General features: G+C 42.6%; 10 protein-coding genes across 20 annotated transcripts in view; 1 reads left to right on the plus strand and 9 right to left on the minus strand.

The window, feature by feature from the left end:
• arhgap23a (Rho GTPase activating protein 23a) overlaps positions 1–918 on the minus strand; it is a 69433-nt gene extending 68515 nt beyond the window's left edge. Inside the window, exon 1 of the mRNA XM_084070902.1 lies at positions 676–918. Coding sequence (XP_083927028.1) covers positions 676–684 — 9 coding nt within the window. The 5' untranslated portion in view covers positions 685–918. The remainder of the gene's footprint in view (positions 1–675) is intronic.
• Positions 919–8213: 7295 nt separating this feature from the next.
• Positions 8214–43561, minus strand: lasp1 (LIM and SH3 protein 1). Of its 2 annotated transcripts, none has more exons than XM_084072801.1 (7): positions 43074–43561; positions 32539–32633; positions 24824–24908; positions 18649–18756; positions 15487–15568; positions 13408–13511; positions 8214–11968 (listed from the first exon to the last, which is right to left on the minus strand). In XM_084072801.1, exons 1-7 carry the CDS (start codon positions 43140–43142, stop codon positions 11795–11797), a joined length of 717 nt encoding a protein of 238 aa, XP_083928927.1. In that variant the 5' UTR covers positions 43143–43561; the 3' UTR covers positions 8214–11794. The 2 variants fall into 2 exon arrangements, with proteins under 2 accessions (XP_083928927.1, XP_083928928.1); XM_084072802.1 differs by having other exon boundaries at positions 13408–13508; positions 43074–43559.
• A 3143-nt stretch (positions 43562–46704) lies between these two features.
• On the minus strand, positions 46705–60246 carry LOC311055868 (plexin domain-containing protein 1-like). 2 transcript variants are annotated; one of them, XM_084072138.1, is made up of 14 exons: positions 60035–60246; positions 50884–51047; positions 50468–50611; positions 49264–49333; positions 49037–49159; positions 48825–48943; positions 48599–48698; positions 48407–48502; positions 48186–48261; positions 47938–47998; positions 47688–47814; positions 47356–47385; positions 47093–47250; positions 46705–46985 (listed from the first exon to the last, which is right to left on the minus strand). In XM_084072138.1, the coding sequence occupies exons 1-14, from the start codon at positions 60111–60113 to the stop codon at positions 46866–46868; spliced, it is 1467 nt and encodes a 488-aa protein (XP_083928264.1). In that variant the 5' UTR covers positions 60114–60246; the 3' UTR covers positions 46705–46865. The 2 variants fall into 2 exon arrangements, with proteins under 2 accessions (XP_083928264.1, XP_083928263.1); XM_084072137.1 differs by having other exon boundaries at positions 47350–47385.
• Positions 60247–66716: 6470 nt separating this feature from the next.
• On the minus strand, positions 66717–72151 carry arl5c (ADP-ribosylation factor-like 5C). The gene is made up of 6 exons (XM_084071387.1): positions 71935–72151; positions 70524–70584; positions 70180–70327; positions 69511–69594; positions 68261–68412; positions 66717–68095 (listed from the first exon to the last, which is right to left on the minus strand). The coding sequence occupies exons 1-6, from the start codon at positions 71978–71980 to the stop codon at positions 68047–68049; spliced, it is 540 nt and encodes a 179-aa protein (XP_083927513.1). The 5' UTR covers positions 71981–72151; the 3' UTR covers positions 66717–68046.
• Positions 72152–74620: 2469 nt separating this feature from the next.
• cacnb1 (calcium channel, voltage-dependent, beta 1 subunit) lies at positions 74621–113117 on the minus strand. Of its 6 annotated transcripts, none has more exons than XM_084072778.1 (14): positions 112854–113117; positions 105331–105417; positions 91548–91667; positions 90765–90887; positions 89172–89308; positions 88671–88738; positions 86414–86442; positions 84351–84431; positions 83923–83981; positions 83702–83811; positions 81311–81462; positions 81066–81161; positions 79624–79809; positions 74621–77757 (listed from the first exon to the last, which is right to left on the minus strand). In XM_084072778.1, the coding sequence occupies exons 1-14, from the start codon at positions 112941–112943 to the stop codon at positions 77221–77223; spliced, it is 1875 nt and encodes a 624-aa protein (XP_083928904.1). In that variant the 5' UTR covers positions 112944–113117; the 3' UTR covers positions 74621–77220. The 6 variants fall into 6 exon arrangements, with proteins under 6 accessions (XP_083928904.1, XP_083928903.1, XP_083928902.1 ...); XM_084072777.1 differs by lacking the exon at positions 86414–86442 and adding an exon at positions 86949–87088; XM_084072776.1 differs by lacking the exon at positions 86414–86442 and adding an exon at positions 86949–87109.
• Positions 113118–115772: 2655 nt separating this feature from the next.
• rpl19 (ribosomal protein L19) lies at positions 115773–119252 on the minus strand. Of its 2 annotated transcripts, none has more exons than XM_084071577.1 (6): positions 119210–119252; positions 118678–118784; positions 116728–116850; positions 116420–116540; positions 116183–116293; positions 115773–115983 (listed from the first exon to the last, which is right to left on the minus strand). In XM_084071577.1, exons 1-6 carry the CDS (start codon positions 119212–119214, stop codon positions 115860–115862), a joined length of 591 nt encoding a protein of 196 aa, XP_083927703.1. In that variant the 5' UTR covers positions 119215–119252; the 3' UTR covers positions 115773–115859. The 2 variants fall into 2 exon arrangements, with proteins under 2 accessions (XP_083927703.1, XP_083927704.1); XM_084071578.1 differs by having other exon boundaries at positions 118678–118775; positions 119210–119251.
• A 7285-nt stretch (positions 119253–126537) lies between these two features.
• Positions 126538–149783, plus strand: st8sia6 (ST8 alpha-N-acetyl-neuraminide alpha-2,8-sialyltransferase 6). Of its 2 annotated transcripts, XR_014601836.1 has the most exons (8): positions 126538–127259; positions 129732–129812; positions 129993–130070; positions 131587–131731; positions 147118–147230; positions 147377–147469; positions 147555–149366; positions 149447–149783. XR_014601836.1 is itself a non-coding variant. In XM_084072282.1 (7 exons), the coding sequence occupies exons 1-7, from the start codon at positions 127159–127161 to the stop codon at positions 148030–148032; spliced, it is 1089 nt and encodes a 362-aa protein (XP_083928408.1). In that variant the 5' UTR covers positions 126538–127158; the 3' UTR covers positions 148033–149783. The 2 variants fall into 2 exon arrangements, 1 of the variants encoding a protein (XP_083928408.1); XM_084072282.1 differs by having other exon boundaries at positions 147555–149783.
• Positions 149784–156089: 6306 nt separating this feature from the next.
• Positions 156090–168581, minus strand: gjc1 (gap junction protein gamma 1). Its single transcript, XM_084071899.1, has 2 exons — positions 168484–168581; positions 156090–157689 (listed from the first exon to the last, which is right to left on the minus strand). The coding sequence occupies exon 2, from the start codon at positions 157633–157635 to the stop codon at positions 156154–156156; it is 1482 nt and encodes a 493-aa protein (XP_083928025.1). The 5' UTR covers positions 157636–157689; positions 168484–168581; the 3' UTR covers positions 156090–156153.
• Positions 168582–200774: 32193 nt separating this feature from the next.
• On the minus strand, positions 200775–220576 carry eftud2 (elongation factor Tu GTP binding domain containing 2). Its single transcript, XM_084071036.1, has 28 exons — positions 220449–220576; positions 219733–219845; positions 219064–219226; positions 218471–218549; positions 218252–218327; positions 217531–217596; positions 217347–217382; positions 216905–216995; positions 216521–216603; positions 216233–216399; positions 215589–215713; positions 215374–215437; positions 215162–215252; positions 214912–215047; positions 214576–214703; positions 214017–214210; positions 213741–213852; positions 213516–213656; positions 212849–212950; positions 211518–211600; positions 211240–211326; positions 209859–209985; positions 207109–207196; positions 204874–204992; positions 204445–204539; positions 203983–204136; positions 201632–201739; positions 200775–201515 (listed from the first exon to the last, which is right to left on the minus strand). Exons 2-28 carry the CDS (start codon positions 219832–219834, stop codon positions 201420–201422), a joined length of 2913 nt encoding a protein of 970 aa, XP_083927162.1. The 5' UTR covers positions 219835–219845; positions 220449–220576; the 3' UTR covers positions 200775–201419.
• A 2421-nt stretch (positions 220577–222997) lies between these two features.
• phospho1 (phosphoethanolamine/phosphocholine phosphatase 1) lies at positions 222998–227105 on the minus strand. Of its 2 annotated transcripts, XR_014601856.1 has the most exons (4): positions 226917–227104; positions 226291–226393; positions 223723–225012; positions 222998–223485 (listed from the first exon to the last, which is right to left on the minus strand). XR_014601856.1 is itself a non-coding variant. In XM_084072602.1 (3 exons), exon 3 carries the CDS (start codon positions 225050–225052, stop codon positions 224204–224206), a length of 849 nt encoding a protein of 282 aa, XP_083928728.1. In that variant the 5' UTR covers positions 225053–225162; positions 226291–226393; positions 226917–227105; the 3' UTR covers positions 222998–224203. The 2 variants fall into 2 exon arrangements, 1 of the variants encoding a protein (XP_083928728.1); XM_084072602.1 differs by having other exon boundaries at positions 222998–225162; positions 226917–227105.
• Between the last annotated feature and the right edge of the window lie 3416 nt (positions 227106–230521).

Below are 230521 nucleotides of genomic sequence, written 5' to 3' on the forward strand. Positions count from 1 at the left end.
CAGAGACAGGCCACTAATTGCGAATTAGACAGGGCACCCAAGGTTTAAAAATGGATCATTATCCATCAATGCATGCAATTGCTAATCCACTGGACTTAACCACACCCCTCTTCCCATATCCATCGCTGATCCTATCTCCCTCCATCCCTCTCCCCGTTAACTGTTGTCCTCAGCTTTGTTATTGTCACACGGAAAGCCGGCAACGTTCAGCTGTGTCATCTCTCCAGGGACTTGATGCGTGCCGGTGGCTATTCCATGATGGAGGCACCTCCGCCGGTCTTCTCCCCCCAGCCCCATGCAGTCCCAACCCAGCCCCCTGCCTGCTTGCCTGAACACACAGGACAAGTAGCATGCTGTGCTGTTTGTTTCTGCCTAGGGCTGGTGGCGGCAGGGTAACCAGGGATAGGCATAGGGCCATAGGCGGTATAAAGGTGGTATAGGTGGTATAAAGGGTGTATAGGCTCTGTATGTTGTGTCCATAAGGGGTGTATGTATGTGTGTATGCACAATTCATACGGCATGCACAGTCAAATCTCTGGAGTGTTGTTTAACTCTGAAAGTTCCCAAGTTTAACGTAGACTATACTCCAGATTTGACTTGTGTCTGTGGTCCGGCTCACATCCCTCCAGATTCCCCCCCCCCCTCTCTCTCTCTCCTCCTCTCCATCCTCCTCACCTGGTCCATGTTCTTCAGCGTGCCTCCTCCCTCCTCCGATTCCCAGTCATGGCACAATATCACCGGCGTCCCCTCGCTTTCCTTTTCAGCGTTCCTGTCTCCCCCCACCCCACCCCGGGTGACAGCAGTCCTTGTCCTCTCCTCACATAGGCGAGGCAGCCTGTCAGCCGACTGTGCCTCTCTGGAGAGGCATGCTTCTCTCCTTCTCTCTGCCGTTGCACCTCTCCTTCTGTCTCTTTGATGGTGACAGTTACATCCAGTCAATGCTAATCTTTTGTCCTTTTTTTGGCTTCTGTCCCCTTATTCCTGGCTGTTTTGCGTGAGTCCAGAGGGCAACCCGGGCGTGTGCATGGAACCTCGTTGCACTGATACGGCAGTCACATAGAGGGAGACTCCCGCGCGCTCTCTCTCTGTCTCTCGATCTCTCGCTTGTTCGCTGTGCAAGCTGGCCCCTTGCCTCCCTTCTCCCCCTGCTGCCCCCTCCCTTCTCTTCTCTTCAATCCCCTCCCTCTCCCTCTCTCTCTCTCTCTCCTTCCCTCCTCCTTCCCATCTCCCCTCCCCCTCTTAACAGAGCCACAATAAGGACAAATGAGGGAAAAGGAGGGAGGAGGGTGAAGGATTGGGGTTGGTGGGACTGGACCATGTGACTCAGAGAGGTCTGAGGGACCCTCTACCAGCTGTCCAGCTCTCATGCTTCCCTCAAAAACTCTGTTGCCATTGACAACAGCTGCTGTGGAGAACACCAGCCATAGGTCCCCTGACACAAAGCTATTGGCTGACAGGATTTATGGCCCCCGCCCCTATTTCGGGGGAGCACATTGGGACATGTAGTCCTGGCACTCTGAATAAGGCGGGTGGGTGGGGGGACTATAGGGCAGGGTAAGCACCCCTGTGCCCGTGTAAGGAATGCTTTTCACAGCACTCTCAAGAAGCGTTCTGTTGTTATACTGGTGAAGTGCCAGCCGCAGAGAGAGGCACAACAGTCAGTATTGAACAACAAACATAGATGCACATCACGCAAAAAATGTGCATGTATGGACATGCATGCATGTGCAAAGAGGAAAGAGATCCAGAGGCCTAGGCATTCAGGAAAAAGACATCCTCTGTCATTTCCCTCAGCCAGCATGGAGGGAAACTCCCTCCCCGCAACAACAGGAACTCCAAATACTGAAGGCCATGGTTAATCCACCCCCCCCCAACTCTCTCTCTCCCTCTTTCATTGCCTCCTTTTTCTTCATTTGCTCTGCCTTTATCCTCTCTCCCCCACCTCGCCCCACCTATTGTATTATTACCCCCCCCACACACACACACACACACACACACACACAGACACACACACTCCGTCTCCACCCCCACCTCTGTCTCATTGGAATTCCACAAAAGGTTGCCAGAGGTTACAGGTGCTGTGTGGAGATGCTATTAGAAAGGAAAAAACGTGGAGAGGAGTGTTTGTAGAAGGTGAATGTGTTGTTAAATAAAAAAGCTTGAAATTAAATACAATAACATTTCCTGCGAACAATGCTTTAAAAAAGGTCCCATGCTCGAGTGACTACCCAAAATACAGCACAGTCCAGCCCAAGGTCTCCGCAATTGAAAAACAAAAGAGCACCTGTTCTGGCTTATTTTGATTCGACAGACACATAACATAGCTGTGACGTGGTTGGGTGGTATATGATATGTTAGCTAGGAAGACTGTGACAAGGGGGTGAGTGAAGGCAGGCAAGAATGCAGCTCTAAGTTACAGGGACAGTACAACAGTCTAGATAGGGCTCTTCAACGTTTTTCAGGCCAAGGACCCTTAGCTGACACATGAAGCAGGGACCCCCACTACATATATATATAAAAATGTGCTGCATATCAAACTTTTTAAACAATTTTTAAAAAGCCTTCCATCCACACAACTTGATGATATGCTGTCAAAGCTAGCTCACCATATTTATCTGATTGTCTCATCAATGTCTGTTGACCGTTGGGAGATTTGAGACTATAGCTTGGAAGTATTCCACAGGTTTGTGCCAATGGGCTGCCAACTTGCCTCCAAGTAATGCTGCAGCTTTGATGGTTTCATAGTTTCGTTTAATTGACAGTACTAAAATCAGTGACAGTGTTGTGTAAATTAAATATTTGTTTGTTTGTTTACACATATTTGCTAATAACATAGCAACATATTATATTAATTTGTATATATTGCTTGGGCGTGGGGTGTATACCATCACACAAAGATTTGGCAGTCCACTGTAGTAACTCTGAGGACCCAGACCCCCCTTTGAAGACCACCTCTAGATGGAAAGAAAATTAGGTCCAAAGCACACTTGAACAAGTTTGATGAAAGTGTGTTTTTATATAGTCCCAATTTACAGTATATGAGACTGTTTGTATCACTTTGCGCTTGATGTTAATTGGAAAACGGAGTTTTCTATTGAACATCACTTTCTGTATATTCCAAGTGCAGCAATGTCATTTGACGCTAGACTATGCAATAGTACGCATACGTGTGCACATGCCATGTGTGTCTTTCTAAGAAGAGAGCAACGGGTGTATTGGTGTGGTGAGAGTGGTAGATTATACTATCAGTTGTGGAATTCTGATTATTTCCCAGTGTGGGTCTGCCTGGACACATGTGGGAGAAACCTTTGCCTTGTAGTTGGTGAGTGGGGGGCTCGGGCTGGAGAGGAGCCACTGTGGTGAGAACCACCTATTGGTTCTCTCTCTCTAGCCTATTTGTAGGTCTACTGTGTCTCTGGAGGAATTTGATGAGACATTTAAGTAAGGGACCCTCAAGCCCTTATGGAACGATTTCAACGAACAAACACAAATAATAATTGTGTTATTATTATTACCAAATTTAGGATAGACGTACTCATGGAAAGAGAGCTTGTGTTGGGTCAGACGCTGTTATTTAGATGTATTTTATTGACTTGTTCTTTAATATTGTCTATCTGCTATCCTAGTTAGTTTGTAGCACATATCCTAGCAGGCTACTTGTTTCATGAACACCCTGCTTGACCACTTATCCTGTTGTTGTTGAACAAGTGGTCAAGGCACATCCTTGTACTTTGTAAGTCGCTCTGAATAAAAGCGTTTCTTAAAACCCTAAATGGAAAGTCATCTCATTTGGTGAATTCTGCTACTAGATGTTGTGATTGGACACAGATGGGGACTCACATTCAGGAACCATCAGAATGGGATCAGAGAGAGTAGAATACACCCTCTGCTGAAAACAAAATAGAAATGTCCAGTTGAACTACCATATCAACTATTATTTCAGAAAGGAAGCTTTTGCTTACCTATAGGCTATAGATAGGCCTAACTGTAGGCCTAAATACAGCAAGGTTTATTTACAGGTCTGTCTCAACTGTCTTACTGGCCATTATTTAAGTAAACAGCGCCATCTATAGGACTATATGACGCATGTATTGCCTACAGATGATTACTACTCTGTGCTGACAAGCAACCGTCAAAGCACGTTGAGTGGTGGACGAGCTACAGACAGAAAGATCAAGAAATGTGCGCATCTATAATCAAGAAAAACTCTTACACATTCAGAACTCACGATCAATGGAGCATCTCGTTTAAAAAGCATATTTATTTCTAACTCACCAGGTGGTGTCGCCAGAAAATATTATAGTCTTGTCTACGTGGCAAGGCTTTTCTGGGGCTGTATCCTACAATAAACCAGCAGGTGCACATCCATCCTAATCAAGGATATGGCTCTAATCAAGCTTTGGCTTTAAATGAAGAAATACTTGAGTGGCTACATGGGAACAGCTACTTATTGTCATGTATCCTTTTATGAAGAAATTAAACGGGATGTAGCCTATAATCTCAGTGTGTTTAACTCATGTCATGTCACAAAATTTCAGTGGAGCCTATACTGTAGCTATCATTTCAAGGTCATCGAACACAGCTTGACAACATGCGATAAAACCCAGCCGTTTATGACACCCGTTTACTCATAAAAACGTGTCCTTTAACACAGACTGTCAACAGTTAAGATGAGCAATTTATTTTCAGGGGAAAAATATCTCGATTGACAAATGTAACCTTGGAGGTATTGTAAATTATGTTTGTGGTAAAATTACAAGGAAGAAACAATTGTTTGTTGAGGAAGAGGAAGCAGTGGTAGGTTATAGTGAAATCATTATTTATTGAGCATGAAAACTGTGCTGTCAATTACCTTGTCAATAGGAAATGAAACAGTTGTTTGCATGTTACAAAAAGGTTCAGTGGTGTAAGAAAGAAGCATAGCCTATACATGCATTTAAAATCACTGCACTGCTCATAAAGCGTAAAACAATACATATGAAAGAGTGAATCACATTTTCACAATTTTAACATTATTCAAAAATAATAATTACCTTTCTTTCACTTCCATCATGATTGCAGATTATTATTGCACCCACTTGTCTCACTCCCATTGACCTGGGTGACGTTATTTGATTGTAAAGGCTAGGCAGCAACAGTAAACACTGAGGTCTCTACCAAGGCATCTCTTATGGCAAATATGAGAAATGCAGGTTAAGTGAAATTACTTAATCCTACTTGAACAGTTATTTCAACAAGTATTTAACCACCATGTCTTTTTCAGCATTTAGTCAAGATGTAGCCTGAATTAGAAAAGGAATATAGTCCCCCCCCCCCAGAAATCTATAAATTCTACACAAAATATCCCATAATGACCAAGTGATAGGTCTACATGTTTGTCTTTACATTTATTGTAAATGGAATACAGAAATATAAATAACCATTCAACCTCTTGAATGAATATTCATCAATTCAATATACTTCTATATTCTTGATATGTTCAGTCATGTTAAATAGAGAACCTCTGAACAGCTATCTTCAGGTTCAGATTTTCAATGAGATTTAAGTCTGGAGTTTGACTGGACCACACAAAGGTCTTTCACATTTTTGTTTTGAAGCCATTCCTGTGTTGATTTGACTTTATGCTTAGGGTAACTGTCCTGTTGCTACATAAATCATAGCTCCAGAGTGAGATGTAGATCTACTATTTTCACAATATTTATCTGTGGAACTGAGTCAAACTAAATTGAATGCCTCGACTCCGATTCCAAGCCCATGTCAGGGAGGGGGGTCCCCAGTTCAAATATGATTATTTTGGGGGTCGTGGCCTGAAAAGGTTGAGAACCACTGTCCTACAGCAGGTCTCTCAGCCCTGTGTTGAGCTGCAGCACCAAGGCTGAGATGATACATTACAGCTGAGATTGTTCCAGCATGCCACAGAATATTTTGTCTTGTAGGCCTACTACTCATGCTGTAAAAATGTGAAACTATAAATACAAAATAAATAACATTATTATATTTATATTGAGCAGTGACAAATGAATCCTAATCAATTTTGAATTCAGGCTGCAATGAGTGGGTGGGTTTGAATACTCTCAAAAGATGCTGTAGGCCTATATTTTCTTGAAAAAGGAAAACATGAATACAAAGGGCTTGGTCACATAGTCATATGATAGCATCAAACTTCTCTCCGCTTCGGCTAACAGTTAATTGTTTCAGTGCATTCAAATGGAAAGTATGCAAAAGTGGTTGCATCCATCTCTTCAGTTATTTGCATATGGATAGATGTTTCCACCTCTTCAAAGAAAGACAGTTAAGACAGTGTGTGTGTGTGTGTGTGTGTGTGTGTGTGTGTGTGTGTGTGTGTGTGTGTGTGTGTGTGTGTGTGTGTGTGTGTGTGTGTGTGTGTGTGTGTGTGTGTGTGTACTGGATGGGTGGAGAATGGATCTAGGAATAGACTAGTAGTGTAGGCCTACAGGGAACCCTGATAAGAGGGCGACCATGGTAGGTAAACCACCAAGACTCAAGCAAGGAGGGGTTGGGGGACAGCGGTGATGTAAAGGGGGGAAAAAAGCCATATTCCACTTCTTCTTTCAGTTGTCTTCCCTCTGTGCTGGTCAGATTGTCACGTTCCCCTGGATATCTCCAACGGGAAACCATTATGGTCCAGCAGCTCCAGCTCTCCTCCCTGAAACAGATGGTTGGCCACACAAATGTCACAGTTGTCCCAAATTCTCATAGCAGACACAGCCTTTGCTTTTAGTCTTGCTTGTTGCCTCTGCTCTGTGTAGTCCAAGAGCTAAAATAGGCTATACCAGGGGTTTTCAACCAGTGGTCCGGGGACCACGACCACCTGTGGCTGTGGTCCTTGAGGGAGTACCAGGGGGTCCCCAGCGAAATTAGTAAATAGCGTCACAATCATTTTTAACCACTTAGCTTTGGCTATTCAAAAATAGCAGATATACAAGCTCATAGAGTGCCGTGCTATGAGCTTGTAGATCTGCTATTTTTGAAAAACCTTGAAAATGTGTGCATATCTTTCAATATTTATATTTTTTAAAGCGAAAATGAACCGATATCTTTGCTTCTGGGGGTCCCTGGCACAACATATTTTCAGATGGGGGTCCGCGGCCAAACGTATATCAATTTAGGGGTCCATGGCATGAAAAAGGTTGAAAACCACTGGGCTATACGAAACAACGACCTAAGAAATGCCCACATTGTCCCAGCAGCTGTGATTGCGTGAAGCAGGCCTCTTGCAACAACGCGGTTTTATTTGTGTTCTCAGAATCCCCCAATAACATCTCAACAACAACGACCGTTTATTAGCAGAATTGTTTTGTGTGTAAATGTGTCGTTTAATTTTGTACGCGATGAAGCGTTTCCTTACCATGTTCCGCGATGGTAACCTGGGATGCGGGAGAGATGGAGCACGCATTCTTCTCTCGACCCCCAACGGCGCGTCCCTGATCAACAGCAGCCCGCAGTTCTACAACATGTAGATGATGTACGAAAGGAAGACGAGTCCCATGATGGCGAAAAACATCAACATCAATATGTCCAACATGATGTCAAGAGATGGATGATGTAAATGGCAGCATACGCTACGCAGAAGAAACCACAGCCGAAGCAGATCGGAAAAGATCGGATATCATCGGAACGAAGACTATCCTTGCGCTGTGTGTGTGTGGGGGGAAGAGGAAAACACATCCCCCTCCCTCGCCCCTTGCCTTGCACAGTCACACCCAGTGGTGGAAAAAAGTACTCACATCTTTTACTTAAGTAAAAAAAGTATCAATACTGCAGAAATACTCTGTTACAAGTAAAGTCCTGAATGCAAAATTTACTTAGACTAGACTAGAGTTCATATGATTACGCTGCTTTTCGCTCTGCATAAGTGCGTCTGCTAGATGCCTAAATTGTAAATGTAAATTACAATTTCTTAATGTGTAGGCTACTGTAGCTAATATGAGACATGTAACCAGTCTAGATTTAGTGAACTGGACCCGAGTTGGTTCTGTACGTTTTCTGTCTACACAGTAGGTAGCTACAAACCAGATGTATTTGCCAAAAATAGTGAACTTGTAGATTATTTTTGGCAAATGCGTCCCCCACAATATGGATGCTGGGGTTCAAGTGGTTAAATTAACGGGAGGATATCATTATTCAATTCTACCTCAGTTCTTTTACAGGGTGCAGCCACAATGTTGCATGTTGAAGTGAAAACAACAGTCTTGAGTAAAAATGACATTTTATTGAATCTGCAGAATCATAAGTACAATTCGAAGTGCTGTAACAGGGCAACAAGAGATGATATCAGGTCCTTGAATTCAACTGTATTCCGATTTGTGAATACATGAACATGTCAATATGCATATGGTATCTTTATTTTGTTTAAAAAAAATAACAGAAATTATTAAACAAAAACCACTGAAGATGAAATGCACAAAATTGATCTCAATGCTAGGTCAGTGTGAATTACATGATTTCAATCGGCACAGTCTATATAACCAGTATCATTGAAGCGGGGAATGATTCATCAGAAGCGTAGGAGGCTATGATGAAGGCTGAAGGTAATGCCTAATTTATGCTCCATCTTAAGACAGTGTATGAATCAGGCTTAAGAAAGGGATGGGCAGGGTACTAGGATAAACACCGACTAGAAACAGGGTTATGATTATGGTACAGTAGATGTAGGCTGAGTGATTCCGTTGCGGAAGAGCGTATTTGGCGCATAGAGGTTAGCTCCTAATATCCAGGTCAGTCACAACTTGCCATCTCTCAGGGGCCGAGAGATTGTTTGAGTACATCTCCTCATTGTCATCCTCTAACCCCCCAGCCCCATTCATTTACATCATCACATGCACGTTTCTGACTATGCCTTGCCACAGTGGTCTACATATCTCTTCTTGAGTCACACTTACACAATACTGGCTTTCTTTGGCCACTTTTTTTTATTCCAAAAGAACACCACCAACAAACAACCCCCGAAGACTTTCCCAAAACTGGCTTGTTTTGCTCATCTTGGAAAAGAAAGACGGTGTAATCCACAGAGCAGCAACGTCTACTGGATTAAGAAGCATTGTTAGAGGAAAGTTTTAGGAAGCAACAACATGAAGCCTAATTTAGGCTTAACCCTGTAACAGCCAATTCACTTTAAGCCAAATCACCGACTCCCTTCTTAAATTCCCTCAAGTGAAACACAAAACTGTAATCTGCTTTTCAAACTAGCAGCTGCTTTGCTAATAAAGAATTCCCACTGTCAAATAGACGTTAATGTAAAATGCAGGCATATGTTAAATATTTTAATATGGCAACCTGATTGCTTAGACAGCTTGAAGAATGTTGCGGTCACTTCCGATTCAGTGATCACCATCAGTACATCAGTCACATTTCCTCACATGTTGCAAAAGTTATACTTATTGTTTGACACATTGCACCACACTGTTTTTTCCATGAGTATTTTGCTTTCTTTTCTTTAAACGTAATTCCCCCTCAACACAAAAATATGAACCATAACAGCTTTTATCTGCAGTGCAAGCCACTTCCCAAAGCACCATGCCCAGTAAAAACCTCTTCCCTAACTTCTCTTTATGATACATATACAATTGTACAATGTCACCTAGCTATATAGTGAGAGCCTTTTCTTTTTTATAAAGCTGAATATTTTGATTCCTCTCCAACCTCACCCCTCATGTCTTCGACAGTCACAGTGCATCACAAGGAAAGAATGAAACGTCAAACAAATAGGAATTAAATGGGAGTATGAGTAGGGTCCATTGTAGAATTTATTACAGCACTGAGAATTGGCCAAATATTGTTTTCCAAGCCTGTTCCCATGAAGCTGTAAAGTGATCCGAGGTTACAGTGTTGCATACCATTATAGTTATAGTTGCAACTTTCTGCTAGTTAGTTTAAGAACCATCATGCTTTTTTTGTGATCTTTGAAGGTTTGGGAAAAACAAGACCAGCCAAATGCACTTAAAATTTGCCTGAGGCTGGTTACATTTTCCACCTTACATGGAGGATCTCCAGAGTGCCTGAAGACCCTGTATTTGTCACTGACATAGCATGTTTATGATGCAGGAGATAAGAGCTGGACGAATGATTACTTCTAGTCAATAACTACATCACATACTCAAAATTGCATGACTATTAAGTGCCATTCCACCACTGCTCACTTTTAGAGCCTCAAAGACAAGAGGTACTCTAGAAATGACCTGGCACAACTGAGCAGGAATTGCTCATCATTCAGATGACCAAGCAGCTTTCGGCCCTGAAACATGTTTGATTCTTGGTCTACTTCTCTGATTGCACATTTTTAGATAAAATAGTTTGCCCTGGTTAATAAATCAAACTTGCTGGTTTATTGATTTGATACATTTGTTGTTTGAAAATAAGCTTTCTATAATAATAAGAAAAAGCAAAAAAGGAGAAGACAGGATAACAATAAGACCATTAACCACAACCACAGGTGTTTTACCTGTGCAGGGTTTAACAATACACAAACAAGATTGGAATGTCAACTTACAAAAACAATGGAATGACTTAAGGAAGAAAAGAAAAAGAAAAAAAGGATTCACAAGAAACAGAATTGTGCTTGGCCTTCTCTATTACAATTGGTCTAAGTGTAATATTCACTCTCTAGCCATGTGGAGGGATTTGGCCTGTTCCCATCACCCTTCTTTTCATGTTCATACATTATCAACCAAAACCTGGCAATCTCCTTGAGAATGAAGGCATTCAGGAATGAGGATATACAGTTTACATGTTCACACCAACAGAGGCGATGTAGTGAGTGTGATCATAAGAATTTAGTTACTGGGCCACCTGATAATCATGTCCCCTAACTTGTCCCTGATCCCTCCAGTAATTGATATAACTATGAGGTCAGGAGGTGAACTTCCAGTTTCATACAACACCCACAATGCAGTGCAGGACACATGTGAGGGGGCACCATCGAGAGCACGATACCGAGAATCGTGTGCGCCGATATATAAATATATAAAATCCTCTGTTAAGACTCATATCTTGCCAACTTTTGCAACAGCAATGGTGTATAGAAGCCAATGGAATGTACACAAGTCAAATATTCAAGCTTAGATCGGACTGCGCTAAAGCAGTGAAATTCTACACTGCGCTTCCAGTCGGGCCAAGATTGCAATGCAAAATTAAAAACAAAATCAAAAGAAAAGGAAAACAAAAACTACATAAATAGGTTTATGATGATGCCACACCTATATTCCAAACTTATATTTTCTGCAGCTCAATGGCTGCAGGTGTCTATTGTCCAGAATGAAGTTGGTGAAGACCCTCAACATTTCTTTCTTTGTTTTTTATGAGGTTGAGCTAGGATTTTTTAAGAGTGGCATTTAGGGATGAAGCTGTGTGACACGATGTGACCCCTGACATACAGCGATGCTGTGAGAATGTGTGTCATCTATTAAGACATTTGATTCCACCACTGACGGCACAAGAGTGGACCCAGGATTGGAAACAAGAGCAACAGCCAGAGGACAACGGACATCCAAACAGAGAGACAAGACGTCAGCACATACAGACAGAGAGACAGGCAGGCAGACAGATGGACAGATGGCGGGGGGTGTCCTGTGGTTGGAGAGCTGGACAGTGAGAGCAGAGCAGGGATGCAAGGGGGTGGCAGGGGGCAGGGCACGGGCGGGGTTGAACAGGACAGATCAGAGAGCAAGAGTAAAATCAAGAGAAAGCGGCAATAAGATGAGATGGCACTGGGCTTTTCATTTCCTTCTTTCCCTCCCTTTCACTACCTCCTCCTCCTCCTTTCTCTTCCTCTCTCTCAGACGGCCTCTACATAGTTGGCAGGCAGCATGCCTTGCTGGCCGGTGCGCTCCACGCGGCCATACATCCAGCCCTCGTCGATCTGCTGCACGTCTACGATCACGTCGCCGTCCACAAAGGAGACCTCATCCTCGTCAGCGGCGGTATAGTCGTACACAGCCCTGTACCGCTTCTGTAAGGAACACAGAAACAAGAGGAGCAAGAAGAAGCGCTCAGTTACTTCCTGATGCTGCATCAGCCAGAAAATCCGCTAGCTGACAGAAACAAAATGAATGAATTAATAAATGAAAGATAAGTCTGGGTGGTTGCTGCCTCCACACAGTAAAATCCTCAGTGCTTAATTTAACTCTTGCGGGTCCATTTAGTTCGGCGGCCATAGCTGAATGGGTAGAGCCCGCCTGGGAAGCAGAAGGTCCCAGGTTCGATTCCCGACCCGGGCTATGTGTCCAGGTGTCTCTGAGCAAGACACTTAACCACTAACTGCCCCGGAGCACTCAGCTGGGTGTAGCTAAAAACTGAATTTCCCCCGGGGATGAAAGAGGTCTAATTATTATCATCATTACTAGACCGATGCCCATTGAGCACCGAACTATATGGAACGATGCAAATCGGGAATTCAATAGAACCCGTTGTACCCAGATCACAGATTGAGGCTTTAACCTTGCTTTTATATGAAATATCCGAGACCAAGATTTTATGGAAGATGCTTCTGAACATAGTGCTAGTTTGGTGCCGTTCACGGTCTGGACCGTGATTTCAGTCTTTTTTTTTTCTTTTTCTTTTTTCTCCGCACGGGCGGGGCTAGAGTAGCTCTGGGAGTACCCATTGTGATCTCGAGAAGGAAGGGCCAGATAGATCACCGGAAACAAAAACATGGCTTCCATCCACTTCCTGTTTATTTCCTTCTTTAAAACGCCTATATCTCCGAATCCGTTTCCTGTGGTGAAAACCGGTCAAGCGCGATGCGCGACCGCCCCCCCCCCCCCCCCCCGTTGTAACTCGCGAGGGAAATGTTATGGTTCCAGGCTGTAGCCAGGGTCCTCGCTCAACATGAATGGATTCTTTTTTTTACGTGGATTTGCTTGTCGTGGAGTCTAGAGCTTTAAACAGCAAAGCGCAGTCAATGGGGAGAATGCTGGCACCCAACGTAAGTTGTTATGAAAAAATGCTGGCACCCGATGTGTTAAAATAATAACCGAAAATAGCCCATCTACAAGCTCGTATTGAGCTTGTAGATGGGCTATTTTCACTGCGTGACATGCTTTCATAGAAGACATGCTGGCTTGTCTATGGAATCCAAATGACTGAAATCAGTCGTGGCATCTGAGAACTTTCATCCATGTGGGTGTATTGGTCAGATCGGCAGTTCTTCACATCGTCTATCCGACCGACTCGACTCCGGGCATGACACTTCCTTGGGTCGTCGCGAGTGAAGTGAAAAGGACGGCTGTACGTATGTGCGTATGTATCTATATACGGCGTACAGAGATTTTGTGCATTTATTTTGAGAGTATGTTGTACACTCTCAGAGTTAAACGAACACTGAGGATTTTCCAGTGCATTGATGAAACCAAGGGAACCTGGAGGGAGAACAGAGAACAGTGGACGCACCCCTCCACTGCTTGCAGGAGGCGGGGCGGCCGCCGCCTGGCGCACTGGTTCAGGAGCAGGTTCATAGTGGTAGTTCTGAGGGGCTGCAGCGGGCTGGTATGCTGCTGACAGAACAACACAAACAACATAGCAGGTTAGAACAAACACGAGGGATTGAAGGAGGGTATAATCTGGGGTATTCTATGGGGGCAGCAGCATCAAAACCACAATATCCCTTCTGCTTGTCCTCCTTCAGCCCCCCCCACCACCTTCAATACCTCCATGGCTATCTGGGTGTCATCAAATTAGGCAACACTGTGAATCTGGGATAGGATGAATTCCAAAGCTTTGCAAGCCAAGACGTGCAACTAATGCCTTTAAGCCGCCGTCTTATGCAATCCTCAACCCTCCCTACAATGCCTCTCTGTGTATAGGTGTTAACGCATAACAGAAATAGCCAGTTCACAGATCAACCCTTATCAGGGGAAACAGCTAGATCATTTTAAAACATGATTTTAACCAATCGTTATGGTAGAGTTAATGTCATGTCTATCTACGACATAAACACAGTCCAGTCCTGTTCTTAAATCTATAAATGCATGTACCTTTCAAATATGCTTCCTACATCTTTCAAAGAATATTTTATGACTTAACTCGCAAGTTCATGATAATAATACTAGACAATCCGACGATCTCCATCCTCCCTTCAGCCGCACCACTCATAGCCAGTTCTCCATTTAAGACAGAGGTTCTTTACTCTGGAATACACACATACTTATTGCCAACTCATCATCTTCACTCAGTAACTTTAAACATAGATTGAGGGCCATTAAACCTCTCCACTTGCTTCTACCATATAATGTAGCCCTACTTCTGCGCGCGCGCACACACACACACACACACACACACACACACACACACACACACACACACACACACACACACACACACACACACACACACACACACACACACACACACACACACACACACACACACACACACACACACACACACACACACACACAGACAGTACTTGTTGTTTGTTTGTCATTGATTACTGTTTAACTTACTACTTGTTTATTATTTTAGGTGAGAACCTTGTATAAGCTCTATATGGGTTTCCTTTCTCAGCTGCACTTATTTCTGTGTCTTTTAATAATGAGACCTTTGTACTGTTTGTACCTTTGTAATAAAAAAGTAGTATATTAATACAATATAACTAGTATATCTACAGTGTTTGGAGGTGGTCTCCTACTCTTGGTTGAGAAATTAAGACCCTGGGGATCGGATACACACTGGTTGACAAGTAGTGCTGCCTGAAAAACAACATCTCCTCAAGCTGGGATTGCCTCTTGACTGAGCGGTAGAAATTTCGATATTTTTCAAAAAACTGTTAGGATTTTGAAAACATTTTTAAGAATCGCCTCAGATCTTAATGGGTTAAACCATATCCTAAAATTATCATCAACTTGAAATACAAACGTTAAAATGTATTCACAACTTTTTTAGGCCTGAGTTTTGTCTTCATTCATTCTCTTTGGAGAAATTAGAACAAGTATGAAGAGTCTACATACTAATTCCTTCTTCAGAAAACACTGACAGTGTAAACTGAGCAGTCAGATACAATCAGTGCATAACTTCAACTAACAAATCTGTTTCTTGGCTTTCAGAATGGCAGTGCCTGAAAGTTTGAAGTCCCTTACATTTCCAGTTAGTTAAATTGACACTGATGATTTGACTGTGTATCATAAATATGAGTGTACAACTGTAGCCAAATGGACCCGTTAAGGGTCCATTGTACACTCTTAGAGTTACAAATGGAAAATTAACATTCAGTATTTCATTGCGTACTTTTCCAGAACAGATTAGACAACATAGATACGACCTTTATTGACCCCGCGAGGGAGATTCAGTCGCCAAAGGCAGCACAGCCGTTACGATACAGTTACAGGGTATGAAAAGTAATGTGTTCCTTCCCCTGTCTATTGTTTATAAGTCCAGAAGTAGCCATGCTGACTAGTTTATGACCGTGTTCAATACTAACAGCACCTCTGCAGCTGTACATCGAATGCTGGCCACAGTCAAGAGGGTCAATACCTGACGGGGTGTTGACAGGCTGCTGTTGAGGTGGGGCCTCTCCTCCCATCCTGCTCTTCTCAAACTCCTCATGGTACTTAATCTGCAAAGAAACACACACAAAAAAAACATTCATGTCTTGTTACCTCGCAGCAATAAACCTTCAACGGTAAAGGTAACTAGGCCACAAGGCAAGGCCTAGCTTAAGGGCTGATCACACCAAGCACTATAACTGTAAAGATATAGTTTTAAAAAGAATTCTAACTCAAGTGAATGTGGATGGCAGAGTTCACACCACTACTAAAACAAAGACAATGGTGAACAATATAGTTATCATTATAGTGCTTGGTATGAACAGCTCTAAAAGTAAACTAGCAAAAATGCAGTTCATCTCATATCCACCAGGTGTCTCCAAGTTTGCACTTGCACCTCCCCTCTCATCTTTGTGGGATAGGTGGGGCATGCTATGTGCAGTGGGCCGCTTCTGGAAGCAGCTTGGCGCTCACAGGAAATGACATCACGGCAGGAAGCAGTGTGAGCTCAGAGTTGCCTAGCAACCCTCGCCTGACACATCAGGAGGAACAGGTGAAAAGAGAAAAAGGAAATAAGAGGGAGAGAGCGACAGATCTACGCTTGGGGTGAGAAAACAAAACTTATGCCTAAACATGCAGACAACTTCTGTTTTTTGGTTTCTTTGGGAAATAAACAAATAAAAACAACCAGCCCAGAACTGCAGGTTTCAGATGAACAGAAGTTGTGATCTACAAGCCCCCCAATACAATTTAGCCAGCAAAACAAAGGCACCATTCACCAAAAGACACATAAAAAGGACCACACAGATGACCCTGAAAGTAAGAGGCTGCTCTTTGACTGCACTAACAACTCCTGCCCTTATTTCCAGGCTTGATAACAGACTGACTCACGCCTCCCCGGTCAGATTTACAGCCCCGATTCTGTGCTCGCTCACACCCTTGCTGTGAAAGAGGCCAGTGTGCCAGCGGCATGAGAGAGAGAGAAAGAGAAAGAGAGGGGTGTGTTCACACACTGCATGGGATGACAGGGTGTCGAGTGCTTGTGTTAAGAACAGTGAGCTCAGTGGGAGACAGACAGAGTGTTCTCAAGTGCAATATCTCAAGTCAGATTGCAAAAGAGCGATTGTTTGTTTCAAGGGGCAGGTTGAACAGAACAGTGCATGTGTGTCTTTTTTCTGTTTACAAGAGCCCATCCTGCTGCAGGACACAATCTACAACCCCCAACCATACACCCCCCCCCCCCCAAATATGAAAGCCAGGGACAGAGATGGAGAGAGACAGAGAGTGATGGGGAGAATGACAACTGAGGACAGGCATCAGTCTACACAGAAAGAATTAATGCGAGAGGACTTTGCTGACATTCTGGGCGGAGTGCTGAGTAAACAGGCTTGTTTCTCTGTCTGAGGGTCCAGCTGGGGATTTGTGAAGAAGAGAAAAACAAGGGTGGGAGAAGTGGATAGAAGGGAAAGATAGAGGGATCATTGGAGCAGTGCCTCTTGCCAGCCACACACACACACACACACACACACACACACACACACACACACACACACACACACACACACACACACACACACACACACACACACACACACACACACACACACACACACACACACACACACACACAGCTGTGACGTTTATCAGTGCTGGCTGTCAGAATACTTCAGGATGAACTCCAGTCCATTTCACCACTCTGCCTCGTTGGTTATTTTGATGTGGCGTGTGTGCATGAGCACACAGTGTGTAAAAATACTGTAGTTCAGCGTCTTGCGTTTTTCTGTCTTAGATATGCAGGATCTTTCATCACATGAAAGCAGTATTTAACCATCACCCTCCATAGCAATTATGTCATTAGTGAAACCAGTGCAGAGTGTATGGACGAATGTTTAATGACTGTGTGTGAGTGTGTTTTTCAGGGAGGAGGAAAGACCATTATGACCAATTCTAGAGATCTGAGGAAAGGTTAAGGTAAACATCATCTCTCACACACACACACACACACACACACACACACACACACACACACACACACACACACACACACACACACACACACACACACACACACACACACACACACACACACACACACACACACACACACTTCGACATCACTATTCTGCATTCATAGAGAAAAGGCAAATCAGTAAGTTGAGCTGAGGGAGAAAGACAAGTGTCTGTGCGCACAATAACCTCACATGTGTACGTTTGGAAAAAAAGTGATGTGAGATTAATTCCATCCATTGATGAAGAAAGAACAACCGTATCAGGACTAAAAGAGGCTCTGATGAAACCTGGTAGTATACTTCAAAATAAGTTAATTTGTGTTCCGACATGCCGAAACTGAACATGTTCTGTGGATTAAATTGCCTTATACTCAATGTGGCCCGGCTTTGAGTGCTGAATGTTAGACCCCGGCCACTGTATACAGTGCACTTTGACATACAGTAGGTGTCTGGTGACAGGCACTCAGTGAACAAACTGTGTGCTACCTACTTAACTCATTGAGTGCCAGGATTGCCAGAATTATTTCAGATTTGATTCTGAAAAGTGCCAGAGTTTTTTTCACAGAAAACAAAAAGTGCTTAGGAAGCGAGATACAGGCTTTTTCAGTTTTAAGTTAAACAAGGAGTGGATGGAGCTGCACATCTTCAGATGATGATATCTTGGGTTCTGAACATGTTTTTCAAAAAATGCTAATTTTTCAAAAACACGTGAAACACGTTAAGCATTGTTGTTGTTGGCATTTACTGTATGTTTTTTGCTGCTGGATCACGTAACATCATTCTCAACTACCTGCTATGGAATGCTGCTTATGCGTCTCTAATGTAATGGACAAATGCACAAAGTCAGTGCATGTCAGTAAGAGATTAAATTAATTTGGTGTCAGGCTTTGGCTCGGGCCAATAAATTGTAGACCCAATTTGTCTGGATGGGCTCGAACACCACGGGCTAGGGCCGAGCTCGGGCTGGAGTTTTGGGCCTGTGCAAGGCTTTACTTACAACCTCTCCAAACTTTGTTTCCATACAAAGTATGCTGCAGCCTTAAGTCTGGCACTACCACTCGGTCACTGGCACACATTCATGTCAGTGACTGAGTGGGAGGATCAAAAAAACATGTTTGATGACTCTGGAGGTAAATCCTTACGTTGCTGATGTGGTCCTGTGTTTTCTTGATTCTCTGCATCTCTGGTGTGTCTGCAACTGCGCTGAATCCTTTCCCTTTGTTCTTCTCAAACTCCTCTTTATACAGAACCTGGAGAGGAAGCACAAACACACAAACAAGACTGATAAGGGGAGGAAATCAATTCCTTTATTCTATGCTTATGAAGGAATAATGTTTAAACCATGTAATGGGATTAAGAAATAATAAGAATATAATAGGATGGAATGGAATGGAATTGCAATAATACATGGATGGATTGAGAAACAGGAACAGACAACCAAAGGCATAGAACATGCCCCCCCCCCAATTCACAATCATCTTCATAATCAAGGGAAGGCTATATTACATATAGGCCAAAACACAGAGTGGAAAAGGACAAAAAAAAGCACTGTGACGCTATGTGTACCAGGTAAGCTAAGCCTTGCCCTCTGCATAGCCTCGCTCATTTGTTACAGTGATAACACTTCCTGTTCGCTGGGGACTTAAGGCCTTGCATACAGGATTTGCTGACAGCCTTATAAGGTCAGAATGGGAGAAAATACACAACAGTCTGTGTGTGTGTGCGTGTGTGCATGCATTCGCGCCTGTGGTAGCTAACATGACCCTCAGAGCAGGGCAGGAAGTGGCCAGCCCAAACAGCGTCAGATGAATATCTGAAAATACAATGAAAGGAGTTTCCCTCCTCACAACTGGCTTGATAGCACGACCGTGCCCCCTCATACCCACTACAATCAACAACACTGTACAAATAGTAACAATGGACACACACACACACACACACACACACACACACACACACACACACACACACACACACAGAAACTGTAACAGAAATAGCCTATACAGTGCACAAGTAGTCTCTTGAGATACCCTCTCCAACATGTAAGACATGCCCACTTGTGACACAACCAACAATGACAAATCACTTAATTCCGCCAACCCACACCAAAGCCCTTATTCAAGCCTCCATGGTGACTGCACCAATTTCCTGCCTTCCTCTACGGAAGCCTGCTTGCACAATCCATTACCAAGCTTCCCCCCCCCACACACACACAGCACAGCCACACAATGTCTGATGCTGCTGAACAAGACTGCTGACCAGTCTGACTCCTATCTGCTGAGCACCTTGTTGCAGCATCACTTCCTTATTGCTCATACCGTAGCAAGTATAATAGCCACTTGCCACATGAGAGGCGTTTGTCCATGCTATGATGATGGTACTAGACGTCAAGTCAACAGAGATGTTATTTTAAGCAGAAATAAAGCTTGATCTCCATGTGATTACATTTATCTACAGCTTTCCAGCCTGCTAATGGAGTTTGTCATGAGGAAGACTAACGCAGCTTTGTCCTTCATTCTTTGCCCTGCGTCCATTTGTCAACACATGCTCCCACCCCACCCTGCTTTCTCGTTCTCAGTCCATCTCCTTTGTTTGTCTGGCTCTCTAATGCAATAGACCCTTTTCCTCCCCTCCAATCATGTCTCTTTGTGGCATCCCCGCCCACACTTCCCCCAATCCCATTTCTCCCGTTTCATTCATTCATATTTTACTGGCTCAACAGCATCCCACAGAAAATCCATCCATAGAAATCTCATTAGAATCTCTCAGCGATCTTTCTCGCTCTCTGTGTCTCTGCCTATTTGCATTCCTCTAGCTTTCCTTCCTCTGGGGGGGGGGTTGTACTTTTATCTCTTCCCTTCCTCACCCACACTCCTCCCCCTTGTGTCTCTCTCTGTATCAGTGCCTTCCTGTCTCCTCCTTGCTTTCCTCCTCTCATACATGCCCCATTGGTCTCCTTTTCCACCTCCCCAATACATGCTCTTCGTTTCTTTTTCATCTCTCCCTCTTTCACTCCCGTAAAGTCTTGTAATGAGGTGTGACAAACCTTCTCTACCCTGCTACCATAGCAATAGGGTTCCCGTGGCAACGCAGCAGTGGCGAGGACGGGTGAGATAAATTGCCCCAGTTCAGCACACACACACACACACACACACACACACACACACACAGTCCACTTCCTTACACTGGCACGTGCACAGACAAGCATGCACACACACACACACCCCCACCCAGACACACGCCCTACTACATTAAGTGTCAAAAGGTTTACTTCCCATATTTGAATATGGGTATGTGGGCTAATGTGTGAGCAAAACAATGTGCATGTACAGTACATGCTCACACTGTTTTAGTAATCAATCCCAGTTTGTCACAGTATCCACTGACAGGACCACTGTAACACAAGGCCTAAGTAAGGACTAAGTACATGCCACCGGATCACTAGTCATTCATGATTACACAACATGATTACCTTATTAACACATTCACTGCCAGGGGTTTTCTAAAACACGCTGCAGCCTCTGCCATCATTTTTAACGATCTTCTTACCTTTTCAAGTATTCACAGAATATTTATCTCCAGTATGATCGATCCTCTGATGGTTGCTAATCACGGCGGGTTTCACTGTGCTTCCGCGAAAGAAAGACAAAAAACGTGACCTTACGCTTGTTATACGCCGTTGAAAATAGCATGTCTTGCCAAAAATACATCACAGCAACACAGTGTGTAGTTGCTTACAGTCAATAGAACATGCCACCCAAAAAATACATATATTTGAAAAAAAACGTTTTTTAAAGGTTTTTGGCAGACAATGTGTTAATGCAAGGTGTAAATACTGCACACATTGCAATCAGAATGTGATCAAATCTGCCAGACCACGTTTGGAGATGGTCTGGTCCGATCATTCATTATACAAACAAGAGTGGCTTGTTCCATTAACCCTTTAAGACCGGGAACGCACGCACGCATCCGTCATGTCATTTTTAGATTTACATCTACAAGCTCATAGCACGGCACCGAGTGCCGCGCTATGAGCTTGTAGATCTGCTATTTATTTGTTTTAAATCGTGAAGATTTGTGCAAATCTTTGAATATATATATATATATATATATATATATCAAATCTTTGCTTCTGGGGGTCCCTGGAACGACATATTTTGAGATGGGGGTCCGTGGCCAAATAAATATAATTCTGGGGGTCCTTCACATGAAAAAGTTTGAGAACCACTGATATAGAAACAGCTGTTAGGATTTAGAAGACATTTTATCACGACTTAAAAAAATAATAATTGCAGATCTACAAGCTCATAGCGCGGCATGAGCTTGTAGATCTGCTATTTTTGAATATCCCAAAGAAATATTAAAATTACACAAATGATGCTTTCCCGGTCTTAAAGGGTTAATTGGTGCAAACAAAAGCTATTCATCAAGGTTTTTTTATGAATCTATGAGGTGAGGCACCAGATGGGAAATTAGAAACAGTGAACACAATAAGGTGAGATAACAATGTATTCTTGACAGGTCTGTTATCAATGTAATGTCATAATGCAATACTGTAACGAGATGCAGACAGACAACCATTCACTTCAGGTCACGAGCAGCACACCAAAGAATCAGTAAAGAATACGTCTCCTTGTAGAGTACTTCAATACATTGACATTTACTGCACTTTAAAGGATCTACACCATGAATTTAAAAAAATATATTTAATATTTAATATCATATTGTTTATGTCCCTCAAACGTTTTTCAAAAGGTTTGAGCCTAAATCAAGCCTCAGATATACTCATTCCAAATAACTTCTCTCTGGCTTATAAAGCACTTTCACCTGCAATACCACATTGTCCTGTTTGGCACGGGGCGCTATTGAGCCAGTTTGTATGCATGTTACCTCCTGGTTCTGTGTGGAAAAAGGGGTAGGGAATAGGCATCATAAGTCAATCAACAAAACCTTTCTTTAGGTATACATGGTGTTGAGGTGGAGAGGTAGCCTGGTAAACCCTCCCTCCACAAATCAAATTTGTAATTTATTTCAGGAGTGAGTCTGGCATGATCGCGCATTCGCCAATTTGGCTGTGGGCTGGAGTTGGGCGGGAGTAATACCGTTGACTGACAACCCCTTCAGCCAATCAGCAGTGTTCCCCTTCAGCCAGTGCATGTTTACCACCTCCAGACAAATGTGACGCAACAGGACTTTTGAGACGGCCATGCCCAAAATAGGTTGCCTTATTCGGATACATGCGTGTATAGAGCGGATCCTGCTCTATACCTGACTTTGTCCGTGTTCACCATCAACGTTCTGATTGGTCAGACATGTCAACGTTCTGATTGGTCAGACCCGTCAACGTTCTGATTGGTCAGACCCGTCAACAAAGTGATTGGTCAAGCTTCACGTGACACATGGCTATAAACACATTATAAACACATATCGATGACATAATGTATCAAAGGCGCCGCTACCTTCACACAGGGTGTGATTTTTATTTTTAAACACATATATGAAGTTAAACAACTAAATTCTATCCAAACGATATCTTAAAAGTAAATTCTGTGCCTCAAAATAGAAGTTTGAGAGCGTTTTGAAGTTTAAAAGAGAGTAGAAAACACTGCGGTCAAAAAAGATGGCTGCCGTTCGTTTTTGGTCGGCTGCACTCAGGCTGCACTCGGTTCCATTCGGGCTCACTCGAACTCGCCACCTGATTGGCCAACTTTCGCAGTCAATCACAGAACGATGAGCGACGTCGCTGATAGGCTCGTCCATTTGGTGAACGGGCTAGAAACGCCCAGACAAGCCTTCAGGCCAGACTCCTTCCTGAAATCAAATGGAAATGAGATTTTCCGGAGGGAGGGGCTTTACCAGGCTAGTGGAGAGGGCCTGTCAACATCATATTTGGCATGGCCGGCATGCCACCTGGGGGGAATAATTATTCCAAATGTACAATGAAATAGATATCTTCATAATTAACAATGATGACAGGTATGACACCCTTGAATAAAAAAATCACACCCTGTGTGAAGGAAGCAGTGCCTTTGATGAGCCCCGTATTGATGTTGTCATCAATATTTGTTTATGGGACAGACATACACCCGGACAGACACACGGACACCCGGACACACAGACAAAGTCCGATATAGAGCGGTTGGCACCGCTAATAAGGTATTCAGATGCAGATGGGGTCTTAAACATTGCATTTTAGACATTTAGCTGATTCAAAATGTCATTGAGTAGTGTACTCTAATTACTAATTAAGAGTACTAATAACATACTTTGTCATGCTTCTGGTTTTTCAGTTGAGCGCCACAGTCAGCCAGTCTATAGTACTCAAAAATGTTCCTGTGATAAAAGAATCATATGGATTAAATATTAATAGAAGGCACACCTTGAGAGAAGTAGATGTGTCTTTAGATCCACATTATTTACCACCTTCTGAGGAGTAAGTGAGAGTAATAAAAGAGAGAAACCCACTACTGTCCACTCCAGATGAATAAGTCAGGATTAGATGTAGAGAGGGGGGGGGGGGGGTCCGAGAGGGAGGCACTAGCAATTTAGCCTCGAGCCAGGCTTAACATTGGATTAACGTCTGTGTTTATTTTATGGAGGCTGTCTGTGATATCTTTAGCAGTCTAAAGATGGGGGGGGTACAGAATGTTGGCCAGTGTTGTTGCTAAACCTAAGGTGGTTAACTTCCATACACATGCATAGTTAAGTCTGACATACTGTAGGTAGGCCATCGTGAAAGCTCAGGCTATTGTAAGACTCTTGCTGAGGTGGAGGGCAAGTCTCTCCCCATCAGCATCGTCGTCTTTAATACAGGCAATAACACATGACCTAGTTCAAATGGGTATTTTGGTCTGATGAGACTTTTTTCCCTTCTACCAGGAATATATTTGGATCTTTGTTATTTTAGTTTATACAGGAACAGCCACACTGGTGTTTTCTGTGGTTAAGAAATAGCCCGAGGACAGTGAGATCTAGATTGGGTAGGAAATGATTTAGCGGATCTATTGCAAATATATAGACACAAAAATGCTGTTTAACAGGCCTCTGGAAATCTTTGTCTCAAAGAAAAAACTGCTGACATGCAATTACAGTATTCACTTGAATACTGTGATGGAATAGTTCCATCATGTTGCATTTGATATATCTATCAGATTGTCTGTCTACTTGAAACTTTCACTTGTGATAGTAAAAGAACTCCCAAAAGAAAGTTGTGACAAGGTGTGAATACAATATATGTGTGTGTGTGTGTGTGTGTGTGTGTGTGTGAACTACATTTTACAGTTAAGTCAGTCACTAGCTGCAAGTAGGAGGACTTACATGGCTTTGCATCTTGCTCTGCTGTTTGAGGCGAAGGTTCTCTGGAGTGTCAGCGACGCAGGTGAAGTTTGTCTTGGGGTAGTGTCTGTAAAATAAACACACGAGAATGCATAAAACATCATTACAACAAAAGGACATACACAGTCTTCTATAGAGGCACCCAGTGTGGAAAACAAGCTTAGTTTGTGAATGGAAAACAGCAGTGTGCAGTCCTCGGGTCCACAGAGTGCATTTATGCACTCAAGGTGGTCCTCGGGTTGAGTTAGGAGCCCCTGTAGACAAAAGGCGTGTCAGTAGAACACATAATGCTGTAAAAAAAAGGTATTTTCAAAATGAAGTGCAGACAGAGACTTATTTGTGTGGATGAGAGCTTCAAGACTGTCATTTTGGAGGCAAGCCATAGCAGGTGTGGAAAACACGCTACGAGGCTTATTGAACATAGACAGCTCTATAGGGAACAACATGAAGAACAGCGTGCATCAGACAGAGAAAAGCAGAGGTTTGGAGAGAAACGATATGTGAGAGTGAATGATGTCATGGGCTGCTCCTTCAGCAGAGCGTGAACACAAGGCTCTTTCTCAATGGATTCGGGGAATTTTCTGGACAGCCACACATCCATAACCAACCTACCTCCTGCTGCCCTTGATAAAATGCACTACCAGAAACAAATTCACACACAAACACAAACAAACAAAGTCACAGACATGCAGCATCCACATGGATACACCACACAAAGAGGACAGAGCCAGACATTCCAATGGCTTTCACTGCAAGATGGCTATTGTTGATTTCTTAAAACTGCTGTTCATGATTCGTGTGTGAACACTATTTTTCATACACAAGACGGCATCTCTATTCTATAGGATCTGTTCAATCCAAAAATAATGGTGCCTGCCAGTTGAGTCTTGTCCCATAGCAGCGAATACACAAAGATCGAGTCCAGGAGCAGGGGATGTTTTATGTAAAATCTCATATGGACTACAGTATACAGCCTGCCTCGGGGTGTGGGGCGACCTCAAAATCTCAACCCCACCCCCCCTAGCCTTCAGCCAAGCCATATTTAGGCAACATGTTTATCGTATCCTTGACAACATGGTAAACACTTACATAAAGTTAGTATATTCTGATGTAAACTGTGAGACAATAAAAAGTAATTTTCAAAGGAATGTGGTTGAATTATCTTACGTTGAATATTGCACAAACAAGCAAATCAACAGCCACTTACTGTGGAGAGAGGACCATGTAATTGGATATAAAATTAGACTGAAGGCGAACATTTGGGGTTTTCAACCAGTCATATAGAACCCAGGCATTCGATCCCATACCCCTGCACAGGTCTGTGCATGTTTCCTCTCTTACTAGCCACACTACTAGAGCTCATTTTCCTGAAAGGCTTCTATCAGATCCATCCAAATGTAGCCATGCCATGCCATGTTTGCCATGTTGCCAATTCTCCAGCAGGCAGAGAACTATTTTGTAAGACAGAAAAATAACTTTCTCCAACGTTCTTATACTCTTGTATCATTTATAATATACTATTAATATATCTATTAATAAAAAAAGTCATGAAAATAACATTTACAAATTTTATTTCTGGAGTTGGGTGTGCCCGGCTTGTGGTGTGGTTACAAACGGTTGGATTTACAAACGCATCGTAGTGCCTGAAAACGACTGCTAGTCTTGGGGCAGAGACAGGGTGTGTATTTAAGCCACACAGATACCCCATAGTTCCAACATCCTTATCATGGTAAATGTAGCATTTGAGCTTGTGCTTTACATTTAATTTGAGACAATTTGAATATAGATTACACACAACTGTGCTGCACAAGCAAGCATAGTTGCTGAAGAGGGAGTTGTAGGTGATGCGTTGGTGTGTGTGTAATCATGCATGTGTCTAAGGCAAAGTGCAGGCACTAGCCCAACCAAGGGCATGAGTCAGACATTAGAATGATCACCTATCTATCTGGCTGTGTAACAAGTTAATAGGTCCCACACAGAGGTGAAGGTAATACACACACAGCCCTGTGAGCAATGTAGGGACGGAGCAGTCAACATGGTGGTTGTGGTGACTGCAGGAGGCGAACAGGTATTAGGTAATAACACACACACACACACACACACACACACAAGTTCTGTCTGTATAATTCAGATTATAATTCACATTTCTTACCAGCTCCACCCTCTCAAACCTGGAGAGGTTTTTAATGGATCGTTCAGCAGACATATACAGTATGTCAGACTTACTATGGATTTCTGGTCAAATCAACAGTTAACAGTAAAAATGTTGACAAGAGTCTCGATTTCAGTCACACTTAATATTTCATAGGAGGATGTAGTAGAGATGCCAGTAGAGATGGTGGTGGTAAGCAGAGATGCAAGCATACGGCGAGAGACAGAGGCAAGACCTAGTGGCGATTAATTATAGTCAGACTGACACATCTTGCCAAGTAAAGTCTGGCATAATTTACTACACACTGAAACTAATGTTTTAAACCATGTCTTGAGATATTTCGCTGATTGGGCATCCTCCCAAATCAGCTTCCTGTAACAACACAAGCTTGCCTGCTGGGACAAACGCAGAAAGCATCAAAGGCAGGAAGCAGCCTGTGATGTCATTTTACCCTTGTGAAAAGTGCTTTTCTAATCAGTGTGGTTATTCATTAACACCATCACACCAAAAGTCCCCTAACCATTACTCAATATGGTGGTAAATGGGAATCTGGAATGTAACGTTAAATCAAATAACTACTGATGAAGTCTAAACAATACCAGGCTTATATGCGATTTGTCAATCTTAAATTAATATTGTCCCTCTATCAGTCACTGAGACTACATCCCACCACTGGCTCCCACGGTCTCCGGGGGACCTAAAGAATTTTCCAATCTATTTATCTGCCTTTCTAAATCTCCCATAGTTCCCATGTGAGCTACTGCTGTCCAATCTGAGAGCAACGATTCCCAGCTCATGAGTTGTTGAGCATTTAGTGGAAACAAACAAAGCCTATATCATTTACTGAAGAAAGATATAAGGGTAACTGTAAATGCAGAAGACTACCACATATGAATTACAGGGAGCGGGGTCGACATTCTTTCCCCTGGAGCGGGAGACTGTTCCACTGATGATGTTTACTCTAACGAGGATGGCTTTAAACAAACAGAAAGTGATATAATAAACGGGGTCTGACACGCCCTCATCCTGCTGTACTCAAACACATGGGATGCAGGAAAAAAAGGAGGACTGGTGGTCAAGGATAAAGATGTTAAGGCCCATTTATACTCAACATTAAGTACATTTTGATTTGTCGCCTGCGCGAAGCCATGAAGCTTACGGACGTGTATATATGGAGCAATACTGGACAAAACTGCAGGGGGAAGTAGTGATTCCCTGCAAGATGGACACATCAAACGACAGTGTTGTGCCTGAACGCGTTCAATGAACGATCGTTCATGAACTCGTTCATATTTTGGGCGAACGTGAACTGAACGTACTGTATATCCGATAGATGAATGTTATCGTGAACGCGTTCATTCTGGCGTTTGTGAACGGCGTTCTCTCACAGTTTAACTTCGTTCAAGAGTGTCCCAAATTCCCATGGTTACATCGGTTTGTCATGTTGTATTTCATCCTATTCTGTGTTTCCGAGGCGTCTTGAACGCACCATCAGCCCAAAAAAAGAAAAGCAAGGCGGCGTCTCACATTCATGTGCGCATCGCGGAGTCCGAGTGAACAGCCTCATTGCAGCGACAGCTAGTGAGCAGCACAGACAGTTACGGCCACTCGGCCAGGGCGAAGAGCTGACACTTTATCCGCTCTGCGAAACTCATTTCCCGGCCACAAGCATTTGGAAGTTGACTTGTGTCTCTTCCAAAGTATCGGTGTTGTTTTCTTGGCTTCACTGCCGACAAAATTAACTTGAAGCTGGGCTGAATTAATAAGTAAACACCGCGGAACGGCGAAATGAGTTTGGGATGTCACAACAACATGTCCGTGGCTGATGCGTCGTAGCACCGTAGGCTACAGCCGACTTTAGGACCTGGCTTTTGATGTTAACAGTGTCATACACTCACTTTGACAAGCCCCCAGCCCCCCCCAAGATGAATGAAAATCTTTAGAAAATAGCAGATCTACAAGCTCACTGTGTCGCACCGTGACCTGTTGTGAGCTTGTAGATCGGCTATTTTCCAATAGCCAAAACTTAAATAGGGCTGAAGTGATTCATGTATTTGTAAAATCTACAAAGTAACTAGTAACTCAAGCTTTCAAATAATTAAAAATAAGTACAATATTTGCCTCTGAGATGTAGAGTAGAAGTAAGTAAGTACTGAAAACTGCTAATACTCTAGTAAAGTAAAAGTACCTCAAAATTGTACTTAAGTACAGTACTTGAATAAATGTGCTTAGTTACTTTACACCACTGGAAATAATAAATATAGGGTGCTTTGTGTATGTACACCAGAGAGGATATAAAATTAAATCAATAACATTGGTTTTATAATGTATTGGATAAATAATAAAAGTATAGTAATAATAATAAATAATATATTGGATGCATCCTGCTCCATATACAATACAATGCACTGCTTTTCAGTTCATCATTCAAGTTTGAGCCAATAAAAAATATGTGATTAATATGCGATTAATCGCGCGATTAACTACACAAATCATGCGATTAATCGCGATTAAAAATCCCTGACAGCACTAATATATATTGAAAAAAAAGAACGAAAAAGAACTGAACTAGTTCATTTTTTGAACCATGAACTTTAGTTCAAAATTTTGAATTATGAACTGAACTTTGAACTAGTTCATTTTAAAAGTTGTGAACTGAACTTTGAACTAGTTCATATTTTAAGTGAACTTTCCCAACACTGTCAAACGATACACAGGGAAGAAGAAAGAAGGTAGCAGGGAGATTAACACAGAGCTAGGCTAGCGCTACTAGTTTAAAAATGCATGTGAAGTTTGTAGACGTAGTAGCGCATCAAATCGGGACAATGTAGGACAAGTAGTCCGAATGAAGAGAACAGTAGGTGCCGGTAATGCACATTTATGTATTCCAACCGCCAACAAACCCCAATAGAACAAGTAGATGATGCAGTAGCAAAATTTGTCCATGAAAAAAAAAGAAGAAAAACAAACAGATACACTATATCTACAGATACAGTACATGTATGTAAGTTACAACAAGAACACAATCAACTTTGTTTTTCTATGTTTGGTATTTTTCTGTTTAGGGAAATCACGATCATTAGCTCAAGTTTGCAGACTGACTCATCCTGCCCTAAAATAAATGCTGAGTCAGATGACGGTTTTAAGAGCTCGTTAAAAACACATTTGTTTCGTAAGCATTTTCTCTTATGAAGTTGTTACCTCACTCACTTGTGCAGGTCAATGTTTTGCTATTTTTTTTATTTTTATTTGCTGTTATTTCTTGATGTGTTATTGCTCTTATGTGCCTTGTTTTAAATTGTTTTAATTGATTGTTTATATTGTTGTCCATTGTACAGCACCTTGTAACATTGTTTTGAAAGTGCTTTATAAATAAAATGCACTTACTTACTAAATGGTTGAACCTTAATAAAGACAAAGTACGGAGCCGAGTATGTTAACAATTCCTAACATTGTGTTGGGAATGTAGGGACACTACACAATGTATGCATCCATTCTGAAAGAGTATAAATGGGGCTTTACACACACCAGAGATGCTTGCTGGAGGACACCTGCTTAGGGGCAATAAATGACCTACATGAGAAAGGAAGACGTCTCAGGCATCTGGACAAATTAAACTACTAGTCAAGTATAAAACATGATGGAAAGCTCATTAAATCTCACCAAAAATGTGGTGCATACATAACATGCCTTTCCTTCTTGAAAATGGATGAGGGGTGGTGCAGACAGATGGAGGAGCATATTGTATACTGTAAGGGGGGTGGCTACTGTATTTCCCTAGGAAGAAAACAGCCAGTTTTCAGTCCTTTTCCATTAATTAAAGGGATTACTTTTCAAAACATTATTTTATTAATTGGGAACAAGGCAGCTAATTAGCACTGCCGTCAATCCTGACAGTTGTCAAAAAGGGTAGTAAGAAAAGTACCATGAGGAAACAATGCTAGTGGAGGCAGGCAATGTTATTGCACAGTGCACAGTCAATCCTGTGTTAATTTATAGAGGTATGAATCTTCACTGGCCTCACAAATTCATTACGATTCACCTGATTCAACAATGCATCTCAATCTTCTATATTACTGCACATGGCTACTTTTTCATCAGTTTTTCATTAAATGTGCTGTAATATAATGTGTGTATAATCACTGTCCTTAACATAAATGTCTTAAAATGTTTTTAAACATTTTTTACAGATAGAGAATACCTATTGTGAAAACGTTCAGTCCTCAATAACAAAACAAATTCTGCAGTGCATTAGATTACAACTTCACAAGTGTGCTGCTGCCATATACCCAAAAAGTTTTTTTTATAGCAACTTAAGGCAGGGGCCTTCACAAACAAACTATGACTGAAAAACATCAGTGTGAAATTAACTCGGTCTTTAAATCAATGTAACCGTGAAGCCTCGTCGTACGACAGTGTCACTCACTATACATACAGTAGCTGATCTGTTGAATGCTTGACCAACGAGCATGTTGATTGGCGTTGTACATCATCGTTAAATTAACAGACTATGTAGTAAAACAGAGATGTGGCCAGACGTCGCCACAACGGCGACGCGTATCCAACGGTGCCCGGCTCGAGTCTGCCTGTTGCTCCCTGGCCGGCCTGGCACGACATTTTATGTCATATTTGTTCTCGTTACTCTACGTCACTCAGCCACGTATCTCGTTGTGTTAGCGGTTAGCCTAGCAGCCTATAGTGTTTGCGCACAGTTCAATGCGCATGTCAATGCCGCTGCTCCTGGAAGTATTTGTAACATCACAATCGTGATGCATCTTATTTTCCACACCTCTATTAATTTAGCTCTGAGATTGAGACCTTAGTGGTCCATTTCGTCATATTTGAACACTTCCGGAGTTACGAATGGATGTATTAACACTGAGGGCTTTACTGTGCATTGCAAATATAAATGTGATGGGAATTAAAAGTTCCAACAGTATGCCCCTTAATGTGACTACAAAGTGAGCAAGCTATCTGGTGAGTCAGAGAGTTAAGTCAAAGCAGTGAAGCTTGTCAGAACATGAAGCAATGCCTTGTCTTGGCATCCCCTTACACACAAACGCACACGGCAAAAATCATTGGGAGCACCGAGGGAGGGAGATTCCATGGATTCCTCTTGCACCCTGGATGTGTGGGAGTAGCAGTGTGTGCGTGGTAGCATGAGCGGACATGTGGGTATTGGTGCGTGTGTGCATGTCACTGCAGAGGAACTTAAGGAATTTCCATTGTTGACAACACCCCCCCCCACTCTCTCCCCATGGCGATAGGTGGGGGTGAGGGGAAAAGTGGGAGTGGGGACACAGCCTTTCCCACACACTACACATATACACAGCCCCTCTCTCTGGGAGAGCTGAACAGCCAAAAAGCCACCGGACAGAGAAGGTTCATCTGGCCTGGAACAAGCATGAACTCATATCAGACACAGAGCGAGAGAATAGATAGACACACACGATAATTGGCAGTCATTCACAGATGTCTTCAGTGGAGGTAATATAGAGTGTACATGTGCACATTACATAAAAGGATGACTGAAACGACAACTTACGCATTGCAGTATGGTCTCTTTTCGAAGCCTTTGTAATTCTTCATGTTTAGAGTCATTTTGCAGGTCTCGCAGCTGAAGCATCCTTTGTGCCAGTACTAAGAGAGAGAGAAAAATTAGGAAGAGGGATTAGAGAAATGTGTTTCACAGTTGCACCGTTTGTACCCAAAAGGAGCTACACACAGACAGACACACACAGACAGACAGACACAAACACACACAACTTTGTATTCTCTTGAGGGTTCACAAACTTGGGCGCATTTCCATGACTGTTAAGAGACCAAATGAGTCCGCGCCGCACTGCTTCATTGTGGAGTGGAGTTATGTGAACGGTTATTGTTTGCCTTTCCATCAGCAGTGGACCTGGAATAACGAGTCCCTTCAAAAAACTACAGCGAGGTGCTTGTAGTTTCTAATGATTACCATAGCTATTACAGCTACATAAGCTGACAAGTGACAACAATTGTATAAAACTGCCTCCGATTAAAATACAGCCGATTGAGCAAATATGGAGATGCGAAGATCCCTGACATCGCAAAAAACTGCTGTGAAGCCGATGGGTTGGGTTGGCCAATGAGAGAAGCCGATGCCTACCACCAAATATACACAGGTTCATTGCGTCCTCCACAGACCCACGGACGGACAGACAGACAGATACAGGCATTCATGGTTTTTCAGTTCTTCACGAACGTTGGTCTGACCGAATTCCCACTCTGCACTGCACAGTGCAGACCCTGGGTCCTCGGCAACACACACGCCAAGTTCTAAGGGGGCGGCACAGCTGAATGGTGAGGGAGCCTGTCTGGGGAACTGCAGTCCCCAGTTGTCTCAGGTACGATTCCAGGCCTGGCCAACAATGTGTCGAATATGACTGGTCGAAGTGTCCTTGAGCAAGACACCTAACCCCTACTTGGTCAGCGAGCGACCCTTGTGGGCAGCGATCAGCTGGGTTAAGCTTAAACCGTTTTTCCCCCGCGGGGGCAAGTAGGTCAATATTAATATCATTAAGTTGATCAGTCGGACAGTGCCCGAGTTATGCCTGGGACGTAACACAGACACACAGGTTTTGTGAATTTATAGACGCACACAAGACACCGACAGAAGCATAAACAGCTGGAGTTTGAGGATGTAAGCGCTACTTATCCATTTAGTAAAATGCCCACCCAGTTTACTGTTTTCTAAGCCAAAAGTTGCGTCACATATTTTGGCACATTTTGGCTTTGAGCTAGGCGACATGGGGCCATCTGTCACATTTGTTGGGAAATGTCCGCTGCAGGGGCAAACGCGTCTAATCTAAGATGGAAAAGCCCTAAAACAACATTCAGACACAGATGCCTACGGTATGGGTGCTGATTTTACAGTGAGAGAGACTTGCAAAGAGACAGAGGGGAGGCTTGTTGGAGCATTAAGGGAATCCAAACTTCTTCTCTTTCTCTCAGATGTAAAGGAGTTATTTATAACCCAACTTCTCAGGAGGCTAGCAGCACCAGTGTGTCTGCAATCACGTGGTGGCAAAGCCATGCATCAACATCATCATCTGGCCATAGCATTGCTAGTTCTTAATCTTCACACCTTTTTTGAAGGTTTTCACAGAGTAATATGCACACATGCGCAAAGGAAGTACTGTTTTTTTTTTCCACATCTTGATTCCCATCTATTCAAGCTACATACAAAAAACATCAGTGTTTCTTCTGAGTGTGTGCCACTTAAAAAACTGTTCCCATGCCCAGCTTGGTCTCAGTGCCATTGTTTCTCTCTGCTCTCAATCCGTCTGTTCCTCTCTGCAGGCCTGCGTCTGTCTGTCCATCTATTCCATGTCCTCGTAAGAGCCTTGCCTCCCTCTCCGATTTGGCACAAGGCTGATCTGCAGCCTGAGGGCTCAGAAAGGGGCCTAGGATAAAGAGGAGGGGGGGGGGGGGCAAGTAGAATAGCAGAAGGGGTGACAGAACATGAAAGGAAGGAGAGAAATAGGGTGAGAGAGAGAGAGAGCGCGAGATGGTAGAAGAGAAACACCAGGGAGTGAGGCAATGATCTGGCTGCTCCTGCTATCATCTAGGGGAAGGGAGGGAGGAGTACACAAGGAGAATGAAAAGAGAGGAAAAGAGGGAGTCCTTGCCTCAGGGCGTTCTCCTAACCCTCTCATTCTTTCTCAAATTCTTGATCACTTTCTGCAGCAATTGCCCACACAAATTCTCAGTGTTCATTTAACTCAGTGTAATAAATAATTATATTAGCACTTAAGATTTTACCATGTGTGACTGTGCACACTCATTTCCAAACCAAACAGCCCTGAAGACCATGAAAACAAGAGAAATGTAAAATTACAAGAGCATGCAAAAGAATAGTGTCCCCAATTTGTGTCACACATACCACCCCACACTCATACAACGCATGTTCAATTTTATGCAATCTTACAAGGGCAAGGAATGGGGTCTGGATTATTGTCAGACGGACGTATCTATCATTCCCCTTTAGTGAAGAGATACAGGTTGATAACGCACGTGCTAAAGCACTGATATCGGGCCAACAATAAATCATCAAGATGAGGCCTGCTGAGGCAGTCGGGGCATGACAGCCACCATCATCCCACTCCTATCAATGAAAGCACTATGATAAGCATTACGATAAGCATTTAACTCGGGAATGATCCGAGAAAAGCCTATGTCCTTGTCCATGCATGTTAAACATTCAGGAATAGGACAATTGTCTGGCTAGAAGAATGGTGTACTTTGTTCTCTCTGGACGCAATAGACCACCCAGGATGGTATGTGTCAACAACGGGAAACAGTCAGGGTACAGCGTAGTGTGTGTAGCTTTAATAGCAGTAATAGTGCATTGGGCCAGACAAAAGAGGTGGCTCATACTGGACACAAGCCTTAAGTTATGGTCAGTGGAGCTCTGATCTACAGCCATCTCCGTTGGACCAAACCCTAAAATGCGAACTAATAGCTCACTACATAACAATCAAGTACTGCAGGAGTCACAGATGGACACATGATGTTGTTCTTTCCTCCTCCACTCTGTTCTTCTGGCTACAGCACTGCAACACCAAATCCTATTTCAGAACACCAACCATATGCAGGTAAGATTCAATTTTTCCTGATTAGTCAGTTGCCATCAGAAGGCAGTAAGGCACAGTAGTCAGTCCATCTACCTGTCGTACAGCAGCCCAATCTGATATTTCCCTTGATGATGGTTATCCCGTGGATGATTCCCTGCCCTGAGCACCTCCATAAATCTGTAATACTGGTAAGCCAAGCATAAACGAAACAGTGTAATGCTAATAAAGAGGCATGAATGCTAATCCTGGAGGGTGTGAAGGTGAGCTGATCAGCTGAGTGCGGACTTTGATCCTCCTGTTGGTTCCCGGTGTAAATATTGACCTTGGGTTGCTTCCAGAGTGCAGGTATGCTGAACTCCAGTATTTAGCCAACAATTCTTGAACCTACCCAACCTGCCGACCCACATTCCAACAGGACAATCCTCACTGCAGTCTACACAGATCCCATGGCCCTCTCAGGTGAATGGAGAGCTGAAGGAAGACAGATACCAAGGAAGAGGAAGGGGATTGGGCTAGGGTTGAGCTCCCAAGTAAAAGAGGAAAAAAGGCTATCAAGCTGTGGGCAAGCCAAATCCAGCAACTCCAGAAAAACCTGGCTCTTGGGTGGCAAGGCAGGATCTGGCAGTCATCTGGAAATCCAGGCCACTGCAGAGACGGAGCCCTAGAAATAATTCACCCATAATATCAGGACTGTCGTCCTGCATCAGTGCTGCTCTAGGGTGTATGTGTCTACACATGTACACTCTCTCTGTGTGTGTGTGTGTGTGTGTGTGTGTGTGTGTGTGTGTGTGTGTGTGTGTGTGTGTGTGTGTGTGTGTGTGTGTGTGTGTGTGTGTGTGTGTGTGTGTGTGTGTGTGTGTGTGTGTGTGTGTGCGTAGGGCTATGTGTTGCTGGGTATGATGCATGCATGTCAGCAGGGACTACTCCACTCGAGAGTGAACATGCTGCATGCTCAGCCCAACAACTTCCTCTCAGCAAGGATGAAGAGCAAGTTTGCCTCGGACAGAACCTGTATGCACTGTATAAGAAGAGACTATTTGCAACTTCAAGAAACCTTGCATACACACAAACTGAGCAGACAAAGACTGTTAATAAGGCCGGGACTAAGTAAGACGGTGCACTCGGCAATGCATACTACTAAAAGGAAGCGAGTGACCATTGCCCAAAGGTACTACTAAATGCTGTGTCTGTAAGACAGTCTGTATTGACAGTGGATTGAGAATGCAGCAAATGGTCCGGCCGGCCGGGAATCGAACCAGGGACTCACTGATGAGAGCATTGCCCCCATGGGGTATAACTATCGGGTAGCCCTTTATATGTCATTCTTAGTATGCATCAATTAGGGCAACCAGCCCTTTACAAATGGATGGTGTTAAATAATTTCCCCATACTGGTCGAGTAATACTTCCTGATTATACTCAAAGCATAGTATATAAAAGAGACAGTATCATCAAAGTGACATGGAAACAAAAAATCCTTGTGCAATGGATCAACTGTAAATTAATGAAATATTAATCTCATGTGTATATGAAAAGAAAAAGGTTACTATGTTTAACATCAAAGGACCAACTAATAGGCTAATAAAGCATGGCAGGATATCATATAAGCCTATTCTACTTAAGAATTGCTCACCTTTGCCGAGGTAGAGAAGAAGAAAGAATATGATGCTAGAATCCAAGATATATTGGAATGCTGCTATCACACTACCTGATTATGGATCACTTTATTGATCACTGAGGGGCATAGCATCCTACATCAGGATTGGGAATGGACACAGATTTCATCCAGACTGTCTTCATCAGATTGTAAGACTTGTAGTCTTACAAAAACACTGAGGGACATAATTATATTCAGCTCTAAATACATCACCTGAATGTTGAGCACAAACATTTTATTTGTGGTTTGAATTGTAATTGTTTTTGCATGAAGGGTAAGGCATTCTAATAACAGCTATGCATGATTTGTGGCACATACGAGTGCCCAACAGCTGATGTGAGATTAAGTGTACCCAGCGCAAAAAAAACATACAAAAACAAATGATGACTCAGACTTTGCACGTGGAAACACTCGTATTTGCACTTGCGTATAAAATCTGTTCGTACTCAAGCTTTGTGAATGAGGCCCATTGATTGCAGGCCCCTGAATTGAACCAATTTGTATGGAGGAAACATTTTATTAGTGATATAGGCAAACATATTTTAAGAACCGATGTCGCACCATATTGTGATTTACACCCCTGTCAGTTTCGTCATCTGATATTCAAAGAAACAGATTAGACATCCGTAAAATTCACAGGAAAATCCTTTAATGAGTGGACTACTGACCTTTAGACCTGAGGCAGATTCTAAAAACATTTTCTGAAAAGCTTAAAATATTTATTCCAAAATTACAAAAAAAAAATGTGTTGCCATATACTGTACAAAGCAACAATTAATCCAAAATTGTTCCCAGATTTAAAGGTACAGTTACGTATAGGAGTTCCTGGTCTAAATGGGTTAAGAGGGAGAGTGCGAATGAGATTTTAGGTGACTGCTAAATCTGACTACCAAGAGAGGAAACCCAAGCTCAGAACATGATTAGTAATATGCCTACCTGGTGCATCCCATTTTACCACAGCCAAGGGCTTTCATGTCGGCCAGCTGACAGACAATGATTTGACATTAAATACTATCTACTTCACACATAACACAAACCAGTCCTACTCAGCACTGAGTCATTGAAATATAAAATAAATAAATGCCCAATGCCCATAATTCACTTCAGCGCCAACAGGACTGCTTAGATGTCAAAATCTGGATGGACACAAACTTTTAAAATCTCCATGAAAATAAAATAGAAATAATATTCTTTGGCCATGACACTGCTCCATCCACCAATACCCAGGGTTTCCTCAGCTCAAACATCTGTTCCTACGTCAACAATATTGTTGTCACCTTTGCAGTACCTTCACCTTCAACACATAAGCTCCGTTGTTAAAAGCAGGTTTTTTCAACTACGACTGTTAGTCTAGGTTAACTCATTAACCGCCAGAGTAAAACATCGTCTATAGCCAACTCGATTTAAAAGGGGGGGGGGGGGGGCATGTCGTCGCGATAATCCGTTCCATAGTTATAGGCAGTTGAATGTAGGTTTTTGCCAAAAAGCAACAGAAAGCTGAGAAAAGGGCATTTTTCCAAATTCATTAGAATGTCAGTGAATGTGGCTATCAGAGCCTGTTTATACATTTTTTGAAACAGCTGGCCCCTTTATACTTGTCTGAACTTTTGGAGCCTAAACCCCATATGGAGCACTGAGGTCTACCAACAAGTTGCTCTTGGAGGTTCCTAAAACCAGGCTGATTAGTAGGGATGACCACGCCTTTGCTACAGCCGCTCCCAGGCTTTGGAAGAGCTTTGTACAGCACTTTGGTCAAGTGCGATTGTTGTAAATGTGCTCTATAAATAAAGTTTGATTTGATTTGATCATATCGCCTTGTATCCTCAGGGATGTGACTTTGTCTTGCATCTCAAATATTTTGAATATTTTGACTTGTGGAGGGAGACTGCTGGGAAGAGCATTCACCTGGGTACTGTATTTGTCAAAGTTCCTCTTCTGATGAAATATGCATTAGAGAACTACCTGACTTATAACTGACAACGTGGAGTCACTTCCTCAGGTGGTTGTGGTTTTGACTGTCATCAGGAGGTGACTCGTAAAGGCTGCTCTGACTCCAACCTCATATGGCATTTGGACAACATGAATCAGATCTCAGAATAATACATCTAAATTTAGGCTAGCCAATAGACATTACAAAACTGGTACCACAGGAAAAAACATCCACATGTCCGCAAGTATAAGAAACGGCGTAGAAAAGCATGGATCACTATCAAACAAAGGCCCATGAGATCACCTGAATAGATCTAGTAAAGGTTGCAAATTTGTTACCTATCTAACTAACTATCACTGAAGCACCCAGTAAGGCAAGTTTTAAGAAACTCCTTGAAAAACACATGATCAATAATAACTCTGATGTTTTTACTCTGCTTTTATCATCTTTTAGTAAGACCATTCCATGTTATAATTATATTAGTGTTAGATGTGATATGTATTGTTATGTTTGTTGTGGACCCCAGGAAGAGCAGCTGCTACTTTGGTGACAGCTGATGGGGATGCGAATAAAGAATGACATCTGATTTGTACAGAATAATGCCTCGCCCTATGGTCGTACCAATACATCAGCAACGTGGCTCACTGTTAACCACTTAAAAGCTCACGATGCGTCGCATAGCAGTCATGAGCTTGTAGATCGACTATTTGCTATTATAAAAACAAATAAATTGTGAAATTTGAAAATGTTTCGCCTATAATGACATTGCCAAATTAGGGACACCACCAGGTTTAAAGTGTTTAAGCTTTTTTTCCCCACAAATGACTTCAGTGGTTTCATGAAACTCATAGGTAGCAGTAGGAATGAGGTGCTATCCCCTGCCGCTCATACTTGCACCACAAAATGTTAATCCCCAACCAGATCAATTATAACGCTAGTCGCTAGCTGTGAAGACAAACCTTAACATAGTAGAAACCTGCGTCTGACACATCAGTGTGTGCATTACCTATATTATGATCAAACACGAAAGAGTTTTAATGTAAAGGTGAGCACGGGAGCAGCTCCTAGCTACATTCTTTCCTTCCCACCGCAGAACAGAAACCGATGCTTTTTAACTATTTAAATACCATCAGGATTCATTGAAATGTACATATAACAATTCCAAATTCCAGGAATTTCACTGAAACACGGTAGTTAGTTGCCATCCTAGAAACAGACTACACCCAACCTAGTAGGCCAGCCGCCTCCTAGGCGTGTGTGTGGCGTGCGTGCGTGCGAAGTGGTTGGAGAATATCTCCCCTGACCAAACGGGTTTGCCTTCTTGGAAAGCGGTCGAAATTTGGGCTTTCCTGTGGGAGACCAGGGTTCAAATCCCTGTTAGGACATGAATTATTATGGATTATGGTTATGGATTTCAGCTTTAATATCAACATGAATCAATCACGAGCCACTACTGCCACAACCACAAACACATCCACTCCTTCTAAAAACATGAACTTGCCTGATGGCCCATGTTGTACTAGTATGGTTCACATGTTATGCAATGCCAATAATGAATAACGCTACTGTCTCCATTCCCTCATCCTTCCAAGTTCCTTTGGCCCAACTTCAACAGCTGTCATAAAACTGAGCCTTACATTATTTATTTACAATGTGAAAAACAAACAAGCAGCTCTTTCATTCTCATAAAGCACCAAGAAACACCCAAACTACTGAAGGCAAAAGAAGCAGACATACTAATACTAACTAGTATTCTTCATCAAAAGCACCTAACAGTCACTTCCTGCCTTTCCACGTCCTCAACTGCCCCCTCCTCCTGCTGAGCCCTGCCCATGGTGGTTGACACTAAACAAGCAAGACTGTGGCATTGGCTGTCCACAGAATGCCATGACAGGAAGACATTTCCAGGTAAATGTATTCAATTTGGTGGATATGGATAACCAATGCTGCAGCAGAAGCAGTAGCAGCATTAGCAGTAACTGTCGGTTAGACTCCGCTGCCCTCACCTGAGCCAGCATCAGCATGTGCAAAAAAAAAGAAAAAGAAAATCCCCAGGCACTGTGACCTCGGCTGCTTTAAGCAAACTAAAGGGCAGCCAGTGCCAGTGCCACAGAGAGGGAAGAGGAGGGTGTTTTGTGTGTCTATGGGGTGAGCGCTGATGCGCAATGGCAGCAAAGACAGACTCCTCTAGCGCTACTCCTGTGCATGTCTCAGAGAAGAAAGGACAGCAGTGGGCCTCTGACAGAGCACGTTTTATGGGAGTGTCTGTCTGCTGGAATGCACCCTGCTCCGGGCAGATTCCACAACACATTTAAGATCCACTTGTGACAGACTGTTCATTAATGCCCTCCTGCCGAGGGACTTAAGCATGAATTGTTTGTTTTAGTTTTTTTGTTGGTTGTTTGTGTTTTGTGTGCATGCCAAGGCATGCTGAAACACATATACAATTCAATTCCATTCCACTGCACTTTGGGGGAAGCCTGAGTCATGGTGCATTCAAAACCTGATGCATGCAACCGAGCATCAAGACATCCAATCAAGTGGTAATGTTACTTTAGATAATGTGCTTTCCTCTATTCCCACCCCTCCATCTATCGACCCCAATAGATAAGGAAGGACCTCTTGACAGGGATTGATTCTGAATGGCCATTTGGATGTCCATTAGACAAATTATCTGCTTGATCCTAGCACTACGTCATATATCCAACATACATACAACAATTTCGAATCATATCCCAATAAAAAGACACCCATAGAATCTCTTAAGCATAAATCTAGTCCATAGGCTAATGCTTCACATCTTGTAACAGTTATCGAAAAGGTTATGGTGTCACTGGTTTCATTTAGCAATCAATATGCCGAATGATAAACAACCAAATCATTTCAGAACTCAAGCAGAGACACCAAATCCTTCAGAAAATGCTATATTTCTGTCAAAAAACGCACAAACGGTAGGCAGTTGCTATTTGAGTGACCTCGCTGAAGTGAATATGGATTGGGTTGATTAGATTAATACCTGGGCGCGGATTAGGCTAATGTTTAACCACTTAAACCCTCTATTCTTAGTAAAACAGACCTGACTCTCAACTGTAATAGGACCGCTTTTTTCCCTCTACACCAAAATTCTTCGTCAAAAGATCTGCTCTCTTCGGCAAATATACCCCCAGGGATGCTGGGGCTCAGCTCATGTGGTAAATGAAACAAACAAATAATACATTTCACCTTGAATTAGGCCGTTTTATTTGACACATCTCCCCCACACCAATGCATGTTGGTCCGGACAATCTATAGCATGGCAATTTGGGTCATCAAGTGCATCCAACAAGGAAGTTAACAAATTAAAATAATGTGATCATAAATGGTCTAAAAATATCACTTAACGTTATATCTGAAAGGGGTTCTTCTATAAAGATATGTCGTTAACTGTCATTTACTCATCAATATCAAGTATAGTTGTATCAGACAGTCTTTACAGGCCCAGACAGGGCAGGCAGTATTTTGTGAAGCATTTTTGGTATGTTGTTAAAGTGCTGATGTTATGGCGTGTACAGCAGCAATATATGGCCTCCTTTTGATCAAAAACACTTTCTGGTAACAAGCACATCATCAACAGCTGGGGGGGATTTTAATAGCCGGGGTCCGCCTTGATGTACACGGCTAGCGACGATGGCTAGCTGCTAGCCGTGTAACCTACGTTAGCTTGCCTAGCTAGTAGCGACATACCTGTCCTAATGGATGTTCAAGTCATTCACAAAACGGCCTAGAACCACGGAATTCCTTCGGGTATAAAAAAAACAAAAAAAAAGAAACCTCAAGTACAATTACGAATACAATTACAAACACTTTGTTTTCAAAGGCGAAAGCAAAAAAAAAAGCAACGCCTTTTCTTACCTTGTCCAGACAATTGACTTTTTCCGTGGGGTACACGACTCGATTACATCTGCCACACAACGGGTTCATGTTGGAGGAATGCTCTTCTGTTTAGCTAGCTAACGACTCAATATAACGCAGTACTGTGTAAAGAATATTCCGACTAAAATAATAATGCAGTCGAGCGGGTTTCCTCCAAACGTGAATGGTAAATGACGAACCAGTGGCAGAGTAATATCACTGTACAGTTTTGAATAATGGAATCCGCGAAGAGCTTGTTGTTGTCCGTGGTGTTGTACGTTAATCTCACAGCTGGCTGTCAGTCAGCAACCAACCAGACACGGAACGGAAAAGCGACCTCTCTCTTCCCCAACCAGTCCACCACGCGCTGACGAGACGATGAGAGAAGGAGGAGAAGGAGGCAACAGGAGGAGCAGGGTGGGAGGAGGAGGTTCACTGTTCCTAGGAGCGGGGAATGTCTTTTCTCTCTCGCTCTCTCTCAGATTTTGTGAATTGGGGGATTTTAGCGTTTGCGTTTCATGAAGGAGGCGGCGGTGCCCGTGTGTTGTTGTACACAGTGAATCATGTTAACCCCCGAGAATAGGTCCTAAATGGAACCAAATGGACCCATAGGGCCCACTTCCTTCCATATGTACACTATCCGGGGTTCCATTTGGTTCGATTTACTACACACTTTAACACACTCTGACACCTAATCATATGATCTTTATCTATTTTTCTATTTGCCACGTTCGCCCTGTGTCCTACTTGAGATCCTAGCTAGATGCATTTGGTTCGGGCGACACCTGCTGCCAGATTATGAGAACTGCACACCTGTGTGTTCCGTTTTGTTAAGGGCTCTCCTCTTTTTGTGACGTGGTTTGTCACATTTACGTTTTTACAAACCACATAATACTGGTTTGCATCATGGATAATGCCGCCCTATGAATTTACAGCACTTCCATGTGAAACTTCCTTGTTTACTCACCCATTCATTGTTGAACACAAGATCACACACTATCAAGTTGAATCATAACTGCCTGTCTGGCACGCACAACATATATCATGGCCTGGCCCCTCAATAACCTACCCCCCCTACCTCTCTGACCTCCACCACCAGTATGCCCCCTTTTCTCCCTCAGGTCTGGTGATGCCAATCTCCTGGCCAAGCACCGAACCTGAGGTGACAGGCAAGGACGGATTAACCCCCCGTGGGCCCCTTGGCAGTCAGGCCCCACCTCAGGTGGACCCAGCACACAAACTGCTCAGGTTTTAAGGCCATGTGTGGGTCAAGAAAGCACCTGTAGACATTTTATTATACAGGTCAGGATTTACAGTCTGTAACCTAAAGCCCAGTAGCCTATGTGCAATGTGCATGTATTTGCATGTAATAATAATAACCTTAACTTGTGCAGTCTTGCGGACATGCTGCACCAACATTTGGCTGCTTGTACCATATGAGTGACAAAATCCTTCTAACCACTGCTGTAAATACAGAGGGGCCCAAATATTTGATATTTGATGATTGATTTCAGTTTAGTAAAGTGTTAATGCCCTTTTTTTAAACTGCCCTCAAAACACTTTTGCTTTTATGAGCGATCCAGTTTAGAGGACCTTGTATTGTGAATTGTACTTCCATGTACTGTTTCCATGTCTTTCTAAATAAAGTATTCAATCAATCAATCAATCAATCAATCAATCACTCCCACACACACACACACACACACACACACACACCTCTTAAGACTTTCTTTACTCTAATAAAGTTATTTGTTATGTTTTGTCAGGATTCTTTGAGTAACTAGAAAAGCTCTCTATAAGTTCGATGTATTATTATTGTCTCCGCCAGGAGACTATGTTTTCGTTCTCGTCCTTCCGTGTGTCCACCAAGCTAACATTGGTCAAGCTTCACGTGACAATATGTTGAAAAGGTGTGCTTTGATTGGCTAGCGAGACGCATGATGAAATAGAGACCTATAAATAGGTATGTCACTTCAAAAGATCATTTATATCTTTTGAAGTGAGGTAAGACAGGATTCATCAGGAACAGTACTGGCGGAGACCTGTGCTCCGAGGAGCACATTTTCTAGTTATTGTCTCCGCCAGGAGACTTTGTTTTCACTTTCTAAATATGACACACCGATTGGTCAAGCCTCACGTGACACGTGACAATACGGTGAAATACTGTGATCTGATTGGTGATCTGATTGACTCACTTTGAAAGTGTCTGCGCCACTTTCAAAGTGAGGTAAGACAGGAACCATCACGAAATGGCTGAGAAATGGTGGATACTGTAACAATTAGATAGGAATACATAATTGGACAGATAGGACAGATAGGACACTTACATAGACAGGAGGGATATGACACTTACACAGACAGGACGGATAGGACACTTATACAGACAGGACGGATAGGACACTTATACAGACAGGACGGATAGGACACTTATACAGACAGGACGGATAGAACACTTACACAGACAGGACGGATAGGACACTTACATAGACAGGACGGATAGGACACTTATACAGACAGGAGGGATAGGACAGACAGGAGGGATAGGACACTTACACAGACAGGACGGATAGGACACTTACATAGACAGGACGGATAGCGGCCTATAAATACATGTGTCACTTTGAAAGAGTCATAAGCCAGATTCCAATACCGAAAATCTCGGCCACTCGCTCACTCCCATTCGGTCACTCCGACTTCGAACCGGAAGTAGTCGCGGTCCAATTGTTCATGTGCGTCTTGGAGGAGGCGAGTGGAGTCGAGTGGAGGAGGCGAGGAGGCTCTCCACTTCCGCATTTTCACTTTCTAAATATGACACACCGATTGGTCAAGCCTCACGTGACACGTGACAATACGGTGAAATACTGTGATCTGATTGGCTAGTGACGCATAGCGGCCTGTAAATACATGGCGTCACTTTGAAAGTGTCTGTGCCACTTTCAAAGTGAGGTAAGACAGGAACAATCACGAAATGGCTGAGAAATCGTGGATACTGTAACAATTAGATAGGACAGATAGGACACTTACATAGACAGAAGGGATATGACACTTACACAGACAGGACGGATAGGACACTTATACAGACAGGACGGATAGGACACTTATACAGACAGGACGGATAGGACACATATACAGACAGGACGGATAGGACAGTTATACAGACGGATAGGACACTTGTGTTCTATTTTATGTAAGAATTAGAACATAAGAATTAGAACATTCCCAACACAAGTCTGCTGGCGGAGACTTGTGCTCCGAGGAGCACTTTTTCTAGTTATTATTAAAACTGGAATGTATTTCCCTCTTAAAACAAATGGTAAATGCACTGCATTTATATAGCACCTTTCTCCAAAGCGCTTTAAATATATATTTCACATTCTAACTCCAGAGGAAGCACCAAGGCACCAACCTGCTCATTAGGAGCAGTGAGGGATTCAGAGTCTTGCTCAAGGACACTTCAACACACAAGGCAGGGGGAGTTAGGGATTGAACTGTGAACCTTCCGATTCCAAGACAGTCACTCTACCTCCTGAACCAGTGCCACCCCAAAACAACATCATGTTTAATGGAAACTCGGCAGAAATAAATGACCAAAATTAAGACAAATTTAACTTTATTTTGCAACAGACCGGTTGAGCACAGTAAAATATATCAGTCACACCAGAATGTAAAAACAGATTTGAGAATATGAATGTTTAATGGATTTGGGAAGGTCCATATTAAAGTATTCAGTTCACACATTGTTTCTTCCATATCCCAGTATTTTTCATCCCTCTGTGCAGCTCTTCAATTTATTCAGCAAGGCCCAGCATCAACAATGCTCTCCTTCTCAGTCGTCTCTCTCTCCACCTCTGTGTAACTGTTTTGGAATCCTTGCTTTCTGAACTTCAAGGATGGCCAGTAGTTCTTCCGTCGCTAAAGTAAAAAACAAAAAAGAGAGAGAGAATTGGAGGTAATGGACAGATTCAAGCAATAGCTTTGTTATTATTGACTCAGGTGGAATGAAAACATGCTGCGCTCACCTGGAGGAGGTAAAGAGGCGATGCAGCAGCAGGGTGGGAGTTAATGTAAAGAGCCAAGAGAACCAGAGCCAAGAGCAACACGAGAGCAGCCACTATACCAGCTATGACACCGGTATTAGATGAACCGTCACTCTGCTTGGGAGAATTTGTCTTCAGATCTGTGTGAGACAAAGGTACAACAGACTTCCAGAATATTACACATGACTATGAAAAATATTCATGAAATAATGTTGATATCCCTGAACACCTCAACTCACCATTACCATTCAAGAGGATGTGATGTTTGGTTTCATCTGGAGATGGACAAATAATTCAAATTAAATCATGTAAAGGAGCATACTCTGTACTGCATTTCATAACAATGTTAACAAATGTGTGCTGTAGAATCTATTCTACGTGTATGTATATCATTTGCCAATATTGAAATCTACATCTACAGTCAGTGTAGTAGATGCTTCAAATGTCATCAAATTAAAAGTCTGGATATAATAAACAAAGAAAACAATAGCTTGCAAGGACCAAATAGTTTTAAGAGTCACTATCATTTTAATATAACTGCCTGGTAACACACAACTCAGCTACGGCCTTGACTCACCATCAGTCTCACAGCCATTTTGTAGGGGACTCAAGGGGGTTGTGGCCTTAGCGTCTGGAGTCACAGAGGGACCAAAGGAACTGCCAGAACTTCCCCTGGAGTAATCTTCACATGTGATGTCTTTAATCTGTACACATATAATTATGTCAATAAACTGTCTTAACTAAATTGTGAGAAGCTTACAACAATAAATGAATCATTTCACAATTGATTCTGTTATTTCATAATAATTAAAAATTTCCAACTGTACCTCCTCTGAACAGCCATAATCCAACCATTCCTGCCTGTGCCTGTCCATGCCATCTGAGCATCTGAGCACACAATATAAACTGCATATTCAAATAAAGCTTCTCCCACATACAGTATATGTGTGAGTTGTCCAGACCAACTTGCAAAGTGTAATATACAGTATCTATCTTATACAATATGTATAAAACAGTATGTACTGTTTATGTTAGATATATGTAGATATGGATCTGCAGACTCTGCAGTACTCACCTCTGGAGTACATTACACCAGCTACAGCTGGAGGTCTGGTTCACACACAGCTCACAGGTGTCATATTGCAGACAAGCTATCCCAGGAAGCCAAGGGAACAGAATGAGAGAAACAAGAAAATATAGAGATTAGATTTTTTTTTTGAGAGGTGATTGAGGCCAATATTCATACCCCCCTTTGCTCATCCCCCTGTGGATACAATTTGGAAAGACACCACTTACTTGGCAGAGAAGAGAATTCAAAAGCAGAGTTGTTGGTAATCTTAGTAGCATCTATCTCAACCCGATGGTATTCATAAACTGTCCTTTGTTTGCCATCTATATGAGAGACATCTCATTAGACATTTTGTCAAATTGATTATTTCCTAATATAACAAAAAGAAGAGGGCATGAATTAGCACAAAGATTGCTGACCTGGTGATTCCGGTGAAGGTAAGCGTACCATGAAGGCATCAGACAAACCTGCCTTCACTGGATGCTGAGCTGAACCAATCACCTCCATTGGCAGAGGTATCTGATGATGAGAGGCACAGAAAGAAGTCAAAGAGATTAATTTTGAACGAGGCTATGAGAAAATAAACCACACATGTTTATTCTGAATGATAACAGATGTACATAGTGGAGGTGGGGTGTGACTCACATCTCGGTAGCTGAATGTGATGGTTCCTGTTCTGTGCAGAGCAGCCTGAAAGGTGAAGGCCCCTTCTGCCTCTCTCCCATGGAGTCTGACCTTCTCCCACTGTACCACAAACATATCACCTGTGGGAGGTACCGATCAAAGAAGAGTCAAACAAATAATCATGCAATCAGTGGAACAAGATGCTTTGCAGCAGTACCATGCTAACATCTTACCGTTGTCCAGGTACTGCACAGTGGATTCTTTTGAGTAGCTGGGATCAAAATTTGCCATCAGAGGGGCTATGTACTGTGTGGCTGTTAGCATACGGTGAGTAATGTCCCCCATGAAAATGAATCCTGAAAATGGGCAAATGGGAGGAATGTTTCAAAACTAGCACAAATAGCATTACTTTGATTTAAAAATATATAAATGTAATCACAAAGGAAAAGGTCAATGGTACCTCCCGTTGCTATGGTAATCTGCCTCAGGTAATGTCCATAGAATGGAAAGCCAAATGACAGGGCAACCCTCTGGAGTGGAAGAAGAAAGAGAGACAGACATGCTTTTATTTATACACCTGTCTGTTGCAATGTGCAGAATTAAAAATTCTTATTGTCAACATGTTTCGATTTGTAATGTATTACAAGAGAGAGAGATCCAGTTCATGCTCTATTTGTATTTTCAAATAGTAGTACATTTATTTACTTAACAAATGTCATGTTTTTGACATAAAAGAGGGGACACCCGGATTTGAACCAGGGACCTCTTGATCTGCAGTCAAATGCTCTACCACTGAGCTATATCCCCTACTGGAAAGACAGCCAGAGTACACATCCATGTTCCTTTGCTGAAGGCTTGGCTATGTTAACAACAGTAGCACTTTACCCCGCCTTACTCTATTTGCGTATAAGTGTGTGTGTGTGTGTGTGTGTGTGTGTGTGTGTGTGTGTGTGTGTGTGTGTGTGTGTGTGTGTGTGTGTGTGTGTGTGTGTGTGTGTGTGTGTGTGTGTGTGTGTGTGTGTGTGTGTGTGTGTGTGTGTGTGTGTGTGTGTGTGTGTGTGTGTGTGTGTGTGTGTGTGTGTGTGTCAGGGCTGCCAACACTCCTGGATCCCGCACGAGTCTCCTGGTTTTTGACCACGTCTCCTGACACTCTCCTGGATTGTCATTTCTTCTGGTTTTCTCCTGGATTTGGTATCAAACTCCCAAAATTCACCAGAACACAGGACATGACATCTACTATGTTCAAAAGTTTCGGGGGGAGGACCCCCAGACCCCCCGGTTCGGGGTGTGGTCAGTGCATGCCAGTGCATACAGAGATATTAACTTTTAAGTAATGAGTGGTTATTAAAGATGGGTCTTACATTGCTTCAGTCGTCAAATCAATTTCTGTAAGCCTACTTTTTTTATTGGATGAAATTGTACCCATTATTTATTTTCCAATGCTAAAGCAAGTCTGATAAAAGTATCAAACTCACAAAATTCACCAAAACACAGGAAATTACATCTACTCTGTTAAAACAAATCGGGGGGGAACCAATCTCCTGGATTCAGACAGTCAAATGTTGGCAGCCCTGCTTGCGTGCGTGCGTGCGTGCGTGCGTGCGTGCGTGCGTGCGTGCGTGCGTGCGTGCGTGCGTGCGTGTGTGTGTGTGAATATCACCTACCGCAGCCTGTTTGTGTGTATTGGACAGAATGCCGTGCATCCTAACTTGTCCATGCTGGAGGTCACTCATGTCTACCCAGAGTTCACGTGTGCGTCGGTCCACTGGGCCAAAACTGCGCCATGTGTAATACCTGCCAGAATCCTCCTGGCAGACATCAAATAGAGAAATAGAGAGACAAATTTTAGGCTTAAGTAAGTCTCTATATAAACTAATGTCTTTAAACAGAGTAAAATCCTCAATTAACTCAGTTAAACCAAGTTATATTGAGTACATTTCTTACTTCCAGAAGAGGGCAGTGTTTAACAAAAAAAAGCCCATCCAGTGTGTCAAGAAAAACAAAGTATTCTTATACAGTATCGTAGCACTCTGGTCTGACGGTTACAGTCTGTCTCTGACCATGCCATCACCTCCCTCACCACTGTGTGTGTCATGTTGTCTGGAAGGGTGTCGATGGTCAGTGCTCCTCCCAGGACCTCCCTGCTCATCCTAGCATGGCCTGAAGATGACCTCTGGGCTCTGTGGGCAAGAGCGTTGGCTCTAGAGCCATCCTTATGTTGTGTCCCCAAGCCTTGCCAATTATCTGGAAAATACATTAACACACATTAGGTTAGTATGTTTTGCTCAACACCTTGTGACACACACAGTGTAGTATTATGCGAGAATTATTTATGATTTCTACACTCATAATTTTGAACATAGAAACATAGAAAACAATACACACAACAGACTAATGTGGGAAAATGTAACAACTGGCAGTTTAAATTATTATTCAGTTGATATGTTTTGCCTATTGCGGCTCAGTGTTATTGTAAACAATGTGGTTTTACATTTAATTCATTTTTAAACTAATATTCACACTTTCTGTAAAACAGGCCAACCGAGAAGGAATCCAAGGGTTCAAATATTGAAATGTGAACAATTATGTAAATTTCACATTTATTTCATTCAATCAATGCTACATTTGTGAAATGTACTACTGAAATGTAGAAATTCCTTATGTTTTGGAAAGCTGGATGTGAAGAATAACGATCAACATAAGAGTTTTGTGAAAGTCACAAGTAACGTAATTGGTATTCAGCAGACTGATCTCACTGATTTGTATGTAAGATAAGTCCAATAAAAAGGTCAGAGTAAACACAGTCTGTCCGAGCCCCCACCCTCCACCCCATGGGGAAAACATGAACCACTCCCTTTATGTCTTAAGGTTCAAGTGACCACAGGATACGTCAAACTGACTAATGTTGTCTTTATCCATAAACTTGCTCAACTGTAACAGACAGCCACTCCACCCAATAGCCACACTTCCGTGGGCACTTTCTGTACTGTCCAATGCATATCCACTGTTAAAATGCCTCATACATTTCCGCATATTTCATTCTGCTTTGCTGCAAACCACATTTTCTTTTTAAGGCAATGACGTCTTGAACTTGAAATACATTTTTTGTGTTTATTTCATGACAGCCTTTCTTCGAAGCCCCATATTGATTTTTTGATTGATTGAATTTATTAGTCAGAAATTTAAACACGTAAGCATGTGATACAGTCAGACATTAAGGCTAAAAGGATAACACAACAAAAGTTCTGGGAACCCAGAACACAATAAGACATGTCTTCAACAAATACAAACACTATATGTAAACCTTGTTGTTGGATTTTTATGGTTTATTATGATAAAGTATGCCTATCTAAAGCCATATGAAAACCTTGTTGTTGGTTTGTTTATGGTTTATTATAATAAAGTAGGACTATCTAAAGTGTGTGTGTGTGTGTGTGTGTGTGTGTGTGTGTGTGTGTGTGTGTGTGTGTGTGTGTGTGTGTGTGTGTGTGTGTGTGTGTGTGTGTGTGTGTGTGTGTGCGTGCGTGCGTGGGTGCGTGCGTGCGCGCGTGTGTGTGTGTGTATTTGCCAGTGCTATTTTGTGCTATAGAAATATAAATGCATTAATGTTTTTGTGAAAAGGCATAGCCTTTTTTCATTATTGTATTGGATAATCAAAAACACACACATGCTACTATGACTTTAGGATGAAATATTAATTATTGTGTTGGATAATAAAAAACACAAACACATCCAAATTAAAGCCAGATCATGTAGCAGCACATTCTCACAAAAACTCCTTGTCATCATGTTTGCAGATTAAGTTGTGCTTGATGAATTGATTTCGCAGCCCTTTTAGAAATATTACGGGAGGAGGCGTTGACGTCAAGTCACTAGCAGCGTTGCCATGTCTGCTTATTATAAGCGACTTTGGGTTTGTTTTTTTCTGTAAAGTTGCTTGTGCTTGAGCAACGCGTCACGATGTGACGCGTTGTGAGCTTGTAGATCGGCTATTTTCAAATAGGTTCAAAGGGCTCATGTAGCATAGTCGCTTCTTTTGGGCATGTTAGCATAGACCTGGTTTCTTGTTTTTCTCTCAAAACCTGGCAACGCTGGCCACTAGCCTTTATAAACTCTGGAGCCTCGCCCACTCCCTAACCGGGGTGTTTCTACTAACCCTAAATGCGGTCTGGTTCCTGTACTATTAACGTTTACTGTTTTTGTCTCTCGCTTTTCAGTAAACTACAGGAGCTTTTCGAATGGCTACCGGGTTATTGAAAACAAAAAAGCGTAGAGAATCACTCCGGGGCGGCGGGCGCTCAGTTTTCTCGTTTAGAGACTCCATGAATCATGGCGTGGTCAGCGTGGCTGCCGCGAAGAGTCTGTCTCTGTCACTGGTGTCTTCTACGGGATTGTTGCATTGAGCAGATCAAACTGAGCAGGGTCAACTCTGACTGATCTTCTCTATGATCCAGTCAGAAAGCCCACGCTCAAACATTTCAATTACATGCTCGATTACGAGTTGTGTTAGCTGTTGTCTTGTTTGTGTGTGTTCTGCTATACTTGCCAGCCCTAGATAGTAACGTAATGTTATTCCAGGAAATACTGTAGGTATGTTTCAATGTTGCCATGTCTGCTTATTATAAGCCACTTGAGGCTTGTTTTTCTGCTTGTTTTTAAAGTGTAGTTGCTTATTTGGGCTTGTTTCACAATTTAACAATTTTAACCAGTGGTTCTCAAATATTTTCATTGACCCCTTAATTAATATGTATTTGTCCCTAAACCCCCATCTGAAAGGGACATGTGTTATTAAAAATCTTCCTAACATTCCACATTTCATTTCAAGTTTTTTTTATTTTTTATATTGCAGATATACATGCTCACGACGCGTTGTGAGCTTTTATACCTGCACGTGTGTGTGTTTGCTGCCAGGCTTTATAGTTAAAAACTTGAGGTATAATGATCCAGACTTTGCTGCCCACCTGCCACATGCATTCGTCCAACGCTGTTCAGGGCAGGCATCAAATCGAAAACATTGGTCTAGTAATTGGATGTTTTGCTGTGTCCTTAATTCTAAGGATAAAACATCTGTGTTACAAAACAGATTCCTGGGGTTTGTGAACACTGAAATAGCCTCCTTGTAGTGGTGGAGCTCACAATGGTGCAAGAATCATCATATGCCTACAAACAACGTAAATCCCCCTATACACCAAACCCATGCTGTGATTAAAGTCTTTAGTATTTGTTGGCCAAACGATAGTTGATGTAGATGAGATAAGTTAGCAACAGCAAAAGGATCTAGACTAACACTGTAGAGGTAAGAGTATAGGAGGTAGGCCTAATATACCAAAACAAGCAAATGTTTAAGGATGCAGTACAATAAAATAGAATAATGGACTTGGATGCTAGGCCTATCTGCACTGGGTCTCTGAATGAGTGATTGTTATGTACAGTTGGTGACCGGAAGAGTGGGCATCTGAACATAATGAACACCTTCAATGTTCAATAGGCAATTTTTTCCCCTAAATGTAAACGAAGAATTTGTAAAATGGTCTGAAGTAATGTTAAGTATGACATTAAGTATACATGATTTGAACATGCTTGAACATTTAAGGCCTAATATGTCTTTAATTCCAACAGAACCTGTGGCTTGTCAGTCATTATGGACATAAGCAAGGTCTTTTTTCTGATGGTCCTCTGAAAGGAATTCCTTGTATAAACATGAGTTAAACTAAATTTTTGGAATGATTGCAAGAAAATAGACAATTCTCTACTCTGCATGTTGTCAGAATGGAACTCAAAAGTACTATTTTCCCAAATTAGGACATTTCACATAAAAGCTGATCATATAAATGCTATTCAACACATTTAACTTGTATTTTTGTACTTGTGTATAATTGTTTTACTGCTGGTATACTGTTATAGGTCCACTTAAGCCAGTGGAATGTTGGGTGGTGTAGATTTGATGCCTGCATGGTCCTCCTGGGAGGGGAATGCAGGACATAGCCACATGTGTGCCAAACCCTCAGAGTACAGCCTGTGGGACATTGGGTGGTGAGGACTGTTTTAAACATTCAAGTGCTTTCAGACAATACCAAAATATATCTGCGTCTTCCACAATGATCAAAGCTGTGTACACAGAGTGTCATCAAACCAGTATGATGATCACTCACTGTACATCGTTTGATTTATTTGAACAGTGTTTCAAATCCATGTGTGTCAGTTGGAGCTTGTTAAGTTCTCTGTTATGGACGTGCAGTGGACGTAGACATGTGTTTAGAGATCTAAAAGATAATCTTAAGTGCCTTTTCTCCTGGAATACCATAAAATTCTAGATAAAAATAGACAAATGCAATCCTGAACATGTTTAAGTAGTAGTTTACCCAAAAAATGACTTATTTTCTATCAATTACACACCCCATGAAGCCTTGCATTCATGGAGATTTTTTTGTTTTTGTCGCATTCCTAAGCCTATAATTTGATGACCGGGTCATCGTCAATAGGAGACAGTGTAGGAGACTCTTTTTTGAGTACCGGAGACTCCGCCGGTCATCAAATTATTGGTTTAGGAATGCGACAAAAACAAAAAAATCTCCATGAATTCAAGGCTTCATGGGGTGTGATAGAAAATAAGTCATTTTTTGGGTGAAATACTCCTTTAAGAAAGTAGATGTGTATATGCTCCAAACCTAGTATCACAATAAGGTTTATAATAGCAGGGAGGGGTGCAGAGCGTACATTAAGTTTAACTTTATCTACTCGGGTCACATAGGCTAGTGACACTGAAAACCATGGCACATCACCAAAGAGAGTCAGATTGCCTCAGCTGTTTTGATAGAGGAATATTTAAGCAGCCATCCCCTCTCCACTAAGAGTGGGACATGCAGTGACATGTTTATTTTGAGATGTAAAATGCAGTTCATGGAAGGGATAGAGAGGCCTAACTAGTGTAAATAAAAAAACTGTCAACAATATATAAGAGTAAGACTTAAAATGAAACAGACCGGTACATGTCACAAAAACAAACAAAAAAACTTCAAACACTTGTGATGCTGATTCTGATTATTCTAATTCACCGCTGAGTAGATGGCCTCCACTGAAAATTGTGTAGGCACTGGCAGTAGAATAACAGAAATGTAATAGCTGTTCCCTTGTTGACATTTCTCATGTCATTCACAAACTGTTAAGCGCAGTTAGACACAACACTTTCACACATTCACAGATCAACAGACTGACATGGGAACATTCACACATGTTGTTTCTGTTATACAAGTATTAAGTCTCCTGTAATAAGAAATATCACAGAAAAATTGGACTATTGATATGTACATAGATGAGCCTTGCATGCCTTTGGTCACTGCTAGTTCATTGAAAATATTAGTTTAAACACATTTGTGCATCTCTGTCAAAAGCAAGCTTGTGTGCTGATATGAACCATATCTCAGGTCTCCTACTGTACTCAAATTCAAGCATCTGTTATTTTGCTGACAATCCTTGCCTCTCATATCTTCAGTGTGTATCCCCTTCAGAGCTTCATTTCTGATCATTGTGCAATATTAACATATGCCATCTGCTTTTTTAAACAGGACACAGTCAATTGACTTGCCCTGTTTGAATTGTCTTAAACAAATAAATATGGGTTTGATTTGATGCACAAGACACAAGACATTTTGAAACGTATGTGGGCAAACTGAAACAGATTCTGTTAAGATGTCAAAATATCAATGTGAAATCAACATGAGTCAATCAATTCTAACATGTTTTCCCCTGCTTGCAAACTATAAAAGAAAAACCCAAACTCCTTCAAAAGAGTGCAAAATGAGAAATGACTGAGACCGTTTGTGTTTTGAGTGGTGTACGGCAGCGAACTGGGGTCTACGCCTGGGGGTCCTTGTCTGTTTTGAGGTAATCAAAAATCAGATTTAAACCATGTTCCACTAAATCATAATAACTGATAAATATGCCTTTATTCACATCTTGTCCTCACTGAAAAATACACAATACAGCTTGTGGCTTGTGCCAGAGGTTCTGTTTTTAACCAAGATCTCAGCCTGCATGTTCTCAATGTGATATCAATCCAACACGTCATACAGTATCTGCTATCCTGAAACTGTAACCAAGCTAACTCCCCCGCAGCATCAGCATGAAGTGCAGTGATAAAGTTGATAAATTAGAAACGTGTACTGTACAGTATGTGTGTGCGGCAAAGCCATATGTTTGAATTGTAGCCAGATTTATTGTGAAATGAAGTTATAAATTCCAACACGTGAAAAGAATAACATGAGACTGGATAAGCCAGGTCAGCAATAAAGTATAGGCTACTATGACAGTTTCAGAGTATAAAAGTATAACAAAGAAAGACAACAAGAGCAATATTCATACAGCCTAAGGATGATCGGTAGTTAGAAAAGTAAATTCAATTTAGTCAGACATCTAATAAGAAAAAGATGTTCTCCTAAATATAAACAACAAAAGAGCAGGCTGGCATTGTGAAGAAAAGCTGATTTCTGACCAGTTCCTCGAGGAAGCGGTACCCAGCCATTACATGCTTTTTTCTGTGAGTGGTCAGCACAGTGCGGGGGTGAGAGGCCACACCCTTTCCTCCGGAGAGGCTGCACGACCTGGCACAGCTTCATCATGCCATGCACATTACCATTGACCTATTTAAGGGAACATGTTTACAAATAATTTAACATTGATTGTAGTAATTAAATGGAAATGCACAAAGTATCTACCTTTGTGATGGAAATTAATGGAAGGGTTTATATTTTTTATGGTAAAAATATCAAATTCAATCTACACTGCTTATTTAATATGTCCATCAGCCTTTCCATATACACTGTACTGTCTTTGCATTGTCTTCGTAAATATGAAATCATGATTAAGTGTTAACTTAAGAGATGTTATTTCCATCTTCTTTGGTAACATGTAATATATTATGACGTACGTACTTTGGCCACCAAAGACATCGCTAACATACTATAGTAGCAGTCACCCTGGGTGTATAACATTTGAAAGAAGTGTCAAAATACATAACAGATGAGAAACTTAAAACGGCAAAACATAATGGTGTCTGCCAGAGTGGCACTGCACTAGTGACTCACTAGTGCAGTGGAAATGGAAAGTGGAAATGTCACTCACTAGTAGTGAGTGACATTTCCAAAGACAACAGACAAGGTAAACGCGAGAGAGAATTTTTAAATTTAAAGTGACTGTGATTACCTCACACTTCTGTTATTGTGAAACTTAATCTGCGCAAAGGAGATTATTTCAACTTTTTCTCTGTCCGATAAGACATTTGAGTGTAAGTGCTATGGTCTAGGCCAAGACAATTCCTATAGGAGTGACATTCCTATAGGAACATTATGAAGCACCTTCCCAAAAATAAGTCACTCAGATCTTGGCAAAGGGAATTGCTAAAGTTGTGCACTTCAGTATTCTTACTTGCCACTATATTTTTCCAAAACACTTCATGAGACTGTTTAAAATCCATGAAATTGCACATGACTTTGAGTAAATAAGATCCAGTGCATAGATCGAGAGCGACTGACAAAAACAACTGATGTAAGATCTGATATTGTACAAGTGTCTCAGATTCATTTGCCCTATTCCATCCAATTCAGACTTAGCCCAAAATAATTCTGGATTACATACAAGCTATTTGTTAAGCAAACTTCTCAACAGAACTAGGAGCCAACACTGAGGTCATCAGCCAGTACACAATTCATTTCCACCACAGGTCTCTGTGTTTTTATAATATGGTTTAGATGTTGCAGATGGCTCTCCAAAGGCAGTAGTTCTTTCTTTGCTGGACAACACATAGCAGAGAGTGAGAGAGAAAGACATGCAATATACCCCAGGTCAATAGTCTTGCTTGAACCCACAATGAAACAAGCACAGGTCATGTGCCATAGCGCATAGCCTACTGAGACATGAATTCCCCCTGGCCAGTACTTTGTCATGTTTTGTTTTATGGGTTTTACACACTGCAGCACATTTCCTTCCGTAAACAAAATCCTGTATTACGATGATGAAAAACTAGTTCCTAGTTCCTTAATCATAGACAATACTTTGAGAAAGAAAAAACACTTGGGAAGAGAAGAAAACGTTGAGCAATAATGTAAAAGTGGGACTACTACAACAGGGGTGGGATTGATGGAGGGACAAGACAATGTGAGACAAGAGAGAACTACTGTACATACGCGATGAGCAATCTACTTCCTTAAACCGGGCACTATATTCAGGACACAAACGTGAATAACATTGTGTCAAATATACCTCAGTTCATACAAATGACAAACACTTCACTGCACCATTCATAAACATGCCATATGGCCTTGTTTTTTTCCAAATGACAAAATGTAATTCCATTTACAATGGAATAGAATGTAATGGAATATCAATTCTGTTTGTGTTTACAAGCTGCCTCTATAGATTGTTCTAGGCTCAAGACTAGCAGGGAGGTACGGAGAAAACTAGTTGAAATCTAATTTTAAAACTTAGACAGGCTGTTTGTGGGTTTCTTTTTAGAGTCACTTGCATGTTTGTGGAATACAGTATTTTTATAGTACACTTTATTATAAACTGGGTCACTCTTTTTTGGTGGGGAACAAAACAAAAGGGCCTGCTTACTTGCCGGTCCATAGTGATTCATGCTCATGCCCTGTGGTTTATGATAATTATAGCAGCAATAACATGCACATACAAAAGTCAATAATGTCAATAGGAATATAAATTGTTTGGTCTGTTTCAGAAACTCTTCATTCAGTTTATGTCCATGCACAATTTTTTTTTTCTCAGGGTAAAATGGAAGATGGCCCAGGAGAAAGAAAGAATTTAAAACAGTTCCTACACACGCTCAAGTGCACCGACTTTGTGATCTACTGTAAGGGGTGTAGGGAGAATGGAATGAGGAACAAGTAAAGCTTAGGTTGGGAAGATAAAAGCAATGAGGAGTGACATATTGTTTGTTGGTCCACAAATGCTAAGAATAGCATGTTGTTTAGACAGATGTTCGGTTTGATGTTTACCTGATATCCTAGATAAATTGTTTTCTTTGCACTCTATTTACTTAACTATTTACCCTGTCGTATGTTGACTAAGGTTCATGCTATTTACTTCAATCTTGCACTTTGTAAGTTGCTCTGGATAAGAGCGTCTGCGAAATGCCTAAAATGTAAATTGACATGAGATATGAGAAAGGAAATATGAACTTGATGCCAAGAGTAGGGTTGGGAGTATGAAAAGCTTACCTGTTTGCAGTCGAGCCCAAACTCTTCCCAACTCTGTTTGGGAGAGACAGAAAATCAGCATCACCAAACGGATACACATGTTCAGTTACAGTAGTAAAAAGAAAGAAAGAAAAATAGACAACAAAATAAAACAAAAAATCAAATCCTTGTCTTTTCTCTCTATTCTTTCTGCTCTATACAAAACAGTTCATGCAAGTCCCACTTTCACCCTGCTGTTCACTCCTCTCAGTCCCCAAAAAACTCTCTCCACACACCCTCTTCTCTCTCTCTCTCTCTCTCTCTCTCTCTCTCTCTCTCTCTCTCTCTCTCTCTCTCTCTCTCTCTCTCTCTCTCTCTCTCTCTCTCTCTCTCTCTCTCTCTCTCTCTCTCTCTCTCTCTCTCTCTCTCTCTCTCTCTCTCTCTCTCTCTCTCTGTCTACACCCTCTCTCTCCTCCTCAGTGCTGTTCTTCCGTTGCCATGGTGATTACAAAGGCACAGGGATCAACTGATGAGGCATTGCAGCTGAGAAGAGTGTTTCATCTTCTGACTTCAAAGCATAGTCCTGGCTATCAGAATATTCTTGTTTGTTTAGCTTAGGTAAATCTGAGTTTCTCTCTCTTCTGGATCCTGGTGAAATTCTCTGGAATCAAAATACACCTCTCTCCTCATCCTGAGAGACAGCTCTAGAAACAGAAGCCTCAATTTAGGCTACACGGTGCCTCCCCCTGGCTAGGCACAGAAATAGCCGCAAGGACAGTGAAAAATCTTGGGGCCATCTCACAAGTCACAAGTTGCTTCACTGACTGTCACAAAAACCAACACTCACACACGCGCGCGCGCACACACACACACACACACACACACACACACACACACACACACACACACACACACACACACACACACACACACACACACACACACACACACACACACACACACACACACACACACACACACACACACACACACACACACACACACACACACACGCACAAATTATTGAAGAATGCTACAGACATGTGCAACACACACTGAACATAAATCTTGCTGGCAATAGTTACAACATCTGTGGACGTGATGTTGTAGTCCATAAGTATTTCCGTCAAAACATTAGATCTATTCTAAATACAACTGCCTTTTGAGCATTACGTGAAACAAGGTAGCCTTTTTAGTACAGCTTATTTCCCCGGGCATTTAAAAAAACATGCTTTTTGGCAAATAAACCGGATAAAAAGCTTTACAAGTGTTGTGGTTTATTCCATTGCCTCTCTTAACCACTGATTTCATCTCTTCTTCCCTAATTTGACAACACACATGAGATTCTTCGTGAGAAAAAGACTTTCAAGCCTTTATTAGATGCACAGCTGTTAATCTTATCAGTACCCTATCCTATAAATATAGCTGACAATGCCCACAGTAGCAGGTAGCAATTTCCAGACATGTTAATGTTAATGCTATTTTAAAGCAAGCAATATGCTTAGACTAGGGATCTTCAACTTATTTTGCCCAATGGATCACACTTATAACTAAACCATTTACAAATAAAGTGTTGAAACAATTTCAAATGTTCTGTATTTATAAAAAATATATATATGTTTTTACGAAATCATCACGTATTTCAATCATAATATTCTGAGAATTAATTTGCCAAGACACCTTATATTTTGAGAATGTTTCTGATTCCAAACTACACAGGTTGTACTACAATTGTTGAATGCCATAATGTCATAGTTGGAACAATTAAGAACTGTAAGGAGATATTCACTCCAGTTACCTCACTATTATATTTCAGCGATGACAATGTAGACATAAATCCTACAAACTCTGGTATATCAACAGATTAAATTAAGATGCTATGGTGTATATTCAACTATGGTTGTGATCCACTCTAAAACTTAAGGTCATTTTGATTATCTCAAATGTATTTCATTCTTAACAAACTATGACAGTGTCTTGACAGACATTGATTTGATTTTGCTTCTAAAAAATTTTAGCCCGCGATTTTTGTAACCCATTTTTTTCACCCCGTGCCAATTTCCTAAGTGATCCTGGGCGCTACACCAGCCCTATACCAGCACTACACCAGTCCCCCACAGCCAGGGAGGCCAGGGCCGAGCTCATGCTTCCTTCAATGCATGAGAGCCAACTGACCTTCTTGTCACCTGACAGGGGGGAGTTTCCCCGGTAGGACGTAGCGCGTGGAAGGAACACGTTATTCCAACCAGTTCCCTTCCCCTCCATCAGGCGCCCCGGCTGTCATGGGGGAGGCGGTATAGCGACCAGGATTACTACATGTTTTTGTGAGGGTATTAACTACCCTAGGAGACACGGGGAGAACATGCAAACTCCACACAGAGTAGGCCCATTGATTTGATTTTGAAATAGAAACAATTTGGGGACCCCTTCTTTACAGAAACAGTGTCCACTGTCTATCCAACCCACCCATTAGCTCTCTCTACAGTGCATCTACCACATTATACACCCTCACAGGCAGGCTGAGGCAGCTCATACCCCGACCTGTCACCCTTCCACTGTGCTTTGCAGCCAACAAGACCAATGTCTGCTCTGTTCTCTGAAAATGGTGCATTAACTCATGGCTGTTTTCATTCAACAAAGCTTTTATTGTACCACTAGCGTGACTGTGGCAATAAACATCACACTTCAGTGTGTGTCATGTTGTGTTTATTGTAGTCCCTCGCACGTCTGCTTTCTTTTTAATCGTCTCAGTAGGATTTGCAGTCTCTACGAGGTGGCGTCAGATCATATTACATGATGTGGACAGGCAGATAGGGAACGATGGCTAATTCAACACAGACGAGTAGCAGTATTATCTATGCAGTCCTCATCTTATCTATACTTTCCTCATCTTTCTATTGTAATTGTTATTGTTTTAACTGTTATCCTCCTATAGTTTATTAAGGTTGAGATACTTAATTATGGTCATTCAGTTTAGTGGATAAAATAATGTTACTTTGTTCCTGAGGTCATTTTAAGAGGTATTTAACAAATCGTACTGAAGTACAGTAGCAAGACATCCTGCTCGTTTTCTATTTCCCGCTTTCACCCTATGCTTATGGGGGTATAGCTCAGTGGTAGAGCATTTAACTACAGATCAAGAGGTCCCTAGTTCGAGTCTGGGTGCCCCCTGCTCCTAAACTGTTTTAGTTTAAGATTGAAAGATCTAGAAAAATAATTTATTGGACTGTAACATGGACCTAGCTCAATGGGGCCTACAGTAACTGCAAATTCTGCCAATTTAGTAACCATAAGATTCCTTCATCAAAAGGTATAGCCTATAGACTCACATAGGCCAATGGTACAATGAATACAATGACACTTTTGGTAAATCATATTTCACTGTAAGCCGATTTCACGCATGATATGTACATCTTCACTTAAATTGCCCCAAACAGTTTGGGGCAATTTAAGTTAAATGAATAAAATAAACAAGTTAAATAAATAATAATATAGTTAAAACCTACCCTACCTTACATTATTAATTAATGATAACATGAAACACAGAAAAACAAATGAGAGACCCTCCCTTATTCAAGATGCTACAGTCACTGTCACTACAACACTGGGTCAGCAGAGGACTGATAGCTGGCATGTAGACAGTGCAAAAGTCTCAGCAGTGATGGAAAAAGTACTAAATTATTTTACTTAAGTAAAAGTATCAATACTCTGGAATTCTGGAATTCAGAATTTACTTGAGTAAAAGTAGGAAAAGTAACACGACAAAAAGTACGCTACAAAGTAAAGTAAAAAAGTAATGCTCACAATGTATCTGCTATTTTCAAATGATTGTATACATTTTGAACATGAAATTGAAGATTTCTGCATAATGAGTAGCCTACTTTTACTTTTGGTAATTTGAGTACCTTTTGATGCCATGTTGCTCTGGATAAGAGCGTAAGCTAAATGCCTAAAATGTAAATCGACATGAGATATGAGAAAGTAATAATGAACTTGATGCCAATTAAGAGTAGGGTTGGGAGTATTGAAAAGCTTACCTGTTTGCAGTTGAGCCCAAACTCTCCCCAACTCTGTTTACAATGTAACTAGTGACTAGAGTTGTCCAATCATTTTAATGGAGTAAAAGTACTACATTTGCCTCTGAGATGTAATGGAGTAGAAGTAAAAGTACAGAAAATTGGAAATACTTCAGTAAAGTAAAAATACCTAAACATTTTACTTATAAGTACAGTACTCGAGTAAATGTAGCGTGCTTAGTTACTAAACACCACTGAGTCTCAGTAGGATAGTTCTACAGAGTTCAGTTAAGACATAAAAGTCCACCCCTCACAACGATAATTGGGAGACGATGGTCTTAGATTTTAGGCTAAGAAAACCTAATTTTGTGCGATATTCATGTAGGATTTCTCCAGACATTATAGTGTTGCGAGTATTGTGACTACTATTTTCAAAAGATTTTTGAACTTGAACTTGTAAAATGGGACATTCTGCGCAATGAGCACTTTACTTTTGGTACTTTAAGTATATTTTGATACCTTTGTTCTTTTGCTCAAGTACATTTTGAATATTGGACTAAAGGCCTTTATACTTGTAACAGAGTATATCTACATTGCAGTAATTGATACTGCAGCATCACTGTTTATTATTATGATAACTTTAACAAATAATTTTGGCCTTAGCGAACTTCATCTGCTTCCTCTCGTTTATGGACCTCTGTCTCCCTCAAGTGGTCAAATGACGACAAGCGATGTTGTAATGTTTTCAGTATTGTGTCGTGGCGGTGGACAAAAGCTAACCACATAGCATAAAAGAAAACAAAGCGTCTGTTGGCTATTTAACTGAATGACAGAATTAAATAAGAATGTCAACATAAACAGACCGTTTGGTAATTTGTTTTATGTTGAAATACTCCAATCAACACCGCATTGCATCACGGGGGTATAGCTCAGTGGTAGAGCATTTGACTGCAGATCAAGAGGTCCCCGGTTCAAATCCGGATGCCCCCTATTTTCTTAAATGATGCTAAAAGTTTTGTACTAGTAGTGTGGTGTTACTAGTGAAGTGTATATTACTACTACCGATAATGGTAACATTAAAAACATAGTTATTTGTTCCAACGTGTTACTTACGTTACGTATCCGAGGACGGTCGGTTCCGGAACTAATCTTTGCACCTGGACCAATCAGCGCAACATTTTCTTGAGCACGCCAGTAGACCTATGACGCCACACGCACGCACGCACGCACGCACGCACGCACACACACGCATGCACGCGCACGCACGCACGCGCACACACACACACACACACACACACACACACACACACACACACACACACACACACACACACACACACACACACATAGTATATATATATATATATATATATATATATATATATATATATATATATATATATATATATATATATATATATATATATATATATATATATATATATATATATATATATATATATATATATATATATATATATACACACATACATACGTATACATACACTACATATGTGTATGTATGTATGTATGTATGTATGTATAGCCTACATACTAAGGGAACAGTGCTTAGTGTGCTGTAAAGTCAGTCTCTCTGGCCATGATTGCACTTTGAATGCACTGTTGCCTGCTGAGGCTGATTGCGGTGCTTTTCGACGTGCTCTCCTTTCTACTGCAGCTTGACTCAGCAGTTTCACTCTTTTGGGTTCCTTGCCAGACCTCCTGCCTACAGCTAGCACGATTGTTGCCACTACTAGCCAGAGTCACGCCGCTCCTCAAGAAACCAACCCTTGGCTTGACCCCCCTCAGACATCAAGAACTACAGACACTCCTTTCCTTTATTTCCAAAACTCTTGAACGTGTTGTTTCTAACCAGCTTTCGCTCCATCTCTCACAGAATAACCTGTTGGATCCCAACCAGTCACGATTCAAATCAGCCCACTCCTCTGAAACTTCAATCCTTGCAGTCACTGAAACACTTCATGCTGCCCAGGCTGCCCCCCACTCTGGAGTCTTTATTCTTTTAGACTCTAGATTCTAGAGTAAAGAAGAATCTAAGAATCAGGACCTAGAATCTAGACCTATCAGCAGGCATTTCACACATTGGAACCACAAGCTTGTCCTGGACACCCAAGCTGACTTTGGCATCACTGTCTCTAGGAGTAAAGTGGTTTTCCTACTAACGGTTTTCTTTTATTCCCCGTACTCTCCTGACCAGGGTCCACCAAGGGTTTATATTTGCCCCCTCCTTATCTTCCTCTACACCAAATTTTGGTCATCTCTGCACACAAGCTCTCCTACTCTATCACTATCACTGTTATGCTGATGTATTATAAAGTCTATACATATTCATACGAATACACATATACTTCATATACTCATATTCAGAGATCAATTGCATATAGGACTATGTGGTGTTAGTATCTTGCCTGTTGAGCTAATTAAGCGAAATAAAATGTTCTACTGGGAGTTAAGACAGTGTGCAGCCTTCCCTTCCGTCTCCAGCATTAGTATCTGATCTCTTTTATTTTACCCCATTTTGTCTAATTTTATTTATGCTGTTTAGTTTATCTTACTGTGCCTTCCTGTGTTTTTTTCCAGCCTTGCTGAATCTGGTCTTACTTACTCTTAGGAGTATTGCGTATCACTCAACCAAACTTAACTACTTTCAGGACATTACATGCAACATAGAAAACACACCCAATGTATACAGTACTTAGCCAATGATGGCATTTATTGATAAAAAAAAACAAAACAAAACTGTACATAATACAAAAACTGCTACTTTTTACATCCAGGCAATCACTTGTTTCTGTAATATAAAGACTTCAAGTAATTTGTGCAACAATTGCTTAAAATACATGACTAAGCAGTAAGCACCTTTCAGACCAACAAACATGTCCTGTGTTTCACAATACAGATACTGTATATATTATTTTTATACATCCAATGTAGCCTCCCATTCCAAAATGGCTGGATTTCTGAGGAACGGAGGTATTGCACTGGTTTGGCCAGCTATACTTGAATTTGCATCCAAGTTATGGCGTCAGTTTAGGTATCTGCTACTATGAAATAATTACTAAATGTGGTTACACCATAAGCAGTATACTGTAACTGGTTACTGGTTGGAGCAAACGGAAAGTAATGACATAGTCACAGTCAAAGTTCACTTAATGCCTTGGCTGAATGTCATTATAACTGATTAGATTACAGTTACAATTTCAGCTGTGAATAATGCTTTGTAAAAAAAAAAGTGCAATCTATGCCTCATACACCTTGCATCACTATGGTTGTTGTCATAGAAAGAAATATGGTGCAATGCCTTGAATGTCAGTAGGCTAATACTTGAAAGTGTGACATTAGAAGAGAGTTACAGGCGGTACAGAAATGTGTGCACAGCTGAAAACACCTGCTCAGGGCCTTTAGGCAGCTTAGCTTAGATAGTCGCCCTGGCAACCTGCAAGGAATCAGGTCTCAGAGGTCTGATAGGTGTCTTTTGTAAACATGGTGGAACTCCAGAAGCCTAGTTAGCACACAGGTGCCTTCACGTACACAACTGAAATCAAGGCTGGAAACTACCGTTCTTACCAAGCTGCACGTGTCTGGTGTTATAGGGTACATCCCTAAAACCTTCCAGCCACTTTCACTTTCACAGCCAAGTAAGCTGTTGAGAACAGAACAGGACTAACGAATGCTAAATTACTGGCTGCCACAATGCCTGGTAGAATAGCACATTTCACCCAGACACCTGTGCGTGTACCAGCTTCTACCTTGGCTGATGTCCAAGACCTTAACATGTTTTTCTGAAGCTTGTACATCCTGAGATAGACCCAGATCCCGAGGGGCCCCTCACAGACCTGGGGGAGGGGGGGCAAGGCAGCCTTTATAAAAGTTCTGTCACTCAAAGGCACTTGCTCAACATAATACAGTGAAGGTACTGATTATGCCCCATGCACTGTGACTTCTACATTGTCTGAGGGAGTTGGCTTAGGTTTAGGAATAGCTGGGTTCCACGTCCTGTTTCCATTTAAAGGTGTTCTAGTTTGCCACGACGTGTGACCTCATCCAGTCCAGACTGGCAGGCAGACTACAGAGTGGAAGAGAAAATTGGGGGGAAGTGAGAACATGTAGCAAAATGATAGATATATAACCTTGTCTCTCAAACATGCCAGTATATTGCAGCAAGTCTACCAAAGATGTAACAATTGATCTGCTTTATTCGACTATTTTAAAAAATGTCTGCAGTACTCACCCCTCTCCGGTTAGGGCACAGCAGGGCTGAACGTGCCAGGAGCGAGCTGTGATGGAGTTGAGAGTGAGATACTTCGAGATCTCTGCCACTGTCATGGACCCTTTCATATCCTGTTTGTTGGCCAGAACCAGAACAGCTGCATTCTGCAGGTCCTGCGCAGGTACGGGAATAAAAGGTTGGTCTACAATCTCATCTTTCAGTATAAATATGCTGACAATGACAACGGAAAAAATATGTCAACAATACTAGCACAGGCTATGTTGAAACATCCATGTCATCAGTTTCAGTGACGCACTTAATCACAGAGAGTGTGACTAACAGTTTAGAACAAAGGAAAATATATTTTTCATATGAGCACAAGAAATAAACGTTTTATTACAGAGCTTTGTTGAATGCTCGATTCTGATGAGTCAATCACAGCAATCTGCATCTGTTATTTCTTGATAGCAGACCCGTGTGCTCAGCAAAATGGTCATTATTGAGAAATATCCCTTACTCATTCACTGACTAGATACGTAGAAAGCACGGCAAAGCAGACTAGTGAAACCAGTTTGCTCCCTTTTACCAGTGTGGAATAATTTCGTCATACACTGTTCATTAAAGCCATACTGTTCTCATGTGTAGGCTGTGTATTGACCTTGCTTGTGGTAAACACTGACATGAGGATGTTCACACATGGCTTGTGTTCTAATATTGTAGCGTCGACGCCATGGCATGCAGGCCCGGTCTGATCCCTTCTTTCAAAAGTGAAAGTTGCGCATACAGTATCCAGTTGGTTGCTGGTGCTGGACACAACATTATAGCGCTTCAGACACAGTTTGGCCTTCAACTGTGGCCCGAAAAGTTGTAATATACTTTGACACTTTGTGCCAAGTAAAATATTTGTTGGGGCAAAGCTCTTGTGGGATTCTTCTCTTTTTAAACTGATCCTTGCTTTCACCACAGAACTACTTGACCACCGACCTGTGTGTTTAATGTACTTTTGAGCTAATGTAATAAACCTCAAAGCAATGGTAGGTACCTGTCAACAAGGCAGATAGGGTAGACTAACTAATACTGTCTAGTCATCGTCAAATGAGTTGGTGTTTAGTCCATTTTCCACTGTGTTTAACCCAGTTCTCTGTTATTATTTTGTTGTACAAAAAAAGAAAAAGAAATGATATACCATAATGACTAAACATTTAACATCTATTATTCACATGACAAAAAAACAGTACTCTTCACTTTGATACTGAACAGTTGATTCCTACCTCGTGTGCCAGCATGTGGTGGAGTTCCTCCTTGGTTAAGGTGAGTCGCTCACGGTCAGTACTGTCCACAACAAGGATAACAATCTGAAGGGTACAGAAAGGAAAGAATACATCAAAATACTTTCACAATTAGCTCTTTTCAATCACTTTTGTGACCGAAAGATCATTCCGTGTTATCCAGATTCATACTGTACAAGAGCCCAGGTTATCAACCACTGTCGCAAAAATTGCTTGTTCAGGGTGGGATTGTCGGGTCTCTTCTCTACATGTAAAGTGTCTTGAGACAACTTGTTGTGATTTGACACTTTAATAAAATTGAATTGAATTGAATCAACGGATGATGCAAAGAAAGTGCAAGCACGGGTCACTTGAGAAATGCAAGATATAAGTTATATTGTAATTAAACAGAACTATTTTATATGAATAATTAAACTAAAAATAAACGTATTCAAGAGTTTTTAAGTTAGATAATTATGCTACTTGAGTCACTTGAAAGTCTTGCGTTGTGAGCTTGTAGAGCGGCTATTTTCAAATAGCCGTATATAGGGTTAGAGTGCTCATGTGGCTTCTTTTGGTCTTATTTTCATAGACCCGGTTGCGTATTTCTCTGGCAACACTGGTTGATGACCATGCACACAAGGATAGCAAGGGACAAAAGAAACTAGTTACCTCTGTGTTACAGTAGTAAGAATTCCATGTGGCCCGGAGGCTCTCCTGGCCTCCGATATCCCAGACGAGGAAGCGTGTCTTGCGAACACGGATCTCCTCAACATTGCTGCCGATTGTGGGAGAGGTTTGGACGGCCTCCTTTGTCAGGCTGGATGTGTTTGTATGTGTGGGAAAGCAAGAGAACACACGTTAGAGTCATTCGGTGACTGCAGTAAACTGCGACTGTATAATAATTTTTAACATACTATTCTTTGGTGAGTAGAGATACAAATGTGTTATCGTGTCACAGTTCATTTGGTTGACGACTTACTTATAACCAAATCAATACGATATGCATAACTTACAATTGATAGAGGATAGTAGTCTTCCCAGCATTGTCAAGACCCACAATGATGACTTTGTGCTCTGCAAGAAAATGAAACATGTTACATTCTGATCTAGAAACACCTACTATTTACAATTTAAGCATTTAGCAGATGCCCTGATCCAGAGCAACTTACAACGTGCAAGATCAACAGAGTGGTCATGTAAACATTGTGCAAAGAAAACAATCTAGTGCTACAAAGTAACTAGGATCAAATCTAGCATCTGTCTAAATGTCAAAACAACTCACAGCATTGGTGGGTAGGCTACACAGACTATGCCAGTAGAGTTGTAATAACCAACATACATCTACATAGTAAACCAGAATCTACCAACAAGGAATGAGGGGTGGGGTAGAAGTGAGTTTTCAGACTGCACACAGAAATGGGGAGTCAGTCTGCACTCTGCAGTCCTGACTGGGGGAGGTCACTCCACAGTCCACACACACACACACACACACACACACACACACACACACACACACACACACACACACACACACACACACACACACACACACACACACACACACACCACCATATTTCCCTCTCATACATAGTGGTTGCTAAACTACTCAAGGCTGATCCAGGTGGGAGAAGAGACTCCTTGGAGTGTTGGAACATGTCCAACGCTGATAGTATCAGTACACATTGTACCACAGAGAGACTGATTCCACCAGTACATACTGTATGCTCTCCCTAGTGTCCAAAATGTAAACTAACTTTAGGTTACATAACTCTAATGAAAGTCCAACGTCCCCATACAAATGGACACAGATAGACACGTGTGCAGGACTCTGCTGCATAAGTAACACACTGACAACAACGCAACAATCGCTTCTCAACTACCTAACGCTTTCTTACTAAAAGCACATCTACCAGAGAAGTGAGTTCCAACTCAAGAACTTCTGAACAACATAGCAGTGGTGGAAAAAGTACTCCCATTTCTTACTTAAGTAAAGGTAGTAATACTGCATTGTAGACATACATGTATTACAAGTAAACGTTCAGAATTCAAAATGTAATTGAGTAAAAGTACAAAGGTATTGGCATCAAAAAGTACCAAAAAGTAACTAGTAACTAAGTTTTCAAATAATTGTAGTGGGGTAAGTAAAAGTATGATATTTGCCTCTAAGACATAGCAAAAGTACTGAAAATTGGAAATACTTCAGTAGAGTAAATAATACCGTAGTTACTAGTTACTTTACTGTACCCAGTTACTTTACACCACTGCAACATAGACTACCAGTACACAAATAAAAACAGTCATTATAATGTATCCATAACTATGAGAGTGTACAGATGTATTAGGTTACATTTGTAAAGTAAACTGTAAAACACTCAGGGTTGTGTAGCGCCCATGTGTGACTCACTATGAATCAAAGCTTTTTACCTTTGTCTCCGAACACAGCCATCAGCTTGGTGAAAAGTAGACCCATGTCCAACAAGTAGTGGTGGTGAGAGCTGATTATAAAAGGTTTTAAGTTAGTTCACTTAGAAGCAAAGCATAAAAGTAAACAGTGTGTGGGTGTGTGTGGTCAGTGGTCTCTGAACTGTGTGTGATCATGTAAGTTAACGCAGGTTAAAGTAGGTACAACTTCACAGGAATGTTGTCAATACAAAGGCTGCGTGCAGTGCGTGGAATGTGTGGGCGGGACGACGTCACGGATCATAGGTACTGACGCATCACACGCTCGCGCACACATACACACACCAGTGTTGCCATGGCCGCTTATTATAAGCGACTTTGGGCTTCTTTTTCTGTAAAGTTGCGTGTACAAATTGGTTAGTAGTTGCGGGTTGCGTTTTTTGGGCCTTGTTTCTTAAGTGTAGTTTCTTATTTAGGCTTGCTTCCATTTTATTATATTATCACTTCATTATTATTATTAAACCAGTGGTTCTCAAATATTTTCATGAAAACGTTTTGTGTGGAGCATGTGTGTTCATAGAATGTTTCAATAAATATTCCACATTTTATTGCAAGAGTTTTTGATAATAGAAAATAGCAGATCTACAAGCGACGCGTTGTGAGCTTGTAGATCGTCTATTTTCAAATAACTGACGCATATAGGTTTAAAGTGCTCATGATGTGGCCTGAGACAAGTTGCCTCTTTTGGGCTTGTTTTCCTAGACCGGGTTGGTTATTTCTCTCACAAAACCTGGCAACGCCGGCAACACACACTACCCATATATGGTGAATGGGAAGTTAATGTTTATTACCTCCCTTTGTTTTCCTTTCACTGTTGATAGAAAAGTGAAACGAAGATGGAATCCCCAGAAACTTCACAGGGAAATAAATCACCTCACATGAAGGGAATTGCCATTCAATAAAAGTGCGTTTCCCAGCATTTATAAACAAGATAACCCACAGTGGTGTAATAAGCTAATCATAATAATAAACAGTGATGGAAGAGGTACTCACATGTTTTACCAACACTGCAATGTAGAAATACCCTTTTACAAGTAAAAGTCCGGAATTCAATATGTACTTGAGTAAGTAGGCCTACAAAAGTATTGGTATCAAAATGTAGCCTACTTAGTACTTTTACTCAATTCCGGACTTTAACGTGTAACAGAGTATTTCTATATTGCATTATTGCTACTTTTAGTTAAGTAAAACAGTACTTTTACTCAATTCCGGACTTTAACGTGTAACAGAGTATTTCTATATTGCATTATTGCTACTTTTAGTTAAGTAAAACATTTTGAGTACTTTTTACACCACTGATAGATCCCCAGACCGGGTGGAACCTAGTACCCAGTGGCGGAAATGGGCTTCCACAATTCCATTATGCATACAGTTCTTTGTGTCCCCGGTCGTTCATTGTCATTTAACTATGGAAGAGAGCTGTCCATAGATAAGCTAATTGTCTCAAGATCATTGGAAGTAGCCTAACACTGTTTTTAGGGCCTTTTGTTTGTTAAAAATCTACACAGACTTTCAAAGCCTCGCCAGCCTGCCAGACTCATGGTTTAAACATAGACCTACAAACCACATCCTTACTTGAAGCTGTCAGGAGTTCTCTAATAATGTTTCCTCTATGACTCACGCTGCGCAGCTACATGTGATCAAACGTGACAGAATATTGGGGTAGTGAGAGACAGAACCTTTGCAAACAGCAGATACAATAACATTGATTAAATCAACATGGAGGATTTGACTGGGTAGCCTTCACTGCCCTAAAAGAGCAGGCCTACCTTCAGGTGGCTGCTTTTCCTTAAACAAAATAATATATATATATATATATATATATATATATATATATATATATATATATATATATATATATATATATATATATATATATATATATATATATATATATATATATATATATATATATATATATATATATATATATATATATAAATATATATTATATGATGTTCTGCATATTAGTAGTGTATAATCTGCCTGTCATTTAATATCACTACTCACTATGAATTGAGTACAAAGGACCCCAATTGTGGCTTTCTTTGTTTTTTTTTGGTATTCCTATTACCTGACCTTGTATTAAACTGTAGCCTACTTGCATGTGCTTTTTTCTGCAAACTTCTAATAAAGTATTAAATCAATCAATCAGCCTATAGTGAAAAGTTCAAGTCATCTGATCCTGTTTCTACCAGGCCTGGAATTTCTTCATTTTAGGGGCTGGCCACTGGCCTTTGATGTTGCACAAAGGCCAAAAGCTAGGGCAGGAAGGCCATTAAATAAAACATGATTTTATTTAAGTCAATTGAAAGAATTGATCCAATTTAAGGGTTAAGGATGATTAAATGTAATAAGTAGACTATCTGCAGTGAAATAAATCAATTATGGTATTTACATTTAGAAAGAGACAGAGGAGAAAGTGGTACAGTCAGCTGGGTCATTAAGGCCACTGTGGACTGTCGCCATTTTTCAGGGAGGCCTTCGTGGCCTACCTGAAATTACTGCCCTGGTTTCTACACATTTAAGTTAAGCTACTATTTTGATATAGGGTATAGGCATTTTTGCAAAGTATATATAAATACAAAATAAAATTATAATTGAAATGTTCTTACTAGTAGTGTGCCTTTTGAAATCATTGACACAATAATCTTCTGATTAAATTTTTAATTAAAATACGAATTTATCCACAGATTAAAAATGAAAGGCAGAAAAAGCAAAATGTAGCTACAGTCAGGCACCAATGATACATGTTCTTTCATATTTTTTAACAATTGCGATAACGCAACAATAACATTATTTACTGATCATTATTTAATATTCATGTATTCAACTGAAGACGGGTGGGCTAAGCAGCCCCCAAAAAAGACATTCATGGATTCTTCATTTAGATAACTGAGTAAGGAACAAGATTGCACCTATTCCCCCACCCCACTACCCCACACAAACTGCAGATAAAAAATAAATAAATGCAAATGTCCACAGGGAAAACAACACTAGGTCAGTAAGAAATCCAGAGAAGAGCATGGTATTCAATAGACAAGCTTGCTATTTTGGTGAACACTGGTAGTGATTTACCACACGTAATTACTCTTTATAACCATTAGCCCTGAAAAACATAGACAACATAGCAGGTGCAAAGAAAACAAGATGAACAATAAGCAACGAACAGTAAACAGTAAAGCCTGATTTATGCTTCAGCGACAGAGGTTGTTGGAGTGGCCGTAGATGAGTGAGTAGAGAGGCCATCTGGGAATTGGAAATTACTGTAGCTGGTCCGGCCCCTGGCTCGTCCAGTTAACATGTCAAAGTGTCCTTGAGCATTGAGCAAGACACTTAACCCCTAACAGCTCCCCCCTGTGCACTCATCAAAGCCATCTGAGCAGCCATCAGTTGGATGACGCCGTAGAAGCAATATCCCCTTCCCTAGGGATCAGAAAATACTTCCTTTCCGTTGCCTTATACAACACTTTGCTGCCGAAGCATAAATCAAGTTCGACATGACACAAAGACACAGATGTGGTATGAAAAGTACAGTAGGCCTATGACAAGATTTAAGACATCCCACCATGGCAGTGGTGGACATGGCTTGGTGAGACATTCGGGCACTTGTGATTGGAGTTCTCTTGAAGCAAATTTGAGGGTGTGAAGTAACTTTAGGTAGGACATTTTGTTCGCTCACACTACTTTCTTCCACTGTAGTGCTGATTTTAATCTGTGCCATCTTGGAAAACCTAGTGCACAGGTGAACACTACAGGAGGGAAGCTATCTCCCATAGCATCCTCAAACAGCCGTGGAAATTATTAGAAAACTGAACCAGACATGTATACACAAAGGTACAGTTCATAGTACATGGCTGAAGCAGGTCAGGGAAGAAGGTAGTATCTTTGGGGTGTTTTGTGTGTAACATTAGAGTGTCATGACTAAAACAATGCCTGTCAATAAATTATCTCATTCAATTATGGCAACTATTCCACCAGATAGCTTTTTAAGGTCTGGGTGATAAGAAACTGGGGTGAGAGACTCACACGCTCAGGATCCCATCCCAAAAGGGTATAAATCCTGAAATCCATAAGCATGTGCAAGAGAAAAAGAGTGTATTAGTGCAGTGGCTCTCAACCTTTTCAGGCCGCGACCCCCAAAATAATCATATTTGAACTGGGGACCCCCCACCCTGACAAGCACTTGGAATTGTAGGAGCTGAGGCTTTTAGTTTGACTCGGTTCCACAGATAAATATTGTGAATATAGCAGATCAGCTATTTTCATGTTGTTTGGCCAGTTTGTATAGTATAGTTTTTTGAGTACTTTTGATGCGTATGCAGTCTTTTTTCATTTATTTGTATGTCTTAAAAGTCCTTCAATTGTCACTTTTATGTCATCTGAGGACCCCCAAAAAATATGTGGGGGGTGGGACCTGTGGGTTTTAATCTGTGCCATTTTAGAACAGCCCCACAGGTTGACAACCACTGTATTAGTGTGTGTGTGTGTGTGTGTGTGTGTGTGTGTGTGTGTGTGTGTGTGTGTGTGTGTGTGTGTGTGTGTGTGTGTGTGTGTGTGTGTGTGTGTGTGTGTGTGTGTGTGTTTGTGTGTGTGTTAGAGAGAGAGAAAAACAGAAAGACAGATACCCTGACACTGTACATGTGGACAATGATATTAGACCCTGTTTAAGACTGCAGAGGACAGACCTACCTGCCTTCTCATTCCATACTCTGAGGAGAGACTGAGTCATACAGATCACAATCAGATTCACAATCAAAACAATTACTGTCCTCGTGCTGTCAGTAGGATTCCATGATTTTCATGCAGTATTTTAACATACGAAAAAAAAAGACCTATAATAGACCAATATTTTTTTTCTTCCCCTAAATATAAATAAATTGAATCGCTAGAATAACTTGATGAGGATGGCATCTGGCAGTTGTATAATGTATTTCTTTACATTATACTCGTGAATGAGAAAAGTATTTTGTCGATAAAGGATGTAAACACATTAATTCACAAGCCTAACGCTTAATTTATACTCTGTCGTGTTCAGTCGCGTACAGAAAATAGACGTGTTGTGAGATTGTAGAACAGCTATTTTGTGACTCCATTGTACAACGAAGTATAAACCAGGCTTAATTGGCATGGCCCCAAACTCACTCTTCAGTCCCTTTTTAACCCATGCCACAGACCTCAACCCCCTTCTTTCATCGGTCTGTCCAAGAACCTCCTTCATTGCCTCTGCCTCTATGATATGGTGAGTGTTTAACGGATGTAGACGTCCCTTCCCCAGTCTTCCTGGTTCTTGTTGCGGCCCATGTTGGCCCCTGTGTCGGCAGGGTCCTGGCAGTACCGCTCCCTCAACTTGGCACGTCCGTGCGGTTGGGCCTGGCTCGACATCGGAGGCTGGTTGAGGTTTTCCTGATCCGGCTCGGCGCCCTCATCCTCCCAGGACGCCTGTCGTCCATGATGTTGGGCCAGGTGGAGGCGACTGCCCCCGCCCCCTCGATAGGGCTCTGGCTCTTCATAGGGGTCAGTCTCAATGTCCATACAGGAGTCCCCGGCCTCTGTGTAGGCTGAGTCCCGGCTACCCTGCGTCTCAGAGTCGAAGGTGTCTTGCCGTGACAGGCCCCGCCCACTGCCGCCTCGTAGTTGCCCGCGAGATGAGCGCAGATACATCTGCTGCTGGTGATGCTGGGGCTTTCCACCCAGTTCGCCCTGGTAGTCATGGAGACTGCCACTCCCACCACACTCTGTCAGAGGCCCCTCTCGCTTCTGCTCTCCTTGCACCAAGTATGGCCCCTGCAGCAAGCCATGCCCATGGCACACGCAAAACATGCAAAGACACAAACGATACAGCAAAGCCGGCAGTGAGTAGTTAGTAGACACGGTTAGAATGGGGTTACGGCTCAGTCATACAAAAGAGGGTTCGAATTTATATCAGTTGGTGCAATATCCCCCGGGTTATCAAACAGTCACACAGGTCGATATGTTCCAGTTAAAAGACTTTGCATTGAAAGCATCAGTATTCATAAATAACATCATTGTATTTACACTATAAACACACTCAGGCGCACAAACAAAATACATACATGATGATAGTGGACACACGTTCATTCCACATAACTTTACAAACATCTGAAAAAGGACAAGACATGCTTCTAATGTACCCTTTAAAAATCATTCACAACCCTGCAAGAAACACACCAAGCAGTTATTCACCAAGCATACATCTCATTCCTACCTAGTAAAGGCCACAGTGCCATCTCCTGGCTGATTCATAGCAGACCAAATGCAGATAAATCAATACTGTTACCAAAGTTACGCTAATTCGTTGCTCACAGAACGTAACAGATTTTCAACTGAAAACCGTGTTGAAAATCAGTTGTGTTTCGTGAGCGACACGGTTATGTTATTTATTTTAGGCTTTAGTGATTAACTTGGAAGCCCTTACCAAATCCAAATTAGGTAATTTGGCTGAAGTGGTTCACAGAACTGAATGGTTAATTATTTAAATCTAAATTATAGCAAAGTATGTATTACCGTGTGTGTGTATTACTTATATTACTGTGAGTAGGTTAAAATGAACAACCTGTTAGCCACCCTCCACCAAGCTAAATCTTTCTGTATCACAAATCTGGCTGCTGAAGATGCAACCACAACAGCATGCCACACATCCAAGAAGCTGAAATGACTTGCTCCTTGCAGGGGCGGTGCCATGGCAACACAGAGGAGGACAGCGAACTGGAATCTGCTTCCCAGACGATAAGAAAGGGTCGGTGAAAAGAGGCAATGGAACACAAGGGGTGAGGGGTGGTGGGGGCATTGTGGGGGGGGGGGGCTGGCAGGGGGGGCTGGGCACTCTATTTTCATTCGTGATCACAGCAAAATGGAGGAGGCTCCACAGGGCACAGGCAGAGGTGCCTTCCTGGTTCGTTTCATGAGTCCAGTGTGATTAGAGTAAGGCTATTTGCTCTGAGCTGAACTCAGAGGAGGAAGTGCTGGTTGGTTCTATGTGGACATTGCCTATATAACCTCTGGTAGCATTTGTTGCTCTAAGGTACTTGTTATATCATTTGGCAAGGGGTTGGCGTTTCAGAGTGAGCATGCTGCCCTTGTTCAATTTATGTGTGGGCTTTACAAAACAGGCTTTTCAAATGTGGGTACTTAAGCATGTTGTGTGTGTGCGTGCATGCGTGCGTGCTTGTGTGCGTGTGTGTGTGTGTGTGTGTGTGTGTGTGTGTGTGTGTGTGTGTGTGTGTGTGTGTGTGTGTGTGTGTGTGTGTGTGTGTTGAGTGTGTGTCAGTGCCTGCATAACTTTGAATGTCTTGTGTGTATGTGCTCCTGGGACCGGTTTCAATGGGTCCAATATGAACTTTACAATACGCTCACTCCCTCTCGGTGTGTGTCTTGTGCTTCTATATACAGCATGTGGTGAATGGGGAAGAACTGGCTTAAACGTGCTTGCTTCCTTCAGGATAAGGTAAAGAGAGAGGGGGGCATATTATCTGGAGACCTGGGTTTGGACTGAGGTTTAGTGGCCAGGCCCTTCCCACCCCCAGCACGGTTTTAGAGGGCATGCTCCGCCACTTTCTCCTCATTGGCTGCAGACCCGTCCAGGCCGTGCCACGGATCCTCATTGCGGCGCAGGGAGGTGAGCACCTGTACCTGCAGGTTGGAGACAGGCTCTGGAGAGGAAGCGAGTGCGGCGGTGGCCATAGTGCGGTTGAGCAGGGGGTTGGGGGGGTTGCTGCTGGGGGGGTGCGTGGCCTTCCAGTAGGCCTCCAGGTAGTCTGCTAGGTGTTCGCACGCATCCTCTAGCTGGTTCTCATCCAGGATAATGTCAAACAGTTCCTGCACACAGACACAGGCAGAATAAATTAATATATTGATGGCTTAAGAGGCATTCTCTAAAGTTTAGAGAGTTTAGAGTAGTGGTTTTCAAACTTTTTGTGTCCAAAGCACACCAATGCTCAAGTCAAAATCTCGACTGTGAATGTAAAGATCTCCTATTTTGCTCACAAAATGCACACAAAATAGGGATAGCAGATTGAAAGTGTGTATGTATATATATATATATATATATATATATATATATATATATATATATATATATATATATATATATATATATATATATATATATATATATATATATATATATCACTGATTTAGATTCTAAAAACCAAGGCAGTTTTATTGATCAACCAGACGATCTTGATGGATATTGAGTTGATCAAAAACAACCGTTCACGCCGTCTGACAAAAGGTGCCAAGAGGCACCGCTCAAATTAACATAGGAATGGCTCTGGCTGCATATCAATGGTCCAGTGTGTAACCTGTTAAGTACTACTAGGCTACTTTTAAGCCACCACTAATGACACAAGATGAGACAACAGTATTGAGAATGAAGTGGCTGATGGATTTACGAATTAACTCTTACTGAATTTACAGCTGCAAGGTTAATTATTTTGTACTGTCATTGAATGTTTGTAAGTTACTATTTTTGTTGTACACATATGTGCTGTACACATATATAAAACTTTGTGTCTCATAATTCATCCATGACTGGTCTATCTATTATCTATCTATATTTCTAGGTAAAGACAGGTGTGTGATGGTGCAGTCAAGCTAAAGATAAATTGTTCTGCAGTGACAACTGACCACATTGTTGTTGCCTCTTTGATAATTGCAACCAGCAGACTGCAACAGTGTTCATTATGTTTTGCCACTCTTTGTAAAATGGGCCCCTCATGCAAAATTTGGAAAGCAATCATAGCCAATTGGAAAGCTAATGTGTATAATGTGTACCAGTTAATGTGAATTTTGGACAACATCTTTCTTCTTACAAATCACTGCCATGATGAACGCAACATCCAATCAACCCCAAATTGGAATCCATGTTGAGAGGCCTCTATAGAGTGCACCTCCAAAACACTTCACTTCTGTCCATATGGGCCACCACAAATGTGAAAAGTTGCCAATAAATGCTATTTCCCCACACAGCTTCTGCAACCCATGACTTACACAGCCCTGGCTAGGTAACCCAGCCTGGTGGAGATATCAGTGAAGAGCATATCACAGGCCTAAGGGTGGCAAGAGATACTCACAGGAGGGCACTGAGCCAATTTGTCTGCTGCCACCATCTGCACATTCAGGTGTTTGGCCTGGGACTTCCCTCTGGATTTGATGAGCCTCTGAAGGACCTGGAGTCAAACAACAACATGTGGATTACTTAAACTATGATTATCATTACAACTCAACCTGTGCCCATTATAAAGCAATAACTGTAGCATGGTCAGATGAGGGACTCCAGAAACACAAGACGCTTGGAGAGGTTTGGGTGATGCTTTACCTTAGGAGAGGCTATTTTGATATAGACAATGATGGGTGCCAGGGAGGTCTTAGCCAGCTGGGAGGGGTGGTTGATGGTGTCTGCGTCCAAGGCAACCAGCTGCAGGGTACGCGCCAGCTCAAAGATGCGCTCAATCTCACTTTGCACCTCCGCTGAAGACCCAGAGAAGGAGAGCGTGTCAGTCCAGAATGTCAGTGATTGAAACTGTTAATGTGGACAACTATTTCCTGGTTGAATAGAGGACATTAGTGTTGGTCAGTCAAGCTGAGGCCTTTCCACGCCCACACAATGTGCAAAACTGGAATGTTAGTATCACCCTCATGCACGCCAAATTTTGGTGAAAGGTTTCCGAGCGTATGAATTGGAACCAATCACAGTTGAAGTTCCATTTATGCATGGCAAAATGGAACACCCTGGCATTTTCATTCCACTGCCACATTCCGACAGGCAGGCTGCCCTGACATACATCTGAGGTATATGAGTCTCTTGAAGGAAAGGGGCACTTCAGAATGAGATGCCTGTGACACTTGAAGTAACTTAAGAACGCTATTTTGCACCATGTTAAAAAAAAACGACATAAAAACGCCCTTCTCAAACCGTTTTTGTTAGCACTGAAAGTCACAGGAGCAATTATTCTATTAATCAAACCACTCAAGGCTGCTTGGCCGCTTTTTGTTTTCATTGTTCCTCAGTATTAGTTTACAAGAGCCTGTTAAGGCTAATTCAGACCACTGCATTTTTTCTTCACAGCATTCTAATTTAATCAAGCTTAATATGGTTTTGTCTCATTGCGAATATTTGGTCTGAACTAGGTGCTATGAGGCATAAATAGAAAGTCAACCCCGCTTTTACCAGCCTATCAGACGTGTGGAAGGAAGGAAATTAAAGGCAACAAGAAGGTTTTCCTTGCTTCCACTGGTCAAACCACAGTGGGTCTACAACCACAAGGCCCACTGCCAAGTAGTAACAGATTACAAGGGCAAGCCAATCTGCAGAAAGAGCTGCAGTCATTCCGGCAGCCTCTAGAGGGCTGCAGGGAACAAAAGTAAACCTGGGGGCAGTTTAGTGAAACAGGGCTTCAATTAAGTGATAAGAGTAATTCACTTAACTGTAATCCAGCACAATGTCTATATACACTACATATACACAGTACACATTTCTTGCTATTAAATGTGGACTTAATTCTAATTGGGCACTCTTCCTCCTGAAAGAGGTTTATAAAAACAAAAATTCCAAAGCACAATTTATAGACCCTAACCCTTTTTTAGAGGAGCTCCTACACATACAGTACAGCAAGGGAAATTCTAGGTCACAGTGTGGGGGTCAGTACAGTGTGCTGAGTATCAGCTTCCCATGGGTGCTCATCCCTATTCACAGTTTTGCCCCCAGGGACCCTATCGCGTTTCCCCTCCACCAGAGACAGCAGGCGTAGAGCAGTTAACAGCCATCCCAGTTGCTCTCGCGCTGTTGTCTTCCTGTTCTGGTTTCCCTGTGCATTTCTGTTTGTTAAAGAATCTACAGGCTGCCATGGAAAAACTATGAGGAACAGAGAAACTGACAGGCAAGCAGACAGGCATACACACGATGTATGATGAATGCAGTGACAGAAAGGGGAGGGAAGAGAAGAAGATGCTTCAATGTGTTCCGCACGGACGGAGTGAGCATACATACCCATTACGTCTGAGGGCAGAGGAGAGGCGAGGGAGGGAGGGAGGAAGGATGGGTGGATGACGAGTAACAAAGACAGGATGAAGGGAAAGAAGAGATCAGACCCATGATAGTCAAATACAGAAGGAATATAAGGGCAGAAATTGGCCACTTTCAGTGCTGTAGCTGCCCAGCTTTATCAGGAAACCTCCTGAGTCCTGTCGTACTGTGTTGACTTGGAAATGTTGGCTTGGAAAGAATCACAGAAGTTTAAGATTTTTTTGTTGTGTCGTAGCATGGAAGTCGTATTTATATAAATATATCACAAATTCAACCTAGTCTAGAAAGAATGACAAATTGCAACCAATGTGTATTTAAAGTTATGTATGTTTCTATAATTTCCAATGGCTTTAAAACTGCACCAATATCTACTTTCAGATCCTCGCTAAGAAATAAATATCACACTGATTTGAAACACTGAGAGCGAAAGAGAACGTTTTTAACAACCACCCCAAAAAATACCCTGTACCGCTTGAAACCCACAGGACGTGCAAGTGCGTGGACAAGCCGTTCTCACTGGCAGATTCTTTTCTCGCTCCAAGTGGAAACAACAGTTTTTCCGTGTGCATTCTCATTGAACTTTGGTAGGTTGGATTGCGTTCTGTTGTGTTGTGTTCTGTTGTGTTGAGTTGTGTTGTATTGTGTTGTGTTGTTTTATTTTGACATAGCCAGGTCTTGTCTTACCCAGGCTGGACCGGGTACTGGAGCGCTCAATGATGGTGTGTTTGCTGGGGTTGTTGAGGACGGATCGTTTGGCCAGGGAGATGTCAGCAGTGACCCGTGTGATGGATATCCTGAAACAAACACAAGTAACAAGAATTGTCACGAAGCCAATCGAAGCAGATACCTGGTGATGGTATCAAAATTGCAGCCGTGTTGTGCGGTACTTTGTCTATAACACTCACCTGCCCTCAAACTTGTGTTTTAGGAAGTCAAACAGCGCCTTCTGCATCATGTCTGTCACCTTGAAGGCACAATGCACATTAGATAATCTACCATGGCCTGGACCAGGTGAAATAAGCCATCAAATAATGGCAGTGGATATTCAGCCGTCAGACAGCAATGGTAGAAGAAACACTATTAAGCTGTCGGGTACTCTGAACGTCTGACGCTCTGAACGTCCAGAACCAATTGTTTATTTGTGTTCTTACTATTTGTATTGGTTATTTGTGCCTTTGAGCTGTATGTCTATAATGACATGTCTTGACTTGACCCTGCAAGCTCCAACTGCGTGATTTCCCCTGACCAATCAAATATGGTGTAGCTCTGACAGCTGAATATCCACTACCTACAATAATTCCTTTTCTGTAGTCTGACTTGAGATTGGTTTTACCTCGTAGCCCTTGAGAGAAGGCCCTACTAGAATGATGGGTCGCATGGATGGAACCACATCGTAGGGGGGGACATGCTCCATCTGTGCCAGGGAGGACAGCACAGAGAATGGGGTGAGGCACATTGCTGTACAGTCTCTAAACATACACTCCCGCCACACAAACATGAAGCTCATGCAACCATGATATATGATATACAGTAACAGAAATACACTCAAACATACATTAACACAAGCTCAACACGAAAGCCCCTCTCTCTACACTGTAGGAGTATATCTGTTTCAGTGTTTATAACTGGTCCCAAACGCAGAAATCAATTCCTCACTGAAAGTGCTCATTTCAATTTCTTAGTCTGCAGTCCAACATAATTAAACTATCCATAATTAAATTGGATGCTGTAGCAGGAGAGTAAATGATGGCTCTTGCGGCTAAGGTTCTGGTCTAATACAAAATTTCCTTTCAAGCCTATTTCTTCCTCTTGTGTGTAAACATTTGGGGGTAATTGTGAAACATATTACTACTATACTAACACAGGAAGAAAATTGATGAAGCGCCGTAGTGTTCGCTCTCAAAACATACATATTTGTGTTTTTGCTTACAGTATTTGTCCATACCAAAATATATTTATAATAGAATTCTTGAAACAAATACAATGTCAATTCGCCACTACCGCATTACATTCACAGTGAAAACAGGAAATATCTGCAGAGCTTATGCAAAACACCCACACACAATCAATCCATACCCCAGCACATAAACTTTAGGTGTGCATGAATAGTACACGATGAATCATAAGGACATGGTTCATCTATAAGCACCCCATACACATGTCCTCATTCGGAAACAGTACACTGTAGTGATGAGAGCATGAAAATAGTCACATATGTTTTACTCTTGACAACGGGGGGAATTAACATGTTTTCTTTTTTTGCACCTCTATATTCCAAGCACGCTGCCCTCCTCTCTATTCTGTGCTGTTTTTCAATACACCGAAAGCAGCAGATAGAGCTGGAGAGCCCTGCGCCACAGTACATTTTACATTACATAAAACTGTGCAATGGGAGCTCACTTCATCCCATTTATATTCACAGAATCTAAAAATACAGGTTTTAAAAACTTTCACCATAATGACTCTTGTCTCTGAAGGGGGCAATGCTGGAGGCACCACACATTCGGAATTAGCCGGCTGCACAATTTAATATGATCAACAGGAGGCTGACGGCACACTCTAGACCTAGTACTTAGTATGTATTAGCATACATTTTTAATACATTTGAGCATTAATACATTTTGGCATTCATTTTGGCACTCTTAAATTGATACTTGGAATTCTGCAGTGTTATGTGTCTAAGTGTGATATGAATTGTGCTGAAGGGCAGAAAAATAATCGATGGTATGCCACTGTCACTAAAATCAGCCGTACAAAATGGAAATTAAATGAATGTCGGGGTGCATTAGTGTTAGGGGGATCAGCTCTGCATATCAGGGGGTGTGATTGGTCTACACCTGCATACTGATGACTGTGTCATAAGGATTTTTGGAAAACGAGAAAGTAACAGAAGCATTGCCAGTGATTATAGATTGTCCTGTTCCTATTTAAATGTCAACCAGAAAACAAATCTATCTTATAATTACTTGGAAGCAAACAAAGATATAAAGTATAGTTAACATCTTGCACAGTTGTTCAGGGTTTAAGAACGTATAAGTCCTATTTCAGATATAGCAAAAATAGCCAATCTACAAATTCATAATAAATCACGGTGCGATGCGTTGTGAGCTTATAAATCTGCTATTTTTGTTATTTTTTCATTCTTTTGAAAAACTTTGAACAACATTTAAATAACGCCCAAAAGGTTAAAGTGGTTTAGGAGAGCTGGACAATTAGGGACCACAGGGCAGTATCCTAGAGCTGAGCATTTTTTTAACGCTTGAATCCTAATCTCTATAGCACAAACATCGTTTTACACGAGCGGAGAAGTACAGACACCAAAGCAACACAAAAGAAGAGGACACAGGATGCGAAGTTGAAAGATTAGAGGTTAGTCTCGTTAGAGAGAACACTCACCGATTTCTGTTTCTGTTTAGCTGGACCACCTACATATCGTTCCACACACACAAACCCCACCAGAGAAAGAGCAAGACACATGAAAAAACACACACAAAAAAGCACAACACACACAGAGCACATGTTGTTATTTACATGCTAGTTAGATTAAGGGTGGGGTTTGGGAGAGGAGCTGTTTATTGACTAAAACAGAGATCATTATAGAGATATTGACCACATCTACTGTAGTTCCAGTGAAAGAGAAGTAAAAATGTTACGACTAAAATAGCAGAGGTTTCAAGAGCGTACACGTTAGCGCAACGCCTCTCCCAGTTGACGTGCACAGAAACAAACATCCAAACATAACTCAGCGTTACCACGGTAACCATAGCCTGAGGGTCCAATCAGTGTTAGATTCAGAAGCGGGCAGCAGCAATGGGTCAGTTGTGAGCAGTTAGTCAGAGACAAAGTGGGGGAGCAGACTGTAGAGTTCATGAGACCTGAGCACACCTGGGGGACCACTAGAGGATGGGGCAAAGGGGGGGCCTAGTGTTACCTTCTTAAGGAAAGGCAGTCGGTGGGCGTTGGCTTGTGGGGACGTTACGGTGCCCGACGTGCCCTTGTGGGAGCGAGGGTCACCCAGGGGCTCAGGGGGCTCCTCGGCATCCAGGTCGAGGGGGTCAACATCAAAGTTCACTGTGGACATGTCCACGTGAGCTGAGGGAAAGGGCAGGGTGGCACGTGGAGAGAGGAACAGCGGGGAAAATAGAGAGAGACAAGAGATAGAGAAAGAGAGAGAGAACAGGAGGAGGAAGCGGGAAAGTGAACAAGGATGACGAGTAAAACAAAACAAAAGTTGGAAAATTAAAAAACGGGAGAGAGTATAATTATGAAAAGACTGCGTGTGAGAAGCATTAAAAAGATACAAGAATGAATAGAAAAAGGTGGTATGGTATTGCATGGAGAGAAAAGGTCACAGGCTGAGGATCTAAAATGAAACAGAGCATGATTTAGACAGGAAATAACAGCGACCAAAGATTGAAGAAATGCAGTGCAGAGTGAATACACTGTCTGCAGGAACAACAGAGTGACGCACTGAATCTGAGGCACAGAAAATGTGACATAGAAAGAAGAAAAACAAGAAGGAGAAGAAGAGGTAGAAAAATAAGGAGAACATGATGATGCTCAAGTGCTGAGGAGAAGGGCTATAGCAGGGGTGGGAGTAGTATGTGGTAGTTTGCGGGGTAAAGATTGGCAAGGGGGGGTAAAGCGTGTGGACATCACTGTCCCGGGATAAGTCCCACCAGCCCCGTGTGACTTTGGTAAATTATAATGTATAGAAATGAATTCACTGAGAGGCCACTGTTATATCACTGTGTAAAAAAGAAAAAGACACAATTCCGCAGGTATCTATTCATTAAAATAGATATAATGCATCAACTGATTTGTATTCTTGTTCAGTTCAGTGCCTCCATTGTTTAACTACTTAACCACCACTTAACCACAACAATTGTCAAAATAATTTGGAAAATAGTAAATCTATATGTGCTAGCTTGTAGATGAGCTATTTTCAAAATAACAATAATAATAAGGTTTTTAGAATTTGATTTGCAAACTTTTCACAATAGTGAGGCCAGGGTTAAAGTGGTAAAGTGGTGACTTATCAACAAAATAAATTAAAACATCAATCGGGCTTGATGAATTTTGTTTGCAGTCCCCTCCATCCTATCTCTGTGTGTACATTGAGCAGCGGCGCTGTGTCTCAGTGCTGCGCACACACACAGTTGATCAGGTTTAATGATTGGAGTCCATTCCAGGCTCTATTTCAGTCTGGGCCTGTTGGGTAATGACAGACCTTAAGACCTCTCTCACTTCCACAGTGCACACCTGCAAAGACGTGCCGTGATTCATCATCATGCCTGACTAACAATCCAATTACAATCTACATATATCACAGCCATACTGGCCACGTCATCTTTCTCTGTCACACATACACAAATCCATGTATACACACAAACACACACAAACCCACGTTTGTACACACGCATGTTTGTACGCACGCACGCACGCGCGAGCACGCACGTGTCCCTCACACACACACGCACGCACGTGTCACACACACGTGTCACACACACACACACACACACACACACACACACACACACACACACACACACACACACACACACACACACACACACACACACACACACACACACACACACACACACACACACACACACACAGTACAGTGAAAAAGGGTGACCCTTAACCTCACCTGTGCCAGGTGGGGTGGGCCTGCGGGTTCCCGTGGCAACATCCAGACTGGAGCTTCCTCCAGATTTACTGACAAAAAACAGAGAAAAGGTTAGGAGACAGGGTATTATAATTAATGACACGTCTTTAATGTGTTCGTTTGCCTTCTTACGGCACATCAGTACTGCAATTGTCTCCGAACTTTTCACAAATATAATTCATGGGTTGGGGCATTAAATTTACTACCTTTCACGCTTTTAACTGTTGTACTGTTTCTTAAACTTTGATTAAAGCTGAAATTTTGACCCTGATTTTTCCCAGTCGAGGGACACCCTACCGCGCATGTGTGCACAAACAAAACCAAAGTGCTCACCAAATGTCCTTCAGGTAGGCTACAGTATCCTTAAACAGCTTTTCAATTGACTGGTAAAGTTTTATGGGACCGGCTTCATGTGTTTAGCAGTAGCACTGTGAATGGCAGACTGTGAATGGCGCTTAATACTGTAGTTTTTCATTGTATTACCTGGAGCTGAGTCGGTTCTGTCTCATCCTCTGCTCCTGCAGTAGACGGGTGTTCTCCAGTTTGACGGGGCTGGGGATAAAGCCAACCTCACACCCTTCCTTCACCAGACGTCCAATCCACCAGTCGTTATTGTATTTCTGCATACAGATGCACAGACACATACAGATAAGCATTAATAACCTATAACCACGGTCAGTACCACTGCTTTACACAGTAAAATCACCGTGGTAATGTAACAGGGTCCGCTCATAATTCTGTTTTTCTCATTATTCTGACCATTAGGTTAGTGTGAGGTTAGGGTTAGGGATAAGGTTAGTTATAATGGGGCCAGTCAGATCAACGGGATGTCGGAATAATGGGCCGTCGGCACCAATGTAACTCAGAGAGTGGACAGATGGAATCAAATTAATTTGGTTACATCTGTACACAACACTATGGATTTGTAGAAAAACACTGTAATGCAGAATCTTCATCAGAATCTGAATTATGTTGATAATCAGAATCATAAATTAGAATCACGACCAGAATATATATACATTTATATTACACAGATATACAAGCATTTTGACTGCAAGTTGCTTACTACGTTGAGACAAAGAAAGTGTCAAAGATATACAAAAATCACACCCAGTGTGAGTAAGCGGTGCCTACTCTGTTTGATGAGTGTGCTGGTATTCAGGCAGTGCTACTCTGTTTGAGTGTGAGCTGGTATTCAGACGGTACTACTCTATTTGATGTGTGGCCTCTGGTATTCAGACAGTACTACTCTATTTGATGTGTGGCCGCTGGTATTCAGATGGTACTACTATATTTGATGAGTGTGCTGACTTGTGTGCATGCATGTCTTTAAGTGGCGCATGTGTTGCACTGTGTCTCCTGTTTGTGTTCAATTAGTGTAATTTCTTGCATCTTTGTGATACAATCAGCTGCGGCTGTTTATGCCGTGCTCATACAGACGGAAAAACACACGCAGTCACTCTTAGAAGCGGCACCGCTTTAAAAAAAATATATTTAATGCAAATATCAATAAAAAGTAACACATCTACACTGATCAGAATCAGAATTAGTGACTGAGGTGGCTGGACCACCTACATATCGATATTTACCGAATAAAAAACTGTAAAGAATGTTACCATGGCTGTAGCGAATATATGAATATACCGTATATACCGTACATACCGTATATACCGTATATACCGTATATATTAATATATCTATGATGAGTCTGTACTCTGTATAGAATAAAACAAATTAAAACTGCAATTTAATTCACAAAATGAACAAGATATTGCACATGTAGCACTAGGGTCAGGGTCAAATTTACAAAAACACATCATAAACAAAACAAACATTAACCAGCTATGAGAAGTTAATTGCTGACACTATGGCATTTTATCAAAAAATGTATCCAGATGATCAAGCCGTTAATTCATGATACTATTTATATACTGTAAAATACTGAGTGTTAATTTAACTCAAGTTCGTACAAATCGAACCAAATAGACCCTTATGGGTCTCAGAGTTCAATTAACACTCAGGATTTTGCAGTGTAAGCTTTATTTATGGATCAGAACATAACGGATGGGTCCTCACCTCTTTGATGTGCAAGAAGTCTTTGGCTTCAAAGGATATGGCCATGCCCTGAACAGGTACGTCATCATTGGGACCAGAGTTGTAGCCCACATTTGTCCGTACAGCAAATGCCACAGGTTTGGTCTGGAGCGATGATGATAAAAAATACATGTTAGCATGCAGAAAGAAGCTTCCAAAAAGGTCTGATTAAAATGCAGACACAGCGCTGGACAACAGGTTGTGTTGTGAAAAGTAACCCAAGTCGTTATAATCAGGGTTCGATTTCTAATGAAACAGAGGGGGTCAATGTAGATCAGCTAGTTGAAAAATAAATAAATACATCAAAATAGTAAAGAAATGACACAAAAAGTTTAGGCATAAGGGGTAAGGCAAGATAGGGCCCTTGGGGTGCAGTCACCCCGAACTTAGATTCTTCCTATGCGGCGGATTCTGGCAATGCTTTTCAATGGGAACGGAGTGTTCTTTTTTTTTGCGGAGATCCGTGAACGGCAGAATCAAAGTTCGGTGTGACCACACCCTTAAACCATATATTCTTCTTCGTAGGAAGAAATAGCATATAGCAAAAATAGCTGATCTACCTAACTAACCTATCATGGTTTATCTGAGTAGTTTTTTTTTTTTAAGTTAAAATCTTTTAAAACGTTTATTAACGTTAATTATATTTTCTTTTTTCAAAGACCTTTAATCAAACACTTTCAGCAAATATTGAGTCTCCCCCCCTGCCCCCAATAACAGCTACCATGTGAAAATGGTCAAACATTAGTTCAACTACTGATCTCTGACCTTGGCTTTCTCGAGCGTGGCGAGGGCCTGTCTGTCGGCCTCCTTCCTCAGGGCCTCTGGGTCTTCCTCCAGGGACACATCCGAATCTGACGGCCGGCTAGTATAGGAGTCTGCAGAGCCCTGAAGAACACACACACACACACACACACACACACACACACACACACACACACACACACACACACACACACACACACACACACACACACACACACACACACACACACACACACACACACACACACACACGTATATGCAAACAGAGTAAGGCGGAGTGAAGCTCTACTGTTGTTGACATGAAAGAAGAAACATAGATTATTGTGTACTCTGCCACATTTTTCACAAGGGGGTATAGCTCAGTGGTAGAGCATTTGACTGCAGATCAAGAGGTCCCCGGTTCAAATACGAGTGCCCCCTCTATTGTGTCAAGAATCTATTTGTCAAAAAAAATGCACATACACACACAGCACACACACAGATAGGGTAGGGGAGTGGACAAATGAACATTTGGGAATAATTTGACTGGTTATGGTATGATAGCTCTTTACGCATGCATGCGTATGTGTGTGTGTGGTACGTGCGCACATTTTGTGTGTGTACATTTCCTAGTCCCAGGCCCAGAGTGACCCCTCAACCCCTTCAAAAAGTGTGAAAATACAGTTATGGAATAAGCTACATGTGCTGCGTGCTATGTAATGTGTTGGGGCGATGTAATTTATTGGACTATTTATTTTTATTTTGTGTTGCAGGACCACATTGGAAACAAGTGTTTTATTACGCTTTTATATGTATATCCTGGGTTTAACTTATATTGTGTTTACTCGTATTTCTTTTACCAAAATCTAATCAAATCAAATCAACCCCACTCCCCAACTGTGAGGGGCAGTAAAAAACAGCAAGCAGACCAACTGAAATCACATATCTCTTCTGACACACATGAAAACACATTGTGTGTGTCTGTGTGTGTGTGTGTGTGTGTGTGTGTGTGTGTGTGTGTGTGTGTGTGTGTGTGTGTGTGTGTGTGTGTGTGTGTGTGTGCGTGTGCGTGTGCGTGCGCGTGCGTGTGCGTGTGCGTGGGTGTGGGTGTGTGTGGGTGTGGGTGTTTGTGTGTGATAATCACTCAATGCTTGGAGCCTGAATTGATTATGTGTTTCTCTACTGTGTTTAGGAGAGGATTGCAACCCAGATCTAACATAATGTACAAGTCCTGTACTACTAATACTGTAATAATGTCATGAACGCCTCAAGAGAAATATGAACATTATTATGAACATAATCACATCATTGTAAACCAATATTCTTTTGTTGGACAACAAGCAACAACAACAAAATCTAATGAAAAGGGACAAAGCTGTGTGCAAGCTGGCTCACAAACAGGAAATCTCCCATTGATTACCATCGGAGTAACCCGAGTTGGATGGGGAGGGTGTGCATGTGTTCATTTAAACACTTGAACCCTATATACTTTGTTGCTCAATAAATAGCAAAAATTGCCGAACAACTATTTGTGCCAAATGTTCACCTATTTGCAGAATATTTGTCTGTTTCCGCCAAATGTTTGCCAATTTTTATTGAATGTGAGCCTATTGCTCCCAAATGTTTCTCTATTTTCGCCAAATGTTCGCCTACATGTATTTCTGCCAAATATTCACAAATTTACGCTATTTTCACCAAATGTTTGCCTATTTTCACAGACTGTTCACCTGATTCTGCCGAATATTTGCTTATTTTTGCCAAATATTCGCCTATGACATTACCAGAATAGGGATTCAAGGGTTCATGTGGTTAACAATTACAAACGGGTAAATGAACACTGAGGATTCTACTGTGTACAGCAGCAACAGCAAGGCATTTCCCCAAGTAATTCAGAAAGGCATGAGGTGCTATAGGTGTGTTTTTGTCATGTTGTGGTTACAGCTCCGTGGCATGGGCATGTCAGTGACACAGAGGGATAAAGAAAAAGAAAAATAATAAAAAACGACAGAGAGAAGCAAAGATAACGTCTGTACTCTATACTGGTTTATAATATTAGCAGAGTTATAAATTTATCATGAAGCGGTTACGGGTTTCCAAAGCTTCCGTCAGTCATGCTGCGTAACCTGATGCTCTCTCTTGGCTGACCCTAAACCGCCCATACCACACAATAAAAACTCTAGCCTCCTGAGAGCCTTAAAGTGCTTCATAGGATGGCAGAGAGCCATGAATAAAGATTGTTTTTCTCCCTAGTAAATTAATTTTAGTTAATGTTAGGCCCTATCAGTAGGGTTTCGTTTAGTTACATTTAGGCATGCATTTGGTGTGGTTTAATTAATACACTAGAGCTAAGCTGAGGTGCTAAACCATCCCTATGAATTGAGTACATAAGGACCCCATTTGAAACAAGCTTAAAAAGCTAGGCGTTCATGGGCTTTTTAATCCTATTTAGTTGAACTTGTATTAAAACTGTACTTTCATGTGCTTTTTTTTCTGCAAACTTCTAAATAAAGTATTAAATCAATCTCAATCAATCAGTCAATGATGTTAGTACCCTATGGTTCATTTTAAGCATGGGTTTGGTACAGTATGGTTTAATAAGTTCATTTTAGATAAGGTCAGATACCATAAGTATGGTTAATATTAATCATGGGTTTGGTGTGGCTTACGGTAGTTAATATATTTGAGATAAGATTGGTACTATTAGTATTTAGTTAAATTTAAGCATGTTACGGTGTGGTTAAGGTTAGGGTAAAGTAAGCATCTGAGGGGAGCAGTCAGATAAATAAGAAGAAAACAAAAAGAACAACCGCCCCTATCTTACAAAAATAAATATTGCATGATGACCTGTTGTACAGTGCAGTACTGTGAGTCAGCGTCAGCGAGGTAGTGTGAAGCGTTTGAGCTTCACTTTATATAATCCCACTTCTCTTCTTTTCTCGTCTCTTATTGCTTGCTTCTTTGAGGTGACAGACTGCCTGCCACTTGTGGGAGGTGCTGACAAGAATGTGGACAGCTGAGTGTGCCAGGAAGGAGAAATGAGTCATTAGGTGATTTTTTTTGTTGTGCTTTTTAAATAGAGGTGAGAAAGCGCAAGGATGACATGCACCATATGTAATAATGACGTTTCAAAACCTCCTGCTTGTGGGAAGCCCAGACGCGCACACTCATGCTCAATGAAATGCATAGAACATCAACGGTTCGATTTGCTGGAGAGGATGGGGGGGATCCATGCCTCTGCTTTTGATATCACCCCCTCTGGTCACGATTTTTTTATCACCGGTTAGGTTACGATATGTTTTATCCCCGTTCCTGGTCAGACTTAATTGAATACATACATTTCATTCTGGGAAATGTAGACTGATATGTCTGATATCTCTCCAGCTAACTCAATTGTTCAGCTTTTTCATTTTCTTCATAAATCAGTGCTATTGAACACTCTTTACGTCTGTGTTTTGGTTAAAAAAATATTGAACCAATGAAAAGTATTAAAAAGCGCTTCTGACAAAACTCCATTGGATCCTCAAACTTTCTGCTAAAACAGCTAACTCCACCAAAGGGGGGTGGAGTTAGCTGGTTTTGCTAACTCCAGGCTCGACACCCCTTTGACCTCCAACCTCATTGTGAGCTTGGGGGTCCATTCAGCTGTTCTTATCAATGATGAACAAAACCTCCTAACTACACTTTTTGTTTTGTTTTCTCATTTCCTGAAAAACATTTTGGAGTTAGCTGGTTTCTGCCCGACAGCAGAGATATTTTTGATATTTATGTTTGATTATACAGTATCACCCTGTCACTCGGATCCGGATAAGCGGTTGAAGATGGATGGATAATATCACAAGTTAACAATTTAATGAATATGTATCTTAATCAAATTAACCATGGTGTCCCTACTTTTTAAATTTCAAAACTAGAAAACAATTGGAATCTATACAAGCTTGTGATGCGACTAATTGTGAGCTTGTAGATCGGTCATTTTCTCGATTAAGTATATAGGAATTAAGTGGTTAACACAATGCCCCCCCATGTTTTTTTTACAAATCAAACCCTGACAACATCACACCTAAACCACACCACACCTAAACTCCAAACAAATTTGCGGAGTAACTTGAGGTAATATTGTTTACCATTGTAAATCGGTACAACAGCGAAAAGAAACACAAAGAACCTCTCTGGACTCCCTGTTCCTCAAATACAACCCCTTAAAGGATGAATGAGAGATGACAGGTTTTCTCATATCGTCACAAACATACTGAAGCCCATGAAGAACTTGAGGGGCTAAATATATACACTACAGGGAAACCTGCCGCCGACAGGCAAAAATACTGGTACGCATGTATGTATGTGTATGTAGTGAGACAGAGAGTGCATGTGTACATTAATTAATGTATTTGCCTTGTGTCTCGTCACTAAACCATGCATCTCTGTATGTCTTAGAATGAGCGAACCATAATGTTGATTCTAGCACAGCCACCTGTCCTATCAAAGCACTCCGTGGCTAGGCAACAACAGACCTAACGCAGACACTCCCTGTTGCCAAGGCAATTGTTAGACTTCGGGCATCTGCTAACAGTCCCCACTTCCTGTTTCATTTTACAACTCAAACACTCCCAGCAGTGTGCTCACATTTCCCTAGGAGAAGTAACACTGTGTGTGGCTGCGTTTAATGAAGAGAATAACATCCATCACCACACTTACCAGCTCTGAGTCATCTTCTAAACCATACAGGTGCATCCCAACATGGAGCGGCAATTAGAAAAAGGTCAATAAACCTTGAGGGGAAAGCCACAGGATTTCACGCCAAGACAAAATAAGCTTGAAACCACAAAAAGTAAAACTGACTCCCTGATGGCAACAGGTCTGTGAGTCAGCAGAGCGCAAGAGTGAGAAGGGGAGGGATGGGCGATCACTGTGTGTGTGTGTGTGTGTGTGTGTGTGTGTGTGTGTGTGTGTGTGTGTGTGTGTGTGTGTGTGTGTGTGTGTGTGTGTGTGTGCGCGTGCGTGCGCGTGCGTGTGGGTGTGTGTGTGTGTGCGTGTGTGTGTGTGTGTGTGTGTGTTTGTGGGTGTGTTTGCGGGTGTGGGTGTGTGTATGAGTGTGTTGTTTATGTGTGTGTGTGTACATAAACTGCATGCATGTCACTGACGTACATTACTGTTAAAGTCAATGATGGCATCATGCAATACAAGCACAGACAAATGAAACGGTAAATAGAGAAGGTGTATAGACAGCATGCATGCGCGCACACACACACACACACACACACACACACACACACACACACACACACACACACACACACACACACACACACACACACACACACACACACACACACACACACACACACACACACAAATACAAATACACATGCATAGCCATGCTAATTAAGTCAAAACGTAATGGGAAGTATACTACAGGTGGAGGTGAGTGTAGTGGTATGGTGCAAAGGCAGGACTGATCAACAGCTCTTTCTTTCCCTCTTCATACCCAATCAGTGTTAATGTAATTGAATTAATCATTTCTTCACCTTCCTTCCCTGAGTAGCTACATCAATCTAGTTCATTCCCTCTCTTCTGCCCTCTGTCAATAGGTTCTGTCTCTAAATTAGTTGCTTGCTTCACTTCGCATACAGCTCCTGTTCAAAATAGCTACAGGCCACCTGACCACAGAGCTGGTGTCCTATTGGTCGGACTAGAGTAGATACCCCTGTAGTGTCATAGTAACCATTACAGTGAACGAGACAGAGGAAGAACGGATTAAATAGAGCATGACTTGAACTCTAGCGCTGTCATAACAACCATCTTTGTGTCTTATTACAGTGACAGACAGACAGATAGATAGATATATAGAGATAGATAGATAGATAGATAGATAGATAGATAGATAGATAGATAGATATATAGATAGATAGATAGATAGATAGATAGATACATTAATACATATAATAGTGTATGTAATGAAGGAAAATTACTAACAATTCAACTGGCAACCATTGAATTCGTGTCACTGCTGTGAGGCCACACTTTGGCCAATTGACCAGGGTGGTTTTAATTGAAGGACATGACAAAATACTCAAACAACATACAAATCCAACATATTAATTAACTGATCATCACAAGTTAAAAAACTTAAAATCCAAACTATTCTCAGCAGTGCAACAACAAACACAAGGTCTGATGGGTGAAGATTCTGATTCACATTTATCATCCGAGACAATGACTGAGCACCAGCTTCTTCCCTCGTCTGCACAGTGACTGCTATACTGCCACAAAGTCATACATGCTTAGCTTTGAGATTGAACATGTTGCAAGATAAGTGAGAGAAGCAAGCGGAGAATGAGCGAAGAGGGTGGGACAGCAAAAGACAGTTACCCTGAATAATGAAAGCTGGAAAGAGCTACCCTCAGCAACTACTTGTGTTAACAGCATCACAACTTCTGATGTAATGACGGCCTCCACTGGGAAACTAATATTTGAAAGCATTCATTTGTAGTTTGATGAAGAAATATACGTATACACTGCTTTTAGAAAGGATAAATGTGCTATTAAAAGCTTTTACTTTGTGTGGGTGCGTGTGTCTTGTGTGTGTGCGCGTGTCTGCACATGTGTGTCTGTGTGTGTGTGTATGCAGAAGTAGGGCTACATTATATGGTAGAAGCAAGTGGAGAGGCTTGATTCATCAGGCTGGCCCTCAATCTAAATGTCTGTATGCTGTGAATATGTTTCTTCACAGTACAAAAGGGGGGGGGGGGGTAATTGAATGACTACAACTAAAATAAACATTGATAAATAAAAAGCAACCGGACCAAAATCATGGTGGCTACTGAAGAGACAATAATTTACGTACACCTTCTGTCTCGTTTAAGTTTATCATCAGTGCGTCTCCTGTGGCCCCTAGTCATTAAACATCTCACATGTATGGCACACAGACATCTCAGACAAGCTGCCAGCCAGTGAACCTGAATGCATTGTAGTCCAAAACCCAGTCTCAGTTCTGTTGTATTTTCACCATTATGTCCCCAGGGTTAGCACAGTGAATTAACAAAACACAGGTAAGTAATAAGCAAATGAGTAAAGCATAATATACTACAGTGTTTTTGTTTTGGCAAGCGACATGCCGTGCGATGAAGTATAAATTAAACTACCTGTAAACAAAGGAAGACACATTAAAACTACTAACTGGAGACAAAAAAAATATATATATATATTCAGGAGTGGTCAAGGAAGAGCTTTCACACGTGATGTTGACGGTCAGTGCCTGCTCCTCTGTGTAAATGGCCACCCTGCCATGCTCTGCCATCACATTGTCATGGCAACTAGTCGGACAGTCACAGTGTCACTGGGAAATCTAACTCAAAAGGCCCTGAAGTGCTGATAGAGAGCTAGAAAACATGAGTCATGGACAGAACTGACTAGAAATACCCAGATCCACAAGCCAGCCAAGAAAAGGATTTTTCTTCAAGGAAGTCCTTGCTGATAATTTTTTCAGAAAAAATGGCAAAAAGGCAAAAGCAAAAATACAATATAGGATTGCAAAAACAGATTTTTTTTCAATACTAAATACTACTTTGAAATAATAATTCCTTTTAAATTAATTTCAACCATTGCATTTATCGTGTTCCCTTTATTACAGACAGACTTATACGTCCTAGTTCATACTGTCCCTACTAGACTAATGAGACATGTCTAAAACAAGCCCAGGTCCTTCTGGAAGAGGGGCCTCGCAGAGAAAGAGAAGCCCTCAGAAATGGCCATGGGGCTGGGATAGCCAGGAAGGCAGCTCACATAGCAGCACAGGCTACCAGTCGGGCTGGAAGTCTAATTAAAAACACAGCGCCTCTCCAGCAGCTGTGGCCCAGCCCCAAAATGGAATCGCTCAATGCAAGCAAGAATGGAAGATCAAATGAAAGCAGTGGACAAGGAGATATCGAACTGTCACTAGAAGGACAACAAAATGACAAAAGTTACCTCTGTACCTCTGTCTGACTGCTATCTACTCAACTTTCGGTATTCCATTTCATTCATTCGCACAGTACACACGCAAGTGAGCACACAACGACTCATTCACAAGTTATTCCAGTTTAGTCCTGGAAAGACACAGTTAAAACTGTCAAGCCTGTAGGTTCAACCAGATCTTTCTTACCAACATGGGCCTGCGAATCCTCTCGGTCGTCTCCATGTCGTTGGCCACGCTCAGCGCACCACGGCAAACCAGGGGGCCACAGCCAGAGTCCACAGAGATAGAGAAATGTGTGTGTGTGTGTGTGTGTGTGTGTGTGTGTGTGTGTGTGTGTGTGTGTGTGTGTGTGTGTGTCTGTATGCGTGTGTGTGTGTGTGTGTGTGTGTGTGTGTGTGTGAGCAAGTGCGAGTATTTTGTGTGTCTCGCGAGTGTGACACAAGAATAAGTGTGCGAGTATGTGTGTGTATGTGTGTGTGTGTGTGTGTGTGTGTGTGTGTGTGTGTGTGCGTGTGTGTGCATGTATGTGTGTGTGTGTGTGTGTGTGTGTGTGTGTGTGTGTGTGTGTGTGTGTGTGTGTGTATGACAGACAGAGAGCCAGAACAGACTACTGTATGCGTGAAAATAGGAGAGCAGTCTCCTAGCCCCCGGCCCCCTTCCCACACGCCCCCCACCCCTAAAGAACCTGAACCTTGTGTAGAGGAATGGAGAGCGAGTCAGGGAGCTGGGACCGGTCGGAGGGTCAGGTTGCAGGACTGTGCTACATTTGCAAACTGGTGAAGTATATTTAGCCCTGGCAGGACAGAAACAGGGACGTGAACGCAGCGAGCCCCAGAAGTAGGCTTGGTATGCAGCCGTCAGCCATTCAATGCCCCCACTGACGTGGGAGAGCGGCTGGAGGCAGTGCCCAGGGAAACCCCCGCCCTTCTCTCTCTCTCTCTCTCTCATCTACTGGACTGTGTCTGTCTCTCTCTCGACCCCCTGGATGGTGGGGTTGGGGTGGGGGTGGGAGTGTAGTGGGTCAGTGTGACAGCAGTGACAGCAGTGACAGCAGTGACAGGGGGTCGGTGCAGTACAATGGTGTGGGCTCAAACACTTGGAGGTAATCAGCATCCACCACCTGGGGTGGGGTGGGGGTGGGTGATCTTTTGCTCTGGAAATAAAAGAAAACGTTCAACAACTTGGCTATCTGATCTGTGTCCCTGGATGAACAAATTGTTCCTGAGGTAGCTAAGCAAAAACCACCTTGTGATCTGTTATCAAAGGCAGCCAGTAATTGGCATTGAAGTAATTTTTTGAAGATGTAATTTTAAATATTTGTCCATTAGTCTCATCTACATGTTTTTCCACTTTGGCAAAACAACTCTTATCTTGTTCATAAACATAGCTGCTATAGTCATAATAAGTGCACGGCTGCCATCTTGCACATACTGAACGTCAAGCTGCCCGGCTGCCCCCCGCTACCCCCGATGATGTAAGAACAAAATGGCCACTGTGTGAATATGATCAATCATTAATGAAACCTAAACTCAACCATTGTGGTCTGCCAGGCCATATTTGGCACCAGAGAGTAAGGGAAGGGAGGGTGAGGGGATGATCTGAATTCTGAAGGGGTGGGGGCGAAGGTCAACTCTAGATTTGTCCACTAGAGGGCGACATCTAACATGATGACAGGTGTCTCTCCATGGCAATGGAGGTGACAGCTGTTGTTCTCCTGTGCTAGCTGATAGCTGATGAAAGACCTCTGAGGAGCAGATAGCTGGTGACAGGCCTACACACTAACCACAACCAGCCACACAGCCCAGTGGTCCTTTCCATGATGAGATACATCATGAGATGTCTCACATAGGACTGATTGGAAACCTATTTCAATGAAAGTGTGTGTGTGTGTGTGTGTGTGTGTGTGTGTGTGTGTGTGTGTGTGTGTGTGTGTGTGTGTGTGTGTGTGTGTGTGTGTGTGTGTGTGTGTGTGTGTGTGTGTGTGTGTGTGTGTGTGTGTGTGTGTGTGTGTGTGTGTGTGTGTGTGTGTGTGTGTGTGTGTGTGTGAGAGAGAGAGAGAGAGAGCCTTTCTAGACTACTCAAAAACGATTCCAACATTTCCATTTACCAAAGCAACAAATGACGAAGTAACAAAGAATAATGTCTCCACTCTGCACTACTGAAGAAATGTTGCCGCCTTTGCAACCTAACGCGTGACTCTGTTCGTGTTCAAGCTCTTACAAAAATGAAGATTGCACAAACGTGTAGGTTGCGTACACACAAACCCATCTAAACAAGCTCTCTTCCGTCATCCCACTGTGCCTGCACACAGAGGGAGAATCAGTGGCCCGGTTGCCATGGAAACCAGGCCCAGTGTACCTGCTACATCATTGGTTGATTGTGGCTCTTATGTATTTCTGTGTGTGAGCGTGTGCTTGCGTAGGTGTGTGAGACTAAAGCCTATACAGGGCTCTACCATGGGTTGCACAAGAGGAAGCGTATAAGCTAGGCCGATGTGTATAATCTATATACAGTACCGGTATACTCCCGCCATGCAACATAATTGCCTATGATCAAGCATGTTTAATACTCAGGCTTTTCAATCCTAATTATGGGTAGGCCTACAGAATCAGATTTTTTGTGTGTGTGTGCGTGTGTGTGTGTGTGTGTGTGTGTGTGTGTGTGTGTGTGTGTGTGTGTGTGTGTGTGTGTGTGTGTGTGTGTGTGTGTGTGTGTGTGTGTGTGTGTGTGTGTGTGTGTGTGTGTGTGTGTGTGTGTGTTTGTGTGAGTAAACAAATGCAATCAATGTGTGTAAATATGTAAAGCATATACACTGAGTAAGAACTATACTGTTTCCACTGCCAGCCTTGCTGAGTTAAATGCAGGCAAATCTGGATTCAAAATATGGCGGAGCTATGGGAGCTCAGCTCCCCTGAAAGAGACATGAGCTCCCCAGAAAGCCTCATTTGAGAAATTTAGGAGGAATATTGTCATTTTGGTGCAACCGGTTTGTTTTCTGTGTAAATGTATCTTTTCCTGTATTGAGTTTCCTGAAATAAACAATAGGCTAATAATAAAGCATTCCTCAACGCACATATTTATTAGTATATTCGTGCATAGCAATTTTTGTGTGATGAACACAATGTTGTCTATTGCTGCCCTGGCTATCCATGCATGCGCACGTTACGCAAGTTACGCGTAGTACATTGTAGAGAACGTCATCTAGTGTTTGAGGCTGTGGGCATGACATTCATAATTGCCTTGGGATGCAACCTAGGTCTGGTCTGTTTAACTAAGCAATCACAGTCAGTCCACTGTGTGTCGACATTTTAATTGTTTCTCGGTGGAGAGCGATTTAAGTAAATAAGTAAGTAAGAATATTGTTTCTTTGTTGTACAAGGCAAAATATTCTCTGTATGAATTTAACGTGCATGTACAGTACCCTCCCGCCCCAGGCCCCCACCCATGGACAATCGGGCTCTCACGAAAGCCACAGTGTAATTTGAACACTGAGGCAAATGCTAGGAGATTGTCTCATTCTGTCTCGGGAACTGTTAAATCATCATTATTACGGGTAATGAGTTACTCACAAAGTGTGAGTGCTGCTGCCTAACCTGCAAGCCCCAGTCTGCACGTGGTCCCTCAGCATGCCGAGCAGAGCAGACAAAGGGTTAATCACTTGATCCCATATACTGTACCTCGTTGACTGCGGCCCCCCAGGGCTCTATACTAGGTCCGCTCCTTTTTTCCCTCAACACCAAATGTCTCCGATGAAAATAGCCGATCTACAAGCTCACAATGCATCGTGTTGTGCATTGTGTGTATTGCTGTATTGTTTGCACCAGAATAGGGACACAAGGGTTCATGTGGTTAATGAAGAGGTGGTGGCAACAGGAGGGGCTGCGTGCAGCTGAGGATGTCGCTAACCTTTAGAATCCACAGGAGGGCTCATCTCTCTCTGTTAGCCAGCAGTGAGGGGAAGGTTGCTTTATTAATTTATTTGTTTAGAGTGAAGTATTGAACAGGAAAAATGACATTCAATGCAGGGCAAATCCTTTTTCATCTCAGAAATGAAGAGGTCAAATGTAAAAAAGTGGGATCGTTTCGGCGTGGAACATCAGCAGTGCTTTGAAAAGAAAAAGGTCGTGTCCACACGTGGATTGGTGGGCAGGTTGCAAGCGTGTGCCACGTTAACTCAGCCCTTAACCTCCATCCGCTGAGAAGGAATGTGTTCCTGCCAGATACCAAAAAGCCCATGTTGACCCACTGCATCCTGCAGCCTGACTCCGCTGTACCAGTCGGAATCAGGCTGGAATGAAGGCTTCTCTATGGACTCATCCTCACAAAGCTGATCAATACTCCACTGGTGAACTGGGGGAGTTCTGTGCCCTCTGGAGGGCTCTGAACCCGACACCGGGGGCTGTAAACCAGCGGCCCACCCGATAATTACAACCTCAACCCTAAATGAACGACTGCCGATGATTCAATGTACACTTCAGTCTCTTCCACAGCAGTGTGGAATGTATGGATTCGTCCATGCGATTAACATAAAGCCATTTATAGAGGGGTTTACTGTCATTGTCATTAGAAGTGCCTATCAAAGCCATATACAGTAAGTAAGTGGGCCGTGTGACACAGAATGAGGTAGGAAATACGTTTGGAAATAAAGAAAACAGCCTCCTTAAATAAAAAGAGATGAAGAAAACAGGTGGGTGTGTTAAGACCACTGTGAATGTTTGAATAAGTCTGTGTTCTTTACAGTCACAGAGAGAAATAGGGAAAAAACCCAGCAAGCAGTAAGATATGAAAAAATATGATATGAAGATATGAGTAACAGTAATTTCTTTGAAAATAAAACTACACAGATACATTAGGACAAACTGTTTAACTTAAAATCTGCTCTCGAATCAATGTTCATCTGACAGTCAGGCACAAGGGAATCTAATTGGGATGCAATTTCTCTTTTGGACCCATCTGTCTCCAATATCCTCATATTCAAGACATTACCAGGGTGTGATTTGCAGAGAGGTTGGTCATCTTTAATTAGGGTTTAGGGTGTTGAAATGCCATTCTAAAAACATTCACCCTTTGTTTTGTTCACAAATCACACCCTGGATATTATAGTGTCATAGTAAAATTATGATTCTATGACAATATGACATCCACGACCACGACACAAAAACCCAAATTGTGCAGGAATTCAACATTTCAGACCCAGTGTAACAGGAATATCACATGTTACAGAAATGTTTTGGTGGCTATCTAATCATATACTGTATGATTCTATGTACATGTATGAGTTGCAAAACTACATGTCTAATCTGAGAGGTTCCATTTTTATCTCCATCAGGCCAAATCATATTTGATAAAAGCTTATTTAAGTATTCTGATCCCACTGGGACAGATGAAAAGTGAGCATATTCAGCTTTTGCATGAATAGTATTGAATGTGAAAAATGTACAATACAGAATACACATTGACAATGTAAAATAATGGAATAATGGCACCATTGTCAGGATAGCCATGACTCTTACTCGTTCCTTTTTGTTGCTTGCTTGCTTTGCTAATATAGCTCATTCAATTTTTATTACAAGCAATGAAGGTACTACTCTCTGGAGATCAGATCAGTGAAATGCATATTATTTTCCATTACTTTTACTTACTCTTAAACATTTTAGTCCTTATCCTTGCCCATTTACTTAGAGAGGATATATATACACACTACGTTTGGTAGCCAGGAGAAGGAGATGAAAGGCTAACTTCACACAAAGGAGTCATTTAAAAGCCTATAAACTGCACAACCCCAGTACTTGGCATTACAAGGAATAACTTGACAAACCATGCAGTCCAAAATAAACAATATAAAAGTCTTACCTGTCGTACGAAGCTATTGGAGGTGGTGTCAGAGGAGGTGCTTCCATCAGAACGCTTGAAACGACTCTTCCTCTTGGCGTACTTTCCCTGAAAAGAGGAGAGGTGTCAAGAGGAGAGAAGCTGAACATGTGGCAACATGTGTGTGCGTGTGTGTGTGTGTGTGTGGTGTGTGTATGTGTGTGTGCGTGTGCGCGCGCGCGCGTGTGTTGCGGTGAGAACGTGAACGCTTTTAGGATTTTCAAGATTATTTACCTAGTTTATGGACTACAATTCATGCTTACTCATGCTTAACATTCGCCATGGATAAGAGCATGATCTGCTAGATACCTAAATTGTACATTGTAAATTGTAATGATGAATTATACTGATACTGCAATATCTTTATATCTATGTTAAAACATGAGTGCTTCAAGTGTCTGGGAATGAAATCATAAAAGCCCTTAGAATTTGGTATAATTAAGCAATAACTCATGACAGGCCATGATACATTGTGATTATATCACAGCTAAGGGGCGTTTTCCGTCAGGCCCCTTAGCTGTGATATAATCACAATATATCATGGCCTAGAGTGATTGATTTCCTTTATTAAACAATTACCAAATATGGCAATATAAAGATTATAGACACATCACAATTTGTTTTCATAACTATTTCATTACAATAATCAATTCTACAGGAACATGGGCCCTCCCAACTGCCTGCATAAAACAACGCAGTTGATATTCAGCATATATATAGCTCAAGTTAATAGATTAAATGTAATCTTTCCGCAGCGTTGTCTGGTATCCTTTTTAGGTAAATATTCTCTCTACTCCCTTTCGCTCTATCGACTCCTCCACAGTTAGGCCTCCACAAGGTCGTAGCCATCAGATTGCCACTGATTATGGTTCCTACTATGTGATGTTTTGTACTGTAGCCATGGAGTGGTAGCAAACTATACAAAGGCATTAGGCTTTACAGCTGTGGTATAGCATTTTAAAATATTTGTTAAAGCTTAACCCTAGAACATGATCAGAAGGATGCAGCCATGGATAACACTGGGCTCCAACCAGAGATCATGGGTCCAGGTCTTATTCTAGCAGCCTCATGCAAAGCCTTCATTACTTGTCATTATTCATGTCCTGATGTAGGTTGGGATCCTATAATCTGATTGGCAGACCCCTGGCAATTGGCCTATCCGGGTTGAGCAGGGGCCGACATTACATTATGAGCCCACCCTATCCACGTCACCATGGCTACGCAATGCAGACTAATCACATTTGTTGGCAATCAAGAGCCCCAGTAGTGGTACAGGATGACTGTGTCCCTGTAGGAAAGGGATGGCTGCTTAAGATAATGGTGCTTAAGTAAAATACACAGAAACATAGTGAAGATGTGACCACACCACACTCAAAGATCATATACACTGTACAATCCCAAGTGTCAATTTAATTCTAACTGACACTTGATATTGCAGTGTTCATAGAGAGTAGCAAAGTGTACAGTATCCCACGCGTGGGGGTGGGTGTTCTGGGTACTCAACCTTCACCACTTAAGCCCAATATACTTTGTCGAATGACAAAGACTGAAAATAGATCTGCCATTTTCTGTATTTATAACAAAAAGAAAAAAGAAAATTGGGTACCGGTAAGTTTTTGAAAATATTTACCAATAACGTTATGCCCAAAATAAGGCCGCCAGGTTGAAAGTGGTTAAGAAGATGAAAGCTTTGAATGGGCCTCAAATCCAGGGAGGATTCATGAAAAGGTGGGTTTAACCAGTACATTAAATGGGGTAAGATTTTGTTCTGCTAAGAAAGTTCGATCACTAATATTAGTTTTTATTTAATAATTATTTATATAAAATAACAATAATTCAGCCTTACTTCAGGAAACAGAGAGTAGGGGAGGAGTGAGATGCAGCAAATGGTCCGGTCGGCCGAGAATCTAACCATGGCTGTCAGGCATGTGTTCCCGGCTTTCAGGTCCCCACAAGATATTACATTTTTAACACATTTCCTTTACACCAGAACTGGAGAACTGGTGAACTGTAATAAACTCTCAGATTGGAATTGGAACCATTCCTTTTTTTGGTCAAAATTTCTGGGCATTAGAGAAAAAAAATAGTGTTTGTTCACTTACATCCCCACATCTCCAGTTCTTTAGTAAACAGAAAATCAATTTTCAGGTAGGGATATGAGAACCCCACAAAGATCATTTATCCGCTTAAACTTTAGTGTTCCAGTTGCAGTTGTGTCTGCTAATCTTTTCACTTTCACATGTTATCACGTCCAATTTCACTTATTTATTTTGTATTCTGTATTCACCTGTTTCTTCTTGGCTGTGTGTTTTCCACTTCCTGTCGGATTTCATTGGATATCATTAGTCATCTGACCGGTTTCATTGGATTTCATTGGATCAAAAGACAGGAAGTGGAACACAGTGAAAAGCCTAGGAAACAGGTGGATACCTTTTGTATTCTGTATACAGAGTCCATACCTCAGCACATGGGCTATAGATGGGGGTATAGCTCAGTGGTAGAGCATTTGACTGCAGATAAAGAGGTCTCTGGTTCAAATCCAGATGACCCCTGTTTCTCTACATGCCAAAGCTGCTATAAATAAATGTTAATGTATACTGTTCTCCCACACAACTAGCGACCTCATAATTTACCTACGCACGAGTATTCAGACATACTGTAAGTACACCTGTGTTAATAACTAATTTGATCAGTCAGCTTCATATTACTAACTCTTGAAAAACATCACACATGTGTGAACATCTATGAGTCTGTATTTAATGTTTGAGCTTTGCTCAGTGGAGGAAATCCATGGGATAACTAGACAGGAGCTCTGATTATACTCTACACAGCACAATCCTTAGTGTTGATTTAAAGCTGCATCCAGAAACTTTCATGTCCAACACAGGATTTGCATCAGGGACCCCCGCGCAAGGGCCTAAGTTTCAACCAGTGAGCTACTAGAGCATGCCTGCTTACTCATGAGAGATATTGAATTTTGAAATTCACACAGAACCACTTGTCAACCAGTAGTGGTCCTACCCGACCACAGGATCTAAATGTCTCAATAGAAGAGCAGACACAAATGCAACGATACAGATTGGTCAAAATATAGACTGCAGCCTTAACCCTGAGAGTGTGAAAATGTACCGGTAAGGGTTAACATTTAGGATTTTACAGTGTGCTCAACCTGAAGATTATCTTTTATCACAGCCATTAACATGTGACAAAGGGGGCAGAGGGCATTAGATGTATGACTCTGCGCTGCCAATTTTTTAACAAATGTGACAAATAACAGTGACAAATGGAGCAAACATGGACTCGATTCCCAAGGCTAGAATATGGCTTCGAGCGTTAACAGAAAACACACACATATATAGATCACACTTTTTTTCCTTAGTACTGTATGTTTGAATGAAATTGTCCCTCATTACCAGAAGCAATTTGACTTCAGTAAATGAATAGAGGTCTAAAAAAAAGAATGTTCTATGTAAGACCTTGTGTGGCACCCTGGATTTTAATGTTCAGAGAGCAGATTCCAAAAAAAGACAGGTCCAATCAAATCTGAGTTTTATTCAAGTATTATTACACTAGGTTGCAACCCAATGTTGATGGTAAATATTGCTTAACGGGGAAATATTGTTTTCATGATGCTGGTTTCTAGTATAAAAGATTAACACAAGGTTGTGGCAGCTGGGATAAAATAAAACCAATTCTAAAGCTCAGACGGGGAATCAACATGACCACTGACCAGACCAAACAAACAAAACAAAAAACAACAAGGACAACAACAACAAAAACTCAAGAAGAACAGTGGCCTGTTTAGCCTGGAAACCAGACAAATCTGCCAGAGCGAAATCATTGTGTTTTAGTATGGCCATGCCATGGTAGTGGCCTGTAGGGAATAAAGGTGCAATCAAAAACACTGTTGGCCAAAAGTAATGGTAGAATTCAAAAGGTCTACCATCTATAAAGGATAATTTTGTGTAATGCTACATTCTGATAAATTCCTGCCTCTGTTCTAGCAAAGAGCCAATTACACCCAGCCTCTGACTGCAAAAGTGATTCTGCAGACATGCCAGTGAAGAGGAGAGAGGAATAACAATATTGCACCAAATTTCCAAGCATTTAACTTTTACTTCTTAACCCATTAAGACCTGCAAAGCATCTGTGTCACTTTTTCATTTGAGCTAAAAAGCATTCTTTTACACTTTGGCTATTCAAAAATAGCAGATATGCAAGCTCATAGTGCGGCACCGAGTACCGCGCTATGAGCTTGTAGATCTGCTATTTTTGAAAAATCGTGAAAATGTGTGCAAATCTTTGAATGTATATTGTTTTAATGCGAACATTTTTAACTAAAATCTTTGCTTCTGGGGGTCCCTGGAACCCGATATTTTGAGATGGGGGTCCGCGGCCAAATACATATAATTTGGGGGGTCGTTGACATGAAAAGTTTGAGCACCACTGATATAGAAACGTAAGTTTTTTCAGAATACTGTTGGTATGTACTGTATGTATGTATGTATGTATGTATGTATGTATGTATGTATGTATGTATGTATGTATGTATGTATGTATGTATGTATGTATGTATGTATGCATGTATGTATGTATGTATGTGTGTTTGCTTGCACAGATAGGCTATGTGCAGGGGGGTCTCCTGAACATATCTCAGCTAAGGAGCGCTTCCCACAGCAAAGGGCAGGAAAATGCCACAGGAAGTGGGGCTGCTTGGGGCTTCCTATTGGTAAACAACCTTGTTGCCTAAGTGGATAATTAAAGGGGGGCTACGTGAGCAAGACTTTTCAACTGGAAAACAGAGGGCTGGAGGACAACACCATCACTGTAGTGAATACATCTACAGTGAGTGATACATCTACATATACTACATCCACCAAAAACCCTACATTTAAAATTCAACACTCCTCTGTCGGCAGTGAGCGAACAATCTTTAAATCTGACTTGACGGCCCGGACTGGACTGCACACGATTCTGATCAGTTAAGCATTCTGTGCACCACAATTCATTTATTATGCTCTGTGTAGCTTGGGATTGTTTGGCTGGGGGATTGAGGAACGTGGTGGGGCCTCTCGTCCAGGATATTAGAAATGCTACTTCGCAGCTTGTCTCCCCACAGCAGAGTTATAAATACATACTGTATGCCAGTGTGACCCGCTGCAGGTCTGCATGAACTTTATATCTAATTGATCAGAGCACCACACACACAAACCCAATCCCTGCTGCATAGCACACGGAGGGGGGTCCATCTGTCTCTCAACACCGAACACAAGAGGGATAAAGATCTAATCACAAAAAAAAACAGAAAAGAGATGTAAGATGCAGAGAGGATGATCAGAGGGGACATAGACAGACAGACAGACAGACAGAGAAGAGACAGATCGACAGAGAAGAGACAGACAAAGACACACAGTCAAATCTTGTGTTAATGTATAATCTGTAATTACATTTGGTTACATTTGTACACTCTCAGAGTTAAATAAACACTGAGGATTTTATAGTGTAGAAAGATTCAAAGGGAGGAAAGAAGAGCCAGATTCATAGGAATATGATGGAGTTGGCGGGGCCAAATAACTGAGAGAGAGAGGGATGAGTAGAGTGGGAGTATAAGAGCAGGATGCATACTTGGCATGGCTTTGGGCATTGGTTTTCATGTGTTGTTTTCTGCGGAGACAATGATGGTGCACCGCGTGGGTGTGTTTCTTCTGGACATTCTCTCTTATTACCCCCATTTAAATTATTATGACTAATCTTGCCCACACAACTAATGACATCATACAGCTTCCTATAGGCTATTTGTGACCATAAAAGGTTCCTGGGTCCTAAGTTTCATGACAACATTTTGAGTAAGCATCCGTCATCCATGCATTTTCAAAATCCACTTGGTCCAATTTCAGGCTTACAGTGGCTAGGGTTGCCAACCGTCCCTCGAAATACGGAATTGTCCCTTTTTTAGAAACTAAGTTGTGTCCCTTATTGAACTGATAATGGAAACACTGTGTTCCTTATTTTGGGGAATCAATCAATGACACACATATTACAAGTTCAAACAGCGCATATACAGTACATTATACTATAATACAGGTTGCTATTAAACCACTTAAACCCTCCGGACTCTCAGTTGTATCTGTACTTGGGCCGCTTTTTTTCTGTCCACACTAAATCTCTTTGCCAAAAATAGCCTATGTACAAGCTCACAACAAGTCGCAACGTGGCGTGTTGTGTGCTTGTAGATCTGCTATTTTGGGGTAATGTTCCACCGACAATATGGATGCTGGGGATCAAGTGAAATTGTATGTTTTCCTGGGCGTACCTTATAAATAAGGGAGACCCGGCCAGGTGTCCCTTATTTTCATTTCAGGTAGTTGGCAACCCTAGTGGGTTGGGTTGGGTTATACCTGAATTTTAAGCAAGCAACACCACAGTAAAATCCATATAACTGAGTGTAAAAATCCCAAATGGGTCAATTTTTACACTCTCAGACTTAAATCAACACAAAGGATTTACTGTGTAGAAAGGAATAATACAATTGAGGATGTGATGTGTAAACTAAAATGCCAATAAAACTATTGATCAAAATGAATAAAACATTTGAAAAATAGCCTATAGTCAATGAGTGAGACTGGCTGAGATGTGTCCATTTTGAAAATGTGTCAGGCAGAAAATGTATCTGTCTAAATGTCAAGAATTCTTAACTAATAGAAAGAAAAACGAATGTATATTATACTATTGAGTATTTTGTTGGCTCTATTAGACTGATAATAATCAATCAAAAGGACAAATTAATTATCATCTCTTAGCTGGTCCTCTGTTCCTAGCAGTAAACAGGCAACTATCCAAGTCAGCTGTGCAAACTTATTTGAAAAAAAAAGAAGCGTTATTTCAAGGTACGAAATGGGAATGTTAAATCCTCCAGATGGTCAACAAGACACAATTCAATAAGAACTCATCCAATTTGGTTACCTATTAGTTAGACCAAGGCGTGGTTTTTCCGTGGAAATGCAGTAGCAGTAGCCTACCATTAGTACCATAGATAGACTAGCCCTACATGATACATTCTATCTCAACGTCTATGTTGGCGCACCGTGTAAAGAAACCTCATTTTGACTTAATGCAAAGAAACCTCATTTTGCAACCCAATTAATGGAAGAAAACGCCAAAGGAGACAAACCTTCAACCCAAATCAGACTTGGAGCGCACAATTAGCCTACAAGCCCCATAGTGACCAAATTATTAAACACACGCTCATTTCCCTCTGAATTGTGATATTTAATGAAGACTTAATGTTGAAGAGAACAAACCGTCCATCGCTGCCAACTGAGGACGGCGAATCACAGTCATTGTTCAACAACCTGTTAGCTGTTAAGCTTTAGGAAGTCAACTAGCGCTGCTATAATCAAAATGAATTGACAGAATAAACAGATTTATCTAGAATAAACGGCGATTTATTTACATTCACTGTCAAGTGTTTCCCCCCATCAATTCGTCGTATTTGGTTGAGTTACCTGTGGATGTGGATGATGGTCGAACATGTCCATTTGGATATCCTGGGTTGAGGTCGAAGGCGTCCTGGACATACTACTTTTCTGTACCATTGAATTTACTTTTTAAAAACTATTTTTTAATGTCGTATATTTATGATATCAACATAGTCATTTTGAACGAAGACAAAGTGACTGTTTCCTCGATGCCCCTACGACAATAGAGCGACAGCTGCGTCCCTTCAGCGCCAGTGTCTTCCTATGGACAATACGCGCTGCTGCTGCTGCCGCTGCGCTCCACGGATTCCAGCTGCGAGTCTAGTGTCCGCCCCACTGAACAGTCACCACCTCCCTCGTTCTTCTCCTCCTCCTCCTCCTCCACCTCCTCCTCCTCCTCTTCCCTTATCGATTGATGGGAGAGGAGAGCAGGGATGGGCCTTCTGGTAGGCTACTCATGGGAGATACAGGATAGGTGGGCAATAGGGACATCTGGGCACCTCGACGTTGGCTATTTTGTCCAAAATGTAAAAATGTTTTAAATAATATTGAAAAATTGTCTAAAGTAATGTAAAGTATACGTGATGTGAACATGCATGGTACATCATTATCAGACTTATAATTTATCCTTCAACTTCTTGTTGATGCCCCACAATGACTGGATATACAGGTTTTGTCGCTATTTGTAGCAATTGTAGAAATATTAGATCTTAATTGTCGAATGTTTAAGCATGTTCTAATCATGTATACTTTACTTACTTTAAAACATTTTCCAAAAATATATATATACATATATATTTTACATTTTAGACAAAATAGCCAATTTTACATCGAGGTGCCCAGATGTCCCTGGTGGAATGCTCATCTATCCTGTTAACCTCATGGATGATACAAAGCATCTTATGATGTTTTACTATCAAAGTTAGAAACCAGATGGTCCCTAAATTTAGGAATTTATGATCTGGACTCTGGAGCCTATCTTATTGATTATTAGACTTAAAGCAAAAACAAGATTTAGCATTTAGATATCAATAAATAGCAATTGCAGTGAGTTTGATTATCTTCCTCTTTATATTCAAGTTAATTCTTCTGAATTATGATTCCACATGAATCTTATCTATATGGCATCTGGTTATCAAGCAGGGCTTTTTCTTTGGGGAGACTACAAATTACAGGAACACAGATTTACAGAAGTGATATGGGGCAATGACGAGGTAGACCTATACCCTATAGGCCTACATAGCAAATAAAATAAATTATACAGTTTGCCACTCTAAACAGCTGTACGTAAATACCCAACTTGTTGATGTAAAATAGCCTAAGTTCCCACATTCCACCCACAAATGCATTGACTGAGTTAAAATGCTCCACCTAGGTAGGCCTACAATCTGTACACAAAAAGCAGTAAAGTCCAGCTTATCAAACAAATGATGATAAGCATAGATTGATTAAATGCACCTGACATGTGAAAATGACATTTTAATCATGGAGAACTGATTAGCCCACTACTGATCAACCAATGAATAAGGTTTTTGGGCAGGATCTCCTCCCAGTAGTAATGCACTGAGGACATTAGCTGGAGCACTCATCCAATGTCATTTTGACTATGCATGTACCTCATGCTACTCTAGCATCTTAAAGGCACTAAAACAACTATAGACCTCTAAAAACCTAATCAGAATACTACTAGACCTACTAACCCATTATGCTATAGGGTGGGATGGATCAGGGCAGAGTACAACCACTTGCAATGGGCCTGGTTTTCAAGATGCTCAAGGGACTAGTGCCCATGTACCTGTCAAACTACTTCAAAAGAGTGAGAAACGTCCAGAGAGCTCCACTGATCTTATTCCCCCCAGATTCGGCACAAACATGGGGATGAATTCATTCTATTATATGCCACCAAAATGTGGAGTGCCCTACCACCAGGCACCAGCCATCAAAAAAGTGTATAAAATTATTTCAAAGTGCAATAGGTCCTATTGCACTTTGAATGCATCAGCACTTTTTTTTTTACCAATGTTGTCTGCTCTCCACTTTATATTAAATGACTTTGCCTCTTTTAAACGTGTCTTGTTTTTAAATGTGACAGGCACCATGTTGCGGAGAACGGTATTTTGCTCCCTTGTATACCTGCCGTGTATTATCCGAGTGACAATAAAACAGATTCTGAAAACAAATAGTTTTCTATGACAATATCTGCCTTCCTCTGGGAACAGAACAAAATCCTACCGTCCTATTTTTCTCCAAGTCTTATGTAAGTGGTTGTACGGTTAGTTGTGGGCCAGAGAACTGGATACATGACTGCTACAGAACAAATTTCATTCAACTGTACTCGAATGCTGTCACCATGTTACTTTCACCATTGTGCAACATGAATTTGCGTTCATTTGATGGCCTGTGGCTCCAGATCTTTCTGGAGACTAGGTGTCATTATCCTCATATTTACATTACATCTGCAAAAACATACATGGATAGACTCCAAGAATATCAAGACTTTACATCTTGTTTTTTGAGAATATTCCTCTATGGCTCACATTTTTAGTACCCCTGCAACCAATAACGCTTCCAAATTCTAAAACACCCCCTTTTTTTAATCTCTTCATAATTTACATGCTAGTGCCTTGGAAATCTAAGAAATTCTGAACACCTTCCTTAAACTTTTACATGACTGTATAAAATCCACAATTACAAACTTAAAAATGTAAACTTTAAGCTTTCAAAAAAAAAAAAAAGTAAAGTGCAAGCTGTGCACATCGTATTCATATTTCTTACACTTCAATTATACATTTCTTTCAATTACTCTTAATGGCCAATTTATACTTGTGTACGGCCATACTTTTGGCGAGTTAAACGACTGCTCAACAAATCATCAATGAAGCTTCCATCTAGACATGAGGGACGTATTATTCAGTTCAAACGAGTTAGCAGGGTGCAGGAGACAGGTCTGTGTCTTTATATACACTTTTATTGAAAGAACTTTGACAGGTGGCAGAGTCAAACAGAATAAGTGAAGCTACGAGGGGAGACTCATTACTTCTTGGTCTCCTCCTCCTTTGACAGGGTCTTGATGATCTCCTCTTTCTTGGCCTGGAGACGCTCCTCTCTGCGCTTACGGGCCTCCTTTGTCTTGGTACGGCGAGCCTCGGCCTGGTCACTATAGGAAAGGGTGAGATGTGATTGCTCAGAATCAAAATGTATGTGTATACCAGCACAGATTACACAGGTCTCATTCAGTAATTGAATCTTTACACAAATTAATCTTGACTGTCAGCTGGGGCCAAATCTAACCGAATATGGGTTGCAATTCGAATATGATGGTTCTACAAGTGGCTTTAGATATGGTTTAAACTTACGACAGGAGCTTCTTGCGAGCCTTGTCAGCCTTCAGCTTGTGAATGTGTTCCATAAGGATACGCTTGTTCTTGAACACGTTACCCTTGGCCTTAAGGTACAGGCTGTGGTACCTGTGAGAGAGCAGAGCATTATTAGCAACACCATCAAGACACACCAATACCTTCAAGAGTCTTAACAGGCAACAGTAAGAGAACATACGTGACTCTGTTAACTGAGCCAAGGTGTCATGAACTTACATGTGCCTGTCAATCTTCTTGGATTCCCTGTAACGGCGCAGAAGACGACGCAGGATCCTCATGCGGCGCATCCAGCACAATTTCTCTGGCATACGGGCATTGGCTGTACCCTTTCTCTTACCTAGGAAACAAGTATTCATTAGCCACATATTTCATACAATACCTTGATCATCATCAGTGCCACTAGTTAAGACTTCTTGTAGTGTAGCTCAGAGTCTAAATAGCCGTTTAAGTAGCCTGAATACAGGAATATCACATTAAGTTGTTGTTATGTTTAGGCCATTGAGGAGACATCAGATTTAACCTACCGACACCCATGTGCCTTCCCTTGCGACGTGCCAGTGTGTTCTTGCGGCAGCGAGCACGGGAGTGCACCGTGACAGGTTTGCGGATGATAAGGCCATCCTTCACCAGCTTGCGGATCTGCTGGCCTAAAGATCAAGAGGGATTTATTTGTCAATTACTCATACAAATAAACCTGCAAAATGTTGGTGGGACATTGTTCCCCAGAGACTGTGCTAACATGGCAAGATAATAAAATACATCTTAAGTAAATATTCAATGAATAAAGTTTAAGTACGGGTATAACAGCAGTAATGATTTAACTCTTAAAACAGGTACAATCTCTGAGCAGCGTTGTCAATGATGTGCAAGGCATATAATATCTTTAGCAGCCATGTCAGAAGGCACGTTTCACCATCAAACACACTTCCAATTATCCATGTACATGTGCAGGTAACATTTTGTATGTCCTCATTAGGGGCTCTGACAGCCGCAGGGAAGAAACTATAGATAATGTAGTGGTTAGGCTAGCCTTGGAAGACAGATCTTTTTCTTTTTAATCACTTATAACCATTGTATCTCTGTCAGTCTCCGTGCCCAATGTTAGCCAACTACTGTCATCATATTTGAAGGAGATAGGGTTGCCAACTACCTGAAATTAAAAAGGTAGTTGGCACCTGGCCAGGTCTGCCCAGCATCCATTGTGGGGGGGAACAGTACCCCAAAATAGCAGATCTACAATCACACAACACGTTGTGACTAGTTGTGAGCTTGTAGATTGATTATTTTGGGCAAGGACCACCATTTCATGATTTAAACTCCGACCCAAGACGTAGAATATTTTGTAATCGTTTTATAAGACTGTCAAATAAGATTTGAATAAGATTTAGTGGACAGAAAAAAGGGGCCCAAGTACAGATACAGCTGAGGTCCAGTTAGTGGTTAGCCACCTGTATTATAATATAATGTGCTGTTTATGAGATGTTTGAACTTGTAAGATGTGTTAGCTGTAGTTGACAACCCTCGTAGACGTATTTACGATTCTGACGTCTTCAATCTACGAGAGTTGTAGGGTGCACGTCCCATGCAGGGGAGCACTTTCTGCACTTTACCCCGCGACACTCCAAACATGTACAAATTGAAAATAAAAGGTGCTTACCGCAAAGCCCCAAATGTTAACTACCTTCGCGGGGTAGTAGTGATCCCCGTCGAGGTTTATCTTTCAATAAAGAAGTCTTTTAATCCAGCTTGTGTCGGAATCTTCGCTGTTCTTCTTTTGTTTTAAATGAGTTTGAACTGCGCATTAGCGATTTGGCGGTCGGGAGGTGTATTGCGCATTGAAAACACAATGTATCAATACACCTCCCGACCGCCAAATCGCTGTTGCGCAGTTCAAACTCATTTTAAACAAAAGAAGAAGCAGTGCGCAATACACCTCCCGACCGCCAAATCGCTAATGCACAGTTCAAACTCATTTAAAACAAAAGAAGAACAGTGAAGATTCCGACACAAGCTGGATTAAAAGACTTCTTTATTGAAAGATATACCTCGACGGGGATCACTACTACCCCGCGAAGGTAGTTAACATTTGGGGCTTTGCGGTAAGCACCTTTTATTTTCAATTTGTACATGTTTGGAGTGTCGCGGGGTAAAGTGCAGAAAGTGCTCCCCTGCATGGGACGTGCACCCTACAACTCTCGTAGATTGAAGACGTCAGAATCGTAAATACGTCTACGAGGGTTGTCAACTACAGCTAAAGATGTGTCATTGATTGATTCCCCAAAATAAGTTACAGTGTCCCTTATTAGTTCAATAGGATGACTTTGTTTCCAAATAAGGGACAATTCCGTATTTCACGGGACGGTTGGCAACACAGACAGAAGATGCTGTAAAACACTCCTATTCTTTAAAACACTATTAACGCTACTACAGGGTACCATTTTTTAAACAAACTGACTACTAGACGGTTAACTTACGGGAGTTGGCATTGGCAATTTCGTTGGTCTCGTTGGGATCCAACCAGACCTTCTTCTTACCACAGCGCAGGACGCTGGAGGCGAGCCTCTTCTGGAGCCTGAGCATGCTGAAGACAGACAGCACGGAGCGTTAGCCTGGCCTGACAGTCACTAAACGTACATTACACTCGACTTCAAATTATATCTAGCTTCAAATCGCAAATATCTGCATACATTCTGAAATGCCATGTGGTTGACTTCTACCTATCTGTTTGTCTAACATTCTAATGGCTTAACTACTGCGTTAGCATAGCAGCTAACGTGCCAACTTGCTAGTCTGTCTGACAACATGGCCGCTTGGTTTGTTACATCGTGTCGGCTGGGACCGGGTGCCTGATAAATAATATGCGTTTTTCTGATATAAAACGTAGCACAGAGCTTGGATGCGAAAACAAAACTAACCTAAAACATGGAACTAATCAATTCAAAGGGAAAACACGTTTATTTTATTCGAAATATACAACTTTGAATCTCACAACGCCAGCTCTCCTACCTCATGGCTGCTACTTCGATTGGAAAAGGAAGTCTGCGGACACAGACCGGAATCTACCATTATAAAGGAGAATCCATTTCGAATGGTGAAATGGCTCAACGTTAGCTCAATTTTGAGTTGAAAGATGACTTTTGTATTCAATTTGTATAATGGATATATATCAAAGTTAGGGGTCACAAAAAAAGTGAAATGTATTTGAAACGTCTGGATTTGAGTTTAAACGTTCGGATCAAGAATACCCCATTAGAAAGGTAATGGTACAGGCCAAATATGCAGCACTGCATTGTGGGTGGATGAGTTGAACTGCACTTTACTATTGTACCACACGAGGGTAGTATAAATCAAAATAGTAAATTATACGAAGACACACACATTGATTGATTGAATAATTTATATACAATACAATAAATCATCAACACTAGGAGCAATGCAAGTATATGTACAGAAAACATGGGGTGTGGGGTCGTTTCTGGTGTCAAACGTATAAGACTTGTCTAGGACCAGTTGCATAGTCATCAGTTCTCATATCAGTTTTGATTGATGGAATACTTTATTAACAGTTTTCAAAAAGTAAAGAGGTAGAGTTATACAATCATGCTTAAAGGGATAACACAATATGTCCATTGTGGTCCAATGCATTCAATTAATCAAGACATATAAAGACATACAATACTTTAAGAAATAATAGGAGCAATAAAAGTATATTTACAGAAAAACATTGGTGGTAATTTATTTTGACAAGCTAGAACACTTGTCTAGGTCCAATTGCAAATTGCAGAAAGGTGCTCTTTTATGGCAGTTTTGAAGGAGGGCATGGAGTCACTTTTTTGATGGCTGGTGCCTGGTGGTAGGGCACTCCACATTTTGGTGGCATATAATAGTAGAATGAATTCATCCCCATGTTTGTGCCGAATCTGGGGGGAATGAGATCAGTGGAGCTCTGTCTGGACGTGTCTCACTCTTTTTAAGTAGTTTGACAGGTACATGGGCACTGGTCCCTTGAGCATCTTGAAAACCAGGCCCATTGCAAGTTGTTGTACTCTGCCCTGAGCCATCCCACCCTATAGCATAATGGGTTAGGTGAGTCCTAGGTATGAGGTCTAGTATTAGTCTGATTAGACCAAAAAACAAGATGTAAAGTCTTGATAATATTTTTGGGAGTCCATCCATGTATGTTTTGGCAGATGTAATCTAAGTTTGAGGCTTACACCTAGAGTCTCCAGAAAGGTCTGGAGCCACAGGCCATCAAATGAACGCAAATTCATATGTTGCACAATGGTGAAAGTAACATGGTGACAGCATTCCAGTACAGTTGAATGCAATTTGATTTGTAGCAGTCATGTATCCAGTTATCTGATCCACAACTAACCGTACAACCACTTACATAAGACTTGGAAAACAAATAGGACGCTAGGGTTTGTTCTGTTCCCAGAGGAAGGCAGATATTGTCATAGAAAACTATTTGTATTCAGAATCAGTTTTATTGTCACTCGGATAATACACGGCAGGCATACAAGGGAGCAAAATACCGTTCTCCGCAACTCATGGTGCCTGTCGCATTTAAAAACGAGACATTTAAAAGAGGCAAAGACATTTAATATTAGAAAGTGGAGAGCAGACAACATTGGTAAAAAATAAAATAAAAAGTGCTGCATTCAAAGTACAATAGGTACAGTACTATTCATCTGAAGATGTTGGTTTTGGGGGCAGTATACACCTTTCATACAAAGTGCTCAATAGTTATCTATCTGTAGCTTTTTGAAAGAACCAAAAGTCTCTTGTCAGCATGTGACAGTTTCCAAGTCCTAGGTTGAAATGTCTTCAGTATGCTATAGATTGAGTTTTGCTGCCACCTAATGTTAGAATGTTTCTCTAACAGTCTACGACTGGTTACCACACCATGATGGTACTACAGGTATACTGAATCTGATAGTACTGACAATAATATCGTATGTAATATTGCAGTCCAATTCTGCATTGGGGCGCAGCCATCGATCCCATTGTCTAATGTTAAGGCCACTGACATTTTGTTTGTTTTTACAACAGTTACAACTTCTGCTCACATTCCCTGATCACTCAAGTGGTGTCTTTGCATCCCAAAATATTTAACTGTTGAATATGTAGACTGTTGGACAGTCCTTTTTGTAGACTATGCAAACAGTAGAATACTCTCTGATGTATCATACTTTGTAAAGGTTTGTGTCTAGTGTTCATTGTGGTCACAACAGGGTGCATGCATTATACATGAGTCTTAAGTGTGTCCAAGTGTGCTTGAATGTATCTACATATGTGTGCATTTATCTCTGTGTGGTCTGCCTCCCCCATTGTGTCCATGATGCGTGCACTGTCTGCTGACATCATGCATCATTGATGTTTATGTGGTTGTGTGAGTGCCTATGTGAAAGATAGAGTAGTAGTAGTTCAATTGGGCGCGCAGGCGCCAGGCCCCATGCTAAGCACCCTTGGAATGCACCAGAGGGTCAGCTGTTCAAGGGCCACGTGATGACAGTGCTGCACGCACCCCCACCAGGTTACACGTGTAGTACTGCAATACCTCTAGACCAGAGGTTTCAATCCAGTCAGTCAGTATACAGTTTATATTTCACTTCCAGCATCAGCCTGGTGTGAAAATGAGAGTCCATGTCAATATTCTGAGGAACCTTTTCACAGTGCAGCCTACTTCCAGATGCTGAACAGACTCAATCACATCTCCCGAGTCCCAACACACTTGAGTTTGTTTTAGTCTATTTACTTATTCAGGCAGTCACACAGAATCTCACGTGCTGAGAGGAGGAGAGCGTTGGAGGGGTAAATCAAACAAACAACACTGCCTCAAACAAAAAGTTGATCATGCTGACTTGGCTGACACACTGCATCTGTCAGTGGGAGAGATAAGAGGCCTGTCTCTGGTGGGTTCAACGTAGTGTGTGGATGACAGGTTGGCTTCTTACAGCTCAGCACTTGACCAGCATGGTGGATCCATCAGACTACACAACCTGCAGACAGTGCATCTTCTTATCAGGTGCCAAGCATGGGTTTCATATCAGCAAATAAGCATTATCGTTTGTTTCAACTGGCAGGAAGTGTAAGTCTACAAAACAAGACAAAAAACAATGAATTCATATATTTATTTTTTGAATCCTGAATTGTACTGAAGTGGTTCGCCACCTTAAACCGGGCCTCACTAGTTTGGCCATGTCATTATAGGAGCATATTTTCCAATATAACCAATGTAGCCAATCTACAAGCTCATAATGCATAGCGATGCGACGCGTTGTGAGTTTGTAGATGGCTTGATTGCTTGAATACTTTATTAACATGATTATTAATAGTACAGGTAGTCAAAGGTTATGCTAAAAGGATAACACAAAAAGCCCCAGGGGCTTGTTTCCATTGCGGTCCATTATACTCAAATCATCAGTAAAACATATAATACATACAATACAACTATTTTCACTATTTGTCGTATGACAAAGTACATACTGTAGGCAATGTAAACAACCCGTCACAAATACTTATAAGCCAGGTAATTGAGAGGTGATTGCAAGACTGGGTCAAATTGTACATATTGCATGATGCCCCCTAAATACCTGTTAGTCCCAGTTCATGACGAGGTCAAGCAGCAGCAGGTTGGTCAATAAAGAAGGGATGGATGAAGGGGGAAGCAGGGTTAAAACGGTTTATGGGGTGGTATTGTGGGACAATGAGTGCTTTTGTTTCCATCTATTTACCCTGTGTGTCCAGGGGCTGCCTAGCCCTGCCTTGTGATGATGTCACATGGGCTCTTTAAGGAAATGCCCCCTCCCCCTTGTCACCCCCCACTCCCCTTTCCTCCCCTAGTTTCCTCCACGAGGGTAAAAGCCCCACTGCGAGGCATATTCCGACTCCAGACTACCCGCCAAGTGCATCTGGGCTGGGTCAGCCTATTCAAACAAGTTTGGCAACACTTACTCACACCTACACAAATATGCAAATCAAAACAGTCGGACTCCTTTACACAACACTCACTAGGACCACTTTCAATGGAACACATGGGTCCTTGTTGTTCACAAAATAAACACAAGCACATGCAAGCCAAAACTCTGTGCTGATTTGTTGTTTTCTGGCAGAACACCAGATTAATTATACAATGTTTGTCTAATTAGACTAATAATTCCAATGTGTCGTGTAAGCTGAGTACAGGAGGTTGGTGGCTTGCTAGTGGCCCACAGGCTTAGTAGTGGACAATACCAGAACCCGTTTTATTTGTATATGATTGAGAATGCACTCTTGAAAAACGACTTCTTGGCTTTAACATTGTTACACAGCTTATGGGATCTTCAGAACATGCCATCTCTGTAATAAGCTAATGAGTTGTTGTTGTTGTGTGGGAGGCTGTAGAGTAGGATAATAACAAAAGGAAATTGAATGAGATGTCTCTGGATACTCCGTTTAGCAGACTGCCTCTGAGGTCTTCGTGCACTTGTGTCTCTTCACTGATACACTACTACTGTATTGTTGAGGCATGTTGATTGCCTTGCCAAAGCCACATTGATTGTTGCTGTGACTCCAAGCTGCAGTAGATTTCTTTCCACATTCCTTCTGGTATCTCATGATTCCTTGCAGGTCATGCATGAGTGTATTCCCACCCCATCCTCAGACCTAATATTCAGGGGGTGAGTTTTTCTTATGTGTCCTTTCACCAAAATTACAGTATAATACTATGCCTTCTCTACCCCCTCTCCACTCATAAAGGACTGTCCAATATCAGGGATAAAGCTTGATAAACCGTTAAATATCCTTTACTCACAGAAAACACGGGATTGACATGGGATAAGTGCAGGTAAGTACCGGTTCATCGCCACTCACACCAGTGTCCACAGGTTTACTTCCTTATAAGTCATAGCTGAATGATTCAATGTCATTTAAAGTGGATGTATCAAAGTTTGTTTACACTGCAGAATCTGAGAAGAGCTGATCTGCATCTTTGTGTGGAGTGTCTACACACCACTGATATACTGAATCATGGAAGCCAAACAGTGGCACTCCATTGTTTTGACTAGCTTTCAGCTTGAAATAAATTGAGTTGTATGTTCATAAACTTTTGTGTCTCTATCTTTTACCTACAGGTTCCTGATTTGGGGTCTTCAGCGTTCACTGAAATCCCACACACACAACCCAAGTCAAGTCCTTGGGTCCTCCCCCAGAGTCTTCATCCTAAACTCGTGCCCCTGGGGTGGCCTCACTGTCCACTCACACCTCCGCCTTCATCCCATCACCTCATCCCTTCTTCCCCTCATCCATTCTTCCCCTCATCCCTTCATCACTTCACCATCCATTCTCCTCTATCTCTTCCTCCCTCATCCACTCATACCTAATCCTTGTCTACATGAAACATGAACACACCATAATAACCTCTTACCTTTTCTGAATAGACAACATATATTTGTTTGGAGGAGTGGTCCTTACTAGTGAACAGATGGTTCTTTACCAGGTAGCCGTAGCTTTGTATGACTAGATTGTCCATCATTTGTTGATTGCATGTGAGGTTACAATATTTAAGGTTTCACTTGTGAAAGTAGGCGAAACCCCAAATGGTACAGTACCCTAGGACAGCAAAACACACATACCGCGGTAGCGTACATTCCCCATGAGAGTCCGGCTGCTCACTGCATTCGCCAGAGCCATGGGCACATCAATCAGGGAACCATTACCTAACTGGCCAATTCAACTAAATAATCTGAGGTGTCCGACTGCTTTCTCATTTCCTTAATAAGCTCTGTCTCTAGCAGCGCTATTAGCGTAATGTTATTAGGAGCATGCCCGTCATTATTTTTGGTTAAAATAGAGGGGGGGAGGAGAGATGGCCATTGGCCACAAACCTGGATGGCTTACTTCCCCAGAGAGTTAGGAACAAGTTGGTTGGTGATAGTGACTCACAAACCTTTCAGCATGCAGGACCTTCATCATATGATAATTGTTTGTTACCCAATTGTATATGGTCATAACTAAACAGCCTTATAAACTGCCAAAGGCCATGTAATGGCAAACTTTGAAACGTGTCCATTCCAATGGTTTCATTGTTTTGAGGGTAGGGTTGGGTTGGGTGTTTAACACAACACACTCAAGTGGTCAAATCATTGGTAAACAGAGCTCCAGTCAAATTAATTTGGGAGTTTCCATTCAAAACAGAACACGTCAAACCATGCTTTAAATTTGTAGTGCAGCAGAGAGAAACCAAAATGTCCACTGGAATTGGGTGTGGCATCTATTAGTGAGCATTCATCGTTTACTGTGTGTATCAGCTGAATTCCAAGGTATCTTCTCTTTTTTTTTTACATAACATTTCTGAAACATGTTTGAACGTGACCTCAAAGACATTATTACCCCTCCCATCACACAGTCAGTAGGGGGAAAGAAGCAACCAAACAAAAGCCAAGCCATAGATGACTTATGTCTCCCCTGGGTATCACTTCTCCTCTCATGTCTGACTCTGCTCTCTCTCTCTCTCTCTCTCTCTCTCTCTCTCTCTCCCTCTCTCTCTCTCGCTCTCTCTCGCTCTCTCGCTCTCTCCCTCCCTCTGTTTTGTGCTTCCTCGCATTTCCACAAAGTGTTGGGGTTGTTTCCCTGGTGATCTGGACGGCAGAGCTGCCATGTCATGAACATGTCTCTATCTCAGTGGAGCCCATACAGACTTCCCCTCCCGGGGCCCCACTTGGTCAGCTTTCAGCCTGAAAGCCCTCTCACACCTATACGGCTGAGAAACAACTCCTTTATTATTAGCACCCATGAGCTGACACTGCTGGCACAGGTTTGTTTGAAAGCCTCATTCCAAGAAACATTGTAAAACTCTGTGCACAGCGTGTGTGTGTGTGTGTGTGTGTGTGTGTGTGTGTGTGTGTGTGTGTGTGTGTGTGTGTGTGTGTGTGTGTGTGTGTGTGTGTGTGTGTTATGTGTATGTGTAGGTAGGGCAGCAGGTTGGGGAGACATAGGAAGCTGGATTGGTGGATAGTCCACGCCCCTCCTCTTCTCTCTTGCACACGCACACGCACTCACTCACACAACACACGCACACGCACACACACACACACACACACACACACACACACACACACACACACACACACACACACACACACACACACACACACACACACACACACACACACACACACACACACGAGTCAAGTCAAGAGACAGACCATGGGCTAATTTAGTACTGGGCAGCACTCATGTTACTGGCTCCTTTTTGTGTAAAGGGGAGAGGGGCTTGAGCTGTGGGCGGAGGATAGATGAAAGAGGGTGGGGTGACTGGGTAGAGGCTGAGCTAGGGGGAGGAGAATGAAGAAGGGAGCAACAGCTTTAGCTTTGGGACAACTGGGCAAAGTAGGACTGTACTTAGTCTGAATGAACAACTGAGAGAGAGAGAGCGAGAGAGAGAGAGAGAGAGAGAGAAAGGATAAAGAGAGACAGAGCAAAGAAGATGGGAGGACAGGAGACACATCGATTGGATTAAATACAGATGTAAGAGAAAGCAGGACTGACTCCAAACTCTGTTGATCGGGGCGGACAAACATACATAGGGGAGAAAAAGAAAACTAGTGGTGCACAGAAGAAAGAGGACTTGTTTGCTTGAGCAACACCAACGACATGATAGCCTGATAACAGAGAGGAGGCTGTTCTTATCTGTGCAAGAGAGATTGAGAGAGAGAGATTGAGAGAGAGAGCCAGTGAGAGGAAGAGAAAAACAAAACAAAGGGAGCGTGTTGAGGCAAAAAGATTAACTCACTGTTGAAAGAGTGAAGTCCGACCCAGGAGAAAGAGCCACGGAGGGGAGGCGGTGAAAGGTGCAAAGGAAGAAAAGAAAAGTAGGGAACAGCAGGAGAGACATAACAAACAAAGGTAAAACACCAAGTGCTGAGGAGCCTTAGGTAAAGCGCTGAAACGGCAGAGGAAGTAAACTGAGAGGTATGAGGGCACTGCTCTTGAAGCTGCTGTTCTCCTTGATGCTGACCCTCCTCATCTTGGGGACCGTGTTGACCGCTCTCGTCTGGTACGTGTTCAATGACAGGTGAGTCACAGGTGAGAATGACTCGCCACCCCCACTGCTCTCCGATTTCCATGTAACCTAGTATGGCAGGTATGGAATGGCAGGATCCATATCCCTGGGTAGTGGTGTAAAGTAACTATAAGAACATTTACTCAAGTACTGTACTGTACTGTACTCAAGTACAATTTTCAGGTATTTTTTACTTTACTGGAGTGTTTCCAATATTCAGTACTTTGACTTCTACTCCACTACATCTCAGAGACAATTGTTGTACTTTTTACTACACTACAATTATTTGAAAACTTTAGTTACTAGTTACTTTGTAGATTTTGATTATTACAAAGCATACATTATAGCCCTATATAAAATTAGTTATTTTCAAAAGATCTTTTATACATTTTATACATTTGAAAACCTGTGATATGGGACATTCATAATGAGTACTTTCTACTTTTGTATACTCAAGTACATTTTTTTTATTCCGGACTTACTTAGTATTTATACATTGCAGTATTGATACTTTTGCTTAAGTAAAAAATGTGAGTACATTTTCCACCACTGTCCCTGGGGCAACAGGGTGGGGAAACTACAATTCATGGTCCTCCTGGTAAAGGGGAAGGAACAGGCATGCAGGGACTATCTTGAACTTGTCTCAGACAACTAGAGGTTTTCTAAATGCCCCGCAAATTGACGTCAAATAAATGATGTTGATGACCTAGGTTTTTTACAGTGTGGCAATGTCTGGAGGGCCCAAGCCGTGACTGTGTGTGTGTGTGTGTGTGTGTGTGTGTGTGTGTGTGTGTGTGTGTGTGTGTGTGTGTGTGTGTGTGTGTGTGTGTGTGTGTGTGTGTGTGTGTGTGTGTGTGTGTGTGGCCTAGAAAATACAGTGTTGATGGCATCAATGTGAAATCCACATGGAAGCCATGGCTTTAATAGATCCTGTCTTGTTTTTAACTTGTGGCATGCATAGATTTTAGATTCATATCGGTGATATGATTAGTTTATCTCATGTTGGTTTAATGTTAAAAAAAAAGAAAAGGGGAGACAGAAAGAGTTCATCCAGATCATCCTCCACCTGTTAAAAGTTAATCTATTATTTACAATTATACTGGTTTGCAAAAGTGAATTTAGCTACATTATATTTGAGGCTTTAGGCCTAGTTAACAGCGAAATTCGTCTGTAGGCCTATCAGAGACATTCGGTTATAGGCTATAGGTGCCTCAAATTATTCAAAGTTGATCGGGTTAAGGCAACAACGGATAATTAGAGTTGAATTGGAATTTGAACCGTCACTTCACACTCGCGCTAACAGCCTGACACTCCACCACACACTTGATACCCGTCTGTCTTCACCTGTGTTCTTGTCAGAGTCTTCGTTTACATTTGCGTGTAGTCGTGCATAGCCATGCTATTTAGCTTGTGTGGTTCTCATTTATGTGGTTCTCATTTATCTCAGTGGTTCTCAACCTGTGGGTCGGAACCCCAGGGGGTCCCCACATGATTTTCGGGGGTCCCCAGATGACAGTAAAGTGACAATATAAGGACTTTTTGATACCAAAAAAAAAGAGGTAAGAAATTAAATGAAATGAAAAAAGGCCATTACTGCATCAATTACTGTGTGAGCTTGTAGATCGACTATTTTCACAATGTGGAACTGAGTCAAACTAAATGTAATGCCTCAACTCCTACAATTCCAAGTGCATCAGAGTGGGGGGTCCCCAGTTCAAATATGAATATTTTGGGGGGTCGCCTGAAAAGGTTGAGAACCACTGATCAATCTGACACTATCCTGTTGACAGCAACAAAACGTCATGTCAAGAGGAACAGGAACAGGATGTTTAGTTGGAAACCATGCTACTCGCTGCAACCATAATATGTATGCTGCAACTCCTCCTAACCACTGTCTGGATGTATGTGTATGAGTATGTTTCAGTATTTCCTGTCTGTCAACTAGAGCAAGCCGGTTTAAATGTCTTTGGGCAGAACTTTAGACTCTGGTTATACGTATGCTGTATCTAGTGGTACATTCACAAACTCTCTTAAACATTCACAAGCAGCCTCTAGGCTAGGCCTACATAAACCTTTATGGTTGTTCTAATGCCTTATGTTTAGGCAATAGGCTATACATGTTAATAAATCATATGCAATGGCCAATGGTTTGTCATTGGTTGGTTTTCATTAGAGTTTACAGTAGATGTAAAAATTGGCCTTGGTAGGCTATGCCTGTTGGTTTGTGGTAGGCATCCGAGGTGTTTAATTAATTATCACCCGAAAACTGTAGATTAAGGATGTGAAACTCAAAAATGGATGGGGAAACGTCACTGTCAACGTAAAAAAAACAGATGCAGCCTCAGATAACATGAGAAATGAGAACTGAGAACCTGGTCTGAGTCAGAGCCAATTAGGTTACAGCTATCCGTTTGCCTTTCCTTTCTGTTTTCCATATTTTACTCAGAGAATTGTCCCTTTCATCATTTCTGTTTCCCTTCACAGCAATGTGGGACCTCATGGCCCTTTTAATCATGCCCAGAGACACAACGGGGTCAAACCCTCTGAACCATGTAAAGACTGCAAGTGAGAGCAAACATCATCATTGAATTTTTTTAAGAAAAAAGTTATCCTTTCACTATAATTTGATGTGTTAATTCAAACCACTGACTGTGAATTTGTATGCGGTGTGTGTGTGTGTGTGTGTGTGTGTGTGTGTGTGTGTGTGTGTGTGTGTGTGTGTGTGTGTGTGTGTGTGTGTCACAGGGGAGACATCATTGAAAAAGTAGTAGAGCGTTACTCTCAGGTCTGGAGGAAGCAGGAGGACAATGTCAAAAAGTTCAGGTGACAAAAAAACAACATTTACATTTTAAAGCCTCCAAATGTTTAGCATCTTAATTAGGCTTGTAAAAAAAGAAAAGAGGAACATCTACAGACCGACATGGAAGTAAGCGTAGAACTGGAAACACCAGTTTTACGCACGCACACACATATGCATGCATTAGCTAAAAACCACCCAACCACAAATTCCATCTGGCATGTTCCGTTTTTTTCTTGACACTGTCTACACACACACACAACACGCACGCACGCACGCACGCACGCACGCACACACACACACACACACACACACACACACACACACACACACACACACACACACACACACACACACACACACACACACACACACACACACACACACACACACACACACACACACACACACACACACACCGATTCATGCATGCAAACAGTTGTTTTTGTTTGATTAAAGTAAAAACAATTTTTAATTTATTCACTTTACCCACATGAACCCTAAAGCGCCCTATTATAGGCATGTCATAATAGGTGAACATTCTGTGAAAGTAGGCAAACATTCAGCGAAAATAGCAGATAATGCGTCACGTCGCAGCAAAGCGTTGTGAACGCAGTCGAGGAGAGGGTATATGGTTCGTGGAGCTAAGGGTTGCTTCACTGCATTTTGCGGATGATGTTGTCCTGATGGCACCATCGGTCCGAGACCTTCAACTCTCACTGGATCGGTTCGCGGTCGAGTGTGCGGTGGCTGGGATGAGGATCAGCATCTCCAAAGGCCATAGTTCTCAGCAGGAAACCAATGGATTGTGCACTCCGGGTAGGGAACGAGAATTTGCCCCAGCTGAAGGAGTTAAAGGGGTCTTGTTCACGAGTGAGGGGAGGACAGAACAGGAGATCAGCCGGAGAATTGGACCAGCAGGAGTGGTATTGCAGTCACTGTAATGCACTGTTGTGACGAAAAGAGAGCTGAGCCAGAAGGCAAAGCTCTCAATATACCGAGCAATCTTCGTTCCTACTCTCACCTATGGTCATGAAGTGTGGGTCATGACCGAAAGAATAAGATCGCAGATACAAGTGGACAATTTTTTTTTCTCAGACGGGTGGCCGTCCTCTCCCTTAGAGATAGAGATAGGGTGAGAAGTTCAGTCATCCGTGAGAGACTCGGAGTAGAATTGCTGCTCCTAGACTTGGAAAGGAGCCAGCTTAGGTGGTTCGGGCAATTAGTACGGATGCCTCCCGAGCGTGTCCCAAGGGAGGTCCTTGCTGCACGTCCCATTGGGAAGAAGCCCCAGGGCAGACCAAGGACCAGACCAAGGACTCACAACGCTGAGAATCTGCTATTGTAGATCTGCTATTTTCGGTTAGCGTTCCATTTAGAATAGGGACGCTAGGGTTAAGTGGTTAATGCAACATTCCTATCACACAAAGATTTGCCAGCCCACCTGTAGTAACTCTGAGGACCCCCTAGGGGTCCCGGACCCCTGTTGAAGACCCCTGATATAGGGTTTAAGTCGTTAACCAAGGGTTTGTCACTCTCTAGATCTCTGCTAAACAGCAGGTGCCACGGACTCACCAAGGCTATCGTCACCAAGTCCAATACTCCGTTGGGAACAAAGCTTGTGTATGACGGTGAGAAAAGAAGATCCCTCCAGGTGACTCCAGAGATCTTCAACACGTTCACAAAGGTGGGTGGGTTCATTTTTCACTTTACTGCACAGCAGAAATCTGGAGGGTTCTTTCAGCTCAAAGTTTAACAAATAAATGGACCTGTAAGACCTACAATCTTACACTCTCAGAGTTAAGTTATTTGATTTGTAACATTGTTTCAAGTTTGAAACTTTTTCAGTGCAGAGAAGTAGCCCTACTGGATCAGTGTGAACAGGCCAGATAGGAACCTTTTAGGATGGAGCTGACTCTTTCTATGCATTATATCTGCCAACTGTTTTTGCCCTTGCTTCGTATAAAAGAGTAGCCACTTTAAAGTTTGACTTAAATACTCAACATGTACCATAGCTTAATTAACTACTTATACTTTGTTGACCGGAGTCCCCCATGGGGTCTATAATAAGCCCTCTCTTTTTTTCCCCTCTATACCAAATGTCTTTGAAGTTTTCTTTTTCTGAATTGAACCCTGTCCATGGTTCATGAATAGGGTTCATATATCTAAACGTTTTGAGTGTGTAATAAACCACCAATGACATGTGGGAAACAGCCCACAAATAAGCTATGCTTGATGTGGAGAACAGTGCATCCATGTTACTTGTAGTTGTTGCATGAACTACAACCATAGAGTGGAACAGGATATCTAAACCTTGATCTGCGTAAACACAGAGGTCATCCAGATTGAAAGTAGGGACTACTTCATCTGCAGTCAAAATAAATGCTCTACCACTGAGCTATTCCCCCTCTCACTGCAACACATGGCAGAGTTATTTTTGCTTTACTTTTTTCCTGAAAGGCAGCCATGGGGACCTCAGCTGTTTACCAAAGACATTATTCCCAGGGTGACGTTCTGCAACAGTCTGTGTGTGTGTGTGTGTGTGTGTGTGTGTGTGTGTGTGTGTGTGTGTGTGTGTGTGTGTGCGCGCGCGTGTGTGTATGCGTGTTTATGAACTTTAAACTCCTTGTTGAAAATGTCTCTAGTCTCTAATATCTGTGCACATTACATTTATAACAAATCTATACGTTTACAAGGATTACGTTTGCAATGAATACCAGTTTATTCTTCCCAGTATAGGCACCAGTTGCAAAGTGAAAAGGTTGAACACGGGACCCTTTGAGCTGCAGTCAGTGCTCTACCACTGAACTTCTCTTGTTTTGAGGATTTGGGACATAAGAAAGGATTGGAACAAGAGTTCATCTACCACTGCTGTTCTTACAGTATGTAAATTGAATATGGGTGTTTTACACCCATATTCATTACATTAGTTATCCGTTACCGTTAAGAATACCAAGATTTAGCAAAATAAGCTAATCTGTAGTCCTTTACAATAACAAATGATTACAATAACAATAAATACAACATAATGTCACAGTATCAGAATCACAGTGTCAAATACAGTTATGATAGTATATTGTTTACTGTGTGTTGTTGTACTGTACTGTAGCCTATACTGTATATTGTATAAGTATACGTATATTGTATACTTTATTTCAAGAGCACCTGAGAGTTATATCAGCACTGTCTCATGTAACCTGAATCCAAAAATTCCTGGCATGGAGACACAGCTGAGTCACAGATAGACGCCATTTCCAGACCAGGTTCTACACTCTGATATCACAAACACTAATGGCTCTTAACAACTTTTTCTTAGGATACACTTTACACTATACTACAATAAAGTTTGGTATCTAGTTGTAAAGTATGTATAACTACTTCCAAAGATGTGCCATCCACTTCCAGTTAGTTTCCGACTAAATAATAATAATGATAATAATTAATAGGATATACTGTAGGTCAAGGTGTTTCAACATATTGAAACATCCAATACAACAGTATTATAACAGGACCTAAGTTGCAGGAAAAACACAAATCATTATCCCTATACCAGAAGGAAAATGTTGATATGTGAGGTAGGATAAAGCTTTAGAAGTTGTATGCTCAGCCATATATTGCTCAACAATCCAAATTTAATTTGCTGTTTCTTAAGTATGTCTCTTGTCAACTTAATATTATATTATATATCATATTTTGACAGAAGACAAGAGTTATTGGGATTGCTTATTAGGTTCATGTGCAAAGCCATGAAGTTGTCAAGACGAATCACTTGTAGTAAAAAACATAAAAATAATTTGGTACACCAAGCTGAGATGGGATGGTATCACCAAGGCCAGAGTCCGGGAGTTAGTGGACACACAATCTCATTAGCTAGCCATCCTCCCAAATCCTTAGCCTAAGTTAATCATCTCTAACATCATGCCTAAACACAAACATTTTAACATTATACTTATGAATGCAGGTCTGCTCCCTTTGCCTCTGGCTGCTTGTGTGAGTATGATACTACCACTGCCACTACCATCTTATATTTCACTAGTAAGAGACCACACCTTCTGCTCAAGTTTACGGATTTTATTGAACGAAAATGGGTGGACGTGTGTGGATGTGGAACCCGGGAAGGGCGAGACTCAGGGTGGGGGGAGTATGTCTCGTGAGCGGACGGCCACCGGGGCTCGAGTCGGGTGGCGTTGCCTTCGCTCGGGATACTGCCCCCCCCGGGTTCCTGGAAGAGAAGAAGGAAACAGGGTTAGTATTGAGGCGGCGGAGGTAGTTGGGGTGGACGGGGGGAGCGTTCTTGACCACGAAGTAGTAGGAACATGGAGCAAAGGCTCGCAGCTGCTTTTAAGCTCGTCTACTGAGGTGATTGTGACGTGAGATTGGCTGGCTGATAATGGAAGGCAGGTGTAGGTGATAAGGTGATGACGAGCGGGGAGTTGCCGTGTTAAGCAGAGGGAGGTCTCCACTCCTGAACTTGCGTTGTTATATACAACTGCATTTCACTAGTAAGAGACCACACCTTCTGCTCAAGTTTACGGATTTTATTGAACGAAAATGGGTGGACGTGTGTGGATGTGGAACCCGGGAAGGGCGAGACTCAGGGTGGGGGGAGTATGTCTCGTGAGCGGACGGCCACCGGGGCTCGAGTCGGGTGGCGTTGCCTTCGCTCGGGATACTGCCCCCAAAAGAGCAAGGAGAAGAGCGTGTGGTCTAGGGACGGAGGGAAGTGAGTGTGGGGACCCCCATCGGGGGGGAAACGGAGCGACCGGTTACGTGCGGCCCAGGTGGAGATGGGCGTTACGAACATCCTGGATGTTACTCCTGATGTAGGTGTGGTAGGCCTGAGAGGACCAGCGGCCGAGGACGCGAATCAGGTGGTCCGAGAGACCCTGTCTGGAGGCGGTGGAAGCGGCACCGATGCGGAGGGAGTGGCCCGAGTAGAGCTGGGAAGGGAGGCCGGATAGGGTTAGAATTTGGCGGAAGTGGCGGTGGAACCAGAACCGGGTGGCTATGGTGCCGGTCTCGGTGGTGAACAGGGGGTCGAGTGGTGAGGCGTCGAGAGAGAGTCTCAGGGCGACGTAGCGTGAAAGGGGTTCGTAGGGACTGAGTGGAGTGCCGGTTTTGAAAATGTGGATGACGGAAGTGCGCCCTAGCTGGTCGGTCTTGCTACGCCTGAGAGTGAAGGTGAGGGAATCGGTGGAGTGGAGAGCGAGGTCGGAGAGGCTAGGGTGACGTGAGGGGTTGTAACGAGAGGAGGAGGAAGTAAATTCAGAGCAACGCAGGAACCCGAAGAATGCCAGCAGGAGCATGCACTCAAGCGTGAGGTCGACCAGGGGGGAGTGGTAACCGGAACGGAGGGTGACCAGGCAGCTGAGGAGCAGGTCAGAGGTGAGTGGGTGACGACGGGACGGAACCGGGGCCTCGTTGCGGGCGAGGCCTCGGAGCAGCATGGAGACGTGGGGGTGCGTGATGGCAGAACAGGGGGAACCGTGTATTAATTTAAGGAAGAAATTGATGCCGCTGAGGTAGACGTGCAGGGTGGAGGTGCGGAGTTGGAGACGGGAGTGAGCGTGAGTAATGAATGCGGCAATGACCGAGACGTGAGTGGAGGGGAAGGGGACGCCTGCGGAGGCGTGGAACCTTTTGAAGGCGTTCCAGGCGGTGAGGTAGCTGGTGAGGGTTCCGGGTGAATATCCGTTGAGGATGTGGTGACGGGCTTGGATGAGGAGGTGCTGGAGCTGAGGGGTCAATGGAACACAGTCTCCGAAAATGGAGGAACGGGAGTGGGGTGCAGGTCTGCCTCCGGGGCTAGCTGCCGAAATCTCTGGAAGGAGAGGCGGGAGAGAGAATCTGCTATTAGGTTGAGGTGACCGGGGATGTGTGCTGCGCGGATGAGAAACTGGTGGGTGACGGATGACCAGGTGAGACGGCGGAGTAGGGGCGAAATGTCGGGGGAGTTGGAACGGCCTCGGTTAATGATTTCGACCGTGGCGGTGTTGTCTGAGTGAATGAGGATGCTCCTCCGGGACCATTCGTGACCCCAGAGGAGCGTGGCAATGACGACCGGATATAACTCGTGGAGGGCGGAGGAAGGGTGGATGGCTGAGTGGGTAAGGGTGGCGAACTCGGGGGGCCAGGCGGAAGCAAACCAGCGGCCCTGGTGGTACCCGCCGTAGCCGATGGAGGGGGCGGCGTCTGTGAACAACTGGATGTCGTCGGGGTGGGTGAAGAGGGAGTCGTAAAATAGTGTTATGCCATTCCAGTTTGACAGCAGGTGGAGCCAGAGGCGGAGGTCGGTGCGGCACGATTCGTCGATGACGACGTGTTCGTGCAGGGAGTGGGCGGTGTGGGCGGTGGTGAGGAGGTGGGAGATGAAAGGGCGCCCCTGGGGAATGATGCGTAGTGCGAAATTAATGTGGCCGAGGAGGGCGAGGAGCTGGCGCTTGGTGCAACGGGGAGTGATGAGGTAATTCTGAATGAGGAGGGTGATCCGGTTTAGTTTGTCCAGGGGGAGGGAGGCTTGAAACGCCACGGTGTCGAGGGTGATGCCGAGGAATTCTATGGAGGTGGCGGGGCCGACGGTCTTCTCCTCGGAGAGAGGGACACCGAGTTCTGAGAAAACTGACCGGAGGATGGACAGGCCGTGTGCCGGGGGGGGAGGGGGGGGCTCGACTAGTAGGAAGTCGTCCAGGAGGTGTACTAGGTGGGGTATCGGGTGGTTATTGGAGAGTATCCAGCAAAGTGCTTCGGATAGGCTGTTAAAAATTTTGGGGCTGCTTTTACAGCCGAACGTCAGGCGGACGGCGAAGTAAAAGTACCCCTTCCACTGGACCCCGAAAAAAGGCCAGAAGTCGGGGTGGATGGGGAGGACTTTGAAGGCGTTGGTGATGTCGGCCTTGGACAGGAGTGATCCGCGGCCGGTGAGGTGGATGAGATTGATGGCGTGGGTGACGGTGGAGTAATGCATTGAAAAGTCGTGACTGGGAATGAGGCTATTGATGCTGGGGGTGGGTGTGTTGTGGGGTGAGGAGAGGTCCACGATGAGGCGCTTCTTCCCAGAGTATTTTCTGGTCGCAACGCCAATGGGGCTAATGCGAAACACCGGGAAGGGAGGTGTTTTGAAGGGCCCCATCATGAACCCCTCCTTGACCTCCTTAGCAATGAGCGTGTCAACTGCCTCGGGGTCGTGCACTGCGGAGAGGAGGTTGTGACAGGTGTGTGAAGTGGTGGGGGTGGCTAGCATGCCGGGGTGGAAGCCGTGAGTGAAGCCGTCGACTAGGAAGTCGACAAACTGGCGATCGGGGTGGTGACGGAGGGCGTGGATGAGGGCTGGGATTTTGACGGGGGTGCTGAGGTGGCGGCCTAGTCACGCGGTGGCCGTGGGGTTGTGTGGGCAGGTGGGGCGGGAGTGGGCTCCTCCACAGAAAGAACAGACGTGGAGGAACCTGCAGGAGGACAGGGGGCAGCCGTCCTGATTGAAATTGTTGCACACCTGGCGCCCAGACTGGTAAAGGACGGGCCGGCCGTGTCTGTCGGTGGCATTGGAGGAGGAGATGTTGGTGTCTGACTTGGGAATGAGGGGTGGGGGGGGAGCTGCAGAGTAAGGGCGAGGGTGTGGGGGTGTGGGGCGAGGGCGGGGGGGTGGCGGTGGTGGGCGGCCGGTGAAAGTGGCACTGGGTTTGGAACGAGGCTTTGGGGCGGCCGTGTCGACGGCCGTGGTGCAGGCAGCGGCGGGGTGGGAGGGGGCGCCGCACAGCAGGCAGGACTGGGCGGTCCGGGACGTGAAGACCCTGCAATAGATCTCCTGGTCCTGGACCCCCCAGTAGGTGCCTGACGTGGTAGGCGTAGAACCCCGTGCCGCCGAACCGAATTGCCAACTCGAGGACGAGCGTTATGTAGCTGTCCAATTCGGCCCGGCGGCGGGGGTACAACGCGCAAACCACGTCCCTATAGAGGGAGAAGGCATAAGCAAACTCGGCGGGAGTTAGGTCTCGGGAACGAGAGGGGAGGGGCTGACGGAGCTGGGCGAGGCAACCAGACGGGGTTATGATTTTCCCTGTTGCGGAGGGGGTCGGTAATGGAGGGCTGGATAAGCTCCGCCAGGTCGATATACGCACCGTTAAGGATGTGCTGGCGGAGGTTGGTTGGGACCGGGGATGGCCGGTTGACTGAAAGGACGGGTGTGTCTACCGGGGTGACGGTGGCCAAGGTGTAGGTGGGAGCCGAGTGGCCGGAGTGGGAAGGAGCTTGAGGAGCGTGGGTGAAGAGGGAAGAGAGTAGAGAGAAAACTCGGGCTGGGTCGTTGGGAGGCGTGGCCTGGGTGGCGAACGCGGGATGTGGCCGGGCGCGGCGACGTGCCGAGCGGCGAGGAGGAGAGGGGGAGTAGTAATGGAGGACCGGATCTTGGGCGGGGGGCGGGTGGCGGTGTGCCGGGCGCTGTGGAGGAGCAGCGCGAGCGGGTGGTGAGGGTGAAAGGGAGTCGGGCTGGTCGTGGCGGTCGTGGCGGTCGTGGCGGTCGCGGCGGCGAGCCGGGCGCTGTGGGGGAGCAGCGCGAGCGGGTGGTGAGGGTGAAAGGGAGTCGGGCTGGTCGGGCTGGTCGTGGTGGACGTGGCGGTCGCGGTGGCGAGCCGGGCCCTGGGGTGGAGCTGCGCGAGCAGGTGGTGAGGGGGAAGGGGAGATGGGATGGTCGTAGTGGACATGGAGGTCCGGGTGGCGTGCTCGTCGCTGATGAGGAGCCGAGCGAGCCGGTGGTGAGGGGGATGGAGAGGCGTACCGCACGGTGCGACGCCATTGGCGCTGGGGGGGGGGGGTCCGGGGGGGCGAGGCGGGTGAACGGCGAGACCGCCGAGCGGGGGGAGGGGACGAGGGGGGAGGGGGTGTGCGCTGGCGTGGCGGCCGGCGCCGGGGGCGAGCGGGGGGCGGCGCTGAGCCGGAAGCGTCGTGTGGAGCGGGGAGCTCCGCTGAGCCGGAAGCGGCGTGTGGAGCGGGGGCGCGCTGGGCCGAGGATAGCGCACGTCGGCGTGCGGTGGGGAGGGAAGAGGGCGGGGCACTAGGCACCCGCCGTGTTTGAGAGGGAGGGGGGAAGGCAGAGGGGGGGGGGACGTAGACGTTGGAGGGAGGCGAGGCGGGGGAAACCTGCCGGGGGGGGGAGGCGGGGGGGGAGGGAGACAGAAGGGGCGGGGCACTAGGCACCTGCCGTGCACGAGAGGTAGAAAGGGGAGGCGAGGCGGGGGGAGCCTGCCGGGGGGGGAGGAGGGGGGAGGGGTTGGAAGTGGTTGGGGCACTAGGCACCCGCCCACGAGGGGGGAGGAGGGGAGGAGGGGTGGGAGTGGTTGGGGCTCTAGGCACCCGCCCACGAGGGGGGAGGAGGGGGCGAGGGGAAGGAGTGGTTGGGGCACTAGGCACCCGCCCACGAGGGGGGAGGAGGGGGCGAGGGGAAGGAGTGGTTGGGGCACTAGGCACCCGCCCACGAGGGGGGAGGAGGGGGCGAGGGGAAGGAGTGGTTGGGGCACTAGGCACCCGCCCACGAGGGGGGAGGAGGGGGCGAGGGAAAGGAGTGGTTGGGGCACTAGGCACCCGCCCACGTGCTCGTGGGGGAGGAAGGGGGGCGTTGGAGGCAGGCGATGCGTGCGCCGGTCCACGTGCGAGTGGGGGGCGGGGGGGAATGGATGTGGACCGTGCACGTGTCTGCTGGGATGATGTTGTTGTTGTCGCCGAGGACGCCAGCTGGGCGGCGCCCTCTGGGCGAGCGGCCCGGGTGGGCGGGGCCGCTCGTGACGTTTCCGGACCTGCGGTGCGGCGGTGCGCCAGGTACAGGCGGAATAACGCGGCCTTGCGGTCCGTTTGCTGGAAGGGAATGCCCCCCGCCGCCAGCACCCGGTGCAAGCCGGGGACCGTGATGTCAGAATAAGCGAATTCTGGCCCGCCGGCATCGGGTGCGTGGCGGCGAGAGGCGGTGGAGCGCGACGAGCGCTCAGAGCTGCTGAAACGAGCGGGAGGAGGCGGCGGGAATCGCTCCTGCCCTGGCTGGGCTGGTGGAACTAGCCGCGAGCTACGGCGGCTCCCGGAGTCCGAGGCGGACGGGCCGGTGTCGGGGACGACGCCCTGGCTGCCCGGGGAAGAGAAGAGGTCCTCATCTGAAGCGTGGAGGAAGAGCTCCTGCTGATCCATGGCGGCTGGATAGCGCAGCGGGCAGCGAGTTGTTTTTTGTTTTGTTTTGTTTTGTTTTGTTTGTGTTTGTTCTTGATCTTACCGTCTGCTGTGAAGATGAAGGATGGTGAGTAACACTTACGGTGCGATGCAAGACGGACTGATAAGAGTACTGTAGATGAAAAGTTTCGAGAGGAGTGCAACAAGTATTAAGCAATACTTCTTTCTTTAGCAACTTAGCGCGGACGTTCTGTCGTTCTTGACCACGAAAGTAGTAGGAACATGGAGCAAAGGCTCGCAGCTGCTTTTAAGCTCGTCTACTGAGGTGATTGTGACGTGAGATTGGCTGGCTGATAATGGAAGGCAGGTGTAGGTGATAAGGTGATGACGAGCGGGGAGTTGCCGTGTTAAGCAGAGGGAGGTCTCCACTCCTGAACTTGCGTTGTTATATACAACTGCATTAAAAGTGGCTTAAGGAAGGACCGGCCATCTGCGGAGCGACTTAGGTGTGAGGGCTGCGTATCGTCCCGACCTTTAGATGTTCGGGCCTCTCGAACGTCTAGTCTTTTAAATTAAAGTGTGGACGAGGGAGTCTAATCCCAGCAAACACATGAAACCAAGGCACCCCTACTATCTGTACATGTTAAACTAACTCTTATATTTATCTAGTTATAAATCCAGAATAGTATACATATTTTATTTTAGTCACACCATTGTAACGGTCAGGGTCCAGAACTGGTACTGGACTGGTAACCAGTTGCTACAAGGCCTGAATGTGGGAGTATGTGTTTTTTTTATTGAATACTTTATTAACAGTTTGCAAAAAAAGTGGCACAGATTTATACAAAAGAATACTAAAAGGATAACCCAATAAACCCAGGGATTGTTTCCATTGAGGTCCTGTGTTTTCAATTCATCGAGACATTTAAAGACAAACAATAATATACAATAATATGCAATATGCAATATGTAGTGTTACAAAAGAACGATATGTACAATAAACAGTTGGGGGGGTTGGTGGGGGGTCATTTCCGGTGATAAGCTTAGACCTTTTACAGGGGCCAGTTACAAATTGCAGCCACCTGTAGGTGCTATTTTAGAGCGGTTTTGAAGGAGGGTAAGGAGACACACCTTTTTTATGACTGTTAGTAGGGCATTCCACATTCTGGCGGCATAGCAGCAGAACGAAGTTGACCCCTTTTTTGTGCCGAAACTGGGTTATGTGAGATCAGTGGGGCTCCTTCTAGTGTTGTGCCTGTGTGTGTCTTTCACGCTATTGAAGTACCGTAGTCTGGCTGGTACATGGGTATCCCTGTTTTCTCGCTTATCTTGAAGACCAGGCCCATTGCAAGTTGCTTTACTTTGTCCTCTACCCTGAGCCATCCCACCCTAGCGTAATGAGCAGGGGTTAGGTGAGTTCTGGGTGTAAAGCCTAGTAGTAACCTGACCAGTTTGTTTTGAGAGGTCTGCAGTTTTGTTTTTAATGCCTTTGAGGTGCTAAAGTAGCACGAGGTGCATGCATAGTTGAAATGACATTGGATGAGTGCTCCAGCTAGTGTCCTCAGTGTCACGTGATCTCATTATTTAATCACCCCTAGTTGATCGCCATCTTTAAAATAAATAGCTTTTCTAAAACACAAAACAAATTAACAATAAAACCTGGAATTTATATAGCGCTTTTCTAAGTACTCAAAGTCGCTTTACGCGCGTGCATGCGCGCGTGCGTGCGGGGGGGGGGGGGCGGGGGGATGAGAAAGCAACTTTATTAGGAAAAAACTAAAAGCAAAAGATTTAAAAGAAAAAAAACACTAAAAAACTAGAGTTATCTAAGTCAACTCGGAGAGGCAATTCTGAACATTTGGGTTTTAAGGGCGGTTTTGAAGGTAGGGAGGGAGGGGGCATCTCTGATATGTTTGGGGAGTGCATTCCAGAGGGAGGGGTAGCCACAGAGAAAGCCCTGTCGCCCCAGGTTCGGAGCCTGGTCTTGGGGACCTCCAGGAGGCCGGCATCACTAGACCTGAGGGAACGGGACGGAACATTTTGAGGAGGTCAGAGAGGTAGGGGGGAGCCAGGTTGTGGAGTGCCTTACAGGTGGTGAGCGGCATTTTAAAGTGGATTCTTTGTTTGACAGTTAGCCAGTGGAGGTCGTGGAGGACTGTTGTGATATGGTCTCTGGAGCGGGTACTGGTGAGCAGGCGAGTTTTGAACATATTGGAGTTTATTGAGGGCTTTGGAGGTGATGCCATGGAGGATGCTGTTGCAGTAGTCTAACCTGGATATAATGAAGGCGTGGATGAGTGTTTTGGCAGCAGAGGATGTCAGGGAGGGCCGGAGAAGGCGGCTGTTTTGGTGATGTGGTTCACGTGGGGGAGGAATGAAAGGGTACGGTCACAAATTACACAGAGGGGCTGATGATAATGATTTCTGATTTATTGCAGTTGAGTTTGAGAAAGTTCCGGATTGGAAGGTTTCAGGTTATTACAGTCTAGGTGGGATTTGATTTGGGAGGCAACTGCTCGTTCCAGCTCGTCCTTGGCAACAAGCTAATAATGAAGGCACCCCATTTTTATTGGTGAGGGGGCACCCAGATTTCAACTCAGGACCTCTTGATTTGCGGTCAAATGCTCTCCCACTGAGCTATATCCCCTTCCACAGGCTACTGGACACACTTCTTATGTTTTGACTGTTTTGTCCTGAAAGGCCATTGGGGTCTTAATTTTACCAGACGGTGGTGTTGACGAGGGAGTTTAATCAGAACAATTAGGAACATATGAAGCAAAAAGAAGATTGAATAAGTAAAGGGAACAGCAGGACAGAGGAGTATGTAACACACTACAATTTGGGTTGACACTATTAAGGTTTCAAAAGCAAGTCATGAAAAGGTAGTGCACGCACATCCACCGCCCAGGTGCAGGACAAGCAACAGTTCAACATAACATTTGAATTTGAAAAAAAAAAAAAAGTATAAAAAAAGTATAGAATCGTCCTCATTTTACTCATGGTTTAAAGTAGTGCAACACATGTGCTACATTTGTTATGTTTAGCAGCCTTTCCTTGTTACTTTGCCTCAAATTTGCATCTTTCCTTTTGTGGCTGTTCTGAACAAAGCTTAAGCAAAACAATGCTAGAGAGATATGGAAAGAGGAAGTACAATGATTTGACTTTTGTCCAGAGTGCCTTAAATTTGTCACTCAAAACCATTTGCAGAGGCTCTGTGCACTTGCCATCTTTAGCACACTGACATTTGCAAATGGAGAAAACAAAACTGGTCGAGTGAGGAGAGCTGAGTGCAGCACAAAATGCAGTTTGTTTTCTTGACTTTGCCACTGGAAAGATAAGATGAGTCATAGGTGAAAGCACAGTTGGTATCGATAGTTTGCAAATGAGTAAATGAAACAGTTTCAAATATTCAGAATCAAATTTGTGACAACGCTAAAACCTTTTGGTGGGAGCGTGTCTGTGTTCCCTCAGCCCTATGTTAACCCAGAACCCTAAGGTTGAGGGAACACATGGCACAGAACATACGGCTGAAGCTGAGCCCCCATTGGTTTAGATATATTTATGTTGTATGAATAGTGAACAAAAGAAGGTTACTTCCATGTAAGCACAAAAAATAAAGAGGAAAAAAAATCCTGAGAAACCCCACTTGCCTGTTTAGGCAACTTTTTCTTCTTTCTTTTTTTTTTACAATCCTGTATTATTGCATTAGTATCATTGGCTGCTGAATCTCATATTTTGTTTGGGTTGAAATGGGGACCTCTTGCAACCCTTCTGTAGGTTTGTTGAGAAAACACATTATCTTATATTATTACATGGCCTGGTTGAATGCTTGATTCTGATTGGTCAATCACTGAATTCCGCTGTGTGTTATTTCTGAATAATGAAATGAGCCATTTTCAAGTCCATACACTATTATTTAGACTACAATCCAGACTATGGCTAAATACCAATGACCCATCAAAATAGCTCAGGGGGCACCCAGATTTGAACTGAGGACTTCTTGATCTGCAGTCAAATGCTCCAACACTGAGCTACACCCCCATTGTTAACAGCTTTGGTCTTAAAGTACAATCTGTATCTTTTAATGTCATGTCTTCTGAGCTAGTACTGTGACCAGTTGCTACAAGTTCTGAATCCAGGAGTTTGTGGTCACTAAATCTCATTAATTAACCACCCTCCCAGATCCCTATCTTGAACACCACACCACACCATGCTGGTTATGATACGGCAGGTTCAGGAGCCACTAGCATCTTTAAAACACCATTTTAGATTTTATAAAAAACTCATTGCTGAATAGATATTAATATTCAAGGCATTCCCTTTTAACACATTAAAACCGGGAAAGCATCTGTGTCATTTTAGATTTTAACCACTTTAACCATTATTTTATACTTTGGCTATTCAAAAATAGCAGCGTGCTCTATGAGCTTGTAGTTCTGCTATTTTTGAAAAATTGTGAGTAAAAAAGACATTGTTTTTAAATATACTTAAGTATTCAAAAGTACATGCTTTGAAAAATACTTAAAGTACAAGTAAAATTACATTACTAAATACTTTCACTCCTATACACGATGTACTGTAACAAAGAGGCAAGCGGAGGGGGAAGCCAAAAACACGGCTAGTGTGAGAGCAGAAGTTAGGCCAATTGCATTTTAGGGAAGAAAAAGAAATTGCCAACCTAAAAGCAAAACCACACCAATGCAACTATTCGCAACTCGTTGCAACAAAACCGTTTTAAGGTCAACCGCACCAATGCAACTCCTTGCAACTGGGGATAATGGTTGCAAGTAGTTGCATGGCGAATCATTGGTGTGGATGTGGAGTGGGCTTAAAAGTACTTTGTACTTTTCAGCCTTCCTACAAATGTACTCAAGTAAAAGTTAAATATTTGTCTTGGAAATGTACTCAAGTAAGAGTACTAAGGATCAAAAAAATCTAATACTCAAGTAAAGTACAGATCTTCAGAACATGTACTCAAGTAAAGTACTCAGTACATTTACTCCGTTACTGTCCGCCACTGCCACTGAAATACAGTAACCAAGTACTTTAACTCTCTGAAACCACCTGCACTGCATGCACTGATGTGCTTGCTTGTTGAACCACTACGTTATACAAAGCCTTCAGAAACACCTATAAAAACATAGAAATGACTGAGGAACCAGAACGAAATACTTTCACTCCTATACAAGATGTACTGTAACAAAGAGGCAAGCCAGAAACACGGCTAGTGTGAGAGCAGAAGTTAGGCCAATTGCATTTTAGGGAAGAAAAAGAAATTGCCAACCTAAAGGCAAAACCACACCAATGCAACTAGTCGCAACTCCTTGCAACAAAACCGTTTTAAGGTCAACCGCACCAATGCAACTCCTTGCAACTGCAATTGGGGATAATGGTTGCAAGTAGTTGCATGGCGAATTATTGGTGTGGATGTGGAGTGGGCTTAAAAGTACTTAGTTGTAGCCAGTTGCGCAAAGATAACGACTGTTAGATAGTAGATATGGATACTAGGTTCAGTGGTGAGCTCAATGTGTGTAAAACCCAAGGAATTTAGAAACAGACACAAAGGTTCAACTTAAAGATTGTATTAGAACAAAATAATAGTTCAGAACAAACAGTTCATTTCATTTATAAAGAAAATGAAAAATGGGGGCCCTTTAAAGTTTTAAGTGTCAGTGGATCTTTCAGGGGGGAATTCAAGGGGAATGGAACCTGTCCTTTGCCCCTACCACACAGAGTGGAGGTAGGGAGTTAGGCCCCAGAGTCCGGGTCCGGTTGGGTCAGTGTGGGAGGCTCGCCATCAACATCGGATCCAGCCGAATCACAAAAACCTGACCTAAAAGGCCAGGTGAAATAAAGTAATCAGTCATCTAGTTGTACAACAATGTCAAGTTCCAACAAATTATTATTTCATGACTTTATTAAATAATAAATTAGTGTCATTATTCATGATTCATTAAATAATAAATTCTCATAGAAAATAAAACACAAAAATGATACTCAAAACATGAAGTCATAAAACACTTCATCATTAACTCAAAATAAAGTCAATTAAACTCAAAATTAATATAAATATAAGACAAGGCAAGTTCAGCCTTGTCGATCTGCCATTTTTGTAGCTGCTAGCTCACTAGCATGTTTATCATGAGAATTCCAAGGCAGATGTAGTTCAAATGGCAGACAACATTTACCACACATTGTACCATGACCAAACAACCAAACCATTGACACTGAACCAACTTTAACTCACCGTTGAGTATGAAGCATAGGAGTATAAGAGTACACAGCAGCAGCAGACACACCATGCTGCCAGCAAACACTGAGGAGGGAGTGGAGGGAGTGGCAGGAAATTACACCATGGTAGCCAGACATTTATACTTTTCCTGCTGACTGATTGAATGATTGCCTGGTTACCATGGTTACCTGTTACCTGGTCACCTTGGTTAGTTACCTGGGTTACATAGTACTTTTCAGCCTTCCTACAAATGTACTCAATTAAAAGTTAAATATATCAATATTTGACCTCTTTGACATCTGCAGTCAAATGCTATACAATTGAGCTATGCCCCCTAGGAGCTGCACCTTAGAAATTCCTATTTTCTGCGTAACTTACTCAACTATTGCTTACACTAAAACACAATAGGCCTATAACAAATTCTACACCATACTTATGCAATGACTATTGGGACTAGGACCTCTGGATGTTTAGTTAGGATATAGAGTTGTTTTCATAGACATCATTCCCAGGCCAAGGCGTGACCTTCATCCTCCATCATACATAACAGGCCATATCTGTTCATCTGTGTGTGTGTGTGTGTGTGTGTGTGTGTGTGTGTGTGTGTGTGTGTGTGTGTGTGTGTGTGTGTGTGTGTGTGTGTGCGCGCGCATGTGAGTGACATATATAACAGTGGCTGTTGGTCTTGATTTCAGGAGCAACCCTTTACAAATAAAACTTGGGACACATGCGCTGTTGTTGGGAACGGAGGAATCCTGGTCAACAGCACTTGTGGAGAGAGGATAGATTCTGCTCAGTTTGTTATCAGGTGGGGAACTCTTTCCATACATGATTTCACAGCTCACTGTCAATACAGCAAAAGAGTAGCATTAATTCAACCCCCCTCTGTCAAATGTACATATGGTGATATTACATTATGGCGATTTGACATCTTGGCTCATTTCTCTCTTTTAGATGCAACCTTCCTCCTTTGGAAAATGGCTATGAGAAACATGTGGGCAACAAGACCAACCTTGTGACGGCAAACCCAAGCATCCTTCTAGAGAAGTAAGTGTATCAATGTGTGGGACCAGATGCCAACCCAGCAGCCTTGAGTTACGTCTAACATCTCGCTTTCCTGTACATTTGTCAGGTTTGGAGGTCTGCTGGAGCGACGCCGTCCCTTTGTGGAGAGTCTGCGCAGGTACGGTGACTCGCTGATGGTCCTGCCTGCCTTCTCTTATGGTCATAATACACCCGTGTCCTTACGGGCCCTGTATACAATCCAAGACTTTGAAAGCCCCACCCGCCCAGTCTTCTTCAACCCAGAGTACCTCCAGAATCTGGCCCGCTTCTGGCGCTCCCAAGGGCTGAGGACAATACGGCTGAGCACTGGCATAATCATGGCTAGTTTGGCACTGGAGGTCTGTGCCAATGTACATTTGTATGGATTTTGGCCATTCAACCAGCACCCACATGGACACCATCCCCTCACCGAACACTACTATGATGACAGGCAGAGTAAGAAGACAATCCATGCCATGCCTGCTGAATTTGACCACTTGTTAAGGCTGCACAGTCAGGGCGTGCTCAGGATACACCTGGGAGAATGCCTGCCAGCCCCCAGGTAATCTATGTTACCCGGAGACAAGCCCGCAGCCATGGCACACGCAAATGGAGCACGCAAATGGAGCGCGCTAATGGAGCACGCAAATGGAGCACGCAAATGGTGCACGCAAATGGAGCTTTGTGCCTTCTCTCTAAACGTCACCCAGAAGTCTTAATCGGTCACTCACAACGCCTGTCACACATCCAAGTGCTAGATCTGATGCATCTGTGGCACAGATGTGGATCTCAGCAGAATGCAGTGAGAGTTCGTATTTGGGCTTATAGTCCTCAGATCATATTAATGGTTGTGGGGACCTAATGCTGAGCAGGCCTTTCAGCAGTCAACATTATTTGCACTGAGACCGAAATGCTACAATCATAAATGACAAAAACTGAACATATGACATACTATGCATAGTATCATGATTGTGTATCTGCAGTTGTATTTATTATCATGATCATTCCAGCTGGTGTCTGGGGGAAGATTTGTTTTGTTCAAACTGGAAAGCCATTTCATACATCAAAGATATTTGGTGTGGGCCTTTTTGCAGGGCTGCATTGTAGTGCCTTATGTGAATGATATTAATGACAATAATCAAATGAACTATGAAGGTGTTTAGCTCAAAATGATTGTATTTTGGGGGGAAACAAAACAAACATTTTGTTTTTGCGTGAACAATCTTAAGTGTGGGTGATACGACATTTGGCACTTCTTCTGTGAGTGCATTTCACCACAAATTCTGGTATACAGTACACTCTGACCAACGTGTACAGTAGAATGTTAAAGAGAAATGTGTTTGAATGTCACCTAGGGTAAGCTATACTGGCTAACACGGTAATGTTACGTAAGCTGGTTTTGAGAGATCATGTGTGTTCTCTCTCACCCCTTGTAATTTGCCAGTCCTGGATATAGCACAGAGATGAACCGGACCTCATCCCCTGGTCTCAGTCTCCCTCCAGGGGTTTTGTTCTCCACCCTGCACAACAGAACCTCAAAGGAGTCTCTGGCCGCACTGGGACCCAGTGTGCTCAGTCGCACTGGGCTGTGGGCTACAGAGGACCCTGAGCTCGGCTCCGAGCCCAAGTCTAAACAGAGAGGCCACAGAGAGAAACACAAGTGGTAACCATTTCCTGGAAGTCCCTCGTCGTAAATGTTGCCATGGTGAGCTGTTTACCTAGGAACATACTGTAACTGTGACGGTGCACAAATGTTAGTGCATTATGATAGATCAGCGATCCCCACCCTGTGGCCTAGGGTCCATAGGTGGGCCGTGACGATATTGCAAGTAGGCCCCCAAGTAATAGACAAAACACGAAGATTTCATTGATAATATAACATTTATATAAGTGTTTTAATGTAAAAAATTATGTCATGGCATTTTTGACTGTGATACCGATAAATAGGAACTTAAAGTTTACTAGTTCCACTGATCCAAGCCAGAACACAATCGATTGATTGATCATTAAAATAAACGTGTTCTGAAAATGCACACGGCCCACACCCATCTGACCACTTAAGTGGTGAAAGCTGCTGCTGACCGTAATGCCTTTTGAATGAGTTCCCTCTGGTAATATGGAGACGGAGAGGATCTCAAATCAATGGAACTGACAATATTGCATATATACTGTCTTTGCAAATGTTTTGCCATATTGTAATAATGTAGGTACACTACTGTAGATACACATTTTTCTTGGTCATGGATTTCCATGAAAGCTTTGTTGAGCCAACTTTGAAATCATGTGAATGTCTGTAAATCTTATCTGTGAATAAAAAGGTGCCAATAATAATGGGAATTAAGTGAATACATATTCATCATCGCTCTGATTGTCTCTTGAGACTGTTGGTCATGCGAGAATCAAAGCATCTAACTAGCCGATGGTATAAGTGTGGTATTTCTTACCAATATTTTCAGTGCCTGTTAGCCTGTTTCTGGGACTGACAGTGTTTTATCTCAATATCTTCACATAGGAGACTATGGCTTGTTTATGAGTACTATAAATCCTTTCATAGGCTGGGGTGAGCGCCATATGGTATGATGTAGTAGTTAATGTGAGACATGATGTCATTATTTGTATTCCTTTTCTCTTTCTTCTGGGTTACAAGGTAGTCTTTTTACAGCATCTGATCTACTACATTCATGCCTTGGTCTGATACTTAAAAAGAGGTCGTGCCATGGTTTTGCACTTTTTCTGTTTTTCATGTGTCTATGAGGTTGATAGAACTTCATTAAGCCCCCTGGTGGTGTTTTTATGGTGTTTTATGTCTTCTCTGACTATTTTGAGTTTCTTCCTGGAGGCTGAAACCTTGAGGGTCAAACGTGCCAATAGAAAAACAGCACTTTAATTATACAGTAAAATTATACCCTCCCCCTCATTATCATAACACAACAGGTGTGGGCATGAGGAGGAGGAGGGACTAGGACAGATGGGTGGTGCTAAGGTGGTGGAGGAGGTGCTAAGGTGAGAACCAGGTATACTTAATGAACTGGAGGCGTGTCCACATAAAAACATAATTTTAACACTTTCTGTACACTTTTTGGAAAAAAATCTTCCTCCTAGTATAACCATAATACCTGATGATTATGTTTTTGGGGGGGGGGGGGGGGGATCACTGAAAATCAAGGCACACCGTCTTTAAAGCATGGCCAGTCCCCACCTGGGTGACTTTGAGATATCTTACTGCATCTTCCATTCAAGTAAGTCTTGTTCAAATGTGTCCTACACTGTCTGGATTCTCCAGCCCAAAAAATCCCATTGTTAGTGTGTCGGCAGTCGGCACATTACGTAAATGTCACTTGTAGACGACATGCTGTTATTTAGATTATAAACCTCAAAATAGCCTCCAAAAACCCAGCCACTCAAGTTTGTCCTGCTCCCGTCCGACTCCATCTCCAATGCTGCATCTATGTATGAGTGGGTTATCTTGGCAATTAGTCCAATTGAATCCTAGCGTCCCTATTCTGGGGACTTTTAGCAGATCTACAAGCTCACAACGCATTGCAATGCAACGCATTGTGAGCATGTAGATCTGCTATTTTTGGAGAAGAGATAGAGTGTAGTAGAGGGGTAAAATTAGAGGGTCTAGTATAGACCCCTGGGGGACTCTGGTCAATTAAGTATAATAGGGTTTAAGTAGTTACAAGGATGGAATGTTTAGTTTCTTTTTTACAGAGGATCAAAGGTTGCTATTCCACAAGTACTCGAGATTCCACTTCATACATCCAGCTGCATAACCCCGCTTACTCCCACTGGACAATCTCCAGGGAGCTTTTTTTCTTCTTCTTATTATTTCAGGGAATCACAAAAGCACACTGAAATCTTTCCATTTCCATTTTTACACTCCGTCTATCTCTCTGGGCAGTAAATTTGTAAAGGAATTTAGCTTCACTAAAAGACAAGAGTCTTAAAAAGCCATGCTGCCCAAACCAGACCAAAATGGTTTCAATGAGCTGACATTCCATCCTTGGAGCCATGGGGTCACTCAAATGGTTTGGGAACATGAATGCACTCAGGAAGTGTCATGGCAATCCCCCCAATAGATTTAGAGATATATTGTGTGCAAGTGGAAACTTTGTCCAAATCGTGGCTCCATAGGGCTAACAAAAAAAGTTGGAGTCATTGTCCAGGGAGCATGAAAGTGCACAGGAAATGCTATGGCAATCCAGCCAGTAGTTTTCAAGATATGTTGTTTGGGACCAAAGTGATGGAAAGACAGATGGACCGACATTGCCGTCCTGCCACTTGCGGGGCTAAAAAGAAAAGTAATTTCTTGTCCTGGAGAGTGGATACTGTGCTCAAGCCTCAGAGGCTCACATGTTCTCTCATCACAATCTGAAGTTCAGCTGTCACCAAATGAACTGCCAAAGTGCCAAACAAGATGACATGAGCAGGAGTGACATGTCTTTCCAGTCTGCTGTATTGTTCCTGCTGGTGACACAACATCAACTTATGTGAGTCTAATTTCCCTGATAGGACTCCAAAGATTCTTGCTCTCCACAAATCAAAATCAAAGACAAGTTTCTCCCTCACATGCAAACATGCACGCTCGCACACAAACACGCCACGGCAAGACATCAATAACACCACATTTCAGGATACAGACGTTTTTGTTCCTTTTTGTATGCCATGGATGCCCATATCGAAATTACAGACACAAATAAGACTTTTATTTTGGAATATGTATTTCCAATTTATTTTCTAGGAAAATAGGTCTTTGAACATGCATCTCAAATGTATTCATCGAACTTGAAAAAAAGTAAAATGTTTCCAAAAATGGAAAAACAATTGTACATTGCTGTAGATACCAGAATGGCACTCAACACCCTTTTTTTTCTTTACAAAAGGCATAGAAAAACACAAATACATGTATGGAACAGAGTTTGTGTCAACTGTGTTCACACGGCAGCCAATTTTGCTCTGAAAAATGGCCGCTGTGTGGATATGGTCTATAGAACCATTATGTTTATTATCAAATGCCCAACTGGGCGACTTTAAGAAACATGTACAGTAGGGAAAAACAACACCCAAAGTATCTTTTTTTTTAACAATTACAGACTTTTACATATCAACAGACACATGCTGAGGGTGGACATTGTGGGATCCCTGATGAACAGACCCAGTAGACTTCATCGGATAAGTCTTAATGGAGAAATGTGTTCTTTCCTTAGTGTTACTGGTATAGTCATTCTCTGAATGCAATCTCTTTAAAGAAATGCTAACGGTCTTTTTCAAAGAATTGCTTCCACACTGAAGGTTAATAGAGCCTATGACACCATTCCGTTGCCATTAAAGCTGTAATCTGGAACTTCTTTCTTACTGAATAAAACATAATTTTGACCAAATTGTATGGTAGGTTATGTTAACCTGAATAATATCCCCAAATCCCCTTCTTCCTCCAAATCTAAACCACACCGAGTAATTGAGATGCAGAGGTAGGCTAAGGTAAGGACTATGCTGCCAGGCAGTCAGATGTTGAACAGATGGTGTTTTTGACGTCCCTAAGTTCCCTTCCTCCTCCTCTTTCTCCTCTTCCTCATCCACCAAATAACCCCTCAACTCAGAGGTCATCCCTGTGTGGTTTGGCTAGAGCCCCACAGAACCAGCTGTCCAGTCAGTGGTGGCCCTTGCTTTCTGTAGGGCTCCATCAGGGAACCCACGCGGATGTCTCGACCCCATGACAACATGACATACTGGGACCCAAGATTAGTTGAACAAAAACACCCATAAACCATGCTATTTTTGAGGAACGCTAGCTGCCCCAGAGCCCTTCAAATCGTATTCACTTTTCACCCCAATTTGGCACCAGTGGGCATTGCAGACACTTGTTCAGTACTGTCCCATACTTCATGGCTCCAAATAGTTCATCAAAAAAGATTGCCTTAGAGTGCGAGAGACTGACACTGGCAAGCTTTAAGTATAAATCACCTGTGGCATAGTGGGATCTGAGTCAATGTCGGTCATGGCTTGGGGAGAAGCTGACAGGAGTACGTCTGGTGATTTATGTCTGTCTGCTATTGACTGTCTTATCCTGCTGGCACGTGGTGCCGGGTCAGTAGATAAAACCCTGAGAAAGACTCTGTCTAATTTATACTTCATCATACTTCATACTTCAATCAGTAGATGATATTTTGTACAATTAGATCAGACAGAAAGTTCAGACATGTCTGATTCCCTTTGCCCCAATCAGTTGACTTAAAATCGATGGGTAATCAGGATTTGATTATAAAGCTCTGTTGGGTACAGCTGGGAATAGTTTGAATAATGCGCTGAAATTGTAAATCCTGAGGCTAATTTATACTTAGCTACACATCGGTGACCCACATCGAAAATAGCAGATCTACAAGCTCACAACATGTCACAATGCATTAATGCAATGAGGTGTGGGCTTGTAGATCGGCTATTTTTGGTGCATGACGATGCACAATTAAGTATAAATCAGGCATAATTAGCTAATTGCCAGTTATTCTGTCCACACAGATGTTCAGCACATCTCAGAATAATGTTGGAAATGGATTCACACAGGTTATTAGAAACTCAGGCCAGACGTATGTTACATTAAATACATTAAATACCAACATACTACATGGAGTGTCTGGCAATTATTTTCGTTCCATCATGAATTCAAAGTAGTCTCCTCTACATTTCATAAAAAAATAGACTATGTTATTTTTAGCATTTTTACAATTGGAAGGCAAATAAAAAACACAATATTTATAAATCATCATCCAACTATAGAAACAATGTTTAGTTTTTTACAAAAAACATATTAGGGAAAAAAGTTAATAAAAAATGCTTTTGGTTTAAACATAAAAATTGAACCTAATTCAAAGGCTTCACTCCCCAAAAAATCTTAACACATAATACAAAAAAACATAATCTCTCTTACAAAAAGGATTGGTCTCACTATAGGCATTTTCTTTTTTCTTTTTAACAACAGGAGTAGTATGGCCACAGTATTCCAAAGCTACAAAACACCAGGCTTCATAACGGCCTAGCAAAATATCTTGGCACTGACCCTTATATCACAACAAACAGTGTTTGGTCTCACTACACTGTAAAATCATGAGTGTTAACTCCAGTTACCAATGGACCTATATGTACACTCTCAACATTACAAATGGATAAAGTAATCCAGCATAGTAATGTTATTAGTAATGGCTTTTTAAGATGTTCCCATTACAGCATTTGACACAAGTTAGAAATGAGAGTGTGCCACTTCCATTACGGCCTTGTGCGATATTAGTTTTTGTTGGGAAGACTTAAAGACACAAGGCCTATCACTGGAAAAGAAATACTATAGCTAGGTAGGTGTTTCTGGATGCCAGTAGCATTGGCTCCTGATCACTACTCCTTGACAGAACACGCCTCATAATGAAGTTGCCACCAGGGGGCAGTCAACTACAAGGTAGATGGAACACAGTTGAATGGCGAGGAGCGTTGTATAAAAACATGAAGAGATAGAGTAAGGAGTCGGAAAAAGTTTTATAACACAACCAATGCACCCTGTTAACTTTAGAAGAGAGCGAGTGCTTCTATAAGGAAAAACTGGTTTTGATTGCCAACCGGTTCTTTGCTGCATCTGCCCTACTCATTAATTCCTGAGTAGCAGCTGATTTACATTATATTGACATAATCCACACACTATTAACAGACACAAAAAACAGCATTGACCTTGGAGAGTGAAGAGACATAGAGCAAGGGGACTTACAGGAAACAGCAGATAGGAACCTTCAGGGAAGGTAATAGAAGTTGTCATTGCATTACATAAAGTCATTGCTTTAGGAGCTATCATTGCATTATGATGTGGCAATTTTATTGCCTTTGCATGGTTATGCTGCTCCATTATGAAGTCATTGTTTTAGCCTGCCGGACAATTGTGATGTCAGCATTGCATTTTGCATGTGTATGTGTGTGTGCATGTGCGCGTGTGTGCGTATGTGTGTGTGTGTGTGTGTGTGTGTGTGTGTGTGTGTGTGTGTGTGTGTGTGTGTGTGTGTGTGTGTGTGTGTGTGTGTGTGTGTGTGTGTGTGTGTGTGCGCGCGCACACACACATTGTGACAACATACCATTGTGATTTTGTTGCATTATGATATCCTGTAACTTCCTGTAATCCTTTTTAAATCAGCATCTTTGCAGAGAGACAGGGGGGAGAATTAGCTAAGTCAAAGCTGGGAACCTTCTGCACGGAACTCATTTATCATTCTTTTATTTTTCCTCAACAAGAGCTACACACCCTAAGTGTAGATCTATGGGAAGACAACAGAGGTGAAGAGTCTATTTCTGGACTCAAGGGACACACAACATGTAAAAGACAGACTGTTGCCTAATATAGTTTGTGTTGCTGTGGTGTTTCAAGTTAGACAGTGATAGCCCAGACACAACCAATTGTCACCTGCTATATCACAAAATGTTGCTGCGTGCCAGCGACGCATTATGAGCTTGTAGAGCTGCTATTTTCAGTGTGCAATACCTGCGTGCAACTAAGTATAACTCAGGCATTACACACCGTAGTGCACAAACATCTTCTCCAGCTTGCAGGATTCTTAAGGCACTGTTGTGTTAAATAGCCACAATAGAAAAAACTGCTCTCCTGTAAATGTTCAGGGGTTTTCCAGGTATCAGTGATACAAGTTATGAAGTAGGGTTTAAATCCATACAGAGAGCTTGCCCTCGCCTGACCTGCTGCTGCTGTTGCTACTGCTGCCCCCTCCACTGCTGCCTCCTTTCCCGTGTTTGTGGCGATGCTTGCGCTCCTTGTGAGGCTGGTTTTCTGTGAGAGGCTGTTCCTCCACATGCTGCGACTCCGGTTGGGCCTGGATGATGTTGCTCTGGGGCTTGTCATCCTGATTGTCCCCTAGCTGCTCTTCCTCGCAGTGCTGTTGACTGTAGGCCTGGATGGCGGCTTCCAGTTGCTCATGAGCTTGTTGGATCAAGTCTTTGTTCAGGGCCACGCGGACCTCCCCTCCGGTGGGGAAATTATCTTCATTGCTGCCGAACTGCTGCTGCTCTTCTTGGGCAATGTTCGCTCGGTTCTGCTTGCATGCCATCTTTGCATTGCTTAGATCTGTGTAGGGTATCTGCTCCGGCTTCACTACGATGTTGTAGCCGGGCGGGGCAGTCGGGGTGTTCCAGAACGGGTAGCCAACATAATCAGCACCCCCATCTCCTACCACCCCTCCTCCTGGACTCACCTCGGTGCCCGGTACCCCCACAGACCCCTCTACACCACCGTTGGTGCCCAGCAAGCCTAACTGGTACTCGTCCTCCTGAGGTGGACATCGGCGGCGACGCAGTATGTCGCAGATGGAGCCGATACCCAGGTGGAGCATCTCCCACACGTTGAGGGTGAGGCAGAGGACAGTGACACCATACATGATGCGCAGGAAGATGGTCTTCTCGGTGGGGCGTGAAACGAAGCAGTCCACGCTATGTGGGCAGGGATTCCGCGAGCATACGAATATGGGTGCGACGCTGAACCCGTAAAGCAAGTATTGGCCTGCCAGGAACCCGGCCTCCAGCAACGTACGCGTCACTAGCTGCAGAACATAGATGCGCATCAGTCCCTCGTCTCGAATACGTTTGCGCCCATCATGGCGGATTCTGGGCCTGGGTGCGGGTTGCAGTGGATCTCGTGGCCTTCGCGGAGGTTCTATCTCAGGCACCTCATAGATCATGGGGTCGTCCTCCTGGTCGTCCTCCGTTTCCTCGATGCCCCTGTGCTGCCGTCCTCCGAAGCACATCTTCCTCGGTTTCCTGTGTGTGTAGCCCCCTCCTCCTGTTCGGACCGGAGCAGCGTTGCCTCCCCCTCCTTTGGCTTCCTCCAGCCGAGCGATCTTGTTGATAGCGTACCCCATGTACATGAGAGAAGGCATGGCCACCAAGATGATCTGGAAGACCCAGAAGCGGACATGGGAGAGAGGGGCGAAGGCGTCATAGCAGACATTCTCGCAGCCCGGCTGGCCCGAGTTGCAGACGAACTTGCTCTGCTCGTCGTAGTAGATGGACTCCCCCCCAACGGCAGTGAGGACGATACGGAAGACGATGAGCACAGTGAGCCACAGCTTCCCCACGAAGGTGGAGTGGTTGTGGATCTCCTCCAGCAGCCGCGTGAGGAAGCTCCAGCTCATGGTGTCGCTGGACAGTGGGGCAGACAGGGTCCCTCTCTCGCCTGTTCACAGACTCTACACACACACACACACACACACACACACACACACACAGAGAGAGAGGGACAGAGAGAGAGATTAGGAAAGAGAGAGTTGAGAGGAGAAAAGAGAGAGAAATGGGATGAGTACACAATAATAAAGATAATAATAATATTAACACTTTTTTATCTGTATCACTTTGCAAACAAAGTTGCAAAGTGAAAATGTTTAATTCAATAAACATGATGAAAAAATCATGATGAAAAAATCATCAGGTCTAGCAGCAGCGTTCTTGTTTGGCTGAAGACATAAAGAAGACCTAAAACTAAAACTGGAAAGAGGAGGTTGGTATCTTTAAACAATGAATGTTTTTCTTCCTGTAAAAATCTCTTTGGGTTTTCAAAGAGATCAAAGCAAACTGGCATGAACTCCCAACTCTTCTTATCAGAAACTTGATGAGCAAGGGACTCTTACCCCCCGAAGTTGGAAACATTAGATAAGAGTGTTAACTTCTTAAACTGCAGTCACAAATTAATTTAAGTGGAATATGTATTCACTCTGAATATTTTGGAATATATTTGCTTGAAATGTTTATTTGCTTGAAATGTTTATTTCAGTCTATCAGAAAGGTTGTGGTAAATCCATTTTTATATGTTCATGGTTAAATGAATTAACTCCCAACTCCAACTATATATGTATATATATATATAGTATACACACACACACACACACACACACACACACACACACACACGCGAACAGCCTTATTCCATGCAGTTGAAGCACAAGGGGGCGAGCCTGAGGCGGCGGGGCTGGCGGGCTATGTTAGTGCAGTGAGTGGCAGTTGGGGCAAACCATATAGGGGCAAACGCAGTCCCCACAACATAATTTACGAGTCTGTGCCTATCGGTACATAACTCGGACGACGCTTAGTCGACTAGCAGACCATCGGCCGGTCGTTGCGGGCACTCGCGCCTGGAGGCGCTCGGGCACGACTCCTCGGCCTCAAGGTCTGCTGAGTTGGCGCGCCTCCGTCATGGTCCAAAACGATGCTATATCGTCGAAAAAAGTAGTCCGCGGTTGTATGAAAAAGTAATGTCACAAGCGGGAGTCAAACCCTTCCAATTTCACTGGAATGCCAATTCACCTGTGACATATATACCATGAGGCAGCATTGAAGATGAATTGATCCCAATAGAGCACCGAAGTCTGACGTAATTTACACATCCTAGGTTTGTCTACCTGGTTCGCGGTTTTCCACCCCCATTGTGAATCCCCATAGACGTATTTAATATCGCGTCAAATAAGAACTGTGTTCCAAAAATAAACAAATGACCCTGGCGGTTTTAGTCTTATGGATATGAAGCATTAACTGACGGTGAGAAAGCCATAATGTTACTTCCGCCGAATTAGTTACATTTTCGCCAGAAACAGACTGTATCAAATATAAGTGACTGACTATCATAAACGATACAGAGCGTCCTCCCTGACAATATCGCCGAGACAGTTTGTTTATTTTTGGACCACAGTTCTTATATGAGACGATTCCAAGATGACCCAATGTTATTCTCCATAGCGAAATTACTTTACGAACCTGGGGATGAACAACTGACGTCAGGACTTCTGTACTCTATAGGGACAACGCTATCACCAAAAACACATTTACATTTAACCAGTTAAACCCTCTATACTCAGTAAACCTCACCAGGGATGACTCTGTACTTGGACTACTCTTTTATCCCTCTACACCAAATCACTTTGCCGAAAATAGCTGATCCACAAGCGTTTTGAGCTTGTTCATCTACTATTTTCCCCCAGAATAGGGATGGTAGGGTTCAAGTGGTTAACACCCTCTCTCACTTTGAGGAAATAAATCCTCTTAGTGAGCCTTCCTCTGTGTGAGGTGCAGTTCTGCACTATTGTATTAACGTGGCTTGGTTTGTTCTGAGGGAGAATTGTTTGTTTATCTTGTATATGTGTGCATATAAGGACACTTTAGGAGAGGGACATGTTGCCTAATTATGTAGGTTATCTCTAGGCTCCAGGCGGTCCAAGCTCAACCAGAAAAACCAGCAGGTGGCCTGGCACAAACCAATGGACCAGGGACTCAGACGTGAGACCCAAATTAGCCCGGGCAGTGTAGCAGAACCCAAGCAATGTAGACCCTCGGGGAGGCTTTTGGGGGTATGAACCTGACACCTCCACAGGAACATTCTCCTGGCAGAAAGGGTGCATGGCTTATTGTAAACTGAAAAGAGAGGAAAATCCAGTCATGAACGCAAGCTTAGGATTTGAGATTTATAGGAACCCAAGGCACTGTACCCTTAGCAAGCAGGTTGAGAGCTTATTCTCGAGCGAGTTGGAACTTCTAGGGGCGGAGGGGGAGTGAGAGACTGCCGCTGAAGTTGGGGTGGGGGGGGGGGGGGGGGGTTGGACTGGAGAGGAGCAGGAACAGTCAGAGACCCTCAGCCCCCTGGTTTGTGTCTCCAGCAGGACGAGAGCAGGAAGAAAGGGCTGGGAATGTTTGGAACTGGGTTTGCTATAAAACATGTGTAGTATTGATCACTCTGACCATATAAGGACATGCCTGGGGCAGAGGAGGTATATGTCAGGAGTCCCGCGTGCGTGCGTGCACGTGTGTGTGCGTGTGTGTGCGCATGTGTGCGAATGCGTGTGTGTGTGTGTGTGTGTGTGTGTGTGTGTGTGTGTGTGTGTGTGTGTGTGTGTGTGTGTGTGTGTGTGTGTGTGTGTGTGTGTGTGCGTGCGCGTGCGTGTGTGTGTGTGTGTGTGTGTGTGTGAGTGTGTGCGTGTACACTTGTGTATACAACTGTATGTTTCTCACAGACAAATGAGAGCACGAATACCTAAACTGTGTGTACAGAACTGAAGTCTCACTAAACAGTGTCGGGTCTTCGTGAGCTCTCTCTCTCTCTCTCTCTCTCTCTCTCTCTCTCTCTCTCTCTCTCTGTCTCTCTCTCTGTCTGTGTCCGACATGTATGAGTAAGCACTAGCAGCAACCACATGGCCAAAGCGAATCGAGTCGCCGCCACAAGCGCATGAAGTCATACCACAGTGTCCTTCAGTTGCTTGAGTTCCATCCGACTGACTTCTCCTGCATTACATCATTACATAACACTCACTGCTTGCACTCCACTGTTGTGCTTCATCTACAGTATGTGACTCAAATTGATGTGCCTTTATCAGCAGACAATGTTAAAACAATCAACAACTGCATAGATTTAATATTACAACCATAGAGCATAAATAGTAAAAACAAATTGAAGGCACATTTATTCTTTCTTCCAAGGTAACAGAGTGTTGAGTGTCAGGGCTTGATGTGATACAGAGACCCTGAGTGAGTCCTCTGGGTACTCACTTGCTCACTCAATCGCTCGCTTGCGCTTGCTCACTCACTCACACTGAATCCCAGCCTAAATGCTCCCCAGACACTGTTCAATAGCTGCCCACTGCGCCTAATAGTCCAAAAAGTCCCAAAATAGTTTAAGTGGTTATGGTTTAAATCCTTGAAAATTCATCTCTGTCCAATAAATGTACAAGTATTATTCACTCCCCAAAACACCTTTATCTTTGCCCTCATTTAGTATGTCAGGATTGATATGGTAATGTAGCACACCTCCATGATTCCATTCAATGAATAATAATAATAATCCCTACATATTTGATCGGCCATAATTTGAGAAAATGGTTTGGTGGGGGAGCAGGTCTTTAAGATGGGTATGCAGTGGGCAAATACCAGGTATGTGCAGATGTACTTGGTGAATGAAACTTTCCCCAAGAGAGAAGATGACTTGGCCAAAAGATTGCTAGCACACTAGCATGCTGTCACACCACAACTTCAAGTGCACCTGAATGGGTGTGTGACTTTGAGAGAGTGTTGTTTTTTGTTAGTGTTGACAGTGCTATGAAAATAGAGTAGATATGAAAGAAAATGGATCAAAGCTAGAGAGGTGAAGGGATTTTTCCATCCTGTATTCCAGTGTCTCGTTATATCTACAGTTCTTCTACTCCTTTATCTAATCCCACTTGTGGAGCTCCAAAGTAGATTCCATGTCAGGCTGGGACAGAAGGCCTGTTCTGGGCACACGTGTATCCATCCTGCTATCTCACCAAAAATATAACCAGGCTTTTTTGTCATTGTATTTGTTGCTGAGGGAGCTGGGTTATCATGTTGATGATACAAAGCTGTTATTTGGCTGAGTCAGCCTCCCCAAAAAACACCACACAGCAGATGTCAAATCAGTGGAAATCAAAACAAGACATTTGCACCCAAAGTCTGGCCCAGGGGTGCTTGTATTGTCTGTCTGTCTGTTTGTTGTTTGCTGGCCTGTATTGTTATATGGTTGTTGGCCTCATGATGTTTGCAATATCAGACAGCAGCCTCCACAGAGCTTTGAACTGGGGTCACTTTCAGCATCGATGGTTCCATAGCTATGAGCCTTGGAGGTCACGCCTGGGTAATAACCCCATCACACCATCTGATACATGTGTCCCATAATGCAGCTTACAGTCCAACCAGAGAGGAAGGCCCAGGGACAAAGGTTAAAGATCACTAGAACCAAGTCCCAAGGGGCAGAATCTCCACATCACTATCGTACACGATGACGTAAACCGACCCTTCCAATAACATTCATCTGCATCACCGGAGGAATCACCTTAGTCACTGGCATTCATCCTTCTGGACATGGCATGCACGCTCACACATAAACATAGATGTGTTGTGCGTGCACAAACACACAAGATAGCCACACACACAATGCATTCTCCAGAAACATGCCTTGCAACCCTACAAAAATCCATGCACAAGAAGAGCGGATTATGACAGTAAGGAACGGTCATTGCATTAGGGTTAACTGGTTATTCGTTGTGAGGACTCACAGCACCATTAAGCCTGATTAATGCTTAGTCGTACGGCGGTGTGCAGCCGCCGTACAGCGCCAAAAATAGCCAATCTACAGGCTAACAACGCATCACATTGCGATGTGTTGGGATCTGCTATTTCCGTTGTGGGACACTGCTGTACAACAGAGAAAAATGTGACATTGTTTGGGGACACAGCTGGAGGCCCAAAGCTCGGAAGGGACGCCAGGGGAAGCAGTCTTTCAAGGAAAACCTGTAGTCAAGAGGTGTTCTGTCTTCTGTGGAACAGCAGCAGACATACGTCATTAGGTTGTTATGATGAAGTGATTTTGACATCAGCCCCTGGTCTGCAACTGTCCTCTCCTTTGTCTTTGAGCACACAGAGTAAAATCCTGTTAATAGAACTCTTGAGAGTGTACAAATGTAACCATAATGGTTACATTTTACAGTGCACTTTCCCCTGTGTAAGCAGCAAGACGGTAGAGGTGATGTTAAACAATATCTCCACTCTTTCCCTCTTTCCAGTGTCCTGTTTTCGATGATAGCTGGTTCTTTCTCTTTTATCTGTCCCAAAGTCTCTGTCTGTCCGTCTCTCTCTCCACCCCCGCCCCCCCCCATTTGCCTTGTTAAAGCCAGAAGGGCTGAAACCCAATTGGTTTTGTGCAGAGCTTCTGCTGCGTTTTTTTTAGATGGTAAATGGTATGACATGACATTTTCTCCAGTGATTGGAAGTTGTGTGCAGTACTTGCACAACAAATATGACCCCAATCGTCCTGATGGGGCGCAACTTGGAAAAAGTCATAGAATAGATTTGCAATAAATGGGCGTGGCATAACACAAGCCAGAAATAAAAATGACATTGTTGTGTGTAAAATCATTTTGAAATTGCCCATGGGGGCACCATCAGTTAGAAACATGTGCATGGCCTGATGCAAATTTGGCCATAAATCAATTACTATCTAACTATATAAATGGCGAGCAACTTCCGTGCCCTCGGTGTCCACACCCCACAGCTCTGTTATCGACTAAACACAACACCGTCACACCACATGTCGCCAACACTGTCGCCACGGCGGGCGGCCTGAATTCACGTTTCGCGTAGGGCACCTGCCATGCCTCACTACACCGTTCCCACCTCGCAACATAATTAATTCTACTCACCAAATGTCGGACACAACGGAAGTGGAAGCAGCTTCCTACCGCTTACCGTGCGTACCACCGAGGCCAACACAACACGACGGCCCGCCATTGAAAATCCCCAAAACAACAAGAGCACGTTGCTCTGCTCTGCTCCACACACCAGGCTAGGTTCATGACACCAAAGGATTAGCCAGTGATGTCATCATTACTGGTCAACACACCAGGCTAGGTTCATGACAGCAAAGGATTCGACAGTGATGTCATCATTATGCAACCCGGAAGTACACATCGCCGGCATTGGGATGCCAGGTTGGGATGCCACGCCAGAAACAAGCAAGAACCTGCATGATTTTTTTTGATGATTTTTTTTTTTTTTTTTTTTTTTTACCGTTTGGAGATTTTCATCCGACGACTTTGGCGCGGACCACCAGGGGGTCCGCGGACCCCCTGAAACATAAAAAATATTATTTCTTCCCAATTTTTTTCTAATTTTTTTTACTTTTACATTACAACTTTTTTTTTTTTTTTTTTTTTTTCCCAAATGTTCATCCCATATATACACGCGCCCACGCTGGGCCCCGTGCGCGGCTGGGGGTTTCGGGCGGCCGTAGGCCGCCCGGACCTCTAGTTTTAGATAAATATGTTTAATCAAGGTGATGTCCCAAATATTTTTTAATTGAACAGTAGGGCATGACGGCGTTGACGAAAAAGGCCATGGCCCAGCTAATCTGGTGTGGCTGTACGATCCTAATAAAACCTTAGGATATTTCAGGTGTCGGAAACTGGCAAAGGTCTACTCTAGACCGCGAAGCTTGCAGCTTTAATCTGCTAACAGTCTGTACTCTGTATTGGCTCAAACCCCTGAATCGCCACTTTACAGTTATATTTTTATTTGTTTCTCTCTCAAGGTTGAAATGACACAAACCCCCAAAGGGAACAAGAGACTTCAAAACCATTTGTCTACATTTCCCTGCTGGGTCAGAACACATCCATCAATGCATAAACATGCACTTTCATCAGCACACACATGCAGCCTATCACACCGTGCGCAAATACTGTACGTACACACACACACACACACACACACACACACACACACACACACACACACACACACACACACACACACACACACACACACACACGTGCATGCATATACACGGTCTCTCACACACATCCACACAGGCCAAGGGCTGTTTGGATAATGAACATACTGTAAATGGAAGGGGAAATGCTCTACTGAGTGTGTATAACGGTAACCGCCCGCACCTCAACATTAACCAAATGAAATGAACATGCACAGCAAGGAACAATAAAACCTTCTCTTTCGCTTTAGTGTGTATACGGTTTTAGCAATGTTCACTATTTACATAAATACTGTGCATTAAGCTGCTACATTACTGTAGTGTATATATAAGTCTGTATGTAAAAATAGAATAGGTGGGGCGCCCGCTGGCCTAGCGGTCCAGGCGCATATCACTATAGGCTCTGATGCAGCCTGACAGCATGCCGCAGGTTCGGATCCCAATCCCGACGACCTTTGCTGCGTGTCACTCCCCGTCTCTCTCTCCCTGTTTCCTGTCAATCTCCACTGTGTACTATAAATAAAGGCAGAAAAGCCCCCCCAAAAAATCTAATAGAATAGGTCACACAGTATCAACAGGAGCCAGGCATGTCGGATTGGACCACAAAGTGGGTGGACACGAAGGGGAACACAAGAGAAATGAGCCCTTTTGCAAAGTGGAACTGCAGCACAAAGGATTAGTGTTTTGACATATACCGGGTCTTCCTCAGAGTTAAAGGAAGACCATGAAGAAGATGCGGTGCATCAAAGCATTATGCTTAATTTATGCTTGGTACACAAAATAGTAGATATACAAGCTCACAACGTGTCATGCTGCGACGCTTTGTGAGCTTATCAGCTATTTTTGGTGCGAGACACTGGCGCTTAACTAATTATAAATAAACCATTAGTTTTTTTTTTTTTGCACTTTCTTGAAGCATTAAAGTGAATCGCGTGCTCCAGTATTGGTCTGCATTCTGCATTTTGAGTGCTAATATACTGTATAGATTTTCCATTTATCTTTTATGTGATTGCCACTATGTTTCTGTGATCACATACTATGGTACTACTGCGATGATTCTAGATTCTTGACCTTTCAATTATGAAGAAGTTTTTATTTGTGTCTGTTTAGACAGGGTAAATAAGAACTCCTAGCCCTCCTTCTCCTCCTCATCATCAACCTTTTCATTCTCTCATTTTGTCTTCCCACTCTAATTAATTAAAGCCAAAGTGCAACCACCCACAAGGACAGCCTTCCTCTCCAAGGCATACAGCTGTAAACATGTATACAATGGTGGGAATTCAAATCACATTTCCTTTACCCTTCATTCGTCCTCATCACTGGCTCGGCACATGATCTCATTCCCCAAATTCTGCTGAGGGCCCATGCCATATCTGATCGTATAGGCCCAACCTTTCCTGGTAAATATTAAATAAGGTCTTTCAGGGAAGCAGCAAACGCTTATCTCGATTATACATAGCTAACATTTTGTTAGCATACCCAAAAACCTTTGCTAACATAACAAAGCTTTTCAGTTATTCATGATGTCTGTGATGTGTTGATTCCGACTTTACTTTTAATCTCCCTGTTATTACTAGAGCAAGTCAAGCCAAGTGAGTCACCTATTTATATAACACATTTAAAAACAACAGAAGTTGACCCAAAGTGCCTTCCAATCAACACAGAAAGAAAACCATCACGTAGACCACAATTCCAGTCCACAAAAGCCAAATATAAAATAAAAGCATAAATAGCAATAAAGTTGTACTATCAGAGAACACAGTAGCAGAGCAAACAATTGATATGGTAAAGAACAAGTTCTGCCGGAGGTTTTGCTCAGAGCATGGTGGTCCCTGTGTAGGGTCAGTGTTAACCTGTTCTATCCCTCACGTGCCAGTGGCCCCAGGAGGGTTTATTGATGCCCAACACAGTTAAGCCACTACAATCTCCTCAGTACACAGCCATACCACAGAGATCGTACTAATCGGCTTGATTTACAGACAGCCAAACATCTGTCAATGATAGCCCCCCAAACAGCCGTATCTGGGTTAAATCGTGGGACTGTGTTATATTTCAAGACCAACACACACCCTGATGGGTCCATTTTTATATTTTCATAGTTAAATTGACACTCCAGATTTGACTGTGTATGGATTCCCATTGTAAGAGCATTGTGGCGCGTCAAACATAGAGCCTGGCATGATCGCCTGATGAGCATGTCCACTACAATGTGGTTGGGGATGGAAAGAAGGATTGCTGAAATCATATGGGGGTTCCCATAATGTTGTTCCTCATCCGTGCTCTGACGGGACGGGATAAGCTCCATTGTGAAGCACTGGCAGTCAGATATTCAAACCAGCCAAATCCGACCATAGCTAAAAATGGAAGTCTAATCAACTCTCTTTCATTGCCCGTTATTTTGTCTGAGTAACAAAAGTGATCCCCGGAGTGATTAAGAACAATCTGTAAGTTCTCGTGCCAAAAGTGACTTTGTGCTAAGCTGAGTTCAACTGTTGTAGGTTATCACTGTTTTTGATCACGTTCCTCACAATAACTGCCGGACTGGAAAATTAAGGATTTTCTTTGCAAAAATGCACACAAATGTGCACGCACCCGCACGCGCACGCACACGCACACGCACACGCACACGCACACGCACACGCACACGCACACGCACACACACACACACACACACACACACACACACACACACAGGTGCATACACAGATGTGCATACACAGAGGCACATACAAACACAAGAGAGACTTGCTTCGAACACATGCAGCCTCAAACACAAATAAACTGTAAATTCCACAGTGTTGAGGAGACAGTAGACCCTGATTTGGGCCTCAACTTCATAAAACCTCTAGTCTAGCGGAAGACATAAAGGAATTAAAGACACCAGACAATCTTAGAGACGACTCAGAGAATCGTCTTCATCAAGAAGAGGAAGTGAAGGAATGCCTGGTACCTCAAACAGTTAGCGCACTAACCACATGTTCCTTGTGACCTATGAGACCTGAGTTTGTCATTTCTTGTGTCTCCCCTCTCTTTCTCTGCTCTCAAGCTTCCTGTCTCTCTACACTCACAACAAATAAAGCAGGAACTGCCAAAATATAGTAATAATAACATTTTAAAAAGAAGTAGAGGAGAGTCACCACTGGGGTCCTTTCTACCGACGTTCGTGGGAATCTGAAAATCCACTCATTACGGTGTCCGAGAGGAAGAAAAGCAACCGTAGAGCAGTTCCATATGTTACAAGGAGAACCACTGAGGCAGCACGCTCTCCCTGAAGACATCTGGGGCTCTTTCTTCAACAACACACAGGGTAAAAAAAAGAAAGGCATACACGTAAACAAACTTTCTAGCTTTACCTTTTGAAAGAGCACAATGGAAGAGGAATCATGCTGTAAGTCAAAATATATGAGAAATCCTATTGTGATCACGCTGGCTCCTCCTGATGTTGTAAGATTAAATATTTGGTGATGGAGATTTTCAGCTTCCCATGATCTTTATGTTTGCGTAAACTGATTTGCTACAAATAATTACACACACAATGTTACAAAACAATGATACACAGACACACACGCGTGCACGCACACACGCACCCACACACACCCACACACACACACACACACACACACACACACACACACACACACACACACACACACACACACACACACACACACACACACACACACACGCACACACACAGGGCAGCAAGGTGTCAGAGCAGCATACTCACACATCTCCTCTCCCAGACATCCTTTGTCTTATGAGGCTGAGTCAGTCAGTCGTGCTCATCGCCCTGTCTTTGATGCCACTGAGCCTCCGTCACATGCTACCTAACCTCGTCTGACATCACAAAAGACATGGCCTCAAACAAACTAACAGCAACATCCAAGCAAACACCAAAAACACTTGGCCGTGCACAGATGGTCTCTGGTCCAAAGCTTCAGTGTGCATGCTTCACCAAGTGTGAGCTTGTCCTGACAGGGAGAAGAGTGAGGGAGTGAACAAGGGAGGGAGGGAGGGAGGGATGGAGAGAGCATCCTGCCTCTGCCTGGTGCTCATAATGGTCCCATTTTACCCCTCACCCCCCAAACTGGGTCAGGGCTGGGGGTGGGGGTGTGTGTGTGTATGTATAATAATAAGGAAAGGAGGGGTTAATACTCCCTGAAGAGACAAGGTTGTTTGGGGGAGGGCAGACAGACAGTGATAGATAGATAGATAGTGTGTGTGTGTGTGTGTGTGTGTGTGTGTGTGTGTGTGTGTGTGTGTGTGTGTGTGTGTGTGTGTGTGTGTGTGTGTGTGTGTGCGTTGATTTAACTATTGAAAGTGTAAAAAAATAAGAATAAATTGATTTAGCATTGTAGTGAGACATAACCGCATATTGAACTAGAAAAATTCGGCAGGTAGCTTATTGTGGGCCAGCAATGTTTCACGGCAATTGGAGGCTGCATTCATGATTTGATGAAAATGTGATGTGTAACGATCTGCGTGATGTTTGGACAAAATCAGTAGGAATCATATAAAAATGTGTTTTAGCAAATATCTATTATATAGATATTACTTGGCTTCCAAGGAGTATGTGTGCACAGTTTCATGGCGATCTGTCCAACGGTGCCGGAGATTCGCTGCTCACAGACACACACTGACACACTGACACACGGGAGGGCAGGGGCGAAAACACACCTTCGGCCTGGCGGAGACAATAAGCTGATACCGGGGGTTGCGGGCTGCAAGAGCCATAGACCTAATTAGGGAACATTTATATGCATTTATCTGTCTCATTTCCACTGTAAGAGTGAATGTTAAATGTTCATGGCCCCTATATGTAATATCAATGTACTGAATAGTGTATGTTGCTACTGATTGATTCATTGTTTATTTAAGACATTTAAAAACATTTAAACACAGAAAACATTTAAAAACATTTAAACACAGAAAACACAGAAAGGCAAATGGCTAAACTGCAATGGCTATATTGCAACGGTAGAATACACCTCCTCAAAATATGACAGGAACGGTTGCCAGACTCTAGTATGCTTCTGAGTGGAGCCTCTGATCGTATATTTAAGCTTTTCCAAGTTTTAGATGTGACATAACATCCGCCACCCAGTGTTTGTGGGATGGCGGAGCCGCTTTTTTCCAACTGAACGATATCAGTCGTCTAGCAAGTAAAGAGGAGAAGGCTATAGCTTCAGCTTGGTGAGTCGCTATTGGTGTTCCCTGTGGGAAAACACCAAACAATGCAGTCACTGGATTGGGGTCTATAGTTACCCTACAAATGAAAAGGCACTAAATACCTCCGTCCAGAATGTAGTCAGTCTAGGGCACGACCAGATTACACCTAACACAAGCTGGATCTAAATTGGGATAGAAAGTAGCTAGTCTACTTGGAGATAGATGCAACCTGTGTAAAACCTTGAATTGTATCAACCCATGTCTTATGCAAATTGAAGATGAATGTACCAGTGAAACTGCCGACTGCCAAATTGAGACAGGCAGGTCAATCCCTAGATCTTCCTCCCAAGCCCTAGCTACATGATTAAGTGACGGGGAAGCTACCCTCTGGATGCTGTCATATACCCTAGAAACTATGCCCCTGCCTCCCGGGTCCCGCTCAAGCACTCGTCCACCCAGGTACCTTGTGGAGTTGCCAGGGAAATATTTAAAGAAGCTCGATTGTGGAATATCAAAATCCTTCTTCAACTGCTCAAAAGAAATGAAGTGTCCCTCTTTAAAGAGGTAAAACATTTAATACAGATGACAGAAGTGCAATACAGTGCATTATTTCTGTCATATGTAATAAATGGTTGCTAACTTGCTATGGACTGACAGGGCCAGGATGTGGGTATCTCCTAATCATCTGTATGACTTTCATCTTCTGCCCACTGCTTTATTCTCTCCCTTTCCTCATGCCCTATCATGGACATTATTATTATCATGCAAAGCTAAGAAGAATTCAAGATATTGCAGTCGTTTGATATTGTGCAAATCCACTCACCAGTGGTTATGGTTGAAATTAGGGCTAAGCGCCTATCTCCGCCTCATTTCTTATCTCTATTGAGCGGACAGATTGCTATCGCCACAGGATCCTACACTGGGAAGTCAGCGGATATAAATCCCATTTAAATTAAAACCATATCATGCAAAGTCCACAACCCCCGTCAACATCTTAAAGGAGGATCTGGGCTCTGCATCATATGATTTGAATGTCAAAAGTATTTTGATGTCCCAATGTGCCACAAACAATATTTAGATGGCCATTTGAATATTTCGACTGACGGTGGTATTGATTTATTGACTATTGACAGTACGGAGGGACAGTTGTATTTATAAAGTGAAAACTCTAAGGATTCCTGCATGATAATGGTTGAAGTCTTTAGCCACACATCATTGCTTGGCTGGTTGTGAAAAGCTTAAGGCCAATATTCCGGCTTTTTAGATCCTTGTCTGTAATTAGCATGGAGGCAATTAGTGAACTGAAAGTGAAACTGTGCAAGTGTCCATACTGTGCGCGTGTGTGTGTGTGTGTGTGTGTGTGTGTGTGTGTGTGTGTGTGCGTGTGTGTGCGCGTGCGCGTGTGCGTGAGCGCGTGTGCGTGTGTGTGTACGTATGTACAGTCAAACATAGGCCATGTCCTTGGAATGATTATATAGCACCCTGATGTTCCCTTTGCTTGTTAAATATCCTGTCTGTTTCAGAAGTGCTCCTAATTGCTGGGATTAGACTCCCTCATCAACACCTCTGTCTGCCAAATACAAACTAAGACCACAACAGCAACAATCCAGGACAAGAGAGAACAAATAACAACTGATATGAAGAGTGGCTGACCTTAAAATACAATTGGGATTAGTCTAACACCTTTGAACACTTTGGTAATAGCATTCTCTACCCAATCTCCCCAGTGGTATAATCAGTTACATTTGTGTAGATTTGTTTGTGTACCGTCATGTTTCTTGTGGGGGAGGAGGTCCAGTAGTTTTGCGATTTTGTGGTTTTATTTGCAAGTTTATTTTGTGTTCTGAGTAGCTGGACTTCTGGCTGTGCACCTTAGAAAGGAGAGAACTCACCTCAACTCTCTTTATTTGTATAGCACATTTACAACAACCAAGGTCGAACTAAGTGCTGTACACGATCAAAAAAGGTCTGTCTGTCTGTCTGTCAGTCTGTCTATCTATACATCTATCTATATCTACTCACACACACACACACACACACACACACACACACACACACGCACACGCACACGCACACACACACACACACACACACACACACACACACACACACACACACACACACGCGCGCACACACACGCGCACACACACGCACACACACACACACACACACACACACACACACACACACACACACACACACACACACACACACACACGTATATACTGTATATACTGTACACAGGCTGTGAAATATTTCTCTGATAAAGCATGAGGCTGGAGCCTTCGCTGGATAAAGAAGAGTACATAATGCTGAACTGAGGCCCCAATGGCAATTCATCACACAATAGGAAAAAGATAAAAACTCTATTGTTGTAGGAGGAGGTACAGCTCTCTGATAGATTATTTGACTGCAGATCAAGAGGTTCCCAGTTTAAATCGGGATGCCCCGTAACATTTACAACATAACATTTATCTTGTGGCACTGATCTGAGTCAAAATTGCCTTTACTTGCCATAGATTAGTGTTTCTTAACAGGGGTGGTACAGCCCCCCAGGGGGTTTACAGAGAAGTTTGGGGGCGCTGGTGGGGGGTGATATGATACTGACATGATACTAACCATGGTACTGAGATGATACTGAGACGATACTGACCATGATACTGACCCCTCTCACAGCACTGTGTGACAGGGATGTGAAGCCCTGTCACAGGGCTTAGGGTTGGTAAAATGGATGATCAGGTTTTTTTTCCCTCTTCCTGCGAAGTAAGCTAATAATTGAATAATAATCACATACTAACAGTCCAGTTTAATGTAAATCTGATGTTTTCTAAATTATAAGCAACACAATACACAATAAAACAAGGCTTACAGAAACACTGCTCTAGATGATATATTTTAGTTCAATAGTTGCAAGGCCAGTCTCCATACAGAGAAGCAGTCTTTCTGGCTATGCAGTGCAGCAGTGACATGCAGCACACGGTTGCCATGCAGAACCAAACCAACCAACCAACCATAAATACCTGGACAATTGCTTAGAGGGGATATAACCAATTACATACAGGGGGAATAGCTCAATGGTAGATCAAGACCTGTGTGCCCCCTGTATATAGTATGTGAGGTTTCTATGCATAAACAAATTAATATATGCCTAGAAAAAAAGTGGAACTAGAAAAAGTGCTCCTCGGAGCACAGGTCTACGCCAGGTCAGGTACGTTATTGTGGCCTCCTGATGGCGCTATAATAGGCCAATGTGAAAAGGGTGCCATTTATTCTTAGGTCGTTCACGGCAATCGGACACTGCATTCATGATTTGAGGCATTTTGTTAAATTAAATTAAATGTGTTTTGCTAAATTAGACCTGCTGGTGGCGCTATAACAGGCCAATGTGAAAAAGGGTGGCATTTCTTTCTTGGCCTAGTGGGAACGTGTTTGTGAAATTTCACGGAAATCGCAAGCTGCGTTCATGATTTGAGGCATTTTGTTCAAAACGGACCAATCCTGCCAATTGTGGAAGCAAACAGTATATTTATAGAGATACTGTGTACCGATTCGCATGACGTTTGGATAAAATCTGTAGGAGTAATGTAAAAAAATGGGTTTTGCACAAATCGTCCTCCAGGTGGCGCTATAACAGGCCCATGTGAAAAATTTGGTAGCACTTGCTATGCATCCTATGTGTATAACGCATCATGAACATACTTATAAGGCATTATAGTCTGCTCATAACCCTGTATAATCAGATTTATAAGAGCTTATAAATATTCATAATTATTTCTGAATTGGCATCCAGGGAGTGTGTGTGCACAGTTTCGCAGCGACCGGGCCAACGGTGCCAGAGATTAGCTGTTCACAGACGGACACACACACGGACACACACACACACACGGACGGACGGAGGGTAAAACATACTCTCTCGCCATGCCTTTCGGCCTGGCGGAGACAATTACGTGTGCGTAAATATTAAGAGCTATTAAAAACATTTACATATCAGCCTTTGCTCTACATTAAATATTTAAACAAGCAGCAGCACATTTGTCATGCAGAGCCAAACCGCTAACAAATGATATGAATACCTGGCCAACTGCTAACTGTCATGGGGGTATACCTCAGTGGTAAAGCCTTTGACTGCAGATCAGGAGGTCCCCAGTTCAGATTTGGGTGCTCGCTTTTGACTCATGGTCTATTATATATCTATAGTGTGTACCCTATAGCCCGCCAGTATCAAAGGATGTTGGATCCTCTGCTAGGGTGTGGGGTTAGCTCAATGGCAGAGCATTTGGCTGCAGATGAAGAAAGGCCCTCCTCATGTGTATAATAATGAAAAACACAATGGTAGCATCATTCTGCAATAAGGTGTCGATAAGGCTGTGATGTTCCTGTGAATGTTGAGCAGTCTTTCACCACACCTCATTTCATGGTTGAACAACGCAGAACCTTTTTTTGATTCTGGTCCGTAATTAGCATAGGAAACAACTTAACCTGAGGTGAAAGGATGTTACGCCAGCTCTGTCAGCACGTGAGTATTATGTATAACACTTAAGCATACATACAAGCAAAGACACATGTGTACACTACACACACACACACACACACACACACACACACACACACACACACACACACACACACACACACACACACACACACACACACAAACACAAACATACGCATGCACACATATGCAATACCTACACACAGTCAGGCATGCACATGCAAACACCTCCCTCTCCTTGGGGCACCTGCTCACCTCCATGCATCAGTAGAAGAACACGGGAGCAGGAGGAGGTTGAGGATCGGCTATTTTGGGCTAACGTTCCCCCCAGAATATGGATGCTAGGTTCAAGTGGTTAACGTCAACACTTCAGAAAGTCATAAGAGTTCATTTCATGCATGTCTTCCTCCTTTCCTTTTCCCATTAGTTACGTATATCATGTAGAACAAATTGGCTCAATGGCGCAGTACCTCAACTGCTATGGATACTCATATAAGACAATATATGTATATGGGCTACAATTGGGCTATATTCAATTCCATAATTTATTTATGAGCATTAAAAAAAACTCTTATATTATTGCAACAGGATTACATCATGATGTACTATTTTTGATACCAGCCAAACCTGTGTGCATGTGTGCGTGTGCCTGTACGTTCGCGCGTGCGTGCGTGCGTGCGTGTGTGTGTGTGTGTGTGTGTGTGTATTGGTATGTATTGGTTTAGCCATTTTCAATTTACAATTTAGCCATTAGCAGACTCTCTTAATCCAGAGCGATGTACAGTAAGCAAGGTAAACACAAGGTAATACATCAAATGCATAGAAATAGTAATCTAGGATCATAGGTAAACCAAGAACCTATCATCAGTCTAAACAGTATAATATCATGTATGTATGTTGGTGACTGATTATAGGCAGATACAATCCACATGTATTTTGGTCTGGCTCTCTCCTTTAAAACTATACAAACTATATGGGATGCCAGGTCAACAATAAACCTGGCATCTGTCTACACAACGTGCTATCTAAATTACACTTGAACCTTTGCATAAGCCTGCTGCAAGGTCGTCAAAGCTAGGGCAAGTGCAATGGGCTAAGGTGGAGTCTGAAGTCTTAAGATTACGGCGGAAGATTGGGAGTGAGTCTGCAGTTCTAAGTGCAATAGCACAGTCTAGCATATGATGGCGTAAAGATGAAGAGGCCTTTAGTCCCAGTAACAATAGGCGGGGGGCCATGGGTAAACCATGCTTCTGGCATGGAAAGACACTCTGTGTGTGTGTGTGTGTGTGTGTGTGTGTGTGTGTGTGTGTGTGTGTGTGTGTGTGTGTGTGTGTGTGTGTGTGTGTGTGTGTGTGTGCGCGCGCGCGCGCACGAATGTGCGTACGAGACAGGCTGGTGATGACTCAGGAATAGATGTTTCTCGTTGTGTACTGAGGCGTGAAGAGACCGTTTTTGACATGTGCACGTGTACAACAGTATGTGTTCCTGTGCATCTTTGTCTGTGCATCCCTATGTACATTTGCATAGTTTAACTCAGTGTGCATATGTGTGTGATTATGTGAGTGTCTGCTTGGGTATGCATGTGAGTGTTTAACGTGTGTGTGTGTGTGTGTGTGTGTGTGTGTGTGTGTGTGTGTGTGTGTGCTTGTGAGGCTGTGTTTGTGCATCCACATGCACTTTGCACATTTGCCTTTGGTGACAGGTTTGGGGCGGCAGAAAGAAAATGTGTACGGTGTGTGTGTGTGTGTGTGTGTGTGTGTATGTGTGTGTGTGCGTGTGCATGTGCGTGTGCGTGTGTGTGTGTGTGTGTGTGTTGTGTTATTCATATTCATGTTATTCATATTCTCCAGGGTAGCAGCCAGTGTTTCAATGAGTGTGCAGTTCTCTGACAGATTTCCGCCGAGGGGTTGTTTGCAGCGCACACCTGGATGCACAGGGAGCATCAATTTCCCTGTTTACATATCTTCTAAAACACTATTACCATACTAATAATATCTAACAAATCACAAAGGGCTTTCATCTCATGGAGTCTACATATGAGGGTCCTGGTATGTAGGGCTGGTGTCATTGTCTCCACCAGGTCGAAGGCCGTGGCAGGAGACTATTGCTGTCTGTCCCTCCTTGTGTGTGTGTGTGTGTGTGTGTGTGTGTGTGTGTCCGTCTGTCTGTGAGCAGCTAATCTCTGGCACTGTTGGACAGATCGGTGTGAAACTGTGCACACACACTCCCTGAAGACCAGAATAGAACCTGTGCCCCAAATTCTTCCCATCCACCTGTTATAGCTATAGCTTTGATATTACTATATATTTGTCTAAACATTACGCAAATAATTGGAGTACACATCATCTCTATAGTCATGTGATCAAGACGGATCTGTCCAATCTTTCATATCCTGATTGGCTAAGATTGTCTTCCAAAGTTTGCAGGAGTGGCCCGTTTTTTAACAAAAGGCCTAAAATCATGAACGCAGCGTCTGATTGCAGTGAAACTTTGCATGCACATTCCCACTAGGCCAAGGAAGAAACATTTTTTAAATCTACCTCATGGCGCTATAACAGGCAGATTCATGTTTTGGCCTATACAGTAGAGTACCGAAGTCCTGACATCACTCGTTCGTCCCCTGGGTCACGGAAGTGATTTCTCGATGGAGAATAACATTGGGTCATCTTAGAATCGTCTCATATAAGAATTGTGGTCCAAAAATAAACAAACTGTCCCGGCGATATTGTCAGGGAGGTGGCTCTGTATTGTTTCCGATCGTCAGACACTTTCTGGCTTTCCTCTCTCTCTCTGTTTATTCCTCTCAGTTTTCCTTGTACTTTAAGTGTTAATATAGCTGCAAGCAGCGATAATATGGGGCCAGGGATTGCAGAGAGAAGAAAGAAAGAAGCAATGATAAGTAATATGCACAATAAGCCATAGAAACATAGAAGACTGAACTTGAGAAAAAGAAAACCATGCAATTAACATGATCATTTTAAACCCTCACTGAAAAAAAGTTTCAAAGAAATGTGAGTCTGCATGCATGTGTTAGGGGCAGATGAATAATTTTCATAAAACTGCAATAGTAAATATCTATCTCCTCCTGGGATTTTTGAGTAATCTGCACGAAACTCTTACACGTGAACTTTGGACTTCTGCCGACAAAACGTTAGTAGCGGATTTTCCATAAGTGAAAAAATGCAGAAGTTATGAGCCAATGACTGTTTTTCATATCATTCAAAATGGTGGGAGATCTAAAGGTCAGAGGTCAAAAGTCAGAGGGTGAAAGTTGTTCAGCAAGAGGAGACGCATATGTTTATCCAAGTTTCATGGCTCTAGGTCAAACAGGGCATGAGTTGTACCTGTTCAAAGTTGGCATTTTCAATTGAGTGCTATAGCGCCACCTTTTGACGAACGATTGTGAGAATTATTTCTTGTTAGTTTTTCATGACCATCTACCATATGGCCGAGTTTCGTAAAAAGGGACAGCACGGTTCAGCCAGAACTGCGAAAAGTGGCAGAAGCGGCAGCCTGGCCACGTAATTATGGATGTTAGTCTTCATGTTTGAAGTGGAACGCATTTGAGAAATCATTGGTTAATGAAAACATGCAACTCCACCATAATTCAAACAGAATTACCCTATCCTGTTATTTCAACATCAGACATCAAATAATGTATGTATGTATGTATGTATGTATGTATGTATGTATGTATGTATGTATGTATGTATGTATGTATGTATGTATGTATGTATGTATGTATGTATGTATGTATGTATGTATGTATGTATGTATGTATGTATGTATGTATGTATATTAGTAGTTTGCATTGTTGTAATAAAAGGTTACATCTGTGACAAGAGCGTGCCTGACTGAACTAGTGTGAAGTTACACAAATCACCAGAAATTCATACACAATTGATTAAGTTCCACATTACTATTTGGCAGACGAGTCTGTTGGACATCTGAGATTCCGTGAAATTAGGTTCTACTGCATTGGCCGTTGTGTTCTGCGGCCTTTCCTATGCTGTCTCAGTGCATGACTTGTTAACCTACTTATGCAGCTGTATATTCACTGAGTGAACTCAAGCGAGAGATTTAAATGGATCAGACTTGCTATTAAAGCAAAGCAAAACATCAGAAAAATATAGGGAGGAGCACTGTGTGTTTATGTGTGTGTCTGTGTTAATGTATGTGTGTGCGTGCGTGCGTGCATACATTTATGTGTGTTTGTAGAGAGGAGTTGGGCGGTTGATGACCCTTGTCTCTGCTTGGTCTGTAGCAGCTGCAGCTTTCAGCCTCAGTCTGTACTGTGTGGGCCATTCTGTTCTCTGAGTGGCATACAAAAAGTATCAGTGAAAAAATGCCTCAGTGGCCAGAACTGAATGGTGCATTTGAAACATGCAGTATTAAGGACAAGTCAGATAACTCCCGAGTAGATTGAAAACATTTATTTATAAAATATATAAGTGTGAACATTATTTGATATTAGCGTTCAGGCTCAGCTAGATATTACTAGGACAGCCATTTAATATATATATATATAAATAACAACCCCCGCCCCCCCCAGGGGAAAACAGAACTCGGCAGATTCTACTGGTGGTGTTGGGAGCAAATTAGTGCATACAACCTTCCGTGATGCTGACAGCAAGAGGAAGAACAATGAATGAGGTGAGCTTAAATAGGCCGACCAATTTTGTCAGCTGCTTGACACGTCACATCACCCACATGTGCATGCGTGTAAACCTCTCAAGTGTACACTATTTGCCTGAACTAGCTTGCAGGTTAGGAATCATCTGTAAGATAATGCATGGTACAACTGAGACATTTGTCAGGAGGATTGAAAATGCAAAATGTGGGTGTGAATTGTGCAATGGTCACAAACCACAGAAGCTGCCGGGAAAGTCGTTTTGGGGGCCAGGTGCCGGGGAAGCTGTTACTGGAGCGTTTATCGATTTCACAAAGGCCTGGAGGTTAAAAGGCTTCAATCTTGGCTTTTTCAATTCACGGAGAGCAATTCCCAATGCATGGTCCAATCCCCTACCCATCGTCTTGCATCGCCTCTTGTCAGCTCACACAAAGGAAACGGCACAGATACGGTTTCTGCCCAGCGCACACAGACGTTAACAGAGAAAGCCCTGCTAACGAGCTGAGAAATCAATTCTTGCACATAGCAACTGTACAGAGAAAGAGATGAAGTGACATGTCTGCATGCATGCACACACACACCCACACACACACCCACACACACACACCCGCACACACACGCACACGCACACGCACACACACACACACACACACACACACACACACACACACACACACACACACACACACACACACACACACACACAAAGGCAGCCCAGCACGCTTTGCGCCCACACAGTCTAATCACAGAAAATTAGATAGGGTACATGAATGAAGTGCCTTGTTTTAGCCCATGACACCATGGTCTCAGCAAAGACAACTGCTTCATGCACCACCATGTTTATACTATGGCACTATGGCACTGAGGGGGAGAAAAAAATCGGAGCACAGGGGGGGCTTCCTCTCAATCTGGCTCAGAACACAGAGCCACATTATAATATCTGTAATGGTAAATCGGCGGGTATGCATCTGTCTTCCATACCATCCCCCCAGCCTCATCCCTAGGTCCCCAGTAACCACCTCCACAAATCCCACTCATCCTTCCTCTAAAGAGTCCTTCCTCCTTTCCTTTCCTTCTTTTTTTCTTCCTTTAATTTCCATTCTTGCCTTTCCACACCCAATCCCATCCCCCTCTCCAAAACCTCATACAGCACAGACCCTGAGGACACAGACACAGTCCTTACACATCCCATGCACAGTAGCACACTGGATGTGAATGCAGTGTTGATCCATGTGTGTCAATACTCCACGACTGTCTTTGTGAGGAAGAGGCAGAAGAAAATTCATCACTATCAGTCTCAGTGATGAGAAACCGACACATTTATTGTAGGTCTCTAAATCAAATCAATCAATCTATCTATCAGTCTATAAACCTATCTATCTACCTACTGTATCCTGTCCGTCCGTCTGTCTGTCTGTCTGTCTGTCTGTCTGTCTGTCCGTCTGTCTGTCTGTCTGTCTGTCTGTCTGTCTGTCTGTCTGTCTGTCTGTCTGTCTGTCTGTCTGTCCGTCCATCCATCTATCCATCCATCCATGTAGTTATCATTAAAGCCAAAGTCGAAGTAGTTGCTGTTTTCAAATGGATATACATTAGTTCAGGTAAAAGGAAGCTTCATAATCAAAGATTCTGGTTATTAACACAATGCTGGTTAATCGTACATGCGTGTGCGATGAAAAGGCCTTGCTAGATTGACATTCCCATGGGGCATAGCTCAGTGGTAGAGCATTTGACTGCAGATCAAGAGGTCCCCATTTGGACTGTGTAGAATTGCTTTATGTAACATACAATTTGTATTGTAATTCTAATTAGTGGTTCCCATGATGTCAGTAGGGGTATAACTCAGTGGTAAGGCAGATCAAGAAGTTCCCAGTTCAATTCAGCTGACTACATTACAAATACACTCGTCTTTATTAATGTCCAAAAACATATACATACTTCTGATGTGAGCTGCAGTTCTAGCTAGCAGTGCATGGAGGAAAAAATACAATATTTTTTCACTTTTGATTGACCAGGTTTGATTTAAGAGAGTTGGAAAAGGAGACTTAGTCCAGGGATGGACATAATACAGTAAATGGAGAGAGAGAGAGAGAGAGAGAGAGAGAGAGAGAGAGAGAGAGAGAGAGAGAGAGAGAGAGAGAAGGGGGTGAAGGCAACATTAGAGCATTAGGATGCTAGCCTTGGGCAAAAACAGACCTGAGATCTGCCAAATGGGCTCAACCCCCACTGCGTTAACTGTCATAGAGATGTTTTCAGAGACCTGACCATGTGAGCTGACACTGTGTCTGCTTGAGATATGACATCTAGTTGAGAGACAGATTGACAGAGAATGTTAAATTAAATATTCCATGGATAAAACACTCCACGAATGAGGTGATCATCAGGAGTCCCATTAGGGCCTGGGCCGTAGCGTGACGGTCCAGGCACCCTAGGCTGCAATGCCAGCCTGACAGTGTGTTGTGGGTTCGACTCCTGCTCCCGACGACCTTAGCTGCGTGTCACCCCCCCATCTCTCTCCCCATTTCTTTTCAGCCTACTTTCCCTATCCCTCTCTAAAATAAAAGCATAAAAGCCCCCCCCCCCCCCAAAAAAAGGAGTCCCATTAGGACCAAGCCTTTCTTAACCCATTCAATCCAAGAATACATCTACAAATGTCTTCTAAATCCTAACAGTTTTCTGAAAACCATATGTTGCTATAATCAGTGGTTCTCAAACGTTTTCATGTCAAGGACCCCCAAAATGATATGTATTTGGCCGCGGACCCCCATCTCAAAATATTTAGTTCCAGGGACCCCACCACAATCAAAGATTTGAGTTACAAATGTTCGCTTAAAAATATATATATTCAAAGATTTGCAAAAATGTTCATGACTTTTTTTAAATAGCAGATCTAAAAGCTCATAGCGGCATCCTGTGCTTCGCTATGAGCTTGCATATCTGCTATTTTTGAATAGCCAAAGTATAAAATAATGGTTAAAGTGGTTAAAATCTGAAATTATGTTTTCCCGGTCTTAATGGGTTAACACCTGACATTTTACTTCAAACAGGCCATCATCTTCTAACCACTTTGGCTAGCGTGAAATTGGCACTTAAATGATTATGAGTCATGGCCGTCTACTTAGTCCGTTAGAAAAACACGCACGAGTTCCTGCTAAAATTCATTAGCATTGTATAATGAATTACGGCTTTCCCTTTGGCAACACACTGCAAAGCCAGACATGAGACATGAATGGAGAGTTGACTTCGGGATCCTAGGCTCTGCTGCTGTTTACAAAGAGCATCAAAGTGCACGCACATGCACTATAACGCACGCACGCACGCACGCACGCACACACGCCATTATTAAACCTAACCCTAAAGACTAGAATAGTAGATCTAAGTTCACAACGCGCTGTGCTGCGACGACATTATTTTTGGTGCATCATGACACCGGCACAACTAGGCATAACTCCTACCCTAACTCCTAAACCTAACCTCTAAATATCTAATCCTAACCTTAATCCCAACGTGAATCTTTTCCTATCTTATTATTGGTCTTTGTGCTTTTTCTTTTCCCTTTTCATCAGTTTTTCCCTTTGTTTTTAATCCATTGTGTCTTTTGAAAAATTCATAACAATATTATAACACATTTTCGTAAAACAATTTTTTAACCATAAAACCACCACTTCACTTGCGTGGACCACGAAAATTGTCCTCATTATATCTACTTCTCAAATTCTGCTATACTTGTGGGGACATTTGGCCCTCACAAGAAGTGTATAGTAACACACACACACACACACACACACACACACACACACACACACACACACACCCACACACACACACACACACACACACACACACACACACACACACACACACACTACATGCGCTGCCAGAAGGCGAGCATGCACACTGCACAGGCCAAATGCCACTGCCAGCCACGGTTGAGTTTGAATTCTCAAGATGAGTAGAGACATCCTTGCCATCACAGTGACTGCATGCTGATAAGATGGTTTTGGCTGCGCTTGTGTCAGACAGGGAGAAGGGGTTCGCTCTGGATACCTGCGGGTGCACTGACATACCCAGGGCTCGGTTTGCCTTACATGTGCCATGTGCTCATGAATATGCAAATGCATATGTCGTGTGGTTGTTAGTGTTACAGCACATTGTATAGGCGCTTGGCGTAATCTCACTCCGCTTAAACTTTTCAAGTTGCTGGAATGGATAGATGGTGCAAATCCCTTTTTGTTGCAGTTGTGTACTGCCTTCTGAATTTGCAGGTCTTCAGTGGAAGTCATGACTCATGCCATGGGCAAAGTGTAGAATATGAAATGCCTGCCAATAGCAAAGTGACTGTATATATACACACATACTGCACAGTGTGTAGACATATCCATAGCATACTGTATATGGGAGAGCTTTGTGAACTGGTTATAACCGGTGGTGTACCTTTAATTTTCATTTCATATCTACATAATATACCCTAAATGTATCCATTCCTTCCATATGCAAGTTCTACATTTTCCATCAAAGCATGTATAAGTCTCCTATACAATAAATAAAATAATCATGGCAAAATGGTTCAAGATATTATGCCTTTGGCTTAGAGAGCTCCCACATATGCCCTGGTGATTTGACAAGGACTTGACCTTGAGCCTGTTTATATCATCAGATATATGAATCATACTATATATCTGGCTATGACTGGTCCATAAGTGCCAGAAGGACATGGATCTATCAAACCATTCTATTCTAATAGAACCCATCTCAATGGCTATCATTCATCACCCATCAGACTGCCATGCACACTATCACTAGTCATTACTAAGCTTTAAGGCACAAGAGAGGCGGATCTAGGGTCCTTGACGAGGGAAGGGCCAAGGCTTCTAAAAAACATAGAACCCAGAGCCACAGAGTTGAGCTAGAGTTCAGGCAGAATCCATTACAGTGACAGTGAAAAACGGCAACATATAGTGACAGTTAGGTCAAAATAACAGATAGGTAGTTGGGAATGACGAGATACCGTACATGGTTTATTTATGTCTACAGTGTATCATTTCAATAGTGATAGCGAGAGAGAGAGAGAGAGAGAGGGAGGGAGAGGAAAGGCAGACAGAGAGCAGGGGAATGACACACAACTAACAGTCTAGCCAGCCGGGAGTCGAACTGGGGCCCGGCCTATACCATTCAGCTATTGGGTCACCACGCACAGCCCTCTTTAATCATGAATTGGTCAAATATGTTCATGTGTAAGGAAGTTCGCTATCACTACTCTCAGACACAGAAGAATTAAATACAGCCAGAATTAGAGAAAAAATCGCACCCTGTGTGAAGGAAGCGGTGCCTTTGGTGAGTGGCCTCCTGGTGGCGCTATAATAGGGCGGGGCGGGGCTTCAGCAATTAATGCTCGTCCCTATTGGTGGTCTAAGTCCACATACCAAATTTGGACTTGGTGGCATGCTGCAAACTGGAGTTATAGCTGTTTAAAGCCAGTGGCCTCCTGGTGGCGCTATAATAGGGCGGGGCGGTGCTTCAGCAGTCAATGCTCGTCCCTATTGGTGGTCTAAGTCCACATACCAAATTTGGACTTGCTGGCATGCTGCGAACTGGAGTTATAGCTGTTTAAAGCCCGTGCTCAAACGGACATCCGGGCTCAAACGGACAAACGGACATACGGACGGACATAGTCAAGTGTAGAGCGGCTGGCACCGCTAAAAACATGTACAATACATGACAAAATAGGTAAACATCAGTATAAAAGTAAAAATAGGAATTTAATGAGTGTAGGGTCAGACCAAATGTGAGCAGTAATGAGCACAGACCAGTTAGAAATACACTGCAGCAGTAACATTACACAGGTTACCGCAAGGACTTCTTTTGACGGACCTTTTAGACAAAGTATAATAAATGTAATTGTGCTGTTTACATTTTTTGCCTAATAAAATATTCAATCAATCAATCAATTACTGCTGGTTTTGTAGTTATTTCCATGGCTCTATCTGAGGTGCATGACAATTCCTGTAGATACCATGGAAACGGAATGTCTTCCCCTTTGAATCCATTCCAGTGTTCAGTGAACTTGCCATGGGGAAGATGATTACACCTATTGTATGAGTTTCTCATTATGTATGCCACAATTCTTTGTGTGTCAGTGAATAGCGTCATTTGTATTCTCCATGTTGTTGTTGTTTTCGTGTGTGCGTGTGTGTGTGTGTGTGTGTGTGTGTGTGTGTGTGTGTGTGTGTGTGTGTGTGCGTGCGTGCGTGCGTGCGTGCGTGCGTGCGTGCGTGCGTGCGTGCGTGTGTGCGTGTGTGTGTGTGTGCGCGTGTGTATGTAAGTGAAGGTAGAGGATGACAAGCAACCCAAACTGCAGATCGCGTATTTACATGTCTGACAGTGTTATTAGCTGAGGCACCCCAGTTCCATAGATAATCTGACATAAAAAATAATGAAACATGTAGGCTAAGATGATCAAGTTGACAGAAAACTAATTTGCTTGCTATTCAATATGTCACTGATTCTAATTTGATATTTTCAACACTGTCAATCCCCGTTTCTTCTGTTGGTTGATTAAATGTCTCTTCTGTCAGTTCTCTGGTGCTTGGTTTGTTGTTCAGAGGATTATAACATGTTAGTGAAAGGGAAATAAACATAAGATGGACCTATATCATATAATGGCGAGGCAAGATAATTCATATCTACCAAAATCTAAATTGTATCCACATTGGTTGAAGACTATTTCAGCAGATGGTGAGTGGTACGGTGAGTAGCACAGAGCAATCATATTACCTAGAAAATACTGCAAGCATACTGTACATGAAGGAAGGGGGGAGGGTTCATAAGAGAAGAGAGGGAACGCAAGAGCGACAGAGTGAATGAATGTGGAATAAAAAGGGCCCTTATGGATTTAACCCAATTGTTATTTTCCAGTGCCCTCGTCCCACGTTACAAGAAAAATTGTCTATTTAGTTTTCACCTTGAGTCATAAATCACAGATTGTCTAAGCTGTGACTATGGAATCAAGAAATGTGTTGCTGCCTGGCTGAAGAAAAGCCCTCAGGCCACCTCACAGCCAAGATGTCTCATACATATAGCGCCTGACGATCCTCACATCCAAGACACGGCAAAATCCTGAGTGCTATTTTTACACTCAATTATGTCTCGCATGTCTCTACTGTAATTTATACTCAGGATTTGATTTTAATATACTCAGGATTTTACAGTTCACGTTTGCCTACCATGAGAGACATGGCTATGTGAAACGTATGTCTCAAAGAGAACTGTAGAGGATTAAATGCGTTCAGGATGAATGACACAGTACATTGAATGTGTATCATCTATTTGCTTGGATTCACCTTGCGTCCCTGTCCCCTTTGTTTTCCCCTAATGGCAAAGTATGTAAAACTAAAACTGTGCAAACAAACAAATGTTAATTATCCACACACAGCACATGTTGGCTGACCTGCAGTGTTTCTGTGCCTTGAGAGACAAAAGTACACAGAGGCAGCTGATGAAGCTGAGGGCCTCTGACGGTTCCTGAACCACCAAGCCAAGCTTGAGATGTGAGCGGCGACAAGGGTCAGACACAATCACATTGCCTTGTACTGCCTACAGCCTTCACGTGCACACACAGAATCATTATCATCCCCAGAAGAAACGTTTTAATGCAAACAAGCCGTCTTTAAGATGTTTTGGTTTTCTCTCTCTCTCTCTCTCTCTCTCTCTCTCTCTCTCTCTCTCTCTCTCTCTCTCTCTCTCTCTCTCTCTCTCTCTCTCTCTCTCTCTCTCTCTCTCTCTCTCTCTCTCTCTCACACACACACACACACACACACACACACACACACACACACACACACACACACACACACACACACACACACACACACACACACACACACACACACACACACACAAATGCACTGTGCTACGGCCACAACCACAGCCGCAGATGATGCCATACAGAAGGAGCCCAGGCCAGACCATTAACAAACATTGAGAAACACGAAACAAAATAAAGCAAAACAAAACAAAACAAATCAAAGAGCTATTTAAAGATGCAGGCCATAAGGACATCTGCCAAGTGAATCTATTTTGGCTTTTCCTTTTTGTTCACAGAGTCTGAAAGTGTTAGCCGATGAGGCTATCATCGGAGCTACACTAGCAGCAGAGGAGCATCTGTGCACGCTTTGGGCTCTTTCCTACCCATCACACCATGGCGAGCCATGGCTCCATTAATGCTGAGGCCTTATGGCCATGGAAACTCACTCATGTATGAATGTTACTTTGCTTAAACATGACTCCGGGAGTGAGAGCCTGAGAGGAAAGGAAAGGATGGGACAAGACAGGACAGGACAGGACAGGACAGGACAGGGCAGGACAGTACAGGACAGGACAGGACAAGACAAGACAAGACAGGACAGGACAGGACAAGACAAGACAAGACAGGACAGGACAGGACAGGACAGGACAGGACAGGACAGGACAGGACAGGACAGGACAGGACAGGACAGGACAGGACAGGACAGGACAGGACAGGACAGGACAGGACAGCTTAACCATGTCGTCGTGTCTGTCAGGAGTGACTGAGGTGCCAACTTATTAAATGTCTTACCCCTACTTCTGAAACTTCTCATGTTAGTGCTATAGGAGCAGTACAATTAAGACAAATTGATGAGGGCGACCACAGGAGAATGTATTAACGATGAAGATGATTGAACTTTGTTTGCTGTTGAACATAGTTGTTTGAACATCTACAGCTACTAGTTTAAAAACTTTTTTTTATATATTTGGTACATTCCAGAGTTAAACTGAAGTCTGTTTCAGTCGACAGTATATGTTCATATTTTAAGTGCTTTTAATATAGCTGTGTATGATGAAAGCCACATTTCAGCATATTATGCTGAAATGCGTTGTTTTTAAATGCATTTTAAAACTCTTTTTAAGTCTTCCTGATTATTCCATGCACCTTGTTAGTAGATGATGTTGTGCTGGATCGTCAGTTGCAAATGACATCCTGCAAATTAACCATATAAACCTTGTATAGTTATAGTGTGTACTGTAATTCATTTGACTGCAGCACCCCGATACACCCCCCCCCCCCCCCCCCCCCCCACCCCCGCGACAAAACAAAATAGCCTACAAGCTCACATGTCGCAATCATTGTGAGCTTGTAGGTCTGCAAATTTCATTGATTTTTTTCAGCATGTTCACCTATTATGACATGCCCAGAATAGAGACACAGGAGTCATGTGGTTAACAATAAATCAACACCCTACTTTATTCACAGGGCTGCTGCTCTGTTCACTCTCACCAAGTCCACCCCTCGGCTCCTGTCTCCATCATGGTCCATCTTTCCTCACGTTGGTGCCTGTGGTTGTGCGTGGTGGTTGTGTGTATGCATGTGTATCTTGCCTCAGTGTGGTGGAGTGTGGCTGCAAGGCAGTGACAGGGAGTCGTGTTGTCGACGCTAAACCTGGCTATTCCGTTCAGCTTCCCAAGTGAGATAGAATGAGTGGGACGTAGCACGGCCGCCCTTTTACTCAACTTGACCAGTGAGGCGTGAGTGCACATCAGCGCATGCCTTCTGCCACGTTGAGAGCCTTGGCACAGGTCCCCTTATGGATTTTATTACATTAACTAGTGTTATCAGCTCCCTTGAGATCACTTGTGAGTGAGACTGTGTGTGTGTGTGTGTGTGTGTGAGTCTGTGTGAGTCTGTGTGTGTCCTCATAATAAGTGTCAAACTAACTACATGTGTTTAAGGAACGCTCTGTGTCTTTTCGCGATGCTGACAACATTGTGATGCTTGCTTGCCTTGCTTACAGTCACGAACAATGCTGGTAGCAACTTATTATCATTTGTGTTGTTGGAATGTGACTTAGCAATGCATGTGCAATGCATAGTTTTTGAGGACATAGTGTAGTATGAGTCAAATACAGTTAGCCTATTGCAGTGGTTCTCAACCTGTGGGTCGGGACCCCCAGGGGGATCCCCACATGATTTTGGGGGGGGGGGAGTCCCCAGATGACAGTGACTTTTAAAACTGAAAAAAAAGAAAGAAAGAAAAAAAAGACTATTACTGCATCAAAATGAATCATCAAACTATACTATAAAACCTTGTCAAACATTGGCCAAATTGTCAAATAATATAAGAAAGAAGAATTGTGAAAATAGCAGCCTTGCATTGTATTGACATAGTATTCGATTTTTTGGGGGTATGGAGCATTTTAGGCAACAATTGGTGACATAGTATAAAACGCTATAATTAGGAAAGACAACATCAGAATCTGATTTATTTTCTCTGAAAAAATAAAGGGCCAATATGCAGGGGACACCAGCTCAGTGGCCTTGTGGTTAGAGTGTCTGCCCTGAGGTAGGGAGGTCAGGGTTCAATCCCCAGCCGATACATACCAGAAGACTATAAAAATGGTACCCAATGCCTCCCTGCTTGGCACTCAGCATCAAGGGTTGGATTGGGAGGAAGTCCCTGAGACATACTGTCCAGGGGATGTACTTGTACATTATGGCTGGGGGATGTACTTATACAACATGCCGCCAACAAGGAGATAGGCTTCTGACCTATGGGCCACATGGCTCCCAAAGGCTACTAACTAATATGCAGAGGACAGAGTGAAATGCTATCCGTGGCTCAGTGTGTAAGCACCTAGATGGAGATGCGTAGCTTGTGGTCAACAACTTCAATGTGAGTTTGGGGGTAAATCATTGCAGGAAAGTTTAAAGCTCTTGGAGAAAACTTGTATGGTGTCTTGCACTATCTAAGTTGCTCAGTATGATCTTGTCTGATGATGACACTGAGTTCAAGCTCTGTGACTTAAATGTGACCTTTCACACAGGACCAATTTCTCTAGGAAGATTTTGAAAATATCTTGAAGGGCAAGTAAAAGTGGCCTTCTATTTTCAAATGAATGTTTAATTTGAAAAAAAAAGAACATTGCAAAAAACAAACAAACAAACAAATAAATAAAAGCCCTCGAAGCATACCCCACTTTATCATAAATGTCTTAATTATTGGGACTATAATTTACAAAAACACATATACATGAAAGAAGACTTTACACTAGCGACTGAAAGCATATAATATTTATGACAATGATTACTAAGGTAATAAAAGTGTAAAGTCTGGTCAAATCCCCATTGTAATCAATCATTACATTGTCATTGTTCTGCAGCCAGCAGGGAGGGTGGGGGGAGGGGAATAGTGACACCTGCTTGGCCATTAATGAGAACTGCAGGGAATCTGGCACATCCTTAATTGGCTTAATTTTTTTTAGTTGGTAGGTGAAACATTTTAACACTGCCTGTTATTTCATGGCTCCACCCAACCAGTGACCTGCAGGAAGTGACCCAAGCCTTGCCAGCCTGAATTACAGCCTGCGTCAGAGCATCCATATTATGTCAACATATACTAATACAGAGAGATCAGTTTGGATGTAGATGTTAGAAGGGAATGGAACATGAGCATCTCTGCATATGGGTTCAGTATATGTGCGTGCTTGTGTGTGTGTTATCAGGCACATGTGTCTGAGCTGATCCCGGTATTCGACAGTGACATTCCCTGTGGGAAGGAGCCTCATGACTGTTTGCATTTGCCACAATGCCCTCATGTCTTCATGAGCACAGACAAGGTGAAACTGACATCTGATTTCATACACATTTACAAGTAATCTGTATGTCTGTCTGTCTGTCTGTCTTACTCGAGCTCTCTCTAGTGTATAGCCTATGTACAGTATACCGTACAGTATGTTTGTGCCACATATATACACACGTGCACATACACACATATTAAACAACACATTTACAGATGAACATCTGAATTGGGCTGGAATGTCACAGCTGAATCCAGGGGGACCCATTTATAGTTTGTCATAAGACCACTTTGCTCGCCAAAAACAACAGTTATTTTCAGTGAGCGACACAGTGACATACAAAGTATAAATTTGCCTTAATTCTATTTAGACCTATGTAGTATGCACTATTCCAGAAATGAAGGCATTTAGAAATAATGTTCAACTAATACTGACACACACACACACACACACACACACACACACACACACACACACACACACACACACACACACACACACACACACACACACACACACACACACACACACACACACACACACACACACACACATTTCTACAGTTACATGCTGCATATATACAGTATATTACTAATACATCATTTTACATGACTGTATATTATACAGTCATGTAAAATATAGTATGTTGTAACTGGGGATTAGAGTTACCCTGGTAGCCTGCACTATATGCTGTGCCACTGTTTGCTTGCTGCTCCGGCACCTTTGGGTGACATGAATCATGGTTGCAAGGATTCCCTTTGTTTATGTACATTTTCTCTGTTTTTGGAGAAAAATAAATAAAAACTCATCTATGATATCGTCAGTGCTGCACGTGGCTGGCCAATGGGGGACATCCCTGTTGTAAAAAGGGGTCAGGGGCAACTGCAGGGCTACATTTCATTAGACTGACATTGTAGTCATCCTGAGTCAGAGTCAAGAACACAATCCTCTGCTCCTCATCGGCTCCTCTTTCCAGCCCATATCAGTCATCAGTACATTTTGGTGACTTAAAGCATCCATAACCACTTAAGCCTGAATTATACTCTGTCGGATGACGGTGTAACGCAGGGAAAATAGCCGATCAGGATTTATTTTCACAGATTTTTCACTTATTTGAGCTTATAATGACATGCCCAAGGCAATAATTATATAATAATTATTACTGTATTATATTCATCCTAAGACATCAATTACATAATAGTATAATACAATTTTAGAGGGTGATGTGAAGGTTGAGGTACATGAATAGCATAATTTTTAGCTGAGACCAAGCAGGGGTCTGTCATTCGGTCTGCCGTTCAAAAACTTGCCACAAAACAATACCGCTGATGGAAATTCCTGTGTCCTGATTGGCTGTATGTCCATCCTAACTCAAACATGCAACCTCTAAGAAAACCTAATAGCTGGTAGGAGCCTGCCTATCACAATCACAAATGATGTGCTTGTTCTCATTATAAGACCCATGCTAAATAAATGCAATAAACAAGGATATTAGTCCAAAACACAACCTCACCACCACATTATTTTTACATTATATTTATATCACTTTAGGAGATATTTGCCATAATAACTCATGTTTACTAAGAAAACTGCCATTTCCTCAATTCAGTAGCTGGGCAGCTAAATCTGTAGCCAAATGTACTGCATATTGGCCATATCAGCATCTTTTCATTTATATGTTTATATAACACGGACAATACCAAAAACAGTGTATCAGGTTATAAAACACAAGACTGTTGCATTTCATTTAGGATTTCTAGCCGAGGCTAATTTGCGACCCCTGTCCCTGTTTAGGTCTTACATCAAATGCTTTCATACTAAAAATAAACACATGAGTGAAGTATTTGTCTGATAAAGACAAATACAAAAAGCAATAAATTCCAAAAGGTATCACAAAAAAATCACTAACAGTATAAAATAATTAAATCACATTTGCACACACATGCACGCAGGGCAGGCATATGGCCGAGCATGCGCGCAAAGTGCACAATAAATCAGTGTTGGCAGCTTTGGTTTAGTTTCAGCCTGTATTTTACCTTTGCATTGAATGTTATGCATGTTTTATTTCAGTTGGTGGGGCATTCCACAAGTGTATCCCTTTCACTGAAAAAGATGACTGATGAGGGTCCCTGAAGGTCCCGAGCCCCCGTTTGGGAACCACTGCTCTAAAGAACCACTTACATACATAGAACAAGCTATACAATTACAGCCACCCTGTAATTATTAGCAACAGGAAATGTCCAGCTCATAGTACAGTCAGGATGAGATAATCCAAGGTATTTTGGCAGTTTTCCCTTTCTGTACTGTGCCCTAAGGATTAAGGTTTATGTATGCTTGTGTTGATGAATACAAAATAGCCATAATGTCCCATAAAAACAACTACGATGAAGTAGGGATGGGACAGAATAACAGAATAATCGATTATATGTTCCTGGGGATAAATCCCTATTATGAACATATATATATTATATATGTAATATATTTGTACTTCTTATATTATATATATCTCTTTTTGACCGGCTACACTACCAGCTAAAGGTAATTACATTTTAAGTTATGCTCGTATAGGTGTAAATATTTTTTCTGTTCTGCAATAGTATTGTACAAAATGACATTCTTCACTGATAAGCTTTCTTAATGGTTTAGTTACAATAATCTAAAAGATGCTTATGCTACTGTTTTTGTTTATTTATGAAAACCCATTGAAAAGCCATGCCTATCATATCATTTTCCAAAAGATCATTCCACACAGATTAGTCATTAGTATGGTTTGAGATCCAGTCGGCTACAACCATATTATATGTTGAAGATTATGGCACAAAATACCTAGCCTTCAGATATTAATATTGTTGTGCTATTGTTGGACTTAACAACAGACCTTTTGAATGACAAATACAAAAATAGAAAAGAATGATTGGAATTGGTTAAATAAAATAAATGTGTTTATTATCTAGAATGATACTGTAGCTGGTAAGCCTGGGAATACAAACCACACAGCATAATATTCTGATGTGTTGACAGACACAAGTACTTTCAGTTCACACTTTAGGATTGGTAGAAATGTGCACGACAATGGAAAAAGTCCATAGAATATAATGTATAATGCACCTTTAATTTCAAGGGTAATCTTAACATGTCATAAATATTTTTAAATTAGTGACCTGTTAAATGAAACACTCTTTTGAGTTTGTGTAACAATCATTAATGGATTTTTGGACAACTATCTTATGGACATGACATGTAATACTGTATGCATGCATTTACATAAAAGTAAAACATCCTCAGTGTTAATTTAACTCTGAGGATTTTATGTGTTATACTTCTATGACACTTGTTGACACATGTTGACACATGGTGGATAAAGTTGCCGTTGGATGTAAACCTGAAACGTCACATCACACTACAACGACTTTTGAGCTTGTAGATCTGCTAGTATGATCAGGTAGGCAGGGCAGGTATTAATTTATAAAAAAAACATAAAAAGTCAAAATATGGAGAGAAGAGGTTTCAGCCCAGCAGGCAGCGACGATATATCAGTGGGCTGAACGGAGATTATGTGGCAGATGTGAACGTGATGGTGCATGGCGGCAGACTGGCAGCATCATCATGTGTAATAAACTACTTCTGCAGTTGGAAGAAGTCATCTCTAGATAAAGTTATATGCAATATTTTGTATTGAAAATCATATACCTTCAGGATTTCTAAATACCCTGGTATACCCTAATACCTTGATACTGCCCAAGCCTGTGAGCACAGTCAGCATGTCCTTTAAATAAGTACAGGATAGCAGCACATTGGTCATGACCATTACTGAAGTGAAAGGACATTTCCATGCTGCCACACAGAATCTGCTCCTCATCTCTCTCTCTAAGCCCTGGGAGGCACAGGGGTTGACTGACTCCCCCGCCTCCGCTGTAGATGTGCAGATAGTGCCATGATAGTCCAGGAGGGAATGTAGAGACAGCGGGGTAATTCGATGGGAGGTGTGCTGGGTGACAAAGATTAACTGCCAAGCAGAGATATAATTAATATTTAACCACTTAAACCCTCTATTCTCAGTAAAGATGGACCTGAGTTACAACTGTACTTAGACCGCTTTGTACCATCTACACCAAATCTCTTCACCAAAAATAGCCGATCTACAAGCTCACAACGTCTAAATATGTTTGGCTAATGTTCCCCCCAGAATATGGATGCTGGGGTTCAAGTGGTTAAAAAAAATGGAATTATCTGTGTAGGGCTGAGAAACACCCCGAATCCTATCTGTGGAGGGCTGAGAAATCAGAAATGCCCCAAATCCTATCTGTGGAAGGCTGAGAAATGCCCCAAATCCTATCTGTGGAAGGCTGAGAAAAGCCCCAAATCCTATCTGTGGAGGGCTGAGAAACGGCCCAAATCCGGAAATGATGATGAGCATAAGGAGGTGGATGTGGTTCCACTATACCACACGTACCAATTCATTACAGAAACTCAATTCACAGCGCCAGCTTGTGAAGCGTGGCATGAAGCCCATCACTGAAGCACATGTTTGACTCAAACCTACTGTGACATTGCCAAATGTTCAACACAGAGAGAGAGAGAGAGAGAGAGAGAGAGAGAGAGAGAGAGAGAGAGAGAGAGAGAGAGAGAGAGAGAGAGAGAAACTATGGATAGTTTAAACACAGAGGTTTTTCCAATATTGTAGAAAATCTAAGTCTAAATCCACAGGTAACTCATTCATTGCTCATTTCAGCTCTAATGTTCAGCTGTCAGACAACAACCACCAATAAAGGCTAAGGAATCGTGATGACTGACCAGAGAAAGAAGATGTTGTATATATATATATATATATATATATATATATATATATATATATATATATATATATATATATATATATATATATATATATATATACATACTGTAATATACTGTATACACACACACACACACACACACACACACACACACACACACACACACACACACACACACACACTACTGTTGTTATTCTTAACAAGTGATTTTTGTCTACTTACAGTCTAAAAATATGCTGATGCTGATGTAAAATACTGTACACACACGCACGCGCAGGCACGCACACACACACACACACACACACACACACACACACACACACACACACACACACACACACACACACACACACACACACACACACACACTACTGTTATTGTTAACATGTGATTTGTCTATTTACACATTTGTCTAAAAAAAAAAAAAAAAAAATATATATATATATATATATATATATATATATATATATATATATATATATATATATATATATATATATATATATATATATATGGATGGGGGGATATATATATATATATATATACCCCCATCCAGAACAAAGGATCATGCTATAGTATACTATAGCTGTGATTTATAGTGGAAATATGCGTCGCGTAGACTTTCGGTCAGTGTAGCCTAAAATATTTACACTGACGTTCAAGCGAATACATTCAATGCACTGAGTCCTACAAATTGATCATGATGCCAATTAGGCGCGCCGGTCGGCGTGCTTCACATTCAATTCATCTCATGTTCATCTCTTGACATACAGCAGCATGCTTTGGAAGTTACTTTGATACGACCTGGATTCAGCCAACGTATAAAGATGGGAAAGCAAAGACGATTTCAAATTTCACAAAGGAGAATTGAACACGAGGAGGATGCAACCTTCATTTGTGCGTTATTGTACCAATAACCGATCACCACGAGGGCGTTCACTGTCTGCTTATAAATCAGCCACACAAAGAGATAAAAAACAAACAAACAGACATTATATTGTTTTGAATTAGAAAACTAATCCTTACCGCTATATGCGAGTCTGTGAAGATACTTCAATACACAAGATGATCCTGTTGAAACGGTTCCTTATCTGGACTTACTGATGTCCAAACTTGAATTGCGCCGTTGAATCCGCTCAAATTCCCGCAGGAATCGGTAATGCACGTTTTGCTTTTTGTTTTTTTTATCTCATAGCATCACAAGTGCTACGCATTATTCGTCCACATCAGCCACGCTGATCTTTAATTAAACGAAGACGTCAATTAAACTATGTTGTCTGCTGCGTAAAACCAGTGCCAACATTCCTATGGGCCCGTTCCGTACAAACCGCGATGCTAGACAAAGGTCTGGTCATGTTGGCATCTGTTAAGCCTTTTCACATCAGCAACAGCAGCAACAGTGGCGTCGGCTTAAACCCAATCATCAAAGCTAAATCACATCTCTCATTGACAGTATTAGTCGATCACAAATGGCAATTATCTTCTGTGCTGCCTCTTGGATCCCTCATCCTCTGACGAGTTGAGTGTCTGCTATAATCTGTTGATTACATCACTTATTCTAACTAAATCCAGCGGCGTCCTCCACTTGTATTTATTATCGCGATCATTTCGCCATGTGATGTGACATTGTTGTCACCAGGTAGACTGGAAGGTATCTGTGGACCCCGGTGAGTGACAGCAGGATTGTCTGACTGTACGCCTGGCGGCGGCGTAAACTAGAACAGCGGGTACGATGCTGTGCGTAAGCGTAAGCGTGTTGGACAGTGCGCGTGTGCGACAGGCAATACACAGCTTGAATTCTCCTAACCAATGGTGTAAAGTAACTAAGTACATTTACTCAAGTACTGTACTTTAAGTACAATGTTGAGGTATATTTTTGTACTGAAAATAGCTGATCAAGCTCACAATGCGTTGCCATGCCACACATTGTGAGCTTGTAGATCGGCTATTTTCAAAATATTTTAATACATTTTATACATTTGAAAACTTGTGAAATGGGACATTCTGCATAATGAGTAGGCTACTTTTACCTTTGTTCTTTAAGTATATTTTGATACCAATACTTTTGTAATTTTACTCAAGTCAATTTTGAATTCTGGACTTTACCTTGTAACAGAGTATTTCTACATTGCAGTATTGATACTTTTACTTAAGTAAACAATTTGAGTACTTTTTCCACCGCTGCTCCAAAACGGGAAACATGCTTTTTCCCCTCAGAAGTAAACCCACTTAAAGCATATCAAACAGTGTAGAGGGTGGAGAAATTATAAAATGTTACTGTATAGGCGTTAACACTTTGAGGAGGAATATGATCCCCATTCCCCACCCCAAGCATCATCACTGACTTAATTGCTTCTAATGGCTTACCCTTAGTTGTTGTGTTCTTAGTGGGAGCAGAGTGGATTTGTGGCATCTATGCTCCTTCTTTCCCTGAGCCTTACAAAAGCTGTTCCACCTGAAAACATCCTGATAATAAGCCTAGGTGGTTGAAATCAGAACTGGGTCCCATATAGGCATTCAGTAGTCACAATCTATGATCACAGCGGCTTTCAAATCAAGACACTACTTGACAGCATTCGTCGGACTAGGGTCTCTCTCTTGTCTGGTTTGTGAGGATGCCCAAAGAAGAGGCGAGCCAGATTGTTTTTCATTGATCGCCCAGGGAAAGATTGGATAGGGCTATGCAACTTTGATGAGCTCAATCTGCTAGATGGAAAGTGAAGTGACACAATATGATGACCCATAACACAGGATGACAGATTTCACCAGGCCGCAAACTATATTCCAGGGAAAGGATTAGGTCGGTTCCACATTGTCCTTTCAATAGTGCTGTCTACCAACACATAATTGAGCCTTCTATCCGCAACATACTGGAAAGATGCTATCCACTTCCCAGGTGCTTAGCATTTGCAACCCAGCTCAGTCAGACCACTGTGTGGAAGGGCCTGCGTCTGTTCTCAATCTGCTTTTGTATAAAGCCTGGAGGAGCGAGGGAAGTCAGGGAACACATGGATCATTTGGCAAATTGAAGAAGCTGGTGTTCTCAGTTTGAAGGTTGATTGTTCTAAAAGGATTGCTCACAAATTCCTCTACCCTTCCCTCCAACATATTCTGCAAGCGCCCGTGCCAAACTACCTCAGACGATGAACCTGCAGGTCATTCTCTGGAATGGATTGACCTCTGAAACCTCTGATCTCTGATTAGTGTCTCTCAGGTGCCCTAAGGGTAGTCACCCAGTCATTTATTGGCATGGTGTTTTGCTCACTGCACTGACCTTGTTAGAGGCTAGACCCAAACGTGTCGCTGACCTGGCAGACAGTGGTGGCGCCCTCCTCTGTCTGAAGGACAGGCAACATCTCACTGTTAAAAGTGGGGTGGATGGATGCAAGAGATGTCACACTGCAAGATTCCCAGTGTCGACTTAACACTTAAACCCTAAGTTGAATGGAGTCCCCCAGGGCTCTATACTAGGCCCCCTACTCTTTTCACTCTACACAATATATATCCTTGCTGAAAATAGCTGATCTACAAGCCCATAACACGCCACATTGCCCCAGAATAGGGACACTAGGGTTCAAGTTGTTAAATCAGAGACTGTACAAATAATTCATACACTACCAAAATTCAATTGGGATTTTGCTGTACCAGTTGGTATGCATCAGTACTCATAGAAGAACAAGGAGGACTCTGATTCATCATTCAACCTCAAGTTATGTACAACGGTACAAACATTGCCTGTTTCATTTCCTTCATTGTTCCTAAAGATGGTTTCATGGCCACTGCTGAACTATGACTACCATATGCATCATCAACACAATGGGGACGTCTCTCCAGGATGAGCACGTACCCCTTTTTGGGTGCTCAAGAGGAAGACTGTCTACCTGATGCTCATCTGAAAGCATGTGAGCGAGTCACAGATCCAGAGAGGCCTGTGGGTACACATTGATAGGCTGATATAAAAGAGGGAAGGAGGGACCATTTTAAGATGAAAAGGCAGCAAGATGAGGGGAACCAACCAAGGTGGTAGAGGCCAGCGGAGTTGATGAAGGACAAAACCTGGCTTGCAGGAGGGTGGTCCTAACATGCCATAACCAAGGCAGAGTGGCATCCTTCTCTATATTTAGCACAGGCTCCACAGATTGCCACGACCGCTCTGGGGGACTTGTGTTCAGACTGGCGAGAACCGCTGCCAACCGCCTTGCAGCCACGCATGATCACAGCTCACCTCGCAGTGGAGGAGGGGTGAACGGGGGACCATGCTGTCTGATATATTACTCAATACGCAGGCGAGAATTAATTGCAATAGGTCAGGACAGAAGAGAAGGTACACATGGGAGACCTGAAAACAATCTCCTCGCTTCACCGTTGTGATTAAGAAGTGTTTCATTCAGTGTTGTAAAGCTGAATGTATCCATCATCATACAATGTGTTGCTTGCCTGAAATAACTGATTTCCAGGGGGGGAAAAGACAAAAACGATGGACTGTTATAGGATAGAGAATAATTTAGGCTTAAATTGCACAATCCAGCTCCCCAATTCTGAACTTTATTTTATTTATCTATTTACAGGTACTTCTTAAATCTCTCTTCCTCATGTTCTCTTGGAAAGAGCACAGCTTCCAGGGTGAAATAATTCACCTATCTTACAGGACAGGATCGACTTTGTCCAAATGTCAAAGGAGAGAAATCCCCTCCTGTCCCCTTCATAACTCTATCCTCACCACCACCACCTTTCCCCCACCTACACCCTCCAGGACTGGCAGTGTCATTGTCTGTGCCGAGTGACAGGGGACTGAGCTTTTCATTTTCAGATGTGAAAGCCCTCTCTATGTGTGACATGACTCTGTTAGTCACACGTTATGTCATCATAAAAATAAAAAATAAACCTTGCTTCCTAAAACAAATTATATGATCTAATATGATCTCTGTTCATATACAGTATAGGGGTTTCCTTAAATGTAGAGTAAATTGTTTCTCATTTATGAAAGACACTTGTAGCCATGTCTGGGCAAAACAGTCACACCTCCTTTCTCTTTTTAAGTGGGCTATTGTGAGTGTGACCCCAGACTTGGCTTCCTCTGTTTGCCTCTATCCATGTCAAAGGATGTCCATCAGTCACAACCCACACAGTGTACCAAGCAGACATGCCAATCACTCACACTGACAACCAAAGCTCCAATATGGCAGAATGCCCCACCCATGTAAATAGAATTACCTTCCAGACAGTGAATGCCGTACCCACCACTCTCTGCTGTCCATCTCCACAAGCACTGTAACATCCATCACTCAACTGCATAAGGCTTCCAATGTCATTGTCCTCATAAAAAGGACTAAAACAACTTCACAGAGATTACTTTTTTTATTCTGACACCAGATGAGTGACATGTTTTGTTTAAAAAAAACAGCATTTCACATTATCATTCTACAAAAACATTGTTTATCCATTTATACATTAAAAAGATGAGACGCAACCAATGATGGGACATAGTAGGACAAAGATGAGACGCTATGTACTTCTTCAATCAAAGCTGGCAATTTTGAAAGTGTGCATTCATTCTTGGCCATTAAAGTAGACAGTTCTCAATAACGGGACTCAAGGACAGGTCAAAAACAAATTGTACTTAAACAAAGGGGGATGTATATTTGAATAAAGAATAAGTCTTCTTTTTTTTGCCACTGGTAAAGTTTTGTAATTATCATACAAAGAGGCAGAAGAGATAACAGAATATTAATTAAGTCCAAATCTGGTTCAGAATGAGGACTGTTGCAAGTACGAAACCCCGAGGGAGGAAGACCTTCCACAGCTTCTATGCTATTCTGATTCTGCCAACTCTCCACAAAATAAAAGGGATAAAATAACAGCTAAGTAAGTAATTGGGGAGACATTGCTGCTCTGGGACCAGGGGGACACTGAGACTTTTTCATTGTGGTATTAATGGGGTGTGATGAAATCTGCACCAGCGGGCGTCAAATTCAGTCCCAAGGTGTCTTACATGGGGTAGTTGAGCACCACGTCTTGTTTGGCCAGCTCCAACAACATAGGATCATCGAAGAACTTGCTGATACTCACATCTTCGCTCAGACCCTGTGGGGTGGCAAAAAAAGAGGTAGTCAGCTATGTACAAATCATCACTTTACAAACACGCAACTCAAAAAAAGTATAGCCTGGTGGCTGATGCACAGATAAGACATGAGTATCACCTTGCGCCTTCGGGTTTTGATCATGAACTCTCTAGCCAGATGGGGGGCAGGCTGTGGCTCCAGAGGCCTGATCACAATGCTCTTATCCAGGGGGTCACCGGGGACAATCTACAAGGAAAGAGGAGTCAGTTCAATGAGGAAAAAGGGGTAGACATATTTAGAAATGATCCTACTAGGGGCACGGTGGCACAGTCGGTAGCGCTGTCGCCTCACAGCTAGAAGGTCCTGGGTTCGATTTCCGCAGGGGACGCTGTGGGCGCTGGGGGCGTGTTCTCTCCTCCGCATCATCAGTGCCCATACCCTAGGTGGGGTTGGCGAAAGGGCCTCTCTGTGTGGAGTTTGCATGTTCTCCCCGTGTTCCCTAAGGTAGATACCCTCACAAAAACATGCAGTAATCCTGGTCACTATACTGCCTCCCCCTGGCCAGCCAGGGCGCCTGATGGAGGGGAACGGAACTGGTTGGAATAACGTGTTCCTTCCACGCGCTACGTCCAACAAGGGAAACTCTCCCCTGTCAGGTGACAAGAAGGTAGGCTCTCATGCATTGAAGGAGGCATGAGCTCGGCCCTGGCCTCCCTAGGTTGGCAGAGGGAAGGTAGTGCACAGGATTACATAGACAATTGGCACTGGGTGTAAAAAATAGGGTTACAAAATCGTGGGATAAAAAATTAAGAAATGATCCTACTGGCCACCAGCAATCACTTAACCAAAATAAGTCTAAATTATAAAAAAAAATTAGCAGAACAAGCTCACGTGTCGCGCTGCGATGCGTCAAGAGCATATAGTTGAGCCTTTTCTGATAATTGGATTGACGTTTTAATTTATTATTTTCGCCTAAATTGGGATGCCAGGGCTAAAGTGGTTAAGGACAGATGCTGACAATACAATATCAAATCTGATTCTCAAAATGGCCATGAGGACACTTCCCGGACTGGTTTCAATGCTTCAAATGTGTGATTCATTCGCAAGTCTGTAAGTGTTGTTACCGAACCAGGAGCATGGCCATCATCATGATGGGAAAGCAATGTAAGAAAGTACCCACACCCCTTCAGCTTGTGACTAACAATATTTATTAATACGTCACCATATGGAGATTTAACAACAACGGGCTTTTAAAATGATTACTTAAATCCATCATCTTTATGACTAGTTCACACCCTGGCCTGTCATCCCTCATTTGTCACAGATCCAGGAAGGGAGGATTGGTTAAAATGTTGGATCTCTAGCAGTGTCCCCTGAAATGCGCATAGGGTATCAGTCTGACTTCATAACCTTACAAAGGGCGAACCTCTGAGTGGCACTGGAGAACCTCAGGGAAAAATTAAATGGAGAAAAGTAAATAAATAAATGAAGTGGCTGAACTCCAACCAACAGATGGACCAGGGCTACGAAACACTTAGACAAAAACAGCAGTTTTAGGCCCGGACTGCAGGCCTAGCTGTACGGGCACTTAGGCTCTAATGTAGCCTAACAACGCATCATGGGTTCGAGTCCTGTTCCTGACGATCTTTGCTGCATATCTCTCCCCATCTCTCTCTCCCCCCGTTTCCTGTCCATCTTCACTTAGACTATCAATAAAGGCAGAAAAAGCCCCCCAAAATATCGGGGGAAAAACAGCAGTTTTTAACTTTACAGCTTGACAATGCAGTATGAAAAATGAAAAAAGAACCTCTCCTAAAGGTAGTAACAAGAGGTCTAAGATGCAGAGTTGTGGCATCATTCTACCTGAATAAAATACTCCTCAATGTCACTTTATGTACTGGCCAACTATAGTAGATGAGGTGGGGGTTTTAGGCTGGCTGACATCATATTGCTTACAACAGCAAAAATGGAGGCAAAACTCATACTGCCACAAACTCGTTTTATCCAGTGTCTGATTGCATTCTTGTCCAGTGCTTTTTTGCTCAAGAAAGACATCTAGTGGTCACAACACAATACTCTGTGCCCTGTTGCTTATCTGTAGAGTGGTTCCTCTGAGCACAACTAATTAATTTCCACATACACATAAAGAGCAGACCTGCTGAAACCTGCTGAGTTAACACACTCCTATTCAGAATCTAATGGAATTAAGCCTGAGTGGCAGGCATGAGCACTTGGTAGGTCACTCTGCTGCCGCCACCATTTTCTGCAAATGAGACAACAATAGGAGTATGATCGACACAAAGAGGACACACAGGGTGTGTGTGCGTGCATATCATTGCCGTCGGGTGGAAACCTTACATGTCCAAAACCGTTCATGTATTATTTAAAAAACATTTTAAAATAGTGAAAATAACCGATCTACAAGCTTGCAAAGCGTTGTGAGCTTGTCGTCGAGTAAAATGTCATGATCGCGACAGCCTTAATCTTACCTGCCAGTGGTGGAAGACTGACAGGGCAAAGGCCTGTCCCTGTGTGTGTGTGCGGAGGTCGGTCTCGAAGCCGAAGGAGTCGATAGCTGGGATGAAGGCCTTGATGGTGTACAGAGGAGAACCTGGGATGGGCGCATCCTGGGTCACATGACCTCTGTTACACAACAGAGAAATACATATCCAAGTCAGGACTATAAAGACATCAGGTTTAACTTGAACATTAAGCCCGAGTTGTACTTAAGCCTTAGCTATTCTTGCCTTAGTTATAACTTAGCCGATCTACAAGCTCAACATGTTGGGAGCTTGTCTGCTATTGTCAGTGTGTGACAGTGGCACGCAACCAAGTATAAATCAGGCTTTACATTGTGTTGAGTGAAGCAAAGAGGCAGGTAATCTCAGTTCATAAAGAGGTTTGTTTGAGGTGGCACGTCAAATTAAGAAAATAAAGGACCCTGGGCAAACCTTCTTCGGGCCAGCACTGTGTAGACAGCTGACACACAATCAGCGGGAGCCTGCACCTCCACAAAGTAATAAGGCTCCATTAGTCTCGGAGTCGCCTGAAACACAAAAGGGGCACACATTAGCGAGAGTGGACCGAACCTAGCGCAACGGCGTAGATACACCACATCAACTTAAAGCAAAGATTTTATACAGCGGCAGGTGTGGATTGTGCAAAGTGAGAGAAGGAAAGGAGCCAAAAATCACTGCAATTTATATAAAGGCACGTCTCTGCTGCCAGTATCCAGTACTGTAATCAAGGTAATGGGACATTAGAGAAAGTAGTGATGAAAGGGGGAGTCAGAGAACGGGGGAGAGAGAGAGAGAGAGAGAGAGAGAGAGGCAAGATGAGGAGAGATGGAGAAGAATTAGAGCTATGGGGAATGACCTCACCATGAGGAAAGCAGAGTACACCACTCTCCTGGCTGTAGGGATGACTTGACCTCCCCCTCGGTGGAGGGGCTCCTGAGCAATGACAGCATCCAGGATCTTAAACTTGACATTCCTGATGGCTAAGGACAGCATGAAGGGTTAGAGCTGTGTGGTATTGAAAGGAAACCCTCCCAACACACAAAATAACCTTGTATTCTTATACCACACAATCATGCACACACCTCGGGCTGTCACGATTACAAATTGATTTCTGCTTTTTTTCATATTTGAAAACGTGTGAACATTTTTCAACATGGAAACCATTATGACAATTATGCAAAGATAATTGCGATCATCTCAAATAATTGCGCTTAGACGATTCTGTAATCATTGTGACAGGCCTACACACACCACTACTCAGGGGTTAAAGCAAAAAAGAATCCCAAGACTGAAAATTATTTTCAGACCATGTCCCAATATGTGATTTTTGATTTTTAAACATGGCACATGGAATCCTCAAGACTGAAATCAGTCCCCAGGACTGAGAACTTTAATCCCTGCCACTACTAGTTTTTATTATTTTCAAATATCGATGGAACTATCCGTTATATTGTATTGTCCCTGTTATTGTATTGTATTTTGTTATGCGTTTATAAAGCCCTGCCCAGGGACTACAGATGCTTTTAGATAACTCTGATGCGATTTTTCTTATTTGTGCATGGTTTCCAGCTAAACAAACAGTGAAACAAAAATGAAATATTGTCACTGTGATATAAAATGGCATAAGGAACTTTCTTTCCACCAGCAGAACAGATTTGACAGGCTCCCCACTCTTTTAAATGAATAAAAATAAAATGTCCTGGAAGTTTAATTTCCACTCCATTTCCGGGACATTTTATACAGTTTACAGTTAAGGCATTTAGCAGACGCTCTTAATCCAGAGCGACTTACAAGGACATAAGATAATACATCATAATACATCAAATGCATAGAAATAGTGATTTAATAATAAAGTGAATGTATGTGATTATAGTGGATTTAATGCTAATATCATACCAAATTGGAAATTGGGGTAGAAGCAGCATCCAATACACAATAATAGTTGGCCTCTAGATTGAGGGCAGTAAAATGTTGCACTTGGCTAATAACTACACCCAATGGAAATGGTCTCATATTTCTCTCTCACAGCCCATGCCACAGTTGGCTCTATCTCTCAAACACTGTCCAACAGGTACATGTCATTCTGTTAGTTAAGGAGTAGTTAACCCAAACAATTACCTATTTTCAGTCAATTACTCAATTGAATTCAAGGAGTTTTTTTTTTTTTATCGCATTCCTGAGGCAATAATTCGATGACCAGGTCATCGGTCAGTAGGAGTCTCCGCCGGTCATCAAATTATTGGCTTAGGAATGAGACAAAAACAAAAAAAATCTCCATGAATTCAAGGCTTCATGGGGTGTGTAATTGGTAGAAAATAAGTCATCATGGGGTAAACTATTCATTTAATTACAATTATACACTGTCCGCAACTCAAATTCACTTTGAGCTAATTGTGTAAAACCATAACTGACCAGCTTGTAAATCTGACAAGTTGAAGACTTGACGAGGAAAAATGTTACAGAAGATACAGAAAAGTATGTCAATAGCGAAAAAATCAGACTGTGTACACAGTCATTATAATCAGGTATTACAGGTACGAAATGGTGGCTGTGTTCAACACAGCAAACGATTTGTGTCATTTAAATACATACATGCAGCTACTGGCTAAATGACAATGTTTTTTTTAACGTAGCTTTTATTTAGTGGCCAGCCTGTCCCTGACCAATTCTCTCTTATAATTACGAAAACCTAACCTGCACTCCTGCAGTCATCACTTTTGTTATACACATTAAATATTTTCTAGGACAACTACTTATTTATGACTGGAAAACATTATTTAAAAATAAATACATTACAGGACATGTGGGAACCTCGTTTGAAGGTTGGCAATTATACCCCTAGATTTTGCTTCTACAGTCAGAGATTTATTTCCCCCTCACATGAAACTTAATTTGTAGATCAGCATTCATCACAGCACAGAAAATATATTCCCGTGTATTAAAAACTGCAGCTGCTGTGTACGAGCTAGCATCGCCATTTTTTCCACATATTTCATTGTCCATGTCTGACATCGTTTGTGTGAGTAACTTTGCATGAATGCAAGTTTACTTTTTGAGTGTGCGTCTTATTTAGGAGTGGAAGATGTGAAAACTTACGCTCATCACACAGAGGCCCTTCTCTTGTTCCCCATTGGAAGCCCTGAACGATGCTGTCTTTGACTGAGCCCAGCAGTGCTTTGTCCACCTACAGAGGATAAACATACACAGAGGATTTATAGAACCGTGGTTTCAGCTGCCGAATGGCAGAGACATGACACTGCATGATTTGCATACTTCGTGATTGACGTTTGGAGGATTCCCCTAGTATCCCCATATTTAACATTACAATGCTGTGAATTGTGGGTAATTTACTTAGGCAATAGGTAAAGTCTGCATCGATGCAGACTTGTGTAAAGGGTTCATAAATGGCTCTGCCAGAACCCTCACAGACTTAACACTTTCACAAAGACATGCGAGTCCATAAGGGGGGACATTGAAACTGGGCCTATGTATGGTATTTAAATGTTGTGTTGACACAGGAGATCTTGCAGTATGACGTCTCTCGCATCCATCTATCTACCACTGTTAACAGTGAAATGTAGCCAGTAAATCAGACAGAGGGCCAGTGAGAAACAAGTGTTGTGAGCTTGTAGATTGCCTATTTCCGGTGAAGATATCTAGCGTAGAGGGAAAAATAAAAAATGAAGGGCGCCTAGCACGGCAGGAATTTCACGGCGGCCACGACGTGCCTTCACGGCCACAGTGGCCGTGGTGCCCCAGCTGCGCCCAGCAACTGATTTCACAGTTTTTTTTTTAAGACACCAGTCCCTTTGGTTGAGCTGCGCAGCTACAACATGCACAGTGGTAGGTAGGTTTGATTTTGAGCCTCCTATGAACCTTCGGAATCCCGCAACACCGTGTAATAGACACAAAAGCATTACCGGGCCAAACAGGAGATAAATCTAACGCAGCCTGAACTAATCAATGGTAGGTTTGATTTCTAGCCTGAGAGAGAGAGAGAGAGAGAGAGAGGATTCTGTAGTCCTACAGACCGATGTGCCCCGATGTTTTTTTCAACAGCAAAATATAGATGAATACATCGAATAAAATACAGCAAAATCCCCAAATTATGAGTCTTAATATAAAGCAAGCAACAGAATAACTGCAAACAAATTAAAAGTTTAGGCTATCAAATATCATACAAAAGAGTGACCTCACCGCTCTGATGGACAAGAAATAAATCCTTTTGCAAACCACATCCATGATATGTTCGTTTGTCAACAATGTTCTAATTGGGAAGTTTATTTCAGCAGAATGTGACAGTTTTAGTCAGTTTTTGGTGCGCAACACAGCCCTCGTTTAAGAGAATTGCTTTCACCTGCTGCTGCAGTGTGCGGAGCTTGTGCCCAACAGGGCATATCTCCGCCAAGCCAGGGTGACCTACCCAGGGCCATGAAATTCATATGCAGGCATAGTAGCCAATAATTAGAATGAAATCTGCAAAAACGGACTAATATACTGATACAGAACCATATATTGGCTATATATTATGGATGTCGGGTGGAAATCTTGTATGTTCCTTTTTTATTATTATTTAAAAACTATTTAAAATCATGAAAATAGCCAATCTACAAGCTGTAATTATTAATAATTAAGAAATACTATATTTTAAAGGGAGACAAAATCAACTAAAGTCATTATTAGTGCAAGTTCAATCACATTTCATTTGAATGAAAATAACTTGTGGGGAAAATACATAAAATCTCTAGAGGTCTTCAACAGGGGGTCCGCGAAGGTACTGCAGGGGGTCCGCGAAATTGTTGTTTGATTTAAAAAAAAAAATGTTTAAAAACTTTTTTTTCTTTTTTTTTTAAAAATGTAAATTTGTCTTTAAAAATAACATGACATATTTTAATAGCTTAGTAATGAATGCACAATAACATGGTATGTTTATACATATTTTGTAGAGAAAGATCAGTGGTGTCAGTTCAGCAAAAGCTAAGGTATGGCAAGGTTAGGGTTGCCAACTCCCAGAGATTAAAATAAGGGACATCTATCCTTTTTTTACGGGGTCAACCCCCCCAAAACCCCTGAAATGCATAGAAACTATGCATTATACCTATAACACAATGCAAACACAATGGTCTTACACCTGCATTAGGCTACTATTTATGATTCTTTTTCTCTTTTATTTTCTGGAGCCATACCCAATTGACGGCCCTGAGAAAGGTCCTTTAGCACACCTACTGGGTCAACCTGTGCGTAGGAGCAGGCAATTTTGTCATATTTATTCATATAAAAACACAATTTTATACATAAATATATGATATATATAGTAGCCTACCCCCTACCATACGAGGTAGGGGGTCCCTGCTCCATCACCCCATCAGTTTGGGGGTCCCTGGCCTGAAAAGGTTGAACACCCCTAATTATTCTGTGAATCTAATGTGATTAATGTGACCCCTACTTCAGTCAGTGAAGTCCAGGGCTGAATGTGACATATTGAGACCTATATAACTAAATATTGGTCATTTGCCAACACATTATTTTGTGAAATAAATGGGTTATATTTCACAGATAGTTATACAATTCTTATAATATATAAAAATACAATCATCCTTAACCTTCAAGTTAAATGCATTATTTCCGGGGACTTAAACACTTTTTTTTGGATGGCCTTCCTGCCCTGGCATTTGGCCTTTGTGCCCTCCAAAAAATTACAACACCAAAGGCCAAGTGGCCTTGCCCCTAAAATGACGAAATTCCAGGCCTGGCGCCTAGTACAGACCCTTGGGGGAGTCCGGTAAACCAAGTATATAGGGTTTAAGCGGTTAACACTAGTCCACCAAGCCCATCCATCGTCTCACCTCAGAAGGCAGGGTGTCGTCGACAAGGATGTTCGGCCCAGTGGTGTCTGGTCCAAAGGCCCAGATTGACCTAGCGGCCAGCAGATCCCAGTCATACTTGGTCTGGAAAAACTCTCCCAGCTTCTTCCTGCCATGAGGGGGGGAAAAACAGAAGAGCGTGACTGGTTGCATAATGAGGTTAGAACGTTGTGGGAGATGGAACATTGGGGAGTTTTACTAATAGGAGGGCAAAGGGGTTAATGGGAAAAGAAGGAAAGAGCAAGTTTAATGATGTGTTAAGGTTGTTGTCAGTGGTTCTGGCTGGCACCTCCACACCATGTTGGCAAGGCCAGGTCCAGATGGCATCACAGATGAGTTGGACAGAGGGGGAAGGCCACTGTCCTGGAGACATACCCATTCACACGCACACTCCTACCCGAAATAGGGCATTTTAAAGGCCAGTTCAAAGACCTATTAATTGCATGATTTAATACCACCCCACAATAGTTTAGTATTTATGTACTGAACACAATGTACACAATAGTCAATTATTTACAGGATCAAAATGATTGTTTGCATTAAGACTATAATATCTCAAAGATATTAGAAATCAATTGTCAGTTTTGTGAAGTGCATTTGTTTCTAATTTTATATTTCGTACATTCAGACGGTCTCTGTTGCAAGGAATGTCCAAGGAGTGTTAACTGTCAATTTTTACAATGACAAACATTGGTATGCAAACAATACTTGAGTTTTAAATTGCAGTATCTTATGAATCCTGCCTCTTGAAATGTTCCTGCTTAGAACCCGGGGAGCAGTTGAGGTGGGCTAGGGGGCGAACCAGCAAACTTCCGATTACCAAAGGACGGCCGCTCTACCCACCCCGCTACAGCTGCCCCCAGTAGAACCTGACAAATAAAAAAAAGATTTTGTTTTGTTTATCCTTTTATCTCAAATGTCTGACTGTACGTACCTCGTGTGTGATCATTTCTGTCTAATAAAGTATTCAATCAATCAAACAAACTCTCAGGTGTGTGAATTGAATCGCCCGTAGTGCAAAATAATGTAACATTAGTTTCAAAAGATATAAGACACAGCCCTCTATGCTCTCGGAAAAAAAAAAGAAATCCAGCGGTAGTCATATTTCAATGCCGTCACACCGCTAAGTATAATATAAGTTTTCGTCTCACACAAGTGTTTAGGCACACCCCCGAGTCTGAATTGGTCAGCAGCACCAAGACTAAATGTTTAAAATAACAACTTAATTAACATAAGTTCACTGTTCCTACACTTAAAATATCAAATGAGTGTGAACCAATAGTCATAGTGCACCCCCCCCCCCCCCCCCGCCCGCCCTCCAGTAAAACCTAGACTTTTGTTTCCCTGCATTATTGGAACCTACCTGTTCCATGTTATCTGCACCACTTCATTCTCTATGTCCTCTGCAAGACCTTTCTCCAAGGGCTCTGCAATCATTGTAATCTTATTCCTGTCAATCAGATGAAAGGCATGTCAATTACTGTAGGATGCGGAGAGACGACACCAGAGGGAAGCAATGACTGTGACAAATACAAGTCTCTCAAGTCTCATCTGAAAAGTGACATTCTGTCTCCAAAGGAGACCAACACTGTAGTAAATGACTGTTGAACTGCGACTGTTTTACTAATGCTTGACCCTCACTTCTTGTTAGGCGTTTCAGCAAAGCACTTCAGTGACGACGTTTCCACTACCGTCTCACAGAAAGTCACAACAGGGTCGGCAACCTGCGGAGGCAAAGATTGACATTAAAATTTACCTGACAAATATATTCCAATAATTTAACCTGAAAAAGTTTGATTGGCGATACGTAATGCGCTTACAGGTATGTACAAAATAATGTATGTGTAACATACTGTACTAAATCCACCAATGTAATACAGATACATGCAAGAGTATCAGCTGACGATCACTTTACTAAAATCTTCATAACACTAATGCCAAGCGCTTGAATTTTCCAGAACCAATTCTGGAACATTTATGATGGTACATTGAGATGCAGAGCAGGTGAGTAGACCTGCCCAGTGGCGTCGTTAGGGGTGGGCTTCGGTGGCTATAGCCACCAATGTTTTGTCCAAAGCCACCAATAAAAAAAAATTAAAAATTAAAAAATTAAAAGTTTTTTTTGTTTTTTTTTTAAATTATATATCTATCACCCTAACCTAACCCTACCCCTAACCCCTAACTCCGCGCGCCCTCACGCGGAGGAGGGGCACATGCACGCGCGCGCAGCGCGCGTGCATGTGCCCGTTGCCTGCGGGGCTAAGCCCCCGACCTAGTAGAGACCTAGCGACGCGTCTGGACCTGCCACAATTATTATGTAATCGCCTAATCGTCATAATCATTTGCACGTTGAAAAATGTTCATATGTTTTCAAACATAGAAACATGGAAATAGCCGATCTACAAGCTCAAGCATTTTGAGCTTGTAGATCGGCTATTTCTATAAAGTATAACGTTATTCAATTATGCAAGTAATTTGTCATATCTGCCCTTATGAAGCCTAAAAGCCAAACAGAAACTAATTTTATTCATAATGTTCCAATGTTCTACGACAGAAACGCAATTTCTTTAGCGAAAATGAATCGTCAAAGTAAAATTTCATAACTGTGACAGCCCTATAGGTGAGCTTCCTGTTATTGCCTTCTTGGCTGTGGGTGCTCAGCTACAGTCACACACAAAAACACCAGATGAGTGGAATTAGTGGCACTCAAAGATTATAATGGTTGTGCTACATTTATTGTGTGCTAGTAGCAAAATAAAATAAAATGTGAATCTGAGCTATAAGTCTTGCATTTTTATAATCTTTTGGAGTATTTCCAGTCATGTGGTGTGCGTTTTTGATGGTACACTTTGTGCCTGCATGTATACTACTACTACTTATTACTTTTCCATTAGTTAACATTAAAAGACCTAAAGTACTACCAAAAGGACAGATCTATGGAATGTAAGTCACATTGAGGTTAGAAAACAGACCTTGATGTCGATCTCAGAGTACATCTTACGTAGGTCATGCATGACACAGTCCAGGTACAGTTCTCCTGTACCCAAGATCACGTGTTCTCCCGATTCCTCCACCTGAAAGAAAGACACACAAAATAACCCTACCGTTAGATTTCAATTATGTTCATATCTTTCACAGTCATTACAACATTACGGAACTTACTTGAATAATTGAGTCAACGATGGCTGTCGGGTTAAAAAGTCACAGACGTTTGAATTAATATTTTATCCAGGGACTATTTGGCTTTTCAAGTCAATCTGCACTTAAAAAATATTTTGAAAAAACATAACCAATGTAGTACAAATTTCTCGCTCGTTTTCTCCCAATTTAGTCGTTATGCCAATTAACCTTCGCATTTCTGTGTTGACACTGCTGTTGAATCCCACTGACTCATCTGCCAGTGAGGAGCCCCAACTGGGAGGACGTAGCACCTCCGTCCTACTCCTCCTGTTCAGCCCGGATTCCCTCCGCCGAATACGGCCAATTGTGTCTTCATAAAAGCTCAGTCAAGCGGGATGCACCGCAGTGGATTCAAACCCCTAGACTCCGCAGCGGAGGACAGGTACTTTAGCCCTGTGCCACCCGAGTGCCTCATCAAATCCCTCCCAGGCTAAAAAAACACAGCGGGTCCGTCTTTACCTTGGTGGTGAGAGAAGGGTAGCTCTTGTTGACCTTTCTCAGACCGTCCAACATCTTGGGTAATTCTGATGGGTTGACAGGCTCCACGGCAATCTTGATGACCGACGCCGTGTTGAACTTGAGAGGCCTGAAGATCTGGGCCTATAACAAAAAAAAATGTTTGACACACTGAGACATCGCTCTGGTGGGATGGGGTGAAGGCATGTTAAAAGAACTTTGTCTTACATCTTCATTCCCTCTGGGTTCTGTGATGGTGGCTGTCTTTACAATGGGCTGGTCACAGCCCTCAATGAGAACCCAGTTACCAGCAGGCACTCTGTTTACTTCAATTTGGTATCTGAAGAGTGAATAAAGAACAAATAGATAAACAAGCTAGATATAGTGTTATATCCACCATGGTGTATCTCAAATAAAGCACAGAAAGAGCACGGAAAAACAAGCATTACTTGGCCATTGCTAACATCAACTTTAAAGATGCACCACTTGCTGGATGTACTGTACCTGGCCACAGAGATCCAGAGGCGTCCCAAATTGCAAACCTGGGAATCCTCCTCATCTTCCAGGGTGTAGTTCTCTCCCAGCACCTTGACAGGTTGACCTGCCTGGATGGTCCCACTCAGAACCCGGCCAAAGGCATGAAACTGGACCCCATCCTCCGTGCTATACATCTTAGTGGTGTGACACATCAGAGGGCCCTGGTGGGGAGGTGGTGACACACATGAGGAGCAGAGCAGGAAAAAGGCAATGATGGGAGGAAGACAGGAAGAAAAACAAAAACATTAGGTACAGGAAGATTAACTCACTGGAAATCTGTGACCATCATGATTGACAGAGGAATGAAATGGTGCTCGGTCGTTTATAGTCTCGTATTGGCCTTTTCAGCTGTTCGTTCATTAAAGACAATTAAAATCGCCTGCTGGCTTAAATTTGCAAGAGCAGTCAGGATTAAGCTATTGATTTCCACTAGGGAACTGATTCTACCCATTAGCATCTAACTGGTGTATCAGCCTCCTTCCAGCATATAAACCGGAGGCTCTTGTTCCCACTCCATCACACTCACATCAGGGTCACATTCTGCCATGGCCTCCCCCAGGTCTGAATCCAAGCCTCCTGCGTAGCTGTGCTCTATCTTGTTCTTGGCACCCTCTTGAGGAGAAGGAATGTGCTGAATACACATGTCCACGAAGCCTGCAGGGCAGAGTTTCAAGCTCTGGTTCACATTTGGTTCACGTTTTGTCACATTTACAAAACCACAAGATTAAAGGTTGAAATCTTGGATATGTTGAATACGTCATTATCATTGTATGGTAGAGGTGCGATGCTTCAGGGAGTATAAGCAGAGGGAATATGACAGGCAGATCAAGGTAAAGATCAATGTTAATTGATGAGACATTACCGGTGAACTCTCCAAAGAAGCGGTTACAAACGAGCCTCAGCAGGGGTCTAATATTGAGCTTCAGTTCCTCTTTGGTTAGGTGAATGCCCAGTTCATCCAGAACCCTGGGGAGAGATGTGTCCACATCGCCAACCACCTGCACGCAAAACAGACAATGGAAAGTTGAGTCATTGAGGTCAAGGAGATTGTAACCTACTTTATTTCTATGCCACCTGGGTGTATTAGCATGCATGCAATGATATAATGCAACCTGGGATAGGATCTTGTAGAGGGGTTCCAGAACAAATTCCACAAAGCTGCGCTGGGAGTTACTGTTCGGGGCTTTCTTAGTGAACTTGCGCCTAAACAGGGATGTAGAAAGCAATGAGGAAAGAAAAGGTGGATTGGTGAAGAGACGATGACTTTAATGTCAGGCAGTCATATCAGATTATTTTGTTGGTAAACTCCGAAGCAGCAACTCACGTCTTGGGGTTAAAGTAAATGTCTCCCCAGAGTCTCTTGGCAAACTCGTTGTAGATTATGTCACCTTTAAAACCAGAGACAGGTATTTTAGACCATACACATTTTCATAAGTTAGAACTGCTGCAAATATCCGTAACACTAAGTTCCTAATGCAGAAGATGGTGCACCAAGTGTTTATGCGAGTTTGTATGTGTAGATAAAATTAGTTCCCTCACCATAGGTGTCAGAGTAAATCTTTGCGAAGGAGCCCAGAGTGAAGCAAATACTGTACTGGGAGCTGGCGAAGCAAACATTCCCCAGGAGAGGCGACACCACCAAGTTCTCATCTGTAGAGTAAGTACTGAGAGGAAACCAAATCTGAATCACAATTTTTCAAGTGGCAGAGTGGGTTTGCACAAGGACCTGGATATGATGGTTACTCACTTGTCTTAGACATAACACAATACAAACAATACAATAAAAAGGTACAGTATTAAAGAACAGTCTTATTAGGTGCACTGAAAGTGGCTATAAATCAATTTAAAGAAATATACAGGTTACGGTGTATTGCAATTTATACTGTGCAGTGGAGGCATGCCGTTTATATATAGAGATACTCAAATATGATTACAGTACATGCCATTCAAAAATATGGTACAAAGATAACTCAAATAGTTGACCGTTAACATATACAAAAAATATATTTCAAGGTGCTGGCCTGAACCCAAGTAATTCAGTTCAAAGCAATTCAAATGCTAATAAACATTTTTTGTTTATTTAATAATGTTTCGACCACAAAGGCTTCCTTCAGCATCTGAACAAGTTTGCAGGTGCCATTAATTTGTAACTTGGCTTTTACGCAGGGGTTTGCAGTCATTACCTGAGCAAGCCATTGACCTCATCCACAATGTGGCGTAGTTTATAATATGCATCTGTGGGAGGCAGTTTTAGTTCCACAATGAGCCGGTCGACCTTGTTGATGCAGATGGTGATGGCCAACCGCTCCTGAACCGCATGTTTGATCAACCGTTCTGTGTTCAGCATCACCTTGACAAGACACATACACACATGGGTTATGTGCGAATGAAGTTATGGCAAAACAGCACTTAGAGTAGGTGGAAAGACGGACATGAGACGGAAGTGAGAAAGGTGGAAAAACAAGACTCACCCCTTCTGCTGCGTCAATGAAGAGAACGATGCCATCTGAGATTCGGATTCCAGACGTGACCTCATCTGAAAAGTTCACATGGCCTGCAAATGCAAGTTTAAAATGAGAAACACACATAGAACAGCTTTGCTCCGAATATTTAACTGTCAGGTGTACATTGAAACGTTTAATCAGGTGAACTGATTTGTGACCCACCCCCCATATTAACCTGTGGATCACAGCACATAACCAAAGTGACATGTTACAGGGTAGAAGTAGGTTACTCTTAACACCAAGACACAACAAATGCAAGTGACACATTACATCAGCTTTCTTGATTCTAAACCAAAGGCCAGCCACAAACATTCACAAAATGCAACTAAAGCTCAGACCAGCATACAGCACCTGGTGTATCCATGATGTTGAACAGGTAAGATTTCCCTCTGGAGTCAGGCAGCACCATTGTAACAGGGGTACTTTTGATACCAACCCCCCTCTATGGAAAGACATAATGTAAGAATCAATATAATGGTTCTCTCTGTCTTTTAAGAATCGAATCCTCCAGGAGAACAGCATTAAAGCTGTTTCAAGCGTCGCATATCTATTGCATATCTATGCAGTGGACCGAAATGGAAATAAGCTCTCAAACTTTGCGTTTTTTTTTTGACAGATATAATATGTACGAATATATTTTGTATGTATATGCATTTGTCAATAAAGATGTCAACCAATCAAACAACAGAAGTCCTTTTCCATCACTAGAAATGACTTGGTTTACAGGGGTGTGCTGGGAGTCAGGGGACTATACAATTGCTTCACACTAATTATCAGTGGGAAAGCTACTAACCTCTTGTTCTGTGAAGAGGATATCGGTATACCGGAGCTGAGAAATTAGACAAAATCAGTCAAACAACAAGTAGAATGTAGGATTAAAAAAAGGGTTGAAGATGCTTAAACTGTCAGGGAGACAGGAAATCAATGTGAAATAGACTGAAGCAGGGGATAGAGATGTGTTAAAAGCCAGTACTCACATCCACATCATCTCTCTTCCGAATTTCTGGGTGGGTTTGCTCAATCAGGCAGTCCACGAAACATGTCTGAATGGGAGAAATACATTGATTAGATCATCAGTATATCATATTTTTTATATATATATATATATATATATATATATATATATATATATATATATATATATATATATATTCTATAATAGGCGAAAGTAAGATTGTAATCCTTTATTAAAATTGCCTAGAGGGTGTATCGACTGTGGACGCCACAAAACATGGGTCAGGGGTCTGCCATGACAATAGTTACACCCAAAAAATCTAAATTGCACACATATGGGGCACTAAAGTAGAGTTACAGCAGTGGTTAACACTTCAAATGGCCATAACTCAGTAACCATTGCTCTGATCAGCGCAACATAGGACTGGATTTTAAGACCTGAAAATCTAGTAATTAATAAATACGCAAATTTCAAATTTAGAATCTGCAATTTATGTTTATCCCAGCACGTTTTTTCATGTGTGTGTGTGTGTCAGTAAAATTATACAGTTAGGAAATTGACACTTATGGGTCTGTAACTCAAGAATCTAAAAATGGAACCAAACAGACCCATAAGGGTTTAACTCTGAGAATTAAATGAACACTGAGGATTTGATATAAAAATCATATCAAATGGGGGTCTGTGGCCTAATGTTATCAAACTGTCCTTAAAATTAAAAAGGTTGAGAATCACTGGGATCTAACCTTCCCATGGTGGAGGTGGCCACAGAGAGTGACGTTACGTATGAGCTCTGGACTGTCCATCAGATCTGCAAGGAATCTAAAAGAGGCAGCCGAAGAAGAGAAGGAAGCAGCTATTTTAAACATACTATGAACAGATAATCATGCAAATTATAAGCAAAGCAAAAAAATACTGACTGACATTCTGCATAATCTCATGTGTGGGCATATTGTATTACTTACTCCATTTCATAAACAGTGGCAGGGAGCTCCTGTTCCATCAAGGTGAACTGCTTATTCTTCACAGGTTTGATAATGGGCTCTGACAAAACAAAACAAATAAACTTGTCAGCATCTACACTACAGTACAATACCTCTTTGTCAGTCAACATGATGGGCAATTAAATTCAGGGCTAACCAATAAAACTAACTGGAAACTAACTATTATTATTCATCAAATAGCTGTATTATTAACCCATTAAAACCAAGAAAGCATCTGTACCATTTTCGATTTTATTTTATAATTTGTCTATTCAAAAATAGCAGATACACAAGCTCAAGCTTCGTGCCGCGCTATGACCTTGTAGATCTGCCATTTTTGAAAAATGTGAAAATGTGTGCACATCAAAATATTTTGCGATGGGGGTTGGCGGCCAAATACATATTAGGTGTTTATCAGGTGTTTTAGAACACCTGACTCCGGATAAGCGGTTGAAGATGGATGGATGGGATTTAGAAGACACTTGAAGAATCAGCCTCATGTGTTAATCTGAATGAAGGTGTTGTTACCTCCATGTTATGTGCTTCACTAGCTAGGCGTGGTTTTTGTGGTTCACCTGTGAGGGGTTGGGTATCTTCCTCTTGAACGATTGTTTCCACCTCCGGCCCATAAACCTCTTCTGCTGTGGGGTAATATTTCTTGTCCTCGTGTAGGACCACCTCCATGCCTGGGACATCATCATCAGCATCGGCAGGTTCGTCGTCATCATCATCATCAGCCTCCACACAGAGAATGACACAAATGTCAGAAGTGTAACGATTATGTACATAAACTACAGATAACTATATAACCGTAATAACGATGTACAGCAGGGATCTTCAACAGGGGGTCCACAGAGTTCCTACGGGGGGTCCGCCAAATCTTTGTGTTTTGTTGAACATTAGCCGAAAATAGCAGATCTACAAGCTCACAACGCCTTGCAACGCGAGGCGTTGTGAGCTTGTAGATCTGCTATTTTCATAGAGTTGGTGTAGACGGAAAAAAGCAGCCCAAGTACAGAGCCAACAGGTCAAGTTGACTAAATATTGAGGGTTTAAAAGGTTAACTGTATGAAAATACACGTTGAATCCCACATATTAATTGAAAGGATAATGTACCGGTATGTGCTAATCTGCAACACAATTTTATATAATATGTAGTGGGGGTCCCTGCTTCATCTCTCTCTCAGCTAAGGGGTCCTTGGCCTGAAAAACATTGAAGACCCTGAACAGTATTTGAAGCATACCTCGTCAACATCTCTGTCTTCAGCCTCAAGATCATCGTCATCATCAGAGTCCAACTCTGGACCAATGTAGTTTCCAAACTCATCATACAGATCAGTCTCCATCTTGTAGAGAGCTAAGAGAATAATGGGTTTAAGTCGCATCATGGTTTATTATTGTGGGAATTATTGTTGGGGGAAACTGTAATAAGTCTTATGAACGAAACACACACACACAGCCTTAGATCAAGACTCGTAATTGTATTTTATTGATTTTGACATTTTTTAATCTACGAGAGTCTTAGTGACCCTACCTATACCCAACAGCTATTGATTGAATACTTTATTAGACAGAAATGTAAACAGCACGAGGTACAGTCAGACATTTGGGATAAAAGGATAACACAACATAAAGTCCAGGGGACTTGTTTCCATTGTGGTCCATAGCTATGCTATGCTACAAGCTATGTAAGTCTTATAACATTGTAAGAGATTTGCGCAGAAAACACTTAGTTTTACAGTTTTCCGGCGATTGCAGTTCAAAGGGACCAGTTCAAGGCCAACATGTGTTGCGTGAACTCTATCGAAGTATAAAACAAATACATTGGTTCCTCAAGCTGCTTCTCAAATGAATGAGCCTTGAGCCTTTCTTCACGGCGACGTTGAGGTTGCGTTGTACAACATGAACATTGCAGATGAAAATATTTGATCACAAGACAAAATATGAAAAATACACTCACCTGTACTTTTGCTAAACTAGTTAGCCAAATGTGGATTCAAATCGCAATGGAAGTTAGTTCGATATGTATTTAAATAACACTAAACAATCTCCCCGCCATGCGTGTGAACAACACTTCCGGTGTTTTCTTCTTCTTGTTTACTTTGTACAACGGTTCGCGTCGGATGTCATACTCCATTATCGCCCCCTACTGCGTTAACTTGGCATGTGCACTATGCTAGAGATCACTTCTGACATAAAATCAAACACAAAATCGTTCAAGGATCACAGAAAGATAGATCATTGGTCATCTTCACATGAACAGCTTCATTTCACCCTTTCCCATAGCTCAGGGGTAGGCGACCCAAGACACGGGTCTCAACATTGGCACAGGCACAGCCTGGAGAGGGTGAGTACACTGGCATAAGTGTGAGAAAAATGTTTTTTCTTTTATAATAACATATATATTTTTAAATGTAGCCAATTCATTTAAGTCCCCTCACATCTGTATGCAAATTAGATCCTGCACAACTCTGACTGGGGAGGGAGTCTAGGAGATATGTGGGTTTTTGCTTTATCATTATAATTGTTCTGATGTGAAAGAACATATTTCAAAAGAAGAAGAAGAAGGGGAAAAAAGGTTGATATGTATATGGAAAATTAAAATTTGTCACCGATCTTTATGTGGTGTCATAATTAAATGTTATGTTGATATAGCACACTGACTATCAAGAAATAAAAGCATGGCATCTCATGTCAAAAAGGTTGCAGCTGGAAGCAAATCTCACATGAATTCCAATCTGAATTTGAATGCACAATCTTAAAAGTATTTATGGCTACTAGAAATCAGAAAGATCTCCAAAAGATCACCAGCACTAACTTGGTCCTTTTAGGATCTCTTATTATTGAAAAACCCCAGCAGCAGATCAAACACAGACCTTTCGACACACGGACTTCCTCTGCAAGATTAATTGACAAAAAATTATTTATGGCTGGCTTTAGAAATAAGCAAATAACATAAAATAGAATTGTGTGACTGTGCAACCATTACTTTCATGTGCATGGGCGGGTATTGGCTTTTTAAAAGCCAGACTTCATAGGACATGTGAGGTCAGTAACTGACAGGTTAGGTTAGCACATCAACCATACAACTATAATGTCCCCAGAGACCTGTGTTGCATGTCATATAATCACAGTGGTGTACTGTAACAAAGTGCATTTACTTGGGTACTGTATTTAAGTGAAACTTTTTAAGTATCTGTACTTTACTTGAGTAGTTGTTTGTTTGGATAGCCTACTTGACTCACTCACTGCACTACATTTCAAAGACAAATATTGTACTTTTGATTCCACTACATTTCTAGGAAAGGAAAAAGTATGAATTAATCACAATAAACCCCATTTCAAATGTGAAAATGGTTGTGTCACACAAGTGTTGTGAGCTTGTAGATCTGGCATTTTCACTATTATTGATATTTTTAAAATGTTTTGCAAAATTTAAATTCAGCAATGCATTGATGCTAAAAATGAATTGTACTTTTCAATTTTTTTAAAAGCATGTAGCCTACTTTTGAATACTTCAGTATTTTTAAAAGCAAGTACCGGTAGTCAGTATACTTTAACTCAAGTACAAATTTGACAGAGCAACTTTCAGTTTGTAATAATGTAATATTTGACCAGGGGCACTGGGGTTGAGTAGTTTGTCCACCAATGTATTATAACCATTATGTTAATAATATAAATAAATGATGATCTTTTGTCAACTACCATGTGATACACAGGCAATATGAAGATATGTAGCCTACTGGTAGAAATGACTGTGATCATGTATAATGAAACTATATAGGCCTATCCCCAAAAACAATTAATACAATATGTGAATAGTAAAATAGCCAAAAATAGCAGATCTACAATCACACAACGCCTCACGCTGCGAGCTTGTAGATTGGCTATTTTGGGCAAAGAGGTTTGGTGTAGAGGGGGGAAAAAGTAGACTTAGTATAGAGTGAAAAAGGTCAAGTGTACTAAGTATTGACGGTTTAAGTGGTTAAATGTCTGAAAATACACATGAGTCCAACACAACGCTATACAACACAGATGATAGTGCTGTCAAACAAGTCTATGAAGCTATAGATGAAATCTATGAAAAAGTTTAATCTGCAACATCATTTTATACAATATGTAGTGGGGGGCCCTGCTTCATCTCTTTTTCAGTTAAGGGGTCCTTGGTCTGAAAAACGTTGAAGACCCTTGGTATAGGCTACTCTAACTCTATGCTACTCCATCGCACGACAGTGTCACTCAGTGAAAATCTTTTTGACCAGCCACACCAGTGGTCAATTAAGCTTTTTTCCTGTGGAAATGTGAGCTCTCAAGTAGCCTACTTTTGTTTGTCAGTAGGGAAACTGTGAATTTGATGGTTCAGGGAATGTGGACTGCATTGATTGGCAGGTTAACATACAGTAAGGGCAGTATAGTATTATTATTATGTATATTATACATGTTTTATTATTAGTAGTATTAGCAATAATGATAACGTTTCATAATGAATTCACACAGACATTGTTTCAGTTGATGGCTTTATTCCTGCTGGTGATAGTTCATTTATTAGTAGGACGCACCTACAAGTAAATACACAACTGAGACTGATAAACAATTAACAGACAAACATACATAATTAAAAAATATTAATATGTTTTCAAAATAAAGTTATATCACATTAACCTCTCTGATAAAATGTATCAGACATATTCTGATAAACATATTATACAGACATTTATTGTCTATATAAACCTGTTTGGCCACCAGATGGCAGTGTTACCCTAATTTGCACTGCCAATTTTTCATTTGAATAATAAGTGCAATTTAAATGAAAGCACACTGAAATGTATTTCTTATTCAATCCGTAGTGTTCATATTTCGTTGTCATTATCCATCAGAATAAGAAAGATGCCGTTTGCTAACATATGAAAGCATTACTAACAAGGGTTGCTGCCCTACTGACCTCATTAAGACCTTGATAAACAACAGTAAAACAATGAGGGTAGGGTAATGGACCCCTTAACAGACGACGTCACACTGATAAGAACCAGTATGCGTGCAACCAGTATGCGCGCAATGAAACCCATTCTATCAGGTCTCGCTAGGATGCGCCTCACCAGCCAACACACAAGATGGGGTTGGGGTGTGCTGAAACCAGCGCACCCCAAAACAACAGGTTGAGAATTGATTGTGTGAAACAATCACCTGTGCATCCAGTCTCAATGTTGCTAAACAAATAATTGGTCTATAAAGACTACACGTTAACCCTGAAATATAGTCATGTAAAATCACTATAATTAATTGTGCTATTGAGTTAATAATTCAATCAACTTCTTCCACATAATTTTATACAATATGCTGCCCATTGTGAATTACATGGTTCCATGTAATCCATTAACAGCAATGGATATTTGTAATAATTAACTGAGGTCATGTTTTTATCGAGCTCTGGAGCGAACTCTGGACCAAAACGTGAGATGCTGGCCTGAGGCACATGCAGACGCTGGCAGGAGGTCAGGGACGACGAGGAGAAAACACACTGTTATTTGCTCACAGAGCTGACATCCTGAGATTATATCTGGGAATGTGTGTGTGTGTGTGTGTGTGTGTGTGTGTGTGTGTGTGTGTGTGTGTGTGTGTGTCAGTGTACATAATATTAGCCACTTGCCTCCTCCTCCTACCAATCATGTGTGTCTGCGTGTGCGTAAGTGTGTGTGTGTGTGTGTGTGTTTATTTCTACTCTGCCACCAGTTTCCTAAGCCGATGCACCACCTCCTCGGCACTGGCCCACGGCACAGTGACGGCTTTGAACTCCCCAGGCGTGGCCTCGTGGATCTCGGTGATGTGGCGGTGCATGGGGAAGTCTCGCCGTGGGAACGCCACATCCTTTGGCCCCAAGATGAGGGCGGGGCAGAAGTCGTTGGCGCCGTCACCCATATAGAACACCCTCTGGTACGGGCGGCCACGCTCCTGCGCCCTGCGGGTCACGTAGTCCCTGACGATCACCTGCTTGCACATGTTCTCCGGGCACCGCTGGCAGCCGTGGGAGTGGAAGGGCCGGAGGACCAGGCGTCCGTCCTTGTTGAACGTGGACGGGTTGGCGAAGATCCTGTGGAAGAGCTGGCGGGCGCCCACGCGGCGGAGCCACGACTCGATGAAGAAGGTGTTGGCGTCCGACACCAGCACGATCTCGAAGTCGTGCGGGGGCCGCGTGCGGAGGAACTGGAAGAGGGTCAACATGCCAGGGGTCGCGGGGATCTTCTCCATGACGCTGCGGATGTGGCTCTCGGTCACGCCCTGCTCCGCCAGGTAGGCGAGCACACGCTGCATGTACTCGTTGTAGCGGCCCGGCTGGTAGGTGTCCTTCAGCCAGGCGGGGAGGTGCCCCCCCGGGGCGGCTTGCACCACCACGTCATCGCTGGTCTCGTCCACGATGGTCTCGTCAAAGTCAAAGAAGATGAGGAAGCGCTTGTCGTTGGGGATCTGTGATGAATGGGAGGCCATGATGTTTGCGGTGCGTCTGGATCGCAGTGGCTCCTCCTCGCCTGGTGGAACAGAACAGCAGTTGAAGAAAGACTCCCCCATGATTGACTATGTCACACCTCTTACTGGTGCCAAGTGGCATCAAAACACTTGTCCAGCATCCCACACAAGGCAGGGCTCATAACGTGGAGACTACCAAGCAAGGTGGCTCTCTGGGAAGTATTAAGTGTACAAATAGATAGAAAGGGGGAAAAGAAACAGAATATAGGAAAAGATTGGAGATGGAAAACAGACAAAATTACCGTTACAAGATATAGGTTGTTATTTGAACAAAACAAAACAAAACAAAACAAAATCTAAGACAGTTTTAGACAGACAAAGAGACAAACAGACAAATGAAGCCCCAGCCACCACTGGTGAAAAGTAAGAACATTTACTATACTTAAGAACATTTTGAGGCTGAATATTTGAATATTTCTATTTTTAAAATACTTTCTACTTATTTCTACTACACCTCACAGGTCAAACATTATACTTTTTACTCCACTACAATTATTTGACATCTTTAGTTAATAGTTACTTTGTGGATTAACATGAATTTGCTTGATTAACATGATTGCTACTTTTACTTAAGTAGCAATCTGAGAAACACAACTGCCAGCCATCAGCAGTCATTTTAGAGAGAAGGAAATGGAATCAATAGAAAATCCACCCATCTCCTTAAATACACCCATGAGAATTGTGAGCAGTGTGGTGATTGGTGGGAGGTTAAATTGTGATAATGGACAAGCAAACTTCATTCCATTAAAATCAATGAGGGTGGGGGTGGAAAAAAGGCAGACTTTAAAGCTTAATTTATGATAGGCTTACTTATCACACGATGGTGTCGCTTGCCGAAAATAACTAATCTTCAAACCAGCAACGCGTTGCATCTTTTCGACAATCGACACCGTTTGGAGGCATAATAACTTCAGTTAGGCCTAGTCTACTAGTTACTTTGTAGATTTTGATTATTATTAGCCTACATAAATAGCCGCTCTACAAGCTCACAATGCCTCAAAATGCATTGTGAGCTTGTAGATCTGCTATTTTCAACATTTTTTTTTTTACATTTAAACATTTTAAATGGGACATTCTGCATAATGATTACTTTCTAATTTTGGTACTTTAATTACATTTTGATACCAATACTTTTGTACTTTTTACTCAAGTACAATTTTAATTCTGGACATATACTTGTAACTGCGAATTTCTACATTACAGGATACTTTTACTTAAGTAAAAATTGTGAGTACTTTTTCCTCCACTGATTATAACCATATTATAACTATGATTATTACCTCAAATGTCTCAAGTGTCAACAGATGATGCCTGCTATGATGAGGAACCACATTACCCTGGAGCCACTCCGACCTAAACACACTGGAGCTGCACAGTGCAAACCTACAAAAACAGAAATACATATAGGTCTTAGGTCTACTTTAAAAAATGTAAACTTCAACTGCTGCATCAGGATAGGTGGGCACTAGGGACATCTGGGCACCTCGATGTAAAATTGGCTATTTTGTCCAAAATGTTAAAAAAAAAAAATATTTGATCATGTAAAGTATACATGATGTGAATGAATCATTATGAGACTTTGCTATCCTTCAACGTATTGTTTATTCCCCAAAATGACTAGATATACAGGTTTTGCAGCAATTTCTAGACATTTTAAAAATATTAATTAGACCTCAATTGTCAAATGTTTAAGCATGTTCTAATCATGTATGGGCTACTTTCCATTTTTCAATTATCTTTTTTTTTTTTTTTTTTTTTACAAAATAGCCCGTTTTACAGGTGCCCAGATGTCCCTCAAAAATCTTTCCAGCCCAGCCTGTTAATTGGTAATGAATTGGTAATTAATAATAATAATACTGTAGTCTGTTGCACCTATAAGCCTAAGGAAAGAGAAAAACAACTTCACCAGTGCTGTAATGATGTCCCACGGGGTTTGTCACTCCAGTTGTTGCCTGAATAGCTATGATCCTTTACTTGGTCTCAGTCATTCTCCGGAGAAGCAGCGTTTTCTGCGCACTTTATGGCCCCTCAAAACACCGGGAGCTTCTGACGTATACATGTGTCACGAATCCGCCCATGAGATCTTTGGTGGTCCGGTGTGTACGCTGTCCCTTCAACTAGAAGCGCTGTCACTTAAAGCGCTGTCCCCTCATGACAAGGCGACAGGAGGAGGAGGAGACTGTATGATGGAGAGATCTGAGCAGTCTCTACGGTCTATAGGCTTCAGCTCCAGCGTTGCCATGTCGGCTTATTATAAGCAACTTCTTGTTAGAATGTTTAAAAAAATATTAAAAACTTTTCACTTTTCCTCCAAGATTAAAAAAAAAAATAGCCGATGAATATATAGATTTAATGGTAGGGTAAGTGATTTTCTTTTGTTAAAATAAGTGTTAAATAACTCTATTTTCTGTTAGTAGGCCTACTCATTGCTAAAGAGTGTTTGTTCAGTAAAAGGAGTCTCCTTGTCTCTCCAGCTCTTAATAAAACAGAAAATACATTTTCGTTTCAGTTTCAGTTTCATTTCCAATTTTATCCAATCAGGATAGAGAACTCAATCATGATATAGATTAAACAAGTGAAATTGGAAGTGATGACACAAATAAATGAGCAGATTGGAACTGGAACACTATAAAATGAATCTTAAAAATTGGTACTTTCTCCTGATTGGCTGAGATTTTGTCACCTACCGGAAAATGTATTTTCTGTTTATTAAAGAGCTGGAGAGATGGGGAGACTCCTGTTACTGAACAAACACTCTATAGCAATGATTACTATCAGAATATAGTGCTTTAACCTTTTAACAAAATACTTTTTGTTTTAACCAAAAAATATCACTTTAAGTGATATTTTTTAATATAATACCCTACCTTTAAATTGCTCATGTCACATCTTTTGGGCTTGTTTTCATAGACCTGGTGGTTGCCTATTTCTCTCACAAAATCTGGCAACTCTGTTCAGCTGGTTTCAGCTGGAGTGGAGCTATGCTTACAACGAAACAGACGCTTGTACATTCTAGCAGACATGACAGGTTGGTAGGGTAGGTAGCCTATACGTTATATAGTCTACCTGTCATGTAGTGAAATTCACTATAAGATTAACTTCTCTATAACTTGTACCAGCTACTATCATGCATTGCAATCAGTTCAAGATAACAGAAGCCCTCCCAATGTTTAATTGTGTCACTCTGCCAGTTGTATACAACTCTACCCAGGCCAGGGGCAGTGCACATGGTTTAAACACCATATGGAAGGCTAGTTACACTATGGTAAATAATCGCCTTTTTGTGGGACAAGGTTTGAATATGCTGTTTTTGATCTCCTCCAGGCTGGACCAGCCATTCCAACTGCTCGGTAAATGCAAATTTACCTAGAAAAGTGTGCTCCTCGGAGCACAGGTCTCCGCCAGGCCAGGTTGCCTAGGCAGAGCCCTAGCACTTGGAATGAGATCTGTAAAATCTATCTTATACATGTTGATCACATGACCTCAGAAAGAATGTGTACCGATTTGTGTGAGGTTTGGACAACATCTGTTTTGCAAAAATCTGTGTTGTGGTGGCGTGGTGGATTTGAAAAATAATTGAGTGGAGATTCTGCCTTGTTCTCCTTCTGGGAGTGTGCGTGCAAAGTTTCCCGCCGATCGGTCCAGCGGTGCAAAAACGGGCCCCCTCCAGCAAACTTTGAAAGCCAGTCGTAATCAATCGGAATAGAATCCAAATTGGTACACATAATGTGTACCAATTTGGGTGAGGTTTGGACAAAATCGGTAGGAGTAGTATCAAAAACTGTGTTTTGCAAAGAAAATGCATTATGGCAGAAAACTTGCCAGGTGGAAATGGGCGTGGCTTATTTGTGGCAATCCAAAGGGAAAATAATTTTGATTGTATGATCTACGGTTCAAGAGTTATTGGCGAAAACGTGAATCAGTCTGTTATAGCGCCACTATGAGGCCGATTTGAAAAATGTAGGGTGGCATTTCTTCCTCGGTCGGCCTAGTGGGAAATGGTGGGAATGTTCGAGCAAAGTTTCACAGCAATAAGAAGCTGCATTCATGATTGCGCATTTTGTTCAAAACGGGCCACTCCTACAAACATTGGAAGGCAATCTTATCCAATCAGGATGGAATATGGAATATGGAATATAAAAAATCAGACGGATCCTTCTTGATCACATGACTATATTTGATCACCCCTGGACAAATCAATTGAGATCTTTATTTTTATTTTTTCTAATGATGTGTACTGATTAGCGTGATGTAATATAAAAATCACACCCTGTGTGAAGTGAGTGGTGCCTTTGATGAGCCCCGTATTGATGTTGTCATCAATGTTTGTTTATTGGACATACATACACCCGGACACACAGACAAAGTCAGATATAGGAGTGGTTGGCACCACTCAAAAATAAGGTGTATTGCAAAAATCTGCCTCCTGGTGGCGCTGTAACAGGCCGATGTGAAACATTTGGGGCAGAGGTTCTGCTCTGGCATCAATCACTAACAATGCCGGGGATTAGCTGCACACAGATGGACGGACGGAGGCGAAAACATTGTCTCTGCCACACCTTTGGCCTGGAGACAATCAGCCAATCGCATGGCAGCAATGCAATGCATTTGGGCATGGACACGTGGTCAAGCTGATCTGAGGAGCCCTCACCGGTAGGATGTAGAGCCTTTGTCCTACTCCTCCCGTCCAACACTCCCTGCAGACAGGTGATGCCAAATATTATATCACCCTTCCTGCCCGGCTTCCCTCCCCGGAACACAGGGCAAATGTGTTCGTATAGACGCTCGACAAAGCCGACTGACACAGCCCTGGGTAGGCAACCTGGCCTGACAGGAACACACTTTTCTAGTTACCATTTGCTGCCTGCAAATCCAAACGAACACACACACGTTAGATGTTGGTTCCTACAGAACACTGATTGAACACAAGACCCTTCATGACATGTACATTGCTCCCAATGACGTGCTCAGCAACGTGCAGTTAAAAGCATGCATGCTACATGTATCTTCTTATCTGCCTGCTCGCAGACACGACCTCCTCCCTCCTCACCGCAGGGCTTAATGACTAACAGCTGGGGGGTGGCGGACTATTTTCGAAACCCAAATGGGACTGTATATGTACAGACTCTGCGTTATCTCCTCCACGCGTGAAGAGAGCCTGCCTGAGTACCTGACCACCCACTCACCAGTGGTGACTCACTCAACACTTTCTATCCCAATCAGTGTTCTCTGCCCCCATCTCAGCATCGAATTAAGCCTGCTTCATGCTCTGTCATGTGACTTGACGGAGTATAAATTATGGCAGGCATTATAATGTCATGTCAAAGACTGAGCATTATACTAGGTGTTGAACATTAGTTATTTCCTTGTAGGCTATGCTTATAGAAGATATACGCAAATGTGCTGAATTGGAAGGTTTCGCCACTTTCAGAGTTAAAGTTAAAGTGAATGAGTGACATGAATCATACATCGTTGTGTAAAGATTTGATAGATATGATTGTATAAAGCGAC

This window comes from Gymnoscopelus microlampas (assembly GCF_963454915.1).
Source record: "Gymnoscopelus microlampas genome assembly, chromosome: 11".
Taxonomy (NCBI): domain Eukaryota; kingdom Metazoa; phylum Chordata; class Actinopteri; order Myctophiformes; family Myctophidae; genus Gymnoscopelus; species Gymnoscopelus microlampas.

Coding starts and splice junctions, on each gene's coding strand:
- rpl19 (XM_084071577.1), bottom strand. Junction 116,541..116,727: donor GGGAAGGCACATGGGTGTCG/GTAGGTTAAATC, acceptor CTTGTTTCCTAG/GTAAGAGAAAGGGTACAGCC. Junction 115,984..116,182: donor GCTCGCAAGAAGCTCCTGTC/GTAAGTTTAAAC, acceptor CCTTTCCTATAG/TGACCAGGCCGAGGCTCGCC.
- eftud2 (XM_084071036.1), bottom strand. CDS start 219,834: ATGGAGACTGATCTGTATGATGAGTTTGGAAACTACATTGGTCCAGAG. Junction 218,328..218,470: donor GCCACTGTTTATGAAATGGA/GTAAGTAATACA, acceptor TGCCTCTTTTAG/ATTCCTTGCAGATCTGATGG. Junction 213,853..214,016: donor CTCTGGATCTCTGTGGCCAG/GTACAGTACATC, acceptor TTCACTCTTCAG/ATACCAAATTGAAGTAAACA.
- st8sia6 (XM_084072282.1), top strand. CDS start 127,159: ATGAGGGCACTGCTCTTGAAGCTGCTGTTCTCCTTGATGCTGACCCTC. Junction 127,260..129,731: donor TGGTACGTGTTCAATGACAG/GTGAGTCACAGG, acceptor TTCCCTTCACAG/CAATGTGGGACCTCATGGCC. Junction 129,813..129,992: donor GAACCATGTAAAGACTGCAA/GTGAGAGCAAAC, acceptor TGTGTGTCACAG/GGGAGACATCATTGAAAAAG.
- LOC311055868 (XM_084072137.1), bottom strand. CDS start 60,113: ATGTGTATCCGTTTGGTGATGCTGATTTTCTGTCTCTCCCAAACAGAG. Junction 48,503..48,598: donor ACCTTCACCGGAATCACCAG/GTCAGCAATCTT, acceptor TCTCTCATATAG/ATGGCAAACAAAGGACAGTT. Junction 48,262..48,406: donor TGAATTCTCTTCTCTGCCAA/GTAAGTGGTGTC, acceptor TTCCTGGGATAG/CTTGTCTGCAATATGACACC.
- cacnb1 (XM_084072776.1), bottom strand. CDS start 112,943: ATGGTACAGAAAAGTAGTATGTCCAGGACGCCTTCGACCTCAACCCAG. Junction 90,888..91,547: donor CCACGCTCGAGAAAGCCAAG/GTCAGAGATCAG, acceptor TCATCGCTCCAG/ACCAAACCTGTGGCATTTGC. Junction 81,463..83,701: donor CAGTACCCGGTCCAGCCTGG/GTAAGACAAGAC, acceptor CTGGGTCTTCAG/CGGAGGTGCAAAGTGAGATT.
- arl5c (XM_084071387.1), bottom strand. CDS start 71,980: ATGGGTCTACTTTTCACCAAGCTGATGGCTGTGTTCGGAGACAAAG. Junction 69,595..70,179: donor CTTACTACTGTAACACAGAG/GTAACTAGTTTC, acceptor TGTACCCTTCAG/ATTGTTATCCTTGTTGTGGA. Junction 68,096..68,260: donor TGTGCCCTAACCGGAGAGGG/GTGAGTACTGCA, acceptor TCCACTCTGTAG/TCTGCCTGCCAGTCTGGACT.
- lasp1 (XM_084072801.1), bottom strand. CDS start 43,142: ATGAACCCGTTGTGTGGCAGATGTAATCGAGTCGTGTACCCCACGGAA. Junction 24,909..32,538: donor AAGAGACCATACTGCAATGC/GTAAGTTGTCGT, acceptor TTTATTTTACAG/ACACTACCCCAAGACAAACT. Junction 13,512..15,486: donor GCCTGTCAACACCCCGTCAG/GTATTGACCCTC, acceptor TTGTTCTGTCAG/CAGCATACCAGCCCGCTGCA.
- gjc1 (XM_084071899.1), bottom strand. CDS start 157,635: ATGAGCTGGAGCTTCCTCACGCGGCTGCTGGAGGAGATCCACAACCAC.
- phospho1 (XM_084072602.1), bottom strand. CDS start 225,052: ATGGGGGAGTCTTTCTTCAACTGCTGTTCTGTTCCACCAGGCGAGGAG.